Here is a 280797-nt window from a genome sequence, read left to right as displayed (position 1 = left end):
AAGAAGGTCCTGGGTTCGATTCCCGGCCTGGGGTCTTTCTGCATGCAGTTTGCATGTTCTCCCTGTGCATGGTGGGTTCTCTCCGGGTTCTCCGGCTTCCTCCCACAGTCCAAAAACATGACTGTGAGGTTTATTGGTCTCTAAATTCTCCCTAGGTGTGAGTGTGTGTGTGAATGGTTGTATGTCCTGTATGTCTCTGTGTTGCCCTGTGACAGACTGGCGACCTGTACAGGGTGAACCCGCCTCTCGCCCGGAACGCAGCTGGAGAGAAACCAGCAACCCTCCCGACCCCATTAGGGACGAAGGGTGTAAGAAAATGGATGGATGGATGGATGGGTTTAAAATGACAGTTTAGAAATAAACTAACCAAATTAATTTTGTTGATCCACCTCAAAAAAATCATGCAAAAAGTGTAAGCAAAAGAGATCTGGGAGACTTTGCACATGCAAATTTGCATGCAGCCTTTTGTGCCGTGGAGGATAAATGGGTGACTGCTTCACCTATTTAGTTCACAAGAAACAAAATGCAGAAGAGGTTCACCACTGAGAAGGCATTGGAACTGATTCTGAGCAGATTGTGATTCAGATGGAGAAGACATAGACTTTCAACCGGATTCGGACTCTGAGCTGTCTTCAGGTTAGATTTCTCAACCTACCTATTTTATTTTCCTGACTATTTTTTATTTAGAACCAATCAAAAGGTTAATTTGAAATTGTTTATCTTGCAGATGAGGAGACTCTCCCTCTACCAAAAAAGAGAGCTTGTTTGGGAGTGAGCTGTCAGAGACCATGAAAATGGCACAGTGTGGCGTGAAGAACAAGTGGGGACACATCTCCATTTCACTCCAATAGAACCGTACGCCACAGATGGAGAGCCAAGCGCTAAGGCCAGAGAAAGTATCTGAGTCGCCTTCAGAGCTTCCTCTGTTTTATCACTCTTGACATGCTTCAGAGCATTCAAGAATGGACTACTCAACATGCACGTCACACGGAGCAGCTGGATTGGTTCATGGATCTCCCGGAACTAATGGCATTTATTTCAGTCATTATCTTGTGGGGGGTGACCAAGGTTCCATCACTATGTGACAGCTGGTCAGCAAACCTGGCAAACCCAAGGATCATTGCAACTATGGCCCAAAAACGCTTCCAAGACATCATGCGACACCTACGCTTTCATGACATGTTTACACGCAGCGAGCGGAGACCGATAAGTTTGTTGCAATCTCCGATGTTTGGGGATCGTTTGTCACTAACTGCATCGCATCCTACAACCCTGGTCGACACATCACTATTGATGAACAGCTTTTTCCATCAAAGACTCGCTGATGTTTTCTGCAATACATTGCAACAAAACCGGACAAGTTTGGCATCAAGTTTTGGGTGGCTTATGCACTTGAAATAAAAGTACATCTGTAATGTCTTCCCATATCTTGGAAAGGACCCCAGTCGTCCCAGCAGGGAGAGACTGTCCGAGACTGTAGTGATGAGGCTGATGGAACCGTTCATGGACAAGGGCAGAACTGTAACCACGGACAATTTCTTTACATCACTGTCACTTGCACAACGACTGCTTAGCCGGAAAACCACTATCCTCGGCAAAGTCAACAAGAGATGTCGGGAAATTCCTCAATCCGCTAGACAGATGGATCGCACTGAATTCACCACTCAGGTGTTTTCAACCACTGGTGCCACGCTGGCAGTGTATGTGCCCAAACGGAAGAAGGCTGTTTACGTTCTCAGCAGCATGCACAGCGTGGTTGAGACTGAGGATACCACCAAAAGGAAGCCAAACACGGTCACACAATACAACAAAACAAAGTGCGGTGTGGATGTGATGGACCAAATGGTGCGGGAGTACAGCGTGCGTGCAGGAACACGGAGATGCCCAGTTGCAGTGTTCTATAACATGATTGACATGGCAGCACTGAATGCACATGTGCTTTATTAGGCATGCATTGGGGTGCAGAAGAGACGGGTGGACTTCCTGGTTGAGCTTGCAAAAGAGTTGGGTAACTCTCATGTGAGTGGGAAGAAGGCACACAAGGAGAAACTGCTTCGGCAACAACCTTCCACACCCAGCTCAGGCAAAAGGGCGAAGTGTCAGGTCAACCATCGATGCAGGAACAATTGTACAACTGTGAGATGCGTTGAATGCTACAAATACACATGTGGCAAATGCACTAGGGTCATACCCTGGCAGTGCCAGGTATGTTCCGACAGTGCAGACTGCGTGCTGAAATGCCAGTCACACAAGGACATGCCACTCACACACACAGCCCCCCACTGTGCCTAATGTAAATATGTGTGGAATTGTTTTATTTCTTGTATTTTTTGTATCGTTTTTAATGGCAAAAATAAAAAGCATTTAAACAAATAACAGTTGTTCTTTTGTATATTTCTCATGCTGGAATTTCAGTCCTCTTGACTTAGACACAAATACTTCTGGTCATTGCTCACAGCTGTACCTGGCTGTAAAATTTCTAATTCTCCATTTAAAATATTAAAATTAATTCATTGTGGTTTTTTGCTAAAATAAAACTAAGCTAAATATAATATATATAATCTTTATATTATAAAATACAATATACTGAATAGAACTAACTAGACAGTTAGTTGGGAGTTAAGCTTTCCCTCTTCCTTTGGTGCGCCAGTAATGGCCTTATTTACAGAACAAAAGCGCCTGTTCACACCTCCTTTTAGGATGCTAATTAGAATCCATCAGGTCATTTGACCCCTCTCTGGGTTCCAAAGGTAGAAATGTCAAATGACCCTTCTCTGGTAGTTCTAGTTGAACTTGTAGATGAGAATACCCACAAACCGTGACAATACATTCAGATTACATTTAGGTACACATAATTAAGGAAACTCGTATGTATAATACATTTTTTTTACTCATTTATATAGATCATTTTAATACTTTTTTCTCCCTCTCCATATCTGAGAGGGCGGCGTCCCAGCATCCCCTATAGATCAGCTGCCACTGGTTACAATGTTGATTGGGTGGGGATGTTGTAGAAGTAAATTTAAAATACAAGTATACACCAACTTCTAAGCCGCTGCAGAGTTGTGCTTAATCAGCATATTCTTGTGAGGCGAGGCTCAAGGCTGACTCAAGTCAAACACAGTGCTGACTAAGAGCTATCAGATGGAGAAACATGCAGAAAGATTCAGTTTTGAAGTTGAGACTGACATTTTCAGTTTTTATTGCAATGCATCTTAGAGGTAACTGACCAACAGTGTGAGTTTGGTTCTGGAAGTAGCCTGGAGAAAAAAAATAATCTAAAAAAAGCAGGCAATCAATTTGTTTATGGCAGGGGTGGGCACTCCTGGTCCTCGAGGGCTGCAACTTTTAGATGTATCTCTGCTTCAACACACCTGAGTCAAATAATGAGGTTATTAGCAGGACTCTGGAGAACCTGACTGCACTTAGGAGATGATTTAGCTATTGGATTCCGGTGTGTTGGACCAGGGAGACATCTAAGAGTTGCAGGACATCAGCCCTCGAGGACCAGGAGTGCCCACCCCTGGTTTATGGTATGACACACTACACAGAAAATGGTGACATTCACTGACAACCACATGAGCATGAGGAGAGTGAAGGCTCTCTGAAAGCAAAGGCAGTCACACTTCAATGAAGATCTCTAAGCTCTGACATTTAACAGAAGTGACTCACAGTGCTAAATTCATTGCATGCCAACATGCTGCTTCCAACCAGACATTATTTCAGAGGACAAAGGGAGTTTGAGGGTCTTGAATGTCTCTCTGAGCAGGGCAGCTTGGAGGTCAGGTGTCAATCACTGAGCTGTGAACCATCAAGTGTCTGTTTGATTGTTGTCCTTTCAGTTAAAGTGACTTGTGAACCTTCTCAGACAGGGTCTCGCACACACACAATTCACAAAATACATTTACACTTCTACTGGGTAAAAAACCTCGATGCTCCTAAATGTCAGCCTCTTGGGGTAAAAAACAACCTTTGTATACAGTGCTCTCCAAATGTATTGGCTCCCCTGGTAAAGATGAGGGAAATACCTCACAAAAATCTCACAAGAATTTAAAAAAGGCCAACCATTTTTGTGTTTGTTCACAGGGGTGACACATTCAAATATTAAAAAAATAACTGATTCATTTGAATCAGGTGTAATGGAGCAGGGATACATCTAAAACTTGCTGGACAGTAAATATATGTCCAGCATGGCCTCTGAGGAGCAGAGTTGAGGATCTCTGCTTTAAGGTGTCATAGAGGAACTTTGTGTGTTAAAGCACAATGAACTTTGGAGTTTATACGTTTCATAAATTTTGAAATGTTTTTGATTATCATACTATTTTCAACTTTTCATTAATTCAGAATTTGTATAAATTCTAAAACACACTAGAAACAGATCTGAAAACTGTGGTGTTTGTTTTCTATTCCCTAATATATACACAATAAATCCCTTTAAAGAAAAGAGCTTTCACTATATTTTTAGCAGTTGTGCTCTAATCTTATGTAAATAAGGTATTTTTAATGACTGCATCAGATAATTGACATTGTGAACTGCCTCAGTAATATTAAACCAAATCAGTGCATGGAGATTTTTCCTGGCATATTTCTGTCTGTTCTGACCACATGCTAAATATTTCTGACACCCTGAGAAGAAAGCAACATTTTGAACTGTTTCTCAGCTGTTCAATGTGCTGTGTGGCTTCTCCTTTAAGCGTTATGTTACCTTTTACCCTCAGTTTTTTACGTGTTCCAGTGAAATTTTAGCATGCATCATTTGACAGAGAAACAGATTTTATAAAGGGTAAAAAGTTGCATCTGATATGTCTAGTGACCTGAGAGACCAGGGTGGGTCAGATTTAAGCTAACGTGACAGCAAACATCTGCTACAGTCTCTGTCTTGAAGCAAAACTGGATTGCTGCCATGTCCAAATATTCTCCTCAGTATGTGACATTTTTTGCGGAAAGAAACTGGCTCACAGGTCATACATTTCAAGGTGAAACAGCCTCTGTCATTTCTGAAATGTTTTCAACCATATGAATCCTTTTGAGCATAGTTTCTTGGGTGCACAAGGCCAAGCCTAATCAGGCACACTAATTATTGACTCATTACATCATTTGGATTTAATGAACCAAGTCTGATGTGGTGGACATTGTCAACAGGCTTCAAATCACATGGTGCTGTGGTAGTCAAATCCCTTCTGCAGGTGCGTCATGTAAACAAATAGTTGATGTTTGGTTCCCAAATGGATGTGTTTAACTTTTAAAATGGTCTGATATAAAAAAGAAGCTTCAGTAAATGTTCAAACTGCACATTTATTCCTTTGCAAAAAAGTGTAACTCCTTAAAGAATTTTGAAATGTTTGACTCGTATACAACTGTAAATCACACATTTAAAATTCTGTATTTTGTTTCTCCAACTCTTTTCTCTGAAGTGCCTTAAAAGAGTTGTTTTTCTTCAGTTCTAATAATTTCAACCTTTACTGAAAAGTTAAACAAAGTTCAGTCTGCCTTCTCTGTTTTTCTCTGACTTGTTTCTTTCCCTACCAAGATAACTTACGTTCTCTATCAACTTCTGCAATTTTCTGCATTTAACTGTGGTTTTATCGAATGATCTGGAATCACTGAGAACTGCTGGGCTAAACAGCAACACACACTCAAAGTTGTTCAAATAGGTCAATTATTTACATAGAAGATGTATTTGTCACTGAGGAAATAAGTAGAGCTTTGAGCTCAATCTGTGAGGATTCACACTAATTCCTGTTTATGTATTTGCCTTGTCAAAAGAAATGCGATACACTGTTGGCCACAATCTAAGGGCTTTTCGCAGCTTACTGTACAACAGAAAGAAATTGGCTCCCCCACAGAAAGCATGGTTAAAAAAAAGGCAGAGTCGGCTGTACAGAAAGTTTTGGTTACAAAGCAACAAACCCATTAAAAAAGGAAAAATGAGTAATGCAAATGAGTTTCTATAAACATTTTGAAAGAGGTTTAAAGAAGACAGAAGAAGCAAAGATGTTGAAAAAATGATAACTGCTGTGGAATTGTGTGGATACAAAGGGATAGGATTCAGAAGGGGGATGAACAAATCCAACCAGTAGATTACTGGTTCCTGAACTCTTAGGGCTCTGGACATGATGCCCAGGTAGACTCAGAAATCCAACCCTGCTTTTAAATAGTCTCTTCACGGCTTGCCTACTGGTCTTAGTGTGTGTTCACACAGTGACTAATACTGTGAAACTGGCAGAAGTAATTGACTTTCTATTGAAAAGAGTGACTAAAATAATGGAAACAAATTTATTTCAAGTGGGTAACATAAGGGTGTCATGAACCTTTATAAATATGATGTATATCATGAACATTAATGACACCTAATGATCATGACTGTTGTCATTAAGTGCCACTGGGGTTTTGTAACATCTGTATCCTAAATATCATCAACTTTTACATTACAAAATTTTGTGTGACTATAGGATAATTTTAGGATTAATTTTGAAACACCAAAAATCACAATTACAATGTAAATGTGGCCCTCCTCATAAAAACAACAAAGCTTACAAAGTAAATCCTCACATTTACAAAACAATTTAGTAACAAAAGAAAATAAATTACTGCTTTGAAAGAAAAAAATATATGAAGAATGTAAAAAATGTAATGCTGCAAAAATGAAACTTGAATAAAAGCTAAATATATTTTCATTTTGAACATTGTTTATTTTTGCAAGTATTTCCATAATTTTGAATTTCAGCTTATGTTTCACGTTTTGTTTGTAGCTAGCTTGCAAGGAAGCCAGGTTTTGGATAATGGCAAGGGCTTTTTAGCCTAGCACGTTGTCTTCTAATTTTAGTATGTTCTTACATTTTTCTTTAAACTGGCAGGATTTATGAATCATTGAACCAGTATGGAGAGATTAACAAACCTCGAACCATTGCTGGGGATTCAGAGGCTAAGTGTGAGGTGGATATTTTCAAATTATCCACATTACTGACTGTGTTTAATGAAGCAAAGCCACCAGGCTATTTCAGACGGTCCAATTCAAATATGCTGCTGCACATGACACCCTTTTAATCATGAAGGTGCACTTAAGCCTCAAGTACTCTCCTTATTCTTTTTCTGCATGCCTGCACATGCCCAAATCTAGTACTGCTCATTGTCATGGCTCCTGTTATGACTGCCAGTGTTTCAAAAGCCTTACTTAGCATTCGGTGCTCCTTATTTTCCACGTCTATCTTCTTTCTTGGAGGCAAATCAGAAGTGTCTCTGTACATCCTGCTGAGCTAATCTTGATGTTTTCTTCTGCAGAGCAACAAGATCTGGGTCTGTCAGATGTCTCATGAGGCACAATTGCAAACATGTCTGAGTGGGGCTGTTGGGGTTCACATGCTCATTTTAGAACTCTGAATAAGTTTCAGTACAATAAAAAACTATTACCCATGCAAACTTCACATACAGTTCCACATTTACTTGAATGCTATATAAATAGTTAGTAGCAGTGAGTGCTGCAAAGCTTAATCAAGTTCCCAGCACTGGTTACCCCATTTCTAACTTTATAAACGGATGGCAAAATTACAATACTTCTTTCTGATGTTCAGAATCCAAAATCCCTAATTGCACAGACTGAAAATTGAAACAATGCCTGGACTGATTGTGATTAATCCAGTTTGTGGTTCCTAATCACATAATTCAGCTAAATTGACACAAAATTCTACAGCCCACCAAGTCTTTCTTTCTATCTCCCTGTGGTCTGGATGATCTTAGCGTGACATTTTCAAAGTTTTTCTAAAGAGGATTCCAGCCCACATGTCAGTCATAGAAATCCTCTCCGACAACTCCATTTGTTTTGCAAACTACTAGAAATAACATAATTGTCTCCAGTAATAAAGGATGGTTAGTCATTTGGCTGCCCTAAAAACAAGTGCTTTGTGGTAACCCTCCTTTCAACCCCCTCCCAATGAACTATAACTAACCCTACAAAGTTCTATGAGAATAAAACCTATTTTTGTGCTGTTTCCACATGAATTTATTTCATGCAAACCAGTGAAATCATCAAAAAGATCAGAGGCAACTTACCCTTACAGTCATGACACTTAGATTTGTCCGAAGGTTCAATTATCCAAACATCCTCAGTCTGCAGACTCCAAAACCTTAATTTTGTTTTTAAATGTGGAGCTAATCTGAGCTTGGTAGGTCAAACAATGATGGTCCTGAGACTTTGGCTTTAACCATTGCCAACACTCAAAGACAAATACTCAAAGCCCATATAAATCTCTTTAGCAAAATCAGTCTGCTAAATGGATTGATGGAGGAATATCAAGATTTCCACAGATAATAGCTCAACCAGCAACAATTGAGCTTTGTGACAAACTTATTTTGATGTACTCAAAACTAATTAAAACTCAAAATGTTAGATTAGTTCTTAGAAACAAAAAAGACTGTTGTCATCTCCTTTTGTTTGGAGATTGATTGGCCCTTTTCTGCAACTTGTCAACTTTTCTTTATGTAGTTTCTGCAAATTAAAATTAGGATTGTTTAAATTCCCTGAGGAGTCTATTATCATCCCCGTATAATTTACTATTAATACCGACTGTGAAAAACAATCGACGTTGGCCTCCATGTGGTAATCATAAGTAGGACAAGTGGCACAATGTTTTTCTTGCAGACCCCTACCTGAGCCTGATAATTGGTGTTGGGTGTTAAGATTAGACATCTAACGCTGATGTCAGCAGCAATTAAACAGGCATTTATTCATATCCAGATATACTCATCTATAAAATGTTCCTCATCTATAAAATGTCAGTATTATCTTGACATGTTCTGCAGGTTTTTAATGTGGTAAAGCTATTTTTCTTGGGCTGACATTAAGCTGTGATTTCCTATGGGGAAAAAGCAGACAAGATGTCAGGGTTCCTGTGTGTGTGAGAATGTGAGTGATGCATCCTCATCAGAGCACTGGGAATAAAAGAGCGGCAGAGTTTTCGCTCAGTGCTGGATTATTAACATTTACCGGTAGTCTCTCTGGCCTCCTCTTGTAGTTACCTGTAACAAGCTGTTTACTATTTTCTGTGCATTTGCCAGAAGTTTTATAGTCCTTGTGTTTGTGCCTCTAGGTTTTCTCATTGGATTTCCACAAAGAATCAGATCCGCTGTTTCTCCTACTGCCAGTTACCTGCTCTGCCGTTCATCATTCCTCCATCCTGCTTCATCAGACCCCTGGTTCCACCCTCCTCACACTAATCTGAGGCTTCACCATCAACCATTCTCCACACAGGACCCTGGCCATCTTTTCCTCCACACCTCACTCTAAATCATTTTAAAGTAAGCTCTCTTTTACTTCTTCCCTGATCAATTATTTCTGGCCATCATTAATTCCACTCATTCCAGACGCCACCGATCTCATGACCCTTTCCATCCTCCTGAAGGATCAAGATCTGTTAGTTGTTTATTTCTTTAAAAATAAAACCAATTCCTTATTTGGACTCTGTTGATTCTGCATGTGGGTCAGGAGGTTAAATCTGACCCACATCCTACATCCTACAGTTTAAGATGTTTTGAAATGGGTGTGCTGTGGTGCCCTAGGGGATAGCGTGACCCATGTTCGGAGGTCTTGAGTCCTCGACGCGGCTGTCGCAGGTTCGAATCCCGGACCCGGCAACATTTGCCGCATGTCTTTCCCCCTCTCTCTCCCCTTTCCCTGTCAGGTTACTGTCATATAAGGGACACTAGAGCCCACAAAAGACCCCGTGGAGGGGAAACAAAAACGCTTTTCTCCTTTTTTGAGCCACACTATTTTATTCACTTGTTCATTTTCTAGTTCTCTAATTGTAATGGTACATTACCTTTACTCGTGCTCTTCCCTGCCAAAAAAAGAGGAGCTGAGGAGGACTGTTTTTTCATGCCATTGCTAAGATTGGGAGGAAGTATGGTTTGGCACACAGCTTGTGTTATTTCAGTAGAATAAGCAGTGGCATTTTTTGTGGATTTGTGTACTTGGTAGTTATGTAAGAGATGATGTATGAAGAGTGAACTGCAGTGACGACATGTCAGGAAATAGGAATAAATAGGAGCATCTGTATGGCAGTATATTACACTAATAAAATATGTTTGAGCCCAGGCCTCAACAGACAGTTAACAGAGTTTTGGTGATGACTCAGAAATGTAAAGTCTGATTCAATTATATCTTGTCTTCCACTTATGAGAAATTTTTATGAAAAAAAAAAGTGTATATATAATTAAGACAGTCTGAGATTAAAGTAGCAATATTACTGGTGCTATTTTTTTCTGAAAAAATTCTTTCATAGAATCATAATGGAGCTGAAAGGTGTGTTTGCACAGAAACAAGCTTTGGCCTCAAGGACTGCAACAATTCCAAAACAATTATATCTAATTTATTGCAGCAATAGTTACTTTCCACCCTCAGGTTGTATCTATTGTGAGAGCAATAAATACAAGGTGGATGTTGTAATGATGGCACTTTATAAAATGTAATGTTTTCTCAATTGCTGACTGTGTGGTGTCTTTTGTGACTTTGTACATTTTTGTGTTTTTATAGTGTAAAGCATTTCCAATTGTATTGTTGCTGAAATGTGCAATGCAAATAAACTTTTGATTGATGTTACAGAATATTCTCAGCAAGTATTAAAAAATGAATAGAATATTATTTATCAATAGTTTTGTTGCTGTGACTTTCTAAAAGAAGTTTGATAATTTTCCTTGGGCAAGTAAAACATTTTCATTTATTAAAATATGTATTAGAATGACAAAATTTATTATAAACCATCAAAGCTTTAACTAGAGAGGGTGACTGTGGGTTGAATAGTGATCAGATATATATATATATTTTTTATTTCAGCTTTCTTCTCACATGTCAACGTGGCCCTGGACAAGGCACTTAACCTCAAGCTGCCTACCGAGGTATCTGCCTACCTGCGTATCGGAGTATAAATGTGTATGCATTTGAGTGCGAATAAGTGAATGTGACTCTAGTGTAAAGAGCTCTTAGTCGTCAAAATGACTGGAAAAGAGCTATATAGGTTCAGCCCATTTACCATTTAGCTTAAATATGTTTCTTAAATATCCATCTTATTTTATATGGGCAGCATAATGTCACAAGCTTTTCATTAAATGTACAGCACAGTGTTTTGTCAACTTGCAGCAATGATCAGTATTTGAAACCCTGTGTTCTCTCTTCAGGAAAGTGACATGACTGTTACCTTTCAAATCACTGTACAGGTCTGTGAATGAACGCTTAAATCTGCATTACTGTCAGTCTGTGGACGCACGGCAGAAAACAACAGACAGGCCTTAGTATTAACTCTGACAGATGATTATTTCATATCAACACTGCTTTTGGCTCCAGCGAGTCACCTCTAAAAGCTCCAGCTCAAAATGACACACATCACTTCAGTTGTTCGGAGACAAGCCAACCAGCCTGAAGGCACGATGTGACACAATGTGAAACTCTTCCACTGTGACTCTGGTGACACAAAGACTGAGAATCATATTAAATAAAATTTTATGTCATTATGGTGTCCAAAACACCCTTTTGAATGAATGCATAAAAATTCATTGTGGCCCTATTTCATTCTTCTATCAATTCAGATGGTAGTTGATGAAAATTATGTTCATTGTAATCTCTTTAATCTCTGCTATACTGTGCTTTAGATTTCTTAAACTAGTTTATATAGTTTACATATGGCTGTATATTTGGTAATGTCAAAGGAAGTACCAGATTTGAGTACTTCCCTTTCTTTCAATGCATTTGCTTCTATTCCTAAAAAAAAACAAAAAACGTACACCTACTCAACATTCAACTTGCTTTCGCTTCAATGCCAGAGGCAATGTCCCACTAGCTTTTGGTAGGGAATCCATTGAGATGTCCTGCATTGGCTCTGCATTAGTTAAAAGTTATTGTCATTCAGTGCGTTTGGTAAAAACTGCACAAATGGAGAGAAAGGTGCATCTATAAATGCCCCTTAAAACATAAAAAGAGGACTGGGCATCTCTAAAATAAGATGCCACAAAATACTTGGTGGAGACAATCCTTGGACTTTGCACAGACACTTTCTTTTTAAAGTACAGGGAAAAAAAGGCACAGAATTTCAGATGGACTGCCTGTAAGGTGAACCTCCTGAGACAGACTTCCAGCATAAAACTAAATAGCCAATTTTGTTTGAATGTGAAAGGTATACTGGAGAAACAATTTTCACACACATTACAGATCCGTGTGAAGAGTTTCCAGACATAAAATTTAAAACCCAGAAATATGTTGGTAGAGCAAACACAGGTTATAGAAAATAAAAACTTAACCCCACCCCCCAAAAAGACACCTTATTTAAGATTTCTTTCGAGCCCTGAGTACTTTACATTTAAGACCATAACAGTTTACCTTGAAAAGGACAATCCTAAACGGTCTGATTTATTTCTATTTCTTTTTATCTGTTGTCTGACTCTTTTTTTTCATGCAGACTTGCATCATGCATGAGAGATATTTATGACCACCCCAACTGACCCTTGACCCCAATTGTGTCAAGGATATTTTGAAGGTAATTAGGAGAGAAACAGTTTGTATGGGCGAAAAGTCAAATCCTTGGTGTTCTGTGTTGCACAGATTAAGAAAAACAACCTACCTCTAGCATGACAACTGCTGACCACATATATTTTCACAGCAGTTTTGTATTAAACAAAACAACATAGTCAAGGTCCCAGATACCGCCTTCACTATTCTCAACATAATGCACAAAAAAATCCGTAATTAATGTTATCAAAGATCCCCGGATAAAACACAGCTTTATGGTATAAAATGCCGTCAGCACAGACTCCAAGTCCCAGACCAAATCAACCAAACAATCTAATTAGCTAAAGAATCTAGAGATTAAAACATAATTAAGGGTAACTTTGGGCTTTTTTTTCAACAAATTTTGCATAATCGGAATTCAATGCTTGTTGATTCCTTTAATATCGGGTTAATTAAGCAATGCTATCTCTGCCTGTCAGACAAGTGTCCACTAAGCATCCAATTTACATTATCTATTGAGTCTCTTTCAGAAAGTCATATTCACATAAACACTGATGAACAGCAGAACATATATAAATTTCATTAAATTTGATCAGTTTGGTAGGAAACATCAATTGTAAACTCAAAATTCAATCCCTGTTTTAGAGTAAGGTCACACATTTTGAGTGTTCACATATAACTAGACATGTCACAGCTGTGTTAATTAAAAAAAACCTCATTTTCTCTGAGAAAAATACTAGTGAATGCAACATTAAATTTGGTCAATACTTTCAGAGATAACTTTTCATAGTTAGTCAACAGTTTAAAATTACAACTCATATCTTGTTAAAGCAACTAAGTGAGGAAGTTGGGAAGAGTAAAAAAGGCAGCAGAGGTGGGAGTTTGATGCAAAAAACATGGGGTAGAATACGTACACCAAAGATAGGCAAAACAAATGACAAAAAAGCAGAAACATGTATAATTTTAGTGACATGAGTTTCAGAAAGTGCTAATCTAATCAACATGCTAACTTAAAATCATGCATGAGCGTTTGAGAGGAGCTCAGAAAGTACAAACAGCCCACCTGCTTGAGCCAGACAGTGTCTGTGGGCTGGACGTGATGTCAGATTAATATTTTTAGTTATTAAAAAGTTTAGAGATGTGCCAAAGCAGCAGTTTTTATTAATATTGCATATTACCTTTGCTTCTATCTCCCTATTCTCCATCTGGAGACTGATGGACAGAGTGATGAAATAAGCATCCTATTCATAGCTTTAGTGAAAAGCTATTTCCCTGCATTGAAGGACTTTAAATTATGTTTAATCATAATCTAAGGCAAACTAGTTGCAACTGGACAGAATTTTTTTTTTAACCAAAAGCACATTATTTTGAAACTTTTTCTGCCTTGTCAGCCCCTTATTGTACATGTGAATATTGATTTTACAACCTCCAAAACTTTTTTGGTTAACTTCAGAAATAGAATAAGCTTTTCTTAAATTATACGTTGTGTTTTTCTTTTTCTCTTAAATTTACAATGAATCTGAAAATGGCAACCAAATATCAACATAGTATGTTAGTCAAGCCATTATCCTCACAGCATCTTCTATGTTGCTTAAACAAAAGGGTAAGGCAAAAAATGTAAAGGGGGAAATTTGCTTATCATGCTTAAAAGTCTTTGAAGATGAGTTCTTGGTATTCCGCTGCAGAAAATAACCAACAAAGGAGCTTCAATAATAACCTTAACTGTTAAAATACACTGTTTAAATTATCTAAACACATGAAAAATGCAATTACCTCAGGTGTGTCCCATGATGCAGTCCTACCATACTTGCCAGGCCTCAGACCCTGACAGCCCCAGCCCTATTTAACCCTTCATACCACTTCCAGAAAAGTAGTTTTGTTGGAATGGAGCATACAGGTGTGGTAATAAAGAGTCATGATGGAAAGGAATCACTAATTAACATATAAAAGCAATTGCCTCTACTCACCAATGTGTGCAGCATTAAGCCCCAAACTATCTTATGTCCATCATTCTAAAGGCAGGCATTATTCACAAATGAACAAATATGACCTTACCTGTCATAACAAATACATGAGACATAAGGGGATCTTATAGACCTATTTATCTTCCAGACAAGGGAGACATGCATTCATTTAAATATGTAAATAAAATTAAAATCAACACATGCATACATACTGGACACAAACACATAAATAAAATTTCCTTAAATTATTTTAATTATTTAAGGAAATTTTATTTAAAAATTTGCAATAAAAAATGATGCAATAAAATACAATAAATAAAACAAGTGATAAGATGTTATCTCACATCAGTTAAGACCAATTTATTAACACATTTATAATTCAACTTTGGTTTACAAAGTTGTGTCTGAATTAAAAACAAGACTTCTGGAACAATTTCTATTGTAGAGCAAAGTTGAAATATCTGGTCATAGCTAATGTGCAACACCATGTTTAGTGAAAACTAATCACAGAATATTAGTAAAACACATTATATGTAGCAGGTATCACGCATTATGTTGTGGGTCAATAATCTGAGTTATTTGAGCTCCGAAGTTTGTAAAAATTCCTCCACAAGGTGAAGTTTCTATTTTTTCCCCCTTCTTGGCTCATAGGGAAACTATGTTGTTGGAAAATAGACCACTGCTTCAGGTGCAGGCCGATAAAAACAAGCTCCACAAATCTTCTGGGCCTCATCATCCTCATCACCTGAACTTTGTTTGTCTTTGCCTGCTACTTCTCTGACTCCTACAACATAATGAAGAGTTTGAGGTTTCCTGCTGTTTTTTTTTCCTTGCACAAAACGAATGCTGTTACACCTCATTACCTCTCCTTCTCCCTGCTGAGGTTTGTCCTACTCTAAAAGAGAAGGAGAGGGGTAGAGGGCGTCTGTGCATGAGGAGTAATTAGAAATTTGAATAAATGATAGACACCTTGCTAGAATCCTGACGCGTGTTTGACAAAAATAGAAAAATCCATCACAGTCTGGGTCTTCTGGGGCAAAAGTTTTGACATTCAATAATCATTATCCAAGAAGAAGCAATCTGATGTAAGTCCTGACTGTGTTTCAGTGGGGAATTGTGCACCATGGTAAGATTAAGGCATGCCATTTGTGTCTAAGCATAGCTACAGTTTTCTCTAATGACAAGGAGAAAGATTGAGTTGGGAGAGTATATGCCAGTACAGGTAAACAAGCAAGGACAAATGAACAATTAGTCAAAAAGAAAGAAATGGTGCTGCTAGAACCTTCTTGCGGCATATGATTCTCTGGTGACTCATTGCATTTTAAATTGGCTCATCTTTTCTTTAGTTTTACTTAACATCTATATGATGTAAATTCAGTGCACCATAAGCACGTCTTTAGTTGAGTAAATCCTCACTAATCGACTTATCTTAAATTTTTATCTGATCCTCCACAAAAACTGACAAAAAGATATGTGAGTATTTATCATGTCCAGTGAGAAGATGGGGTAATCGCCTGCAAAGATGGTGCAATCAATCACTTCAATATGCAGCTCTTTTCATGTTATCTCCTTTTTGGCACATTTCTGTTTTATCTCCTCCTTCTCTTTGCTTTCAGGATAATATCGTTGTCTCCTGGTGATATAAGAAGACTGATCTAACCAAAAAGAGAACGTAACAGAAAATGATTATAAAACTAGAATCACATCTAACTGCAAAACAATAACATCACCATTACATTCTAAGCTGGACTGAGATCTAGAAACTGTAGAAGCAATTTGAATATAGAGTGCTAATTGTCCTGTTAAAACAAACAGTTTGAAATTATTTCCAACTGTTGTTTAAAAAAACATATGGAAGTAAATATAAGTAGATGTGGTGTAAATATTCAACATTGTGTAAACATCATTACGTAGAATAAAAAGATGACACGGAACAAAGGGGAAACAAACATTTAAGCTCCAAGTCTGAACAGCTACCTCTCAACTCCCTGTCTTGCATAGTTATAAATAAAATTCTTATTTTTTTCTTTATTGAAAAGGATAGTGTATATGGGGTCTTTGCTCAGTGAGGACTCTGTCACTATGACTACAGATGTTGGACTTTAAATTGGATCTGCATGGTGTGCTTAAATTGCACAGACCTTCAATGAGATGGGCAGACAGGGAGGGCTAGAAAGATAAGAAGGTTTATCATGTCCTCTGGACATGCGTCATTCTTTACCAGCTAACAAAGCTGCAGGTTAGTAATGAAGAATAAAGGGCATGAGACCCATTTCACAAAGAGGAAAAACCTGCAAACAATTCTGGTTCTCAAAGTATGAAGCCTGATGTTCACACCAAGATCACGTGTTTGTGAAGGAGAAACCTTCCCTTTTCTGGAGTCATTAACTCCTTACCATCGTCATATCAGTCACATCAAAAAGTATTTGTCCATGGTCCTTCTTAAAGTATCAGACATTTTAAAAAAACATTTTGGGCTAAATCGATTCCATAGATCATATTAATAATTGAAAAAGAAGACTGTAATCCAGACATAGTCCCATATCAGCTTTTATGTGGAAATGGGGTTTCAAAAAAATAATGCAATGTTTGCTTTATATTAGATTTACAGTATAACTGGTAACACTATGCCAATTGTATTATGTTCTGATCTTTACAACCCAAGAAATTAAAGAGAATGCACTCTTTCTACAGTGAATAATCATAGAAAATCTAGTAAATAAAGAATGCTTGTACTGAGGTTGCAGTGTTTGGTCATCAAGCTCATCATGTCTGTTGAGGGAGTGTGTTAAAAAGGTGACACAGCAGACACACAATGTACACTTCTATCACCACAGCCTACGCAATTGGAATAATTGACAATGAGCTTTATTTAACCGTTGTTTATGGCCACACTTGCTGCATGACCTTTTGTTCCTTAGCGTTCCAGTTTACATGTGTGCAGCCATCTATCAAACGCTAACAGCTAAAACTGAGCCCTATCTTGCTGCAGCAGGGGCCTGGCATGAGAGGACGAAGGCTGGCTTTGGGCTCAGCGTGCTCACATGTCTAAAGCTTTTTGTGGCTTGGATTCGCTTCATTCAGTTCACATAATAGTCATTATCGACAATATACAGATGAACTCCATCCACATTGAGGAGGGACCAGAAACGTAGCAGAAAACACAATGAATGAGCTTTTGAAGGGAAACAGGGCTGTTTTTAATCAATGGTACAGTGGATAAGAAATGCAAAATCACTTTTTGAAATATGTGACTCATACTACCCAAACTTCCCCTTTTGAGTTTCTACAGCCAATCAATCATCCTTTAGCCTGAAACAATTTGTCTGCATGTACAGCTCCCAGACACATCCATCCTGGTCTTGTTTCTTTAATTAAATTTGACTTTAATATCTACACTCAGATCAGACTGACTCCAGAGGCTGTACATCCCCAGCGGGCTCACCATGGGTGAAATTAGACCATCAGTCTAATTTAACAGCTTTTGCTTCCATCGAATTTACTCCGTAATCAGTCTGTGGACTCTGCCTTTCCTTTCAGAAAACAAATATCATGTGAGTTTTGGAGGAGCAGTTAATATCATTTGAATATTGAATATTAAATCCAGTTGTATAAAGACTGCATACATGGATTAAATGCAAACATTAAGTAATGAAGGATGTGATCGTAAAAAATAAGCTTGGGCTTCTAGAACAAGATCCTAAAAAGTTGAGCTTATACAAGTTTTATCCCACACTTCCTTTTTTTTGTGTTTTTCAGAATTATTTGTCCTTTAAAGTGATCTTAAACAGTGATTTTTTTTTTTTTTTTTTTTTTTTTTTTACCTTTTTGAAAATTGAAAAAATTTTAAAGGAATAAAGACTTACTCAATACTTTTGCTCAATATTCTGAAAATCCTAAAAATATTAATGAAATTTAGACATATATATTTCAATGCTTTTTGTGTTGATATTCAAGTCAGGTTAAAATACTAAGGGCTGGAGTTTTAACTCCAGTATGAGTCAACAGTTTCAAATTTAGCCAACATGTAGCATTTTATCTCTGGTCCTGGGCAGGTTATGGATTCCTGTCACTAGACTCCCAAGCTAAATTGAACTGAACTGAAATGAACCTCCTACTCATGGCAGCACCAAATATGCAACACAACCTATAAAATGCATATTTCTTTCTATGAACTTTTTGTTTTAGCACATTTGAGACACTGAACAGGATCTCCTGGGCTTATATTTCCAAACTGCCACAAAGCTGAAGTAAAGTCGTCAAAGTCAGAGTACTACAACTCAGATTTCATTTTTAAGCAACTATTTATTATTCTGTGTTGTACATTACTTTCTCTCAGTAGCCAGAAAAAGTAAAAAAGCAATCTCAAGACATATTGTTGTATCAGAGCAGACATTTTATTTTCAAATCTATTTTAAAATAACATGTAAGTACATTTGCTTCGTCCTTAGAACTCCCACATAAACTAAAAGTACGCTCATAAGCAAATAATTTTCTATATATGATTATCTTTCTGTATCTCAGCAGTCTTTCATTTTTAAAAGAATCTCAGAAATGTTTCCCTGTGTTTTGCTGACCAGTGCAGTGACTGGAGGTAGCAGTGGGTGTCTTAATGAGTTTTAAATGGACTGCAATCACAATTTCCCCAATTTTCTTTCCTCTTGCAAAGAGAAGTGTTCTAAAAAAAGATGTTGACTGCACATTAATGGGGTTGTCTGCTGACTTAGACATGACTGACAGCGTTAAAATTAAACTAAATCATGAAGAGGCCACAGAGACTGACATCAACAGCTCAAAAAAGGCCTGCCAACTCACTGTTTAATTTATATAAGAAATATAAATATATCTTTGCTTTTTCATCGTTCTTTATCGATTCAATTGTGTTGCATGATTGCCAGTTCACTCAGACATAAACAGAGTGAGCGAGCCATAGAATAACCAATCCCTGCAGTCCCATCAAATTAACACTAATCTTTAATTCTCTGGGGCCCAATCAATATTTATCCCTAACAGGTCAGAGTATTGATTTGGCCTGAAAAGATTTTCCATGGCTCTGTGAGCCTTCAGGGCTGAGAGAATCAAAAACTCTCATGGACACTCCATCGCATAAATTACACATTAATGGGGAGAAATTATATGTGTGATGCAGATGTAATTTAGTGACATTGGACATTGCACTAAAAGTGAAGCTTAATGAGAGGATTTTATTTGATCAGATAGACAGATAGACTATGCACTGATCATCAGTATTAATTGAGGGTTTTTAACCTTTGTGACATGTGCATGTGATATTTCTTTAATCAAAATTTTAAAACACTGTGACATTTAAAATTAAAGTAAATTGTATACTGTGTCGTTTGGATCATTCAACAGACTAAATCAACACTAAAATGCTTAATCCGACATCTAATGAAACATCCACTCTGTGCCATTTCTGGTGCATGACTGAGAAAGCTCCAAAACTGTCAGGCGTTATATAAATTGACTAAGTTCTGTCATACTGGCAAAACGGCTTGTACAAATTATTCAGTGCAAGACTGGAAATAATTGTTCACAAGATTGCCTATGAAAATAAATATTTCTTAACATGAGATTAAGCGTAAAATTATGCTACTGCAAAAACAAATAAAGTTGTTTCTTTATCAGAGTTTTCCTTGTTAAGCATGTTTTATCACTTTTTGATAATTGGGTTTCAATATTCAGGACTAGATCCAGGATATCGGTGTGATACATCTGCCATATTATTCTGGCAGTGATTAAAATGAACCTTGCTGATAGGCCGATTTGTTCCCATACATGTACCAGATGTTTAGAGACAGTATCTCACCAGTATGTCCTCTACCAGACTGAATATAAGCACAAGGGCATGTTGGACATGCAAGCTCACTGAGCCACAAAACCATCTGGTTTCCTATGATCCACATCAAAATGTACCAGTCTGTTTACACAGATGTACCAGGGTTCAAATCAGACTCAAAACCCAACAACAAGTCAGGGTCATTTCATGGGAAATACAGAGTGGACAAAAGTGGTCACAGGCCTGCATATGGCACTGTCAGGGCTAGACCAAAGGTTCCCAGACTCAGTGGGAAATGATTAGAGAATTGTAGAGCTTGACAGATATATGATAAGAGTTTCCAGACTCTCTGAAATGACAACAAATCTGCATGCATGCAAAGAAAATGCTGCGACTCGTCAATGATATAGCAGTTTTGAGGACAATACCATCTAAAATTAAGAAAAAATGAAACGACTCTCTGGAATGAATGATAATTTATTTTCAGAGATGTACCCAAAAATAGTTTGAATCTATGCTGGCTGTTACAAAGCTTTATGAATACAGACACTGCAACAAAAGTGTCTACAAGTGAAACAGCCATTGCTGCTGTAAAACCATTGCAATTAGTTTTCTGTCTGAAACTTGGACAAGCAGTGTCAGATACCATATGAATTTACAGACATCTCCAGGCTCCTGCCATGTTGCAACAAAGATAAGTCAGAATCAATAAAAGAAAAACAAGCCAAAGCAAACTATCTGCCATGCTACTGTTTGATTTATGTTCTAATCTTCACATGGTAATGAGCCATTTTCCACTGCTGAACAAACAGGATAACAAATATGAATGGATTTTGTTCAAGCAGTTGTAGGATTGTCCCATTTGTATGACAACCAGTTGAGAAGGTTCCAGCATCTGGTAGGGATTCCTGTTAGATGACTCCCAGGAGAAAGTGCTTTCAATATGTGCCACTGAGAGCCCTCAAGGTATAGCACATACCCACTGGAGAAATGATTACATCCCATAGCTGACTTGGAAATGTCCAAGCGCAAGAGTGGGGGTCCGTCCGTCCATCCATCCATCCATCCATCCATCCATCCATCCATCCATCCATCCATCCATCCATCCATCCATCCATTCCTTTCTTTTCTTTTCTTTTCTGTGATTCAAAACCTGTCCTCTATTTGTCTTGACAGTAAATTCAGAGTGCTCTTTGCATTTTATTCTGGGCTGGATCGTGGGAGTTAAACTCCCCAGATTCCCAAAGTTGTCTTTCAAACAGTTTTTACAGATGGATTTAAAAACATTAAAGCTATGAGGTTTCTCCTCAATACTGCTTAATAGAGCATTTTTAATAGTTAACATTTCTGAATCTGACCATCTTCAATAACACTTGTTTACAGCTTGGGCAATTTCTGAATCTGACTTGGAATTAGTCATAAATGGACTATACTGGAACAGATTAAATTTAAACAAATAAACTGGAGTGAGATGTAGTTAAATTAGTTTGGGATGTAAGAGACTAAATCAATTGATTTAAATCCTTATTATTGATATAAAAAAGAAACCTTTTCAATTAAGGTAACTGAGATAATATTTTGTTGTGAACGACTGTGGTAAAAAATAAAGCAAAATTGAATTAGAAAAGTTACTACTGCCATATTAGAAAATTGGTAGTAATGATTAAACAAAATAAACAGAAACACAGCCTCACTAATCATTTACATGCTTCACACAAAGCGTGTGAGAAGCGATTGGCTTAAGAACAATTCTAAAAGCACACATTTTGATTGATAAAGACCTGGACGACAGAGCCTGCAACAGGAGGCGAACTGAATCAGTTGCAATATACTAGAACATACCATGATTTAAAAAGTATTCAAACCCCCCCAGAGTTTTTTAATAATATATTTTATAACAAAAACTAGTCACTGCTATGTCTTGATAGGTTTACAAGACAACCTCGCTTTTTCTTTTATTTTTCTCAGTGAATTCTTTTGACTGCGCTGTGTGAAATGAGCAATACTTGGCATATTATTTTGCAACCTAACTCAGCTTTAAACTGTTCACCAATTAAAATTCATAACCTGACATCTGTTCTCTGTAATCTTTAGTGATGCAGTTTGTTTACTGATGGTCTCTAACAAAATTCTTAGGTCTCACAGAACAGCTGGATCAATAATGAGATTGAATTAAAGGGATGTTGGTCTATCACACAAAATACTATCAAAACGTTTTGGTGGTAATAAGACAAAATGCAGAAAAAGTGGAATACTTTTGAAGGCACTGTGTTTTTATTCAGTGTTTCTTGCTGTTCATATTAATGAGCAGGTGTATGTGTGAGGAACTAGTTCAACAAAACTTTACAAGCAGAGCTGCTGCAAAATCTGCTGAACATTTTGAGCTGCAAACTGTTTTAGATGTAAAATTCTCTGCCCAGTTTTACAGTGTGCCATAAAAATGTATCTTTTACAGAATAGTATATTCTGCAATCTGTGTCCAAACTGATGCAGACTCTTAATGCTCCTTTGCTACTTTTTGACTCATGTTGCATAGCACCAAGATACTGATGGGGAAGGAGTGTTTTTACACCAGAGTTAAGCTGTATCATTTAAAAAAAACCTGTTGGTGAACTTGTCATCATATGTCTGATTTCCTAAAGGGTTCTGTCCAATAAAATCAGGATTCTGTGCTGTTAAATGCTCAATTTTCCTTCAGCCTGGTGACTCAGAGCTGACGGTGGAACTCCAGTGACATTTATGGTTCAGTCAGAGGCAGAGCCAGATAGAGAAAATTTAAGGTCGGCCTGCTCTATCAATTGACCTTAGTCTCAACCAACTTTCTACTGTTTGCGTCATCAGGATTTATATGTTGTTTTGCCTTTTCCCTGTGGGTACACCTTATGAGGCACTCCTGGACTCTCCTTCTGTGTGTGCGCATGTTTGTTTATTTGTCGTGATCAAAGTATGACATGTTTGTTTTCTTACCTGAGATTGTAATTGTGATAATCAGTGAGTTATGGTATTTTTGATTGTATTTGGGAAGCACAATTTTGATTAAATAGAAAAATAATGTATTATTTAATTTGCTTTAGCTGGTGATTCTTTTCATTATGTGTTTGCTATCTGTCTGTCTAGAACCAAACCAGGAACCAAAACTATGATGCCAGCCACACAGTAAAACTAATAAAAATAAAACACCTCTCATTTAGAAAAGATAAAGTATGAACACTAGAGCAAACAAAATAATTTAACCAATGTCATTGAAAACTTGGCAAAAAATTATTAGAGAAATTAGAGGTGGTAATTTTTAAGCATGTCACTGTATCATGTGTAATATAAAAATTTTAAAATGTTATGTAAATACATAAAACTGACATTTTAACAATGTCTTAATCTGATGTTTCATGTCAAAAAAGTCTGCAGTCAAGTTAAATAGCTTTGTTGAATTTTTATACATTTTCTTACTTAACACCTTTCTACTTTTTTATGTGTTTTGTTTATTTTTGGTTGAATATTTGAACAATATGTTCTCACAACTGTTACTTTAACCTCCACAACTTTTGTGCACATTACAGAGGCAGTTTCTTGTTCATTCTAAAAAAAATTCCAAATGCTTTTGCACATCCATCAATTGTTTCCATACAATTGTCTACTGCTTTTGAGCATTGTTCTTTGCTCATGCCCATCAAAATCAACATCTACTTGCAAAAACTGAAAGGTCTTGCCTTACAAAATTTTAAGTCCTCATTTTGTTGATTGAGCCAAAAATGTTGAACAGCTTGACAAAATCTGTCAAGCTAATTCTGTATTTTTCTTTAGCATTCTTTCTTAAAATAAACCGATGGCTACATCTTTCCCAAACTGAACCGTTCCTCTCAGATAAATCTCACTTTTTTCACTGATAAGGTGTGAAACATTCAGCTCTAAGTGCTTATACTGTGCAACATTTCTTTTGGGATGTACCGGAATGATTTACAGTACTGTAATATTGTTTACGGCTGTTCACAGCTTTACCCTAAGGGGTTTTCTTACTTATTTGTTGTACTTTGCATTCGCACAATGCTGTGACCATCAGAGTAGCAAACAGCATCCATCCAGCCATCAATACAGTAATGCGTAATTTATGTATAGATATCAAATGGCTGTGCAAATACACTATCTTGAACATTTTTAGATAGCGTAACCAAAATCAGACTTTTTGCAATGGAAAACACGGAGTGAATTTTCGTAATAAAAAGATGTTCAAGCCATTTGACTGTCTTGTTCACGAACATGATGGTAGGACTTTTGTTTTGCAGAAACTGACACTATTATTGACATGTTTGCTTTTCTGGAATTGATTAATAATTATCCATTTTGAGCAAGTGACAGACTTTGTAAGTCATCAATCAGGTCTTATAGTTTGTAACTGGTTGAGAAATGCTCTCGTTGTTGTGCAGATATAAAGGCTGATGTGCGAAATGTACCAAAGCGCCTGGCAAACCTGAATTTATTCTTGAGCGGCTCCTGGTTTTTGTTTTTTACACTATGTCTCCATCTTGTGGGAAAATGGTGAAAAACATCTTTTCTCCGATTGGCCTAATTTGCGATGTGCTTCTTTCTGATTGGCTCTTAAATGCACACCGTGACATTTAAAGTTTCCGTACAGAAACAACTGAAACTTAACTATTTTCTGGCATTATTTAAGTAAAATCATATTACAAAAATTATTAGTTTTAGTCATTATAAAATGTATGTCTAAGTCTATTTTAACTTGCGGATTAGCAACTGAAAACATGATCGCTTGGAGCTGAGGTGTGGTTCATAAATGAGGAGGTGTTCTTGTTTCTTGTCGGAGGAGAAAAGCGAAAGGAGTTTGGGATATCGAAGTTGTTGTAAGAGCTTCCACCTGAGTGTGTTTTGACAAAATGAGAGGATTTAAAACATTTCTAAGCTCAATATTTATTTTCTTCCTGGTGGAGTGCTGCCTGGTTGGTTGTGATATAACGGACGGAAACGCGGAGCATCTGAAGAGGGAGCACTCTCTGACGAAGCCTTACCAAGGTAAGAGGAGCTAGCCAAGCGGATGGTCGGACTGTTTCCTTCTTCCACCGCGTCTCAAAAGGTTTCCAGTAGTCTCACCTGCTCAAAAAAAATTTTTCTGGCAGTTTTAACATTTTACATCGAATGTGTCAAATAATAAGGTAGTGGATAAAGACGTAGCAACGTCAACAACACGAGATAGCTGAACACAACACGAACTCGTATTTTCTGTGGCCCAAACAAATATTCTCTGCAGTTTGAACTTTGAAGTCAAGTTATCAGGCAAAGGCTTAAATAAGAGCACAAAAGACTCCATATAAGTGCAGTTTACATGTTATTTTTATTTTTTTGTCTTAGGTACTTGTCTTTTACACATGTGTAGACCCTAAGTGCTTAAAAAGAAGGCAAATACATGTGTGTATGTTTCAAACTCCCATTCAAAAGGCTTCTTTAGGTAAAATGTTTTTAGCAAACAAAATAAGTTCAATTTCCTTCTGCTTAAGCACTTAGGTTTCTCACAATCTGGATGCGTGATAATCTATCTGTAGATCTTTTTTTAATACTCCAATTTTTTGTATATTAGCTAGATCTGCCAAAAAGAAAACAGCTGGTGTAACTAAGTTTTATATTTTATTGCTCTAATTCAGTTTTTTTTAAAAAAATAAATGTTATACAGCATTTTTGTTGTGTTTTTCATATATTTGTATTTTATTACTTTAATTTTGTTGTTGCTTTACATGCTGAGCAGGTTTAGGAGAAATTTATTTTCACACTAAGTGAAGATCTATTTGCTTGCTCCTGAATATGGCAGATTTTTTGGTTTATTCCTGAAACCAGAGCCTAAAGAATGAGGTTGCTGAGCTTGAAGAGCAGCTTTATAACTACCTGGTGTTGTTTCCTGTAGGTACCTGGTGAAAGCCCGATACTACACGGATCTAGCCTGCATATCTGTCAGGCTATGTAAACAGTCATCGAAACGCAGTTCAAACACAGAGTGTTTGCTTTATGGACACAACTAATTGCTGTTATAGAATAACACACAAATCCTAATATATTATGGCCTGTGTTTGTATATTTAATTTCACAACTGTCTTTTAACAAATTGTATTTCTATTGAGGAAAATATATTATTGCTTAAGTGTTATTTTTCTATATAGCCTTACCAAGGCTTTATGCAAGTTGAATGAAAACAAAAGTAACAACAGTTAATTTTATTTGAGTGAGTTTTTGTGATTTCTTTTTTATGTGCATTGGTACCTTATATTTTCAGAACTTAAATTACTACTAATAAAATTAAAACAACTGGACTTGAGCCTTATTTGATGGCATGCAATTATTGTACCTTTGTGGATTTACAGCTGTATAATATTTAAGCAATGGTATGAGTACATTGAGAGTGATAGGAGATCATGAACATTGTTCTTTAGTTCATCTTTTTCTTTTCATAAACTCTTCTGGGCATTAATAATCATTAAGACAAATATTTTCATTTTAGAAACTCACCTGAACGAATACAACAATCATATATCATGAGATAAATTCAAGCCAATAATGTAGAAGTTGATCTTCTCCATTAACAAAAAATGGGTATTTTTAGGTTTTTACAATCCAGAAATCTTATCAAAACTTCAAATTACCCTGCTGTGGAAGCAACTTGTGTTCAGCTTATATGCCATGATAGTCTTGCAGGTTAAAAAAACACAATTGTTAATGTAAAAGCTCTGGTTTTTGGCTCAAAAACCTTCAGGGGTTTCTGATTTCTTTCTGGTTTTCACATGTTTCTTCTGAAGGTGTTGGCAATCAGTGGGATTTCTGGGGAAGCACACTGGTGACGAGCTCATATGTCCGGCTTACTCCAGATGAGCGCAGCAAACAGGGATCCATATGGAATACTGTGGTGAGGAAAATTTATAATATATGCTCTCTGAAATGAATCTTTAAAGGCCTGTCAATAATATTTTAAATGAATTTGTTGAAAGCAGTTTTATTGTCATTGAACAATCAGATCTGAGTCTTTTTTCTCACTTCAGTGTTTATGCAAATTCCTTGCAGCCTTGTTACCTGAAGGACTGGGAGATGCATGTGCAGTTTAAAGTTCACGGATCAGGGAAGAAGAATCTCCATGGCGACGGCATCGCTATCTGGTACACGAAGGACAGACTGCATCCAGGTACATTTTTAATCTCATTCCCCGTTCCCCGTTTTTGCCGAGGTCTTTTGTGGAAAAAAACTCATGGCTGAGCTTTTTTATTTGGTCTTTGTCTTTGTTGCAATGATGTTTGGATTTAGTAATACAAAACTATTGTGCTTTTGTTCTATAAAGTTTAAACATATTTTTGGATTTCAAAAATTTTAGAAATCAAACTTTTCTCTAATATAATTTTGAAGAGGACAGTCTGGTAGTAGTACTTTTACTTTAGAAGTAATACTTTTGTCATAAAAAAATTATGTATACGATGCATTAACTACATAGTTTCATCAATAACTTATGCCTTTCTCTTGTTTTGTTTTTTTTTGTTTTTTTTGTTTTGTCATTTGAAGCACTTTGAGCTGTCTGGTTGCTGAAATGTGCTGCATCAATAAACTTGCTTTAGCATAGAAAATTTAGAAAAACCACATTCCAGAAATAGCTTTTTAAAATTTTAAAAGCAGGATGGATTATCAGGCACAGCAAAACGGGGACAATTCATCCATCCATCAGTCCATACCTGTTTATCCCTGCAGGGGGTCTGGTGCCTGCCTTCAGTCATTGGATAGGAGACAAGGATAGCTTGAAGTGTTTTTGCTAAAATAAGTGGTTTACGTTGGTTAAAAGGTCATTGAGATTTTGACGGTAGAAAAGGAACATTAAAGAATTGAAATTGTGATAAAATATAGACTTGATTATAGACGTATATAATTAGCTTAGATGTAAAAATCTAAATCCAATCCTTTTCCATCCTATTGAATGATCCTCGCTGCCATTGTGACTCCATCATACAGTATCCTGATGTTTGTTTCCATTGTCTCAGTTTTTTCTCATATTCGCTGGTCACACAGTGTGTGTCGTTGTCTGCTCATGTCTTGCATCATCTCTGCCTCCATCCTAGGCACTGTGTTTGGAAACCAAGATCAGTTTCATGGCCTGGCTATTTTTTTGGATACCTTCCGCAATGACCTCCATGGAATGGATGTAAGTGTGCAGAGTGTGGCTCCTGTGGATTGATCCGCTTGTTTCTTTGCAGGGCCTGTGTTTTCCAACAATGCTCACTTCCACGGGCTGGCTGTTTTTATAGATACTTACTCTAATGATGATTCGACGGATGTGAGTGGTTCCTGTCGGCATGCTCTTAGTCTCGTTTCAGTGCTGAGTTTGCTTTATTTTCTGTAAAGCAGCATGGTGTCAGAATGTGGAGCATGTCAGCATCTAAAACTCACGAGAAGTTCATTATGTATGTTACTTAAAGAAAATTATCTATTATAGTTCTGTTAAACTGTAACAAAATCTAAAAAAAAAGGTCCTCTGTAACAAGATAATTTAGTAAAAAAAACTGCAGCTGTTTTTTGTTATGGCTGGTACAAAATTAGATCTGAAACCATTACCTTAGTTTTGCATGCTGAAATCAGTTTTCAGTGCTGCATTTAAGTAAAGGGAGTGCTTGAACTCTTAAGTTGTTCCATTTGCACAATTTATTTTGCATATATTTGCGTCTCATTTTCATTATTAATTTGACTGTAGCACTCTTTAATATTGTACTTTTTTTTTATCCAATGATTTGTCCAATCACCAGCGCTCATTCCCTTACATCTCGGCCATGGTAAACAACGGCACAGTGAGTTATGATCACGGTAAAGATGGCCGCTCATCAGAGCTGGGAGGCTGCTCAGCTGACATTAGAAACAGAGACTTTGACACGTACCTCGCTATCCGCTATTCCAGAGGAAGACTGACGGTAAGCAGTGTAAACTTATGGTTCCTTTTTTTCCTGTTGGTTTTCTGAATCAAATGACTGGATGCCTTCTCGGCACACAGCCAAGTTCTAATATATTAAATATTTGATACAAACATGCAAAACCAGAGGCACATCTAAAACCTAAAGATTCTCAGGTCCCATAGCTACAAAACACCATGTTCAAAACTAATAATAGAGAATTACAACATTATTTTCACCAGGTCATTTCTGTATAGTTTTCCTTTTTATTTCTTTAAGTCAAGAAATGGTTTCAATAAGGGAATAGATTCTGGGTTTTTCCAGAATAGTTCTCTTACACTGATTTCTACAAACACATGAAAGCAGCCTTGTACTTATGTAAGGCTCCCATGCTAATGCCAGTTTATGCCCAAGTTGATCCTCACTTTTCTTACATAAATAAATCTCCACAGCAGCTTTTCACTTTGAGCTATTTGGGTTTCAAAGTGTAAAATCTTTACTTATTGCATCATGAGTGGAATCCCTGAACCATGTCTTTTTTTATGTACGTACCTAAATGATTTAATGTTGTCTCTGTATGTCTGCAGGTGATGGTTGACGTGGACGACAAGAATGAGTGGAAAGAGTGTATTGACATCGGAGGTGTTCGTCTTCCTACTGGATATTTCTTCGGTGCATCAGCAGCAACTGGAGATCTCTCAGGTACGGTCAGAACTGGGACGTTCGATAACAAAGATGAAAATAAGTGTGATTTAATTGACCTTTTAAAGCAATTCTGTGGTACTTTCATGGTTTTAGTTTGGAGACATTTTATTGAAATTGCATATTTAAATCTTGAAGGTATAGTTAACAGTTCATGCTCATTTGTTCCAGATAATCATGATGTCATCTCTATGAAACTCTACCAGCTGATGGTGGACCACACCCCTGAAGAGGAGAACTTAGACTGGACTAAAATCGAGCCCAGCGTCAGCCTTTTCAAGTCCCCCAAAGGTAGATCAGGATTTCAGAGAAACAAGCAAAACAAACATAATTTTTAGCAAAATAGAAATCAGTACTTGCATCTGTTTTCAAATTATTCATTGAAGTGAATCCAAGGTACATGTTTCCATCAAGGTTTTTATCCATTCTTTTCTGTCTAACAATACAGTAAAGTAACACTTGAGTTATTACATTGTGAATTAAATGGGAGTAGTTTTTCTAGCATTGATATTGTATCAGAAATGTTTGTTTTGTGACACCTGCAGTATTGGTTTATTTATGGAGAACTGCTTTCATATTTCTTAATTTCACCTCAAATTTGTGGATAAGTTGGTGATAGTTGCATAAAAACCATCCAGAGGACAAATTAAAACTAAAACGGGATTAATCTGATAATGCAAAGATTAAAAGCAATCATTTGAGATTTCTGAAATGAAAGTCATAACGATAAGTAAAGGATGAGAATAAAAGCAAAACCAGTGATAACATGGAAGTAGTGGAAGTTTATACTAATGGTAAGACATCACAAAGTGCATTGAAATTGATTATTTCTCCTGTTTTTCCACAGACAACATTGATGATCCTACTGGAAACTTCCGGGGCACGCCCCTCACAGGTTGGAAGGTGTTCCTGCTCCTGCTGTGCGCTCTGCTGGGAATTGTGGTGTGTGCGGTGGTAGGAGCTGTGGTTTTCCAGAAGAGACAGGAGAGAAACAAGAGGTTCTACTGAGCAGAGAGCGGAAACTCGTCACAGAGGTGGAGCTTTGTTGTGGAATGGACTGTTCCCTGATGACAGAACGAGCGCATTCAATGTGAACTTTTTAACGAAGATTGTATAAATGTTTATAACTTTTAAAGCACTGCATTACGAGTGAATCATGGCATGAAGGTGGAGGACGAGCGGTGACATCTTCAGTGACCCTAATTGCTGATTTTTTTCTGTACTTGTTTGTTTATTGCAGGGTTAAAGTTGAAACAAACATGGAATTCAGTCTGTAAAAGATCAGGCTGTTTCTTTTTTAAGCCATCTGTTCTGCAAAAGTTAATAATGACATCATGATTTAGGTATTTATTTTTGTCTTCCAACTGTTTTTTTACTTCTTTTTACAAAGAAAAGCTCTACCAGGCAGAAACTATTCTTTCAAAATATAAAAAGAAATTAATCTAGTAAAATAAAAATATAAGAAGTGTTTGACCTGTGACCCTGATTAAGGTGAGAAGAACAAGTTTTATTTGTTTTAAGCGTTTTTGTGTTACTCTTTCTGAAAACCAGAAACTCTGAAGCTTTTTCTTAGAAGTTTTGAGTTTATGTTTTGTTTCATGTGGATCTGTGTTAGAACAAACTTTAGTAGCTGTCTGGGGTTTTGATGCTTGTTTTTTTTTTTTTTTTTTTTTTTTTTTTTGCACTGTTGCTTAAAGTGTCAAAGGATGGATACTGTTTAAAGTCTGCAGGTAGTTCTAATTTTTCTTTGTTTCAAATTGTCAGAAAGAAATAGGTAAAGCAGCATCTACCTATTTCTAATTATGTTTTACTCAGTGGCTGGAAAATAAATTAAGCTAGAAATATTAAAAAAACGTATTTGAAAAGAATTTCCGTTTAATCTATGAAGAAAAGATAAAGATGGTTAATTAAGCATCTTTTTTTGAAAGTGTTTGATCACAATGTTCAAACATGAAAAAGAGAAATTTATAATAATCACACAATCATCTCATGATCTGCAGTTTGCCTATACTAACAGATATAAAATTAAAAAGAGGGTGTGTGCTTAGAAGCTTCTTAGTTAATTTAATGTGTATGGCTGTGTGTTGGCTATGATTTTCTGATTTATTTTTATTTTATCTTGAAATAACATCAGTATGTGGATTGGATTCTAAATTTTGTAAAACCTTTGTAAGTGCAAAGGCGTTAATTTAGAGTTTTAGATTGTTTTGTAATAAAAATACTGTTGGATTTAAAACTGTTATGAAATAAATTTTTTGTGAGGCCTCATATCGAACCAAATTGTTAATTGTTTTTCCTATTTTCTACATTATGTAATTGTCCCCAGTCAGCGATGTTGAATTCATTAATACAGTGTTAGTCATGAAATCGCAGCTAACTATAACAGAGCTTAAATTGATGACTAATTGTTGCGCTCATGAATGTTGAAGCTCATGATGTCTGCATCTTTTATTTTGACTCTGAATACTTTTCTTGCCATGTCAGCTTAGTTTGTGATGAAACTTGAAACGGCTCCACTCATCAGAAATAATGAATAAAACTGGAAAAAAAACAATATTCTTTTGTGTTATGAGTATTTTGAATAACCAAATATTTTCTAATCATTTTAACATCCAAAGTAATTAATATTCAGAACGTTGTACTTAAAGGAAACCAGCCGGTCTTATGATTGAATTCTGTTTGTTTGCATAGAGCCATATTTTCTTTAAAGTCACGTCAGAGCCATATTCATATAAACAAGTTGAATTTAAATTCATTTTTTAAATCAATAAGTTTTAGTAGCATCACTTTCAGTACAATAAGAGTCAAATTCCACCACGTTAAAAAGCAATTTCAACTACAATTTTCATCCAATAATTGAAAGCCAATATTAGGTCATTCCCATTGCGCTGTTTTCCCTCCCTGCTGGAGCTCTTTGATGCGAGTCTTTTTGGAGCCTTTGCAAAACTGATTTGTGATAAAAATGTTTAATTTATTTATGCTTGCGAATCATGATCAATTACACTGAAATTTAAAATTATAATAACTTTAAATGTAAACTTCAAAATGCACATTTACTTTAAATTTCCTTCAATTTCTTAACATATTGAGTTATTTTTCTTTTAACCACTAGATGGAGATGTTGTTAAAATTTTATAATTTCTCAGTCTGAAAAAATCACACCACTCTTTCTGTCAGTAACTTTAATAATATTGTAGAGCAAAGGTAATTTATTTTTTAACAATTGCACTCTCTTTTCCTGCTCATAGTGCTTGACTTTTTATATCCTACATCATAAATTAATTGGACAACAACTCAAAGCATTTAGGAATCATTTATTTAACATGTTAGAGCAGTAAAGAAAGGCATTGCATTAATTTTAAATGTAGTTTTTCAACTCAATACTCTTTCTTCTCATGCATCCTCTCCTGACCTCTGGAGCTCACAGGTCGTTTGGAGATCTCTCCATCTGCATTCTCCCATACTGTGTTCACAACTCTAAAGGTGTACTGAGGCACTTTATTGAATTTTCGCAATGTAGCCCAGCACCACAGTGCAGCCTCCCAGCACTCATAGACTAATAATGCAGCTTCCAATTCATCAGCTGAATATATTCTGCTGTTCATAGGAGAAAGAAGGAGATGGAGGCAGCAGTTTAAGTAGTCCATGGCCACTTTCATACCTGGAAGCCATGATTGACTGGAAGCCTGACTGACAGAGCAAGCTATAGCCTCGGGTCGATGGCATTAAACCTTTCCACCTGAGCCACAGTGACATTTTAGTCCCAGCGCAGAGGAGACACATGCTACATCCATAGCTGGAGTTCAGGGTTATTCCTTCCAAGAGTACATTTTATAAATATCAATAATTTGTTTGGAATGAGTCACAGTGTGAAAAACAGATTAACTTTTTTTAATGACATGCAATAGAAACAGACACTTTAAATCTTTCACTTGAGGTTCTGTAGCTTGTGTCATTATTTCTAGTTAATGTTTAAGGTTAGTCTATCTGTATATAGCTGTTTTTAAGAACCTCGAGTTGATCTAGTCAATCCAATTTTAGGTGCAATTTTTTTTTTCTTACCACAGAGACTTTTTCTTTCTTCCAGTTATTTCCCAGTTGAATTAAGTTGTATAAAATCCTCCAGAGATGCAGACCGATGGAATAAACACATTACTTTAACTGGTGCTACTTGCTGTGAGCTCATTTCTATTTGTAGGACATTCATCTTTGTCCTTGGCTGATAGAGCAGAAATCCTTTCTTTGTTGATAATTCAGTGAGAATCCACTTAAAGAACAAAGCCCTGACTGAACCAAGCGATTGCTGATAATTTGAAAACTTCGATTTGATGAAACTTTAAAGGCAGAAGAGAGCAGAGCTCAGTGTCTTGTCAGAAAAGATTTTCTAAAGGACTATTGAACGTTTCTTTGAAAACCAGTTTATATTCAAAAAGCTATAGGACATCAAATTATTTCTAAACCTTTATGGGAATTTTATAAAACTATTGACTCCATAGTGTCCCATTTTGACCTGATAAATATATGAATGCTTGAGTAACTTGGTATTGCACTGGACGTAGTTGCAGCTTATTCTAGTAGCAATAAAATAAGACTTGATGGCAACTGCTGTAGACCCGAGTCCAGAGACAGACGTGTACCAACCACTGCTAAGGCTTGGCAAGTTTTTTTGTATCTAACATTTTAGCAACAAGGCAATTCAAAGTCCTTTACATGATAAAACATAGAAGAGTAAATTACAGTAAAATATTGAAAGAAGGTAAAGTTGGACTACATGACTACACCCATATTTGGGGCTTAATCAGCTGTTTCTAGCTATGATAATGGAAGCTGTGTGCTGCTGACTCTTGGTTGTTTCCATTTCCAATTCACACAGTGATTTGTTTCATGCATCTACTCAAAGCTAGAATGGGTTCATAGCCAAAGTCAATAATTTCCAATAACTGCATTTCAAAATTTGTTTGTTTGCCTCATTTATAGCAATAATATAACAGACCTTCAAACATTACAAGTAGATCCACAAATTGGCAGTAAAGTTGGTGCATATGAACAGATGAACATGGTGTCAATGTAACAGTAATGATGCTGATAGGTAAAGTTGAGATTGAGAATGCTCATATATGGGTAACAATGGAAACCAAAAACAGCAACACAAATACTTCTAAATGATCAGCTGACTGATCATTTATTCCCTACTCCACATTTTGGTCTGAAAACAAATATCCCTTCATCGTGGCACCTGAACATTTTGCACTTAAAATTCATCTTCTTAAAAGGGCATGTGTAAAGATTTGAGTGAGTTTGACAAGTGCCAAGTTGTTAACCATGTTAAGACTTTCTTAAAAACTATATCCTCCAATGAGAATGTAGTTGTAAACAACTTGGCACTTGTCAAACTCACTCAAATCTTTACGTGTGGCCACTATAATAACTATAAAGCATCCAAAACAAATAATTGTTTGTCAATGGTTTGATGGAGGAGAAGTAATCTCATGTGTTGACTTGGCCTGTAAACTCCCTAAAATTCAATCCAATCAATCATCAATGCGTTCTGCTGCACAAACACCAATCTGTGGCTGACCCCTCCCACAGCATTCAGGACTTAAAGAATCTACTGCTAAAAGCTTGCTTCCAGATGCCACAGCACAAATCCCAGGATCTAGTAAAGTCAGTGCCTCAATGGGTCAGACTGGTTTTGGGAGCATAGAGGGAACCAACATACCACTGAGTGGATGGTCATATTGGTATGCATGATCAGTGTAAGTTGACTTTACTACCTCAAAAAATGCAGGAAGCGACAAGTCACATGACTTTGATATGAGGTTCATCATTTCTTGTCATGCATATTATGTAGCAATTTGTGTAGATGGACACTAACTGCCTACAATAGAAAGAAGGAGGAAACAGAAATTGAATGATATAAAAATTATATAATAACTTGGCTTTAAGGTGCCTCTCGGCCTGTGGACATCCAAACTAGTTCTTGCTGTTGTCAGTTGAGAACAAACTTTATAATTTATCTAAAATGCAGATGTTATGTATTGTTGTAATGTACTGGCACTTCTCTCATGAACTACAGTACAGTGTTAAGCTCTGGTCCATAGATGCTGATGTCTTTTAATGATGAAATGTGTCCCAATTTCAACATTCCAGAATCACATTAGAGGGTTATTTAACAGGCCTCTGCAGAACATAATGACGTCCTGAAGAGGTACTCAGCCTTTTGATCAGGGTGAGTCAGAGCAGGTCCTCGTACTAGAGTCAAACAATGTGAAGTCAAACAGATGCAAGCAGAAATGGAGACACACATTTCATTTACTGCTGTTAACTGGAGCCACATCACACTCCAAGCCAACAAACTAATAATGATTTTAGGGTGCCAGGTTATGAATCTAACTCTTGCAACATTTGAGAAGGTTTCAGGTGGTGTGTGTAGACATGTTTTGGTGTACTAGAAGTGAATGTGCCTTGAGGACAGACTGTATCAGAAAGGGGGAATGTGTGGTCTTGGCCTCTTTGTCCCCTGAAGAAAACATATTTGTATGTTAAACTCAGGTGTATTCAACTAAGTTCAGGCATGTAGACAGAAAGGAAGTTTGTTTCATGTTTCCAAAAGTTTCCAAAAACAGTCTAACTATTTATAAGTGAAAATAAGTCACAGTGTTTGAAGCTTGAATGCTTCAAGACATGTCAGGCTAAGCAAGCCTGACATTTATTCCATTAGCAAAAAGACTGTAAAAGGATGGACAGCTCAAAACCTCTAGGAGGATGTGCTCATTGGTTTGTGGTTTATTTTCAGCTATGACTTACTGTGAGATTAGAATACTTAAAAACTAAATAAAATATGTCATCTTCTTTGGAAAGTGATGGCATATAATATAGGTGTGAAATAAGGAAAGGAAATGAATGTTTCGCTTTATTTATGGGGAAGCAAACTCTGTGAGGTGAGACACGGCTTGTTCTACAAACCCTCATCTGTTTCCCATCTGTGTGAATAAGAAATATACAATGCTGATCATTACACATATTCAGACGTATTTGGAATGAGACAGGTATTACATGCACAGCACCCGCTACCTCCACTCTTAAAACAGGCATTCCTTTTTGCTTTAATTCGGTTTCCAGTTTTAAATATATTCTCATAATCACAGATAAAGTCCTCTTGCATCTTTTTAAACCAGCTTCTTGTGGTCAAAAGGGTTAGACAAGTGTCTAATATGGATTAGGCTCCAATAAAATTAGACAAGATCAATGTTGGAGCAACATTCAAATAACCTGGGGCTCACTCAACCATCTCCACTTCCTTTGTTTTTCCATTAAAAAAGTAACACGTCTATCTATAAATCATTCATTTAAAATTGCCTTAATGCTTTGATTAAGGTCCATGGGCAGTACCCATGACTGCAGGTGATAAACAAGCTGAAAGGAAACAAGTTTGCCCCTGCACTGCATTAAGTTGCACTGACAGATGCTGCTGAGGAGTGAAGGTGGGGTCATGCTTTGCATTAAATCTGTCGCCATAATTCTACGGAACAACTTTTCCTCCATCACTCTTATTTATGAGAACCAGTGGAAGAGATGGAAGAGGAGGTGTGAGTGTGTGAGAGAGTTATTTAGTAAAACCAGTACATCTGATCATATCAAGTCCTGGGGGAGGGGTGCTTTGTAAGCCAGAAGCTGCACAGAAAACGGCAGATGAGCTTTGAGGAAAGACGAGGCACTTTGTAAGAGAAAACATTAGAAATAGTTAAACCTACAAATAAATTAATAAAATACTATATTTGGTCTTTTCCATCTTTAATTTCACACCCAACTCTCCATCCTCTCCCAACATGCTGTACCATCTTATCTTTCTCGTCACTCCTTGATTCTGGCCTCTTGTTTTTCACACGGTGTCTGCCTCATATTTAAACAAAAGCTGATTGACTGGGAGCTCTCAGTAGTCCAGCATGTGACTGATGGATGACACATGCTACTAACAGGTGAAGTTGGAAAAACAAGACCCAACAAATGCAATAAAAGGTTAAAGATGCCACTGACCAATCAACACCTGACTATCCTGTCAGGCTGAAGTCATCAGGTGGTGACAGATTGCCTCGCGGCTGACTTGCTGCCTTGCTCTATAACTGTTAAAAGTATTTTTGAAGGCCAAATGATGTATTTTAGAATCTCCTAACGGAAGATTTGACATACATGTGAACAGTGCAGGAGATCCTTGTTGGTATTTAAACTATCTACTTTACCCCATACAGTTATTTTTATTTTTTATTGATAGTATATCTTGGATATTCTACTCTAGTTCACAGTATTTTTGTGGTAGGTAAAGTGTAAATGGTAAGGTTTGGTCTGTTTTATAGTGCACAGATAAGAAAAATATTTTTTTCTATTACTTTTATCTCAATTTAGTTTTGACTTCAAGTCAGTTTGCATTTAAATTGCTTTTTTTGAACATGCATTTTTTTGAAAAACTATAACATTACATCAGAATTTTTAATCCACAGTGTAAAACAATTATTACGACATACTGGCTGGGTCACACTTGGAAGTGGTGGTTGATATCCTGCTGTTCTGCAGGAATGAAAATTTTAAATACATTGATGGAAGGTTCAGGAATAAAATATCAGGTTGCAGAGATAAAGATGCTCATGTAATGTGCTTAAACTGTGATTTCATTTTTACTTAAACCGGAACAGTTCAGGACAAGGTAACAATGTGGCATTGAAATTGTTTTGCTCTCTCTGTGTGACATTGACAATATGCACCCACTCATTCAGTCCTGGCAAAGACTGAAGCATTTCCATATGGAAAAGCATATGGTTTGACAAGTTTTAGCTTGCTGCCATGCTGATGGTACAAATGGATTTTTTTGCATGGAAATTAGTTTGTGACCTTTAGAAATAATCAGATGAGCAACATAACCTTCTATATTTGAAGCATTTCTGTTATTTATAGCTGTAAAAATGCAGGAAACACTTTCACTGGTTTTAAAATATTTAACAACTTCGCCCAGATTTGGAAGATAAGTAAAAAAAAAAAAATTACACACCAATGGTGTAATTCTCCATTTGTTTTATGATATTAAAATATTAAAAACATTCATATTGTAGAATATTTTTTGATAAATAGAAGAAGCTTTTATGATTTTTCTTTAGGAACTAAATAAATAAATTTGAAAAAGGTATTGCATCAAATATCACATAGTGCAAAACATTTTTCAAAGACAAACTAGAGGGAATTTGAAAAATATCACACAAAATCAGAGTTGATGAGCAGATGCTACAATCTGACAACAAACATTATTCAGGCATAAAATTAGGTCTTGTTTTGCAGATGTTACATGTTTAATCAGAGAATTTATTATTGCTGCTGGATGACTACCGTAAATATCAGCATGGAGGTGAGAAAACATCAAATGCTGGAAACAGGGTTTTTTTCACAAATTTAAACAGAAAAGGTTTTGCATTATGCAAATAGGATTGCAAAACATTGCAGACATGTTTTACGCAACTGTTTGAAATTGAGACTTTTTATTTTCTTTTTTAACAGGCTTCAATTTGTTGGTTGTTTTGTGAGTTTCAAACCGTAACTGCACTTAATGATTCAGAGCATAATCTGTGCAGAAACACAGACTGTTGTCTCCTAATCACTTACAGCTGCTCTTTCCAAGGCCTGAATTCTCACCAGGCCAGTTCGGATCACAACCATTCCCAAAAACGCCATTATTACCTGGACCACATGGACTCTGAAAGAACTGTGATGCAAAGTTGTTGAGAAACACAAATGTGAAAATTTACAGATTTAAGTCTCAAAGACGATTTAAGCTGGTATCCGAAGTGTGCTTTCAGTAATGGAAACCAAGAAAATCGTACCTAATATTCTCAAGTATGAGCACACTTTAAAACCACAAACTTCCATGTCTTTCATTAGGATTTTATAGGCAATATTAGGTATGATTTTCTTTGTTTCCATTACTGAAAGTACACTTTGATCTACTTCTTGGCTCAGTGTAATGAATGTTAAACATCGACTGATGATAGGATATTGAAGCTGGTCTTCCTGTGTACAGATCTAAAAGAACATAATAAATCCTGTTTCTGCATTGATATTTATACAATGACATTTTCTAAACATCATATTAAACCTAAGGTTACTTGCCAAAAGAAAGATAATGATAGACTGTTGATGACTTGGCTCAAAATATAGCATTTATTCTTTATATTGATATCTGTTATGTTTTTACTTGAACTTTTATAGCCTGCAGCTAGGAGAGAGTTCCAGCTAAAAATCCTCACACCACTCTGCTTGCTAGTGTTTCTGGTTGCCCAAAGCAATGTGATTATTGAATAAAGTTTACTTTGATCTTTCAAAAAACAGATTATGGGGGAAAGTTTTTCTTGCAGTATTGCCACTGGGGGCACTTTCAGCAGAAAAACAACCTCAAGGAAGGGTAGTTTAACTGTACAGCTTCCAGTGTGGATCTGTTTGTATTAGCATTGGACCTGGATAAGCTGTGTTATGTAGTGGAACTTGAATATTATTGAAGTAAGGGAGATTAAGAAAGTGAGTTTAAAGGCAACCCATACAATTTTCTGCAGGTGGGATCATTATATTGGCGTTGCAATAATCATGCTGATGTTAAAAATATTCCTGAAACAATTTTTTTTTTTCTTGAGAAAAACATCCCTAGGTCTTTCAAACCTACTTAATTTATTTTTTCATCCTGCTTGTATTCTTCATAGGAAGCAAAACATTTAAAATGCAAGCCAAGTAAAAACAGGTAAAGTGGGTATTAACAATTTCTTACATTCTCAGATGATAATCTTTAGTTTCCTATGATGATACTCACATGGTGCTCAGTCTATTAAAGATAAATTAAATAGGTACTTTTGTTGTCTTGGTTTACCCAAAACTGAGGAAACATGTATAACAGCTGTAAACAGTCAATATTAAAATGGGGATATGTACAGTATTTGTTCCCAGAGATGGCAGTCAGCACTTGCTGCTCATCAAAAAAGGAAAACACAAAACCAAAACCTAAAAATGCCACATAATTGTCAAAGTAAAAAAATGCATTTTTGAAATTTATACAGCATTAGTGACATGAGACTGTGTTCTAGCAAGATATGGCATTTCACACGGTGATTCACTCAAACCTTTTACCAATTTCTGATTCTGTTATTCAAGACAGGTTTTTGTAGTAAAGTTTTCAACCAAAGATAATTGAAAGTCTTCCCATAAAATGTTATTATGATGCATATGAGGAGCTGGAAGGGAAACTATTGATCCAGTCTCATGCATGTGCAGTTTCATGTACTTTGACTTCCCTCATAAATATGTATGCTAGGTTAATTGGACACTATATTGTATTTTGTGTGTCTGTTGTTATACATGTCTTCAATGTTTTTCCTGGCCAGAACTTGTAAATGCCAGTTTGTTGTTGTCCATTTCATGCTCAATTAATATACCAAGTATATTTGCAAATGTCTTAGAATGTTTAAAAAATAAATAAATAAAAACTCAAACACAAGCGCCTTATAAATAAATTAATAAATGTAATTACAACATCATTACACTTATCTGCGGTGCAGTTTTATCAAAAATGTCAGTCTGTTCAAGAAAGTCTTCCTCATTTTATTATTTCCCATCATTCCTTACAAACAGGTCAGCCTCTGAGGCAGAAACAATAAATTTTATAAGCAACAGAATGCAATGAGCGGGAATTTATTGATTTGTTACCTCCTCACAAAGACTTTCATAGCCTCTTTAAATTATTATTTTTTTATTTGTACAGATAGTGCTTGCTGATAAGATCTCCAGCTTCAGTATGTAAACAGTCAGTGCCAATTATCAACAAATCTATCAATACAATTGCATATAACAATATCAGCTATTTAAGACTTACTTTATTAAATGAATGTAACTTCAGCAATGTTCTTTTATCCACTTACCTATTTTTTTGTTGTTGTAATAACAAGGTAATTACACTCTTGATCTCCCGTAAAACCAGAAATGATGCTCATGTCAAGCATTGTCAAAAGATTGATAGTAATTTATCGTAACTCACACAGCATCAGTTATTTCAGGAGGGATTTGTGATTATTAAACTGATTATTAAACTTTCTCTCTAGCACACATAATGATGGAACCACAATAAACCATAATAATAATAATGAAATTGTCAGCATTTGTGCTGTGAATTATCAGGTGTGACAGAAAAACTACCTCAGGAACAATTGTTTGACAATGATTAGTTTTTAAATCTATAGTGCAGGAATTACATGACAAATTTCCGATGTCTGCTTCCCATGTAATTGTATTGTGACCTTTTGTCAGATCACCAATAACAATAGCTTTTAACCTTTTATTCTGTTATACTATGTGTTTTCTTCATTTTAACTAGCCTTCAAACAATATAAATAATAAACTGAGACAAACTGGAGATTTCATTAGTTCCCCTTTAAGGAACTTCATCTCTGCTGTAGAGAAGATCAGTTTCAATAAGGAGGAAGAAAATCTGAGTGAAGCAGAAAGATTAAAGAGCCTTCCAACAAAAACAGAAAAACAAGAGCTTAGTAGTGACACAGACCAGAAGAAACATGCAAATACAGACTCAGAAGATCAAGGTACGCATTTTGAATCATTTTCTTTCACAATGTCAAATAGACAGCTCTCATAACTGAACAGGTTTGGACAAACCTGCCAAACCTAATAAAGCAGTGTTACCAAAATACTTACTGTAGATATTGTCTCCAAGCTCAGGGGATCCGAACCAACTTGTCAACATCTAAGCTGTTCTCTGCAGGGCACCAACAAAGAACAATGAGGCTAATTTTCTCTAGGAAAAGCTGATTATTCTTGTTCAGAAGGGCTGTAATTAGGGACTGTTTCTTGCTATATAGAAAAAGCGCAGCTGCTTTAATGTGAAATTCCACCCTCAAATGGAATTGTAAATCATGCTGACAAGCTGTAATATCAAAGTAGAAACTGCTTTGCTCAGTGTCAGAGGTTAGCAAATAGTACAAAAAGATACATTTATCTCATGCTGGTCCTCAGATAAGGTTTCTCAATTGCTGGATCTTTGACACAAATAAAGCAGCAGGGAATGATAAAAATCAGAATGGGTTTTTTTTTTTTTTTAGTTTAAAAAAATCTATACATAATGTCACAGTATATTTCTTACCACACTACCACATACGCACACCCACGCATTTTTCCAACCAAAGTCGGAAAAATGCTATTTATTTTATTTTATTGTATTTAACTGAATAATTTAATTTTGTTTCATCTGTGATGACAAAACCACCAATCAAAAATAAACCAGAAATTAGTTGCATAAGCACTTAAGCAAGATTTTTGTTAATCCACTTCCAGTTTGTTTCTACTTTTTTTACTTTGCTAAAAATCATCTCTGGCTTATTTGCAATGCACCACACTACCACACACCCACACACACACATTTACAAGATTTACATGCAAAAGTTTTAATGACCCATGAAGACTTTTTTCTGGAAGCTAAAATAAATTAAGATGTTCATATCCAGTTGACCTGCCATTCCTGACCTTTTTTTCCTCTGTCAGATGTATTAGTATCATGTTTAGAAAGACATCAAGTCTTAGTTGTGTAGCGACTGAACTTGATGAAACACAAGGAGGTAACTAGGAAAGTTTAGGGGCTTCCTCCCCTGTGGCCTGTGCTTCACAGCATGACGGCAGGGGGCACTAAACAACGGAGAAAGTGGCTAAGTCATGTGTTACTTCATATTTGACAGAAGAAACAACAATATGATATATTGATACAATATGTGCCCCACATTGTTAAAACTTATCAAGGTCCAAGCCAGTTGACATCTTTGTGGTGATGTAAAAAACTGATTTCACCAGATGAAATATTTCACCTCTTTATTTTTCACTCTTATTGTAATACATTTCTTCATAGCATTTTGTTGACACACAAACAGGACTTTAAGTTTAACGTTTCTCCTCTATTTACTGCACATTTGATAGGGGAGAAAAAGCTCCACACACAGAATCAATAGTGTATAGTCAATATATGACACAGTCCCTTTTGGTTGTTGTTGTTCTTTCATTTTGAACATGTTCTGCCTCATTTACCCATTTCTGAGAACTTGTGTAAGAAAAAGGAGCTTTTGTTGAATCATCTTTGTTCTTAGCTTTCTAAGAAGTGGTTAATGATCTATTACCCACAATTAAAGGCTAAACGTACATTTAGCATTTAATGATATAAAAAAACAGCTTGATACCGTTCAGAGCTCAATAATAGGTGGTCAAAGCTGATGGAAATGGAAGCTGGATCCAGGACTGACACCTCTGTCCATGGGTTGTACTCTGCCCCCTGCAGCACCGTAACACCTGGCGCTGGTCGTTCTTACATCACAGTTGGAGACAACACGAACCCACACAGTTTGTATCTGAATTCTCCCTATACAATTATTTTCAAAGTCCTAGTATTGGGTGAACTCAGTATAATAATTTTGTTTCTGACTGATCAAGCATTTAAAACATAAATTCCCATATTCCTAACATTTTCATGGGACATGAATCTGATTCTTGTTTATGCCCTTAGATCCTGTGGATGGACTGTTGCACAAATCATACATCTTCTCTGCCTCACTCTCTAGTCTGCTTTTACTCAAGCCAACTCATGCAGGAGACTGTGACTAACTCCTTGACAAATCAGGGAATTAAAAGATGCGGGTTGACTTCAACCACCGCTACTGCACTTACCTTTTCAAAAAGGTAAAAGAGACAGCAAGAAAATGTGTTTATCCTAATTTGAAGTGTTCTGTGAAATGAGGTAGTAACCTGTGAAACCCCTTTTAGCTGCAAAAACTTGAAGCAGGAGCCTTTTTACCTTCAATCATTCATTACAATACCGTAAAGGAAGTTCTTTACAACATTCCCAAAGACAGAATAAGTAAGCTGCTATGCAGTGCATCATCTGATAAACATCAATTACTACCATAGCAACATACATAAATTATTGTGTTAAAGTGCATTTAAACAACAGATCTTTGGACCTCAGTCATTAGTATTGTTTTATGATGCGGAAGGATGCCTAGTCTCATACTGACACCACCTTTTTTGCCATTCATATTGAGATTTGCTGCTTTGTCATCATTGTGGTGATAATGAAAGAGTTTGTTAATGACTACATTGTGTCTACCACTTTAGCAAACAGCTGCTGTGAGGGTTTGTTCAGTTGTGTTGTGATTAGTTTTTTTGAAAGATGTCTCCAGTATTGGTTTCATTTGTCCCAATAACATTGTACCAGAGGATTTGCAGGCCATTAAGAAGCAACTTGGCAAACATAAGAGAAGTGGCCATAAAATGTTAATTAAAAAGGCTTGGCTTCAGGCGAGACATGTTTTTGGTTTTTTTAAATGTGCTTTCATAAATTTTTACCTTTGCCATGGAACCTCAGTAGAGTGTAAGATTGTTTTGTTTTTGTAATCTCCTTTGTTTTAGACAGTGTAAACTTTGGGTGCCAACTTCTCTTTCTAAGAGAAGCTTCTTTTCACTTTTGTTGCTTACACATTCGAATCATAACTTAATTAATGTTTACTAATTAAATGTAATTACCATGGAAGCAGTCTTGCTGTACTGTGGCAACACAGAGTTGTTTTTGCATTTATTAACTTAGGCCTTATTAGTGATTGGCCCATGACTCCCTGATGATTGGATGTAGAGATGCTGCTTATTTTCAAGATAAAAGAGTTTCAGAAAATGATTATGTTTCTCAATTATTAAGCACCTCTGATTGTGTGTATGAAAACTGTCATTCAGAACCATTAAGTCTTTCCACTGTTGGTTGACATGTGAAATCTGTAGGGTAAATGCATAATTTAGAAGTTTTGTGTTTATTTTTTATTTTTTTGTAGATGAACTTAAGAAAAAAGCATCACCTGCCACTTTATAATGGCTTTGTGTTTATGTGAAATAAAGGTGATTAATACCTGTTCATCTGCAGTGAACTTGACTCTGTTGAGCTTTATGGAACAGGGAGTTCAGGAGTCTGATAAAAGGCTAATTAACATGAAGAAATCGTTTTGTGCTTCCTCACACTCTGGCAAACAGTTGATCTAACAGGGATTTAAAAAATATGAGCCATTATCCTGACCGAAAAGACAGAGCTGCCATTTAACTGTCAAGAGAGGCTTGAGAATATGCAGCACAGTGAAATGCTCGTGTGCTTGAGGGTGCGTGAGATGTTGGCAGAGTTCTTGTCCTTCTTTTACAAGTGTGTTTTCAGGATGGCCGGACACGCTTCACCAACATTGCACAAGTGAAAAGTCCCTTGATCATTCTCCAACTACATTATGTCTGCTCAGTGTTCAGTTGCACGCTGCTCATGTGTTTGCATGTTTGTTTTTATACACTCTAGGGGCACAATTATATTTACACATTTGCATTGGGGGAGAAGTTTTTCTTTTTGGTGACATAGTGGGAAAGAAAAGCTATTGACAATGTTTCGTCCTCCGGAGAGTTCCTGTGAGTCAGCGAGGAACATTTGTTTATTTTAATAAACAAGAATAATGTTTCAAAGCTAATTTATAACTCATATTCAGCCTTTTTACACACAGTGTGGTTCATAATATGTTTATTTTGATTTAATTTTATTTATATGTTTTAGAGCTAATGAAAACACAAAATTCTGTTTCTCAAATCATTTAAGTATTATATCATTAGACCAAAATTTCCCATTGAATCAATTCAGATTCTGTGTTCCTTAACACTAACACTCCATTTACAAAGCAAATGTAGAAATTGCTTACAAAGTAGACTTTCAACCACTTTGCAACAATCTAGTAGCTAATCTGCTCCATTGTTTCAACAGCAAGGACAAGAGCCACTCAGTGTTTTCTGAACATGTGGTTTGGCAGTCAGTGAACGCCTCCTTTTCAACACCCCGTTGTAAACTTTCCCAGGGAGGCTGAGAAGATCCTTAACAGTAGGAGCAAACTGCTTGGCCAAGCCTCTCAAAACCTGGGACTGCCACACCAGTCCGAGGTTAAAACCTGCTGCTCAAGTGTTGTACCAGGAGTCAGTGAAGAAACAAGTCTGATTAATTGGCTCCACAGCGCCCAGAGGCTCCAGCATCTTTGAAATATTCTCACCCCTATTTTCATTTTCTGAGTCATCAAATTGTTTTAACTTCCTTGACGCCAACAGGTTCTTATCTAGCCTCTCTAAATTTCTGCCACATCAAATTCTTGCTGCAACCTTTTTTGGTATGCATGAAAAACATGACATTAACTCACTTTGGTGCTGCTAAAGTGAGTAAGATGCCTGCTTGCAACTTGGATAAATTTGGAGTTCAACAATGGGACACCTAAAGAAATTTGGATTGAAATGCAAGTTTTTGAGACTTCTCTTTGATCTATTTCTGAAAACCTAAATCTTCATATTGTCTTCCACATCATTCACAGAGAAAGAATTTTTCCTGGAATTAATGGGCTTAAGTTACACACATACCCAGAGGCAGCCTATGTCAAAGCTCATCTAAGATACAGAAAATACCACTGGACAGATCAAGGTGGTATATGCATGAGGAAAAGTTGCATCTACACAATAAAAAAGCAATTTCTGCAACTCATGTGAATATTTATCATAATATGGACACTAGGAAGAGGATACATTCTTACGTACACAGAGATTCATATCACTTATAACAGTGTTAGACATCTGATAAATCAGTATAGGCTATCTGTAAAACCTTCCTCTATCTACTCAAAAAAATGTTGTTTGATGCAGCCATGCGTCACAGATTCATTTATTGGGCTGTAAGTGTGTTGTCATTAATACAAATCACACAGCTGGCAGTTCAAAGAAGGTATTTAACAATTTAAGAGAATGAAAAGAGAAAATATGCCTTGACATCTAAGGAGTGGTGGTAGGTGTAACAGCCAAAGCCTTAAATTTAAAATGAAAATAAGGGAAATCTTCAAAGCATAATATTCCTCATGTCATAGAGAGCTACCGTAATTGATGTGAGAAAACCCCCCCCAAAAAAACAGAACCAAACAACAAGCAAATCTGACCCTCCAAGAACAGAAATGTATGCATCATGAACCAGAGCTGTCATGAGATTCCTGGTAAACAGACCTGTAAAAAAAAACAACAACAAAACAAACAAACAAACAAAAAAAAAAAGAAAATCACTTAGAACTTGTAAGAAAACATGAAGTAGACTAAAACATCCCAAAAATTAACAAACCATGGCCAGTGAAGAAAATTCAGCAATCAGCTAGAAATAAAATGATCGACATTTGTCAGTAGGAAAATTTTATCAAAACCTCTTCATAGGTTTTTTCAGCCACAATGAGAGCTATTATCTACAAGTAGAGAAAACATGGAATACTGGATGATCTTTCTCAGGCACAGCTGATGTACCAAAATTACTCCATCTATATTAGCAGATATTTAGATATATACTCACCAGTGTAAATATTCCCTCAAGGGCAGGTGTCTTAAATACTATGTCAAAGTGAAACAACAAATCCAGATATGGGTCTTTTATTACCCACCTCTGTACTGTGTTGGCCCTGGAATAAACCCTCCAGTGATCTATGTAGCTTTATCCTACTTTTGCAGGATTTGAAAGCCTTGATCAAAGCAAATCTTAATGAATGTAACGATCACTCTTACAGGCCCTTTTGTAACATTCATACTCTCTTTGACCTTTAAAAATGGTTTGCTTCACTTGAAGAAAATGTCAATGTCTTCCACAGCAAGCACTGTGAGATAAAGGACATTGAGCCCATGCCAGGCAGCAGGATTGGTCCAAGACAAGCTTTTAGAGCTGTCAGATTCATTTCAATTGTTGCTTTCTGACCCAATATAGGCACAACTCTCACATAACACAAATAGTTGCAGTTATTTTCCATCATACTGATGGTCTTGACTGCTTCAGTTTATAACTTTAGTACAAATAAATAAATAAAAGAGAGGGCATCCTATTCTACTCTGTGAGAAACTGCCATTGGTAGAGAAAGACTGGTCTATAATTTATACAGTAATACATGAATAATGATCCATGTCATGGCTCAGGTATTGGCTCTGTGGCTGAGTTGAAGCTGGACTGATGGTTTGTGGCTTCCTCTATTGTAAAACAGTGCCTGCGCTGTCATAGTAAAGGAAGAGATGACCAAAAATGTCACTTTTTTGTCCACTCCTCATCTATGGTTAGAACATAACAACCCTGAACAAATGCTTGTCAGTGTGCTGCAGAGGTTCTGTTGAAAATGCCTTCAATAGTGCAAATTATTTCCACTGAATTTTGCGAGCTACTGTTGCTGAGACTGAAGCACCAAGGTAGAGTTTGGGTAAATAGTTGGCACATTGTTTGAGAAGGCATTAACTACGAATGGCTGCCACAGAGGACTCAAGTACTCCTCAATCGTGAGTGAATGACTCAAAGCAAACCTCTATGTTTTTGATGAGAGAATGACATTATAACATGATATAAAGCTTAAGAAATAAATTTTGCACAATACACTCCACCCAAATGCTAATGACATGATATTGAATTTCTTAGATTAGAATGTTGCATCAAATCAATTCAAAAAGATATTGATAAAAGAATGTGGGCTTACTATGAAACTACTAAAATTTAAAGTCAGATTTTTTTACACTTTTTACCATTAGATCATGTCACTTCAGTAAATATGCTTTCTTTAAAAGAGCTTTTTTTTTTTTACTACTTTTTCTTAAAGAAAACACATTATGCTTTCTTGAACAAAACATTTTCATTACAGTTTTGGCACATTTATTTATTGCTAATAAGGGGGGGGGGGGGGGGGAACAGCTGGATGTTATTTTTAGCTCTTGGACTACGTCTAGAAGCAGTCAGACTATCTGCTAATGTCACATTTAAGCTTAAAATCAATTATGAGTTGACAAAACCAAACACTTGCAACCTACAGTTTTGGTTTAAGAATTAGGATGCATTCTGATGTGAAACAGATTTAGTGTTTGTTTATGAATATCCATAAAAGATTTTCTTAAAACAGTGTCTGAGAGTGGGGCCTTGGGTTGGTATGCCCATAAATCCAGTGGGCAGATGGTGCTGAAGCAGGAGGTACAGGACTGCCCAAAACTCCTATGTGTATGTGTGTGTGAGTATAAATGTCTGTGTCAGTGTACACCTTATGGTTGAAGTGCCCATGTGTGTGAACACAGTAGGTTCCAGGAAACAAGGAGCAAATTCTCAGCAGTTCTGCTTCACTGACACACATGACACACTGTCCATTCAACCATCTGTCTATCTCTCTTTCTATATAGCTACACGTCAGAGCAGCAGTTAAAAAAGCATTTTCAGGGCTTCAGAAAAGACTAATGTTGTCAGTCAACTACAATTTACGTTCCACTCTAAGACAGATGTCTGTTTTCTCCTGGAGAGGTCCTGCAGGTGTATCTAAACAATATTTATGGGTCCCATTCTGTCTGATTGCCAGGTGGAACACGAATGGCTTTACCTCTCAGCAACTGAACTCCAAGCAGAAATGTATTGTTATAGACAAAAACAGTGCATAAGAATGAGGTAAATATCTTTAACAGTCAAAATGGTGAATGAAGGTCACTAGACACAGAGGATCCCTTGTAGATGCCTGAAATAACATTACCAGCAGTTGACAGACTTTATTAATGTTTATATTTTGGGTTTGCATGAGGCTAGGCAGTTGCATTGTGCAACTGTCTGTGTGTAGGCTGGTGAAAACCTATTCTTTTTTCTTTTTTTTATTTGCTTCACACAGAAGGTCTGTACCCTTGCCCGATGGAGAGATACTTTCTTGCCAGATGTGTGGACAATGTTGACATTTTAAACTTTACCAAATCGCTAACATTTGGACGTGACATATGTAATGTGCCGTTTCAATGGTATGAAGCTTAACGAAAATTGCTTGTGCTGTAAACTACTCTCCCCCACTGCAAAAAGAGAAATGCTCAAGTGAATGAGGCAGCCATTAATGTTAATTCAATATTTGAATTATTACTGCCTAATTTAATATTTCAAACACCATAATATGCACTGATGTCTTGTCAGTCTTGGGACTACTGCAGAAGATAACATCCACATTCTTCCTTACCACCGCTCTTGTGAGTACAGCCAATCAGCAGAAGGGAAAATGAATAGTGTTGCTACATGGAGCAGAACAAAGCCCAGAACAAAAATATGCATTTATGGAGTTAACATTTCTACTAAATCTTAAAGTTTTTGTTTCCTAACTTTTACTTAGGTCTACTTATACAAATGCAAAAAAAAAGCAAAACAAAAAAAAACAATCAACATAACATTTTATAACTGCAATATTCAGTCTGCTAAAAAGGTTTAGCTGCAGTATACAAATAATTTTTTATTCCGTGTTTTATTCATGTTATAATTTTCATTTAAAATGTTTGATTAATACTGTAATATGAAATCTTAGGGTTATTTTTACAATTTTAGAGAATGAGAATCTCATACTGGCCAACTCCTAATGCATCATGCCACCCTTCATCATACCATTAACGTAAGCCTGGTGTCCACACAGTCCAACTTGTTAAATCAACTCTTCAGCCTCACCAATGATGCTTATACTTTCAAGAATCAGTAGTGCTTCAGGAGAGAGGGGATTTTACATTCTAATGTATCAGACAGGATGTTTTTATGCACTTTCTTTATCCACAATTGTGTGAAATGTAAAATCTCATACTCAGGTTGCTCAGGCACAGGCTGGCGATAGGCAGAAAAGAAAAAAAAGAGTTGTTTTCTTTTTTTTCTGGTGGAGGAGCACAAGGCCATAGCCAGGACAAGATAACACCTAAAATAGAGCCTTTGTTTGGTTCTGCACAGACAGCAGGAAGGACGATAGTGAAGAAATACAAGGTCTCTGAAGGCTATAAATGTCAAACTTGATTTGTAAAGGTTTGTCAGAAAATAAAAAGCAGTGTTGTCTTAAAAAAAACATTAAAAAAAAATCCTGACTGTGAGTTGGAAAAGGTAACTGCTGTTTTTTAACATAACATTGATGTTTTTATGTTTTTTAAATTTGTTGTACACTGAACCCTCGCTATAACGCGGTTCACCTTTCATGGCCTCGCTGTTTCGCAGAGTTTTTTGTGCAGTTTATTTATTTATTTTTTCCACAATGCATTGTGTTCTGCGTCCTGATTGGCTAACCAGTCTCCGCACTTCTTCTCTACCCGTGTGCCAATAACTTTACAGTATTTTAATATACGTAATACAACTTGGCAAATTTTGGCAAATATTTTTGCCCAGAAGAAACAAGAGCGACAACAACTACCGGTACCTATTACTATGTTCTTCTCTCAAAAAAACACACCTGCACCACAGGCTTCAGAAGAAAACGACACTAGAGAGCGGAGTCAGGCCGCATCGTCACAGTCAGAGGAACAGTGAAATACACAAGTCGCAATTTGTCACAATTTGTCCTAATGCACTTCGTATTGATGACTAAAATGATTATTTTACTGTAGTTATTTGTAAGAAAGTGTTCTATTTGTTAAAAAAATGCTTAGGCCTGGAAACAGGTTTTGTTCTTTGGTTTCAATGTAGAGTATTTAATTATGCTGTATAATAAAATAATAAAGGTAACTACTTCACGGATTTTGCCTAACATGGGTTTATTTTTTAACCTAACCCCCGGAAAAACGAGGGTTTACTGTAGTGTTATTTCATTTGCCCTAGACATAATTCAATGTAGTAGTTTTGTTTGATGTAGACATTACTTTCATTCATTTGGCTATGGATGTACTCCTTTCACCAAAGAGGAACTGAGGAGATTTACAAGGAGTTCCACATTCACAGCATTCCTATTTTTAATTGACTCATGAAAATCCAGCACTTTAGCAAATACATTTGATCTTTGATTGCTTCTTAGTTTGCAATAGTTTAATGTGAATTATTTGGAAATTGCATCTAATTGCCATTTTTTACAAACATTGTTTTTAATCCTGCTTCAATTTTATCCTGTGTTGCTGCCTAGCCCTCAGAGCCAGAGGCAGAAAGATTGTGATCTTTCAGGACAGCTCATACAAATGTCAAGCAAAAAACTAGATCAGGTTACCTTTAGTATGTATTCATGTCATACTGTCTTGTGCAAGAACCTGTATATCCAAACCCACAGTTGATGGTATGTGTACATATTTGTGGTTCTGGTTGACATTGTTATCATTCAGATGTGATCTTTGAGGTATCCCACAATGACATGATTAATAGCCTCAGAGAAACTAAATGCTTTCTCCTTAAACACACTTCAAAAACAACAACAGCAAAAAGAAGAAAAAAATCATACAAAATAAACAAGAATAAATATGTTTTATTACTGGAGAGAAAATTCAATATTAAAGGCATATTGCACCATTGTTCATCAATGTGAAACCAAATGATTATTTTTGTTACAAAAGCTTTAAACAGAGAAACAATAGCTTTTGGGACTTAGATACAGAATGCCAGAAAAGATGTAACTCATATGAAGAGAAAAAAACACAAAAGGAAAACTTAAATAGTTAAAATAACAGCAAATAATAGTAGCCAAAGGAGAAAGTAGTAAAGTTAGAAAAAGTGATCAGTTGTCCTCCAGCAGCCGAAACCTATGCAGCATAAACACAGCGATAGCTCAGGCCAAGATAAAGGCAGAGTTAGGGAGTACCATCAATCAATAGCTCTGCTCTAAGGTTATCATTTTTTCTTTTGCAGCACATGTGAAATTAAGTAAGGTTTATTGCAACTTTTCTAGTCTCGTACCACCCCTTTCCCCAGATTTTCTTTTTTTTCACTTGATGAGGCAGAAGTAGTCAAAAGTGTACAAAAATTTAGCTTTAGCAATATTATGGAGATGCTTTAAAGTCAAATGATGTTTCTGCAGGAATTAGGTAAGTTTTTGAAGTTAGCCCAAAATGGAAAATGTATTTATCAAGTTGAACTCTACAGTCTCGAACCAATGCTATTGTCCCCAAATTAGGGACCTCTTAACAGTGACCAGAACTTGGTCTTGTTTCCCAGAATACCATCTGCTCTTACTGGATGAACAGGGTCTTGCTGCTGCTTGTATGAATCTTATCAGGCTGTCTGGGTGGCGTCAGGTGAGGTGGGGGCAACTACAAATCAAAGGCACTCCTACAAGGTCTTATAATTTTACAACTTTTATAGAGTGAGAGTGTGGAAGTGGAAGTGTTAGACAAAAATACTACAGAGGACTCAAAGACAGAAGTTTTGGTTTAGAAAAAAACATCCCTATGTATTGCTTGCCTGCTTTGGCTCAGTTTTTTTAAAAATAAGCACACAGTATATTTTAGATTTACCACCATGAGGCACATCAGATTTATCATTGCTTTTATCACTGATTGTTTGCACGGTAAAAGAAGTTCTGAAAACACAAAAATGACACCACATTACCATGAATGTCACGCTGTTGTCTGGAGGTATTTTTTTTTTTTATGTTTATCTATCTAGATCTCATGGGAGTTTACGGTTGAACTACCACAGGATCAAAAACATTATGTGCCTGATTCCATCAACATCCACTGAAGCTTAAATGGGAAAAACCTGACAGCTTGTCAAAGTGGTTAAAAAAATTGAATTCATTGAGAAATGTCTCAAGTTAAGAAAAGGCACCAGTTAATGGCCATGGAATAAATCACTTGCCTCTTTTGTTCTGACAAAAACATTTAATTAAACCTCTATTTTGTTCCTCCTTAGCCCCTAACCTTGTCCAGACCCTAAATTCCTGAATTCCTTGCTGCTTGTGACAGGTAAGTGTGGAAAGAGGTGAACTTGTTGACAGACACTCTGACATGCTTTTAAAAAAAAAGGTCAGCTGGGGTCTATTCTAAACTCTGCACCCTCTGTCCATTAATTTGCCTGCAGTCTTGTGGGGATGACTTGTGGCGACAGTCATCCTTTCACTACACATCAATGGGAATGTGACAGAGTGGAACAAGAGGACACGGCTAAACTGAAGAACTCGAACGTTTACACAGAGATCAGCTTAAATGAAAACTTGCTTCCCCCGGTCAACTAGTCAAGACAAAACCTCAATATTAATTCAAGGTATTTTCCTAAATTATCTAATAAAAGCACTTGAGGTCTTTTTTATTGTTCTATGGTCCTCTTTTGAAACTTAAACCAAATATTAGCTAAGTCTAAATTGCAAATTGCAAAAAATATAACCAATTAAAATTTTTTTTGACACTAGCAAAAATGACCAATTACTACATTTGGTAATTTTATGGCCAATACAAAAAAATATTATAAACAGATTTCTAGATTTGTAACTTTTTGTCACCACTAGAAAAACATGTTTGCAAAAAAAATCATCAATCAATAGGTTGTTTATTGTATCACAGCAGAAAACTTATTCCCTCTAAAATTATGTTCATTTTCAAACTTCTTTGCCCATGAGATCATGCTACTTGACATTTGAATCTGTCTGTTTTCAGGAAGATTCTGTAATTTTCAACTTGTTTGATTTGCTAGAGCTCCTTACACTTATGTCTCTTGTTCAAAATTTGACCCAAACACAGAGAAAACATTCATGGCTCTGTGTTACCTTCATTCACACTGAAGACCTCTGACAGCTCTGACATATTAGCAAGTAGAAAACCTGCCTCTGCATCTCTGAACATGATTTTATCCACCCTGCAAGTAACTTTGACTTTTACACACTCTGATTGGTGGTCTCTGTAAATCAAGGTAGAGACGTTTTGCTTCTGCTCACGAGAGTTTGCAGCACTCCTTTGGTAATAGCACACACAATTTTTTTTTTATCCTCACAGCTCTGCACATGTAGTTTAGCATAATCTGACACCATAGCGCCCCAAGCATAATGAACTACTGACAGACGAAATAGAAAAATAAAACCATTGATTTTCTTATTACAGAGGTTGCTGGCAGTGAGTTGGATATGTTGATGAGCAATAAATGAACATTTTGTCTTTGAAGATCATGCACTGCAAACAGAAAACTGGCCAACTTAAGGATTTTAGATAGTGTGCCTAAAGTCAAATTGTAATGGACAGAAAGATAAATGCAGGTATTTGTGTGGTTTTCATATGGAACTGCATATAATGAATATTAGTTATCAAAAGGATCTAAATTAGATTCAAGATCCAGAATGGTACCACAGAGCAACAATAGATGGGTTTGTTCTGTTTGCTTTTAGTTTTATCTGGATGTTGTGGTGCTTTGGTAATTACTCATCTACACTTAAGTTGGTCTTCGCTAACATGAACTTTGACCTGCAAAGCACTTGCTTACCAGCTATGATTGCTGATGGTTCTTATTATCTGACACAGTAGAATACTCACATCCAACACAGCAAATAACATTTTAAAGCAGGAATTATGGAAGTATAATTCCTGCTTCACAAGTATTTGAAGTTGAAGTCAGAGAGAAAAATCCTATAGGAGGCTTTTTATTAATACAGGGGAAAATATCCTATTACACTAATTTCAACTTCTTATTATTGGTTTCCTGTGAAACATTTTTAAAAACTTTTTATTTATTTAAAAGAAGTTTCAGGTCTGGTGCTTTTCTATACTTATATGGAGATTTTGTTGCACTTTGAGCAACGTGAATTATTTTACGAATATGCTTTAAAAATGTACGTGAGTTGAATTATGAGACAATGAAAACAAATTAGTCAATAAAAAAGTTATTCCATTTAATTATTTCAGGAGCTCATTGCTTTATCATTTAGGATTTTAAATTATGGAGCAAAAGTTGTAATTATTCAAATTACTTTGGAACTCCAAACTATGAACATTGCATGCAGCTGTGTAGAGGTCTCTGCGAACACCTGAGTAAAAACAGTGGCTTTTGAATCTAGTCACATTGTTTATCTGAATTCTAAATTATGACCTGCTGCCACCAGAATCCATATTTATACAAGAAAATAACAAATATTTGATTGGCTTTCCCAATGTGTTTCTGAGTCTTTCCTGTCAGAAATTAATTTTAGTTGCAGAGTGATACACCTCTCTATTATTTTGTTGTTAGACCAAACATCTTATAAAATATGCATGCATTCATCTACTGTAAATATCTTTTTGGAAGATGTAATGTAATCACAAACATTTAACCAAAATATGATCAATATTTCCAAATTAAGTGTATACAAATATTCCTCTTCAGCTTTTTAAGACAGCAAACTGGAAAAAAGTCATTTTTACAAGATCTCTTTACAGTTGAACAAATGAAATAAAATAAAATGCAGTGTATAAAAACTAAATCTTGAAGATGAAATTTCAGACTTAGAGACCCCAAAACATAAATTGGGGACTGGTGCCATTTTGACAAAGTGTTGAAAGGACTTAACCTGAAATTCTGGGGCTATTTAATGTTTATTTTTAACAATTGTGTTAATAATAAACATTTTGTTTTTAATAATTTTGTTTGTCTATATATTTGTCCAATATTGTGGCTAAACAACATTGTAGTTCTTAACATGTAATGTAATATAACAAAACCTAAGCGCTGCATTTCAATTACAAACAAACTGTCACCAATTTAATAACTTTGGTAGCAGCATTGTGGTTGGGTGGCATTAAAACGTCGAGAGTTTTTATGTATTGTGTAGCTCAGGTCCCCAATGACAATATAGCTGTCATTGCGGAACAATAGCTGGTTTGTCGACATTTCAAAGTTGTCTGAATTCAATCGTATTGTTAACAAATTCGAATTACTGTTTACTTCTATATTAAGCAAAGGAAAATAATGCATTCCACAGCAAACATACAAAAAAAAAGAAAAGAAAAGCATGATTCCCTTCAAACATGTCAAAATATATTTTTATATGTATCATAGACTTTGATTCTGTTCAGTCAATGGTTTGTCATTGTGAAGTTGTAGCTATGAGCCATAAATCAGACATTTACTTGGTGTTAAGGGACATTGGAGACATTTTATCCAACTGTAAGTCAGTCAGAAGAACATAATAATCAGCTGAGCGACCCCCACTGTAGATGCAAATGTTGAGCAGTATGGAGTCAGCAGCATGGTATAGCAGCAGCAGGTTGTATAAGGTGGATTTGAGCCTTCATTTCCTCCAGGCTCTCCTGATCTCGGCTCAGGTTCACCTGCTGCCGGTGGCTTCATGCCCACCTTCTGTTGGTGTTTATTTCTAGATCATGCCTCCTCCCTTGTTTTCCCCTGATCATCTGTCTTCCTCTCTTCTCCTTTATCATCCCCTCTACCTCACTGTCCACCTCTTTGTAACCCACATTTTCAATCTTCATGACACAGCTTGATTTCATATCAACACCTGCTCTCCTCTGTCTCCCATTTTCCATTTTGTTTTTGTTTATCTCCACTCACCCAACAATTTTCAAACATCTCTCATTGCCATTGTTTCTTCATCAACTTGTAATTCACAAACTGTTTTTCATTCTCAGTCTCCCCTGAGATTTTAGCTCTTCTTTAGTTGCTCTCCAGATCTGTGCTTTTCAATTTGTTTCCATAAAGAAAAACATTGGCAACTAAGTTACTTTATTTTTTTATTTAGGTCTATATTTAGATCCTATTTTATAGACCTGTGTCTCATTATTTCTAACCATTTTTGTTTGATTACAGAGGTTTAAAAGTAACCCTAGAATTTAGCAATAAAGTTAAATGTTAATTGTCACTAAATAGTTCATAAGTATTTTCATTGGGGAGTGTTGAATCAATTGACCTTGTGAGGAATGTAAAGACATTTATTCAGCATTTTTACTTTTTTAGGGTTCTTTTTTCTCCTCTGCTACGTAAAATAGTTGAGCTTTTGTTTTAGTGACTCTTGCCCACTGATGAGGTTTGAGATGGGAGAGCCACTTTCATCCACATCCTGTGCTGGCAAAACATTCTAATTTCTGCATTAAAGGGGTAAACTTGCTCTGAAGCCTACTCTCTGTGAAATGTGAGAATAAAACATTATTCAAAGCCACTGGGGTGAGATGGGCCATGAATATGAAAATGAAAACTCAGTCATATTGACTTCCTCAAGGTTCCTCAAACCCTATTTTATGCTTACTTTATATATGTCCCCACTGAAAATAATTATGCGTCACATTAGTCAGTTGGTTTCTTGATATAAGCTGAGTATTGATTCCAGTTTTATTTCACACAGACAAAACAAAGAAATAATCATCATCCCTGTTAACAAGTGTTATTAATTGAGTTTTGACTACTCCATTTCACTCAAGGAGAAATTTACTCTAAATTGCTTGAACCAATGAATGAACACAAGTATACATTGATATAATTGTTTTTCTCTATCTTAACAAATAACATCGATGCAATTTAAGGTATGCTAAACAGATACAAAGAAGTCCAGAAAAATACACTGATTTACTTCAGTTTTAGCTCCACTGTACTTGCTAAAAGTTTAGGTTAAAATTCTGTTAATAATACCTAAAATACAATTTTAGGTGCTTCATAACATAAATGGTTGCTGATGATGGAACACTATCTCCTTTCTCACCTTCATTCTCTTACAGTTAAACTTGAAGGTAATTTTTTTTTTTTTTTGCATTTTTTTGGTCGTGAACTTCTTTGTTCCTGGAGATTGTATTATATTTTCTTTTCCAGGGTATCGAGCATTGTTAAAATCTTATTTGAACATCAATATTTGCTTCAAATCACAAAAAACTACACTGTCTATCTCTTTCTTAATCCAGGAAAGTTGAAGGACAAGACTTTTGAAACTGGGATGAACTTAGTCAGCTGATTATATTTTTAGTTGTTTTATGTGGAAAACTTCTACATGGAGAGCTTAATGTAATAAAACCCATCACTTGAATATAAAATGATTTTCAGATTTCTCTTTTCTGCCTTTGATTAATTAACACAAAATCTACTGTCTTTTTGCATCTTACAGAATAACACTGTGAAAAGAAGTCTTACTCTGTTTTTCACTATTATCTAGAATTGATTACTACATTTGATCTAATTTGTTTTATTTTTTTCTTTTCTGAAATGACCCGAAACAGTTTTTTAGATGTCAGAAAATTGGACAGTTCTTTAGTGCTGAAAACTGAAAATCATACCAACTTTTTTGAGGTCACGTCATCCTTTCAAACTGTTTTATATATAAACCACACATTAAATTTTTAGTCCATTGATGCAATGAGTATTATACACATAATTAGTCCATTAGTCGCAAGAATTGTTTTTTTCTGGGAATCACAAAAGATCTACTATATTTTTTCTTGTTCATAAGCCCTAATTTATTTTGGTGACCTAGAGAACATAATCAGTGGTCATTGTTAGGTCATTGTTAGTGGATATTAAGGTTTTTGGGTCTTCATCTGAACAAAATTACTTAATGCTTCTTGAGCCTGACATGATAATCACATAAGATACACCTCCCACAAAATCCATTGTTCTCCCCCCTCATTCCTAACCATTAATGGCCCTGAGGCAGGACTTAGAGAGCTGTGTGAAATGCTTACCTGCAGGGTTTACACAACAGCAACACAAAAGCCTGATGAGTTTGTTGCAAACACAGACAACCAGTGAATAACCCCCTTCTTTATTAGATTTTAATCATAGTTATACCCACAATCATCAGTTCAGAAAAGGTGACTGTGTGTGGCCTCCATTAAAAGTTTACTTTTGTGAACAAGAAGCACAATTTTCAGTACCGCTTCTTCTAATACAAAGAGTCTCTTTTGCCTGACAAAGTAGTGACTCAACAACAGAAGGTGGGTTTTTCAATATTTTTGCGCTTGTAGGCCTAAAGGAAAATACTTTAGTAAATTAATTTAGTTGTTTCCAGGCCAGTACTTAACCATTTTGCCTAATTTAGTTCTCAATTAAATTATTTACAATTAAGTCTGCTATGTAAAAGGTACAGAGTATTCAAATAGTTAATTGCTACAAAATAGACTATTGTTTTGACTATGTAGTGATGTCTTGGTATAATTTTATGTGTGTACAGGCTGCAATCCTATTTCTCAATAGGAACTGGTATGTACATTGTTATAATCGTTGTTTTTTTCTCTTTTCACCTCCCAATACCACATTTTTAAACTTAAGGTGGCAGTAATGTACCAAGTTGTTTGCAAACTAGTGATGAGAACGGCAGATAATTTGAGTGTACTGAATGTCTAGAATTAGTATATTTAAAGGATCCGTTCACCAGATCACACAGTTCATTCTTGCTGAATTAAATGACACCTCTTGCAATCCCAACCATCATACTGCACAACTTAGAAAGTGATCCGTTCACACTGCAATATGGCAGCACTCGTTACTTCAAGCTAAAGGCTAATGTGTGAGTAAGCCACATAAAAACAGATGCACACGCTTCCCTATCCCTGTTATCTTAACAAAGTTAGGCACAAACACATAATGAGAACAAGAGGAAAGAAGAATTTTTTTTATGTTATTTAATTTCAGTGGAATATAACATTTTAATACTTCCGTGGTCTTAGCACAAAGTGCTGCATATGTCGTGGTTGGACAGAGGGAATGAAAGGATGAAGGCATCCCGTCAGACCAACAGTTCCCAAAACCACACAAAAAATCTTGTAAAGGCACATGCAAGATCTGTGTGCTTTTATATTATGCAATAATGCAATACAGTGGGCCTATTTTAAAGAAACTATTACACAGACACATTCAAATTGGAATTACAAGGTGAGAAATGCTTAAAGACTCATAAACACACACACATGCATAGGCGCTAGTATGTACACATCCACAAAGGCAAGAAAAATTTGGCTTTGGCCCAAAGGCCTGAGCCCACAGGCAAGAAAAGTGGGAGGCCCACAATCTGGGCACATGGAGGGAGCGTGTGTGTGTGCGTGTGCATGTGTGTGTAAGGGTGTGAGAGGAGGGACAGTGAAAAGTGGGTGGAGTGGATGGAGATCCTGAGGGAGGTTTTGAGATGTCTCAGTAGCTCTCCAACTTTGAAGGAGCTAACACCAACTTAAACAACTTCACATGAGTGTATTTCTTTTTCTCAATGGACTGTACAGAAAGCTCTGTGGGAGTATGCTGGTTGTCACAATGCCTTCAAAGTTTTCTTTAAGTTCCTGAAGCGTTTGCAAGGGAGAAAGTATTCCTGGAAGAGTCACCTAACTGAACCTCAAGTAAGTTTACTGCTACACTCCAATTCACACTGTTTATTATGAAGAAAGCCACCGCTATTTAGTTGTAATGAAACTCTAAACACCATTCTCTAGGAGGTGCTCTACAACTGAAGCAAAACTTTTTAAATGTTACTCAACCGAGCATGTGGGTTTCTCTTGAAGATGCTTTTTTTTAAGATCACAGTGAATTATTTGGCATGTTTAGGTGACTCCACAAACATTATAGACTTTAAACCTGACATTTGAATGAGAACAGTAGAGAGGTCTGGCATGTTTTACGCAAGTCAGCGCACGCATTTCCATTCATCTAAAACGTCTTCCTCTTTAGGGTAGGTTTTCATTTTTCAACTTTCACCTGGTTCACTTTGTAAGAAACTGAATTGCTGAATCAGATTGGAGCATGTGCACAAATCTTTTGCAGCGACAAGCGAAGATTAACCTTTTTTCAATTCAGAAGTTGGTTGGATTTTGAGGTGAAAGTGTGTTCTCTGGCTTCTGTCACTTTCCTGCAAGGTCTGCTTGCATTGTATACACACATTAACAGAGGTGCGTGTGTGATGAGCGGACAATCAGATGACCTTCGAAATATGATCAACTCAGTACTTTAATAACGACAAATGATGTTCCTGATACAAATTGCTCTTTTTGTTAAAACATAATTTGTAGAAAATTCCAGATGTTGCTTTTGAAGAATAAGTCACAGTTTTAATTTAGTTTATATAAGTTGCCCATGATTATAGTTTCACTTATGGAATTTTACATAATTTATTTTATAATTGTTGAAATATTACAACTAACTTGCTCAGATCATTTTCTGCAAGCCACTCAGGTGATTTTAAGGGAAAACAAAAACTGGTTGATGGCTGATAATGTGATTGTCAGGAATTTTTGAGAAAAAGTCCAGATGTGGATGAAGAATGAGCAAAGCTGCCAGCAGTAAAATGAACGATGTACCATCAGATGAACCTGCTGGACCTTTGACCTGTGTTTCTGTCTAAATTGGAGATATTTAATCAGCCAAGTGAAAACCTCAGTAGTTTAAAACTAGACCTGTCTACCCTGTCCACACCAGCTCAACTCCTGTTGTCAAAATTATCTGAATGAATGACAGGGAAGCTAAATGGGAATCCTACAGAGGCATTTCTTGACCCTTTCTGTAATTATGGCCTTCGTTGTAAGACTGGGCATGGGTGCTTATTTTTGTGTGGGGTCCATTTAACTCAAAGGAACATCCTCGACCTTTCCACTCAACCCCTAGCCCTTCTCTTGACATGACCTATCCCTGTAGTCAGCAGTCCGTTTCACACAGAGATAAAATTGTGTTGTCGTAAAGGATACCCACTGTTTATGCTAGTCTAGTTTGGGCATGATAGAAACGTCATAAACCTGCAGCCCAGCCATTTTGGTGTTCACTCTTACAATCTGAAACTGATCCTTCTCTGACACCACTTTGGGATCAAGGTAATTGGTTCAGGACGAGATTCAAATCTTAAGTTGTTTTTGACATATTTACCCTGTTGCTTCCAGTGGACCAACAGCTCTTCACTGTGTGTAGGACGACACAGTGTTAAGAAAACATAATGTAATCATTAGATAGACTTCTACTGACTCATTTCATCACTATTTTTATTATTTTCCATCATCATAATATTCTCACTTGTCAAGTGCCTAAAAACATGGGGGCTCCGCAAGAGTCCTCTACTTTTATAAACTTAATAGCCATAACTTTATATAAACTATGTGGTTTATCAGGGACAATGTAACTGTTTGTTAACTTATTGCTAAAAGAGAGTCATTCCTTATCCTAATTCTGAGAAATCAGAATCATCAGAATCATTTGCCTTGGCTTTCATAAAACTGTGTATACCCAAGAGCTTAATATAGGCATGCTAGTCCTCAATACATTTGATCTTTGGAGTTTGTATTGATAGAATATGCTTAAGGCTTCATATAAAAGAGAGGCGAGTTAATGCTAAAACCTGTCATATTTGTTTCTGCACAGGTTGTTTGACTCAGATTTGATGTATGACCTGCAAAACTTTATTGAGCCATCCTGATACCATGATGAAGCACCTGACAGGCTTTTCCTACCTGAACTATTTTTCTGAAATTTTCAATTTCACAGTTCATAAGATATTGTGTCGACAGTAACATTCTGCAGCTCCTTTATGCAGAGTTTATCAGAGCAGAAGAAAATCAAAGGCACTAAAGTACAAAATAAGAATCATCCAAACCTAAAAAGAAAAAAAGCATTTATATGAAAACCAAATACATTAAATTGAGCTGTAACGATGCTCAGGAGTTGATTGGATGCCTTAAGCACCTGGTGTTTGTTAACTGCTTTTGAACCAGAAAAGCAGAGGCTTATTACAGTACAACCTCAAAGCTTAATATAAAGCCTTACTTACTGTGGGTGTGAGAGAGGTAAAGCGAATGGCACACCCCTCTCTAATTCCAGACATGGGTTAGCATCACAACCTCGCCCTAACTTAATCCAAGATGTCTGATCTCAGTGAACTTCAACAATGGCATTGACTGAGAAAGTAAAAAAAAAAAAAAAAAAGAAAAAACAAATGTGGTGCTTTTTGAGGTTATGCAATATGGTGAAGTTTTTATGGTTGTGGTGACAGAAAACATCTTTTACTTCTTTAAAACATTACCCAAATTTTTAATCGAAGGAAAACAGAGATGGAAAATTGACCATTAAGATTTTACTTTCAAAGTGGTTGCAATGTCATATTATTGATGAAGTCAACAGGAGAATAAATCTTACTGCCAACTGGAGTCACTCATTCAGAAGTCAGAGGTCAGAGGTCAGAGCCATGAACTAATAAGAATCATGCAGGAAAAAGTAATAAAGTGAGAACAGAGTGCTTGCAGGCATTTCTCTCAAAAAACAAGACAGAAAACCTTGTCCAGACCTAACCCCCAAATATCACACACAGTCTCATTTGTTGTTAGAAAGAAGGAAGACCTCTTTATGTACTTATATAATCCGGCATGCTGTATGTTTGTTTTTACAGAATCATCAGTACCTTCAGTTATCTTATGCTTGATGAGCAAATTATTGTACAACCAGGAGTATCCACACAGTTGTTAGGAAAACAAAAATTACAATAATTATAGCAGAGAACCACACAGTCAGCTGAACCAGTTCAGTCACACTATGATGGCTGTGAACAGTGTTTGATGTGCACTCATCAGCATTAACCCAAACAATTGAAAAAGCTAAAATGATATGCTGAAACGTTAACTTCCTGAAGTAAAACATGAATGCTGGACAAAATCTGGATAATCTCAATATTTCCTTGAATCAACCAGTTTAGGATCATAATTACTGTTGAATTACTTTTAGCTCATTTGCAAAAGATTTTAGAAGATTTTTTGATTATCAGACCTTGCCAGTCGGAGTAAATAAAAAAACTGTTTTCAGTTGATCATTTCACTTCTTGGCCTTCTGTCATAAAGTAATTTCCCCCTAAACCTCATAACTGGTTATGCAACTCTTGGTGCCAACAACTTTCAACTGTTGGCAATAACTAGCCATCAGTTTTTATATTCCTTGTGGAGGAACTCTGGCCCACTCTTCTTCGAGAGAATCTTTCTGATTTGGCAACATTGCAAGGTTTTTAATTATGATTGGCCTTTTAAGGTCATAGACAATGAAGCTCCACATCACTCTCATTTTACATAACCCTAATGTGTTCAAAACTGAGGTTGTGATCTGCTGACTAACCATTTCTAGTGTAGAATTCATGGTTCCATCAATGAAGGTGAATCTTCTTGGCCCTGAAGCAGAAAAGAGTCTTCAAACTATCACAGAACTACCATAATTGTGACTGTTGGCAAATGTGAGAAACAAAGGAATGTGCCAGCAGTGGTTTTGTCCCTGATATTATCAAATTTTATATTGTTTCTTGCTAATTGTTTAATACTGAACAGTGATTTCATGAGAGAAAATTGAAGCCTATTATGTTTTAGATGTTATTCTGCATTCCAGTTGATGCAAGACACTTGGGTGTAATAATCAAAATTTCCAAATCCATATAAGTTTTATTACTAAATGTGCCTTTTGTTAGATAAATAAAGCTAAAAGGTATTTATAAGCATGCATAAAGAATAAAACATGCATTTGTCACAAGTGGGCTAGATTATTGTGACGGCCTCTTCACCTGCGTTTTAAATTCAGCATTACAGTTGTTAAAACCTTAAACCTTTCAGGCACTGAAAATAATACATAATACATAAAATTTTGGACTTGCAACATGTAGAAACCAGAATCAATTTTAAAAATCTTTTACTTGTGCTCAAAGCATTAAATCGCTTGTTCCTCATTATACAGAAATATGTTTATTTGGTATCCATCTACAAAATTATTACTATCCATAATAAATGGTAATGTAATTACATGTTCTTTGTCCAAATCAGGGTAAGCTCTCATTTGCATTTGTCATTGGATGGAATGGAATACCTGTCTTGCAGGCCTTGCATACCAAGACATACATACATGCATGTCATGGCATGCATGTATGCAATTATATATTGTGACTGTCTGTTGGTAAATGTTATTACCTTGTTCTATTACCTTGTATGTTTTCACATAAAATGAGCTATATAAGCGGTCTGAAATAGCTTTGTTTTATTTTTCAGTGAAATATATGTCAATCACATTGTTTTTGACTTGTTCTTGAGCTTCTTTGGACGTTTTTTAAGTATAAAATTTTCACCAAAGAGATTCTGTTCATCTGAGTTCTTGATTGTCCAGGTTTACCAGTAGTAAGCCCTGGGCCTGGCTAATGAAGTTGAACATAGCTGTCAAAAGAAAAATGGGGCCATTCAGCTGATTCATGATTTACCAAGGGGAGCGATTATATTTCCAGAGGGTCAGGCTTCTTTCGATATATCTTTTATAAACTCATTATTTGGAAGGTTCTTCATAGATTTACTATGGTTATCTTTGTCCAACGTTTAAATTTTTTGGCAACCATTTAAGCAAAAGGAAAAATTTAATTTAGAACAAGAACAATACTTTTTTATGGCACAGTATGTTGCATAATATAGGTACCTGTAGTTAGATTTAAATCTGGCTCTCCCACACAGCTGGGAATTATCCAAGCTATTGCAAAGAAAGCAGTGAGTTTAACCAGCTCCTGATCATTTGCATCTAAACCCACATGTAGAAATTCAGAGAAATTATAACAGCGGAAGAAATATTTGTTATTTTTTTACAACGCTGGAACATTTTTAGATTTTTGATCATAAATCAGCAACATATTTAATGAACAACAGTTTTAACATTTTGTTAGAAATTCTTCCTTGTATCATTAATGTTTGCTGTAGCTTAACCATTCTTCCCTTTTGTCACATTTTTAGACACAAGGGAACTTGAGCATGGCCTGTAGTGTTGATGATCTGCATAATTTTTTTTTGAACAATTTCTAATTTGATTGGAACCACCTGCCATTAATCCTCACTGCAACACCTAATTGTCTAGAATGACAGTTTGGTGTAATCTTTCTCTGTGATTCCCAGCAGAGATAAAAAGCGCTGCCCATCTTTTGTATTCAAAAGGAAACGTTGCTTTATAAAAAAGTGAACAGTTAATAGACTGACACCAAGTGAATGCTCCTCATCCCTCATGGCCTAATATTCCATCATAAACTCATTACTGTCATGGATTGTACCAGTGTAAAGCCTAAAGGTGTTGTTTTTGTAATAGATACAAAGGAAACTGAACTTGACAATCATGCAAATACAGAAGAGGACGCATTCATGACTACACTAAAAACAATAAGGGATAACAAATAAAAACAAATCTGTCATTTTCTAAAGAGGAAAACAGAAAGTAGCTCCTAGCACTTAAAAAAATCTACTCTAAGCAGTTCATCTTTTTACAAATAAAAATATGAAAATGTAGCATATGCTCACATTGAGCTTCTACTAAGTTTGATAGTAGGGATGGAGCGTTCCAGATGATTTTGTAGACACTCATCTGACCAAAACACCTTCTTTTTCATGTTTGCTCTGTCCCTTCACTGCTGATCTTCAACCAGCAGTGAAACTGTAACTCATCCTTGTTTGATAACTGCCATGCAAATTTGGAAGACACCTAACATGCAAATCAGGAAAAAGAAACTGCTATGATAAAATCTTATTCAGTCGACCTTGTATCTTAGTGTGCGCATGTATCCTGTACTTTTCTACAAAAAGTTAGCACGAAATCAGTGGAGTTTCTAATACCACATTTCTATACAAACTATAGTGTTGTATAAAAAAAACTAACAACAGAGTTACTGTATATATTGTAGTTTTAGTTGAGAAATAGAGATAAGTTTTACTGAAATAATTTATACAGATGAATCTCAATTTGATTTTATAGAAATACACACCAGACTTGTTTTTTCTTCCCTTTTTTAATCTTTTAAAACACCCTGATCCAAAACAGCTTTTTGATGTGATTGCTGATCTATTGAGTTAGAGCCAAGTTGTCGTCTCTTCTTTCTTCTAAATGACAGGGGTGTAATCATTTTGCTCCATTTTATTATTTTACAAGAAAAACAAGAACAAGCTTTTACCATTGCACAGGCAGCAGCAAAAGGCATAATAGTGCATAGTTTTTCAGGGACTAAAGGGAGACCATGATGTTTTTTATTCATCAACTATTTCAACACATATTATAGTTTTCTTTAGAACACAGACAGAGATAATGATAGCTGTAAAGTATGAATTCCTTTACCCCTGTTTTATAGTTTTTTCATAAAGTTCTGGGTTTTCAGTGGCAGACTTGCAGGCATGCAGATGCTTGATTCATCTCAATAAAGTCATAGTCATCATACAGGAAATGGATACCTTTTCAATGAATGCACTATAGCTCTGTGCTGGAGAGAACAAGCTTGCATTGAGAACCTGTTTTCTGAATATATTCTACTCTAAAATCCCATACAAGTTTTTTTATTTAGTACTGAAATTAAATTTAGATTGCTGCATGAAGCGTTAAGTCTTAGACCATAGTACAAAAAATTGTTGAATAAAGAGATCAAGCTTCTCATCTGTCTACTATCCAAGAACAATTAATCTTTACCATAATAAAATGCTTAAATGGTTCAGAACAGTAATCATAGTCAGAATAAAAGTAAACCACACAAGAGACAAAAATTCAGTCCAGGTATATTTTGTTGACATTCAAATGTCAGATTAAAACCAATAAGCTATTTCTACAAAAAATTTGTTTTTAAACTGAGCAGGTGTCTTTTTTGTAACTCATCTATACATCTGGCAAATATCATAAGTCTTGATGTTCTCAAAAAGTAAACCAATAAATGTGCTTTAGCCAAGCACTAAACGTGTATAGCTATCAAATGTAAAATGCTTACACATTTAATGAAAATGAAATGGAAGTATTCACTTCAGACTGAACAACTATTCTTCTGTAATAGATTACTAGTAGAGTGGCATCAATTATTTATTCTACCATTCCTCCTCCATGAATCTCTACCTAGGAGCTCGGGGAAGAATTGTTGCACTTTCTCATCAATCATCAGTCAGATTTGGTGCTTAATATATCTCATCAGGTTGTCTTTTGCACTCCTGCATGTGTCACTTTGGAGGATTTCTTTCCAAGTCCAAACTGGAGAACAAGGGGCGACTCAAACTTGCTGGAGGGACTAGATGTTCTTGGAATGTGCTTTTGAGGATACTTCTCTCCTTAAAAGCACGTATTCATGTCAGTGAAATGATTAATATCATCAACATGAAAAGTCTGTGTTTATGTACTAAATAGTCAAATGCTTTTAGTTTTAGAGGGAATGACAATTCAGCATTCATAAGTAGTTCATCTTGACTGACATGACAGGAGCAAACTATAATCTGAATGGCTAACATCTGCCCTGGTGGCCATACAGTGATGGAATGTTCCAGTGGTTTCTAACAAGAACCTGATAAGATTAAGTCTGCACTTTAATGAACTCTAATGCAGGTGATGAGGCTTAGCCATTAAACATTTCATATGCATCAAGATAAATTTGAATTCTAATATTCACTCAAGGCAAACAAAAGCCAACTTTTGAAATAAAAAAGTGCATTGATTAATTTGACTAAGTAACAGGATTCTCCTCATTTATTCAGATCAAAAAATTGCCCAAAATAAGACATGGCTTAGTCAAAAACAAATCAATGAATGCTTAAAGCAATGTAATATAGCCGGGGATGATTGTATACCATGTGTCCTGAAGCCTCTGCCCTGCAAATTATTTAATTTTTTTCATTACTTTTGTTCATCTAACAAGAACAAATAAATTCAAAATTACCACTTAAAAAAGTGGATGCAATGTGTACAGATTTTTAGCAATAGTAAATTTGCAACCTCTGTCCCTGGCTAAACTTCCAGGATTAAGACTTAAAAGTATATAAAGTTTAAAATATTACAACCAGTAAAATAATGCATCAAAACTTAAAGAGACAACAAAAGTCAACAAAAAAATAGAAAATAAAACTGTGTACTAATGTAGGGCCACATGCTACAGTATACATCTTCTGCGTACTTGTATTATATAAATATCCATCCTTCCCCCCAAAAGACGCACATGAATTACAGATAAAATGCTAACCCCACGATTAATGTCTTAATGTCTTTTTCACACGACTACCTCAGAAATTAGAAGCAGAAAATTAATCTGCCTCTAGCATTTTATATCGTAATACATACTTCTGTAAGTGTTTGAGTGTTTTTATTTCACATCAGAGACGTTATTATTATCTGCAAAACTGTTGATGCTTCTTATGACATCCAGTACATTATGAAAGCTGCACTTGCAGTGAAATCATGTTTTCCCGAAAAATTGAGAATTACGTAATATACCTTATTTTCAAAAGCTGCAAAGAAATAGAGGTCGATTGCAAGATCTACCAGCGTACGTGTATCTAAAGTGAATATTTTTCTATACATGATATGAAAGATAAGATTAAAAATATTGAACCTACTGATGGTAATCCACTATGTCAAAAATATTTGGCAGAACAAGTGCTTTTAAACTTCAGAGAACTGGCCTGCATTGTGTTTAACAGTGTGTGAGTTTGTTGTAGGTTTCAACACAGCAGAACGTACAAGCTGATCATGCTCTCTCTGACAGACAGAGATCGTTGATGGGGTGAAGAAAAGCTGCAAAAACAGTTCCCCATCTATGCTGCAAGGCATGTGGGGTGATGTCGAAATGTGACCCAGCAAGCTGGAGCCAAACATGTGGCTGCAGGTCGCCTGCTGGAGCACACAGAAGGAGGGAGGTGTTAGTTTGTTTGTCAGCTAAACCAACAGTAACATCCTGAAGCCTCTGCCCTGCAGAGCTGTATCTTTTGATGAAAGGTTTTAGGAATAAACATGAAAAGATGTGAAAGTCGCTGACAAGTTCAAAACTAGGAGAACAGAAAATCAATAGTTTTGTTTTTGTCAAGCAATGTGGTTTGAAAGATTCTGAACAGCCTAGGCGGCTTCCACACACCTTATCCCTTTGCACTTTATGAGAGCAAACATCTATTAGTCAGGAATGACAAAGCAATCAGGGCTGATTTGTTGGATTCATTACATGTTTGATATTAGGTACATTATACTTGCACAGAAAGGTGTTTGTAGTCTGACAGTAATCCATCCTCATCTCCTTCTTAAATCACCCTTCTCTGGTTGTTCATTAAAGGATTTACCTTTAGCTGAACAAATATTTGTATTTCTGCTGTGTGATATTGTGTTGCTAAAGAGCATTCAATGGTCTGCATTGTCATCAGGCCAGTTTAAATCTAAAGTTGCCTGATATAGGAATATATCATCTATCATCACTGTTCTGTGAAGGTCTATCAATACACATTAAATAATGCAAATTTCAAGATGACTATTAAAACTACCTTTAGTATTTTATAATAGTTTCTGGTTTTACAAGATGTGTTTTAAATCAGGTTTAGTTTACTGTCAAACATGGTGCTTTTTATTACCAAATAGAGTAAATTTTTCCTTAATTAATATGCTTTGCATCACTATACACATCAAAATATATTACCTATATTCTCAATACTGTATATTTAATGACATAGAATATTTATGCCATCAATCCTTATCATTGAAATGGAGCACAATGTCATATGTAAAAGCAAACATAAATTACGAGTAAGACACTTAGTGGTGGTAACGGGAAGACAAAATATCTGGAAAAACTTTCTGTGCTCTAGATCTGAAATGCCCTATTTTCCCTAAGCTTACAAGATTCTCTATATAGAAGTTGAAATCCAGCACCCTGGCGGTTATAGTCTGAATAGCTGTCACCAAACAATTCAAGATAAAATCCCACATACCTGGAATCCATTGCTGAAACCACCAGCGCCAGTCAAACACCTGCATGCTCAGCTTATTGTGTACCAGAGCAGTGTTTTCAGATCCCACACGGATTGCGGGTTTAAAATATGACACAGACTTTTGTAAACATTCTTTGTTTGCTTCCGTCACATTTATTCATATAATTGGATGCTCCAGTGATATCAGAGTAGTGTCAGGTAGCTTTTTCTTTAACCATGAATACAATGCATGGAGTTGTGTATCATTCCTCTGATGTCAGCAAGTCTTTGATCTGTTCTGTATTTTAACTGATTGTGTGCAAATAATATAAGAAAACCTTGTAAATTTACAGAATTAATGTTTTGACAGCTTACCCTTTTCCTGCTCATGTGGTGTTCTGCAGTTATGATGTTTTGATGTTTTTTGTATTTTTTTGTGAAACTACTAAGTTAGTTTTTCAGTTCCTCTCTGGTCCTACATGTGTATACTTTCTTTTAATTTGTTGACAAAAAAAGTTCTCTTGTCGCAAAAATACCTAATCAAAAAAGTAGATTCTTTATCAACCTTAACAGTAGTTAATTGCAATGCAATTTTAAAACTCTAAAAGAATCTTTGTCTAACATTTCAGAGTCTTGCGTCGAATGTGATATGAATGCAACAGTTTGGTGGCTCATGTCAGCTGTTACTGGTACAGCCATTTAAATTAAGATCCATGCGTAACCCTCTGCTGTCATCTGCAAGGCACCAAGCCATCGAACAATAAATCCCTCTGCCAAAGAAGAAGCTTAGAGAGAATCACGTAATTTGTTTTTCTAGTTATTATTCCAAAGGAATAATTACGAGGAAGGGATCCAGAAGCCACCTGTGTGAAACAGGTTGAAGGCCCTGAAATACTGCTCTGTTTTACTTGTTTTACAGTTTTTCTGTATGGGCATGTTAGGACGAGTCAAACATGCCACAGGCGTCCTCTCTGCTGTTGGTTGGCTGTGTACCGTGTATACATAATAATGTGGGTATTAGTTATGACTACAAGTGTATTATGTGCAGATGAACAAGTCGATACAAACATGAGCAAATGACTCCATTGTTTTAGCTTTAAAGCCTCTTTTGTCCCTCATTTAAAGTTTAATACATCCTTTAATACTCCTGTTTTTCCTTCTCACAGGTCCGAGGTCAGACAACGAGGTACTGAAGATGGCAATATCAAGAACAAAACTCTTCACTTTAGTGACATTTCTCCTTGTAACAAAGTGTCATGGAGTAATGGGAAAAGGAAAAGACACCTCTCTGTTAAGCTTCACACACCATCTTTACAATGCCACTATGAATGAAAACTCTGCCCCACGGATGTATGTTGAGATCCCTGTGAAGATGGGTATTCCGCTGACAGACCTATTGTGGGACATCAAATACAACATCGTTGCAGGTGACGATGACGACTTTTTCCAAGCAGAGGCTCTATCAGTGGGGGATTTCTGCTTCCTTAGGATCAAAACTCGTAGCAGTAACTCAGCACTGTTGAACAGGGAGGTCAGAGACAGCTACACTCTCACAGTGGAAGCAATAGAAAGTACTTTTGAATTACAGGCTAAGACAAAGGTGTTTATTCACGTGCTCGACACTAACGACTTAAAGCCGCTTTTCTATCCCGCATCATACAATGTGAATATAAGGGAAGACACTCCACTCAAGTCGAGTGTGGTCAAAGTCAGTGCAACAGATGCTGACATTGGAACCAATGCTGAATTTTTTTACTCCTTCACAAGCAGAGCTCATCCATTTTCTGTCGATCCATTTACAGGCGTGGTCACCCTTGTCAAGAAGCTAAATCACACTCAGATGCAGAGATATGACCTCACAGTATTAGCAGAGGACAGAACAAAGAAGATATCAGGCATTCAAAAATTTGGAAACACTGCTCGTGTTACAGTCAACATACAAAAGATGACAAAAGAGTTTCCAGTCATCACACCTCCCCCAAAACCCAAAGTGTCTGCAGATGGAGATGTAGATTTCAGCATCCGTGTTGAAGCAGGAGTCAAGCCTGTGGAATCTCTTCATATCGTAAATGGGGATCCTCACCAATGTTTTGAGATAATCCCTTCAGGTGTGCAAAGCATGGACTTCCAAGTGATTTCAACAAAGAGGATTGTTTGGTCTCAAAGTCCATTTGGGTTGAATTTGTCACTTCAAGCTAAAGATAGGAGCTCTCCTAGTTTTCTGTCTCCAATTACAAAAGTTTACATTCCAGCAGGTCCTTATTGGCCTTTAACATTTCTAGAGGACAACTATATTGTCACTTTAAGCGAATTTTCCCCTCCTAAAACTCATGTGATTAAAGTTTATGTCACTTCATTTTATCAAAATGTTACATTCAGCATCAAAAACAATCCAGACAGCCTGAATTTTAAAATCCATCCCAAAACTGGGATTATCATAACTGCAGAGAAATTTGACTATGAGAGGAAAAATCGATATGAATTTGATGTGGTGGCCAATCATGGTGAAGCAGAGACTCATATTGTGGTCAAGATTGCTGATGAGAATGATAACAATCCGCAGTTCAGACAAACATCATATCAGGCTACAGTGGATGAAAACATGCCTGTTGGCAGCAGTGTTCTAAAAGTTGCTGCTTCAGATATTGATGAAGGTCAAAATGGCTTTGTTACCTACTCTATTGCAAGTTCTGGACCTTTACCTTTCACTATAGATTCATTTACAGGCATTATCTCAACCTCTGAACCCCTAGACTATGAACTTATGAAACGACGGTATCACCTAAGAGTCTGGGCTTCGGACAGTGGGAGCCCTTTCAGTCAGGTCAGCGAATGCCCGGTGACAATAACCCTGAACAACCTGAATGACAACATCCCCCTGTTTGAAAGAATCGGCTGCAACATCACAATACCGCTTGATTTAACAGTGGGACACATACTTGCTGAGATTTCAGCCATTGATTTAGATGAGTTGCAGCAGCTCCAGTACATAATAGAATCAGGGAACGAGGCCCAAATCTTTGGCATTGATTCAATTTCTGGTTCAATCTTTCTTAAAAAGCAAATTCCCCCACAGGAGGGCTCCTTTACCCTGAGAGTTGTCGCTACAGATGGAAAGCACCACTCTGAAGTCTCAGTTGTAAGAGTAACTGTCACAAACAAAGGTGAGAATGCAACAGTGAGCTGCTTGGAAACAGGCATTTTTAAACAGATGACTGATAAACTAATAGAGTCAATAAAGCCAGTTTTAATCAACCAAGAAGAAGAGTCTTTCTCAGATATCCATATCACTAACAGACATTCTCCCAAAATTGCTAAGAGCATTCCCAGTTCTATTGATGTTCCTGAGAACTATACACTAAATTCAACCATTCTCCAGTTCAAGGCCACAGACATGGACTCTGGCTATAACAGTATGCTTGTATATGCAATATCAACAGGGAATGAAGATGGGTGCTTTGCTATTGACACGTTTTCTGGAGAACTTCGTTTAGCTTGCCCCCTGGATAGAGAGACCAAAGAGTTCTACATTCTGAACATTACAGTTTATGACTTGGGAACGCCACAAACATCTGCCTGGAAATTCCTCGCTGTAAACGTAGTAGATGTCAATGACAACCCTCCTGTTTTTGATCAGCCCAGATATGTGATTCGAGTACCTGAAAATGCTGAGAAAGACTCTGTTATCTTCAGAGCCAGAGCAGTGGACATTGACTCAGATTTGAATGGAAACGTCCTTTACTCCTTCCTGACGCCGACTGACACGTTTGGAGTTGATGAACTGACTGGAGAGGTGATTGTGACGGGTCCACTGGATCGAGAGATCTCTCCCAGACATGACCTCTGGATCAGAGCCACAGATCAAGCCAGACTTGGTCCTCAGTTGTTCTCTACCACTAACCTGGTGGTGATTTTGGAGGATATAAATGACAACACACCTAAATTTGTTCCAAAGGTCTATCATATAAAGGTTGCAGAAGATGTTCCAGTGGGAACTCTGCTTGTCTGGGTGGAGACTGTAGACCTAGACCTAGGTAGTGGAGGTCTTGTAACATACAGACTAATGAGCACAGAGAGTGGGATCTTTCATCTTGACTCCTCTACTGGAACTTTGACCCTGGAACGTGAGCTGGACTTTGAGAGGCGTCCAGCTTACAATCTCACAGTCCAAGCCGTTGACCACGGCCTCCCTCGCTCCTTGTCATCATCCTGTTTTGTGGAAATTGAGGTTCTGGATGTCAATGAAAACCTCCACAAACCAGTGTTCACAGAGTTCGTGTATGAAGCAGCAGTGATGGAGGATGCAGCAGTGGGGACATCCGTGGTAATGGTCTCAGCTTCAGACAAAGATGTGGGTCGAGATGCTATAGTCAGATACCAAATCAGTGATGGCTCTGGGCTTGGAGTTTTCTCTATTGATGAAGAAACAGGTAAATAAATTGAGCTTTCTTCCACTGTTTTAATAAAATGTTGTCATTTTAAATACATTTTGAGCAGTGACGTGCGGTGAGGTTCATAGCTGGTGAGGCACTGACGTCATCAGAATCAGATTTGCAAATAGATGCATAGATTGACAGCAGTTTACAGGTTATGTTTCACTTCTGCATCCTTACACATACAAACTGTAGCTCACAAAACACACATTTCGACATGGATGACTACATTACAACAGTTGTAATGTAGTCATCCATGTCGAAAAGTCAAAAATCACTATCTCTATTATAATCTATCGCTGCACTTGACTTGCTTCCCGAATCGTTTAGCCTAGCTCGCTGTCACTTACTCGGCAGTTGAGGAGTGAACAAGACGAACGTCTGGGATCTTGAGCGCCCCCTGCCATGAGGCAAGAGAACTGCCTGCCTCACCTCGAACCTGTTCTCTGCCGTTTATAATCATTACATATAAAAATAGTTGGTGACAAAAGTGCTGCAATTTGATGCCACAACAACCTCTTCATTGTAGAGCAAGAAGGGACATCAGAAAATGCTAAATGTTGTGTTTATTATTTTCACTTTAAAAAAAGATGATGAAAACTAATCCTCTCAATCAAGTAAAATCCATGCAGTCAGGTCGCTCTCAGTTGTATGGTTTCCATAGCACTAAACAACTTGTGGCAGTTTTTATGGATTCTGTGGCATAAAACTAATACTTACAGATATTCATATTCAAACATTTTGTACTTTATGTGGCAGCTACGGAAGTAATGTTAAAGAGACTCATTTCAATTAAATTTAACAATTGTTTGAAAATTCTCAGGAAGAGAGCTTGCCACACGCAATGATTCACATTGCGTTAACATGACTTGTCCATTCATTATCATGTCATATGTCATTTTTACACATTCAAAAATCAACAGACACAAATCACTTAAAGGTGAAATTTAAGCCAGTCCACCTGCAAGCTGAGCTCCAGGTTGCTGCTTGTTCTGACAAGGTTCAAGTGATATGATTGAAATCTCTAAAGAGCATTTTAATAGAGCTTGCAGAGAGAATGTTTTAGTGACAGTTGATATAGCGGAGATATATAAACACATTTATCAGCATTTGCTACCAACTAAGTTGAAGGTCAAAGTCAGGTATAATCACATACACCGAATCTCATTTGCATATTATTGCCATTACAATCTAGCAAGCTTATAAACATAGTGGATCTTTACATCAATCCATTTCCTGATGTTGTTTCTGAGTTTTTGATAAACTTGTCGTACAGGGCAGTGCTTCCTCAGGTATTTTTCCATCAGTGTGTTCACATGTGGAAGATACCTGGAGAGCCCGCAGCATATCGGCCCTGCATTCCATTAGCCTGCTGCTGCACTTAGTGTTCAGATGAAATCAGGGTAAATGGAGTTCTCTGTCATGGTGGAACAGTGCTGAATTATTACCTGTTCTCTTTTTTTGTTGTTTTATTGTTTATTTTTGAGTTCTCACCCTGTGTGGAGTCAGTTTAAACCGACAGTTCTTCATATGGCCTTTGATGGACTGATGTTTAAATTAAGTATTATTATGTTAACAGTTTTGTCCAAATTAGTTAGCTCAGAATGGTAAAAGTTCTCTTCCCCTCCTACTCCCAGAAGAAAGACAAATAAAGAATATTTATCGTAAAACGGATTATAATGTTTTCAATCTTTTCGTGCTCTTCAGGTGTGATTCGTACAGCAGAAGAGCTGGACCGAGAGACGGTACAGCATTACTGGCTCTCTGTCTACGCCACAGATCTGGGAACTGAACCTCTGATCTCCTGGACTCATGTCTTTCTGGAGGTTCTGGACGTTAACGACAATGCTCCAGAGCTTTCCCGGCCGGTGTATTTTGCATCTGTCCAGGAAAATGTGGATAAAGTGACCTCAGTTATTCAGGTGTTGGCCACAGATCTGGACACATCCTCAGAGGGGAAGCTTTCCTATCAGATGCAGGAATCTCACAAGACATATTTTGACGTGGATCCAAAAACAGGTAAAAACAATTCAAAGAAAATATATGCTGCTTCTTGTAGAATCACTGTTTTCTTAGGGGTTGTTTTCTCTATGATCTTATTAGATAGCAGGTCTTTTCCACAGGTATGTTAAGGTCTAGACTTGACCAGGCCAATACCAGGCCAATTTTTTCTTTTTCAAGCAGAAAAACAAGCATTCTTTGCCTGCTGTGTATGGGTTCATTGCTCAAGTTTAAGCCAAGTTTTAATTGTCGGATAGATAGTTTTATGTTTAACTCATAGTTGGTAGCTTATGGTTAGCTCCTTGACGTCCAAGTCATTTACAGACAATAAAAGACCATACATATCATCAACCCTTGATCACATAGAATATCGGGTTGAAAAAAGTGTTTGTGTTGAAATACTCTTTTGAGTTGGTCTTTTCTGTCCAAAGAAGATTATTCCTAATGTGGTGTGATTCATTCCAATGCACCAACCTAAGTCATGTTGACATGCTGTTAGAGAAAATATGCTTTGCCTTTATCTATTTTAAAAAAGTTGTTCTTATACCCTCATTTCAAGTTTTCTTGCCAGAAAATTGGACCATTCTAAGAGGTCTTGTGCTTTTTTTGTTGTTTCTTTGAGCATTGTAGTCATTCGTCTGACTGTGGGTTGAATTTGCTAGGAAATCCAAACCTATGGAGACCAACAACTGGTATATTGAATAGTGAACTGCAGAATCAATTTACTTTGTTTGGAAAGTAAATTGTCTTCTCATATTGAAGACAATGCGGCCTTTCCAGTTAGGCATTGCGTTAACACACACCTGCTTGGTCCAAAGCAACAAATTGAGGTGGTCCCACTGATGATGATCTGTAAATCAATAGCATTTAATTTGCATCATCTGGCTGCTACTTCTATGACAACAGCTAGGGAGACGTTTCTCACATAAATTTCCAGTGTGGTGTTGCTTTTCTTAATAAATAATGTTGATAATGTTGTAATCTGTAGTTTGTTTTAGTCTAGCTGAAGTCTTTTTATTGTTCTGATGTATCCTGAAGTATGCCCTAGATTTAAAAGATTTTGTTCTTTCTTTCTGTTCTTGTATTATGCATTTATTTTCAGCTCTGAATATATTCTTGGACTCATGTTTTCCTGAAAAAGAAGAAAATGAGTTTCAAGGAAATCATTATTTCCATTAATAAAAATATTTGCATGCTGCCATTTTGTATTACATTGTAAATCAAAATGCTGTTGGTTTGGTTAAGTTGGCTCAAACTTTAATTTTTATTGTTGGGTCTCTTAGATATAGGTAATCATAAATAGATAGATGGGTAAATAGGTATGGTTTATTTTTACATTATAAAGAAAAGTTATTTATCTAAAAGGTTTTTTTAGGTTAACTCACTATATGCAGGTTTATTTCCACTGTAGTATGAAGGGTGTAAATGGATCATGTTTCAATTTCTATCAATATATTGCATATGCAGTTTAAGCAAAATTATAGGCCTCCTGTTTTATGAATAATTTATACCTTTACTAACATTTGCTTTATGCTCAAAAGACATCTCTCACAGTTTCAGCACATCCCCAAGGCAAGTTTCACATTTTGATTCAGGGGTTAGTCTTTACAAAGAGCTGTAAAGACTGGCAAGAGTTTTATTATTTACAAGAAGGTCTGTTGAAAAGTTTCTGTTTGTACAAGTCTGAGCAGTGCAGGTAGGCGTGTCACAGAGACCAAAGCTGAAATTAAAACTGGGAAGCAAATAAAATACCAGTTTCTTCTAAACTTACTGCTTCATGACTTTGATGGAGAAGTGAATCCTTTAAAAAAAGTAGCAGTAAACCCTTAGTATCTGTACAAACTCTTGACAGTTACAACCCAATTACCTGGTGAGGTCTTTGATGTTCAGGCGAAGGAGAGCACCATGAGCACTGACATTACAAGCTACTACAAGTCCTGTCCTCCTCCTATTATCTGCTGTGCTGTTTGTCCACACCCTAAGGCTAATATACTGAGGGATTACAGAAAGAGAAGGCCAGTTGTGTTGAGAAGGAGACAGGCCGAGCTGTAGGTGTCGAAACAGCCCCGCTGTGTCATACCAGGAAAGGCCTTTTTTTGTCTGAGCGCAGCTGTATTTGATATTCACTTACTTGTAGATGTGAGAACAGAATAGAGTGTTTTTGGTTGAAAGCGTTCATTGTGTTTCTGTGTAATTCTGTATCCTGAGGATTTTCTAACGTCAAGTCTGGTCTGAGATCATTTAATTGGATCTGACCCAAAATCTCTGTGGAAAAGCTACTAAACTAAAACTTTCACTCTAACTTCTGAGAAGAAGTCTTATAAAATGCTGTCTAAAGTGTAAACACCTTTGTTAAAATGCAATGTTTTTGTAGAGTAAAAACAAACCCAAGGCATTAATAATACGTTTAATTTTACCCTTGTCAATGCCTTTAAAAAATACATACTCTTTGAACATTTAGGAATTTTGTCATGTCACAATTAATTTATCTGCAAAATAAAAACTATTTTATTTTTTTCAAATCTAAAACTTATGATATGCACTTCTGTTTTGCTCGTCTTATACTGATCGCACTAGCAGTACCTGCCTTCAGATGTCACCTAATTAGCAGACAGAGTCAACTGTGTGAAATTTAAATTAAGTGGAAATACAGCTGTTCCGTAAAGGACAGAAAGAATCACCAATGTTGGAAAACATTGGTGATTAGAGAGCATAATGGACACCAAGGAACACAGCAGAGAGGTCAGTTCAGAAAGTTAAGAAGACAGTAAAGGACAGTAAAATGAGCTTTAAACGTGTCACAGGGAGGGCTCTGTGCAATCTGTTATCTTTAAATTGGAGAGATTATGACACAACTCCAATCCTACAAATACTGACCATCCCTATGGTAAAACATGGTGGTGGCAGCATCATTTTGTAAAACTACTCCAAAAGTTGTCAGAAGAGTGACTAAATCAAGTGGACCACCTGCTGAAACTTACTTTAAAAGCAACAGATATGATGAAAGCAAAATGTTCCCAGATTGACACTATTGTGTTTGGTTTGGCATAAAAAATCTACATTCATCTGCTCAGTTGCCATGAAATCTAGGTTTTCTGACATGGAAAATAACTAAAAATGAAAGTTATTAACACCTTATTATTACATCCACAAATGTGAATAAACTACATGAATTTAGGCAGGTACTGTCACTATGAGTGAAATAAATGTTCTGTTGAAACAGGATCTTTGGAACAAGATCCACCTTGTCTTATTTTCACAGATAAACCACCTATTACTAATGCGTGGGGTGAGTTGTGCAGAAACCTCTCATGTTCTGACAGGATAAAAATGACTCACATCTAATGCTTTTGATTAAGAAGCATATTTTATGCAGCAGCATTGTCTGTTGGTTTCAGCCAAGAATTACGTTTAGTGTCAGGCAGGAATGAGTTGTGCTTTGAAAGAAAAATGAAACAATTATCACACATTAAGTTTTAATAATCAAAGCTGCTGCTTCATAAGAAAACTGCTTTGGTATAGGTGTAGGTTTCATTATTTGATAAAGCAGTTGTGCACTGGCAAGGCCAGACAAGTATGGAATGTACCTATTTCATTAACATTTTGAAACGCTATATAACTTTTAAAAAAGTTTATGATTCATTCACTGATAAGGTGTGAATTTTGATGCATTTTTGTATCTGACATTTGATACATAAGCCCACATAAAGGTGAATCTCTCATCCTGTGCTTTCTTGTCAGTAACCTCATGAAAAGACCCATAGCACATTACCAACTGTAGCTTCATGGTCCAAAAACCGTTTAGGTCAATTTTCCGGCAACACATTGGTGTACTTTAAATATACACTGCAACTTAGTGGTATTTCAGTTCATATTCTTATTTCTGTTGCCACATAACTTTGTCAACAAATGTGTAATAAGCTACTGAATACTAAAAATAATAAATTTCCTTTTCTGGTGGAGTTTTCTAAGAAAAACAAATATTATTTTCTCAGGATGGCTACATAGTCTTTAGGGTGTACAATCAAAACCTCTACTATGCTACTCTGGCTTATTTTTCACCACAAAGCAAATATAGATTAACAAATAAAATAGGTACACATTGAGAATTTTGTTAAGTTTCGACAAACAAAAATATCTCTTTTAATTCATCACACTTTCATAAGGACATCATTGGGGAAAGCATACATTCCTTGCTCAAGTTGAGATTAGATTATTTTTAAATATCTTTTTTAAATAATTTTTGCTATTAAATAAAATTTTTAAGTTTTTAAAAACGTAAGCCACTTTTTAAATGTCTGCTCATTTTAACTACGCAAACGAAAATCAGCTTATATTTTAATTTAATAGTTTGTATTTTAAATGAAACAATTGAATAGCTCCTTTTTTGGTTTTCAGCACTGATTTCTGGTGAGATAATGTTATTGCTACAACATCCAAAAACTCCAAAGTCAAAATGTGAGAAACTCAAGTCTTCCCTCAAAATGAGTGTTAACAACAAGACAAGACATATTAACCAATACTGTGAAACACCATAAACATCTCAAAATAACCTGTGATCCATGTTTATACACATTTTTCAAAGGAAAGGCAGTCAAAATGCTCATTGTTTATTGATACTTGAAAAATCGAATACTTTCAGGTAGATATGCTTCCTGTCCTGGCCACTGTATCATGGTGACTCTTCACCAGCTGAATATGGATGCTTTCAGTTACAGGAAATGGCACAGAATTTCTTTTTATTATTATTATTATTATTCCCATAAACAACTCCACACCACTCTTTAAGCATGGCTTAGTGGGTGCAATATGTAGTGTTGTAGTAGTCGACACCGGTCTTGGTCTCGAGACCACTTTTGATTTTTTATTTATTTAAACACAACTGTGAAATTATGACTAAATTGAGAGGCATATTGTCCAGTAATAGTGTCTCGCTGCATTAATTATAAGAAATCTGATTCAGAAGCTCAAAGAAAGGTAGGCTCTATACAGACTATATCTGCGATTCTTCTGAAATAATGATATTGCTTAAATTTATTTTAGCCCTAAGTATTTAATGACTAGGTGTTTTTATGGGAATGTGAATCTTTCAGATCAATGTAAGAAGTATTTTTGATCGTATTTCAAATCTTATTGTGTCATGTAGCGCAGGGCGCTGGTCTGGGTCTTGACTTCGTCTAGACCTGTCTCATTCTTGATCTCAACTTGGTCTCGGACCCTAAAGTCTTGGTCTTGTCTCGGTCTTGATACATTCTGGTCTTGGTCTTGGGTTAGGTGGTCTTGACTACAATACTAGCAATGTGGAGTAAACATGCAATTGAAATCCAGAATTTCTTTGAAAACATAGTTTTTGACAGCTTTATAATAACAAAAGTTGGTATAGTTAATTGATAGTCACACTATGAACTAACTGACAGAATGATACAGAAAAAAATGGGTAGAAAATCACTCAGATATTTAATACATAAAAACAGTAAATAATAAAGAAAGAGCCTGTTAAAAAACATTTTAAATATTAAACTTGAAAGTAAATTGAAAATTAAATTTGAAAAGTTTTAATAATTTGCATATTGAAAGAATAAAGCAGCTTAGATGTGACTTAATTTTAATAACTGATATTTCCGGATTAGTTTTTCTGATTGGAATTAAATTATTACTTCTATTATTATTATTATTATTATTATTATTATTATTATTATTATTATTATTATTATTATTATTATTATTATTATTATTAATAAATTATTAATACATTTCACATACCATCTTGTCAAAGAATTATACCGTTGTCTGCTTAAGATGACAATAACAACATTTCTAATAAATCCAATATTAAAGTTTATGATAAAATGTACAAAACCTTGTGGGATGAACTTAGCAAGTTTTAATGGCCTCTTTACTGTCATGGGGATGAAATAAGTCCCAGGCGTTTCAGCAATAAAAAATATCTGCTCAATTAGATAGTGTAAAATCAAAGTCCTTTTGAAATCTGGGAAGACTGTTAAAGTTGTTCTGTGGTTCAGTTTAAGAATATTACAATAGTTCATCTTGTCTGGTGTAGACATGAGATGACACCTGTGACACGACCAAACCAGCCTGGGCTGATTAGTTCTCGCAGAACAAATGTGCTCCGCCAGTTGCCACGAGCCGTACTCTTGAACCTCTTGAAACTCTCACAGGATATCATGTTTAATGGGGAGCCCACTCCACCTTTAACATGCACCAGAAGACGTCCTCAAGACTCTCCAGAGACCAATAACATTTTGCCATATGTCTAATGTTATTGTGGAGGCCTCAATCCAGTGTGAGGAGTGTCTTTTTAAAAAATGTCTTAACGTTATTTTCTTAGATTTTTTTATGTGCAGCGATATCTGGTGAAAATTTTCAGGTAATATAAAATGGAGAAACAATGTAGTGTCTTTGTGTTCTGGATGACATCCAGAAATATCTGTAGAAATGTGGCTGAAGAGACAGTCAGCTCAGATGAAGGCCAAGATACAAACAAAGACTCTTATTACAAGTTAGACTCTTATTACAGTATGTCCTTGCTTTTGAAACTCCCACGAATACTTCACAGAACGGCAGTGTGCTTCTCAGATTATACTATGAGAACATTCAGAACTTTTATAAGTTGCTATTTGATCTACTAAAGTTTAACGTTTTTACTGTTCTGGGTCTTTCTGAATTAGATTGTCCGGATAGTTTTGTACTTTATGGGGAACAGCTCCTCAGTGCTTCTACTGAACTGAAGATTTTATTCACACCAACTGCTTATGCTTTTGCATTAAACAGTTAGTGTCAGATGCTTCTGATCACCTTGTTTGGCAATATTTCCTCATGGTCACTAATTGGGCATTTTATCACTGGCCATGTTTGAAAATTGAGAACAATTTTCCAGGTGATATATTGCATGTATAGCTCTGAGATTTAAACATGGCAAAAACTGCGTAAAGTTCACATTGTGTTTGTGAATTAATCTTCAAACAGTCTGTGTGTTGGAAATTACTGCAGTGAATGTACAAATTCTGCATTAAAAATAGGGTGTTTTGCTTCAGATCAGATAACAGTCAAGCTGTGAATGTTTTATTGCTCAGGGATAGCAGCTCAGCATTGTTCTTTTTAAATCGCTCTTTCCTGCAGGCAGCAATGATTCCTGCTTCATCTCTTTTCAGGCACTTGTTTACCCGCATGACTGGATTTGCATACATTTGTAATTGAGGGATTTCTGCATTCTCAGCTTAACATAGAGTTTCCCTTTTCAAACTAAGAGGAGTGGATTTAGACACCTGCTCTGCAGTCTTAAATCACCGAAACGATACAGGTATTAAAAGGAAGAGAAGCGGCAATTTTGGAGCTGCAGATGAGTTGTGAACTGACAAAGAAAGATGAGGAAACAAACAAACTGGGCGCTGACATGTCAGACAGCGCTGTTTATCTTCACGTGGTCCTGACAGGCCTTCAGTGCCACTGAGTGAAAACAGGCAATGTGGGAGAGATGAAGCTTTACCCCCAATTCCCATGTCTTTCCTACTGAGAGAAACACACTTTCTCATGTGGCCCACCTGTCTTGTTGTTGTCCTCTCAGCTGGGCTTGTCTCACTGTCGTAAAAGGGCCGAATGACTCTCTACAGGGCCTTTCACTCCACTTTTGACCCCTTAAACATCCCTTCACATAACAATGCCTGCACCTCATTTGGCGCTGTCTGACCAAACACTCTCTAAGGGCAGCTGTTGATCCTGACATTTTGTCTGTCTGCATTTGCAATTCAAACAGCCGAGTGCTGCAAAGACGTCAAGGTTGTTTTCCCTGTGTATTCAGTTTGAATACTTCTCTAACATTTGAACAATGCATGTCATTCCAATCGTCATATTTTTTAAGAATTCTTTACAACTGCTCTTAATAGGCAGCTGAGATTTGTTAGAGAGTATTAGTGAACAAACAGCAAAATAAAGACCCAGGAACACCCCTGCCAGGTCTTGGAGATGTTTTAGAGAGATGTTCACAGCAAGGTTACAAGTTTATATATCAATATTTCAAGGTTTGAATAAAGTGAAATTTAAAGTGAAATTTGGGTGTTAATTTAGAGTGAAATTAACACCCAAATAAAAATTTTCTTGGTTATGAACTGTCTAAATAGGATATTTAGAATTCTGTCTTTATGCTTTTGTATAAATATTGACATTTTTGTACAATTAGTTTAGTTCAGTGTTTAAAAATGTGGAAAAAGACAGGTTAAATTCCTGGTATGTAAATTATTGTGATGAAAAATAAAGATAAGAAAGAAAAAAAAAATAAACAGATAACATAAAACTAAAATCTGAGATTAAACAGCTTTAATTATCCATAACTTATTGTGCATGTCATACTTGTTTAGAGAGAGAACAGAAGTGGTAAACATTCCTACAGTGATCGCTATTGTTCTCCTAAAAATTGCTCTGAGAGTGGGAGCAAAGTTCAAACCCTGCCTCTGTCTCCTTCTGTTGGATTATCAGTCCGGGAGTAAGTAGCGGAAATTGTGAGACTGACTCCTCTAACCTCATCTTCCCTAGAAAATGTAATAGGGAAGACAATTTCTGAAGCAGTTCAGATAAATTTTGTTGATGGATTAAAGTTCCCTCTGTGTTTCCTGCCAAAGCCATCTGGGCAGCGTCCCTGCAATGGTTTCACATTTTTCGTCTGCTTGCCGTCTCTTATCAGTTGATTTACTAAACACCTCATTTGCAGAGAAATTGTGAAAATGAAACCACTTGTTTGGTTCATGTCCTTCTTTAAGAAAGAGACATTTTTACTAACATATTCAAGAAATAACATTTTCCAAAGATGCTTTTTTTGTCTGAATCAATCTTGAATCAAAAAATGTTTCATTATGAAGACAACATTTTACATAACTGTATTTGTTTTAAATATCTTTACATATTTTAAAGGCTTGAGAGTCATTAACTTCTTAAATTGTTAAATTTCATGTACAAGCAGTTGATGGATATTCAGTGAGTTTGAGCTAAACTCACTTAATCTAGATGCCGAGTTTACTTGAAATGTTCTATAGTGGTCTGTAGAGATCTGCGGAGTTTACAGACTACCATACACATAGAAACGTAAGCTAAGGTGCCAGCAGTTCATTAAGACTACAACATTTAAGATGCACAGTTTGGGGAAAAAATCTAACTGATGTCCCATGTAAAAATTTAGCTACATAACTCTTGCATATCACAAGTCAACCTCAACAATGCATATGAAATTGAGAGAGAAACAATTATTTTATTTAAAGGATGCATATTTTCATCTTAACGTTTCTTTTGTAATTGTTTAGATCTTCAAGCTGAAGCTAGTTTTATGATTTCCACATTCAAAATTGAGAAATATGGAAAAATAAATGATCAAACCCAAAACACAAGCGCATCAGTGCATTAGCTTGGAAACGTAACAAACTGGCACTCCATAAATTTTAAGCCGCTCCGTGAGCCTCGTCGGTCTGTATTTCTCCACAGTGGCAATTTTACAGAAACACAGGCCTGTCTACAATTAGTATTCTCACAACAAGATGTTTGAACAAAGTCACTTTCAGCTCATACACATATGGAGTGAAAATTGCTTAGAGAGAGTAGCTACTGATTTAATAACATCTTTGGACATCACACATTTGACACACAGTAAAAAAACAATTTTAATAAAATAATACTTTTTCTTTATGCCCATATGCTCACAATATCCGCTGCTGAATCCTTGCCCAAGTTATTTGTACTGGCTGGCCGTGGTTTGTCTTTTTGCATCATATTGGGGAACCAAGTTTCTGATTGTTTCACAATCCCAGGGCACAAGAAGTTTGTTACAGGAGAAACTGATTTTGGTTGGCGAAAAGAAATACCCTTTTTTTCTGTTGTTTGTGCTTAGTTCATCCACATTTCCTGCTTTGAAAGTGCTCTGTCAATTTATTTTTTGTCTCCAATAGGGGGGAAAAAATAAAGTTCCCCTATTGATGGGGAACCTTATTTGACATATTCAAATTAAAAAGGCTTTTCTTGTCAAGGAAACATTTCTTTTGCTGTTTATAATATTCATATAATAGCCACTTGGAACATCTATTAATTAGAGGGAGGCACCTATAAACTGATACAAAATGCTTTTGGACTCACTCTAAAATGGAAATGTCCTGACATGTATTAGTTCTCTGCATTTTAAACAAGGATTTTTTGGAAAATGTAAATACATAAATTTAAAAAAAATGTTTTTTTGTTTTGCAATATTAAATAGTGAGAAGTTTCCAGACATTGTAGGTACAGATGTTGTTTAATCATCTATGTGTGGAAGTGGATCTCTGGTTTTATTAGTGTTACTCAAATGTTTCCTTTTGTGTCCGAAAATGGTGCTTGCCTTTATTTTTCTCTTCTCTAAAATACAAACATGACCTTTAAACCTAAACAGATTTTTATTTCGCGCTTAAACAAACTTTAAGGCAAACAAACATGAATGTTTTGCATAAGAAAACACAGTAACCATAAAATAAACTGTGTTTACTCAGGTGTGATCGGCTCTGTTTTTCTGCCCCAGTCCAGACACAAATGTGCACATATAATTTTCACCTGTCTTTGTTTGTTTAGGTGTAATTTCCACTCTCACTCTTCTGGACTTACACTAACCACCCTAATTGTGTCTGTATTTGCAGGTGTTATCAGCACACACTCTGCTCTGGACCGCGAAGAAAAACCCGAACACAGCATCGAGGTCAGACTCCCATGAACATTTTCAGTATCTTCAAACCTACACTAAAATCCTGCTACTCTGTAATGCATTGAGGTACCACAGTATCAATAAATCCATGACACACTATTTTCTGCAGACTGTTAAAGGCAAGCTGATGCTTTTCCACAGAAAAGCAGCAGGCTTGTGTGCAGAAAACATGGCACCCAGTTGGAATGTTTTAATCACACCTGCAGGGAGGTGTGATAGCAGCAACAGATCATTGTTTGAATTCATCGAGGTGTCCTTTTAAACTCACTTAATATTCAGCAGCACACTCTGAAATCAATCAGAGTAGACCATTTCTACTCACAGGAACACCAGATGTTCAAGCTGACTTTTCTCGATTGGAAATATCTTTACTTTTAATATTGATCTTGAGCTTTTGAGTTGGAAAACGGCTAAGTGACTGATTAATCCTCCATATCAATGTTTTGGCTCTGAAATTAGACATTCTACTTTTTTTGTAACTTGATTACTTTTATGCAGCAGATTAATGAGTTAAGCAAAGAATATTCATTGAGGCTTAGTGCTACACAAATAAGATGATGATTAAATTAATCTATATTGGTACCAGTATTTACCAGGTAACAATTTAATATCCAAATGTTTGGTAAATATTCTCATCTTTTTGTTAAATCTAATTACAAATTAGCATAGTAATACTGCACATTGCAAATATGAAAAGAAATAAATCAGAGCATATAAAAAATTCTAAATAACCAAAGAACCAAAAACATGAAAAGTTCTATCTAATTTAACAATTTAGGTTTTAAATTTGAACAAATATCAAAACATTAAACCTAGCTTTTCTTCTCTTTCAGGTAATTGTATCAGACAACGGATCTCCACCTTTGCAGTCTACTGCCACGGTTGTCGTCCAGGTCTTGGACACCAATGACAACCGGCCGAAGTTCACAGACAAACTTTTCCAAGTCAAAGTGCTGGAACAGCGCAAACGTGATGGCAAACAGGAAATCTGCAGGATGGTCGCACGAGATGACGACGAGGGCTCTAATGCTGACATCACCTACAAGCTTCAGGATGGCGCCGATGAGCGATTTCACATCAACCCGCTGACTGGAGTGGTGACATCACAGGGGGATTTCTGGCCAGGGAACTACAGCATTCTCACAGTAGGTGTCCCATGTTGTTTGCATTGTTAGGAATTTCATAGTGTGTGAGTGTGACTTTCAGAGTACACTGCCTTAAAAAAAATACACTTTTTCAAATTTTATGTTTCAACCACAACATGGTTGTATTCTACTGGGACTTGATGTCGCAGGCCAACAGAAAGTAGTGCTTATTTGGGAAGTGGACACACAATGATACATGACTGTCAATCGCTTTGTAAATTAAAATGTGAAGGTCTCCAACCTGATATTAGAGAGCAATTTAACCCCATTCACTTTGAAACCACTAAATGTCTTTTATTGCAGAAGTCACATAATTTATAAATCTGATTTTATGCATTTTGGTTAAGCATTATTTCCTTCCACTTCAATATGAGATCCAGGGTCATTTTCAAACTGTTACCTGTTAACACTATCAACAAAGGTCTGTGTATTTCTTAACTTTTTATGCATTCAAACACTGTAGCAACAATTTATCCAACAAAGGTTAAAGTCTGTGAGCAAAAGATGCTATGAGATGCAAACTTTCACAATTAGAACAAGTTTTTTAGTTGATTATTCTGACACTGAATACAGAAGTTTTAGGAAATTGAGTAAGAAAAGGCATAATTACACAGGTATAAAAACCTTAAAAGCTTCTTGTCATCAAGTCAGCATCAGTGTTTACATAGATGCTGAGCGTAAAACAACAGAAAGTTGTTGTCTTTTCACTTTACATAACCAACAAAAAACTTCTGAATTTTACGTTTTTAGAGTTTTAAGTGTTTTATGTGAAACAGCAGCAAATCTACTGTTATCTTGCAATACGTCCACTAGATGTTCAGTACCAGTGAGAATTTTTTAAGGTTTACATAAGTATGGTAATGTAATAGAGACCCATGATTTACACTTTCCTTAGATACTTACAGTAACAAAAATACAGAGAATTGCTTTATTTCTAATTATCGATGCAAATTTTGTAGCGATAACTGGCTGCTGTAATTTAACATTACAACAACTACATTTTCAATAACAGCATAATTTGTTTATATGGGATTATCAGATATCAGCATGTGCTGACAACAGGTGTTTAATGGTGGTAAACGATTTAGGTTAGATTGTAAGTAGAAACATTGGCATTAAATTAATTATCTCCAGATGTCTCCACAAGGACAGGATTGTTTCTCAGAACTCCTCCGAGTTCTCAGTTTCAGTTAATAAAAAAACAATCCTATTCATCATCCAAATATTCATTTTTTAAAATCTTTTTCTTGTCCACACAGAATGAGACTAAGTCAATTTGTAGTGTGAAAAAACTTTTTCTGTACCTTTCTAGATCAAAGCCACCGATCAGGGTGTCCCCCCTCGCTCATCCACAACTCGACTCGATATTGAGTGGGTCCGCCGTCCATCACCATCCAGCAAACCAATCACGTTCGAAGAGCCTCACTTCAACTTCGCTGTCATAGAAACAGAACCTGTCACTCACATGGTGGGCATCATCGCAATAGACTCACATCTCGACTTCCTGCGGTACAACATTGTAGGTGAGTGGACAGACTTAGATTCTCAGCAGAGTACTGATCAAAGCAGCAGGACTGATGAGAAAAGCAGAATGAACTTCGAGTTCTGATGAAGAGTAAGCATCTCAGATATGAGGCTAATGATCACTAAAAGAAAACAAGGTTTTAAAATACTATTAGTATTTATTTCTACAGGCTGCTAAATTTGACAAGAAAGAATAGAAAACAAACTGCATGAAGCTCCAGAAACAAGCATGCACTGATCACCGAGTAATGGCTCCTCATAGATCACATCGAGTCTCTCCGACTCTGGCTCTGTGTGACATTAAACTCCTGCGACTGGAGGGAATTTATATTTGGCATTCAGCGTATTGCAACTTCCACCAGAGTGCTGACTGTTAGATCTGTGGTTTGGGCTGCAGAACACAAACAGCTCACAATCATCATCCATCTTTATGAACAGCCTTATAATGTGATGTAGGATATTTTCTAAAGGTCAGCAAAGGGCTGCAATGCTAAGTAATGTTGGTACCTAAGAGTGAAAGGAAGAAAATCAACTTTTACTTCACTGCTTCCAGGAGTTATTGTGGTACTTGTATTTATTTTTTGTATTTAATTTGAAGTTTAAAACTTGTGGGATTTCTAGAGCTGTGGACAGAAGAATACTATGGAACCATTGCAAAAAAAAAAAAAAATATATATATATATATATACTAGGTGCTTTGTGAATGGGATAGTAGGTTTTAGAAAGTATTAACAGCAGTGGTGATAATAATTAGTTTTTTTTTTCCCACAGAATAAATGTGCTCAAAGTAAGGTTGGATTTTTTTATTATTTGGTGCAAGATTATGCTAGTGCAATAACAAGATTTTTGCATGTCTTTAATAGGTATACAAACTAAAGCTTTTAAAAACTTTTTAATATTTCTGTGATATTAATATAGATTACTATAATGCATGTGTTTTGAGATTATACTAACTGGAATTATGCATTTTATATGTAAAGATAGCCAAGGTTTTTACACTGCAAGTATACAATTTGTAATTTATGTCTTCTCTCCTCTTCCTGCTGTTCTATGCCTCAAAGGAAGTTAATCTTCTGGCTTATTAGTTTCTATAACTTTTCTTCTTGTAAGGTTTAGGCTTGATTATTTTTAGTCCAGTGAAAAGACTCTGATGCTCATCATTAGCCAACAACTAGCCCAGCTCTTCATAATAGTGTCAGTGCATGAGTTTGTTTTTAAAAGCCATATTCCGGTTTACAGTACTGGCCTGCAGGTACATCTATTATCGTAATAACATTCTTTTGTTTCTATTTTATTTGTGGTTTTTGCTTGCTGGCTTAACATCCTGCTGCCTCTGTGTGCTGTCTGACAGAATCAGGTCAGAGTGACTTTAGCTATTTCTCTGCTGTTAAAAACATGGCCCTTTCACTGTAAAAAGCTTTTAAAAAGCAGATTTATAAAGCGTCAGGATTTTTTCTTTCCCGCAGTTAAAGCACTTCATCCAAACAGTGTGTCTAATTGCACTCTGTTGCTGGTATGTCCTGGCTCCAAGCTGAGAACATTCTTTGAAAAGACATTTAGGAACAAACGCTGGACCATAAATAGGTGAAAATGACAGAATATTGCCTTCAAAAGGCTTTGATAGGGTTGGCATTTTGTTTATTCTTTTCATAGGACGGTTCATGCATTGAGCACTTTAATTGAATTTTCTTGAAAATTGGCTTATGATGGTGGAACAGAGCGATGTATAGGTAAAGAGGAGAAACAATGGGTCCTTGTGTCCAGCTGTATCACCAGGTAGTTTATCTCTGTGAGAGAAAATCAGCAGTAATCCTTGTCTCATCAACTGCCAAGTCACTATAGGGGAAAGATTTGCGATCTGCCCTCCTTCTTCTCGCCTTCCTTTGCCTCTTACTCCACTCTGCCCTGAACATTACTGTCATACACATCTTCTCAGAAAATGAAAGGTGTGAAAACCTTCCCAGCTAAAGTGGAAATGAGCCCTCCGGATATCTCCGGAAGTGTTTGTGAGAGCTGCTCTCTTTGAGCCTCACAGGAAGACGTTTTCATTTATCCTGCCAAGCAGGGCAGCGTGTGACTAGAAAAGGCCGAAAGCTCCTCCTGTTCGGTTTTCTGTGCAAAGCTCGACTGATGCCAGAACTCAGCAGATCACAACAAAGACTCAGTGCATCCCACAGAGGACACTCTGCTGCCTCCGAGCTGCTGACATTTGCAGCTGACATTTATTATGTCACAAAGAGAAGGCATCCTAATCATCCTGAGTGATACTGATAATCAGTATTATGTTACCAATATTAACATAAGTAAAGCAATTTTAACACACATAAAAAAGATATAATTTGGCACATGCTGCTATTAGCATATATACTTAAGTACTTTGGCAGTTTTGTGGAGTTAACAATTGGTCTAAGTTTTCCTGCTGAATTAACCATAAAATTCCAACAAAAGTCTAAGCTTTCTGAATTCCCCTGAATAGATGGAGATTAACTCTATTTTTCTGCTCTTAATGTCTACATACATTGAAATAAAAATACTCCAAATGGAAGGTGGAATTTATTTGTGTGTGAATTTGTTGATTTTATAACATGAGGGTAGTAATGAAATGCTAAAAGATAAAAAAAAAACCTTTTTGTATTTCGCTGGTCAGGGTCTGCAACTGCTTTGACTGTTTGGTTTTAAAAGTCGGAGCTGAAGTGTTTGTTGTGTTGCAGGATATTTGTGCTGTATCTCCTTACTACCTCTGGAATTATCATTTTTGGCCTGTCACCCATCACTTTAATCAGGCTACCTTCTCCGTCCCCCTCTTCAATTTACTTTTGTGCCACTATCACAACATGGTGGGACAGGCTGACATGTTTCTGTTTTATTTCACTGCGTTCTGATTGGTCGGTATTCATGTATCTCTGACCTTCATCTCTGCGTTGGCATACGAGGGATGTTGTGTCACAGGATTCGTCTCCCAGGCTGATATGATCCCGGATATATTGCCCTATTTTGCCTTCCTCCTCTCCAACAGCAGAACATTGATTCCTATCGCTGTTTTTTGGCAGCATGATAACTCACAAGGACAAATGAAGGCTTCCTTAGCTGTCAAAATAACTCTGACAGCACTTGTGAATGTGTAAAAATAATAGGTCTGTGACACAGAGTGGGATTGCAAGCATGGATGGTGATATGACTGTTTGTGGACGGATATGGGCCTCTGTCAGGTTCACTGGACTGGGGTACCTGCTGGGTTTGCTGTGGTCAATATGAGGGTCACGACCTGCAAAAACAGAAGGATTAATGTAATGTTGACAGACGCTCTAAGGGTGGAGGTCACAACCAAAAAGTAAAAATCATTTTGTTTTAAAGTGTTTTTCAGCCACATTTCTGTTCAGTTATTGAAGAAACATCCAGAGAAATAAATTGGAGATGAAGTCTGGGATCAGGTGTTTAAAGCCGGACTCAAGCTAAAAATAATTTATCACGTTTTCACTCCTGACCCTGACATCTTCTGCAGATGTTGGTTTTATTGGGGTTGTTAGACGTTTGAAATGATAGAAAGAAAACAATTTTTTTTTTACCCCTCCAGGGGTTTTTTTGTGGGCTCTGGTGTCCCTTATATGAAAGTAGGCTGACAGGAAAGAGGGAAGGAGAGGGGGAAAGACATGCAGCAAATATTATCAGGTCCAGGAGTCAAACCCGTGACATCCGCGTCGAGGTACAAGGCCTCCAAACATGGGTTGTGCTCTCCTCTATGCCACCACGGCACGCCCAAGACATTTCTTTTAATTTGTTTCTAATTGTGCTGCACACGTTGTTTCACCTTTTGAAGGTTTTATAGAGAATGAAAAATGAACAAGGACAGGGGGGAAAAATTCACTCTTCTTGAAATGCTCTCGGAATAAAGACCAACAACCTTGAAGACTGTGTGAGATGGGTTTTGATCAGTTTAAAGAGCAATAAGTCAGAAACTCTGAACAAAAACCTGTTTTTAAATTCAATGTGAATCAGAGCTACTACTGTCACCTGCATATTCCTTTTTTTACTGAACCTAATTTATTAAAATTTGCCTAAGAACTGTGTCTGCTATAAATTTACTTAATCTATACATCTACCTATGTTCTGTCAGAAACAGAGAAGAGACGTTGATGACCTCACCTTTGAAGCAGCTTTAGTCCTTTATGACTTGAGAAGACTATTAATAAAAAATAAAAAAAAGATCGATTTGCTTCTGACACTCACCAGGACTCCAGGCTTATTCTCTCATCCAATGAGAAAAAAAAAAAGTTTTATCAGCAGGAGGGCCGATGTGATTCCCTGAGTTCGGATCTATTTTGTGCCGAATGGTTCAGGCAGGTCAGTAAACCTAGAGCAGACCCTGATGCATATGGATGATAGGTTTAGAAATTAAAGTTCCCGACATTCTGTCATGGAGGAATTACTGGAGGAAGATGCAGTTGAAAAGGTTGTTTGTCTTCTGGTTATTTTGGCTCATCCTCCTCAGCTTACCCTCCAGGAAACATCTAATGCAAACTCAGCTGTTCTGTGGAGTTGTTCTGACTCCTTTTAGAAGTGCTTAACTAAAAAGAGCATCTTGTAGCTAATTTATGATCTATAATGTTTTTTTTTAAAGTGTGTAAAAAGTAATAGATGCAATTTTAACATTGAGCCTACACAAGCACAAATCAAGAACTAAACTTTCATAAAAGGGTTTAATCGTCTTAATGTCAATGAACTTTAAGAGCATGTTGTACACTATGAGCATAAATTAAACAGTGGATGAAAACAAGCTCAGCACTTTATTCAGTGATGAGGTTATTCTGCTTCAAATGTTTTACTGCCAGGTTCCAGAGATCAGCAGAAACAACAGACAATGTTTAGGATATATTGGATCTGGATATTTTTATGGAATCTCATGTATGGGCAAACAGCTTTTCTGCTGTCCTCACTGTCCTTTGCATTATTGCATGTAAACCTTTGTAGTGACTTGGAATGACTTAGCTGGTAGGTTATAGGCTAACACAAATGCACTCCAGACTTCATTTTTGAAATTATGTATTTTTTTCCATTCCATTTCACACTTATATGTAACTTTGAGTTGCATTAAAACCCAAGAAAGTACAATAAAGTTTTCAAGGCTGTGACAATTCAAAATATGAATGATGTTTGGGTGTATAAATCATTTGAAGGGAAGAGTTTGATATAAAAAAAAATATTTAAAATCTGACAGGCTTTTAAAATTATTTTCAAGGATTTATCCTCACTCAGAAAGTAAGACAGGCTTCTCTAATCCACTTTTTCTGTTAAGAGACATTTTAATAACATCAAAAGAAAGAGCTTTTGTCTTCTGGTCAGAAAGCAAGAAACATTTAGAACACACATTTTGTTTTCTATTAATATGTAAATTAACTTTTTGTCCTGGTATAAGATAGGTATGGTCTTCATTATCTTCTATCTTTATTCCAATCTGCTGGGGTAAAGCCAAGAATTGTCTAGAAAATGACTGATGGGCTTGAAGCTGCTCAGCTTGCCTTGTTGCTCCGGGGGCTTTGACCCAGATAAACATTTAGAGGATGTATGGAAGGGTAGATGGATAAAACCCTGCTTTGCACATTTTCCCTCCCAGTGGATCATCCTTGAAGCCCACAGAATAACAGGAATGAAAGATGCTTTTTGCCTGGCTGGTTCTAGGAGCAAAGGATCCCCAACCGTGGCAGTGACATCATTTTTGGCTAGAGATGATCAGCAAAGTGAAAAATTGTCCCTACAGAACATTTTCTTCTCTGTCTGCTGAGACTACAGGTCATGATGTGCGAAAGTCTGTCCAGTCTTGAATGGCTTCCAAATTTAAACCACTACCACATACCAAAAAGTCAGTCTGGTTTCCGGTTCTAGACATTTCAGTACGATCATTGAGTTGTAACTGAGAAATACTCCTCGTTGTGGTCCAATTATTTTTGCATCTGCTTCAAACAATACTTTGACCAAGTGTGCATAATAAAAGTTGAGAAAATAAGAAGATAAAAGATAAAAACGAAATCTGAAATAATTGTTGTCGTTATACCCACTTGATATAAATTACAACCGTTGATAATAAACACCATCTGGCTGAGCAGCCGTTGGGTTTACTTCTCTCATGTATGTGCACACAACATGCTGAGAGAGAGAAAGACGTGAAGCAAGACAAATCAAGGGGGGTGCAGGATAAAAAGAGAGATAAGGAGCATTAAAAAGAAGAGTGGTAGAGAAGTGATGGAGAAAAATAAGAGAATGAGAGATGAAAGCAGATGGTGGGAGTGAGTCAGAAAAACTGGAGATTAAAATCACAGTGTGTTAGATTATTAAGAGATTTGTGACAAAGAAAACAAGCCCACTCGCAGATAAATCAGGACACATCCGGGATTAAAAGTAAACTGTGAAAACTGTGGTGCAAATGACATAAATAACACATTTATATACATGATGGGGATTAAAGTGGTGGAAACAAGAGAGGATCAAACTTTTCTTTACACCGCGTTGCATAATTTTTGTCAACGCCAAAGTTTTGAATTAGGTTTCCAAAGCATTGATTTACCTTGGTCAGTTCAACCAAAATTAACAGACAAGAATTTATTTCATTTCCACAGGGTGCTACAATTTGAGCAGCACTTTAATGCTTTAAAAGCACAAATTGACCTATAGAGACTTATTTTTGCCATTGATTTCAAAAGAAACTTTTAGCTATACACTACCACTAGACTGTGGGTGTTCAGTTAGATGGTAGCAAGTTGAAGAGTATTAATATTTTGAGAGGGCCTCTGGATACTCTGGCTTCCTCCCACAGTCCAAAATCATGACTGTTAGAATAATTGGTCTCTCTAAATTGTCTTTAGTTGTGAGTATGTGTATTATTGATGGTCCTGTGTCTCTGTGTTGCCCTCTTATATATATATATATATATATATATATATATATATATATATATATATATATATATATATATATATATATATATTCAAATTTTTTCATTAAACGTTTTTTAATACAATATTGGTACAACCTCAAACTCACATCACGACAGCCCCTGCAGCACATACCTGAATCAAATGAATGGTTGACGACTAGAACTTTGTAAAACTTGCTGAATAAACCTTGAAGGTTGCTTTTTTAATTTTTATCAAATTAATATTTATTAATCTCAAAATAATACATTATGCAGCAACATTGTTAAGCTGAGACTAAAAACAGCTGCATTCAAATCCCTTTTTACCAAAGTAGAACTACTTGTCATATGTCTGAACACGTATTTAAGTGTTTATTATATAATTAGGTTTTGATGGCTTGCAGAAACTGCAAAGACAAGACAAACTGTTTCCTTGTTCAAACAAATCACTCATTTAGCATGCTTTTACTCACACATGCTTCAGCAAAGATAAGGTAAAGCATATCAACCGTTTGAGACTGCTTAGGCATCTGATAAGATTTAATCTGTTCATAAACTAGACTATCTGGATTATTTCTCATGTCTGAGCCAGTTCAGCTATTCCTCTGCTTTAATGCAGAGCTGTTTCACTGTTAATTCTAGGAACTCTTGATAATATCTGTCCTCAGTTTCAGCCGAAAGTTGAGTAAATTCAGTTTTAAAATTCAGAGATGATGTTTAAATCATATTAACTTGTGTGATATTAAAACTTTACTCAGTTACATAACCTGAAATAACAGCACAGCATCTTTAACTATTTTACCTTTCTGAATATCAGTCACTGGAATTTATGAAACTCAACTTTTACAAGTGAACAGCAGACCAGTAATAAGTCATGTGAGGTATATGTTGTTTTTTTCTGTTGTTTTTTCACCTCAAGATGCAAGGAAAAAGGTAGAAAAGTGTTAATCAGCTCTGTTTCTTCAATCATATGTATTTGAGATAAACCATCTGCTAAGACTTTCTCATTAAGCAGGTTTCTTCTGGGGGGTAGAGGGAGCTGAACCTGGATAAGATTGTCAGTAATATATGGGCTATAGTTATTAACTACCACCGACTGACATGAGTCAGTGTTGCAAGATGAAATAAACCCAGTAGCATCATTCCTAAATATTTGTACTCACTCAGACTCAAGTTGGAGGAGTTATAGTGGTTTAAAAATTAAGGACAGAGATATTAATTACGGTTCTTGCAGAGGAGCCTGCAATTTGTCAAATCCAAAAGGACGATAAAATATACTTTATTCTGTCAGATATTATGTCTTGAAGTTGCCTTTAATCATGTCTGCTCTTGATTTGGCATCTACATCATGTTCCAAATTATTATACAAGTGATATTTTCTCAGATTTTCTTAAATGGTCAATGCAAATGATGGTCAGTATAATTTTCAAGTCATGAACTATTACATTATAAATCAAATTTTACTGAACAAAGCTCCCCATGAGAACAGGATTTTTTTCAAAAATTAAAAAACTCTAAATGCACTGTTCCAAATGATTATGCATAGCAGTTTTTCAAAATTTTTTATGGATTATAAAGAACTGCAAACGGTCATTCTTTGAATGTGCAGCATTAAGTGGTCACATGTACTAAAATTAAAAGCTAGTTCAATCAAAAACATCTTAACAGACCGAGTTACATGTTAACATAGGACCCCTTCTTTGACATCACCTGCACAATTCTTGCATCCATTGAACTTGTGAGTTTGTGGATAGTTTCTGCTTGAATTTCTTTGCAGGATGTCAGAATACCTTCCCAGAGCTGCTGTTTTTATATGAACTTCATTCCACCCTCTGATCTTCTGCTTGAGGAAACCCTCAAAAGGGGTGAGGTCACCAATCCACTGCTGCGTCCATCTGGACCATCCAGGGTTGCACAGCAGTCATCAGTAAACAAGTCTGTTTGAAAATTAATCTTCATGTACGGCTGGGCCCACTGCCACCGTTTCTGCTTGTGAGCGCTGGTTAGCGGTGGCCCAATAGTAGGTTCATGCACCGCAAGCCTCTGGAGGATCCTCCACCTTGAGGATCCAGAGGCACCAGCAGCTTCAAATAACTGTTTGTTGCTTTGTAAGGGAATTTTAACAGCTGCTCTCTTAATCCGATTAATTTATCTGACAGAAACCTTCCTCATTTTGTTCTGAATCAGCCACAAATCTCTTCACAGTACGATGATAATGCTTCGGTCTTTGTTAAATATCTAATGTTTTCATACGGCACTACACTATCTGATGATTTTCCTCAGCAGAGAAATCCTTTCTCTTTCCCATATTGCTTGAAACCTGTGGCCTGCTTAATAATGTGGAACATCCTTTTTGAGTAGATTTTCTTTAATTGAGCTTACCAGACAAACTAATCAACCCAGCTCAATGAAATTAATTATAGCCCAGACACACAATACCATCTATAGATTTAATAGCACAACTAAAAATTTTATCTTTATGACTCTTCAATCCAATTTGCATAATAATTTGGAACACGGTGTAAATGTGCAAAACATCTCATATCTCTTCCAGTGTCATTTATATGTCTGTTGTTGTGCTTGACAATGTCTAAATCATGGCTGAGACCAAATTAACACCTGCATCAGAACAGCAGTGTTTCACTACGAAACCATGGCCATTCTTATACCAACAGATAAACGGATGTATGGTCTGCCTTTAAGTTTTGTTGTTTTTTCTTTTTTTCCTAGGTGGTGATGAAGACAAAGACTTTGACATCCAAAGGAACATAGGAACAATCTCAATCGCCAGAAAACTCAATGCTGGTCGCCGCTCCAACTACAACCTGACAGTACAAGTCACAGATGGCCACCGTAGTGCCACCACACAGGTTAGAAAATATATATATATATAAAAAAATTAAAATTAAAGCAAACCACAAGAAGCAATGTTAACACATAAAACAGAAACACATTTCCAAAACATAAATTAAAAACTTTGAAGGTTCTTATTATTCTCAGCCGCAGCCATAAAAAATCTTTAACTTTTACTTTGATGTGCCCGGATCAAAGACATCTGAAGCATGGTATTATATGAAAACTGAAATTTTCTTTATTGTCTGCTCTGCCTGTTTTAAGCCATACCAAAAACTTTTCCTTTCTCCTCTTACATCTGTAAACAGAAAAGACAGTTGAACTGATATTTCTGTTTGATCAAGTGAGACATTTTGACACAATTTTTACATTACAAGGTTGTTTTTTCCTCTATTTTTAAAGTTATGGTGGTGCAAACAAACAAAGGTTGAATATGTCTAGATACCTTAATTTAATAAATCTTTAGCAACTGATCAGGTGCTGCAGGTGATGGGTCTTTCATGTTTTTTTTTCTTCTTTCATTTTTCAATCCTGTGTCCAATCTGCAGGCCAATATCCGTGTGTTGGACATGAATGAACACCGCCCCGTCTTCCTGAAACCGTTGTATGAGGTGAGAGTTGATACTTAATCATACAGAGAATGATCCTCCAAAGGTCATGCATGAGTGCTAATAATGGAGATGTTGAGATGCAAGCAGATGTAAAGCACCAGTAGAGACTTGTCAGAAGAAATTTAATAAAATACAAGTTTAGACAACCATTGATGTTGAAATGTCTTCTAAAGAATATAAGTAAAAGCAAACGTTAAAGCAAACCAAAATTGATGATGTGTTATTCTTTAAAAATTTACTATGTAAATAGTATTTTTTTTAAGCTGAAATTCCTGTCTACATTTCATCCAGAAAGGCAATGACCTGCCTTGGCGGATTTCCTTACAGAAATCTGAAATTCTCAGTTGTGTCCTTAAGTACAGGATCTTTGTGGATAGATCCGGAAAGAGATCACTGTTTAAAGAGGCTTTTCGCCAGATTAAAAAATACCATTTAATAATATAAAATAAAAAAGAGGCAGATTCAGTACAGCAGCTTTTCACCCAATATCTGTATAAAAACTGAAGAAGTTTTTGGTTGATATTTCATTATGTGAAAAAGAAGAAAGGTTCTCTTTTTGTGCTCTTTTATCAATTGCTTAATAAAATTTGGAAATCTGAGACTTTATAAAGCATTTGGTTCTTGAATTTAAGATGAACAAATATGAAAAACCTGGGTATGTCTTTGAGACAGCAAGTAAAGGTTTTAAAAAGCTATTTTCTGTTTTCTGACAACTTTACAACACTGTTATTTCTCTGTCTGCAGATGAGCTGACTATTTTAGCTTGATATTCCTCTTCAGCTCTACTCCATTTTTACCTTACTCCTTTATAAGAACCATCAAGAATCAAAACACTGTGCTCAGTGATCATCTTTTCTTGTCCTTAAGGTGAGGGTTCCTGAAGACACGTCCCTGTGGAAGGACATCCTGCAGATCAGCGCTAAGGACGATGACAACACCAACTACCTGCTGTTCTCCATCCACAGCAGCCTTCATCCGAACAGCACCACGATCTTTCATCTGGATCCAAAGAATGGCATTCTGGTGTTGACGGAGAAGCTGGACTTCGAGAAGATCTCTATTCATACACTCATTATTATGGTAACCATTTATTCTGTAATGACAAGAAGTTTTAAAAATAAGACGTTTCGAATTTTGCACTGATGATAGACTGGTGGGATTTAGTTGGCAAAATTTATGATTATGTTAATATTTTGGTTTTATAATTTAATTTTCTGTATTTGTTGCAAAACAACAGCCATTCATTGTTAAAATAACACTTATGTTTGATAAAATATATCAGGTATTAAAAAACAGAGATATTTAAAAGCTAAAGGTTTTGTTTTAAAAAATGTGTAGCTTAATAAAAATATTTAAAAAATAGCAAAACAAAGAATTGATTTCTGCTATAATGAATGACAACCTTCTAATTTTATTCATTTATTTTTTATAAAACCTTGCTACAGTGTTTGGTTTGGAAATATTGGGGTCTTTTACCGCTTCACACGCTGCAATATTAACTCTCTTCTTCAGGTGCGTGACCAGGAGATTCCAATGAAGAAGAATTTTGCAAAGGTGGTGATTCATGTGGAGGACTGTAATGACCACTCTCCAGCTTTCCTCAGCCCCCGTTATGAAGCTAGCATCTCTAATCTGGCCCCTGCGGGCTCTGAGGTTGTCCGAGTCAAGGCCCTAGACAAGGACATGGGGAGCAATGCAGACATCAGCTACTCGCTGCACTCTGGTGAGTTGCCCAGGCTTATTTTTATATTTTATCTGTGCTTGCTTCTTTTCACCTGAACGCTGCTTCACATTCATTTAGCTATACAAACTCACTCCTGGGAGCTGTCTCTGTTGCATCTGCAGTCTTTAAATCTTTCACACTGGGTTGTTTGGGATTATGGTGGTTCACGAGTAATCAAAGATCCTGGGAATGTCTGAGACAGAGAAAGATGCTTCAATGTCAGCTGCTGCAATCGAACACATTGTTGTTTTAGTGTTTCATACAGCAAACAACATCCATCTTTGTAATTGTCTTATCTCAGATTCACGCTTGTGAAGTTAAAAATTACCACCGGTGTGAGATAAATGTCACTGCTCTCAGAAAAGTTTTTAAGGTTTAAAAGACAACAGAAGAATCAATGAGACAATACTGTTATCACTAAACACCTTGAAAAATACAGTAAATAGTTTTTTTTCTGTACTTATTTTTATATAAAAATGACTTAATTATCAAAATCTAAAATTAGGAAGGTTTTTTTTTTTTTTTATGTATAACATAGTATATCTTTCCTCCCTGCAGGTAATATTGACAACATCTTCTCCATTGATCCTGAGCTGGGCTCCATCAGTGTTTCCAAACCCCTGGACCTTCAGCCTCAGGACCTATTCCACCTAACAGTAAAAGCCAATGATCAGGGTTTCCCTCAACGTTCTGACCTCTGCTCTGTCCACATCCACATCCACGTTTCTGATCAAACACCACCCATCTTCCCTACGGATGAATATTTAACAGAGGTCAGTGAACTAAGAGCTCCCAGCACTCCAGTGGTCACCATCTCAGCCTCCTCCCCATCTGCAGTGCATTATGGTATAGAGAGTGGAAACTTAAATGACACATTTTATATCAACCCCTACACTGGCTTGATTTCCACCAAAGGATATCTTGATTTTGAAACCTGGGAGTCCTACAAGCTCAAAGTTACAGCTTCCACAACAGCTGGAGCCATGTCCAAGACACTCGTCCATATCTATGTGATGGATGAGAATGATAATGCTCCGGTATTTCAGCAGAAGGAGTACTTGGGTCAAATCAGTGAATCAGCTCCTATAAACAGCATAGTGATGGGGAAAAGAAGTGCACCACTGGTCGTGCAGGCATTTGATGCCGATCGAGATTCAAATTCTCTGCTGACTTATCTGATCCTTGAACCTGAAGTGCTGAAAGTTTTCAAGATTGACCCAAGTATGGGTACCATCTCTTTGATTTCACCACTTGACTTTGAAGTCAAAGCTGAATATCACTTCACAGTACAGGTGAAAGACTCAGGGGAACCATCACTGTACGCAGCAGAGCCTGCCAAGGTCACTGTACGTGTCCTGGACCTTAATGACTGCGCGCCACAATTCACCGCCTCTGTGTATGAGTCATTTATCATTGTCCCAGTCGTCAGAGACACTGAAGTTGTACGTGTCACGGCCCATGATGGAGATTCAGCAGTCTCATACAGCATCTCTGAGGGAAATCTTCACAATGCCTTCTCAATTGATCCCAATACAGGAGTCATTACTGTGAGCAACGTTTCCGAGTTCAGGTCATTTTACCAGCTGACTGTCAGAGCTTCAGATGGCCTCTTTAAAGATTCAGCCACTGTCAACATAAATGTAACTGAGCTGATGCCAAGTGATCTACAATTTCAGCATAAAATTTACTCAGCAAGCATTGCAGAAAACCTAAATACAGTGAAAACCTTGGCAGCACTAAAAGTCTCAGGATGCTACCTGAATGAGCCTCTTTTATACTCTGTCATCAACCCCATGGGAAGGTTTACTATTTCCCAAATGTCAGGGGTTCTTGAAACCACCGGCATTCCTTTTGACAGAGAGGAACAAGACATTTATGACGTAGTGGTAAAAGTTGAAGACACCAGAACCCCACCCAGAACAGCAACAGCTCAAGTCAAAATTTTTATAGATGATGTTAATGACAATTCTCCACAGTTTCTAAATTTGCCTTTTTCAATGATGATTTCTGAAGACTCCGAGCCAGGAGATGTTTTGTACCAAGCAACTGCCATTGATAAAGATCTGGGAGAAAATGGATCGATCATGTATTTTCTAGAGGAGGATTTTGACCTCTTCAGGATAGATCCAGATGTGGGTGATGTATCCCTTCAAAGACCTCTTGATTTTGAAGCCCTGAATAAATACATATTGACTGTTGTGGCTTCAGATGATGGTCTGCCAAGTCATAGCACCACTGCTCAGCTCACTATTCAAGTAAGGAACAGAACCAATCCAGTTTTTCAGACTCTTCTTTATCCACTGAGAGTTCCTGAAAATGTTCCTCCATTCACCACCATTCTGCATGTTCAGGCCAGAAACCCTGACGGATATCGGCTCATCTACAATCTTGAGGAGGAAAATGCTTCAAAGCATTTTCACATTGATTTTAAGACTGGAGTTCTGACCATAACCAATCCTCTGGACTATGAGAGCCAGACAATGCATTTCTTGACAGTTCGAGCTACTGACTCTGTTACTGGAGCATTCTCAGAGGCGTCTATTGAAATTGTAGTGGAGGATGTGAATGATAATCCACCACTTTTCCCACAGCTGACTTATAGTGTGAACATTGCCGAAGGGCTTCCTGTCAGCACCTCTGTGATTCAACTCAATGCGACGGACAAAGACTCTGGCAGAAATAAAGATTTGACCTACTGGATCGTTAAAACTGAGGGAAATGAAACTGATTTCTTTGAGATCAATCCTAAAACTGGATTGATTACCACAAAACAGGTTCTGGATCATGAAGACATTGAACAGTTTAGTTTGAAAATCAAAGCCATTGACAATGGGACTGTGCCTCTCAGTAGCGAGGTGATGGTTTTTGTAAATGTCACTGATGTCAATGACAATCCTCCTGATTTTGTCAGTTCTCAGTATGAAGCTACTTTAGATGAAATGGCCAAATGTGGCCACATTGTCATTAAAATTCAAGCTTCAGATCCTGACTCTGAAGACCTCAATAATCTCAAGTACAAAATAATTTCAGGTAACAAAGATCGATACTTCAACATCAATGAATCCTCAGGGATCATCTCTTTTTCCAACGTTTGCAAGAGGAATCTAGATCCTTACTACAACTTGACCGTTGCCGTATCTGATGGAGTGTTTCAGAAAACTGCCCCAGTTAGTATTGACATGATTAACAGCAACAGGCACAGGCCTTACTTCAAAAAGAGCATCTATGAGGCAGAGCTGGCTGAAAATGCAGAAGCAGGAACTCGTGTTATCCGACTGGCAGCTATTGATCCCGATGATGGGCCATATGGAAGTGTGGACTACACCATTATCAACAAACTTGCTGATGAGAAATTTGCTATTCTCGAAGACGGTCAGATTGTGACAACTCAACCGCTTGACAGAGAAAACCCCACCCAGAAAGTGATAGCAATAAAAGTGATGGCAAAGGATGGTGGTGGAAAGGTGGCCTTTTGCACAGTCAAAATTATTCTCACAGATGAGAATGACAATGTGCCTCAATTCAAAGCATCAGAATACCAAGTTTCAATTCAATCGACTGTAAATAAAGGCTCTCCTGTCATTCAGATTATGGCTTATGATGCTGATGATGGTAAAAATGCAGATGTGACCTACACTGTGGATGAAGCTGAGGAAGTTGTAGAAGACATCATCGAAATCAACCCTTTCACAGGAGTGGTCAGTGTTAAGGAGAGTCTGGTTGGAATGGAGAACAAGATCTTTAACTTTAAAGTGAAAGCTCGTGACGGCAGCCTCCCTTTTTATAACTCCACTGTCCCTGTTCAGCTAAAGGTAGTTCCTCCAGAGGTTCCCCTGCCAAAATTCTCAGAACCACTCTACACCTTCTCTGCTGCAGAGGATTTTCCCATCGGGTCGGAGATTGGATCAGTGAGGGCCGACTCTGACATGCCTCTCATTTACAGTCTGGTCAATGGGAATACTGTGGAAAGCAATAAAGACAAAGTTTTCAGCTTGGACCAGGAAAGTGGCACTCTGCTACTACAGAAGACCATAGACCACGAAAAGACAAAGTGGTACCAGATAGATGTGATTGCTCAAGGAAACCATAACGGGACAGACGTTGCATCGCTGGTCTCTGTCAGCATCCAGGTTCAGGATGTGAACGATAACCAGCCCATGTTTGATGCAAGCCCATATAGAGCCTTCCTGGCAGAAAATATGCCTGCTGGAACCACTGTTATTCAGGTGAGACAAACCAGGCTTTCTTTTATAGGTTTACTTCTTCCAATGTTTTGAATGCATTTAATAGACCAGGATCCTCTGAAGTTCCTGGAAATGCCTAAGTTCTTGCTGAACTGAGAAGTGTAAAATGGTGTCTAGTACACTGAGACATTTGCACGTCTACTGCTTATACGTAAACTGAACATAGATATACCTTTTCTTTAGAAATGTTTAGATAGCCAGTCAATGTAGCTATCTTTGAAAGCTATTGTTGTTGTTGTTTTGTTTATTGTGCCAGCATCTGGCACCTAGAGGTCTTAGCATTTACTTTAACCTCCACATAAGTGTTTTACCATCCATGCAATTTCTGCACAAAATATGCTAATGGGTCTTTGACCTCTAGGTGACAGCCAATGATCCAGACACAGACACCAATGGCATAGTTACCTACAGCTTGGAGACGCTGCCTGATGACACCGAGATTGACATCAATGAGGTGTTTGCTATTGAAGGAGAAAGTGGCTGGATCACCACTCTACGGGAGACAGACTGTGAGACTCTCAGAATCTACAAGTTCAATGTGGTTGCCACAGATCATGGAGGAGATGTCAAGCTATCGTCCAGCGTCCTCGTGGAAGTGATGGTGACAGACGAGAACGACAACGCGCCGAAATTCACGGAAGATGTATACCATGGTTCAGTGGTGGAGAATGCCACCCCGTTTGAGCCAATTGTTTCAATGACGACCATAGACACTGACGTGTCCCTAGAGAACCGCTTGGTGACATGTTATATCACAGGTTTGTATATCTGACTCACAGTTTGCTTGGCCAATAGGTTTTTGCATGCCACTGCACTGTGGAATGTGGTTATCTGTTCAAGCAAGCATAAATGTTTTCATCAGTGAAATCACTTTTTTGCTCTGAAGATTTGCTGCACTGTGGGATTTATAAAGACATTAATAAGGCAAAATGAAAATCTGTGTTAATCACCCTCAACTGAGTCACATTATTCCACCTCCAATTAATCCCAAAGTGCAGCAGTGTGACAACACAGGAATACCAACTGGATGCCCTGCAGCTAACAACACGAACAGAGCCTTGAATTAATGCAAATCCAAGACAGTTAAACGTCTCTGAAGGAGCTCTAACACAGAGATGAGTGTTTGTGCTGGAATTATTTACATTCGAAAGGTTCGGCTCAGGCAAACTCTCAGTTGTCATAAAAAAATAAATAAAACCACCCACACACTGTGTTAATTTATTTAAGGTTTGTCTTATTCTAAATCAATAAGAATTCATTATTGTCACTGTTGATTTCTGGTTCGCAGGGCAAATCTTTTTTCTTTGTTTTGTCTTAAGAGAATAGTACTATCAGTACTAAAATGAGGTTTTTTTCTTTGTTAAACAAAAACAGTGAATTGTGTACTCATATTCTCATTCTTTTAACAGCTAACAAGTTAGAATTAGGTTTCTTTGCTTCCATCTTTCATGTTACACCTTAGGGTTATCACTGTGTGCTTTTCAAGTTGCCATTTGATATTCATAGCTTTTTATATTCATTTTAGTTTATTTTGTCCAGTATTTTGATGAATAATGAAGATATTTTACTAAATCAAATCTTTTTTTCTTTTATGATTTTATGTAACTTTACTTTTTATGTTGTAATCATCATGTCATAGGAACAATTAGGTTATTTACATTTAAAGAAAAATCTACCTGGCATCTGTTTATTTCCACAGTTCATGAATATTTTTTGTTTTCTTTACATTTGGAAGCAATTCCTCTCAAAATTATTAATTTCCCAGCCACAAACAACAACGGTAGATAAGAAAAATCTTAACAAAAAAAAAAAATGTTTGCAAAATGCCTCTTTACGTCTACTCATTCTTCATTTCAGTAAGTAATATGTAACATGGCTTGTTTTATGGTGGCAAATATTTTACCAACATTTTATTTTTGAAGGTGATGATTTGAAAAATCAAGGGGAAACTCTAAGAATATATCACTGCTTATAAATTTACACAAAAACATTTACAAAGATGTAAAACTGAAAATCTGCTAGTGACTGTATATACATATTTTTCTAAATTCAAGCTTTGATTTGACTTTTTATTGTTGTTAAGGCCTCAACAGCAAATAAACTTTCTACATTTTGCTGTAAAATCAGAACTTTTACATAAAAATGTAACAAAAAAAAGGAAATTAAATGCATGTTCCCATACAAACTGGGAGAATGTCCACTTAATTTGTGGTATTTCCATTCTAATGTCAACATTATAAATTAAAATCAGCATAAATTTTAGCTTGGGGGTAATTAATGTTGGTGTTTGTGGAACAGAATCCTCTTATCTCTGCCAAAGAAAACTTGTGGTACAGCTAAATAATTTAATTGCAATACCTGAATGGCAGCTTGAGACAGTTTCTTTCTTGAGGTTAAACCTTTTGTTTTTGTAAGAAACCTTAAATTCAGCCCTTGCCAGCACACATCGCCTGTCCAACAAGGTGTGTGTGTGTGTCATTATGAGGAAACAGACAAAATCAGTTACAGAATCTAAGATTTCAAGTGTAATGTAGAAAAAAAAAATCTTTCTCAAATATTAGCAGTACAGTAGCAGATATGAAACAATTGGAGAATCACAAAATATTTTCAGCTGCAATGACAATCGAATTCATTGAGTTCAATTCAAAAACATGACGCAGCTTCTTTTTTCTCTCTTTCAGATGGAGACCCATTGGGCCAGTTTGCCATCGTCCAGGAGGACGAAGGTCAGTGGGGTCTGATTGTGAAGGAGAACCTGGACCGAGAGACCAAAGGCCGATACACATTGCGGGTGACGGCCACTGATGGGAAGTTTGAGGCTCCGGTTACTGTTGATGTTCATGTTTTGGACACCAACGACAACAGTCCAATTTGTGAACAGGTGAGTCATTTCACAGCAGCACTGACAAAAAGCTGTCCCTTCTCAGATACTTTGTTGATCCTCTCAGTAAATTTGCTTCACTGCAAGGACCTACTGAATGGTTAGGCAGTCCCAGATTTATTAGGATCTCCTTTCACGGGGATTAAAAAGGAGGAGGGCTGTTTTTACAGCAGTACTTGCACTATTGCACTAAATGTTCATAAAAGATGTCTAGCACAATTTAAAAGTTGAACTTTAGTCTATGTTTAAAAAGTCTTGTTTTACATTGAATGTCATCTCATACAAGGAGAGGTACATTTCCCCTTCTTATACAGGAAAGTAAGAGAAAAAATATTTATATAACTGCTACAGCGTTCTTTAGAAAGTACTGGAGATCCATATATAGTCTTATTCCAAGCTATTCGTCAAATAGGCCTCCGTCACCACTTGTGTTAAGAGCACTAAAAGTCTGTTCAATACCTGCTTAACGGTTGTCACTTTTAATCTGACAAATGAGTCTAACTTATTGAAAATAAGATTTTTCAGCTGCCTGCTAAAAACATCTGAAATGATTGAAGCTTATAAACACTGTGGCAGCATGTCATCATCTCAGCGCCACCTGATTATTTTTCTCATCCTCTGTCTCTAGCTGGTATACACAGAGGGGGTGATGGAGAACTCGCCGCCTAGGTTGTTTGTTCTCAAAGTTTCAGCTTCAGACCCAGATGTGGGAGCAAATGGCGCGATTTCGTACACACTGCACGGTCCAGATGCAGATAAGTTCCATCTGGATCCGAGAACAGGTAAGATGGCGTCTATTTGGGGTGAAAATAGGGACTCACTGTGCCTGGATTGGTGATAACATCAACAATCTGAGCTAATAGCAGTCAAAGCAATTGTTATTGTCCAAGTGATCACTGACATCAATTACTTTCATTCTGCCATAACATTTATCCTCACCTAAAATTTATACTCCTGATTTTACAGATAAACCAGACAGTTTTCATTTTGTCATGTCCTTCTGAGAACAATCATCCCTTTCACTTTAAAATAATAAGAACATGTATTGGAGGTCACAAATGTACTTTTTAAGATGTGTTCCTAAACATTTTCCACCATACTATTACCTAAATTGTGAGAAACTCTTGGAATGATAAATGCCAATTCCACTGTAGATAAACATATTTCAGTTTCCATAAGAATAAAATGTTTTTTCATATACATATAAAATTGTGATGTTGTTTGGTGGTTAACTATTTTGAATCCACCTGCCCTCAGGTGAGCTGTTCACTCTGGCCGTTTTGGACCGTGAGACGCATTCGGAGTTCAACCTGGTGACGAAGGCGACTGATGGTGGTGGTCGATCCTGTCAGGCCGACATCCTGCTGATGATCCAGGACATGAATGACAACCCGCCCCTCTTCTCCTCCAGTCACTACGAGGTCACTGTGTTCGACAACACTACAGTTCGCACGCCGATCGCTGTCATATACGCCAAGGACCCGGACACAGGTGAGCAACTGCTGACGTTTAGAAATGGGAGGTTTTCAGATCTGTGAGAACAATGTATTGTGTGCCTCAGGTCCCAACATGCTGAGGTAAAACATTTGGCCTGGTATCGAAAGCCTGGCTTTGTAAGTCTAGAACATGTATGTGTATAAGCATGTTTTTGCTAATCCCAAACATAATGACATGCTAATCCATTTGCAACAGAGTTAATTCTTCCGAAACTCCCCCTTGATACATTATGTATGCTGTATGCATAGAGATTTAACTCTCTTAACATTTAACCTCATGAGCTGAAAGTCTGAAAATTGTAAGTTTGTTTCAAGCGTCCTTCTGCCACATGTCGACGTGCCCCAGGGAAGGCACTTAACCCCAAGTTGCCTGTTGATTTGTGTATTGGTGCATGAATGTGTGCATATTATTGAGTTTAAATGGATGACTGGGGCTTTAGTATAAAGAGCTTTGAGTTGTATAAATTCAGTTAATTTATCACTTAATCAAATTTTTTACACCCTTGTTTGTTTTTAACAGTGTTCTTCTTTCCTGCTGTCAGCTGGCACTTCATCGTGTTTTCAGTACCAACTGTCTGTCAAGTCTGTGTAAAATCATAACTTGCTGAGCGTAGCCACCTCTTTAATCCTGGTGTAACAACCAAACATATTGATGCATAACATTGTTTTATGGGTTGTTTACAGATAAACCCAATCAAACCCAGATAAACCCAGTGTTTTTTTGAGGGGCTTGGAGATGTATGTAGATAGTTTATTTTAAGTCAATCACTTAATCTTGTTTGGAGTGCTAAATTCAACATACAAGCAAGTTTAAAACATCACTTGAGATTTGCAACTGGAACAAGAACCTTGAGTTAAGCAAAAAGCAGTGTTTAGTTGCACTTGCAGCTGCTTTCAAGGTAATTGGCATCTGCTGCTACTGCACCGAATGTCACTGTTGATATATTATCAGTTAGCTGTAGAAAAACCTCTGACTGTTATTTCACCTTGAGCCACGTTCAAATGGAAAGCTCCACACACTACTTTATATTTTATAGTAAACAGTAAAAATAGTTATTGTAAAAAAACGTAGAAGAATTGACTATAAAGTGAAATACTCTATACTAAACTCTAAATACTAAATATGGTTATGTAAAGAACAACTGTCTTCTGAAGAATAAATATCTAGGGTTCGGTCTCTTCACATCATTGTAAACTGATTGTGTTTGTTACAAAGTGCAAAGTAGGGACATAATCATGCATCTATATGTGGCAGATTGTTACTGTCTTGTACAATCAGTTAAAACTGCAATCACCACTCTTATCCAGAAGACGATATTCACAGGATATTTTGCTTCTGTAAGCTGCCTTAACAGACAATGAGTAGATAAGGAGATTATCTAAGGGTCATGGAAATAGCTGCTGATGATCACACAAAGGACCTCAAATACCTACTAGCTTGTTTTAAATCAACAGTAAAAGAAAGTTTCTGGAAAAAGTCTTCTTCTTTAAAAACTTGTAGCAGAGCCCAGTCTGCACAGATGTGTTTGTCTGTTTGTGTTGAAAGGTTTACGGTCAAACTTTGACGCACTGGCGCAAATGTGAAGAAAGTGATCAAAAAGTCTGTCCATAACCAGCTGGTAGAGACTTTTTTTTGCAAGGCATACTTTGGCAGCTCAGCCACTCCTTCAGATGTGCAGCAGCTTGTCTTCACCTGCTCTCACAGCTTTCTCACTGATGAGACATAAAAACCGACCTGTTTGAAGCTTTACTTTGTCTACTGTTGCATCAGTTTGCTTCTTCAGTGATTTGATTTATTTTCTTAATGAACGAGCATCAGCAAACTTTTCAAATCCAGCTGCTGGCTTTGAAAGATCGAGACGGTTTTGAGAACAAATCTTAGTTCTTGAATGGAATACCCTGAAGTGTGTTTTCTGTCATGGCAACAGAAAGACAAACTGCTTAACCATCATCTTTCAAACTTTAGTCCAGTTAATCTTTGGCAGAATACCTAAACTTCCTTGTGTGACTTAAGTTTGTGTGCTTGAATGTTTATGTGAAATGCCTTGATGAAAATAAGGACTTGAAAATTAAGTTAATTCACAAGAATGATGCTGTTGTCAGAGTTTTTTCAGAGGCCTTATGAGTAGTCGCTGAACAAACAGGTTTTCTGTTGCTTTTTTCATGACCTGAAAAGGGGATTTGGTGCCCCCATCTGTTGAGTTATTATCAATTATCTGGTTTGCTGCAGATGAGTGAGTGACATGCTTTGTGTGAAATAGCAATGCATTTTATCTTGCCACATAATCTCAGATAATTTCTTGCATTCTGAATTGGTTGAGGGGTAGGAATTGCTGGAGCTTGTTCAGGAAATCATTTATCTAAAACTTGCAACTGACTGATGGTGATGTCTGTGAAAACATAAATGGAAAAGATGCTCCATCTATAAAGGCTGCAAAATTTTAATCTAATTCAAATCCCAGTTACAGGCATTTACTGCTTGTTTTACTCTCTCTCTCTCTCTCTGCCCCTTTTTCTTTCAAGCAACTCCTGAATAAAGATGAAAGTTGTCTTTAAAATGTAATTCAATAATAATAGTAAACAACTGAGGGTTAGCGATTGTTTAGAGTTATTTTACTCCTTAAAATACAACTTTCAACAATTTCTGTGCTTATTTTCAATAATACTTTCAATTGTAGTTAATTTCTTTAAGTTTGTCTCCTCCACCATGTTTTCCCACCATTTTTACATTCTCAGACAACAATTTACATCATTTAGCACTCTCATCAGATCAACCAAAATGTTATGGATCTTTTGTTTCATTTCCATTTAAAATACATTTTAAAACATAAGCTTTTTATTAAACTTTTAGAAGTTTTTAAAAAATATTTAAATAAAAACTTTTTTAATGAATATTTCTGGACACTGAGGTTAAATTTGGTTGATTTTCTCTTGTATGTTTATTCTTCATGTTTGAGCTTAAGTACTTCAAAATTTCTGTTTCTCAGGCATCAATTCTGAGGTGAAGTACTCCATGCTGGCTGGAGACCGTGGTTTCTTCTCTCTGGATGAGTTCTCTGGAGTCCTGCGGCTGGAGCGACCTCTTACCTCTGACACCCCACCAACATTTGAGTTGAAGGTCAAGGCCACCGACCGAGGCCTGCCTCGCCACCTGTACTCTGTTGCCACGGTTACAGTGGATGTGGTTTCCCTCGACGACTATCAACCAGTGTTCCTGAGCTCGGAGTACACCGCCCAGCTTTCAGAGTCGTTGGCGGTCGGATCTGAGGTGTTGAGCGTGTCAGCGCTCACCAGAGACGGGGGTGGTCCAGATCCCATCGTGTACCGCATCATCTCAGGAAACGAGGATGGCCGCTTCCACCTAGACTCACAAACAGGTCAGAACTGTTTTTTTGTCCATAGATTTAAAAACTGAATTAATTTTCTGAGGTGAATTTAAAAAATAATGTATCTTCACTGGGTTGTGAGGACTATTCTGTGTATGCATTCAAAAGTTTTATACACTTTCAAATTAAATATGATTCAAAAAACGGCTAAACTGTAGAAGATATGATAAGGAACAACAGAAATGCGTAGATTTGACATTTCACAAAATAAATCAATTCATTTTAAAATACATTTTAGCTTTTCGCATATAAATATCTCTAAAAAGAACAATAGAAAAAAAGCTTAAAATATGTGTAATTAAACGCAAAAGAATCACAAACTTTCCGGTCTGTAAAACTCAAAGAGTATTTTATGAGTGGAACAATAGCGTGTTTGGTACTGTGAGAACTTTCTTCCATGGTGTATAAATATCTGAAATATGCTCTGGCCATGATGAATGTAGTGCCAGCAGTTCATTGTGTGAATAATTCATCTGCATTGTATTAGTACAACAAAGACAAAACAGGGTGCTGAAACTTTTGATCCAGAGTTAAAAGATTTTGATTTGATTTCCTTCAAGGTGGCTGGAGGCCCAATCGTTTCTTTTTTTTTTCTTTTTATTTTCATTTTTTACTAAACTGTCAACGGAATATAGCAATTAGGACTTTTCTCAAATAAATTAATAAGTATTCCACCTGCATTAATATGCAAAAGCCAACATTCCCCTGTGATGTCAACAGAGTGAAATGCTTTGGGAGAAGTTATGAATAAGGTAAATAATGTAGAAGTATGATGTATAATTAAAAGTCAGAAACATAAAAAATTTTACTCAAACACGTCTGTTTTTTTTTTTTCCAAGGCTGTCTGAAAAACATCCTGCATACAGCCTTCTCATGTTTTAAATAGGAAGGACAAGCAAGTCTGACAGAAGAAAATTAATTTGTTGAGACTCCTGAGAATGTAGAACTACCTCTGTGATACCTAATTTGAAATATAGTTTAAGATTTCTGACTTTGTATATTGAATTTAAAGCATCGTGAGTAAATTATGTTCACAGTAAACATTGCAGCAAATGTTTACCCTTTGATGTGATGCTTTATGTAATTATTGGAGTTTGAAACACAGAAAGAATGAAGCTGTCATTTGTTGGCTTCACTAATTAATCTCTTTCAAAACAACAGATAGAAAAATAAAACTGATTTTTGCCGAGCCAAATTAAACCACTTAAGGTATATTCAGTATATGATATCTAGCATTTTAATTTAGAAGAGTTACAAAAGTTAATATTTTGAAAGAAGTACATTTCTGTCTTTGTTCAATAATTATGAGTAATATGAATAATTTAAATGCCTGCAAATCCCAAATTTTTGCTCTCTTTGTCCCATACTCACAATATTCCAAACATAGTGCAATTTCTACAGTCGTGACCATACAGTCGTGTTGCTATTAAAAAAAGGGACATAAATCAAAATTTGTATTTTGTTTAGCTCTTTTATAGTTGCACACAAAATCAAAACAATCAAAATGAGAAAAAACATAAAGACATAGTAAATAAAAATAAATTTTATTTGCAATGTTTCACATAATCCACAATCACAATCAGAAGAATTTCAGAACATGAGCTGGTCTACCAAGTTTCCAAATTAGTCTAAGAAAGCAGAGATCCCACCAAGTCACTAGAATATATCCAATTACAGAGCACACAGATGTTCAAACACCTTTTTTTTCTGCAGATATTGTGAAATTGTTTATAGGCCATATTGTCCACCTCTGTGGTTTTGTTGAAAAAATTAATTCTAATTAATTCAGCAATAATTCATTCTAATTAAAATGTTATATGTTACACAATAAACACTAAAATATTTTTCAATGGGACTCATTTGCCAGCATGCTGTAAACAAAACTGAGAATCCCACGGAGCATTTTTCCATCATCTCCTGCAACCTCTGCGCTCCTCCCAGACATTACTCAGTGTTACTTCCACGGAGTGACTCTGCTGTGAAAGGCTTGCAGGAACAGCAGCAGAAGCTCAGACAGCCTGCATTTCCCCTGAATCTCCCAGGGATTTTGAGATGTGAAAACAGTTAAAGACCCTAAAAACAACTGTAATATCTGCTGTTGAATTGATAAAACATCATTCAAAAGCATCATCCACTCACTGGTTGGTGAAGAATACATTAGATAATTTATATGGTTTTTGAATGAACTATGGATCCTTTGCATAATAAGCAAGCATCTCCAAGTTGGCTATAAAGGACCAACTTGGAGATGCTTGCCAGCTTAGCAGTGGTCAGTAAATCTCACACTGGCTGTGGATCAGGAGGTGTTATTTCAATATTAGACAGCAAGCAGTTTGTCTTGTCTGATATAGGAGCCAGATGGATTGGCTCTAACCCTCATGGCAGCTTAATATTTCACTGAATCATCAGGATAAACAAATCATCTGACAAATAGGTGAGTTTATCTTCAAAAGCAGAGTAAGAGAGAAATAACTCAACAAAGTTCTCTGTGTTTACAGTTTTCCAGAAGTAAATAGTTCATTGTTTCAATTCAGCATGAAGAGCAAATATTTCACGTCTGAAAGTTGGATTGGGCTTTGATCAATGAACAAATAGTGAAAAAATTAAAGTACTTTCAGTAAATCCATGAATAGGTTTTAAACAAATTGAAGGACTGTATGACTAAAAAGAGGACAATGTACCACATATTATTCACTGCACTGAGAAATCAAAAATCAAAATTAATACAAGAAAATATTATGTTCGCTGAATGGACCTAAATTTGAACTTTTAATGTCTCCACTGTGCAGTTTTTACACCATCTTGCAAAAAGCAAAGTTTTTATTTTTTTTAATATAACTGCTAGAATGTGTTATTCTATTGGATGATTTGGTAATAGACCAACACTGAGAACTGTGAAGAACAGGAAAATAAAAGGCATACATCAGCAGGTAAAAATCACGGTGTGTGGTACGTATTAGCATTCAAGCCCTTTCCTCTGGTACTACTGCACATAATTGAGTGCAGCCATTTGCCTTCAAAAGTGAACTAATTAGTAATTTAATCTCAGTATAGACGCAGCTGTTTTCTGAAGACTTTGGAGGTTTGTTAGAGAATATTATAGAACAAAAAGCATCATGTAGACCAAAGAACACACCACAAAGGTTGTGAATCAGTTTAAATCAGGCTTAGATTATAAAACAATGTGTTGAACAAAGCACTGTTCATTCCATCAATAAGTAATGAATGCATGGCGTAAATCTATTGAGGGGACAGATGCTGCATATCTGGCCGGTATGGAAGAGGGTCAGTGTTGAAACAAAGATAAGAGAATTTTAATTTGCACTTTGCTAGAACCCATCAAGTGGAGGTGGCCTACAAGAAAAGGGGACAAGAAAACAAAACTTTTGGGCCTACATGCAGCATCCTGTGTGTGGTGGAAAATTAACCCTGCAAATCACCACCTAACCCTATCCTCATGATAAAACACGACAGTGGCAGCATCATGCTGTGAGGATGCTTGTGAGACTAGGGTGGAGCAAAATACAGTGCAATACTGGAAGAAAACCTGTTAAGTGTTACAAACAGACTTGGGACTGAGGCAAACCTTCTGGCAAAGCAGTTTCACTCTCTGCATAAAAATCTGGAAATAAAATAATAGAAAAGATTTTCAGGTGTAATTGCAGTAAATAGTGGTTCGACTAAATGCAAATGTTTGCCACACTTTTGCGAACAGAATATGGAAGATATGACGAGCTGCAGCAGGTACGCTCCGGCTCTGTGTGGGATAATATGCCCACAATGAGACGTTCTGTTGATTCACACTTACTCAGTATAACAAAAACAGAAAAAGGTAAAAATCTCCACTGTTGTGTCCCATCTCCGAACACTGAAACCACTCCTTTTTTTATTCTCCTTTTGTCTCAGACAAATAATTTATATTGACCAAATATTCAGGTGGTCAGACGCAAAAAGACTTCAAACTGCGATCAGAATATGGAAGATTTTATAGGGAACACACTTGAGCAAAGCACTATATGCAGCTGTAGGTCAATTGTTATTTTAAATGAAAAAATATCACTAATCTTTTTCCTTGTGACACCTTCACACCATCACCACAGAAATAGGTAACAACTTGACAATCCTCAACTACTTAATCCTCAACTGTTTATGACAGCACAAGATTTTATTTGCAAATTTAAAAAATATAAGACAGATTTGTACTAATCTCTTTTGAGCTCTGTGTTCCAGTGAAAGCAAAGTAAGCTGACTTGGTTTTTATTGTTTGTAGCTAATAACAAATTAATACCCTGCAGCTTCTTACGGGTTTTAAAAGCCTTTGACGTAGCTTCTCAAAGCACTACTGTTAGTGTTCGCAATAAATGTGTGAGAAGTAGAAGCATAGAAGCTGTCAATGACAAACAATCCTCACTCAGTTACTCTGTGGGAAGTCAGTTCATGCTGTGTGGAATGAGCTTAGACTGCTCGGAGCAAAACTGTGAAACAAGTCCACACTGATAGAAACCTGGCAGCAGAAAGAAAAAGCTGCTGCTGTATGTTTATATCAAAGGCTTACTACAGTGCAGGGTTATAACAGGCAATCGAAAACATTAGCATAATTACTGTACGTGCACAAACACCTCTGGTGCAGTGAGAGGGATCCATGAAAACTCCAGAGACATGCTGTGAAACTGTGGTTTCCAGTCTGATCCCTAAAGCTCACTTTAGAAAGTGTTTAACATCGATGTGTTATCTGGTGGTTTGGACGAGATATGTAAAAACTTCATCCTTTCACTGAATCTTTTATGCTCCCTCTCCACAGGGTACCAGTAAGCTGTCATTTCAAACAATAAACAAAAGTACAAACCTCCTTCTTTCACTCTGTGGGAAGTTTTTAAAATAAAGACTTATTTTAAATTACGTCATAGTAGGGTAATTACTCCTGTTTGCTGGTTGATAGATCACAGCTCAGCATTTAATAACAAAAAAAAAGCTCAAGGAACTGGAGATTAGTGCCACCTAATGGCTGCTGGATCCTCAGCAGAAGGAAAATATAAAAAAAACTGCATATACAGTTTTACAATTACATGTTGGTATTTGTAAAACATGTTGGTTTTACAATTACTAGCATGGGAGCCTCCCAAGGATGTGCTTTAAGTCAACTTCTATTCTGAATACTCTTGATTCCAATTCAGCCGTAACACCACCGACATCAAAACTCTGTGCTGTAAAGAAAACACTTAATCTGAATATAAAACCAGACAGTGGACTTCAGACGAAAGAAGCAGGATAAACTACTTACCACCTGAGTTACATAGGATACTGATGGAGAGAGTAGCAAGTTCTCGCGGCCCTGGACTCCATATCTTTTAGGATCTTACCAGGAGTATACAAACCTCCTAAAGAAGGGTACACAGGAATAGTGTGTCTAAGTCTTAAAAGACTGAAAAGGTATAATATCTCCACAGTGGTACTGTAAACCTTCTTCATTTCTGCTACTCAGTAGTTTCTAACGATATCACCATCTGGTTCAGGAATTGTAAGTCACAAGACAGAAAAGCTCTAGGTAGGCTGACTTTTGAGACATCTTGATTCAACGATGTGGATCCAGGGCTCATGATGAACAACATTTACCATCCTAACTATAAAAGTTTTAAGTGGCCATTATCCAGCAGGCGCTTGAATTTCATGCCAGCTACAACTGAGAGTATGGGAAAAAGCTTCTTACCAGACGCAGTGTCATTGGTATGAGGACAGAGATAAAATACTATGCACTCAATTTCTTTACAACAAACCTGATGATTTTACCTAGGGCAGTTATTATTACATTTATTTTATGGGTTTGTTTTACAGTTTAGCACCAAGGAGCTGTTTTGTTTTTGTAATTTTACTGCTGTTGGTCTCTTGCTCAAGATGGTTCTTATTTTAGGCACAATCTTGTGAGTGATATGTGAAAAAGAAGGTCAGTCACAAGTTAATATATTCTCTACTATAAAGTAGAACAGTGTGAAGGAAGAGTATTGATTTATTGTTTAGCTGAGCACCTGGGTGTTTGTTCTCCATGCAGAATTTATTCTACAGAAGGTCTTTTGTGCCATGTGTAAATGATAAGGGACTGGGTTTGATTCTTCTATCTTGGTTTTGAGACTTTTACTGTCTCACCGAGTTAAGTGATTTCAAAGTAGTAGTCGTAAATTTGATGTCACTGCTGTTGATCTCTTACACAGCTGATTTACAGTTCTTCCAATCATTTTTAGTTTAAAAATAAGAAGTGGAGGAACCCTGAGATGGTACAAATTATAAACAAGCAGAGACCTCTCAGTGAGAATTCAGCAAAAAAGAGAAAGAATGTGTTTTATTGATGCAAAAGGGAAAACAGGATCTCAGCCTGCATTTTCACAGTTAGATTGTAAATCGAAACAATGAAGAATGAATAAATAACATGCCTTGGATCATTTTGACTAAAACTAGGTGTAGAAAACCTCTTTATCTCAGAAAAATCAATAAAAGGAGACCTACGTTCTTTGTTCGGGGCACAAATAATTTACTTTCTGAAACATGGAGGTGTTCGATTTTAGCAGAGTGGTAGATGGTTGTTTCGTGTTGTTGGAGCCTATTTTTGTTCTCTCTTAATAAGGTGTCTTTTGGCAGACTGGCTGGCAGCCCAAAACTGGGAGTATGTTTCACCCACACTCTGCTAGATATGACGAGCTGCAGCAGGTACGCTCCGGCTCTGTGTGGGATAATATGCCCACAATGAGACGTTCTGTTGATTCACACTTACTCAGTGTAACAAAAACAGAAAAAGGTAGAAATCTCCACTGTTGTGTCCCATCTCCAAACACTGAAACCACTGTGAGCTTGTTGGAGCTCACTAAAAGTTAACTAGAGTTGTGTGTTTTTGTTTACGTCTGTGCTTTGGACTGTAGTTAATGAGTGGATCAGGATGTTCTGGAGTTAGAGCTGCAGGCTGTAATTCTATTTTTTTCGGTATGGTTTGGATTAAGGGTCTTTATTGATACTGCTCCAAGAAAGGCAAACATGTTTTGGTTATTTTCTGATGACGAGAGGTGGATATATTTGCCAAGGATGTTTCATGTTTTCTATCATAGCCAATAACAACATGTTGGTTGAAAGGGATAAAGATGTTTTAATAGGAGATAATGTTATTCGTTGACTCAAAGAAATACTAAATTCGAAAACTAATAAGGAGTTTGTTTTGTGCCAAGACTTTATCCTTCAAATTACAGTCTCATTAAATCAGTTGCCAGTTCAGAAATGTAAAATATCATTTCAGGTTTGGTCTCTGAAAATACATTTTTATTACTAATTTAGCTGCCAATGTTTAAAATTTTTATTGTCTTTTGTTAAAATTATTGTATAAAGTATTTTAAATTATGTCTTTTAAAAGTATAATAACCATAGAAACATTTTAATTGAACTTTGCTGTGTCAATTAAGTAGATTTGATCAAGGATATTGCCATAAAACTATCTATCCTCTTTCTGTGAGCTATCAATAGTGACCAATGAACCATTAGTCACTATTAGAAACTAAAGAACTAAGACAGCAGTCAGCACATAGACGTAGACTTCTCATTGATAATGTAAGGATTGTTTGGTTTGGACTTGTTCTTTTAGCAACAAAAAACTTATTTTCTCTTTTTGTCTCAGACAAATAATTTATATTGAGCAAATATTCAGGAGGTCAGATGCAAAAAGACTTCAAACTGTCTGACTCTTAAACAAACCAAACACAGTAGTCACATCTTAACTCCTTTAGCTGTTTCCATAAACTGATGTTGGGCTTCACATGAAGATGACAGCTTGCACACAGACAGCAGGCATTTGTGGAGAGATTTATGTCTTCTTAAAGGTTAAACTAGCAGCTTTACTGAGGTCAGTTATACTGCATGATACCACAGGATATGTTTGACTTATGGAAAATATCACCGTCCAAACCACATTCCGCTCACGACAAGAACACCCATTTAAAGATCATAAAATGCCTGTCGCTCCATATAATATTGACTCTGCATTTCAGTCTCGTGTGTAGTCAGGCAGAGCATAGCTTATATGAGGTTGTGATGACAGTTCAGATGTGCAACACAAAAGAAATGCTGGGGAAACAGATAAAAGGACGGTCGCTGAGATATGTTAAGGCGTAAAATAAATTGATATCTTCATAACTTTGTGCAGCAGTTCTCATGTGAGTATTGTGCAATGCATAGCAAGTAAACCTCAAGTCCAATTAGTCTTTAAAAATATATATATATTATTTCTATCTTGATCCTGAATTTATTCCCATCAATTGTAGAAAAGGCATCACAGAGGTCTTAAGCTGTTTAAAGTTTTAATATATAAATAGGAGAACTCACTCAACACGCTAAAAAAAATATAAATGTCTTAAGTAGAAATTGTCTAAAGTAGAGGTAGACTAAAGATTGAAAGTTTTATACTCTTTACTTTGTCCTCCCAGTTGTTCACTTTTTGAGCCTGGACTTTAAAAGTTTCATTGAATCACATTAAGGGGAAAACAGAACATATGTGAGAAACCCTTAAGCACTTCTTTTTATTATGATAGTCAAGTGTGAACTGTTGTCATCAAGGATGCAAGACAGCTCTCTGTCAGTCAATCAAGCAGACATCAGATTTTTGCACTTCTGTTCAAAGTGACTGCTATCAGATTTAGCCTTTATTTCGTCATCTTACAGGCCTTCTCACCCTCATGGCCGCGCTGGACTTCGAGGTGGCCAGGGAGTACTACCTGTCCGTGGAGGGAAGTCGTGGAAAGTCTTCCCTCAGTGACATCACTATGGTTATCATCAATGTGACGGACATGAACGATAACCCACCAGTGTTCAGACAGGGCGATTACAGCGCTGAGGTGCTGGAGGATCTGACACCCGGAAGTCTGGTTATGAAAGTAAGGAATAAATCCAATATATTGCAATGTAATTAAACTAGAGAAACGTAATTTGTCTTTATGCATAAAGACAAATGCAAACATCTAAATACTAAATACTAGTATTCTATAAATACTGCAATTCTGCAGTCATTAAATTACAATGCAGCTCTAAGTGAATGTGTCATAGTTTAAAGTGCCTTTTAATATAACAAACTCCTTTGATAATAGGATAATAATAAGTTTATTTCCGAAACTCAGTTCACCCTTAGGAATGCTATATATAGATAGGTACACACTGACCGACGTTTCAGTAAAGTGTGATTATTTTAATCTAAGATTAAAATATTACATAAAACCAAAAGAAAACATAATACAAAAATGTGGGCTTTAAAGTATATATGATATGTGTGTTATCACTAATTTTAACAAACTTTCTTCATACTATCTCAAATTGAAGACATTTTAAAACCATTATTATTTAAATTTCTAATGTCTTTTTTATCATTTATAGTCAAAATCTTGTACTTACATGTTTTCTTAAGGCACACAGTAAACTTCATGAAGATTTTTATAAGCACTGAAATCATTGTTTTCAGTCAAAGTTTGTTAGATGTACATATTTATAATTTAGTAATGGATAATGTAATTAAAAAATATATATATTGTAATTTCTTAAACACACATGAAAACCTTCTTAAAATTAAAAAAAGAAGCAGAAGGTGAAAGACAAAATAAATTCATGTACAAAACCCTCATGAGAAATCTGAAAGAATTTTTGAGTCAAGACTGTAGAAAAGCAGGTTGCACAATGAAAAGTTAAAGAAGCAAAGACCTGATAATTTATGACATGTACAAACACAAAACAGATAATTGTGAACCAAATAAAACATTTTATCAGGTAATATTTAATTGCAGTACAAGCAGATGTGATCTCACAGAAATACACAACATGACAGGAGGTGATGAATGAGTCGAGCAGAGAGTACTGACAACAGTTCAAACTTATATATTGATCAGACATTCAGGTGAGAAAGGTGCACAAACCAGATTAAGTCACATGACGTCTCATCAGGGCAGCAGCAGATATATGGCAATAACACAGTGACTCAGTGGTTGCAACACTTTCATCTAACAGGTCCACATTTTTCTCTGATGGCCAGCTTTTTCAGTTTTTTAACTAAATACAGGAAATTGGATTATTATTATTTTTTTTTAAGTGAGCTAAATTCAGAGAGAAACTGAAGGATGAAACTGAGTCTTCATCTTCTGGGTCCGTTTTATGACCAAACATTTTCTCAAGATATTTTTGGGTATGAATAGGATCTAGAACAGAAATTACATTAAAGGAAAACTTGCATCTAATTTATTTAAAATAAACTCTAACAAAAGCAACTCCCATTAAAGTATGGGTTATTAAAGAACATATAAAGGACTGAAACAAGCCACGTTGGACAAAAAGTTGGTAGATAATGCTTTGTATTAATGTCTAAGCTTGATAAAAATCCTAATAAAACATATTCAACAAGAATTAAAGTCGATAGCAGTTTAATGGTTTGTAACAAAGCAATCAGAATGTATATAAAGCTGTAGACAGAATCCATCATGTGCATCCTATACTGATTGTTCCTGTAAATGTTTTTAGTTGTGAGAGAAAAAATCAGATTATCAAAATCTTAAATGTTTTGCTTTGGGTGTGACCTGCTGTAGAAAATATGACACAAGTGATGGATTAGTGTTCTTGCTTTTATTTTTCTAAGACATGGAGAAAAGCTTGTGCCTGCCATGATAAGAAAATATATTCATACAAATGCTAAGAGAGTTATATTCTTTCTTTGGTCTCAATTTGTTTAGATCACCTTTGGCTCAGAATTATTACACATTAATCATTTATTGGATGAAGTTTTCTTGAACTCATTTGTTTTTCTATATTTTTAAAATGATATAAAAAATATAAAAAAAAACTATATCTGCTTTGACTGTGGTGTTTATTATCTATTCTTTCATTCCTATCAGGTAACAGCTTCAGACCTGGATGGTCCAATCAATAATCTGCTTCGGTACTCAATCGTTAGTGGAGATCTGCAGCAGCAGTTCTCCATCCACCCTCGCAGCGGTGAAATTTCTGTCCGCACAGCACTGGACAGAGAAGAGGTCAGCGTGTGTGAAATACAACAAAAAAGAAAAACATCTAATGACAATAAAACAAAAAGTGTTTTGTTAAACCCTGATTTCTCCTTTGCAGATCCCTCATTACTCTCTGACGGTGCAGGCAGCAGATGAGGGCAGGCCCCCTCTGTCATCGGCAGTCCTCGTCACCATCACTATCTTGGACGTCAACGACAACCCACCTGTCTTCTCTCAGGTCAACCACAATCTAGTGCTGCAGGTACGACGAGTTTTGTTAAGCTTATTCACAGAAAGCATGCAGACATTTTTAGTGGAACATGGCGTATTTGATGTTCATCCAGCTAATTGCTGAATCCTGAAAGATATGTCTTTGCAGATATTTCATGATCCATGTCATAGTAATCCTCATGCTTTTAAAAACAGTTTCCAATTTTTTTGTGTTGTTTTTGGCGTGGGCCACCACATGTTGGCTGCCGTACATTTTGTCCAGATGATGCATCCACTTTGCTGCAGGCATAAAAGAACAAGTTCGGCCTACACTTTGCATTCAGTGCTCCCCTAGAAAAGGATTTTTTTTTGAGAAGTGCAAATCATCTTAACTCATTAAGTCACCAATGACCTTGATTTCTGTCATGCCTTTTTAGTGTTTTAGATGTGCCTTTTGCAGGCCTGTAAAGAAAAGAGAAAGAAGTCATTTTTTTAAACAGCTTGTTATTTATGTACTTTTTATTGATTTGACCCTTTCAGGAACCATATGCACGTTTGAACAGGTTTTGCCACTGTGTTTTGATTTGTTGTAGCCACTGTTTTGTGCCGAGCGATCTTTCATGTCTGATGCTTAAAAAAACAAAAAATGGCTGCACACCCTGCTGCACACACAAAGCACAGCTTCGACAAACTGTCATGAACCGATACATCAGGAGACAAAGAATTCCAGCAAGAACACACAGGAATAAGCCGCCGCCTCCTACAAAAAAAATATAAACACCAGTGTCCTGAAGAGCAACATTTACATGCATGGGTGATATTTGACGATTCTGTGTAAAAATAGGCACAATGGGAATATGAGGATGAGCAAAAAATGCAGTGCCTCTTGCAAGTGCTGTGTTCATGCTGTGTTCACTTTGTTTACATGTAGAAAAAGAGGCAGACGATATTCCCAAACATTCCCTGACATTCTTACAGAGACATACCATAGCCAGTGACAAAGAGAAATTAGAAATGACTTATTTTGTTTATCTCTTTTATTTACTTGATTCAAAACAAGAGTACACAGATTTGTATCTGAACTTTGAATTCAAACATCAGAGGGATCAGCTATCGTGTTTGTCACTGCGTTCAACCGTTTGCTTCAAATCTTTTATTACACAGCCAAGTCTACTGATGTGGAAAAAAACTTTTAACGGGCAATTTACCTACGCCTTAGCTCCGGGGAACGCATGTATTTCGCAGTGTTTTAGTTTTCCACGTGGCTGTGTATGTTTGTTTATAAATCTGCTCCTGGCTAACTGTGGTTGTTGCTCATGGACAGCATTTTATCTGCCAATTCTTCATCACTTTGACTGCTGCATGTTTGCCAGCTCTCTTCACACCATCCGGCCACGAGAAAGCTTGGTCGTGAGACCAAACTTTGCCAAACGTCGTCTGTGGATGAATCCAAAGTCTTTGAAATGCTCCCATGTGCTAACGCCAGCTCTGCCTGATGAAAGCGCTCTGATTGCAGTGAGCAGATGGATGTGGCTGCAGACGGTCTGAGGAGTTGTTAATTTTTACAGACAGGTGCTGCAGGTCGACAGTGGCCTGAATTTCCTTTTTGGCAGTTAATTACAGTCTTTGTTTGACTATTAGTCATCTTCAGACGTCTGATTTTACGAGAGGCACATCTGTTGTGGGGAAGTGAAGCTGCCACTATAGGCTTGAGTTGAGTTTGAAATCTTTACTAAAACCAGTAGTTTGACAAGTGATTCATTTTGGTTCCCAGAACCACCACAGAGGAAGCCACAGGAGATATAAATCAAGATAAATTCTACATCGCTGACAAAGATTGTCTCCACTGAGCAGTGAAAACAATCTGAAGACATTTAAATGTACCAGGATTAAATTGTTCTGCTCATTTCCAGATTCAGCTGAGTTGGGCAAATTCTGGAGTCAAAACTCAATGGAATTTTATGTCTTTTTGCATGAACCAATTTCTCTGTGTTAGCGTGCATTCCTCATTCTGAATAATTTCGTAGAGAGTAACTCTTGCAGACAAAAATTGTGTTCAATTACAGTCTATCTTTAACTTTAGTGAAGCCCCGGGGTTTTGGATGAATATTTATTTTTTTTACTTCAGGTCCTTAATGGAATGTCCTGAAGTGAAAGTATTTAAATGTAGGCCAAAATAAAAGCTGTTTGACTTTCTCTCATCTTGAGTGAAAAAAGAGTCGGGAAGAAGAACAATTTTAATTCTCATAAATACCTTAAAGTTTTTTGTTCTTTCATGTTTTACTTCATTATTATTGATTGTGAACTATTATTTTGTAGCAGCTTGTACCAGAATGGTAAGCACATGCCTTTTTTGTAAAACAATTTAGATATGATATGAAGACTTCAGTCTGATTCACCTCTAACTTTTTCAAACTATGACACATCTTCCTATTTGTCAGATCAATAAAGTGCATCTTCACATTTACCTTTAAAATTTTCTTTATTTCAAGATTCACTTTGTCAAATGATAGTGGAGTTGCAGAGCAGGGACCCTGGCACTCATCTCTAGGGGAACCTAGTATTAAACCACAGACTGGACCAGGTGACATTTTTAATCTGCTCCACCTGGTGATACACCTAAAGAGAAGTTTAGGATCAAATACATTAGAGAAACAATGATGTTTGGATGTCTCTGTCCTGGGAACCCAAGATTTGTGTGGATGTAAACATGATATAAAAGGCTTACCTGTGGTCTTTGAATGAAATTCACCTGCTGTGTTTCTTTAATCCTAAATAGGAACACAAAAGCTTTCTGCATTTTATGTGGATCTGTTTGGTCTATAAGCAAATAGTAGCAGGTGTGGTCTTAAAGGTCATAAAATGTGTTACTCCAAGTAACACATTTTATTTTCACGCTTTCATAAAACCATAAATATTCAGACAGAGGTTAGGCTCACTGAATCCCAACTGCTCAAAACTTTGATTTATCTTAAGTTAATTAGGCTTTTGTGTCAATATGGTAACTCTTGTGTTCAGCAAAGCCTGAGGCACAAGACCAGCTTTCAACATTTACAACACATTCGACCGTTTTCGTCACAGTCTGCTGCAGCTTCCTTTTAACAAACCTGATTCATAATGTGACTTGTGCTTTAATTTAAATTGCTAACACTGCACATGGGTTGGTGCATGTGTTAGCCCAATAATTTCACATTTTGTGTACCTTTCCTGCCATCCATCAGAGTGCTGTTCTGAGACTGATAGCTTTGTTTTGTAAGGGACCACTGGTTTCTAATAGTATTAGGACTCAATGAAAAGAAGCTCCAACTGAATATGTAATTCATCACAGCAAACATGTTTTGATCTCTTTCAGTAAAGCTTGGCATCTTTTGTTAAGTACAGAATGTTAAATTCAATTGAAAGGCAAATGTGTTACTAAAATGAAACCCATAAACGTTTTTGTTTTGGTCAAGTTTTTCATAAATTGCTATAAATGCACTGTTGATTTTCAATACACACTATTTAAAGATAAATGAAAATCTGGAATAAAAAGTAAATAAATTTCTTTTAGGAGGGAGAGTCCATCGGCAGTAGCATCCTTCAGCTTGTTGTGACGGATAAAGACACTCCAAAGAACGGCCCGCCTTTCTCTTTCCACATCCTCAGTGGCAACAGTGACCGCCGTTTCCATGTCGACCAGGGCGGTCTGTTGTCTCTCTCTGCACCTCTCAGGAAGAAGAACAAACCCTACCATCAGCTGAAGATTCAGGTAAGAAGGGCCTCTACACATTGTTTTTACTCCTCTACTTCTGTCTGTTGCCTCTCTTTCCTCTAAGCTGCTTTCTCCCTCTTTACCCAGTGGACTGGAAACAAATACACTGCAATTTCTGTCAAAGTCTTCATGTCACTTCTGACATTGAAATTTCTGTTTTCACATTGTCAGTAAAACTCCAAAAAAAAGAAGAAATTGTGATCCTTCTGTTTAAATCTGCTGAGTTTACCTTGTAGCCTCAGCTGCTGTCAGGAAATGTAAAGTTTGCTCCGGGAAACCTTAAAGCTATAACATAACTTATTTGAAAAATCTGTTTTTGACTTATTTGTTGAAACTGTCACTTTGCCATGACAGTATTTTTTGAGACAGATAATCTGAATAAAACTATACTGATCTGCAAAAATGCATCACTCCCGGTCAAAACCGACCAATCAGAGCCAGGAAGAAGATCTTAGCGCTGTTAATCAACCTACTGTGATTTTCCTAATGGTGGAGAAGCACCTCATTGTTGCAGAAAATCTCTTCTGCCTGTAATCGGTGGCCATGCTAACAGGCTTTGTTGTCGGGAACAAGCTGTAGCACAGCAGAGAACAAGGAGGAAAGTGTGAGCGGCGCATGGACAAGAATGATTGAGAATGCTAAGACCCTCCTCCTGTTTCTGATTGGTTGTCTGACCAAGCTGTGCATTTCTGAGGAGGTATCTAGTATCCTGTATTGGAAGTACTGGGTAAATAATTTTTTCACAAATTATCTGTCTTATACAGTCACAACAAAGTGACAGTTTTAACAAATATCTAAAAAACTGATTTTTCCGAAAAGTTACACATTGTTGCTGGAAAAACAGACATCTTCCATCTGTAATCAATTACCTAATTTGTGTTCACTAAATCAAATAAACTAACTTGATTAGAAAGATGAAAATGTGGCAAATTTTAAATGTTTGTTTCTGTTAATTCTGGCAATCTTTTCATCAACTTCTTTTGCTTCTTTTGCATAAATTACAGCACCAATACAGTGTGACATTAAGGTGATCATCCTTTGGTTCTGCTGAAGAAGTCCAGGTTGCTTGAATAGCAGTCTTCTGCTTCTCTGCGTTGGGGAGCTACCAATGCAGTGTTGTGTTTGATCAAGAAACAGATGAGAGCCTCGAGTGCCTTTTAGAAACACTCTGCAGTTTCTCTGTAGGGTTAAGATAAGACCATTTGGCTGGCATTTCAACTCCAGTATTATCAGGGTCTTCAAACAAGGTGTGGTAATGTTGTGAGTGTGGGCAGGAACCAAATCCTCCTGGAAAATGAAATCAGCATTTCTGCCAACGATGTCAGGAAAAGGAGGAATGAAGCGTTCTAGGAAGCTGGGCTGACTTTGGACTGAATATGAAAGCCAATACCAGGAATTGACTTGATTCCCCAAATCATCACTGACTGAAAATTCACACTGAACCCTTAAGCATCTTTGATTCTGTGCCTCTCAGCTCTTCATCCTGACTCTGGGGCCTTGATTTCCAGTTACTCATTTCATCTTAAAAAAGAACTTTGGACCACTAAGCAACAGTCCTGTCCATTTTACCCTAAGCCTAAAGTAAATGCCTTTAATTCAGGAGCGACATAATGTAATCATGTTCCCATGTGAGCAACAGATGTAGCCCATCTCCTGGATATATTTATGTGTGGTGACCTATGTAGCACAGACTCCAGCTGCAGCTCATGCCTTGTGAATTTCCTCGAAAATCTTGAAAGAGCTTTGCTTTACAATCCTCTTAAGGCTGTGGTTATCCCCTTTGCTGTTTCTTCATCTCTTTTCTGACACTTTCACTCCCCCCCCCTTCCACGTGCAGAAATTATATTTGCTTAGCTAAAACAGCTTGAGAACAGTCAGCTTCTTTAGACTTAATCTTTTGTGGCTTTCTAGTTTGTGAAAGGTATCAGAGTGTCTGCTGGACAGCTGTCAAGTCAGGAGATTTCCCTATGATTGAGTAGGCCTTGTTTAGTACTCATATTTGCTAAGAAATTTAATTTTGAACATGTGAAACATATGAGTTTTTAATTGCATTTAACTCTATTTGAATTACTAAAATGGAATTAGTTCCTGTAATATAATTTATTGATTATTTTTATTGAGACACTTTAGACTTTAGCCATTTTCATGCAAGAGTTTAGTTTTTAGTAATCTATTAGTTTGAGGAAAAAAACATTATTAAAGAAAATAAATTTAGCAGGAAAGTGATATCTGTTAAAAGTGCCATACTTAAAAAAAAAACTGCAATTGTGTGAAGGAAAGGGTGAAACCATTGCATTTTTTTTACTCAGGTAACAGACAGTGGTCACCCTCCGCTGTCTTCTATCTGTGTGATCAACATCAACGTTACTGAGCAGAGCAAGTATCCTCCCACCGTTGTCCCCCTCGAGGTCTTCATTACTACCACCGGAGGACTATTTGCAAATCGGGTGATCGGCAAACTCCACGCGTCGGATCAGGACCTGCAGGACATCTTGACCTACAGGATGGTTTCACAAAAGCCAGAGGGCCAAAGGTTCTCCGTGGACCTGACTGATGGTAAAATCTGGGCGGATGAAAACCTGGAGGTGGGCTTGTATGCATTGAACATCAGCGTGAGCGACGGGAAGTTCACTGTCTGGACAGAGGTCAAAGTTCACATGTGGGCAGCCAGTCAGAGAGTGCTGGACTCTGGCCTGACGCTGCAGCTAGTCGGGATGTCACCTGAGGAGTTCCTTGGAGATCACTGGAGAGGCCTCCAGCGCAAAATGGCACAGTCTCTTAGCCTTCCCAAGCAAGAGCTCTCTCTGGCCAGCCTGCAGCAGCTGCCTGACACCAAGGCCCTGGAGGTGCTGCTGGTCCGCAGGCCTGAGGGAGGACTCATTCAGTCGCTGTCAGGGAGCAAACTCGAAGGTGAGCTGTCAGCAGAATTACTTCTTTATGAGGCTATGTTCACACAGCAAGTCTTAATTCATACTACTAATTAAGCCTGGCTGCAAGGAGACTTGTGCATGGCTTACATCCTTAAAGTGACCAGCATGCACAGAATGGGCAGAATTTTGACATCACTGTTTACAGAAATAACAATGGAGGGAACCGTTTATGGATCAATTTTAAGGTTTATTCATCAATAGGAGTCGATAGTATTGTCACAAGATTGCAACAAGAAAAAGTCAGCTAATAAAATGAAAGCACAACTAATAGCAATGGCTTTGTGTAGTATCGGCTGCAATTTCTGTAGAGAAGTCTGTCTGGATGTGTAGTCAGAGTCAGGAGTGGTGGGATTGTGACAGACTTTTTTCATAATTTTTTAATCATAAACTTCAGCCATTGCTTTTATACTACGGCAACTTATCACGTCAGGTGCAGGATTATGATGCATCTCTCACACTGATGACATAAAAGCCAGATAAACTGCAACGCGACCATTCAGACTGCTGACATTTTGTAAACAATTGGATACACATCTGAATTAGTAGCACATATGGAAGTGTTTTTTGGGGCTAAAAAGATTGGAATTGGCCCATTCGACTGCTGCGAAAGGGCAAAATAAAGGCAGATTTGGGTCGCAGTTGCCTGCTGAGTGAACATAGCCTAAGACCTGTGATCATGGCAGTGCGTACAGTCTGAATGTGAACACTTTGATTTAGGTATTTTAGCAGAGATGGAAGACTCCCTGGGTCTCAGAATTCCCAAGGTGAGCCATGACGGATGTGTGGAAGCCAGCTGTCTGGCGAGAGGCTGCAGGAACGCCGTGCTGCTGTCAGGAGCGAAGCTGAGCCATTTCACCACAGCCAGAGCTGGTTACATCACACCGCAGCACACCTGGGAGAGCGTCTGCTCCTGTAACGGTACGTCACTCTGTCTCAGTGTCTGAGCTTCAGAGAGACAGCCATCAGAGACGGTGCTGATGTGAGATCGTGTGAACCTCAGAGAAAGTTGTGGTTCTGGAAGGGAAACGCTGAAGTTTGCTAACACAAAGCTTGGCGTCTGTCGCTCTGAATATCTGGGTGTGCAGCCCCAAAGTTCACATTGACTTTTATAGTTGCTCCAGTACAAAACAGTGGCAACACACATAACATAATGAGCTCTACATGACCTCGAGCAATCTCATGTAGCACAGAGTTTTTAGCTTTGGACTCATCCAAATCTGATGGAGAAATTGGAACAGAGAAAAAATATACTTTCATTATTTTGCTTTCATTAAGCTACATGTTTAAACGATTAAAAAAGCAAGTAATTATATGATCATTAACTGGAACTGCAGGAAAATAAAATAAAACTGAGAGTTCCTCAGTCTCTGGTATGAAAAAATCTGAGATTTTATTTGAAAGCTATGTCACTCAGTGCTATGTTAACATAAGCTTAAAAAGTGATAAAAAAACAACAACTTAACATTAATAGCCTGTTGATTTTAGGCTTAGTAAACCGAAAAACATATTTTGCAGGACTTATCTTGCTGAACATATTTTACAGACAGTTTGATCCATCTCCATCCCTCCAAAAGATGTTTAATTTAAGTGGTCCCTTGTTTGACCTGATTAGGTCTGTATTGGGATTATACTCACTGTACTGCTGTGTCAGATAGATTCCCCGCCAGCCTCTTTGCAGTGGTGGCTGTCACACTGAGCTGTAGCAAGTTTAAAGGTTTGACAGCTTCGTTTGCTGATAACAGGAGGACAAATGTATTTTATTTGGTGATAAAACAATGGGAAACAAATATTAGACTAAGTCAGAGGTAATGGAGAGAGAGAGAGAGATTGTTTCATTATCAGAAAACTGAGCCAAGATATTGTCCTCACATCCACACACAAACACACGCCCACCTCCACGCACACACACACAAAAGGCTGCTGTGTCAGTGCTGGTTTATTTTGATGAAATGCTGGCAGAAATCTCTCCTCTGCACCCTGCCAACACTTTCCTGCCAGAGTAAAGTGCTCTGTTGACACAGAATCTAACAGCCTGCGCTGTGCTTCTATTATACACACACTCACACACCAATAAAGTGTGAGTGTGGCTCACAAGAAGCCTTCTAGATGTGGAGCTTGGATGCTAACCACTTCTTTCAATTTGATGGCTGCTGCAAAACCTCAGCAATGGCTGCCCTACATGATCCTTTCCCTAAATACAGTATAGTTGAAACTTGATGTTGATCTGCACTGTATAAAAAGACAATATTTACTCACCGCCTGGCACTGAAATAGATTATATGTTTTCTGTTTGAAGTCAGTAGAAAAGCTATTGTTTCCATTATACATATTAGGCTATAAGGTATATTTAATATGACAATTGGCGGCTAAAAGAGCTTCTAGAAGGATCTGAAGTATTTAGATTTCAACAATCTGTTGTGGTTGGTTATAGTGCCTAACCCTGTCAAATACAGGCCTCTAGTGTTTGTAAGATTTAGAATTTAGCAAAAGTAATTAAAAAATACATCTGTCATTATTGTCATTTATTATATTGATATTTAGCAATGGAGATGCACCAATCTGATATTAATATCTGTATCAGTCTTAATATTGAAAAAATACCGAGCTATTTGGTCCGGTCCAATGCTTTGTGGTCTGAGCGACATTATGCTTTATTATTTATTTTACGTTATATTTGGAATTCATCATTGCACTTTCCGAAACACTTAAAAGGTTTGTTGCAGTTTAAGTTTTATATATTTGACTATAGAAGTCAAGCTGTTGTTTTTGTCAGTTTCAGTTTCTTTCTCATTTATTTTACATTGGTTGTTATACGCCTTGCACTGGCTGAACAAATTGAAGTTGTGTTGTTTTTTTTAGATGTTTAACCAAGCTTGTGAATCTATTGGTGTATTTAAGTGTGCTGTGCTGGTGTACTCTTCTCTAATAATTTTGTAATTCACTACATTTATGTCTGTGTTTAAACAAATAAGTCGATTCAGCACTGTTTTTCTGTATGGGATTGGTATCGACTGATACCGACTGTTGTGTTTTCAGATGAAATAAGTTTTCTAAAACAACATTTGCTGAAGCAGCAAACTAGAACATCATATTAGTTGATGAAAAAACATGGGGTTTTTGCAATATGAGACTTGTGCTTTTAGGGGCTTATGCAGAAAATGCATGATCTTCATTCTCTACCTTCCTAATTTTATCATTACATCTAATGGATCACATATTAGAAAACTGATTAGTCCCCGTTAGACAGAGAAAATTGAATCTGCTAAATTAGTTTACCTTTGATGAGGAAGCAGTAATATCTCTGTACCCATTATTATTCAGCAGTCTCTCAGCAAAGTGCTCTGTAGCTATCAATGAATCAGGGTTAAGAATTAACAAGTCTGATATTACAATGTCACCGTCCAAACAGATTCAAATGAGAAAAAATTGATTATGTTATAAACTCAATACTTTCCTGTCTACATATCTGGTGGGGATTCTTTTTATTGTTTTTGGCTGAAATGCCACTAGCTTTTCAAATAATGAATTATGAGAATGATTAATGCAGCAGTTCGGATGTGAACAAGCAACTGAAAGCAGCAGCAGCCTGTTTGCTCACCAGTAACTTCTGAGCGTGAGGGTCTGTTCACCAGTCAAAGCTTTCTGTTGCCTCGTTTAAATAGCAAGTTTGTGATATTCCCAGTTTAAGCTGCTTCTGGCTGCTCGTAAATCACACATTGAGTAATCCACACCCTCTAATGATATGTTTTCATTAATGAAGCAGGACCAGAAAAGGTGTGTTGGGGATCTCAGCTGACTCAATGCTCAGCACTACAAGTAAAACGTGTTGAAAATTTGGTCACATGATCACCTATATTTTGTGAGCTTAAAATCGGGACTGGTACTGTCCTCTCCTGATATTTATGCTAGCAGCAATAAAATATTTCTTATTTTGAATGGAGAAATTTTTTATTATGTTTCCTTGATCAATTATGATATTGTGGGACATGTGGTCATTAGAGGCTCAGATTTGAAGATGCTAATTTGACATTTGTTCAAATCTTTACAAGCCAAAACCACCAGTTATTCCACTGGTTTTAAAGTTAAAAAATTGAGGCACAAAAATTAGAAAAATGTGCACAAATGTAGATAAACTTTGTAAAAGTACAGCTCGTGAATCACAAATAATTTATCTTCAACGGTTATGTTTGTCCTCATCTGTACTGTGCTGTGTTTTTCCTCACTGGATTCACCTTTTTCTGTTTCAGAGTCAGCTCTGAAGTTTAGCAGTACATCCTACCTGAAGTATCTCCACAGGATGGATGAGGACAGCCAGGATTTCAGACTCTCACTGAGGTTTAAGACTTTCCAGGAGCAAGGCATCATCATGTCCTCTAGGGGTGCAAACGACTGGGGGACTTTACAGGTATTTACCCTCACGTGTTTTATAACTGAACGTCAAAAAATAGGACTTACTTTTCATAATTTTGGGAATTTTTTCGTGTTATTATGAAGTAATTGAATCTAGAATCTTATCATCATTTCATCAGTATTTAAAGATCAGGATAAAGTACTTGCTTGGGTCCCAACAACCTCTGTTAATTTTTCTAAGCACCAACATTCATGTTAAACTGTTAAAAAGGTCAATCATGGAATTATAAGTAACATGTCAATGTGTATTATTCCTACAGTTTAAAAATGTTGCAAAAGCAGAATAAGAAAAAATAAGAAGAAGTAATATAATTACAGTGAAAGGAGGTAGAGGCTCATTATTTGCATTCATTTGAAATGTATTTGTTGTGCTCTCCCCTGAGCAGGGGGTTTAATTTATTCTGCTCTTCCAGCTTTGCCACCGCAGAGAGATTAAATCTCTTCCTAATTTTCGGATGCTGTTAGTGTAATGTTGTTGTTTGACACTAATTTACGGGCAGAAAGATAAAATCGAGGAGCTGCTAATTTAATCAAAGGGAGTTTTCCATAGGGAGCACAAACAGTAAGGGGGATTACTTGATTTCAAAATATTTCGAGGCCAGAATCCCAAATACTTGACTGCAGATTCTCATATACTGGCCTAATTTCATGTTTTCTTATTATATGAGTCCACAGTTTTACGCTATCTTCTAACATATTTTATATGTAACCTGTTTATCCTTTTGTGAGTTTATTCAAGTCTTTCATCACACCCAGCCGTATCAACCTGATTCAAAGTAATTTTTTTGTTGAACCATTTACTGTTAAGAAAAAATGCTTTCTTTTAATATAAAAGAAACCAGGTTGAGACATTTCTGTGCCTCAAGACTATAAAACAAAGCTGTTCTTTTCTGCTCCTCTTCCAGTTAAACATGAAGATCATTACACTTACAGTTGTAATTACATATTCACATCCAATATCTGAAAAAACAATAAACCTTTTTTCTCTAACCCGCTTTCTCACGTTAATTCAGACTGAACTTTCTTTTGTTACACCAGTTGGGAATTCCAAAAGTATTTCTAGTTGCTAAAGAAAAAAACATCTTGGACATGCTTTTCAACTTTCTTCAGATTCAGAAGACCTGTTTATTTAGTAGAATTACTTTTTAAATTCTGTGATTTGGGTCAACTGTTTTGAGTTTTCTTCCAAAAGCTTCTCACAATAGTGAGTTTGAATTTTGGTTAATTCCTCCTGGCAGAACTGATGTAACGGAGTCAGGTTTGTTCTCAAACCTTTTCAGCTCTTCCCACAATTGAGGTCAAGGCTTTGAAAATCCCAACCAATGTGAATATGCAAACGTTTAGTCTGTTTTAATGTCAAACAGTACAAAACAAATGTTTATGCATCTTTCATGTATGAGATGTATATTTCATATCTAAAGATTAAGCTTTTCACTTTAAATTTCTATATTTGCTAAACAACTTGTTTAGAGTATCTTTTAAGTACCAAGCTACACTTTTGTCCAGCTTCATATTACTTTATGATCTCAGCGATTCTGATGTAGTATCTCATTGTTCCCATTTGGCCCCTTTTTCCTTTAAATTCCCACTGAGAGAACCAACTCTGTTTTGGGAGTCCCAATAAAAGCTTTACTGTCATCAAGATTTATTAATATGTTTCAGTCAAAGGAAGGGATGATTATTTTTGTGCTCTAGTACAAGGTCTTCTGTACAAAACTAAACGGGCACAGTGAAGGAGAATAATGAGTAGTTGTGGCCTTTGAGAGATATATTTCTTTAAATGGATAAAAGACTTTTTAAAAGTCCCTGAAGTTCTGTAGGATATTTTCTTTTGTAATTTTTTTATTGGCAAGATATCTCTCAGGTTCTTGAGGCTCTCTGGCTGGATATGTTTTATTCTGATTCCTGGAAGTCATTAGAAAGCAGAGTTTTTAACCAAGGTGAAGAACTCATGCTTGACTTCTCTAATTACTTTGGACTTGAGCTACATTGTGTGGATTTAAGTTAACTTTAAAGCTTAAATTTCACTGTTGCTGAATTATTTTTATTTAATCCCACAGTTTACTCTAAAGTAATTTGGCACCTCTGAAAGGAACACTGCTGCTACTTCAATCTAAAGCTTCAATCTAAAGCAGCAGCAGCAGTAAACTGTGAAGAACAAGTGAAGGTGACTTGTCACTTTAGACCTGACAGCAGAGCAGTTAGCACATTCGACAGTGAACAAGGCAGTGGATATGTGCTGATGTGGAATCAGTGGACCAACACTCACTCGCTGCAGTTGTACAAGCCGACTTGTTTTATTTCAGGCTTTTATGTTGACGAGTGAGCAGGAAGAGTTTCCAGCTCAAGCACTTGTGACATTTCAAGAAGTGACTTCAGTATCAAAACCACACTGACTAACCAAAAAATGTGCACAAGTTTATATTAAATTTACCAATTAAACATCTTAATGTGCTCCTTCTTAATGAGGGGACTGACAAGGATAACTGGAACCTTTGTGTTCTGTTAAATCTGATGTAAAACTAACTGAATTTCCATGAAAGAACATTTTGATTGTAATCAAACATGCTGGTGGTAGTGTGATGGTCTGGGACAACCTGGGCAACTTGCATTATTATTAACAATAATTCTGATCTCTACCAAAAAATCTGAAAAGAGAAGGTCCAGCCATCAGTTTGTGGTCTTGCTGCTGAGCAAGATATGAAATACTCTGGATAGTTCAGCGGAACAACATGAAGCTTTTGGACAATCCTGGATTTTAAGTCTGGGTTTTATTCTGACTGGGTTGCTGTTGTATGACTTTAAACAGGTCATGCATGCTCCATGACTCCGAAATAAATAAAAAAGACAGAATGTGCAAAATGTTCTCCACAGTGACGGAAAAGACTCATTGTGAGATATCACTAATTCTAAAAGACAGTTGTTGTTGATGACTAAGGTGTCATCAATTTAAATGACTAATTTTTATAGTTTTATAATCCTTCAAGCTATTTTTGTACAATAATAACAGTGTTTATTAATGAGAAACTTCATTTAGGGATGCAGGTTCATAAAAATGTTTACCGACACCAGCAGTTGGTGTTAGTCCTGCTGTTATGATGATAAGAGATATTTACAATATTAAATATATTTTGGACATTGTGAAAAAATAACCACTGCACTGACAATGCTTTTCTGCTTCTGGTAAACACGCCACAATCCTGCACTGCATCACCGTCACATGAACAAACAAATATGACCAACCCTCCCCCCTCCACCCACAGAAACAAGATGGAAATAAATATTGGTTGTTGATATCGGCCCAGTTTTAGTTATCAGATCAATACTGACCTTAATGCTGATATGTTAAGCACGCCTAATTTAAATATAACAAAAAAGCAAAAACTGGACAAATATAGAAGTGCCAAAATATTTTAGTACTCTGTGGTACCTCTGCTTGTGCACATAACCATCATTCTGAAAACATAAGCGTTTCTGTTGTGCCGGCCTAGTAAATTTTGCCCTGCAGCATTAAAGCGGATTGTAGGAGCCTTGCAGCATTTGTGACTGTGATTTATGAAGTCACAGAATAAAAAAATGGAGAGCTGGAGAACTTTAGTCCCAGTAGAGTTTGGCTTTATAGGCTACACATGTTAGATGGGCTCTTCTGATATAGTAAGATCCCTGATGCATCAAACTGACCTCTCTCTGTTTAATCATTCGTCATGAATAAGTTGTACTAAGCTTGTGCAACAGATTAAAAGGGAACTCACACATGTTTAAGCTGTTCCTCAGTCAGAGCATCTTCCTTTGGTCAGCTAAAGACAGAGCAATCCTCATTTTCCTCCTCATTAATCCATGTGAGGGATTCTGCAGGTTCAGCTCAGGAAATCTATTACTGTTTTAGATATGAAACAAACTTTATTTTAGTCACTGAAGGCAAAATAGCATCACTCTGCATAAAGGTATGAGAAAGATCTCCAAAAAACGCAGATATTGGAATAATTAATGTTTTGAGAGTCAGTTGCATCGATGTCAATAATACATCACAGTCTTCACTCGTGTATGATAGCATTTTTCAAATACCTACTTTTGTATATTTAATACAGAAGATGTGGAAAAGGATTCTGTTGTATAAAGAAAACATGAACAGATAAAAGGAGGTGGAAAAAGCTGCTGGCTTGTTATTTCTTGAGCGCGCTGAGCGTGCAGAAACACTAAGAGGCTACGGTTTATGGAGATAAAATGCTGAGCATATTTATTTGACTCTAGGTGCAGTGTGTCAAATAGAGGAGAATTGAGTAGTGCATCAGCAAAAGATTATTTTTGTAACACAAAAGACTACTCAAAAAAGACAGAAACAGGAGTCACTGCTTAGATGTTTTTAAGAGATTCCCCAAATTTCATTTGAAGACTTGAAAGTGTTATAAAGTTGGGTAAAGCGTGTGTAAGCGTTTTCTTTTTTTTAATTTTATTTCCAAATGTTATATATTTCTAAGTAAGTAGATCCTTTTGACATTGTTGTTAGTAGCATTGTTTCCTGGCAGTAAAAATGTCCTGGTTGTTTATCTTTTTGTCTTTTTGTCTTCTTGTATTGGACAGACAATGTGTTGAGGGTGTGTGATGGAGCTTTTGCCACCAAAGTTAGATTTAGGACATGATTATTTTTTTTACAAGTAGCCGGGTTGACCTGGATCTTTTTTTTTTCTCTTAATAAATAAAATCACTGTTCAAAACTGTAATTTTATATTTACTCAAGCTATTTTTCTCTAATCTTTACATTTGTTTCAATTATGTGAATCATGTAAGTGAGACGAAGAACCCAAGCAATAAACTCTGTATGGGAGCAAATTATTTTTTAAGGCATTGCATATGAGAACAGTCCTGGAGGTTGACACACTGAACATTTAGTACACGAAGCTGGAAATTTACAAATTACAGAGGGTTTTGTAATGAATTCAGACAATCTGTAATGCATTACGTTAAGTGTATTTGTATAACACATTTGAGCAACAAGTAGTTTCAAAGTGCTTTACACCATAAAAAACATACCGCAATACATTTGCCAATTATGAGGCAGCAATTAACTTCTTTGAGACATTCTCTGATTTAAGACATATTACATCCTTAAATGACAGAAAATTAACTGTTCTTCATAATCATAATGTGCCTAAAACTCTGATTTGCATTTTTTTTATTATTCTTTATTCAATTTTATGAACTTCTGAAGCCTGAATTTCAATTATCCTATTTGTTTTTTTGTTTGTTTGTTTGTTTTACTTCCCTAGCTGACCAAAGGGGAACTCCACTTCAGATACAGATGTGGAAACCAATCCCCCAGCACACTGCTGGTCAGATCCCATCTGGTGTCTGACGGCCGCTGGCACAGCGTCCTGCTGGAGGTCAACTCCAGCTCCCTGAAGCTGACTCTAGACCAGCAGCACCCAGCTTCCATCAGCCTGGCAGAGCCGTGCCGAATGATGCACTCCCATGGCACTTTACTGTTTGCTCCTCTACCTCAAGACTCTGCTCAAGATTTGAGCCTGGACCCACATCATTTCACTGGCTGTCTGGAGGGCCTGGAGCTCAACAAGGAGCCAATTGTAGTGGGTGATGAAGCAGAATTGACAGGGTCAGGAAGCAGGAGGGTGTATGGGGTGTATCAGTGCTGCAACAACGCAGGAGGCTGTGACAACGAACCATGTAAGAATGGAGGCGTCTGCCAGGAGAATGCTGCTGGAGGTGAGTAAATGAGCCTGGCTTTCCTTAAAATCACTTGGATGGTAAATATCTCACACACAAGCTAAAAAGTTGTTTTGTTGTTGCTCTTTTTTTGTTGTTGTTGTTTTTTTTTTGTTTTTTTTAACCAAATATAGCTTTTTACTGGTAGCAGCATAGATGAATGCATAACATGCACAACATTTTGATAATTGCAAAAAGTGTGACACTAAAATTTTTCCAACTAAAGACACTTAAACGAGTTTCTTAGATGTTTCAGTTTGTTGTCATGATTGTAGTGAGCCATGTTTCATTCCAAGTAGGTTCAAAAGCAAATTGCTGAATGATGTTTGATCAGCATGAAGTAGTTATGTAAATTAGGTCAAATATATATGATTGATATCGTGAGCTTTAAGCATCCTCCTTTAAATTCAGTACATTCAGTCCATTAGAGGGAAAGGATGAGCATATGAGTTTTTAATAAGATGTAGTTGACTTTAAAATAGTTGTAGTTTTATGTGTTTTAAAGATCACAGAGAGACAAAGTAGAGAAATATCTAACAAATGTACAGAACGAGCACATAATGATAGAGTTTCCCGTCTTTAGACCAGCTGGATTATTATACATCAAAGCAGCAGATGGTAAAAGGGATGTTTTACTCTATGACCCATATGGTTCAGGAACACTATGACTCTATCTACTCATTAAAAATATCTATTAGAAACTGTTATCAAGCATCAGAAACTGGAACATAGTTAGACCTGTAATAAAGGTAAAAGGTAATTTTATTTATATAGCACATTTTCAGCAACAAGGAAATACAAAATGCTTTTGAGGACTTAAAAGGAAATACAGACAAAATAACAAACCAAAAGAAAGAGCAAAAGAAGAGAAAGCTAATAATGTTGATCCAAAGTAAATAAACTAGATACTCCTCTTCAGGGTTGGTAGATAAGTATAAGTAAGTATCCTCTGGTCTAATTTGTTTTCTAGGTTGGAAGAATAGGAGCCTAAAATGTAGTTGGTAAGTTAGTTTAATAAGATTAAATTAAATAAAGATGTCACTACAAGGACAGGTACAAGTCCTGTGCTCCAATAAGGCTGCAAACAAAGAGTGTGAAATAGCCTTATCTTATTAAGTTATTGATCAAAGAGTTCCCTAATTTTGAATAATTTCCAGGCCATTTTACTGCATATTGTGTTTTTTAGACCTTCTGCACAATGTGAAGTCAATTACTGTGGAACACAATCCAACAGACATTAAATGGTTTTTCTTAAACAAGTTAGGGATGCTAAACAGTTATATGACAGGCTGATCCTGTGTGCTATTAAAATAATTTGCTTTTTGATTTAAATGTTTCAGATCAGAAGGCAGAAGTAGAAAAAAAACACTTTTTAGTCATTTCACAGCATCTTAATTGGATAGAAGGTGGATAGAAGGCCAGAGCTTAATGAGGCCTCTCTAATACTTGTATTTATTTATTTATTTATTTATTTATTTATTTATTTATTTATTTATTTATTTATTTATTTATTTATTTATTTATTTATTTATTTATTTATTTATTTCTGGATGGAGCTAGGTAAACAATTCTTGGATGTGGACTTGCCTGCATGTTTTGGATTATTGTCCTGCTGCATAACATGAGTGTGATTGACTTTAATTCCACAAACTAATAGTCATACATCACATATGTCAGAGTCAAGGCCCGCGGGCCACATCCGGCCCGCGAGAAGATTTTTTACGGCCCCTGGGATGATCTTGATTTATTATTAGAACCGGCCCGCAGACCGCAGCAAGCCGGCACCCCGTCTGAAAAAAAATATCTTCCTTATTTGAACTGTAAATAGTTCTTTAAATGTTCTGTGAGATGATGTACTTACCCATGTATCCATAACAACCGGAACTTTCAATATCCACCAAGTTATTGCCGAAATATACCGTCTATTAAACGAGTGCCCCCCGGATTAATTACACTCTCTGCAGCTGCAGCTGCGAAGTTACCGTATTAACCCGATACTTGCTGGAAAGTGCAACGTCTCCCCTTTCAGAAACCGTTGGAATTTTTCCACTTAGCGCTACGTGTGGCGGAATTACGGTACTGCAAATTTAGATGTGTCGCCGGCGACACGTCCGGTCTAGAAGGGTTATTATCACAGCAGTCGTCAGCATAGCTGTAAAATTAACTTTCAGATACCCATCAAAAATGGCAAAAAGTAAGGTGGACACTGAGAACCGGGGGTTTCAAACAAGGTTTAGAGTTTATATTTAGAGGTTTTACTCAGTTCAAGTTTAAAAGTTAAAGTTTAATATTTGTTTTCACTGCATATTACTTCTCCTTGATGAAAGCGTTGTTTTTGATTAATAGAGTTTTGCACTTTATTTTATTGTATTTCAATCCAATTATATTTTAAAAATATTTCAGTTGTGTCTGTTGAAAATTAAAGATTACTGACAGAGCCATAAGAAAATATTGCTTTATTTATCTGATCATATTGGAATATATTTGTTAGGTTTTCAGTAGGTTCAATTAGGTTCACTAGACTATATGCGTCATTTAAAAAAATTTCAATGAACATTCGATCAGTCCGGCCCTCGGCTTGTAGCTAAATTTTTTATTTGGCCCTCCGTCCATTTGACTTTGACACCCCTGTCATACATTCTCTATCATTTTCATTTAGATATTTTTTTATACATTAATGATTCTATAATTTATTTCAATGAAACTTCATTGCTGTGTTAGCTTAGCAGGACACACACCTTCCAAGTTGTTTCACGTTTGTCTTGTAAGTTCACAGGACATTTTTCTAAAATATCTTGAAAATTATTGGGATATTTTTAGGAGATTTAGTAGTCTTAATATCCCTTTTCCAAGGAATTGCAAAAACTAGTCTTAACTGAGATAAGAGAGGTCTTTTAGAGATTTTTATGTGATTTGTTTTCTTGATAAATTAAATCATTATTTGAAAAGTGCTTTATGAATTTACTCAGCTTAACTTTGGTTTGACTACTATTAACATTGAAAGTAGCAACAGAAGAAGTTTGTCTTGCAACTCTCTATGTTGTTCCAGGAACATCAACAAATGAGCAGGAAACAAAATAACTACAAAACACAGATTTATACAGAAAGCCTTTCATTATTCCTGCATAAATGTTTTATGCTTCAAACTTTTTTTTATCTTTTAATGTTTTTTATTTATGAAGCCTATTAGATGTGTCTTGGAAAAGTAATGTAAAAGGGTTGTGTCACATCCAAAAAAAAGAAATTGTACTACAAAGGAGAATGTAATGCATAGCCCTATAACCTACAAGTCAACAGTGAGCAATTGACTTGGCTGCATTCATGTAAATTGTTAAACCGCCACATCTTCCCTTAGGTCTGTGTTGTCAAAATAAGTAATAGAGTACAAAAAGTTCTGCAGACAAGCAATTGTGTGAACTTTTTAGTCCTTTTGGAAGACATTCGTCATGATAGACGGCTGTGTTTAGAGCAGTTAAGTTGTTTCTTTCCAAAAGATTTCAGGTTCATTTTAAGATGAATGTTTAATCTTGGGTTTTCCAGCATATCTGCAGATGTGATTCTGTAGTTTAGCAGCTGTGCAGTGTCAACAGGCTGGAGAGAGCATGGATCTTCACACAGTCAGAAATATTGTCCTATCAGTGTAAAAGACTACATCAATGTATTGCACGTTGTGTGCAATACAACATACCTTTTTGTGACATGTTATTACGAATTAGGTAGATCGTACTAATAAATTCAGTCTCTGAAAGGTTGCATTTCTGACAGCCTGTTTCTATCTGCTTGATTTATTCTTTACCCAAACAGCAGCTGAGAAGCACAAGTGAATTTAACATAAAAGGATCTTTTAAAATTATTCTGATGAGCTTCACTGTGAAATTGTAGCATCACATCTAATCTTTCTTATACAGCTTAGATATGAAACAGAACATAAGGTTGCTATTGATGCAGGTTTCTTTGCTTTAGAAAAATTACATGAACATAAACCCTGTACAGTTGTTACCAATAATCTTATGCCCACAATGATATTTCTTTGCTTAGGTTACTTTTAAAAGCTCATAACTACATTATGTTTTATTGTTTTCATTTACAATATGCAAATGGCCTCTGTGGACACTGGATGAAAGGTTACTGTTTCCTCAGGATTTTATACATCATCGTGTCAACTCATCTTTTAGTCATGTTTCAGTTACAAAAGCAGAGCTGCAGTAAGAAACAACCACTATCTAAAGCTGTGTATATTTCCCTAAAGATGCTTCAAGGTAAGGGCAATGCCATCAGACAGATGTTAAGCACAACACAGACTTCAAGGTTTGTTTTGTTTTACTGCAGCTTACTTTGCGTAAAACAGCTGGGAATAAAATAAAATACAGATCAGATTATTTTTTCTACTTCAGGCCTTTTTTAGTTCATGGTTAAGAAAACAACACAAGTTACCAAGTGGCTGCTGAATACTTCAAAATGATATAATGGCAGGTAATGGGGATCATACGGTTGCCTCACTGTAAGGTCTCCAGATAGTCTGGTGACCTGTCCATGTAGTGCCTCACTGCTCATGCAAAGATTAGATGAATAGATGATAATAATGTTAGGAAATCATTTCAGCATTGTTAAATATTACATTGATGACTACAGGTGCAATAAATATGCATTTTCATCCCTTCTCTCCCACCTGCTAACGTAATAGTGTCATGAATAGTCAACAATTATTGAATTCCATGCAGTCTTTTGCAATATTGATATTACAAAAATTAATGATCAGACAATGATATAACATTGATATACACTAATAAGACATAATAGTTTTAGCATGGAGGACTGTCACACCACCACAAAAAGGTTTTTCTATATCACATTTTAAATCAGTTTTTCATCAGTTTAAAATGCATCAAATCTCTCCACACAGAGAGATTTGACTCATTGGTTTGACTTTTGAGTGATAAAATCCAGCCAAGCTATTTAAGTTTCACTACCATTTTTACTTCAGTCAGTATTTTGGGTTCCTGAAGTTTCTATTGTGACACTGGTTTTTCATAAAATTTTATGTTGTATTTAGTTGTCCCTTCAGTTTATGATTCTGTGTTTAAGGTTTCTTTTGGTTTACCTAACTTATACAAGTTTCAAAGCATTGAAGATTTTCTTTACAGTTTTCCTCTATTTTTTTGTTGATTTTTTCTGTATATAAAAATACTTGGTAATATTTTTATTACTATTAGTATTTGTAATTGAGAACATTTAGAACTCTTCATGTTAACGGCCAATGACTTACTTTGACGACTGTGTTTTCCCTTGTAAATATCAAACACACTACTGCGTTATCAGGCTGGATCACGTTGACCTTTGCTGTGATTAATTCCTGCCTGTTGGGGACGCTCGATGCGGCTTTGATCAGTCGCTCTTGTCTCAGTTGTCTAAGTGCATTTTATTTATTCTGCAGAGCCCCACTGCACGTGTGCAGGAATTTTCCACGGCGACCGCTGCGAGCTGGCCATCAACCCGTGCATTTCGCAGCCATGTACCAACGGCAGGGTATGCATACCAAAGGCTCCAGGTTACATATGTAACTGCTCTCTGGACAACATCGAAGCAAGGTAGACACACTTGTCACATTTTTTTTTATTTCTCTATTTGAAAACATTGCTTTCTTGTACTGTTTTAGATTTTACATAAAGGCTGGAAGATTTTTTTGAGTAAAAGCCAATCAGTCATTCCCCACTAATTATCATTAAGACATGATTATGTTTGCAACCTCTTGGGAGGAGATTAACATTAAAGCACACCAAGAAGACCTTTCTACAATCTATCCATTGTAAAACATATTACGAGTAGTTGCAACTCAACAAATAAACAAGAGGAGCTGCAATAAGAGAGCATTCACACCAAAAATTGTAATTACATACTCAGACGTAATCGCATGGGTCCAGCAAGGCCACAAAAAATAATGAAATAGAAAAAAGCCCACAAACCAAATTATCAAGAACAGCTTCAAAGTTTGTCTTTCGAGAAACGACGCACACAGCCCTGAATTTATATGTGTATTCAATTGGACTTCCAAATTTTGATGAGCAAACACACTGCACACAAACAACATCCACTCAGCACTAGAAACTTGCATTCCTTTCACATCACCAGCGGACGTCAAACAGAATTACTGAGGCATTTGCATATTCTTTCTTTCATTAAGTCCATCTGTGGAATTGCTTTGCTCCTCACGGTTATTTAGAGCAATCCACGTTGCAGGTAGCGTTTCGACTGAACGAGTGAAAAATGACTGTGGGTTGTAATTGCAGGAATTGGGAGGGTTTTTTTGTGATTGTGAAGATGTTTTTATCACACTGGTACCTGTCATAATAAAAGTCACTCAGTTAAATGCACAACAACACATGAAGATAAATTACAGACAACAGATGTCCATTCATGTAAGGTCAGAAAGGACAAAAATCAACTGTGTCAAGAACCCTATTTACAAACCAAATTCTCTGCAGATAAACTGAATAAATGTTTTATTTTTATTTAATCAAATTAAAGAGTTGCTTAACAAGATTTTAGTGTATCACATCAAGTAAATTTTGCATTTGGGAAATGTGTGTGTTAAACCAAGCACCAGGCTGTTTTATGCAAAGTAAAATGATAGGTTTTGTAGTAAGACGGTCCACTCAGCAGTCAGAGCGCTGACAGTCCTGGGGGTGTATTTCTTGCCTGGACCAGGAAGATGAAGGGCTGCAGTAAAGCTTTTAGTGTCATTAGCCAAGTATAACCTTTACTCCCTGGCCAAGGTGTAAAGGCTTTGTGCCACTCTTTGCTTTAGCATTCTTGTTCAGAGTCTCACTGGCCCCTGGGTGTTGGATTTAATTAAAACATTTGAACAGTTTAAAGAGAAAAGACTTGGTTTTCGTCCAGAAAGCTTGCAAAATACAAGAGTGTTGTTATCAAGGGATTTGTGTTTAATTCTAAATTAATAATTCCTTATTTAAAAACAGCCTTTGGGCTATTTCTTATTAGCAAACTAACAAGTTAAAGGAATTTTTGGTCCATTAACGTGCCTCCTATGTTTTTAACTATACTTCATAATAATATAAAAAAATAGAAAAGGGTTAGATATATTATTATGTTCATATTCTAAAAGAAAAAACAAATTCTTAATGTTGACGTGATTCAAGTTTCTGCTATAAATACCATATAAAACAAGAAAGTAAACTTGAGTTTGTCCAAATGTCTCTAACTGAATGTTATGGAGAGTCAAACTGTGAGGGGTATTTAAGGATTTGTGTATTTAGGTGCTGCATAAATCAACATGTCTTTCAGTGTTGATGCAGTCTTCTAAACTGTGGTAAATTTAAATGCTTAAATTGAATACAACTGACCCTAAAAAAGTTCAGAAGCCTTTTTATTCCACTATGTAGGACAACAAGTACAGTAAACATGCTCCAGACTCGTACAAGCTTGTATCCCTCTCTCCGTTTTTTAGTGAATCTACGTTCTCTTCATTTTTTAGATGCCACAACGAGATTGAGGTCTGCCAGCCTAATTCCTGTCCTGGAGCTTATGACTGTAAAGTCACCGATGGTTTGATCTACTGTGCCCCGCTGCCAGTGGTCAGTTTTATGGAAACTTTACATAATAATTGTACCAAATACAGTAATTGGTACAATAATACCAATTATTGTAATTCCTCCTCCACTGTAAGTCTGACTCCTCCTCTCTCATCCTGTGCCAGGTGTCTCAAGAAATTGGCTACTTGGAAATCATACAGATCTGTGTCGTTGTGCTGGGAATCGTCTTCCTGGTTGGAGTCTTTGTTTGCGTCAGGAAATGTTATGTTCAGAAGAAGAAGAGAAAACCTGTTTGTGTCCAGGACTCCAATGGGTGAGGATTATATTTCTCTTTTCCTTAAAAAGGTGTTGTTTTATTTCCTATTGCACATGCTTAATTAATTTAATATAAATTTCATCAGAAAGCTGTTTCAGTAATTCAAAGTTAAACTGAAAGTTAAGCTGATTCATTGCACTCTGATATATCCCAGTTTTTTGTGGGGTTTTCTTTTTGTCACTTTTGATTATTAGGACTTATAGCAAAATCCAAAATTCAGTTTTTCTGAAAATAAACAAAAATTTTACTTATGGTTGTTTCCAGGAAGTTTATGTTATGGGATACATAATTATGGAGAAAACTGCAAACTTGACATTGTCCAATAGACATTATTGACAACTTCATTTGCAACATAATCTACAAAAGGTTATTGCTAAATAACCAGGTAGACTGGTAGACTTTTATATCCATGAACTTTTAGGAGAGGAATGATCCTATTTTTCCAAGCAAAGAGAAACTAAGTCACAAAAAGTTCATCTAGTGAATACTTGACCAGCATCAAACAAATGCATGTTTAATCATCAACACAGAAATACTTGCTAACAGTGTTAAACTTCACTAAAACCACCTTTGTTGATCCCAACAGGTACTTCCAGCCCAGTCTGGCTAAGAGCCTGAAGGCAGAATGCCAAGATGTCAACTCCACCGAGATGAGCTCCCTGGTCAACGCCACCAACAACCTGGACCACCACACACCATTCAGATCCCTGAGGCCCCGCAGCCAAATTGGTTCAGCAGGAAGTGGATCCCCAAAGGCGCAGAGGCCGGTTGTGTGCAGCGTGGCCCCCAACCTTCCTGTCAGGCCGCCATCAAGCTCTGACAATGACTCCATCAGGAAGGGCCACTGGGACATGGACTACGAAGGTGTGTAGTGGTTTGTTTTAAACATTTATACAGATCAGCAGGCTTGGATGGTAGGGCAACAAATCACATGTTAACTTTAGTTATCTGGATTTGAACAAATTCAGTCAGGGAATAAAAATGGTGGATCTAGTCGATGTGATCAGTATAGTATTAGAGCTAATTAACATATAAGATTGCCAATTTTTCTTTTGCTAAGTGCTTTATGGTAATCATATAAACAAAAATGGTTTAATTTATTTAATGAAGAAGAGATTAAATAATTCTCTAAAAACCAAGATATTTGTTACTTTTAGTTCTTACACAAAATAGAATTGAATTATCTTTGAATTCAAAATTCAAGCTGCAATCCTTCAAAAACAACATCAGACCTGTAAAGGTCTGATGTTGGTCCCATAGCTCAGTCTGGATCCTTGAGCTGGTCAGTCAGGATTGCTATTTTTCAAGAAAAAACTGCAGCAACAGTTATTGAAAACATAAGATTTCTACATATTAACAATATAACAAAAAAAACTTGCTTGGAAATCTAAACCCATTTCAATTTGAGGAAAATATCAACATATGTTATAAGAGGTTATTTAATGGAAATAACTAAAATAGGATTCAAGCACAGCTCTCTCTTGTTTAAAAGAAACAATTTCAAACTTCTGCTGTTGGCAGTATATTTTGAAGGAACGCTTTGAAACTTTTCTTTATCCCAAAATATGTTGTTCCTGTTGATGGACTTGGCCTGCAGTGACTTCTGTGTGGCTTATCCACATCAAAAAAGACACAAATTCATATAAAAAGCTGAAGGTGTCTATGCTGAGGTTTCCAGCTGAATTGTAATAATATTGAAAGAAGATGAGAAGGATTCTCCAGGTGCTTTTCTTAGAAGGATTTTTTGCCAAGCCTGCCTTTAGGTAAAATGTGGGGACTTCATGCTGAGTCTTCTTTAGATATATTCCCTCTCCTCGTTCTGCCTGTCAAACCCAATCATTGGAACTGTGGTCGAACAATTTAACATGCGCATTTTCACAGCCTCGATTTTGTCAGACCTATGTGGACCACACGCACTGATACAAGGCGTTTTATAATACTAATCTATTAATGATAGTAAGTGAAAATTCAGAGTGTATCAGCTTTTAATTTATGTAGTGCTTCAAACACGGTCAACAGTAATTTGCAATTTACCATAACGTATTTCTACGTCTTTTGTTAATTTTGTTTGTACAGAGAGCAAAGGCAACATTTATTTTGCTTCAAGTATCACATTCTTATTCCAGGCCAAAGACAAAGTATTGCAAAGAGTATTTGATTGTTTCAAAACAAATTGTGATGTTTTCCTTCTCCTGTCTCCAGTCTACCCAGCAGACCCGGACTATTACGGACGGCCAACAGTCCGGGAGTTCCCCCAGTTTGATATTGTGGAGGACACCTACTCCACCTCTACTGTGGACTCTCGGAGAAATTCCCGTTTTGGGGGCTTCCCATTCCCACTGGATCGCTGTGATCGTCGGGCACCGCTGCCTCCGTGTTACAGCAATCAGAACTTGGATGACTTTTTGGGTCCAGACGGTCTTCCTCTTCCCAGCTCTCAGTGCCCGAACGAGTACACTGCCATCAGCTACTATCCCACCCAGCACACGCGGAGCCTCGACAATGTCTCTTCAGGCTATAAAAGACTCAGCATGCGCTTAAGTGTGGCTATGCCATCCTATGCTGAACAGTCCAGCCCGCCACCGGGCCCAAACCCCGCCCAGCCTCAAACACGACCCACGGGGCAAAACCACCGCGGCTATGATGGGTTGAGTATGGTGGAGAGTGATTATGGAAGCTGTGAAGAAGTCATGTTTTAGGAGAAAATCTATCATTTCACGGAGAGATCCCCATCATTCCTGAAAATAATATTGCTTCATACATGAACTACTGTCACACTTCCACATTAAGGCAGCTTTGTGTACAAGTACACATCTTGGTTGGGGGTCTACTGCAGCTGAGCTCTGATTCCTCAATCCAATCTTCTTTTCTTTCCACCCTGATGGACATCAAAGAAAGATTGCAAATGTCAGTTCAGATGTCTCTGATTCATTTGACTTCAACAAGCAATGCTGTCTTACCATGTCAGAGTAGACTGAGGTAGTCCGAAGCTGCTCAGTTACCTCTTCGGAAGTAGTTCAGCAGAGGTTCATCTTTTAATTCAAGAAAAACTGATGAGCGCCATCCCTAGAAAATATGAACAGTGTTACTGACTTGATCCTGCGCTCTTTGGAAATAAAAAGGACATAAAGTACCACTTTTTTTTAACCTGCAGGAGAAACTCTGCCTCTCAGCAGAAGAGAATGTTTGAAAAACTGTGTAGCTAAATTTCAATCATTTCATCACATTTCTTATAAGACAGCCACTCTGTACAAAACTGATTAGTTACTGCCTGCTCCCTGTCTTGCACTGAACAAGTAAATCATGTGATACTTTAATCATAGGTGAATTTATGCTTCTGGTCATTTCTTGATTGCAAGGATGCAAATAAAACAACTTTAAATGTGTTAAACAAGACATTCAGAACTTGAAATGCAGGATAAGCATTTCACTATTTGTTTATTCGCATAATGTTCACTTCTTTTCTGATGGGGGCTGGATCCTCATTCACACGAGTGACTTGGTGATGTTATTTGTGATGTTGTGTTTCTAAATGTGTTACACTGTCCTCAGTATTGGGATGATTCAGTAGCTTTAGTGTCTATGAACATTTCCTCCTGGATTTTAATGAGTGCAGAATGGATTTCGGTTCAAGGTTTTGGATTAGCCGCTGCTCAGCAATGTTTCTACCCTTGATGTTACGGGAACGCTTGATGTGCACGTTTCGCAGCAGCAAAGAAACGCCTATTCAGCCATTTTTAATGTTGGAAAATACAACTCTCTGATTAATGAAATTTCTGTTTCGGTCAAAAACTACTTTTGCTGCATACAGCACATTTTTTAAGTATATATGTAAAGTTAATGTTACTAGCAGCAAACAGTATTTTTCAGTTTTTCTTTTTTTATTTGCAACATTTAATATCTCATCTAAATTGCAATAACATAAACAATTTCCAAGATACACACTACCGTTACAAAAGTTTTCATATTTTAAAAAAGTTATAGCCATTCTAAAAGATACAAATTTGAAGTCACTTCAGTGGCTCTCAACAAATTAAATGTTCTCCTTTGCTAAAAACGACTCTATTGTAAATGACTCACTGTTATTGTCTGCCCACTTCTGCTATTATTCGGAAGAACTTTCTTCATGAAGTGTAATAAAGACGAACAGCTAACTTCTATTGTTTATTCACAAAGAAAAGCTTCTTGCATAACATTCAAGTAGGCAGTAAGTTTTAAGAATATGCGCACATAAGAGAGGAAGATATTCAAGCTAATGAATATTTAATCTTAGCGCTGATTCTATCAAGAATGTGCACAATAACTTGTTTTATCCCATCCATTTTTCAGAGCTTTAACTGAAATCTCACTTTGTTTCCAAATTTATGATTCAACAAAGGAAATCTGATGGATTCTTGGGTAATTTCTTCTTTGTAAAATGTTAGGCTAATCAAAATGCATGTATTTAAATTAACTGACCCTTCTGGCTTATTTTTATTGTATTGAACAGCTAAATAAAATTCTACAGCCTTCTAACTTCTTGTTATAGACGTCGTTATAGACATTGCTATGAATTTTAAACACAAGGAAGAACTTGATCTTGTTACAAAGCCAAAACACTCATTTATGCACATTACGGGTACCAAATTTTGAATCATTATTCTCTTCTTCTGTAATAGTTTTCTACTACATGAATTTCCAGTCCTGTTAACATTTTAACATGGTCACACTGAATGATGTATATCCTATTTTTCACTGGTAGTTTAGTTTAGTCAAGACTGAGAGGAATCTTATAAGCAACTATTGACGTGTACATTTAAAACACATTTTGTGTTGTTGTGCAGAATGCAAATTGCTTGAATGTGTTACTTATGTTTTTTTATTCATTTTTAAAGTTTATTTTTGTATTAATGTGGGCATCCCCATGTTTCTGTTATTTCTCTGTGAGAGATTTTATTAAAATGTGCTTTACTTCTTTTTTGTTTCCAAAGGTGAATAAAAAGACAAATTCTGGAAACTACGATATCAACTTCAAGTTGTGATTAGTCCCACTAAACCTATAAATATAGAAGTTAAGAAGAATTTTTTGGAACCATGCTCCAACACTTAAAAATGAGCAAAACCAAACCAGTCTAAAATTTAAGTCTTTCAAGCAAAATATCAGTGCTCACCACAAACTTAGCCAACAACAATATGTTGGCTGTGGAACTAGATTAAAAGTCATCCATGAATTTATTAATGCTGACCAAAAGCAAATAGCTTGGAGTCTTAATTGGCTTCGTTAATCTCTCTGGTTTATGTTTTCATCAAAGGCCATTCCAGCAGACATAATTGTGATGTTAATCTTAAGACAACAAAGAACAATTTCTGCTCATTTATTTATTTTTTTTTGTTAGAAACAAATACAGCAATCCGAGTTCCTCCTCTCCACATTTTGACTGGTAAATTTAATCACTTTTGAATCTTGCAGGAGATGGATGTTAATGTCTAATTTCACCAAAAAATACTCACCTGAGAAATAATAATACATTCACATTAGTCTCATATTTCTGTGAAATTGAAGATCATTAAATTGTTATTTCATATTCTTTTAACTTATTCAATGTAAACATTGCATAAGTTAAACCCTTTTTGATTGGGACATAATGGAAGGGAAAGATCATCAGTAAACATATTAAAATCCAAACTTTATGCAAATATCTATTCTGAAGCAGCTTTTCATCACTTAATTTCAGCAAATAAAGAGTTCTGGAGGATTTCAGGGAACAATAACTGTACATACAGGCATAGTTTGTGTTTACTAACTAAATAATTAAGTGTTACTTAAAGATGTTCATAAATGCCACTTGAAGACTTTAAGAATTAGCTTGCTGCAAAAATCTTGAGAACAATATTTAACCAGCACAACACTGCAAACTAGGTCCATTTAAAAACAGCATCTCACCAAAGTCCTTCACAATTACACCAACAATTATAAAATATCAAATAGACTAAAACTGTAATGGAAAATAATTAAAACACAGAGGAGTTAAGATTTCAAAGATCTGTATAGTGTCTCATATTCAATCAGTTACAGGCCAGGAGAACAAGATGTGTTTTTAAAAGGCATTTAAATGACTATGTGCTCTGAGCGGTACTGACAAGAGAGGTAAGTTATTCCACAGTCAGGGCCGAGAGAGAAAATGCTCGATGACCTCTACGTTTTAACTCTGATCTCAGCACATGAAGGAGAAACTTTCTGTTTGACCAGAGTGAAATCACAGGTGATTGGATGTTGAGAAGATCTAGCACTTTATTTTATACATACATAGTCCTGGTTTTATAAAGCTGCAACCACATTGAAAGCCCTTAAAAACACCTTTGAGCCTGAACAGCTGTCTGCCGGTCAGGTGGTAAAGTCAGAGACGGATGGAAACAAAGCGGTGAAAAAACATGGCATTTTTCCTGCCGTTGTGTTTCTGCTATGACAGGCATCATGTGCTTTACAAACTACGACTGTAATTGAGGATTTCACACTATACACATACGCAGATATAATGCAGGCGTGCTATCAAATATAATTTGCTGGGCTGAAAGCTACATCCATTTTAGATAATCAAAAGCAGCATCCAGGGTAATAATTTCAACTCAACAGTTTCAACTTTTGTCAAAATAATAGAGCGGCGTGCTGTGGTGGCGTAGGGGATAGTGCAACCCACATTTAGACTCCTGGACGCGGCCGTCTAGGGTTCGATTCCCGGACCTGGTGACATTTGCCGCATGTCATTTGCCGCATGTCATTTGCCGCATGTCATTTGCCGCATGTCATTTGCCGCATGTCATTTGCCGCATGTCATTTGCCGCATGTCATTTGCCGCATGTCATTTGCCGCATGTCATTTGCCGCATGTCATTTGCCGCATGTCATTTGCCGCATGTCATTCTCCCTCTCCTTCTCCCTTCCTTGTCAGCCTACTTTCATATAAGGGACACTAGAGTCCACATAAGACCCCTGGGAGGGGAGAAAAAAATAAAATAATATCGACCAACACTGTTTTGGAGGATTTCTTGGATGACTTAGACTGGCTTTATAGGTTTATTGAAGAAAGGGATTGAGCAGATAGAGGATTGAATATGAGGATAGCAGGTGACTCGCTGATGAAGGCCTGGGAGGTGTAGACTCAGAACTTCATTTGTGGAGATATCTCATCCAGAGCTTGTGCAAAACTGTCCCATGAACACAGAAAGGCGTTTACTTAACCTTGTACTTTCTACACAACTAAAACAAAACCATTGATGGTCTGGCAACAGCAGTAGGGATTTCATGGCTTGGGTATATTACTTAGCAGTCAGCCAGCAGTCAGCTTTGCTGGAAGAAATGACAAAGTGGCAAAGACGTTTTTCTCCTAAAGAAAAGGCAAAATGTTTTCTGAGAGCATAAGGTCAGACTGATCTGAAAGTGATATTTTGTTAATTGGAACTTTAAGATTCCTACATTATTTTTTTCACTACACTTTTATCCTTGCACAAAAACAACCCTGATTCCTGTGACAATTGTTAGCAGAATTTAGTCCTTTATAATTGTGTCTAACATCATAGCATTTGTAGAGCTCCAGAATAAATGTAGTTTTTGCAAGTTTCCCTCATTTTCATCTTCCCTCTCATCATAGAACATAATTCATTTCAGTAGTTTAATAACTTCACCAGGAGTCATAAATTTGGTTGGTAAGTGCACACTTTTATTTGCACACAAACTCTCTATAAGAGCAAAATATGTTATGGAGCCATTTTTGAGCAATTTAGGCCTGATGCACCAAATAAGTCAGACTTATGCTTTAAGTTTCTGCAATGGCAACATAACCCCTTTATAGTGCACTTTATTTGTAATGGTGCAATAAATTTTCTTGCCAGCTATGCTATTAAACTGTTCTTCAGAGACTTTAGGGTGACTGGAAGTGAAAAGAGATTGTTTCAACGTCATTAGAAACCATAAGACCCAATGACATTACTGTCATTGGGTCTTATGGTTTTGCATCTAACTGTCATTCACTCAGGGAGAACTTTGCTGTTGGCAAACTGCAAATTGATTTTTCCTCGATTCGTGACAATATGGTAAAGAAAACATACCAACAATATTTTAAGTGTGAATTTTTTCATTCCAGTTAGTGGCCCAGTCAAGGCTCATTACTAATGTCCAACTAAAGCAGTTACCTGAACATTAACTGAAAAATGACTTAGATTTCCTGTATAGTCTGACATACAAGGAGTTCAGGTTCTGTACTGTTCAAAGACAGAAGACACAAAGTCACAATTATCTACATCGTTAAAATTTATATCAAACTAAGTCAATAAAGGTGTTTTATGAAGGAATATAATTTGATGTAGATGTTGTCTTTGCTTATTTGGTAACCTCTTGAATGACCTTACAATGTTCTTCAACATAATATTTAAATGTCGGATGACATCATCCAACATCCAAAGTAAGGTTAGTAGTTGTCTAAACTTACTTTGGGTACTTTTAGTAGATCACTTACTCCTGTGAAAGTTCACTGGTGTTTCATGTTCTGTTGGTAACTTTGTTTTTCTTTACATCAGGTGCCTAATGGTGCTGGATGTATGAATAAATATGGGCTCAACTAAACTGTATCTGTACTGTATTCTCTATGTCGCTACAATAATATCTATATTTATGTAGTAAGGTAGGATGAATGAGAACTTTATGTAACTTTGAGTAGTTGTCAGTAAAACTACATAAATCCTTAGTATTTGAAGGTCACTTTCAGTATTCTGTGAATACATAAAGAGCCACATTCTCTCTTTCCTCTCTGTCTCCATATATGATCAAAGCATGTGCTATGCTGTTAGTCTGAACCCCCTCTTTCTTCCCTCTCATTCATGTCTGAATGAAATCGAGTAGCTTACCTCAGGCAAAAAGTCTTTTTCACATCCTCAACCTTTTTGTTACTTTGTGAGAATCAGGTACCATGTTGATAAGAAACAGGTTTCTCCACACTGCTGGGGAGTGAAGAAGGGAAGAAAAAGTCCTTCATCTCTGTAAAGTGCCCTCAGTTCATTGAGGTTACTTGTCTGTTGCAGGTTTCTGTGACTCTCCTTGTGTCCAAGATTAAAGTACTGAAATTCCTCAATGATTATAGCTCTCATTTTTAGTGCAACTCAAACAGAATTGGATCCACTGCAGTTTGCTCACATTGCAGGAAGAAGTGGTGAGGAGGTCACTGGCAGTCTTTAATGTAGTCCTCCTGTAACGAATTTTATGTGATTGCTTTTTAGTAACAACTTCACAGCATGTAAAAGTATCATGCATGACATTTTAATATGCCCAACTTCACAATTTTAACCTCAAATTAAAATGTTGGCTTGCTAATTTTTAAGGTTTATTTCAGTTTGAGTCTCCAGAGTATCAAACTTTTTTGATTCTGTAAACATTTTTCTTTTCTCAGAAAATTAGAGCATTGCGTAAAACCAAGCAAAATCATTTGTGTTCAAAAATGAGCCCATGTACTGTCTGACATATACAATCTATACTTTCTCTGAGGTAATTTTGCATAAATTACTGACTGGCTAAAAGGTGATTAGCCTATGGCTGTGCTGAACTGTTAATAAAGCCAAAGTTACTTTAATGGCAGCATTCCTTTGTCTCCATAGTTGGTCTTGTCCATTTTAAAAATCAGGCATATGTTTTTTCTAGGGGATAGATTAGATTGATCTGCTGGTCAATGAGTCACATTAAAATAAAGTGTAAAGAGGTACTAAGTCATGCTGGAAAAGGAAATTGACATTTCCAGAAAGCTGTTTTGTATAGAAAAGTGTTAAGTGCTGTAAAATGCTTTGTTGAATGGCTTCTCTGGCTTTAGATTTTACAAAACATAATGAACAACAAGCATCTTTAGCAATGAACCTTTGAGACAGTAACACAACATTTCTGTAAAAAGAAAATCCATAAAAAATTTATTTTTTCTGAGAAAATGAGTTTGTGTTTTCATTAGCTGTAAGCCAGGATCTTTAAACTACAAAGAAAATCTACAAACATTATGAATGAATCCACACAATGTGAGTTTCTTTTTTGTTTTACTTAAACACTGAATTTACTTTCTCATGAAGTTCTTATTTATTAAAATGTAGTTGTGGATGCAAATAAGTTGGATTGTATATGTGAATGTAATGTAATAATTCATTAATGAGTGTAAGATGTGAAGAAGTAATATTTAGTAACTGAGCAGATTTCACTGCTTTAGGTTAGAAATAATCAAACAGTTAAACAGCAAGTCACCAAGGAGGAGTGGACCTTGTTCACAGACTAACAATAAATAATTTCATTTACAAATAGTTTGCATGTTTGTGTCCAGAAAACAGAGGCAACAAGCGGTTGTCAGTCATTTACATCATTTAAACAGGTCAGCAGACAAATAGCACCTCATTAATCCATTACATAGCTTTACATAGCATTTGCTGGATTTAAATAACGTTCACATTTTGGGGTCTTGTGGTTACATTTTCCCAAAATAGTGGCAGAGTGTGGGGATCAATGGGTTCACCTGTAAACATTGTGCCACCCTGCTTCATTTTGTAATGTCCCATGTCTGAGGTAATTACACGATACACGTCTGGTTCCATGCCAGCCCAGATTCTTGTCATTTTTCCTAACAACTCAGCTTTTTGCAAATCGAACAATTTACATCCCCATCACTGGTCTGAATGTTGGCCAAACTTCTTCCAAATTGAATCATTCCTTCCAGGTGCTTAACTTGATGCTTGGCAGCTTTTCTTCAGTGGGTATATTTGGCATCACTGCTTTGCAAGTTGAGCCATCAGCTTGTTACTGTTTGGGAATTTTAATAGAGAAAAAAAGATAACGGCATTGATCCTTATCCCTTCTGCAGTTTCTCATTTTTCTAATGATTCTAAATCTTCTTAATGACTGGTTATATTCATATTTAAACCTTTTATAACTATTAAAAAAATAGTTACACTGAGAAGCTAAGCGAGTTTCAATTTGCTGATACATTTTTATGGTAAAACGTGAAAAAAGATGACTTTTCCTAAATGCACACTGTCAGAGCAGCAGAGCTGCAATGCTGTTGGCCTTTCTGATTTCTCCCACCTGGTTGCCAAAATATATTAATCTGCATGACCAAGAGATCTGAGGACATTTGTTTTATTTAAATTGGTCCCAGCCCTTTGATTTACATGCTGTAAATTTTCATGTTTCTGTTGATAAATTGTTTGCTGAGGACTTACCTCTTAGACAGAATCGAAATATCTTTGCTCAGATTCAGATTAATTCCAGAGACAAACAGCATGCATGGCTTTTATTTCAAATACCTTAAAAAGGTTGAAGTTCAAATGCCAACAGATGATGAAGTGTGATAATTTAAAGGTTAGTGTGGTTGTACGTGAAAGAGGGGAGGATGATGATCTTCTACTCCTGCAGACAGACTATAGTTACTGACGTGTGTCATTTTCTTTTTATATTCTCACTTTTTGACTTCACTGTCAGAGGAACCTTAGGCATGAACTAGCCGTGACCCCTGTTAGCGTCCGCTCGCTTTCAGTCAGGTACAGTGTGCAGCAGATTAACATACACAGGGTATTACAGGTGCTTAAAATGGGCATCATATATATTCCTGAGTGTATGTGACGCATGGTCAGACGGCGTCCCAACTCGTCAATATATGACGAGTCGGGTGTGAGAATGTGTTGGATCAATATACACATAGTTATTTATTACAGTATGCTGTATGCATTTCTATTCAGTTGTGCTTTCTAGAAAGGTGGTAAGATCTGACTGAGGTGTGATGGGCACAAATGTATAATAACATTCCTGGTATTTGTAAGATATTTTGAAAACCATGATGTTTGTTCCCTTTCACAGACATTTGCTAATTTGTGATGGTTTATCACATACAATCCTAATAACATTGTGCTGCTTTGACAGCATTTTTTCTTAATAGTTTATGGTTGTGTTAATGGCATTGTAAATTATTTGTAATTGCAATAAGTTCAAAGGCTTTTATTTTGAAGTATTACTGTGTTGTCTGCCACGGACTTCCTGTTTGGTAATTTCTGGTTTTCTCCGTGAGCTGCAGCAAGCATGGCTGAATGTTTTTTGTCTTCAGCATTTAATCCTGTGCCATCCGCAACAAATTAGGTTGAAGCAGTGCTGTAAGTTCTATTTTCTGTTAACATACATGTTGTTTAAGATGTATTGTATATTATTTTATAAAGATGCTTATGTTTAGTTATGGTGGGGGGATATTCTTGTTTAAGTGGATTGCATGTAACTTCAGGGATTATGTATGTACTGTAGGTTTCTTTGGACACAACTAAATTTGTATTGTTTGTGTGTTTATTCTGTTTACAGTTTTCACCCAGCTTATGATACCTGGAAGACATCAGTAAATGTTCAAACTTACTTCACGTCTCCCTCTCATCAATTTGCTGTGGTTGACCTCGGTGTTTAGTCAAGAGTTGTTACACTTTGATGAGAACACTACAGTGAAAAAGCAAGATTCAAGGTTTGAAGTGGAAGATGGCATCCAGCAACACGTCATCTTTGTCCTCCAGTACGAAGACGTCTAAATCTTCAGCCAGTGCAGCTCGTGCTAGAGCCAAAGCGGAGGCTGCCAAGGTAAGAGCCTCATATGCAAGCCATGAAGCTAAACTCAAACTGGAGAAGGCTGTCAAAGAGGCAGAAAAAGCTAAAAGAGATGCTCAAAGTCAACTGGAAACTGTACAAATTGACACAGAGCTGGAAATGTTAAAGTTTCAAAAAGAGGCTGCTGCAGCAGCAGTTGAAGCTCAAGTCTTAGAACAGGCTGAGGCTGTCCAGGTTTTGGATGAAACGGGGATGTCTGATTCGGACAAAGTGAAAATTAAACGCACTAGCGATTATGTTCAGTCTCAAATTGAACTAAAGAATTCAGTTCAAGCTTCTCCGCAGCATGTTGACTCACATGCTGATGACCTTCCAAAAGTGTCACACAGTATAAAAACAGAGAAATCTGAACACGTTGAACCTCGTGAACCAGTGTTTCTTTCCAAACCTCATCTAAAAGCTTACAGCGAAAAAGACAGCCAGCCTTTTTATCCTAATTATGTCCCATTGGCTGCCAGGTCTGGAGAACCAGTAAACAGGTTATTGACATCAGAGCCGTTAGCAGAGTTTTTGGCCAGACGCGACCTGGTCAGTTCAGGTCTTTACCAATTTGATGATAAGCCTGAAAATTATCGAGCCTGGTACTCTTCGTTTAACAGTGCTGTTAGTGAGGTTCGTCTCACAGCAACTCAGGAATTGGACCTTATGACTAAATGGCTTGGAAAAGAGTCAAGTGAACAAGTTAAGCGGCTACGTGCAGTTCATATTGGAGATCCACAAGCAGCTTTGAACAAAGCATGGGAGAGACTTCGTGAATGTTATGCTGCTCCAGAGATCATTGAAAGATCTCTGTTTCAAAGACTGGAAAGCTTCCCTAAAATCTCAGCTAAGGATAACGTCAGGTTACGAGACCTTGGGGATCTACTGATGGAAATCCAAGGAGCCAAAGAGGATGGATATCTCACTGGACTTGCATATTTGGATACTTCACGTGGAATCAGCCCAATTATTGAAAAACTTCCATTTGCACTACAAGAGAAATGGATCTCTGCGGGCTCGTGGTATAAAGAACAAAACCAAGGCCGATTCCCTCCTTTTAGCTATTTTTCTGATTTTGTGTGCCATGAAGCAAAAAAGAGAAATGACCCAAGTTTCATGAATCAAGGAAACACAGTCACGTTTGTCAAATCAGAGAGAGGAATGAGTAAAAGTTTTAACTCACACAAACCAGTTTTGGTTTCAAAAACTGATGTCTTAACCAATGATGATCTTAGCAAGACTTGTCCATTACACAATAAACCACATCCTCTCAGGAAGTGCAGGGTTTTCAGGAATAAATCATTCAGTGACAGAATGGCCTTTCTGAAGGAGAAAGGAATTTGTTTTAAGTGTTGCTCCTCTGTCTCACATTTTGCACGAGATTGCAAAGTCGTCTTAAAATGTTATGAGTGCAACAGTGTAAATCATGATACAGTCATGCATCCTGAGCCATCCAACAAGTCAGCCAAAGTTCCTTCACCCCAGCAGGACAATGGCGGGGAGGGTGATGGTCAAGTTAGTGAAGATATTGTTTCGAACAGTTGTACAGAAGTTTGTGGTCCAAGTGCATTGGGGAGATCATGTTCAAAAATCTGCCTTGCAAAGGTTTATCCCAGTCATTCCAGGCACATGGCAATCAAAACTTATGTCATCTTGGATGACCAGAGTAATCGTTCCTTAGCTAGACCAGAGTTTTTTGAACAATTTAAAGTAAAGAGCAAACCCTTCAAATATCACCTTCGAACGTGCTCAGGCATGATTGAAACATCTGGAAAAAGGGCAGAAGGATTTCAGGTTGAATCAATGGATGGGAAGGTTCAGATCTCACTCCCGCCACTCATCGAATGTCCAGAGATTCCAAATAACCGATCTGAAATTCCAACACCAAGCGCAGTACAACAACAGCCTCATCTTTGTCACATGGCAGATCAAATTCCAGAACTGGATCCAGATGCAGAAATCCTACTTTTGCTTGGAAGGGATGTTTTAAGAGCACACAAGGTTAGGCAGCAGGTTAACGGACCACACAACGCCCCTTTCGCCCAACGTTTAGATTTAGGTTGGGTTGTGATAGGAGAAGTGTGCCTTGGGGATGTTCATAAGCCAGTGATAAGCACATACAAGACAAATGTGCTGGAAAGACATCGCCATTCCATTTTTCCACCCTGTACAAGCCTTATTCATGTTAAAGAAAGCGATGAAACTCTTAGCAGATTCACCGAGCCAGAAAAGATGCTTGGCAGCCAAGTATTTGTCCAAACAGAGAATGACAACAAGCCTGGTCCATCTCTAGAAGATACAGTGTTCCTGCATATAATGGATAAGAACGTTTACAAAGGCGAAAGCAACAACTGGGTTGCCCCACTCCCATTCAGGGAACCACGACAACGGCTACCTAATAATAAAGAGCAGGCAGTCAAACGGTTTGTATCTCTGCAGCGAACCCTTGAACGGAAACCTGAGATGCAAAACCAGTACGTGACCTTCATGGAGAAAATATTCACCAATGGACATGCAGAGTTAGCTCCACCATTGAAAGAAGGAGAAGAGTGTTGGTACCTCCCTACATTCGGCGTTTATCTGGCAACATCAGGGTGGTTTTTGACTCCAGTGCCCAGTACTTGGGAATCTCCCTCAATGATGTACTTCTCTCAGGGCCTGATCTTAACAATTCTCTTCTTGGAGTACTGTTACGTTTTAGGAAGGAAAAGATTGCAATAATAGCGGACATCCAACAAATGTTTTATTGTTTCCAAGTGCGTGAAGACCACCGCAATTTTCTGCGTTTCTTATGGCACAAAGACAATGACGTCAACAAGGAAGTAGTGGAATATAGAATGAAGGTCCACGTTTTTGGCAACAAGCCATCTCCTGCTGTGGCTATCTACGGGCTTCGGAGAGCCATCAGAGAGGGAGCACAGAGGTTTGGTGCTGATACCATCGAGTTTGTAGAAAGGCATTTTTATGTGGATGATGGTTTAATGTCAGTACCATCTGAGGCTGATGCAATAGACCTCCTGCAACGGACAAAAAAATCACTGGCTGAGTCAAACATCCGCCTACACAAGTTTGTGTCTAACAGTCAGTTAGTCACAGAAGCTTTTCCTCCAGAGGACTGTGCTCCAATGACCAAGGATCTCGATCTTGAACAAGAGGCTACACCCACTCAGCGCAGCTTGGGTCTTCTTTGGGAGATTACGACTGACATGTTCACTTTCTCAGCATCAACTACAAGCAAGCCGTTCACTCGTAGGGGAGTTCTCTCTACTGTTAACAGCATTTTTGACCCCTTGGGGTTACTGGCCCCTGTCACCATCTATGGAAGGGTTCTTCTCAGGGAACTAGCAACTGAAACGAATGAATGGGATAGTCCACTACCAGAAGAAAAGCGTAAAAAATGGGAATCCTGGAAGGATTCACTTCAAGACCTCAAGCAACTTCATGTTCCCCGGCTGTACACGCAGACCTCACTCAGTACAGCTGTAAATACTGAATTGCATGTGTTCTCGGATGCATCAAATAAGGCCATTGGGGCTGTAGCTTATCTGAGAGCAGTTCAAGAAGAAGGACAAACTGAGGTGGGTTTTGTTATGGCCAAGGCTAAGCTTGCCCCTCAGTCTGAACCTACAATCCCCAGGCTTGAACTTTGTGCTGCGGTTTTGGCAGTAGAAATGGCAGATCTCATTCAAGAAGAGTTGGATGTGAAAATAGATGACGTCAAGTTCTATACCGACAGTAAAGTGGTCCTTGGCTACATATGCAATGAGTCGAGGCGATTCTATGTCTATGTCCACAATAGAGTGATGCGTATTCACCAATCCTCAAGGCCAACTCAGTGGAACTATGTGTGCACAGACGAGAACCCAGCTGACCATGCGTCACGATCTGTGCCCCCATCCCAGCTAGCACAGACTTTGTGGTTCACTGGACCCACTTTTCTCTATCAATCACCTGAAGGCAAACATTGTACAAATCAGAGGTTTGAACTGATTGAACCAGAAAAAGACAGTGAAATCAGACCACAAGTTCAGACCTGTTCTACTGTTATAGAAAAAGCTACTCTTTCTACAGATCGCTTCAAACGGTTTTCATCTTTTAGCTCCCTGTTGAGAGGAGTTGCATATTTGATCCACGTGGCAAAATCCTTCAAGCGTTCCAACCACAAGACTCAGTGTGTAGGTTGGCATAAATGCAACTTATCCCGCTCTGTTGAAGAAATAGCTCAAGCTAAAAAAGCCATCCTAAAAGCAGTGCAAACAGCAGCTTTTGCAAAAGAAAGGTCAGCTCTACTGGCTAAGAAAACTGTGTCGGGAAATAGCACTCTGCAGAAGCTCAGACCAATCTTGGAAGACGAGCTGATTTGTGTTGGAGGCAGGCTGAAGTACTCTGAACTGACACCTGCAGAAAGGAATCCTGTAGTCCTACCTAAAGATGATCATGTCTCTCCTTCTAACAAGACATTACCATGAGCAGGTTCAACACCAAGGTCGTCATCTGACTGAAGGAGCCATAAGAGCAGGTGGCTTGTGGTTATTAGGAGGCAAGTCTCTGGTAAAATCACTTATCCATAAGTGTATAACTTGTCGAACTACGAGGGAAAATGGAAGAACAACAAATGGCAGATTTGCCACCGGAGCGACTTAAAGTATGTCCTCCTTTTACCTGTGTGGGCGTGGATGTTTTTGGGCCCTGGTCTGTGACAGCAAGGCGAACTAGAGGGGGGCACTCAGAGTCAAAACGATGGGCAATGCTTTTCAGCTGCATGACTTCAAGAGCAGTTCACATTGAACTAATAGAATCTCTGGACACATCTAGTTGCATTAATGCTTTGAGACGGTTTTTTGCATTGAGAGGACCAGCCAAACAGCTCAGATCTGATTGTGGCACAAACTTTATTGGGGCTTGCAAGGAGTTACAGATGGACACAAGAATGCAGAAGTACCTCACTGATCAGGAATGTGTCTGGGAATTCAACCCGCCTCATGCCTCTCACATGGGGGGTTCATGGGAGCGGATGATTGGCATGGCAAGGAGGATTTTGGATGCTATGCTACTCCGGCAAAACATCTCTTTGACTCATGAAGTCCTGTGTACTCTAATGTCGGAAGTTACTGCCATTATCAATGCTCGTCCCTTAATGCCTGTGTCTACAGATCCAGGAAATCCTTTCATCTTGTCACCTGCAATGCTTCTTACCCAAAAGGTTGGATTGACTTCACGTCTCCCTCTCATCAATTTGCTGTGGTTGACCTCGGTGTTTAGTCAAGAGTTGTTACACTTTGATGAGAACACTACAAACATAGATACAAGATTGAGCTATTTAAAGAGCATACATAACATGACAAAGTCCAAGGGGTGTGAATACTTTTTCAGGCTACCATATTCCACTGCCTTAAATAATAAAAAAATAAGAGTATTCTGAGTAAGTAATTCATGTATGTTTTTCTTTGTCTTAAAACCTAAAAATAGAAATAAAACCACAAATTTTCTATAGTAAATATTCAAGTTGTCTTTTCACAAAGGCCATGTAACATTTGGAGCTCTAAAAGAGTTTTATTTTGCTGGACTGAAGGCAAAAATTACTCTTTGGTTTGCAAAGTTTTCTGACGACTGATCCAAACACAGAGATATTTCCAATTTTCCGCACACACATTGAGAAAAACTAAAAAGCTGAGTTCTGTTATTCCACAAGGAATTAAAATCATTGTAAATTCAGTCAGATAAAACATTTTGAAGACTTAAATTTCTGACTTCAAGTATCATCTGACCTCAGTTGTGGAAACTACTGCCAATTAAAATAAAGTTATACATTTCAAGATATTACCTTCAACCCCACTTTGATTGAAGCAAAACACCAACTTTTGTCAAGAAATAACTAAAAAAGGAGTATATTTTATAAAACTCCTATCAATCATTGGGTTAGAGTTAAAAACAAATTACTTTCATAACATAATAACATTTTGATGCATACAAACCCTTCCAAAAGTCAATTGTAATGCTGCTAGCAGACAGTGTTATCGGCCTGATAACACTCCATCACTTGTTCCCTATTTGACGCAATCAGAAGAGAGTTTGTTTTGAAAAATTGGAAGGAATATTTGGAGAATATTTGGGGGAAAAGAAGGTTGATCAGTGAAGAAAACAACAGACACCGTAGAGACAACAAACAAACCTGGCTATAATTTTAACTGAGAATTGGCTGCATCTCCCTTCAATCCAGTTTTCATCATTTTTTAACAATATACATGAATGTTGGATTCAAATATGCTGTAATTTGTGAGTCATTTGAGTTTTAAATTAGATTCCAGACAGCTGCAGCAATTATGTACACTTGCCTCCCAGCTACTCAGTTCAAAGGTGTAAGTTAAAACAGAGACTTATGACTCTTGTTGTAAAGTCTCTAATTTCATGAAAACATAGGCACATATTGTCATGCAGCCCTGCCAAGCTTTATTACATCTGTGTCTGCTTGATGTCCCTGGAAAGCACGGCAGATCATTCGTATCCCGCACGGCTGATGTGGTCCTGCTGGTTTGTGTGTGTTTTAATGTTCATTATAATTACAGAGAAAGGTTATCATGAGTGTGTTGCAGTGCATGTCAAACTGTGGGTATGTGTGTGAAGGGTATTTGATGTGACATCAAACAGCTTCAATTATTTCAGCACCTCAGGTATCGTCCTCGTTATCCACTTACAACAAGCACTGTATGTGGGTGTGTGTGTGTATGTGTGTGTGTTCAGGGGGTTGAGTTAACAATGTCACTTCTATTACAGAGATAAGAGATAACCATCCCTGAGAGTTATTTTTTTAAAAGGAAAATGTGAGCTTATTCATGCAAAAAGTGACCAAAAGCTCTTAAGACTTTTTTTCTTTTGAAGAACTTTATTAAAGTCATTAGCAGCATAAAACTTTGTCTTAATTAGCTTTTAACCAGTCACAATATTTATTTGGAAACATATCTTTATTAAACTTTTTTTAAATATAAATTTATTCAGCTCACATATAAAGAACCCTTGTAGCAATTCATTATATTCAGTGTATATGATTTTATTTATTTATTTTATATAACTCATTAAAGATAATTTGAAGGAGTACTGCCCATGAATTGACAGGCTAGTTTCAGGAAGCACTATTTTTATGAGGTAACTTCTAATCTTGTACTTTCTGAAAGTAACAGTTCAGAGTTATGGGGATCCAAACAAACAAACTTTTTGACTGGAAAGCTTCATTCTGTGAAATGAAACCTGTAGGTTTTGTTAACCTGTAAGTTCAAGGACTGGATTTGACTACGGAGGTGGCAGATCTTGTCATGTTAGCTTTGCTGTTGTCCCATTGTTGTTTTTATTTATTTATGACAGAAGGATTTGACAGCAGTTTTTAACGTGTTTAAATCTTGAGTAATTGTTTTATAACCTAACTCTGCTTAAATTTTTATTTACTTGTTGACTTCTGATGATAGTCGTTTGCATTGCATTTCATTTTGGAGTATTAAATGACTTACATATGCACACCACACGTTTTTAGATTTCCATATCCATAAACTTTAAAATATCATAAATTTTTTTCTTCCCTGAAAAATTATGTGCTTCTTTACCTTAATATATCATATGCAATCCTAATAAAATACATAAAAGTTTGCTAAAGTAATTTGAAAAGTTCCAGGAATATAAATACTTTTGCACAGCACTTTATCACATTTCACAGAGGGCATTCCACGGAGAGTTATAGAATATTTTTACTGGTAGTCAGTGTTAACTTTAATTTTGTGCAGAAGTTAATTGAACTGGGAATCAGTTCAGTGGTATATCCACCTGTGCTGCTGGTCTGCATGTTTGCTGTAGTAGGATTTTTGTTTGTGAAAGAAGATGTTGCCAAGTGAAACAGTTTCTAGACAACAATGGAAGCCCACAGCACAGAGGAATTATATCAGGCCTTTCCACTAAACAAGAAAATAATGGCTTCCTCCACTGAGACCCCAGACCTGGAATGCTTCATCCTCCCCGGTGTGCAAGGTAAATATGGCAGCCCATTGTGGACCAGAGCTGGTTGAGATCTCCCATCTGTTAATGGAAATGACTTCAGCTTCCATTTATTTGTGTAGAAAATAAGACAGCATAAAATTGAGACACTAATCCTTAAATACAGGAACCACTTTTTATTAATATTCAAGAATCGACTGTTTATTTTTTTCTTATGTTTTTGGCTGCCATATAATTCTAAAATTGATTTAAACAATCGGACTGCAGCACAAACGCTCAGCTTTCAAAGGACATATAAGGAAAATACATTTTTTGATCACTTACATGTTGACAGAATTAGTTAAAAGTTAAGATTTTGATAGTATGTAATGCACTGTAGTCCAGTCCTGGTCTACTGCTGTATAGAAATGTGGACAATATTTACCAGACATGCATGTTTTTATTAATGAAGCTACAGAAACAAGAAGAAATGCAGGCTTGAGTGTAAACTGATTTGAGAGTGCTATATACATCCACAACCATAATTTATTGATATCATTTTTAATTGAAAGCAATTAGGATATTCTGAACTGACCGGGTAAATCACCTAACCCCAAACTGATCAAATAGGCTTGGCTGAGCATCACAAAGGACAAAACCGACTCTTTGATGTTAATGCAATACAGACTTCAAAGGATTTTTAATAAAGAATTAAAAATTTAAATTTGATCTAAAGTTGTGTTAATTACATCTATTGTATTTAAGCTCATAGAATACAGTGCTTGGCAAAAATATTTATTTCTTTGTGTTTTCAGTAAGTCATGAATTAACCTTGGAGAAGGTGAAAGTACAAGGGAGTTTTAAGCACAAATTGCTTGTAATGTTCGCTGCTCTCTGCAATCTCCAGGAGCATTAAAGCACATTTCAGCTTGATTATCAGCACCACACTCACTGCCTCACCTTAGATTTATTCTCATCCCTTCATTTCCAGCAACAGCAAGGAGTTGTTTTCAAAGAAAGCTCTCTGTACACTTCTTCCTCAGAACCAAACAGCAGGCAGGCGAATTTAGAGAGGAACAGGTGTGTTTTTCAGCTGACAAGCCAGGTGTTTTCTGTGGGCAACTGTAACAGAGAGAAAATAACGAAAGGGTTACACAACAAAATAAAGCTTAAAAGTGAATAAATATCATACATTTCTTAGATAGACGACTCAGGAGGAATGGTGATCTGTTATGACTGCCGGAAAAAGGGTTGCCCTCCAAAAATATGGGCTTGATTTTTTTCAGGCAAAGGAAAATGTGAAATGAATATTATGATAAGTGAGGTTTACAATCTAATTTCTGATTAAAGACAAACCACCATATGGTCCGTATAACTTGAAAAGGGGATGGGAATTAGATACTGCCACAGATGGAGGAGCTTTAGAATCTCTCAGTCTGAATGAAGATCAGGAGGCAGAATGGGAAATGATCTAGAGAGGGAAATCTACAACCCCTTACCTGTCATAGTAAACAGTGAACAAAGACTGAACGAATGTGAATGAAATGTTAATGAGCTCAAAGGCCAAATGGGCCCTTGAAGAGCTTAATGCTTCTTCATCACTTTAAAAGTCAGTGGGTATAGCTGGCGTTCATCATCTGGTAGGGAGGCCTAATGCCTGGATGGCTTCCAAAGGAAATGTTTTAGACGTGGTGGTGCCTCCACCAGGAAGAGAAATCAGTCCTGGGTTTGTTAGGGAGAGCACATTTCATTCGTGGATTAGATCTTCCTTGGCTTCTGCTCAGGTGAGCTAGAGGAGGTAGTTGTGAAGAGCGATTGCTGCCACCTTGGAGGATGAGGCTGAGGATGAGGCTGGGACCCACCATGCTCTGTAAAATATTATGAAGAATGGGGAAAAAATGTTGTTTCCCGGCCAAAACGTGATACTGGACAGGTATGTATAAACTTGCTGGACTGGTTTAATTTAGTAAGGCCACGTACAGACATCAGCAACACATTCTCTTTGTTTACTCACCGCTAAAACCATCTTTCACCACCGTGGGAAGAGAAGAGCTTTGGGTTATTTCACAATACATGGTAGGAAAAAAAATGTTTTGAACTGTGGACAAATCCACCATCTTTAATCAGTTTACTTTCACAACACTCATAATGTTTTCTATGTTGCAGATAAGCAGGCACGCATCCAGCCATTACAAACATTGCATAATCATCTGTGGAGAAAAATGCATTCAGCATGAGGCTAAAACGCATCTTTTTGTGTTAGAAAAGTGTCTTGAAGTGATAAAAGAAATCAATACTAAAATCAATACTGTGTTTTTTTTCTTCTTCACTTCCTGAAGAAGTCAGATAGATATCTGCTATTAATATTATTAGCAGGTGCAAAGAAAGCTGTAACTTGCAGGTGGCTTGACGTGGAACCACCATCATGTTTGGACTGGAGGGACATAATTGAGGAAATTCACCCAATGGAGAGACGGACTTTTTCATTAAGACTTGCCACTTTTAAACACAATAAATACTGGATGAAGTGGAACATTCATCGAGCTTGACACCAACTGTATAATTAATGTAATTACCTCTTTTTTCCCCGTTGATTATTACTCAACAGCTCTTGATGCTAGATGCTCTGTAATTTTTGTTAGAGGGGGTTTGACTGTTCAATGTATATATGTTTCTAAAACTGCTAAAATGACAAAAATAAAGATAGAAAAAAGGAAGGTGTCTGGAAATTACATTTCTGGCCAAAAAGTCAGGATATGGTCAATCATAATTTATTTGTGTTTTATAGTTTGAGAAATGTTTGGTTATTTTGGTTAAAAATCAAATGTTTAGGATATAGTATGGTTCACATTGTCCTTTTTTTGGTACAAAGCCTTTTTTAGACAGCAGAAAGGTAAATAGTCTGAACTCATATAACACTTTTCCATTAATTTTTGACCACTAAAAACACTTTCCTCTAGAGTCACATTCACACACCTACATGCATATTGATTGGCTGCTTGTTAAGTGCCTTGTCCTGGCACATTTGACAACAGGAAGCTGAAATTGAACCTACAACCTTCCAATCACAAGATGACTGTTGTGCCCACAGAGCTGCAGTAGCAGGTAAATGTGAAGTCTAATTATATGCTTTAAACTATTTATTACTCTGTCATTCATTCTCATTTATTCAGATTTTTCTTCATATTCTATTAGAGAAGAGTCCATGCAAACATGTCTCTGATGTGTACAGTGCAAGATAAAAATAAAAATAAAAATACACTTCTATAAGTACATGATACATAATTTATGACATGGCGATTCATAAATATGCAAATTTGAACTCTGCTTGTCTCAGAACAAATGTGTTCTCTCTGTTATTTGTTCTAAAACAATCATAGACAGACATACTTGTACTGCATGGATTCCTGAATATTGGAGTATTCCCTGCTGTGAACCAAAGAGCATTGATCTAATTCACACAGCTACACAGAGGCCATCTGGGAATACACCCGTATCTGCATACACATACCTGTTTCCCAGAGTGCTTTTGAAACACCAACTACAATCCTATGCTTTATTGGGGATTTTAGAAACAATTCAGCTATTCTTGTGCAGAGCAATCATGATTGTGGTCAGTAAAGACCCAAGAGGAAAGAGGAAAATATCAGGGCAGGGAAACAGAAGAGCTTTACTGCTCTGTACCTGTCACAGTGCAGTGCGGGGATCTGAGAATATTTTGGTCTAAAAATGTGACTTATTGTTCTGCCACCATGGGAGTAAAGACAATGGAAACAGCAGGGGATTTACTGCAGCAATCTGGCCTGACTTAAATGAAATATACTACTAATAAGACTATGCAATGAACCAATTTACAGAAGCTTAATACAATAAACTCCTAACTTTGCAGCCAGTCCTCTAAACTCTAACTTTCTTTCTCGGGTTTTGGGGGTGCAAAGTTAGCAAGAAGGTTTCCATTTCAGCTGCATTCTTCAAAAGCATTTGTGTGCATGGTGGTCCATGTCTGTGCACCCCTGCGCTCACCTGGCAACATCTTGGATAGTCAGAGGAGACTGGAGCCCATCCAGGGGCCCTGCAACTCCCTGATGGGCTCCAGTGACCCTGAACAAGATGAAGCAGGTTTGAAAAATGAATGACTCATTGGCCCTTGATTACACACTGACTCCTTGTCCCCAAACTGCCATCTGGATGTCGGTAGAACTGGATTAAAAAGTGGTGCCTCATTCATTCAAATGAGAAAATCACAAGAATTTCCCAAGCTTTACACCATGTGCTTCTGCATAACAGTGTTGCAATTAGTTCTCCATATGCTTCGGTGCCCTTGGAGGAAACCAATGCAAGTTGTTCCTGTAGCAAGCCTGTTCCTTGAATACCAGAACACCTGAATTCAAATCTTGTCTGGATAAATGAGCATGTCAGTGGCTAGACTTATTAAATTCATGTCAGCTTCTTTTTTCCCCAAATAAAATATGAGAAAAATTTTTGCATTTAAACGTATGTTTTTAAGCCAGAAGATAAAATGTTGCATTTCAACATCCTCTTAATGTTTAACCGGGATAAAGTTAGTGGGGCGAATGCAGAAGGGAATTGCAGACATCAGTTTCCCCAGTGACAGTCTGTGGCTCATTCTGGAATACAATGTGTGTTCTGGTTCTGCCTTGAGGTTCTTCTTATTCTCCAAGGTCAGGCCGCCCAAAACCAACTAAAAGTTTTTCAATACAGAGTTAATTCAATGTTCAACCAACATTTGTTGCTCTACTTAAATTCTCCCCAATAACAATAAATGCATAGTTTGTTTTTCTCTGCTTTTTTTCATTTGTGGGGTGATGATGCTTAGAATAGTTTTTTTTTGTTAATTGGCAATAAGTTATACAATGTTTGAGGAGATGTGCTCTGGCACTTTTTCTTCTGCTTGCTGGTGTTTATCGTTATTATGAGGACAACATTCTGTGCATTTGAGCAGCTTGGAAGCAGAGATAAGGTATTATTATTTCACAGAAACAGGAGGAAAACTGCAGGATCCACATTGTCTTGATTATCCTGGAATCCTGCATTTCTACAGCATATGCTCTGCCTCAATTTTTATAAGTGATCTATCCATATGGATTAAAAACAGTTCCAAATTATTCCAGATGTTGCACTTGGGAACCCAGTGGGGCTGACTTGGTTTGTCAGTGTTTGGCAATGTGAAAAGTGCCATAATAATTTAGTTTGTCCACCTCAGAGCTGTCAGTATCTCTTATAAAAAATATCTAAAATTGTCTTGCATGCCTTCATTTCTTTGAGGGCTTTGAGCCAGACATGTCTGCCCAAATCATTCTACTCATTTCATATGCCTTCCATCACTCGAGAACGAGACATCAAGATCTACCAAGCTTGAGGCAAAGATGGGACCCTGCTGTGGAGACAGCTGTTCACCTTTTCCATGTTGAGAAGTATGAACTCAGACTCAATAGAGCTAATTCTACGTGTAGACGTCTCCAGTCTGCTTTTATGACACACAAAGTGCATTTCTCATTCCTATTTTCTCAACCACCATTCCAACTAATTCCTGCTTACCTAGATGAAAACAAGGGTTTCTTGAATTGCATGAGAAAGTAAATGAAGCATAGTTTTAAACAGTGTTTTAAGATGGCATCCATAAGCGACTGTACCACAGGAACTATTACAACAACTTACATTGAGAGCTCCCTGACCAGGATGGCGGATCCTGCTTCAAATTCTGGCCAACTAAGTCATGCAAATGCATGAAAAACAATGAATCCACAACCTCTCAATGGATGTTTGGTGCATGCTCAAAACAACTGTGCCACTATTCTGCATTATCGCATATAATGAGGAGCTAACTGAGCCCTTAAAGACCCCAGGAGTCTGCAAAGTCCTTCTACATATTCAGGTCAGGAGTCAGGTGATGGGGTAGCATTCATGATAAAACGTGTCTGGTGTTAAGGGCATGTATTATGCCACCTCCGTTACCAACTCCATATGGGGAGTTGGTAACACTCCCCATATGGAAACAACAAACAGATTTTTGTCCCTAACAGGCACGAAAGTTCATCCAAAGGTGCTGCGTGTGAAGGGAATCTCACAGTCACCTCTGGCTGGCTCCCTTATCTTTAGATTTGAAGAAATTACATGATGTTAGGTGGTGCAAGTTGATGGAGAATTTTGCATGAAGCGCAAGTATGTTTTAAAAATTCAAAAGTTTGACATTGATAATATGAAAGTGAATTCTGAGCTTGAGAGAGGGCTCAAGGCTACCTGATGTGTCTTGAAGATTCTTTAAGTGAAACATGATTGTTCTCACCCTCATGTTATGCACACATTGCAATTAAATTAAGCACCTGATTTTATTGACAGTAAATTCCCAACACTAATTAAAACAAACCTCAAAAAAAAAAAAATGATTTGAATGGCCTGACCTTTTCCGATGTCTGTTTTTCTAGGCACGTCAAACAGTGCTGGTCATCATGCATCAGTTTCACATCCACAGATTCATCTGGTTTTTTGCCTCAGTGCCTCAGGGTCTAAATAAACCTCCAAGCACACGCTGACAGTGAACGTGCAGTGAAATATGCGATGGAGTTATTTATGCACGATGCATGAAGAGATGGAATATGTTAATGCCAAATAACTGGTTTGTGGCTGCTGTTCTTTCTTTCTTTTTTTGTATGCGTGTTTGCATCCTGATCTCATGTAGGAATGTGTTTCTTCTTTCAGGATTAAAGATCACAGTTTGGTACAGATTCTCCATAAAACACTGGTACATTTAAGTTTTTTGAACGTTTAAAATGTAATTGTGTGATGCTTACGCACACTGAAACTTGTTATTAAAAGATGAGAGTTGAGTGAATCAAACATCAACAAAGTGCATGTCAGATGAGAAAGAGGACCGTCTGCTTGGATAAAAATCTAGCGACTTGGTGAATGTTGTGTTTGATGTGGAAATGAATCATTCAGATTCTCTGGGCTCTGACTCGTCTTTCCACACCCAGTTTCTACCTTCCTCCTTCTTTTTGAATTGGACCCTTGCCAGTGATCCAGATCCATCTCCTTGTTTAGTCCTTCACGTTCATCCCAGATGCAGTGGTGTTATTTATAGGGCTCCCAAACTTCTGTTCTATTTGTGGTTCAGTTGAGAAAAAATATGATGTGACTTTTATGAGTTCAGTCTTTTATCCAAAACTACAGCTTGGAAGAAAATATTCAGAGCATTAACAAGAAAGCTTTTGACTTGAAGGATCAGATGATATGAGGCAAGATGATATTTTATGATTTGGGGCAAAAGACAAAATTAGAAAAGTCATATCTAAGACAAGATTATGGCAGTATTTTGTTCATTAAGGTAAAAAGAAAAAACATCCAGTTAATTTCTTTTCTATATGCAAGCACCTTTTAAAAATACTTTTTCAAGATTCTTTAAAAAACGTTTTTCCACCTTAAGGTTGGGAACTAGCAACTGCCTCGACTGAAGAGGTTTAAGTGTCTCTGGGTCTTTAGAGCATGAGAAGATAGGAGCACCGGAGCTGTCTGCTGTGCAGATCTGTGATGAAGAAGGCAGTGAACCAATTTATAAGCAATTATTTTATCAGGTCATCACCAAACTTCACTTAAGGTCGTAAGCTGTTGGTAATGTCAAGAAAAATTAGGTCACAAATACAAAAGACTGAATTTCCCCTACAGAGTGACCTGGCTCAGCTTAGGGATAGATTGGTGAATTCGGCTGTTATGGACGACTTCAGAGCAGAGTCACTGCTTTCCTGGATGAAAAGACGCCAGCAGAGGTGGTTTGGCCTCCTACAGAGAAGTGCTTTCAGTAGATTTTACAGGAAAGATTTCCTTGAAAAGAAAAACAAAGCTTCACTTGCTTGGAAATGCTTTGGTGTATCCCACAAATTACAAGGATGCTCTTTGGTTCTCAGTTAAATGTCTGTTTGTCTGTCCACTGAAGGAGTACAGGGATCCTTCAGCTGGTGGATAATAAAACATTTATGGTGTGATAGGAAAGCTGTGGTGTCAAATGAAAGGTGGGACTTTGGTTTGACTGGGGACAGGAGAGGCTGATGCTGCGCTTGCTCCAGCCCCGAATCAATTTAAAATGTGTTCAGTTCATTAACTCTCTCCAACCAAATCTGATTCCTCTTTAACTTATAACCTGTTATAAACTTCATACTTGATAAACAAACTATTCTGGTGGAGCTTGCTTTGATGCTTCATGTTTCTAAGAGAAACTGTACAAGATGTACGGGCAGATGGATGGATCTTTTACACAACTTCTGAATGAGCTTATGTCAAAATTGTTTTTTCTTTATCTTTTAATCTATATTTTTCCACACTCTGAGAGAAAATGTTAAACAGTACCAAAAGGAAAACATGCTAATATTGTTAATGGAAAAGCTCTACTTCTGCAACTTTCCATTGTTTTGATAATAGAAGCAGCGCAGCAAAATGATTTTGGTCTTTTTGTCACCTCTACAGCAATTCAACAAAACTAACTTCAGTGTTTTTACTGTCTTAAAAATAATCTGTGCCTTCAGCACTCACTCTGTCAAGGGTAAGGAGTGGTGTTTAAAAGATTTTCTAACAGGATTGCCTGATTCTTGTTACTGAAAACCTGCTGTGGAGTATGAAGTGCCACCACGTTCTCATATATTGATTATTTTGCAGTCCACTAAAAACAAAACAAAAATCTTGGCAAAGATAGTACAGACGCTATGCATCTTACATGGATTTGTCCAGATATTACATAGTCCTCATTAGAATTTTGAGTTATATTCCTGCATTTATAGGGAGTATAAAATGATATGACAGAAGGGAAGGAGAGACTTCAAAATGTAATTTCACCTTGTAGCAAACACAACACCCCACGGCACCAATGAATGTTTCCAACCAAGAGCCACAGTTTGTACCGCAAACAAAATTTGCAGCCAACTGTGGAAGCTCCTTTGTGTACAAGAAGATGAATAATTTATACTTTGTGTCCACAAGATAATTATATGTGGGAATAAGTTTCAGTTTTGTGTGATGGGACAAAAAAAACACGTATCATTTGGGAGTGTGAGGCTCCGTCTTAAACATTACAGCAATGCTTCTTCATCAGAATCAGGTGTATGAGGCCAAAAAATTATTTTCCATCTACAGTATCATCCAAATGCTCTGTCATTTCATCTGAAGTCCAAAAGAAACTCAGTACAATTGATGCCTTCACTAAATTGCCTGTGGCATTCTTCACTCTGACAAAATTAGAGTCTGAACGTTTCCAGAGTAGTTCTAGCATCCAAAAATAAAAAACTTCACTACGGAGATGTGATTTACAATCAGTTTATAAACTTATTAAGTTGTGTAAACTTACAAGCTGCAGTGCATCTTAAGAAAACCGTGTTGGGGCTCACGATGGTAAGGAATACACAGATTTGTGATATTGGATCAGTGATTACTTGCTAAAATATGCATACAGAATGATCCTGAAAATTAAAATTTTTTCAAAGGATGTCACACTAAGTGGTGCATGGCCCTCTGTGCAAAGACAACCTTCACACATACCCTTTGATGCAGCTTGATATGATTAAAAAGAGAATATTGGTGTGATCCTGCACCACAGCAAGACGGAAACCGTTGTTTGAAGCTCAGAAAACTTTATTTCTATTGGTAAGCTCTACTGTGTGCAACAAACAGTAGATGTACTGAAAATGTCCTTTGAGATCTAATAATAATTCATCACAGTTTCAAGAAATTATCAACAAACATCAACAGATTTATCGGTTGACCAACCACATTGTACTATCGGATTTGAAGAGAAGTTGTTGCTGCTGACAGATCAAGTTAAAATCCATCAAACTGTAAGTATCTTTATAGATTACTTCCTCAGTGTGGCTCACTTTGCAAATCAACGTGAAGTCACACGAGAGAGCGCCAGCAGCCTAGAGGTGCTAAATTAAGTCAGCATATTAGTGACCATGTAACTTTTCTGAGTCTACAGGCTGATGAGGCGTGTTTCCTGTGACAAGGATAGAAGGAATTTGAAAGTAAAGTAAGGCCACAATGGAGCTGCCAAGCAGATGGCTCCGAGCCTGATGGGAAAACAAGACAGAGACAAAAGAAGTGGTTACACAAACTACCAGCTCAGATGATGGAAAATGACACAAAAACTTAAAACATATAACTCCATGCACATCTATCAGACTTAAATAACTATTTTAATGATATACTTTAGAAGTCAGATCAAATGATGAATTAGACAACTAATTAAAGCACACAATAATCTAACAAAGTCTTTACTTTCAGTGTCTTATAATAGATAAAAAATAAAAGCATAATGATAAAATCTCTTGGGCTGTATGGTGAGGTGTCTCAAAATAATCCTGTCCGAGGAGACGGGTCAGACTAAGAGGGATTTAAAGCTCTTCCAGCAAGACTACAGGAAAAAGGACAACCAATTCAGAACAGGAAAATCATACCTATCAGGCGTAATGAGGACTTACTGATCAAGGCCTTGACTCCTATAAAAACCATGGGATCCCACCTCCAGAGGTCTTAGGTACAATGTCACCTGATTGGCAAGATGAAGACAAGAGTCTGAACAAAATGATATTTGGCAATATGTACCAGATGTCTCTTGATTGCAGGAGAAATAAAAGTGTGTTAACTCCATCTATTGAGTGTGTGGATCTCCATCTATTGAGATCCACACACTCAATAGATGGACCAGCTAGTACACTGCCATTAGAAAATAAAAACTTACATGTCAAGAACAGCTGCTAATATTTCCAGGAGTGGATGGACCAGCAAATTGAACCCAATGTCAAAACATGCAAAGCTTAGGAAATCTTTAAAAATCTCAAAAGCTCTCAGTTGCTGCAGGCCTCAGTGAACAAGTTAAATGTTAAAGTGGATGATAAGTTAATTAGAAAAGGACTGAAGAGTTTTCAGTGGTTGAAGGATGGAGCCTCCTGTCCATATAAAGTAGAACCTCATAATTTTCAGAACAACAATCTTTGGAGATATAAGATACAAGTAAGCCCTATAGTATCATGTTTGGAGAAAGCCAAACATATCTCCCACCAAGAGCTGTTTTGCAGCTGCAGACCTGGTCCCCTTCATTAACCATTAACTCCTCTGCATATCAAAGTATTCTTGAGTCAAATGTGAGTCCAAGCCTGAGAAAGTCACACAGAAAAGAAAAATGTGAGAATTGCTTCTATAAGATGTTGGGTTAAAGTTGCTCTTTGTCTTCACACATTCTCTGCACAAACTCTTTCAGGTCTATCAAAGTATTATCAGCTATTTCTGAAACCATGTAGCAATACTTACTTACTTACTTACTAATTATTTTCTTGACTAACTGAAGAATTTTCACTAAAAGTAGACAGACTGTAGAGCTCCATTAACCCCTCTTTTTAAACTTTGGTTATTAATTCATCTGTGGATTCTTTCAAATAACATATGTGCCTAAATTCCCTAAATGTTTCGAAGCCTTCTGCCAGAAACAAAAAAGACTGAAGTTAGTTTGTGACAGATGTGACAAGAAACCATCCATCATCCGTGCATGATATTTTGGCACACAAGGATAAACATTTGGACTTCTACAGATCCCAAACTCCCAATGTTTACAGCAGTAATAGAGTTTGTTGTCACTGGCTCTACTTCAGGGAGTCAAAGCGTATTATTGCATTTTCTATACACTTGTATTATTTAAATCCACAATCCCAGTTTGGGACCCAAACTATTAAGCTCATAAAAATTTCCCTTCACAAATGTTAATTTTTTTGTACAACACAGGACAGAGATTTTATTCTGTTATTCCCACATGTTTAGCACAATAACTGAATAGAAAAAGTGATGTGAAGATGGGATAATTGAACTAAACAGAGAGAGTTTGGGGGTTTTCTTCAAATGCAATTGAAGTGAAGAAATGCTTTAAACAAAACAACATCAAGTACCTGACTGTTAAGAGACAAATATCTCATCCCTGTGTGCGTGAATCAACTGGCTGTGAGTTAACAGCATTTGTAATGTATGATATTTTTAACCTGAAAAGGCACTCAAAGACTCTGCTGCTTAAGTCTGGATTTTGGTTTTCTCCTGACAAATATGTTAGAGAAATAAAAGTGTGTTTACAACTACAGTTGGGAGAAAAAAATCCTGTGAACTTAAGAATATGAAATTAAAAAACATGAAAAATGAAGTCCCACTCTGATGACCTAAAGATATATCAAAACAAACAAAGGATCAAAGGAAAAATCTTGTATCAAAAAACTACAAATTATTAAAAGATTAAGGAGAATTGCTGCCAGAGAAACCGTATTTACACTGCTTTTTATCCTTACCAAGAAATGAGGGCTTTTTCATTGAATTCATTGTTAATTCAGCGAAACTCTTACGAGAAGAGAAAAGCTGGCGTCATTGAAACAGAAGAGCTGAATGGTTGCTTTAAAAAGAAGTGGTGCTTAAACTTGTTCTTTCTTAATCAGCCATGGTTCACCCCAGGGAAACATGTGCTGTCATCACTGCTTTCTATTCCTGCTAGTAAGGTTGTGCCCAAATCAAGCAGACTGACATCCTGCAGGAAGTACTGGAGTAAAGCTATGTTCTCTGATGAGATGAAGAATCCATCAGACCATTAGGGATGTCTGGAAAAGGGAAGATGAGACCACAATGAGATGTGTTATAAAAACGGTGAAGCATTCTATCTAAAAAAGATTCAAAAAAGACAGCAAATAATATCCTCCTTCCATTAACATTCTTTTCTTTGATTCAGAAGCATGATGATAAACTAAATACCAAAAATATTCAGAAGACATCAAATGTTTCTATTTTTATCCTGGTTTTCATTAATTTGGTCAATTGATTAATAAACATTCTAGAAACGTACTAGATGTGTCCCAAACTTTACTAGAAAATATGACAACAAATACCACAAAACAAGAACATGTGACAAAGGAGGAATCTTTCTAAGCTAGATTTCTGTTAGTCTCAACACTTTTGACAATGTCAGCAGACTTAGTGAGCAGCTCTTGAAGTGCAGATTCAATTTTACTTTGTTTTGCTAAAATTTTGATAGATTTTATTTCAGACTCATACTCTGTATCACATAAAACAACAATCAATAATAATAATAATAATAATAATAATAATAATAATAATAATAATAATAATAATAATAATAATAATAATAATAATAAAGCCCACATGTTTAAAACAAATATTATTTAAACATAATCTCTTTAAATTGATAATATAATCATATTATTGATCTTTTTGTTATGTTTGATAGCTTTCCATGATTTTACCGTGTCCATATTTCTTATAAAACGTATTAAGTGTATAGTCTATATGCTCAAAGGTGGATTTACCTGGTGAACCTCGGAGAAGCACGTGCACTCTTACGAGAACGAGCACACGCGTGAGAAGAGGTGAGAGAGCGCGCGGATCTCGCTGGATGTTTAAAGGCGCGTAAACGTGCCGGGCACAGACTGAGGCGCTAAGAGAGGAAGCTGGAGGAGTCTAAATGATGTTGAAGCCTCCAGACTGATGGAGCGCACATGTGAGGCTGAGTGGAATGGAGATCATGAACAGGAGAGCAGATAGGTGACCGAAAGCAGGAGAATGAAACGGGTCAGCTGAGCCGCTGTTTTCCAGTTTAGATGGAAGGTGTTTACCAGACTGACTGGGGAGATGTTTGCCGTCACAGAATGTGTTTTCATGAGGCTTAGAGATCGAGACTGCCGTTGATCCTCCGTGGGTGTCCAGTGGGATAAAGAAAAGACAAAAGTAATGTCTTCTGAAATATTCTGTCCTACTTTTGGAGGCTCGGGCGCGTAAAAACTGAACCGCAGCCGAGCGCGCAGCCATGCGCACCCTTTCCGGCTGCGCCTAGTCTGACCTTCGTGCGTTATGCTGAATGGACCCACTTTCCGCCGCTACGACCCGATGCGACTGGTCGATCCAAGGCACCTCCCGCAACTGATGTCCCTGGAGGACCATGAGCCCACCATGGCGGGAGGGACACTGGAGCCGCGCAATTCCACGGCAGTGGCGGGCGAGGAGGGTGCCCCGGGTCAGCAGCAGCACTCCTTCCCGTGGGTGGCCACCGTGCTGGCCGGCGTCCTCATCACGACCATCGTGGTGGATGTTATCGGGAACCTGCTTGTGATCGTGTCGGTGTTCAGGAACAGAAAACTCAGGAAAGCAGGTAAGACACGGACACGGAGCTGCTTGACAGTGTGAACAGAATGAACTGAGAGGTGTGAAATTTTGTTTGATCACTTTTTCAGCCAATTTGATGCACTTGGGACTTGGGATTTCGTATAGCATTAAGAATCCCTGTAATTTTCTTTGAATTCCAATAATTAAATAAGAAACATTTTTTCCTTTAATGAAAATGAATGAATGAATATTAAAGAACGTAAAAAACTTTTGTTTTTCTTTACAAGTAAAAAATGTTACTTACATTTTTTACTTGTAAAGAAAAACAAAACTTTTTTTACAATAAAGTAAAAAATGTTAAAGTTAAAGTAGATGGACACCAAAATGGTATACCTAATTAATGACATTGTTTAGATAAAGTACCAGGAGTTTTGGATCAAAAGGAAGTTGCTGCTCATTCTCTAACCAGGCAACATGACTGATGAGTCTGGAGATGATATTTCCTCTCTTTGCCCCTTTTGTTGTCTGCCATGAAGAAAGACCTCCAGCTGATCTGATTCACCTCGTTGATTTCTGAAGGTCTAAACTTCTGAAGCAGACCTTACTTCTCCTGTATATATATATATATGTTTTTATACATATAAAATATAGTATAGTAGTAAATATAGTATGAGTTTGAGTTGAGTTTGTAAACCTGAAGGATTCTTCTATTAACTCTCATTAATCACCAAACCCGAGAATGATTTGAAGCAGAAAATATCATATTTGAAGCACTTACCAAGGATGCTCACCCTATTAGTGTTCATTTGACAATATCAGAATAATGATAGAGTTTGGCAGCACGCAAATAGTGAGGGAGGCTTGACTTCCATAAACAGGAACATAAATCCAATTCATGCCTTTCCGTAATAAATAAGAAATAAAGTCCAATAATAGACATGCTAATTCCAAAGGCAACAGAGGAGAAACAGAGGAGGAGAAGGGCTACATCTCCTCTCTGGAAGCTCAAATCAAGAGGCACTTAGTGAGACACTTAACTCAATCAGTGTTAATGGAGATCAACAGGAGGTTGAACATGCAGCGAGGGTCGTGTGCCAGCCGAGAGCCGCAATTAAATTCACACCTCTGCTGCACAAACAGAAAAGTGACCATAAAAGTCTGAACGAAACAATATTTTAAGGGAAGCTTAACTTTAAGAGAGATATTTTTAAAACTATAATTTGGTTGCTTATAAACATTAAATATTTATTACCTGAGTTTTTGTTTAAACACCCAGATCAGGCTTGGTACGGTTTTGTTGTTTTAAAACAGCTTTAACGTAGAACTGAGTCCAGTTCCAGTTAAAAATATTAGTATATGAGCAATTTTCTTTTTTATCATAGAGATCATACTCATGAATGAAGCAGAAAATTAAGGTATTTGAAAATATTTTATATGTATGCATCAAAATTATGTCCACAAACTTTATCAGATTTTTATATTTGAAGCATTTTTACTTTAAAAGTGGGGCTTTATTGTTTTCTGTGCATTTATTCAGCAGTTAAAAATATTAGTATATGAGCAGCCAGTAACGAAACAGACCTGATGAGGAAAAAGTTGTGATCTTGATCAGTGAGTATCTGTTCAAAAGGTTTTCTGTTGCTCAGCAGTTGTGCGATCATACTCTTTAGAGAGCAAAAGCAGAGAAAATGGCAGATGCAAAATATCCACCTCACAATTGGAAAGGTCAGCTCTCCTCCATGAACTGGTTTAAATGCTCCATGAAGAAAAATGTCTGACAGGAAATTTCACAGAAGCTGATGAGTTTGTCTAAAATTTCTCTCTACGCGTGGAAAATAATAGATACATTTTCCTCTGTCTTGATCCAAATTCATCGTATGAACGTGTATTTTTGATAATTACGCAAACAGCACTGAATTATTATTAAAATCGATAAAAGATCGATTTAATAGTTTGACTATTCAATGAATGTTTTCAGTCACATCAACAGGTGTTTCCGTTTGCACTTCCATGTGCTTCCGCAGTGTTTATCACCCAACAAATGCAAACTATTTTCAATAAATGTGTTTTATTTTAGTGCTAAAATAAATAAATCAACTAATATTTATTAGCTGATTAATAGAGATATATAGAGAAATAACCATCCATGACATGAAAGGGTAGGGGTGAAATCTTGTCGTTTGTCATGTCTGTATCTCAATTTTTCTAATATTGCTAAACTGTCTCTAAGACAGTAAATAAAGATAAAAGGCCAGATGTGTCACTTTTTTAATGGTTGTTCTGTTCTGGTTATATGGATTCTGTCTCTGTCCTCCTGGTTTCCCAGGCCAGGAATGTTGCAACCAAAACTAGAAAACCTCATGGACTGCTTCCTTCTTTTTTAGATTCATCCTGTGGCTTTGCTTTCTGTCCTCTCCTCTCATTTGTCCTCCACATTTTACCCTCATTTGTCTCCTCAGCTCATCCTTCAATTAAGCTCATTCTTTTCCATTCTGTCTTTTCTTGCTCTTCCAATTTAATTTATCCCTTTAAGACTCTCCTGTTCAGCCGTCCTCTCAGGTGTCCTATTTTCCTTCTTCAATGACTCGTCATTGCCTCGTTTCTTCTCTCCAAGATGCAGCTGTTGAATTACTCTCATCATCTCTTCCTCACCATTCATCTGACACATATTATCAGATCATTGCAAGACTATTGCTATTGTTCGTCATGTAACTGCCACCTGGTCTATGAAAAACTGTCAGAGTACCTTTAGTCATAATGTGCAATCTCTCCTACTGGCATCTTCTGCAGGAGAACTTTACCTGTAATGGTTAACATTCAACGGGTCAGAACATTCATCTCAACTCGCTGTTAAATCAGAGAAGGAGGACGAAGGAGCGCTTTGTGTTTGGCATGGATGGGTTTTGGCTCCCTGCCTGATCCCGCCAAATTAAACTCGTTTGCTGTGCCTGGAACCACGAGCTGCTGCGTTCCAGATAGAAATCAATCTGAATGAGTCCGACTGTTTCATTGATCCTCCGGCCAGTAGATCAGCGGCGCTCAACCTTTTCAGAGGCAGAGGACAGTCCCGCCTGGATAGAGTAATCCATAAAAGACTGGGCCGGTTGATGAACTCGAAATATCACCCCATACTATCTATGACCATGCATTTCTAATATACCTCTTCTGCTGCTGCTGCTGCTGACCTCACAGGAAGACATGCAAAGATTTTTTTATCAATTGAAATTTGTTACTAGACTGAACTTTGAGAGAAACAATAAAAACCTGTGACTCCTGTGGCTGTTTCCAATTTGATATAAGAAAAACAGAAAAACTCACTATTTGTAAACATGGGTAGACTGCATCTATTCACTTCTATTTCAAATGTTAAATATTTAGAGTAAACCGTTTTATTCTCCTGAAAACTGATTTTATGACACAAAAGACCGCATATTTATTGGATTCTTACAACCACCTCTTTGCTTGGACATCTCTTCGCCTTTTGGTTTTTTAACCACATTTTCATTTTTAGAAAAATTCAAAAGGAATCATCTTGGGAAAAAAGAAACTCATTTAGATGGATTTGTCTCTGTGGAAGATCATTACTTTAAAATCTTTTCTGGATTATCTTCCTATTGTATTCTGACATTAGTTGCAATCTTTGACTTGGCTTAATTAACTACTTTTTTTCTGGTGGAAAGCAATAATGTGCCAATAATACCATCTGCTTGGTACTATTGGCTTAAACATATTTATTGTTTTTAACTTCTAACTTATAAGGGGAAGGAAGTGGGAAAATATAGAATGTCAAAGTATGATGAAAAGTAAGGCTTTCTGATAAATAGTGTCAAAGTTTCACAATCTTGTCCAAAAGGTTTTAAAACATTCCAGTCTTGGTTTTTATTGTAAAGATTCTCATCATTAGATCACTAGTACTCTAGTACAGAGTTTGCTGGAAGAATTTACTCGATGTAAGTATATTTGCATAAGAACTGACATGAATAGTTTTGGGAAATGACTTAAAGGGTAGACAAATTCTGCTGGATTTTTATTTTTTGTGGAAAAGCACAGGTGGGCACTTCAATGAGTCCTTTGTCATGCCAACGGAGGGGCGTCCTGACTCAGTCTGTGTGTGGGCTTGCTTTTCATCCAAGAGAGTGGGCCTCCTCTCAATTCTAACCAAGAAAGCTGCTGTGAATGAAGAATGGGAGAAGGACATCCAGTAGTCTGCCGTAGGCACCGGTGGTCTGTGCAACCCATCTCCGTTTCAGCTTTCCTCACGCTGAGACTGAATGAAACCATCTGTGTATGGAGTGTAAATGTAAATGAATTTGCTCTGACCCAGATCATTACTGAAACCAATATGCTGAACATTTTCCAACTTCTTCCTAAACCAATTCCTGATGCACGTTTTCTTGCCATTATCAACAGTCACAGAACAATGCTTCAAGATTTGGGCTTTTTTAAGCTGCTTCATGAAAACAGGATCATTCTTCATCTTATTTCTGTCATTTCTATGGTTGTTCACAAATGGAAATTTATCAAATTTAAGACTAACAAGTATACCTCTTGTGGCTCCCAAAGTTATGTACAGTAAAACTCAGCAGATGTTTTTTTTTTCTAGTTGCAGAGCTGAATCAGAAGCTGTAAAACAGTGGGTCAGTGGGTTTGACATAGAAATAGCAACTGAAGGGATTGATTTGAAAAATAAGCTCACAATTGTTCCTTGACCTTCATTTTCTTCTTTACATCCTTGGAGCTCCCTCTGAACATCTCCACAATGCCCTGTAGCTCTCTGCCTGGGAAGATTATTATGTAAATCAGTCAGCTCCCTGCAGAAGGTGGCCCCGAATTGTTTGGAGGCATCTGCGATGACCAGATTTAAGCATACACGAGCAAACACACTGACCGGCGATGTGATTAGATTTAGAGGCTTTAAGAAAGTGAATCCATCCATCACAGCATCCTTTTAAATATTTGTTTATATTTTCATTGTTAAGTGAACAACAGCAGATGGATGAGAAGGTTTTAAGACAAAAGCAGAAAAAAGCAGGACTGGTACAACAAAAACACTCCCTAAAACTGCAGAAGTCTAAATAAATGAATAATAAAAATTAAAACCTGATGTGTGAAGAATAATATTTGCTTTGCCACAGCTGAATGAAGCCCAAGTCTCTAATTCTTGAAAATAAAGCTTTTGTAGGAATTATTATACTCCATCCATAATGATCCCTTCTTACGATTAATATTATGTCTACATATAAAATAATCACCTAAAATAATCACCTCTATTTGCAACAACAACTCTGAATTAAATGTATTTTTAAAATGATGAACCTTAGTGGACACAATGTTCTGACATTTAACATTTTTCTCAGGATTTCTTTCCTCTACAACGTAAATATCAGTCAACAGGAATAAAAAAAATTGAATTCATATCTAACTTGTTTGGACGTGTGCCTGAAATGATAATAAAAACACAATATTTTCCCTATGGAAAATGACATTGTGAGATCATTGCAAAAAATAAATTTTGCAAGCACAGTATATTTGTGCGGCTGTGACTTTTTTTACTCTTTTGACTTTTTGTCAAACTTTTCCTATATTATCTTTCTTTCTATTTCTGCTGCTCTATTGTCATGTCAGGAGCTCAGAATATCATAAAATTCTGCTTTAATTTCACCACAACTGTTGTGTTATGTTCCTTGGTCTTCATGATGCTGTTTAACTCACATGTGAGGCACCACAGACAACCTCTTCAGCGGCAGGTGTCCATATTATAGTTGCTTCTCTGCTCAAACACATTTTATTCAGAAGTTAATGACCCCCTCAGCATTTCATCAAACTCTGCAGGAGCCTGGTAATTCACCCTCACGAGATATATCGAACCGCGGAGGGATCTAAAACAGGTAGGATACTAACTCTTAATTAGGTGCACATTTTATTTTGGTCTCAGATTAATTTTTCCTGCGACAGACTGGCGACCTGTCCAGGGTGAACCCTGCCTCTCGCCCGGAACGTAGCTGGAGAGGCACCAGCAACTCTCCCCACACCCCTAGGGACAAGGGTGAACAGAAAATGGATGGATGGATTAATTTTCCTCCATAAGTTTGTGGCTGTAACATAAATGTGGAAAAGTTCAAGACATAAATATTAAGGGTCACTGTCAACAGAAACATGTTGTTGATCTTTACATAAAAAAAATCTGATTTTCTTTTTCAAATGTGCAATTAGTATGAAGCAGAACAATGAAAGCAAAAGTATTTTAAAGTTTTTAGGAAAATGAAACCCCCTTGACAATATTATTCACAGGTGAAAGCAACATTCCTGGAAACGTCCTCTGGGTTTTCAAATAATGCAGCCTTTGATATCCACTGGATATGTTATACCTGCTTCTTATTAGCCTTTAAATTAGCTGTTTTATCTCCCTTTAACAACTGCACAACTTTTGATAAATATTTCAGTTTAATGTAAAGACCATTTCTGGTGCAACTTTGACAATAAAGAAAAATTAAAGCTGCAAGCAGCTTCGAACAGCCCTGGCAACTCAACACCCTAAACAAACAAGTCAATCAATGATTGAGTCTCAATTTGCTTCAGGCAAGCTCCTGTGAGAAGGATCAAATCTTGTGAAGAAATCAAATTCTTGAAGGTGTGAAATCTTTTTTAGATTTGGCTAGCCACCACTGAAGCCTTGACTTTGTCTAGTTATCCAGGCTGATATTGGATTTTTCTTAAATTTCTCTAGCTCAGGGCATGATGTGTTGCAATTTGCGACCTATTAACTTTCTTCAGGCCAGAAGGCCTGGGTTAGGTGGATGAAATGGAAATAAACTTCTCAAAAATATGGAGTAATACATGAATTGACAAGGGGGCAATTTGTCACACACACAACATTGGGTTGGATAGCTTTTTCTGAGCGAAACCAAAACAGAAACAATCTGTAAAGGGCACATAGTTTTTCACAGCGGTATAACAGTATTTATGTCTAAAATCATCCAGGCACGTGTACTGTTTCATTCATGAGTGAATGAAGGATTTATTGTTACGTTCTTTTTCAAACCTGGAGACGTAGCTGCAGGCCTCTTTTTTAAACCACAGATTTTTTATCAGATCAGTTTTTAAGAGGGACAACCAATAATTATCTTGGCATTGCTGATAAACACAACAGGCAGTAATTCAGTTTAACCAGAACTATTTCTGGATAGGTTATTATATCATCTTCCTGCCTCAGAATCTCACTGATAAAAGTTTCAGTGCTTGTTTTGGTCTTTTTCTTCATCAGATTTAACCCTTTTGAGGTACAGTAAAATCTATGGACTTTGAGATCTTTTCGTCTGTTCTTTGCAAAGACTCGATATCTAGTGGTGAAGATGTAGGAAAGGTTTCTTTCGGATGACTTTTACATAAAGGTTATTGAAATGCAGGCATGACTGCACACTAGAAGAGAGTCGGCTCTCCAGAGTCTCTTGAATTCTCGTTTTGTGCATTCATGCAGGAGGTTTGATTCTTTCTCTTTGGACAGTTTTCTGAAGCTATCCTAGACCTTGAACCCAACTTCCAAACTGAGAACAAGAGATATAAAGCAATCTTTCCATCTATGTATTGATTCCTCCACCTCTGCGAACATAAATAGGAATTTTCCAGCATAACTTTTGGGTTTTCTCTAAAAATCAGGCATTCATTGTGTTTGAGTCTGTGTGGCAAAGTGTCATCATTTTAAGCTGTTTGCTGAATTTCCTTTTGGTGAAAGAAAGTATATTTTCAAGCATTTTGATACTTAAATGATACCTGTAGATACTTTGAGTGCTGGTATTTTTTTTCTCATTATAGTTTCAGCTTTCCTTAGCTGCGGTTATTTGGAGTGATGACAGTGAGACTCTGTGACCCATGGAGAGCAGCCGAGAGATGCTGTGATAACAACAGCAACAGCTGTCAGAGAGCCTAACAAGCCAGCAGAGGTGCTCTCTGGTGTGAAGGTTCGTCCTGTGCAGCTTTTCCAACACAGTCTCAGCCTTTCTGTCCTCCCGGACATCACGTCTAATGGTGCTGACCTGAGCTCAGCCCTCATCCTGCCGCCGTCGCTGTAGCTCCAGGAGTCAGACGCTCCTGTTTGCCGCCGAGCCTCCATGATTTATTTTGTCTAATTTCCTTTAAGCGCACAACGCTTCATCATTTGCTGTAACCCTGTTTATGCTCTCAGTGTAGGTGAGGATGCATCACCTGCTGGAGGCCTTTGAGACAGAGCTGTGCTGCTCATCTTTAACTCTCAGACCCACCAATGTATCTCTTCACTTTGTTTGTCATGGGGGTTAAAATTAGTCTGTACCCTGAAGCCAGCCAGTCCAGGTTTGTTTGATTTTAGGCTGCACAGACTGTGTGAGTCTGGAGTGTAAAAGTCTCAATCTTTTGAAAACAAGGTTCATGTCCCAATAACTTTGGGTCTCTAGTTAAAGAGCCTTTGTATTTTCAGAATGTTTGAATAGAGACTTGATTCTATAACTATAAATGAATAGAGCTGTTTGGATTTTTTTCTATTCTGAGGTGTTTTCACATCTGATAGTTTGGTAGACTCGGTTTGATTGGGGACCAAAGTTGCAACATTTGTCACATTTTTAGCTTCTGCAGTTTGCATTCACACTGGACTGTCAAATGAACCAAACTCTTCGAGTAACTCCTCATCTGTGATAGTGTTGCACCAAGAACCACTTAAGGAAATAACAGTGAAGAAGACATGAACTTCCATCTTGATGAAAAAAAAAAATTAAACACTAGAGAGGCATCAAATTTTAGTGGTTGTAGAATTTTTTTGTTGTTGGTAAAAGACCATAACTTATTTCTCTTTCTAGTGATTGTGTTGGCAGTATTTGACCCTGCTGTTGGAACGGTCTTTGGTTCACTTGGCATTCACATATGCATCCAATCAGCACCAGAGTTCACTTAAACCTTACCAAGACCTAGGTTTTTAGGTGGAGCAGAGTTTGCTTGTTTGATCAGCATCAGCATTTGATTACGCATTCACAACTTTCCAAATGAATTACTTTCTAGACAAACTACAGAATAAACAGTGCCGGTGTGAATGCACCCTTAAGGAACAGGGCTGCACATTAGTTGGAAGTTGGTCAATACTGATATTTTTGTGGAATATTAACATGACAATATAGGTTGTGATTAAGCCACATTTTCCTCAGTTTTCTAATTCTTTTCCATCACCATCATGTCTCCTCCTCTTTGAGTTTTAGCATCTTGATCACTATTAGTTGTGCAGGTATCAAACACCAAACCAGCAACTTGAGATTCATCGTTGGTATTGGGAATCCATCTAGCCCAATGTATTATGGCTACATAATTACTGTTTGCAGAGCATTGATGCATTTCTTTTAAAAACCTACTAAATATTAGAGTTCAGATTTTGTAAACTTGACAGAATCAATTTTGCAACTTGACATTAGTTTTTTGATGATCCTCGGGTTGACAGTGACAATCAACTGTATTTTAATTGTCTCTAGTGGAAACTGTATAATATGGTTCACCAGGTTTACCATCTTTCAGAATAATTAATTTTGGTTTTACACAGTTAGAGGGTACAGGTCTTGTCCAAGCCATTGTTTCATTTTGTCAGTATGGAGCTCATCTTTTTTCTCAGCCACTCCCTCATAGCTTTGATATGAGTTTACTATATCCTGTATGAATTGTGCATTTGCATTTCTGAGTTCTGACTTTTGCCTTCCTTGAAATTAAGATGTCAGTACAAAAAAATTAAGATAATCAAGTATAAATTACAAATCATATCTCAATGCATTAAAAATTTTATTTCATCTCCCACCCTTATTAGATTGTGTTTTTTGCACCTTTTATATTGAGATTATTTTGGGGTTCAGTATATTTTGCATTTTGCTTATTTGCAAGACTTTGTGGTTCCTTTCTCTTATCTTTTAGTATTCAACACCCATGAGAAGGAAATACATTTTTCTATTCTGTGATTCATTATAGATTAATCTCTCAGTGGGATTCAAACAAGAAATCCATGAGTGGAAAAGAAACAGAAATAAACTTCACCTTCCTCGTTGCATCACCATAAATCACATGCTGTCATCCCAATTTGGATGTTATGACAGATGTGGAACATTATTCTACAAGCTCATATCATCTTATTTGTTCCTAAACTGATTGACACATGAACAATTCCTCAAATGAGTTTGGCATTATTTTCATTCAAACACATAGAAAAATTAAATAAATAAATTTCACACCACTCATTGTTTTCCGCTTACTTGAGGTTGAGGTGTAGAGACAACGGGGTCGGAAGGTCAACCTACATTTTCTTCTCTCCATTAACAACCAGGATGTTCTGGATTTGTTTCTCAGGAAGATCATGTTGCTTCTATAAATGTATGTAAATAGGATACATGGCAATCAGATGACCAAAAACCACTGCTCAGAAAAAAAAATGTCACATTAAAACTGCAGTAGGTAACTTCAGTAAAAATATGTTTTTTGCATATTTGTTAAATCTGTCACTATGCTGTAACAGTAAGACATAAGACAGATAATCTAAATATTTATCAAGGTCCTCCGCCTCCTCCCTTACTGCCACTTGCAAAAATCCACCGCTCCTGATGAAAAAACACAATCAGAACCCAGAGCAAGGTCTCAGCATTGTCAATCACACTTGTGTACATGCTGCAGCTGTGCTATTGGCAGAGAAACAACTCACCGTTACAGGAAAACTGGCCATGCTAACTAGCTGGAGAATTAATGGCAGGCTCCAGTGTGGGAAACTAGCTGTAGTATAGTAGAGATCAAGATGGAGGGTGTGAGCACTGTTTACACACGGGTGATTGAAAGCTCTAACACCCTCCTCTTGGCTCTGATTAGTTGTTTCTGACTGTGGCGTGCATTGCTGCACATGGCAGTAGAATCACGGGCAAGCAGCAGAAAAGCTTGAATTTTTTCACAGATTATCTGTCTCATGTTGTTAAAACATAGTGACAATAACAAATATGTAAAAAAAAAAAATTGTTTTAGAAACAAACGTTGCTTTGCTCTAAAACGCTAGACCAAAGCAAACTATGCCCTAGTTTCCTCTCTAATCAAAGTGGTACAAAGGAAGATGTAACACAGTATATTGCCTAGTATGCTACTACAGCAGTGTGTTGGATTGTTGAATCTTGGTTTCTGAAGCTCAGCAGAGCCCATTTACAGAGGCTGTTAGTCCTTGACACAGCTGTCCGGGTTTGAAATCTATAATAAAAGCTTTATAGTAAAAAGAAAAGATTATGTATCAACAACATGGCACTATATCCATTACGGTCCAGTTTAATTGCACACTATACTCTATAATCAAGTTTAATTACCACAACACATTGGCAAATGTATTACAATGCCAATTGTAATATATTTTTCCAGTTTTTAGAGATGTAGCGTTTCAGGCATAATTACAGGGTTAAATTGACAAGCATCTACAAGCCTGACTTGACAGGAAGCATCAACAAAGAGATGTTAAATATCATCATGACAAACTAAACACATTTTTTGCTGTTTGTAACTCAATAGAAAATGGATTCTGCTTTTATAAACCACCCTTCATTCAAACAGAAATTCTAGCCTAAGCCACTTTATCATAACAACTGATGACCGCTTATCACCCGCTGTGACACCAAGTAGTAAGAGTAAAATGTTAGACAGCATGTAAACACAAAAAATTAAATTTTTAGGACTAGATAAGGATTTGATCAAAACGTTGAGATTCTCCTTTGCGAGCAAAACCATGAAAAAGTGATTGAAGACTTAAAAACGGGGATCGTTTAATTTATGGATGTGTGACGCAAAAAGACCAAAAACCAAAGAGAAATAGTTGGAAAAAATTATCAGTTAAAATATGCAAAAAGCTGGTCATCAACTATGTAAACGAGGCCTTTGATTGCTTATTCTTGTTTAATGTTTGATTTTGCAAACAAAATTATATCTGTTTGAAAATTTCTATATGGTGTTCACTTTGAGCTCTTAAGTGTGGAAAAACATGTTTCATTAGCATTTCTGGACTTTCATTTCTACGTTCCTAAGTCTCAGCTATGTTCTACTAAAATGATCTAATGACTCAAGCCAGGCGCGGATCAAAGGCTGTGAGGCTTCTCTAGCTACTTGCTTGCAGCAGCACAGCTGGTCTGCTGATGCAACGCGTCCGTTTGGTTAGCATCAGTTTCTGTGATCTGAAGTCCTCCTGTGACTGGCGGCAACATGAATTCAAAGCAGGAGTAAAAATGTCTCTCAACTCCAATTTTCACCAAAAAAAGATGTTTAAATTTGTATTCTGCGTTGTTGTTTTTTTTTTATAAAACGAGTCCCTATTTTTAGCCTTTGTTTTTTCTACATTTATTACCGTACATTTAGGGCCACTGATTTAGAAACAGAACTGAGCTTAGAGTGACTTGTAAGAACTTTAATGCTCTTTGAACCTTTTCACATTTTGTTATGTAACAACTACAGGTTTGAATATATGATTTTATCCTGACCCAGAGTAATACAAAATGGTGATGTGAAAGAAAAGTTATAGATCTTTTTATTAAAAAATAAATATCTATGATTTGTAAACATCAATTTGAAAGTCTTACCAAAAATTCTCCATTAGATTTATGTCTGGGCCCATCGAGCAGTTGAACATGCTTTGATATAAATCATTTTATTGTAGTTCTGGCTATAAGGTTTGGGATGTTGCCCTTCTTGCAGGTGCATGTCGGCCTCAGTCTCCATCCAGCCTTTCAGAGCCTCTAAAAGAGTTATCTTGCCCTGTATTTAGCTCAATCCATCTTCCCATCAGCTCTATCATGTGTCCTTTAGACCAAGAGCAGGATGTGCTGAGCATGTCACTGGAGTTTCCGGTAAACTCTGTGGGATTTGACCAAAAATGTCATTGTGTGCATCACACTCTGTTCATCCACTTCAGACTAGAGAGTAAAGCAGCAAAGTTTTGAATTTAGCAAGTAGATAATCTCTGTGTTTCTGTGCTGACGCATTTGACTCAAACCAACAACCCTTACAAAAGAATCCCATGAAAATCACATGTGACTTTCGCATGTGATCACATGTGGTTCACACAAATTTTTACATGTGAATGATGTGAATCACATGTGAAAGCACATGAATACATGTGATTTTGGAATGTTTCGTGGTAAAATCACGTGAAAACGTGATTTTTTGGTGGATTATGTGATCACGTGATTTTCATGGGATTTTTTTGTAAGGAAAGTGAACCTCTGTCTCAGGCTCAAGCCTTTCAGAGCATCTTAAAGGGTTGTGTTGCCCTGTGTTTATCTCCATCCATCTTCCCAACGATCAGGCCCGAAACTTAGGAGTAGTGATGGACTCTGACCTGAACATCCAGAGCCACATAAAGACGGTTACAAAGTCGGCCTTCTATCACCTGAAGAACATTTCCAGGATTAAAGGACTAATGTCTCAGCCAGATCTAGAGAAACTCATCCACACATTTATCTTCAGTCGTATTGATTATTGGAACAGCGTCTTCACAGGTCTGTCCAACTATTCCATCAAACAGCTGCAGCTGATCCAGAATGCTGCTGCTCATGTTCTCACTAAAACCAGGAAGATAGAGCACATAACACCAGTTTTAAAGTCCCTCCACTGGCTCCCTGTAGCTCAAAGAATAGACTTTAAAATACTGTTGATAGTTTATAGCACCACAATACATTAAAGATCTGTTGTTGTATCAACCTTCCAGACCTCTCAGGTCCGTTCTGGTCTGCTCTGCACCCCCAGAACCAGAACCAAACAAGGAGAAGCAGCATTCAGCATCTATGTACCACAAATCTGGAACAAACTTCCAGAAAACTTTAAAACAGCTGAAACACTGACTTTCTTTAAATATCAACTAAAACCTGCCTGTTTAGGATTGTATTTGAAATGTAATCAATTACAAATTTACTGATGGAACTTGACTTAATGTTTTGATTGTTGATTCTATGTTGCATTGTGTTTCTGTGTTTGATTTGATGTAAAGCACTTTGAAATGCTTTGATGCTGAAATGTGCTATACAAATAAAATTTGATAGATAGATTGATTGATTCCCATCAACTCTATTATGTATATTTCAGACCAAAAGCTTGCTGAGCATGCCACTGGAGTTTCTGGTAAACTCTGGGATTTTATCAAAAATCTAGTTGCTTGAACTACACTCTGTCCATCCCTTACAGAAAAATTAGGTCGTTTTGAATTCAACAAGTAGATAATTGTTTTATTTTCTGTGCCAATGCATTTGTCTCATACCTGCTAATGAAGCAGGGAGAAATAACAGGGAGAAAATAATGATGAGACACTATGTTGCAAAAAGCAGTGTGAAGGCTTGTGATGGAGCTCTGGTTCCACACAAAGCAGCTGCTGTGCATCTCCTCCGGTGGGGGGCGCTTCACAGTAATTTTGCCACCACTTTTAATTTATTTTTGCATAATTACTTATTATTATAAAACATAAAGAGTTGTGTATGTGTATTTTTAACTGCATCTGACAGAGAATTACTGGACCTGGTTTATGCACTGAAAGTGACTTTCAGTCATAAAACTAGTTTTCTTATAAATGTCAACCACAAGGAAATTGAAATATAAATTATAGTGTTTTAGTGCCAGGATGATAATAATGTTGAGCTGATCTATTCTCCACTGATTTAGTTGGCTTTATTTTTAAACTGATTGAGCATTTCATGTCCATTTTTTATTCAGCCTGTTTAAAATTTAGATGACCTGCTGAGTCCACATCTTAGTGCATCTTGGCTCTGTCGTGTCAAGGGAGGGGCTGTTTGCTCGTTCAGAGAAACTTAAAGTGAGTGAAACAGTGAGAGCCAAAGACAGAAGGATACCCACCCGTGTTAAGGGAGTCAATACTTTCCTTGGAAATCTTCCTCTAACACAGGCACATCCTAGCCTGCGCATATTGTTTTCCAAGTTAATATAAGCAAAGCTGAAATGAGAAACTGAAAATAAATAAAACAAACGTGGGCACTGTGTCTTGGTATTCTGTAGGCTCATGGTCTGCATTCATAAGCTTTGGCTTTTTGAACTGCTTCAGGATGAAGTTGTGACAGTAACAGCAGCAGCTCAGTGTTAAAGCTAGGCAGAGATCACAGTGTGAAAACCTCATTGGGGTTGCTTTAAATTCACGTTTCGCTCAAAACGATAGATCAAAACTAGGGTGACCAAACGTCCTCTTTTCCCCAGACACGTCCACTTTTTATGTCCTGTCCAGGGCATCCGGGGGGATTTTATTGATTTATGAAAATGTCCAGGTTTGCATCATTTTTCAGACCAATGGACATGCTGATTGGAACGCCGCACAAAATGCGACAGCCTTTCTTTCACATGATGTCCTCCCTAAGCTGCTGCAACGGGGTTAGTTCTTATCTGTTAGATGGAACAGACAACAGACGGCCAGTCCTGCAGCAGTTCTTTACAAAGTGGCAAAGTGTGCAGCAGAGGGGAGCGCAGCTGCATGCAGCACTGACGAACCGGAAAATAAATTTCATTCATACCATCACCAGTCACAACAATGGTGGCGAAGTTCATTAAGCAGATAACTGGTGCCATAGGATCCAACAGGACACAAACATTAAAAAAGCTTCTGCAAAGTTACAGTTCATCTATTAAATTGACTCAAAACGATGAGGACCAAAACTTAAGACTAGGGGAGGCTATAAACATTTTTTCAAGTGTGTGAGACTGCTACCTGTTTCTTTTATTCCACATTTTTGCATAATTTTTGACTTATCAACTTATAGAGCCATTATTTTTACAGATTAACTTTGTAAGCTATAGAAAAGTAATTATTAGAGATGCACAGGCAAGAAAAGTTTAGTCAATGTTGGTATTAGATATTTATACTGCTGTTATGCCAGTATTTACCATAGTTAGTATGACATGAGTAAATATGTTTATATGTTTTCCTCCACTTTCGTCACCATTTGAAAGTGATCACACCCCCTACATTGCTTCTCTGCTTCAGTTAAACATGCTGTGCTGCATCATTGTCATGCATTGTCATACCACAGGGCCAAAACCCTCCTGAAACACATATTGTCCATTGATAGTTGGTGGTATCACACTGTGTTCAACAAACAGCCTTCTCTGTTTTGTAGCAAAATGTGAAATGTTCAGTGAGTTCTCATTGGTATAACTGGTACAAACCAAGTATTGTTTTTCTTTCTACCTTCAAATTATGCACTGGTTTCTGTTGATCTTTCACATAATATAGCAATTTAATAAAACACATTCAGGTTTTCTTTTAAATAAGGAAGGAATGACAACACAGTGTCCCTTCAATATACCACATAAGCTACGGTTTCACAGAAAAGTAGAAAATAAATTTTAAAAAATGCAACCCTGGCAGATCTTTTTCTTAAGTTTGACTCGGATGATTTTTCAGACGCTACTGACTTTAGTTTTCTAACCCCAAACTGTGGGCTCCATGCAGTAATCCACATCCAAAGACACAAGCTGACAAACAAGCGGCTATTTTTACCTCCAAACTGCTACCTGAAGTGTGTCTGAAGGTGACAGCCATGTTTGCTGCTCCACTTAAACAGGAATCCAGCAGCACCAGAAGCAGCCGTCAGAGCTGCCGACACGATCAAAGACCCCGGCGGTGCCACATTCTCACTACCGGGAGAATGAACTGAAACACTCGCTGTGTAGAGAGACTCACATTTCAAAACAGCCTCTCTCCGGTAACTAGAAGCGCCCTGCATGCTGGCATCTCCCTGTTTCAGTGAGACAAACATATGGACTTGGAAACGCTAAAGGAAGAACGTTCATAGCGCTTCTCCCTCCACAGAGCAGATGATCAGATTAGATATTTGTCTAACTCTATGCATAAATTTGCATTTCAATGTGTAAAAAGCAATAACTTTAAATCTACTGTAATTTCTCAGTGCCTTCAAAAGGCAAAGATCACCCTGCTCAGATAGAGATCTTTCTCAATGAAGTCTCCATTTGTCTTAATGAACAGGATGATTAACAGCAGGCTCTGTTTCATTTATCACCAGATAGTTGAGGTGTTTCTAGCTGCAGATTATGTAACTGAGGAGATTAATCTCTACATTTAGGTTCAGGAAAGTGTAGTACAGTGCAGACGTTTTAACCAATTTCACTTTCACATTTGGCTTTTGAAAGAAAGACTCTGTAATCTTTTAAAGTGGCTTTGATCAATAGTTCTCAAGCCTGTATGTAGGTATGTGACTGCTTCAGAGAAAAGAAAACTTTTGTTTAAAAGGCCCTTTTATTCTGCATAGCTGCATATTTGATGAAGTATTTGATACTTGAAGATTTCTTCAGATAGATAGATAGATAGATAGATAGATAGATAGATAGATAGATAGATAGATAGATAGATAGATAGATAGATAGATAGATAGATAGATAGATAGATAGATAGATAGATAGATAGATAGATAGATAGATAGATAGATAGATAGATAGATAGATAGATAGATAGATAGATAGATAGATAGATAGATAGAGATGATACTGTTGTAGAAAATCCATTAATTATCTTATCAATGTTCCTAGTTAAAGAGGGTAACAGCAAAGAGATGGCATTTCCATTAAATGCATCTTGTCTCAAGTATTTACAGCAAGAACATCTCTAATGAATCCCAACTACTCAGGGAGTTGAACCGTTAACAATGTCACTGTTTTATTTCTGTCTTATTAACATTTACGTTCAGCAAACACCAGAGGATGGGATCTTTTCTGCCAAGGGCAACCGTGGTAATAAAGACAGAACCACCAACTAATACAAATTGACTGTTGGTTAACAAGTCCCCTGTCTCTGTTCTGTTTGCCACAGCTCTTTGCTCGAAACTTGTGATTTGCAGCAGACAAAGAGTATCATCCGGAATATTAACAGCGAGGACTCTTCATAATGAAGACGGAGTCATGGGGTGATAAACACTGAATTTAGGTTTAACAAGGTTTTATTAAGGCCGCCAAGGTTAATGGCCACACTCCCTCTGTGTGCTATGATGAAAGCTTTCACCACAACATATTTATTACAGAAGCAGCTGAGAAGTGAGACGCTCCTTATACACACTGACGCGTTTCAGCTCAGCAACAGCTTATCTTCACTATTTAGTCACAGCTTATAATTAGACTTAGTCTGGTCACGTTTAGAGGGCTACTTGGGGTCTAAAATCCGAAGTTTTATAGGAACAGTTAGGACCAGAAAATGCAACTTAGAGAAAGAAAAATTTTGAATTATGACATTTTATTAAGACGCACCTCAAAAACAGTAGAAACATGGAGTATGTAGAGTGCATGTAAGAATATCTTAGAAATCAGGTAGCTGCACTTTGACATTGGTGCCAACAAAAGGGTGTAGATTTCCACAAGGACTGAGAAGAAAAGGTTTCCTGGGTATTCCTTACAGACTCGCCACCGTCAACTGAAATTGGAGTGAGAAATATAGACGTTAACATGTACATCTAAGAAAAGTTGGAATATTGTATAAAAGTACAATATTTTTTGTTAGTCTTCTCAGAAACTGAAACTCATATTCACACAGGGACTAATATTTGTCAAGTTTTTGTTTGTTGTAATTTTGATAATAATGCTTTACAGATAATGAAAAACAAAAATGAAGTGTCTCAGAAAATTAGAATACTGTGATAAAAACTGTAATTACTGGAAACCTGTGGTGTTACCTCCTAGTCAGCTGATTAACTCAAAACTCCTGCAAAGCTTTCCTGAGCCCTTAAACAGCCTCAGTAGCTTACACTACCATGGGTAAAACTCCTTCCCAAGGGGAACCAGTTATGAAAGGTCATAGGTGAAAAAGCTGATTGCTCACAGAGTTCTTTATCCAAACACATTAAGAGAAAATTGAATGGAAGGTGCACCAGAAACAGCGAGAACAGCAGCCTTCAGAGGACTGTCAGTTAAAATCTATTCCATGAATCCCACAAATGTTGTATTCCCCATGTCAGCATACTCCTGAACCAGAGGCAATGTCAAAGGTTTTTTACCTAGGCTATGGAGAACAGGAACTGCACTGCTACACAATGATCCATTTATTCTGTTTTCAGAATAAATTCTGCATTTCATATGAAAATCATGGGCCTAATGTATGGAAGGAGAATAAAGAGGCACAGAATCCACATTGCTGGAAGTCCAGAGTTAAGTTTCCATGGTCAGTGATGAATTGAGGTGCCTTGACACCTGCTGATGTTGGTCCACTCTGTTTTCTGAAGTTCAGTCAATGCAGTCATCTACCAGCAAATTCTGCATCACTTCCTGCTCCCCTCTGTTGACTAGTAGTATGGCTATGCTGATTTTATTTTCCAGCAAGAAAATAAAACCCAGCTGTTGGTATATTTGAATGGCCATTGAACCAGGCCATTCATGGTGTTCTTTTTCTTGATTGGCCAGCAAACTCCCCTGACCTGAACCTCAAAGAACATCTATAGGTTATTGTCTAGAGCAGGGGTTTTCAAAGTATGAAAGGGTGAGCCCCCCTCCAAGGAGCACAATGCCTGCCGCGCCCCCCCCCCTTTGAAAAAGTAACTATAATCGGACTACTGATTACTCCTTGAAAAAGTAACTTAGTTAGATTACTGACTACTTGACTTGCAAGTAACTAAGTTACATTAAAAGTAACCTTTTAGTTACTTTCAGCAGCTGCTAACAACAACGCTCCGCCTCCTGTGAAAATCACACTGCTTTGCCAATACTTAATTATCAGCTATTTTATAATGGTAACATCAACAATGTGTCTCCACTTATAAGGTTGAACTGAAGAGGAGATTGTACAAAAAACAAAAACAAAACAAGTAATTTGTGTGATCCACTGTTGTCGGAAAACTCTAAGTAGGATTTAAAGCCCCCTGCCCCCAGCCTCCAGATTCTGTTATGGCCTGAAGCTCCACAGCTCAGATGGTTGCACAGATTTGTGACACTTACCGTAATATTAATTATTATAACGGTGCTAACTTGCCATTCTAATTATTGGCAACTACGGACACGCTCATTGTGGCTGTTTTCACGTTTATTTATTGGTCTCGATGTTTGCAGTTTTCTGGAGCGCAACGCGAAGCTCGATGTCATTCAGAGGTAATATATTAACTTGACATTAACAAAGACACAACGGGACGAATCCTCCGGGAAATGATGGACAAGGAGAGACTGAGTAAGACTCCCTTAATGACGGACAAATTCTGGGATTTATTATGAGTCTCTGCTTATTTCTAAGCCCAAATGAGTAACTTCACGTTCAAAAACGAGCCCAAAAAGGCGCAACCAGCAACTCATTAAATTTTCAAGCGACTTTAAAAAAATGAAGCCCAAAGCCGCTTGTAATAATCGGACTTGTCGACAGAAACTCAAAAATAGTTCCAGTTTTTCCACCGACAAAATGCGCATCTCCCTCCATTGTTTACATTTCTGTTGCATAGAGACGTCGGTCACTCGACAAGGCGTAGAGGAAATATAATTAAATAACAAAAGAAGACAGTAACGCACAGTAACGCAAAAATGATTTTGATAAGTAACTGTAGTCTGACTACTGGATTTGAAATAGCAACGCGTTAGATTACTTGTTACTGAAAAAAGAGGTCCGACGTCAATAACATTACTGACATCACTGGCCAAAACATGCTCTAAGGGGGGAAACATTTCCACTGATCCCCGCTCCACACGCGCACCCCACAGTACCAACTTTTTCCTAAATCCACAGAGTTGATCGTGTGCGTAAAAGACGTTTCTCTCACATCAGTAGACAGCAAGCAGATAGCTTTTCCGGTTTATTTTTTCCCTCGCACCGCGCCTCCCCTAAAGTGCTCTGGCGCCCCCCAGGGGAGGCACGCCTCACACTTTGAAAACCGCCGGTCTAGAGGAAGAAAAAGAGACCAGATGCAAAACGGCAGATGACCTGAAGGCATTTATGAAAGCAACCTGGGCTTCCATTACATCTACACAGTGCCACAGGGTGATCACCTCTACAAAATGACCATTTCATTTTCTGAGATGAGTGGCAAGAAATATTGCACTTTTAGAAAATATAAAAGAAATTTTTACATTTTCTTTCCACTTCTTTGTGGACTTTCAATAACTTCACGTTTTCTGCAGCGACTCTGAGGTATTTAATTGTGTGGTGTTTGCGTCCATGATAAGATTCTCCTTTTATTCTTGAAAGTTTGTTTTTCTCTGCTCTGTATTTGATTCAGTTGCCTCTGGAATGTACACAGGGAATTCAGCGTTTAGTAAAATGTCTCTATTATGTCTAGAAAAGAAAAAAACATTTTCCACCGAGTCTGAAACAAGGTAACAAAACAAGATTTTGGATGCCCTCTTTGTTGATCTAATAGAGTGCGATTTGAAACAGTCTGCAGTCGCCAGACAAAGCAAAAGGGAGCTGAATGAGCTGCATCTAAAGTCTCTAACCCGTCCACAGAGGTAACGAAGGATGCAGCACAATGGAAACCAAGATAATGGAAGGCAAACTTGCTGTAGAGCCATGATCTCCACACTTTCTGTGCAACATTTTCACAATGTGAAGTTTTGTTATTTAGTAAGATTGGGTTTCACATTTGTTCCTGTATGTTTTTAATTCAAACAAGGAAAATCTTGTATTTTTAAAACAAGATGCATACCAGTAAAAAAGAGGAATAAAAAACAAGAAGAAGGCAAGAAAATAACTTAGTGAAATAATATACAGGATCTCCAGCTTCTCTCCATAATGAATCTCTTCATCAGTGCACTTTAACAGTGCCATCAAGAGTTAGAAATAATAAATATAACTGTAACAACTATCTTCAGTGCAGCAGTGGGCTCTCTAACCACTTCAGGCAGTGCAAGCTGACTTCACCAGAAATGAATGCAAAGTGCTGTTGCTCCCTGGGGGAGATGTAAACACAACTCTACCAGCCACAGTCACAGGTGGTTTCAATTTTATTACAATTTTCAGCTGTTTGCTTAGGCAAATAAAACCTGTTTCAACAATAAAAAAGCTCACCTGATGTGTTATAAAGGTCTCGCTCTCACACATAGGAGAAAAAGTCTTTGAATGTCTGAGTTATGGGTTTAACATTTACCTGCTGCCCTTAGTGAAGAGCCCTGCATTTAAATTGTTCCTTCCTTTGTATTATTGCGGCTGAAAAGCTCAGTTTATTAAAATAGGGTACATGTGGACACCTCAAGCATACAGTGCTTATTCATATACTGTAATACAACCAGTTTATTCTGTAAATGTATTTTCATTCAAGTTATATTTTACACAGATCCATTCATCTATCCACTTAATCAATGTAAAGCATTGATCGGTTTAATTAAAACATTTCTGCAATGGGTTTGGTAAATCATTTCTTTGTCCCCCCAAACAAGAGAGTTTTTCTGGATCAAACACCCCAAATGTGACTATTAGATGATGAGAACTGTCCTATTATAATAAACTTATGAAATACAACGTTACCATGGACTTTATGTGACCAACTACATTCCGAGTTTTGATTTGTCGTTTAGTGCTCCTTTAAAGTCTGCATTTAAAGACTATAAAGTTTTATGTGGGAGAACGTTCTTCTTTGTCTTGTAAATAACTATTGTGTACAATTCCCAAGTGTACACTGTGACTGGACAATGGATGCTGTTACATAAATGATGCATGGAACCATGAAAATTGGCCCTTAAGTATCTTAAGTGTCCTTCTCTTATCAGGCAACAATTCCACGAGGGAAACCCAACATGCTTCTGCTTAGAAACTCTTCAGACCCTCAAGAGGAATTCAAAGACCTTTGCAGGACAGAAACAATAAATAACCTTTTCATTAAAGTGAGTCTTGGAAATTGTCTAAAAGTGGACATCCTAATCGCCCGAGTCCTTTCTGTGCAATGGATCTGCTCACTGTAACTTTTTTTCTAATTTTTTTAATCATGATTCACCAAAAAATTGGAAGGTGGAAGGAATGTGTCAAGCAGTTGACTAGTTTGTGGAGTATCCTCTTTACATGATGGACATGACATGATGTATTTGAGTTCTGTCCCATTTCACTGGTTCTGCAGGCCCTTCTCCTCTTTTACTGCTAAGCTAAAACCTTTAGCATGGGACCAATGGGATGATCTCACATTATTTTGACAACAGCTCATCTTACTTTCAGACTATTAACATCTTTACAAAATATGCAGATCAGTTTCCTCTAGGTTCCAATAAAATGTAATGAAATGTATTTCTTCATTGAACAAGTATCTTTAAACTTGTCTTTTCTTATTGTTATTTAATTTACCACAACATTCAGTTACCTGCATAAATGTGGGAACATGTAAATATTTGTTTCTGCAAAATCAATACAGATGAAAAGGCTGCCAGCTGTCTTAGAGAATGAGAATGAAATAAGTGACAGACGTCTTTTAATCCTTTCACCCCCAAAAATCTGCCTGCAAAGGCTTGAAAGGAAATATTTTTCTTTTGTGTTGCTGACATATCTGGAAATCAATCTGCTCCATAAACTTCAATGGGAGCCTCCTGTTTCTTGGCACAAATTTAGATAAAGAAACAAGCACAAAAGCAACTACTGAGTCTGCTCATTACCCTCATTTCTTGAGGTTTATCACTTTTGAAATGTCAACGCCCAAATAAAGTGAGTTAATTTATTTATTTAAACAAAACCTGAGTGTGCTTTTTAAATTACAAAATTAAACTCCATCTTCTACAAATAACTTATCTTGTTTATGTAATTAGGCAACTGGTTAAAATAAATGAAATACAGTAAATGGGAAAATTTAAGGTCATAGTTAATGACTAAATAACCAAAAAGGATGTACCTGACAACTGTTAGACAATTAATAAAAAATGAAGCAAACGAAAAACTTTGAAAGCCCCTTGAAAATAATTATTAAGAATACTTTAGAGAAGATTGTAGAAATATGGCTTTTTGAAGACGAAGATGAAACAGGAGATAATTTAAATGTTTACACAATATGCAGCTGTATAATGCATTTGTTCTATTAAATTTGTATCTTTTCCTCACTTTCTGTTTTTTGTAGGAAATGCCTTTGTGGTTAGCCTGGCCTTTGCTGACTTGGTGGTGGCCATCTATCCGTACCCACTGGTCCTGACAGCCATCTTCCATAATGGCTGGATTGCAGGTTACATCCACTGTCAGATCAGCGGCTTCCTCATGGGCCTCAGTGTCATCGGCTCCATCTTCAACATAACTGCCATCGCAATCAATCGATACTGTTACATCTGCCACAACCTTAAGTACGACAAAGTTTTCTCCAGCAGCAACACTATGTGCTATGTTATGCTTGTCTGGACGCTCACAATCCTAGCCATCGTGCCCAATTGGTTTGTGGAGTCGCTGCAGTACGACCCGCGGGTGTACTCCTGCACCTTCGCGCAGTCGGTTAGCTCGCTGTACACCATCACAGTGGTTGTGGTTCACTTCATTCTGCCCATGAGCATTGTCACCTATTGCTACCTGCGCATCTGGATTCTGGTAATCCAGGTCAGACGGAGGGTAAAGCCGGACTCACGGCCCAAAATCAAACCCCACGACCTTCGCAACTTTCTCACCATGTTCGTGGTGTTTGTGCTATTCGCCGTATGCTGGGCGCCGCTGAACCTGATTGGCCTGGTGGTGGCGCTGGATTCCAGGCTGAGCCGAGCCATCCCAGAGTGGCTGTTCACAGCCAGCTACTTCATGGCATACTTCAACAGCTGCCTCAATGCCGTCATCTACGGCGTCCTGAACCACAACTTCAGAAAGGAGTACAAGAGGATCGTCTTGATTATCTTCAAGTTTCACTGCTGAGATAAAATGCCCAGAGCTAGAAGTGTTTTTTAACACTCAAGAAACAATTATTAAAAAGCCATGAGCAAAAGAAATAAAATATTACAAGAAAATGGGACTAATACAAACAACACTGTGAAAGGAAGAAGCAGGAACATGTAGTATAAGAGAAAAATAGCTCTAGGTGAAGAGGAGGACAAAGAAGAAGTAAAATAAATGACGCCATACTGAGAGTTATCAGTGCTGCCTTCAGGGAAACAGAGATTTTAAAATGTAGCGAGTCAAACTGAGACCAGAAATTGAAAGCAACTCTTAGTAATTTGTTTACTCATGATTGTCTTTGGTAAAAGGGTCATTACTCGCTGAATTTTGAAAGTTATTGGCTGCACAAATTTTAACCAGCATCACAATTCATTTAAATGTTGGAACATCCAAATATTATGTCCATCCTCCTCTGTGTGATTAATTTTATCACAGAACATGCTGCTGAGTTTCTCAGAAACTGTGAGCTTGTGTGAATGATTTTTTGAACGGTAAAAGGTGGTAAAAAAATAAATAAATAAAATCTGCAAAATTGGTGCTTCTGGTGGGAAAAAAAGAAAAAGCATGAAATATTCAAGATTAAATTTTCTTGTTATCATTTGTGTTGATTTCCAAATAAAATTATTTTTGGGTGAAGAAAGAAAGCAAGAAAAAGACAAGACTTGAAAGGACTTTGATTTGAAATGTTTTACTAACTTTCTTTTGCAGAAAAACCTATTTAAAAAAAGGAATTTTTTTATACAGTTTTATATTTTATAAAGCAGAACAACAGAGCTGTGTCTCATTAATTTAACTCAAGATTTGAATTATTTCAGATATCGATTTCCACTACTTTACAGTGACGTAAACACACAGGTGCCTGTTTTAATATTGGCTTTTAAACACTGAAATATAGTCTTCATGTGATCATGCTAAAGAAAATCGACTTCAATGTAAAACACAAACTCTGCTAGTAGTTAAGGCCTTTTCTCAGTGGAAAATGTCCAAAAGAACCTCAAATTGAGGTGATTTAGGTGACATACAGTTGTTCTGTATGAAATACCCAAACCATTCTAACTGGCTTCTTTAAGTGCAGAGCAGCAATTCTTAAACAACATGTGAAATGATCAGATCTTAAACAACTACTTATTGGACAGAGAGGTTGTTTGTAAGGGACGTGACACCACTGCAAAACATAAAAAGCTAACGAACAAATAACTTTTACATTCAAGGGACTATGCATCAAAAAGCTAAGCAATTTAGAAGAGTAATCTTAAATAACTCAGCTCACTTCAGTAGCTGAACTATATGCAAATGTCCAATTTTCTAACCCAGGATTACTGGATAAAGTATGGACTGCATTGGTTGTAACACTTGTCCCTTTGCTAAGAGGTAGTTTAGGTGCTATTCCACATAAATTTGTACAATTTTGTCTGTAATTTTAGTATTTGTATTTGGGGATATAGCAAGAAAAAAAGCTGACCAATTTATTTGCCTTTTGATTGACTTTAAATATAGCAAATATAATCTTACTAGTTTTCTTAAATATAAGCCAAATATTAGAATAACCTTCCTGCAGTGTTGGCTTTATAATTTATCTGAATAAATTTGAGGTTCTGATTTATTTACCTTGCAAATATGCAATGCTAAGGAGCGGGTTACAGCTTTATCTGGATATTTTTGTCATCTGAGTATTACTTTACCCCCACTGTGTGATAGTTAGCAGTGACACAAAATGTTTAATAACATTTTAAACATATGTTCAATAAGTTAATGAACATGCAACTGCTGACTGTATCACTGTAAGATCTTTTAATAGTCTAATTGTTGCTGCTAACCTTTTGGATGGTTTAATGTCCCACCAGAGTTTGAAAGTAAAAGCCATCAAACTTGATGTCATGTAAACCTGGCCTGGAACTGCAGCTTTGCCGAAACTCTTATTTCATGAACATTTTTAATGAAGGAATGTCCCTCTTTCTGCTTTTTGCCTTGCATCTCAGTTATTGGAGGATTCTCAGATTGTTTTTCTGAGGTGCCTGGATCTCTCAGCTTACAACACATCACCCTCATAACACAGCTAGAACCAATGCGCTCAAAGCAACACATCAGTCAGGGTTCAGTAACCCTGTAAACAATCCTTTGTGTGTGTTACCCAATGCCTCCATCTAAGAGGTTGTTATGCCATACAGCACAGAAATATGAAATTATTGGTAAAGGTTCCTCTTACTCCTGTTGGTAAATGCCAGTTTGCAGTAAATTTTTTAGAAAACTGAATAAACTCTCAGAGCGGTTCATGACAAAGAGGACGTCAGAAGTCCCAACAGCTGGTTTAAGCAGATAAAACTGCAAATTTTAATATACATACTATAATAACAGATATTAACCATCTATGTTTCTGTAAAGTTTGTTACAAGAGCAAACTTTACAACAAAACACCTGTCATGCTGTTTTCTCAGCATAACAGGTACCCAGCTGTGTCAGTCCAGTTGATGAGCTGACACAGCTGTCTGTGAAATTTCCAAAGAGTTATGAGATAATGAAAAGCACAGCAATTTACCTACGTTTATGTGATTAAAACTATAACAGCCTGTTGCAAAATTAAAAAGCTTACATCTGTTTTGATGGTCTTAGAGCAGACTGGCAGGTTGCTGCTGATGAAGATGATTGATGCAGCAGGTACTTTCAACCACTATGATTTTAGAGGTTGAAAGACCACTAATGTCCAAACATGGACATTGTTTGACTTAAATGGCCTCTTCGCCTCCCGAAAACATAATGCCTGTGTGCTGGAACAAAACACTGCAGTTTAAACACTTTTAAACTGCAGTGTTTAAAATACTTACATTCTACTAAATCTAAAATTATTCCGTCATAGTAAGGCCCAGTATACTGTACTTATTGAGCTCTTGGTAATAATTAAATGTTAAGTGTTACACTGATAACAGATTTCTTGCACAGCATGCCATGCCCTTATGTGAAGATTTGCTTGAAAACTAATATGGTAATGCAAATAAGGAAAGTGCAACAAGAGATTTGCCTCTAAAATCAACTCCTGTTGTCATTAGTTTGACCTTGCAATATTGTTTTGACTTATATTCTACTGCTATTGTTTCATTGTGGCTCAGTGTCTTTACTTAAGTCTGACAGATGGATTAATGACAGACTCAGTATCTTATTTTTTACTAATTTCGTAGATAGAAAAAGATTGCCTCATTCACTTCAAGTATGCCGGACTTTGACTAGATTTTTGATTAGAACTTATACTGATAAACTGAAGGGATTGGATATTTGCCTCCTTCTACTTAGAACAAGACCAAGTACAGTGGAAAGAAGTGTCAAAGTCCACCACTTACATAATCTGAGATACAGTACAGACCAAAAGTTTCTCTTTCTGCCAATCTGAAGCAATAGAGAGAAATTTCAACAATTCCACACTTATTTAAATAAACAATTTATGTTTTGCATAAACACTTGTGTAATCAGGTTCGACATCAGATCCTCCCAGCAGCAAGAATACTTATTAAATATGGTTCTGAAACATTCATTAATTTGCTAACACCCTTGACCCTAGTGGGGTGGGGAGGGGTGCTGGAGCTCATCTCCAGCGAACGTTTCGGGCGAGAGGCGGGGTACACTCTGGACAGGTCGCCAGTCTGTCACAGGAGGTTCTGAAACATGCTAAATAAAAAACCAAAAACAGATAAAAATGAGGAATAAAGCCGTGATTGTTCTGGATGGTATTCTGACCACATCACTGTGTTTCTAACACCCATAGAAAGTTTAAGTTTTGCATGTATGACTATAAGGGGTGTTGCTGCTGATAATCTGACTGCTCAATTCCAATTTTAATGAGTTCCCTTTCTGTGCATTTGTGTGTGTGTGCGTGTGCGTGTGTGTGTGTGTGTGTGTGTGTGCATCCGGCTGCTCTGGGACCAGTTCCTCCCCAACTTAAAGGTCCACTAAGGACGTCTAAATTGGCTACAGGGTAATCAGTTGGAAGGGGACTTTGTTTTGTCTGTGCCAAAATGTTGCTGGCTCCCATCCTAGTTTAAGTTTTTATGTGAAGCCTCAAAGTGAATGCCCTGACTCTACAATTTAAAAGTTCAATCCAGATGAATAAACATAGCACACATCTTAAATACCAATTGCACAAGTGGTGACGATTTACTGTGTTTTCAATTAGATGAATGTATTATTATTTCAGTCAAAATACTAAATTAATATTTGATTTCACCAAGTTACTGGCATGGAAGGAAATTAGGTCAGTTGATTTGTAATTTATTTTGCCCAAAGCATCACTTTAAAATGCTTTAAGATCTATTTAAGGCACAAGCTTAGATGTTTTAAGCTTCTATCAGTAGATGTTAAACTCTCAACATCTTTAATTGTGCTTAGGACTTTGTTTCTGTGTATTTCACTTTATTTCTTGCTACCACTTTAATTGAGCAACAATCGACCAACACTGGCAGCGTTTCACTCTGCCTTTTATGAGGGTCTTGGTGTTTACTTCAAGTGTTAAACACAGTAAACTTGCACCTAAAATTTTTGCAGCTGTATAGTTTAAACTCTGTTCCCCAAGTAAGCGTGTCTGGGTTTACAGATTGGAGTTTAGCAGCGGGAAGGAACAAAATTGGAAATGATCAACTTACTGAATCACTTTTGAAAGTATGAAAATGCAAACAGCTACATCACCAAACAGTGAAGAACTAACATTTTCCTGTCTACAACTAGTGATGCATGAATGCTTCTTAGAGTTAGCCAATGGATTTTGTTTTCTTATCACTACAAAAGAAAAATATTTTCTCCACAGATTTTTAAACAGTCATGGGAAATATTTCATCAAATACATACAAGAGAAAGCATAAAAAAAACTGATTTTTTTTGCTAACGGTTTGTATTGGACTGTCTCCACCTCTGTCCTTGGAGGAATTTTTTCCAATTTTCATTTCCAACATGCTTTATTTAAGTTAATTGAGGTTTGTAGACATTCCTTTCTGTAGGTTGAGGTCTGGGTTTTGACCGGGCCATGACTAGATTTTTGTTTTTTTTAGCCGTTCTGTTGTAGATTTTCAGCCATTGTCTAGATTTTCTGAGACCATTGCCATGTTGATGACCCAGTTTTGGCCAAGCTTCAGCTGTCGAACAGATGGCCTCACATCTGAGACTGGACTATTTTGTTTTACAGAGAAGTTTCTGGTTGAAACAATGATCACATAGAGTCCAGGTTGTTCTTGGATTTCTCAAAACATATTGTGAAAAAGTTGTGGCTAAAATCTCTTCTTGCATTTTATCTGTCCAAAGGATATTCTCTCAGACCTTTGGTGGTTCATTAAGATGCAACTTTCCACATATAAGTTGTGCAGCTACATTGTTTGTCTAGAAAGAACAATATTTTAACTTGTCTAAACAAGCCATATTTGTTCAGTATTTTTTCCAGTTGATTTATAATGAATTATAACATTCAAAGTGCTAACTGAGAGCTGCAGTGGAGGTGCTTATAGGAGTGTTTTCATTATCTGTTTCTGGGTGTTTCTGTCTTTCTTAATTCATTTGAAACCAACAAATGTGTTTCCCAAGACTAAATGGAAACTATAGGTATCCTTTCATTGAAGCCACAAAGTAGTGGAACTAAACAAGTGATTTCCCTAAACACTACTAAAAAAAGACTATAAAACTATCTCAGTGAAATCACTGCGGTGAAAAAAATAGACTCTTTAACGCTCAAAAATGAACTCATTACGCATTTAAATCAAATTCACCCTTTCCAAAGGCTTCTAATCTTTGAAATCACCATAAGCGTTTCACAAAATGATGGGAATGGTCTTATTCCAAGGCAATCCATTAGATTATCCATAAATCATTGTTTTTTGGTTGATTTCTTCTATCTTTCCAAAGGAACTGGATAGCCTTGCTTGGGAGTTATTGCTAACAGCCTGCTATCTAAAATAATATGTCCAAGTTACCATGCTTCATTACTAGCATAATATATTTTATTCTGCCATGTTTTTGCTCACCATGATCATCGTTTCCAATGACTGTCAGTTCTAACAATTGTCTTTCCTCAACCTGTTATTGCCTTCACTTGCTCTGTGTTTGTCTAATTGTGTTTCATTTCGAGCTTGTATTGTACTGAGATCTGTGGGTAAAAGTTGTTAATTAAAATTAAAAAAAAAAACTAAATCTCATCCATCAAAAAATTCCCCCAAATATAGAAAATCCAACATTGCACCACATGTAGAAGAGGGTACTGTGTTTTTAAAACTGTATTTATTATTATTTTTCACATTATAACCACAATCTTACATGGATTTTATTAGACTTTTATATGATAAACCAACTAAAAGTTGTTTTTGTGTTGGTTTGTCACAATGTATTGTGTTCCTTCTACAATAATATGCTACTTTATGTTGGCGTATCTTATAAATTGCAATAAAATACAGTGAAGTTTGTGGTTCTAATGTCACTAAAAGTGAAGGGGTTTAAGTGGGAAGGATTTAGGTATATGTTTCTATTTTTCATAGAATCTGTTTAGACTAGTGCATTGTAGTCTAAAGCATAGGTGCCCAGTGTCAGTTATCAAAGGGCACCGTCCTACATGTTTCATATGTTTATTTGAGGACTTTTTGCTACGCAGCAGCCTGCTGATTGAATCCTCTCGAAGGAACCAGGAAAACATCTAAAACATGTAAGACACTGGCCATCGAAAAGAGAAAGATAGGAAACCACTGGTCTTATAATTCATTACCTACAGTCCATTATAGACCATTTTGTCCCATTTGGCATATGATAGGATGATTAACAGAAACTAACTACAAAACTTCAGTTTCAAATTTACCTCAAAAAATTGTATCCTGTCAAGAAATTTTAAAGCTTGTCCCAATTGTTCTGTTTGCTGCTTAAGATAAGTGGGTGTCATTTACTCAAACTGGACTGTATAACATAAACATAATGAAATAAACTCAACCATGACAATAATGTGAATCCTTTTAGCTTTAAAGTAAGTGCTCATCAAAGAGTAAAGTACTTTGATAATGACCTTCCCTTGAGTTGATGTATCCTGGAGCAGATATATGTACGGTAAATTAACATCCTCAGATTCCACAGAAAGTAAATGAGGCATCTGTATTGGCTTTTCAGAGGAGTCCAATGAGGGTAGTTGCAAATTTAATTGGCCCACTGAGGATGCAAAAGTACAGAATCAGCCTTTTACCTGTAGTTATTAACTAATAAGGTATTTTTCTTGTTAGTGCTGAAGAACAATGCAATGAGCCAAGCTTTGTTGACGTTGTGTGTATTTGGAACAGCAGCAACAAAAAAATGAAAATTTAATACTGTGTCTGTATGTGTGGTCCAATGCCAGCCAGCTGCAATAGGAGCTGTCAGTATTCAGTCTAAGAATGTAACTGTTTTCCTTTCATACGCTGTTTTTGCACATCGCCATGAAGAATGTTTCCTCTGAATGTCTGTAACGTTGATGAGACAAAAGAAACCCACTGAATCCTGGAAAACATGTCTTAATAAATGAACGTTCACTGTGAAACGCCTCCCTTGTTGCCTTTCTCCCCAGCTTTGCAGGACTGTACGCCTTAGCACTTCAAACTTTTAGTTTGACAAATATTCACTGGCAGAGGTGAAACTGTGCAAAAAAAAATAATTTTGACTGCAATGGTGCTTGTTTTCATAGCACAACACCATGAAGAGAAGGAGAAAAATTGAGTCAGGGCCATGCTGTTAGCCATTGGGTTTTTCCTGTGAGTCAGAATACTAACTGAAGAGGACAGAGAAATCACTAATGTCGTGTTACTCTGTGATTTTTGTCGACAGAAACCTGACAGCTGTCTGTTTTCGCCATGGTTACACACACATACCTGTACAAACTCCAACCCAACACCATCCTCTGTAGTCTGAAGGTGATGGTTGCGGTAACAGCAGGATCTGACAGCCAAGCTGTCGCCAGAAGCAACACTGCAAGTCAAGCACCGTCTCCACCAGGGGGTGAGGCGAGGAAATGAATTCAGACGGCACATGAGGAGAAAGATAAATAGAGGAATGGAGAGAAAACAGGGCAGTGATAGCACTGAGAATGACTTGACAACTAGACAATAAAACAGAGATGATCTTTTAAAAGCAAATTCAAATGATAATCTTTGTCGACCCATGCAGGTGAGTCTTATGTCAAGTCTTTGAGTTAATTCTTAATTATAAAAAAATCTACAGACTCATTTGAGAGACTAAACACTTAAATCTACACTTCACAGCCTGACTGAAACTAGAATCAAGAGTCTAATCCAGCTCAGTGTCATGCTGTGCAGAACATCATATGGCTGCTGAATGAACTCCAGCTAATTATGTAATGCAATGAACTGTAACTTCTAAAACGTTAACTTTTGTGAGAGGAATAGTTTAAGTTCTTTCATGCTTTGTTTTTCTGATGCATTATGCTCCCATACTAATAATAACTGTTCAAAGAGCAAAAACCTGATCAGGTGAGAACTGAGAAATGTTCTCAGCTGAAAGCTGAAGAACTTACTGGAGAAAACTTGTAATAATTGACAGAAAAGCTGGACAAAGATAATTCAATGCATGATATCAGCTTCTAAAGCAGGTGCTCTCTGGGTGAACTCATACTTGTCATATCAGAACTTGATCACAGTTTGTAGCTTATTTATCCAACTCACAACCAAAATGTTCATAGGTTCAGTGGTGCCGCCAAAAGAGCGTTATGGACTCATTAAGTAGAGCAGTTACTCTCAGTATTATCGATTCGATTGGAGACCAAAATTGCTGTGGTCTCTTTCAGCACCATCCAATAATTTTGGTCATAATTTTGCTCTTTCAATCATTTTATATTTTGAGATAAGGTAATCTTGGTTTGATTCATTACACTTGGATATAGTTAGTTGTACTAGCGTGGTTTCCTCCCTGCTTACCTTTAGCTTCATGTTTCCCCTTCTTTGGATTTTGTACTCAGATTCTATGTTGCTTCTTAGGAAGTTTGATTTATTTTTATAATGGGCCTTCCAACTATCCCACATCCTTGGCTTAGAAAAAAAGAAAAGAAAAAAAAAAACAAGCATCTGCAGATAAAGTTCTTACACTTATATCTGCAGAAGCCTAAAGCATCATGCTGCAAGACAGGACAATTCCCTGCAGGCCTCCCAGAAGCATTTGATGCAACACTGCGCAGATCAGTGCTGCAGCCAGAGGAGTGAGATGAAACACACAGCAGTCATTAAAATAAAGAGAAGGGGGAGGAAAGTGAAGAAAAGTTTGGCTACTGCTGTTAAGGGCGATAACGCTGAAGCAAGGATGAAATGTGACAAAATAAGAGATCAGGGAATACAGAAAGAATGGTAATAACAAGAAAGCAAAAGGAAGGATTTTAAATGTCGGAAAGGGAAAAACTTTGAAAAATCCAGCTAAATCCACAACTTGAATCAAACCATTCTTTTTTTTCTACATATTATCTGGGTGGCTGATAAAGTTTAGACTATCAACGTATATTTGTTTACAAACTGGCAATATTAATAGCTAGTTTTGTTCCTAAAATGATTTTAGGTCATTTGTGTCTCAGATAAATGGAAATTATTTACTTAGCACATGCTCACAGAGAAGAAAGAAAGACAAACCGAGGTAGCTGGGTGGATAGATAGCAACATGCAAACAGCATACAAGCATTGGACAAATAATAATTAAATCAAATGTAACCGAAACATCAAAGTAAGAAATAATACTCGGGAATGTGGAGCAGGTGCTACAGTAAAAAAAAATTATATGGCCCAAATAAAGCACAATTTACCAAAGCAACAGAGTTACAATTTTAAAACCTTATGTAAATGTACAAAACATATAAAAACAAAGTGCTTAAACTTTACATAATTTTAATAAAACAAAGAAGATAATATCTGCTCCTGAAGTTAAACTTCTAAATGTTAGAGTAACACCCAGTAAACACATAAAAAGGTTGTCAGTTGTTGTCAGTTGGGAAACTTCTTATTTGTTTAAAAATGCTAATTATGCAAGTCAATGTCACTAGTAGGTTTGTCTTTCACAACTGCATCTAAAACAGTGACTCAACATTAGTTAGTGCCTCCTAAATCACCAGTGAAGGTTTTTCTCATTTACATCATCATCACTAATTACAACTCTGTTCAATATTGTGAGCCTAAGAGGGGATCTTTATGCAACAATGCCTTCTAAGCCTCTTTAATCCTGCAGAATCTCCAATCAAACATTTTGGGTTTTTGAACCAGAAGAGAAATCTGGCACTTCTGGAAGTGAGGCAAGAACAGCAGATTCTCCTTTAATACCAGGTACCACACACAAATGAGTTTCTAATCACTGGTTGTTTGTACTTAGGGTCTGAAACTGAGGCAATTAGAACAGCAGCTAATGGGTGGGTTGTGAGATCCTTTCAGGGTTAATCTGAATTTTCTCTCTCATTAAAACCCACAGAGGGAGTCAGTTCGCTGCTTCTTCAACAATGGCACGGGTCTTCTAACCAGCTGATGTAGCAGCAAACAAATTGACAAATACCATTTTTCATTGCACATTGCAAAATTTCTGAAATTTCCTCAGTGTGGGTGATGCTTTTCAATTAAAGAGAAGTACTCTCCCCCCTTCTGCTCATGGTGAGTCACCCACCATCTCTGCAGGAAATTATCATCCTCTTAAACAGAAAACACACATTATGCTCTGCTCATCCCGGCTCTTGGAGTTTTGAAATGGAAAACAGCTTTCTAAAGATGAGGAAAAAAAGAGCTGAGGATCTTTTAAGCCGAACGTCCGCAGGGAAGCTCTCCTTATCTCCCTGTTCTCAATAAAGGCTGCATGCTCCAGACAACGCTGACAGAGCTGCCTGCTCGCCCAACTTCAAAATATTTCAGCTCCGTCCAAAACAACATTCTCAGAGGAGTCCAGAGTAACAGCAGGAAGCAGATTCATGCCTGGACTTTTAACTAAAATCCTGTGGAATACAGGACAACACTCACTGTTGAATAAATGTTTTGGGGCCTGTAATGTAAAATGTATTAAATGCAGGGTATGTGTGAGAAGATATGCGCGCCATTTATAAATTCACAGTATAGAAAATAATTTATAAGTTTAAAGTTTAAATTGCTGTGCTGTAGATGGAGCAAATAATGATCCCGTGTTCCTGCCCAAATAAGAAATTAGGGGTAATTAGATGCAATGTTCATTTTGTTGCTACAGGAAACAAACAAACAAAAAAAAAAATTCTGGGTCAGATTTATAAGACTATTCTGTAATTAAATCCAAGTTCTGCAAAAAAAAAAAAAAAAAAAAAAAATCACAATCCTGAAATCCAAATCTCATCTTTAGGAATGAAACGAAGCAAACGCTCAGATTTGTCATCTATATCTTGATATTTTAGAATTAGATTCTATAATCTTCTTTCTACATTACAATGAACAAATAATACAATAAAATAATTTGTTCTTGTGGATTCTGTTTTGGTTTTTCTATGTAGAATTTAACAGACTTCCAGTCAGCAAAAGAAGTGGGGCTTACTACACCTTTTTTTTTTCTTTTATCTTGGCTTTGTTATGAAAGACTAACTATGCTGTTAAAATTATTTTTCTAGCATACGACACTTTGCACTGTCTGTCCACATATTCTTTTATGAACTTGCTTTTGTCTATGGATGTTATTTTTACATCACTCATCAGAGCTTCAGAAGAAATTTTGGAGTAGGAGTTGCATGAGCAGGTTTCAATCTACATATTTAGTTTGAGTAAAATTACACAGCAGACTCAAACTATATGTGTACATAAAATTGCTTTCTGTAGGAGGAATTAACGTCAAAGGTGATTGTTATCGGATTGGCATCATCCTGTTGTGATTTTCCTATTCAATTGTTTCTAATTTGTGGTGGGCGAGTAATTCAGGTTCAATGCAGAGGTGCAATTATTGTACATACTGGGTTTGAAAAGCCTGCATTATGTGTATGAAAAGCTGTTTCACCTCATTGTCGTCATAAAAAAGAGGGTGTCTTTACAATAAATTGTTGTGTGTTGAATTTGCGCCATCGATTTGTCCCATTATTTGTTTGGCTGGGATGATAACGAGCACAAACCAGGTCATTTCAGGAAAAAAGTGCAGCAGGGAAGGGGACAGTAAAACTTTCAGATAAGTGATCTTAAGAAAATTATGAACCAGACCAAAAGCCACATGTACAAATTTATGCAGCAACTTAAAGATAAATGTAAGCATTCACATGGTCCATGTCAACCAGTTCATTTGCCAGGCGTTGTGCTGTCAGCAGAATACATCAGTCCACATTAGTGACTGCTTACCCCCAGGTTAATGATATACTGTCTTCAGCTATTCATAAGCACAATATTACCTGTTTTTATTTGGGATTTGATTGCTGCAATCCAACAAAGATTTTTCAAGATTACATTTAGTTGTGCTTTGAGTCATTCCCATATGATTTCCTGTCAGAAACAAACTACTTAAGCAAAAAATAAATCTTCTTAAATTAGACCTCCCAGCAATGTGAATAATCTTGACCTCAACTGTACATAGGGACCAGCATTTTGTGCTACAATGTTGAAATGGTTTTGCACACTCCTTGGAAAATAAATGGTGATTGACATTAACATTCTTCTTCTATAACGTCTGTCAGCCTTGCCTCGTTCATAGTCACTTACTGTAAATCTTTTTCTTCCTCTCTCTACAGATGGATTCTGTAGTTCAGTTTGACCCAAGTGTTCACACATAAAGAGACGCTTACATCACTTTATGTGTTGAGTTGTTGCTTTCAACAAGCACAAAACTAACAGATCCACCTAATATATTAGCCAGAAAGTGTAAACTGTCCAGGTTGCATTAAATTCAAAATTAACTTTCTTTTTTGGCTTCACCGTTGATATGAGGATATAAATCTCAAGTTAAATTAGAGAAAATAACATTAGTTATAAAGTCACAGTGAGGAGAAATAAAGCCAAACAAATAATTTAACTTAACACTGAGCAGAATGATTATCCCACAGATGTTCTTAATAATTAATAGAACAATTTTACAGTTCTCATCAATTATGCCATATAAAATAAACTGCTTTAAAATGGCATTGCCTTCTTAAAGCCTTTTTGATGCTCCAGCTAATAAAACAGCTGGCACTAACTGCTTTATCTTCAAAAATCTTTAAAAAAGATGTTTGTGTGTTGGGTCACTGCATAGTTCAGTTGGTAGAGAAACCATTTGCAGTGGCTGTGGCGTTTGGTTGTGTTTTGGGACATTTGCTGCATTTTTTATGTAAAATTACAGTTCAATAAAGGCCACTAGTCCAAAAAATTGTTTAGAAGTAAAAAAAAATTTAATTTATGTTAATCTCATTCTTTTCAACAGCTACCCTGCAACTGTTTACAATGCAACATCACAAACTTTGTGAATTATGTCTGAATCTTAAATACAACTTAAAGCGGATGTAATTTTCCTTTTTTTTTCATTTTAAATCTCAATTAAAGACTTTATTGACCAAATACGATCCAAACCTGACACTTTATTTAATAATCTATACATTTTGACTATCTCAGGAAGATAGACTGAAGACCTGCTGAAAATAAACGAGAAAAGAAAAATTGAACAATCTGACAAATTATGGAAGGAATTAGACTCTGCTGGCTTCTGCTAGTCTATTAACCTCTCAGATGTAACAGAACTGTGAGAGCAATAAGAGCATCTTCATGCATTTATTCAGCAGCATTAGATCTCGTTACAATATGACCGCTCTGATTAAGAGGTGTCATTTTCTTCCACCAAGACTCTGTCACACACACGTCTGTTTTACGACAACTCTGAAATAACTTCTCCAGTCAGTTTCTCCTTTGACCTGGAGATGAGAAAATGAGTATATAATGACTCCGATTCTCTACATCATGGGCGAAACTTGACATGTTTTAATGTTGACACTAATGTGTAAATTGAGCAGATGAATGTTAGATAATTTGACTCCACTGCCTGTATGTATTGTATATGGTGCGTTCTGTGGTAAAATTCAATCAATCAATCAAATTTCATTAGTATAGCACATTTCAGCAGCAAAGCATTTCATGGTGCTTTACATCATAACAAACACAAAAAATTGCACCATGGTGATCATGAGGAACTCACTGTTTTAAACATTTCCTTTGGTTTTAATGTTTATGTATCAAATGTTTAGATTGAAGCAGAAATGATTAGATGTTTTTAGATAAAAGCATAGAATGAAAGTATTTCTCAGAATGTTTGATGTTGAAAAACATAAGCAGAACTTATGGAGTTCAAATCATGGTTAATGGAGTCTTAGAGGGACTTCTAGCTATCAAAGCATCCAACTTGCCAGCCTATCCAAGAAAGTTTACTCTGCTACTGCGTTAGAGGAGATCATAGACTTTTTTTCCTTGTTGTTACTGGATGTAAGAGGTACTGGAGAATGTAGTTGCGTTTCATCTGGTCTCTTTGTTGCCAAAGTCTAAGCTGTTTCTAGGGTGCGTTGATCTCTGTCAGAGCTGCACCTACTCACTGATACTGTTTTTGAAGTTTGTGGAAAAGATCTCAATGCGGAGTTGTGAGAAGGTGCGTCTCTGTGGCATTATTTTGTTCTGTTCTGGAGAAGAAAGAGCTGAACTGAAAAGGAAGCTCTTTAGCTCAGATATGTTCACACATGCATGTAGTGTTTATGCACATCATGGAAGAAAAAACAAGATCCTGTATTTCCTCCATCTTTCAGGTTGGAGCTTATAGTAAAGTCATTTAAAGGGTTTGGACATTGGATGTCTCCCTATGGATGTATGAATGGAAAAAAGGAAAGATGTGAAGTAATTACAGGTAATAAAAGTTTGAATTTAGTGAGAAAAAGCTGTGCTAACAGAATTAACAGCTCATTATTCCATTGCAGCCACATTAAATATACTAAACAAATTAAACTAAAAGCATTTAACTGTCAGAGAGTGGTTTATCAGCTGATTTTAAGACCAACTAACATGCAATTTTAGAGAGAAAAAACAAAACCTTGAAAGTACAAAACAAATACATTTTGCTTGGTTTTTTCAATTTAGTTTTAAATTTATTTCTTAAATTTTAGACATGATACAACTAAAAGACCTTAGAAATGAATGCGTGAAGATAATAAATCCCCATCAATCCAGTTTAATTTTGTTCTTGTGTATGTTGATACCATGCAGCTAAAGGTATATTTACCTGCCTTATTAGATTATGCTGCAGGCAGAACATTAAAATGAGCATTAAATGTTCATATAAACATATAATTTAAGATGCAAATTCTCTAATTTCAACCACTTATGATCTACGTCAAAGTCTTTAAATTATGACTGAAAAATATAAGCAATGTGTTGCATTTCTCAAAAGCAAAACTCAGAGACCATGGAGGACATATTAGGTTGTTCAAGGTTGTTTACTCTGCGAAAGGGATGAAGAACTTACAGAGTGCTAAAAGAAAAAAAAAAAAAGTGTTTTCATCTTTTTAAAAACCATACAGCAGATGGATGTGAAAATCAGTCCTTTTCAAGATGTAGATTTTTATTTCACTGACATTTATATTTTCTGCTGAAGAGATTTAAAAAATGATTATTATTACAATACTCTAGATTACAGGTAGAAAAAAAGTCACTGCTGCTCCCCGTTTAGCACAAAAATCCTTCCAGGTGGAAGATTAATGGGTGCTTTATTTTAAACATTTTTTTTTTTTGCAAATGAGGAAACATTTACTTGTGCAATAGATAAGTGATATATCCACACACACACAAAGTTATAGTTCTTTACACACATAAGGCTTGTGGATATGATTTTTTTTAATTGATTTCTATTAAAAGCTGAAAAATGTCACTGGTTGATACCGCCAAATAAACACTGAAGACACACAACAGTACAGAAGCTGTTCAGTGAATTTACAGTACATGTTGCATTTTATCAGCTAGACAATGCAGATAAATTATCTTTTATTATTTGATATACAGTCTGAAGTTAAATCAACCTGTAAAAGTTAGGTACAAGTAATAAAAAATAAAATTAAATAAAAAAAGACTTAGTAAAAACATTAAAGCAAAATAATAAAAAAATAAAGAACAAAAAACTTTTCAAGACACCGAAGAGCTCCTACATAATTTAGTATCACGTCTCCCAAGTCTGAAACAGTTTGGATTCTTATCGAGATTTATTCTACAGTTTTAGATCATTGAGCTTTTTCATCCGTCTTCTGATCAAATCCTTCTTTGTCAAGATTTTAGAAAAAACACTTTTACAACCTGTAGATTGTAAATGTTTGTCATCTCTGGTCAGGAAAATTTTGAACATTTGGTTGATTTTAAACGAGATTTGGATTAAAATTATTTTACTGCCTTCTCATACATTTTCATCAAAGCAAGTTTTTGTCCCCTCATGAATCTCCTGTAATATTTAAAAGTTAGAGTTAGTGAGGCTGGTGTGACTGGGGCAAACGGTGCGCAGCACAGCCTGCATAGGTTCAAGATTGTATTAGATTTGCGGTGCAGAAAATCATCGCATTTTCACAGAAATGGACCGAAAAGGCTTACTTTCACCATAAAGGTGAAAAAAAAAAACTAGAACTTTCTGGAGAAACTTTGAAGGGGGATGGAGGCAGCATAGTTACTGCAACAAAATTGCACAAGACGGATCTATAAGTCCATCAATAAACAAAAAGCAGTTAATGTGTATTTTAATGGAGTCAGATGGTGAAAATAAGAAAATGAGGAGAAAAAGGAGGCGGGCAAGTTCATATCAGGGTAACAAGAATCAGAAGTCTGTCGCAGCAGGAGTCACGCTGCATGATTATCCCAGAAAGTATCACTGCTTGCTTTATGGTTTACATTAAATGATAACTAGAGATTTTCTTATTTTTAGATTTTGGCGGAAAATGCCCATCACACAGTGTGAACCCAGATAAATAACTTTGGGTGAAAAATAATAACTACAAACCGCTTTGAGATGCATAAACTACACATCTGAAAATCATAGTACAGCTATGAAAGTGGCTTGAACCAAAAACCTTCTGAATAGTCCAGTTTAAAACTAGAATAAGATGTGATGGTTTTGCTTAACATTTAATGGTAAAAATCCCCAAATAGAAAAAAACTAACTGTAGAAGGAACCAAAACACCTGTTCAATCTGTGACCTAAATAAAATTTATACTATAGCGATGCTAAGAAATTCTCTTTCCTTTCACCAATATTTCAACATAGTGATATTGCATTGGAGGAAATATTATGTCTTTTTATCCTAGCAAGCATCAAGTCACTTAATTTTATGTATATTTTGCATCGATATATACAGAGTGCAAAATATCCTCCAAATATCCCCCTAATCACAATTTGGCATAATATATTTATCTTTAAAACATCCGACCAGAGATATATTGATGGATTTGATAAGTGAAGATAAAAAGCACAATTATTGCACAAATAATGCGAGGTTTGGTTTATAACCCTTAATTTGTTCTCAAAACATTATTTTTAAACTATTCAATGTGTCACTGAAAACTGCCAAAGTAGTGCTGTTTTATTCAATAAGGCATAAATCAAAGTGCATTTGTCATTTATCAAGGTTTTCTTCCTGTCAAGATGTCAGATGGTGAGTAGAAACCACTCAAAGCTGCAAACTTGAAGATGTTTGGGTTGAGGTGAAAAACAAATAAGAATCAGCTCTGAATCTGGGAGTTAAAACCAAAAACAACTATTGAGGTAGTTTGATGTGTTGACTGGAGAATTTACATGAATATGATAAATTACCTCTAATACTCTTAATAATCTGATGAAGTCATCTTCTACTTTACAGTATCTATAGTGACTTTTGGGCTGAACTAATGGCTGTCATTAATCTAACGCGACACTAGTACATTTGTGACATAATTGCATTAAAATACTTATACAACAGCAGCAAATAAAAACCTAAAATAAATTTTGTTCCTTAGAACGGTTTAAGATGGCCTGAAAGGCCCAACAGTCTGTTCTACTGCACCATGTAGGTGTAGAGTGTCCCTTCGTGTTTGACATTATTTCGTGCTACGATTTCTACGATGGCGATATAAGTTCCTAAGATGAAGCCAATCAGCCCCACCACACTGATGATCAAGTTCCTGATGATCACCAGTGGTGACAGACCCTCAGTGTGAAAGGCAAAGATCTCCAGGATGGGTGGGAAGATGAGAGCCAGGAAACTGCTGCTGACCGAACCGACCAATGAGATGACGAGGTCCAACTCCGGTATCAGGATGGCGAGAACACCTGGAGAGCAGAGAGGGCAAAAATGTGTTCAGACTAGGATTTTAGACAAAACTGAGTATTTAGGACTACGATGTAAGACAATACTAGTACTTATTAAGATTTAAATTGATCAAATGCTGTTAAAAATAAAATAAAATGGTTGTGTGTTAAATTTGTAGCTTCCTAAGCTTAAATTCTGTATGTTCAGATGTAAATTTAACCCCTCGTGTATCTCTATAGTCAACAGTCAATCCAACTGACATTATCAGTCCTTAAACTAATATTGACCCAGATGAGTTTCATTCAAAACCTCCTGCAGTTTTTATTTCTGAAAGCTCACATCTGCGTTGACATCAGACTTAATTGGTGATTGAAAAGTAAAAAGAACTACCTTAAAAAGGAGGCTCATCTTTATGAAAGAGGGGATGGTTCAGTTAATAAACATAAATAAATTATGTTGCTTTTTACACAGCCTAAAAAAATCCATGTAAAACTGGTTCTTTGCTTAATTATCTATATGCTGACTCAGCACTGATTCATCCCCCTTGAGGTTTTAAGTGTCTGAATGAGTCATAGGTCAGAGTTAAAGCTCTGAAAATGAACTGAAAAAGCTGTCAAAGTTCAAAGAAAAGATTTGAAAAGAGTTTCAGAAAGCATGAAAACAACTCTTGATCAAGACAACTTTAAAAAAAGTAGAAAATCTTGCTGAAAGGCAAATGGAATGAAATGAGGCGTGAATCAGACTCTGATCTCATTTTGACGACAATAACATTAACATTTAATTGACACTCATTTACGACTGCCGAGTTCTATGCAAGTCCTTCAACACCAGTTTATATTTTTATTTACATTTTCCCTGCACATAGCAGTGCTGCTAATGGCTTGATGCATTAATGCAGAAGTTCAAGTTTCAGAAAAAAAGTCACAAATTAGCATGTATTGCTGGCAGTCTGCCACTCGGGCAGCATTGAATCCAAACATCTCCTGTTTGAATGCAATGCTTAACAGGAGATGCTTGGCATCGTAGATTGGGGGATTCATTTAGCAGATTTTTCTAGTTACTTTTTTATGGCAAACTGGAGAAAATCACAGGAGCCAAGGTTGGACTACCAGGAGCTCGGTGTTGAGTCTTGGTCATGTTAGAATGACCTGGAAAGTGTTGCTTTGGAGAAAATTGTCTGGGTTTTCATCCTGGACATGTTTTCCCCATTTTGCTGCCTTCAGTGAGTGAGTGGATAACTGGCTGAATAAAAGCTCAAATAGTTGTGTTTGCCTATTTACAACATTTATAACTTAACATTATATGAAACATCTAACCCAGAATGTCATGTTAGTTTAGGGTAGTTTCTAGAAGAGAAATTTGTCTTCTTTTCTATATCCGTCAGGTTTGACATCAGAACTTAAGTCCCACACTTACAACTGGCTCTCAGAATAAACAGCATCATTATTGGTGGAAAGCTTTTTGATGTCAGCTTCAAGCCTTTCAGTAATGCACATATGTACAAACTCAGCCTTTCCAAGTAGATCCTGCAATTTCTCTCCAGCTCTTTAGATATTTGGTGTTCAAAGAATGCAATATCTCTCCCTCATTTGACTGAGAACGATCATGTGTAATTGACAATTCAGATGAGTGATTGAATTCAATGTACAAGTGACTCATTTTTAGGTTTCTGCCACTAAGTAAGGGCTTGGGAGTCAGGAATACAACTCATAGGGGCAGAAGAGAAATGAGGTGGCATGCACTCTGATGAAAAGAGGTAGATGGATTAGGTCAAACCGATGACGATGAAAGGGAGAAAGAGGAGAAAATGACAAATTTAGAATGGAGGAGGGACTCCCACTGGGTGAGCATGAAACTGTGATTGTTGGGATTGTTTTTCACGTGTCGGACGGAGCGGAGACCATGCTGCTAAAACCACCCGGGATCAGAGTCACCTTGTGTGGTTGCTACAGAGACAACAGCACAAACACCTCCTCTGACGCGGAGATGCATTCGTCACAGCAGAAGTGTGTGTGTGTGTTTGTTCCTCTCTGAACATGAGTAAACGATTCACATGTGGAAAAGAGAAGTCTTACTGCTCTACAGAGTCCGTTAGCATCTCCTCTGTGGTGAGCAGAGAGGTCGGGCCAGAGCAGGTGATCTTGTTCTGTTCATACACCAGGCACATAAAAACCTCTTTGAACTATAATCAATCGCTCACCACTGCATGTTAAGGTCTATCAAGTTATACTGAAAAGCAAAAAGCAAGGTCGAGCTTTCATGTAACAGGCACGGCACAACTCCCCAGTGTCAAATGTTCATGTAGAGCAAATCTGCCACTGCTCAGGCTACGCAGTCCAACGGCGCTCTTTAGCCTAGATTTAAAGCTTTCCAGGGCATCAAAGAAGGCAGACCTAACTCTGGAGGAGGACAAAGGGGAGGACCAGCTGACTTAAAGAATACGCTGTGCCTTTCACAGCAAATAAACCACAGGGCTGCTTCTAGAAGGCTTGCTGCCATCGCCAGAGAGAGGCAGCAAACGGATCAGACAACTTTGAACTGCTGAAATACCGCAAGCACGTTAATATTTCCACACAAGCTCAGGAACTACAGAAACAAAAATGAAAACACTAAATGATCTGCTCACCGCAGATTAGTGATGACAAGAGGGAGCTCTGCACAGCATGAATGACAAAAACTTTTTAAAAAGGAGGGAAACATGAGAGGTAGGTGGCTTAAGGACAGTGAGTAAAATCTCAGCTGTTAAGCCACACATGGAACAAGGTCTCTCATGGCCAAGGATTCTGAATCCATGCGTCCATGTGAGGCTTGTGTCAGACGGCAGAAGTGGCCTTTCCCTAGGAAAAGGTTACACGTGAAATACATGATCCGAGTTCATGAAGACAATCACTGCACCTACGAATCCCTTTGCTACTATTTGAATCAATTCTTCTCAAACTTAAGACACAGATCCAGCATTTCTGCAGCTTGTGACAAAATCTTAGAGAAGTAGATTTTAAAAAGCATTCTGTGGTTCCTCTCCATTTTTCTGTGGAGAATTCCAGACAGGTTGTGTTTCCTACCTCCCTTTAGCTGATTTCTGTTTTGTTTCCAGGCAGCAACACAAGAAACCTCCTTGTGCATTTCCTTGAAACCATTAAAATCCACAACCTTTGCACTGAGAAAGTGTTTGAGTAATATTTTTCACATTTTGGATGCTGCACTATTAAAGAAGATTAAATTCTGAAGTCAAGGATTTTTTTTTCTCCTCTTCCCACCCGTCAGCATCAACAGAACGATTGGTCAGGCCAGTTCAATTAAGCAGCCAGAAGAAGGAAATAAAGGAGAGACTGAAAGGGAGAGGAGCTGGCAGCTTTTAAACTGTCAGCAGGCGGTTTCTGAACTGGGCCCACAGGTTTTTAAATCCACTGAGAGAGAGAGAAAGAGACAGCTCTACAGGCAAACAGAGTCAATTACTTCCCAAGCCACCATGCCACGGCCGGCAGTAGGGATGCTCCAAGGCTGGATTAGAGATTGGTAGGGAGGCTTTTAGCTTTCTTTTCTCCACAGACAACCAAAATATACTGGAGGCAGTCTAATTTCTTCACCTTGCCACCAGCAGCCACCACCCAGAAACAAGCGGAGCTGCCTCTAGCTCTTTCAGGCCTGAGCAGACTTTCATCCCGCTCACTCGACATTGGCTGTATAGTGGACGGAAAGTCATTAAAACATGGACCTTCGCCCAGTCTGTCTGAAAGGCTCGCATCTTTTAACGGAGCAGTTGGTACCTGCCTAAACTAATATTAATGAGCTCAGGGAGGGTGTGCTCCACAAAGACCCTTTGGCAGCATAAATGTCACTGAAAACTTCACTGAGCTTTTCAAAATATGACCAGTAGACAGCAATATAAGGTGTCAGAAACCGGTGACCAAACCGGTTCAGTCATAGTGGGTCTCAATGTGGGCTGGTATTTTTGAGATACAGTTTAGATTTCCTCCACACATAACTTCTTATACAAACATGTGGAAGGAGGTTTGTTGTGTCCCCTGAATGACTTATATAAAACAGTTTTTTCTTTCTTTCAATCACTCTTCCATAAGGGCCAGATTTGTAGATTACTATTTATCCATTTGAGCTGCGGGTATCTGAAGCTCCCCTAGAGTAACCGTAGGTCCCTCATGTGCTTTTCTGCTCTCCTTGCACAGCCTGTAGGGTCAACTATTAAGTCTTGGTAGGAATTTGTTCTGCTAGATACTTGGAATATTATTTCATGACCAAAACCCACTTTTACCTTCTCTACACTCTTGTCCCTGATCTGTCTGGTGTGTTTCTTGGTCTTAAAGGTGCTGTTGTTCACTAATGTTAATTCAAAAAGGATGACACTAAGTGACTTCTGAAGATAATCAGTCTTATTTAAGAGGGCCTTATTTCGGGAGGCTGAATTCTTATTCAACCCTTACTTTTGAGACATTTCCTTAAAGAAAAGTAAAAAGACGCTAAAATGAAAGTTCAATTACAGCCAAATGGGTCTATTCATACCGAGTGCTACAATTTCTTGAGAAGAGTCCGTAAGAGTATAATAATAATGACAAACAGGACTGTTAAGAATGACACTCTGAGTGAAAGAAGCTCTTTCTGAATAGAGATTCACTGAAACAATGCTGAACCTCCAAATCTCAGAGAAAACCTGATGGAGCAGAAAGTATGTGGTTTAATAAAGAGCATTTTTGTTATGTAAATCAGGACATTTACTCAGCCTTTATTGACAAACTTTGGTGCAATTTAGAGATAATGGTGCTTAATGATGGGGCAAAAGCTAATTTGGGACTTGAGAACCTTCTGAGTAATTGCATTAACATTTATATAGAAGACTTTGTTGTTGATTCTTAGCTGGATTTAACTCTGTTAGAAACTGAGTTGATCATGGCCATATAAAAATGAGAGTATAAACTGTTGCACAGTGCATACAGAAGTATGTCCAAACCAAGCAATGATAAACATTTTAGTGATTACAAAATGAAAACCCTTAAATGCAGATGAGTAACTTTTACTCTAAATATATTCCCTTTTTGTCATATCTGTGACGCAAATTTAAATAAATCAACTGAAACCATATTATTGGAAGCAAAACCTTAATGAAGACAAGATTTAGAGTTAATCACTGGAACCAGTTTGGTAGAAAAGGCTTCCTTTTTTTAATGGAAACATCAGAATGACTTTGCCAGAAGCAAACATGCATTGGGAACTTTTGCATCTAATATTAATCCTTCAATGCCATGCTGAAGTCCTTGCTGCTGGCTACCAAAAAATGTGTTACTGTTGCACTGTTACTGTTGTGATGTTCTGAACTCTGCCATAGTAATTAGAAGCACGAGTTCATTTTTTGTTCCCACATGCAATTGACAGTAATGAACTACAAGCTGGATCCAGAAATATTCCACTCAAAAAGCAGTTAAACACAGTTATAATTAACTTTTAAAATAAATACTGTATGAACTAGGAAGCATTAGTGAGAAAACTAAAATAAATATGTTGATACATTATTTCTCTGCAAGATTTAACGCATGCAGAGAACATGGTTCAGCTGAAAGAGCATGATCTTCAATGATCACTTACTTGGCATCAAATTCACCCCCTTTGAATGAAGAGTCTGTTTTCACCCCATCTCCATTCCTCAGTTTTACTAACAATATAACCTCTGGCTCACCTCCCTCATCCCACCTCCTTCATCACTGTGTTGAGTCAGCAGTCAATGTTTCTTTTACACTAAGATGAGCTGACAAAGGTAGCAAAACTTCTCCAGAGACGCTCTGGATTAAACACTTCACAGTTTTGCTTTAGGGGAAATTTCTTCAGTTTACCAAATTTTTTTTTTAGAAAAATCATTCGCATGATAAGTTTTACAGAAAATGTCTTCCTGAAACATTTGTCAACACCTGGCAGGAATAAAAAAAAAAAAACAAGGAATTAACCAAAAATATTTCCATCTGTTGTAATGATGTTAGAGCGCCAGTCATTAAAGACTGATTACAGGAGGCAAGCGTAAGGATTGCTAATCCCACAATGCACTGCAAGAGGAAAACTCTGATCATGGGGAGGTTATAATAAAAGACTGACGCACAATATCTCAGTTCTGATCAGGGTGACAAAAATACAGGTGGATATAATGTAGGATTAAAAAAAAAAAAAAAGAATCTAACAGGTAAGCTATAATTTAAATTCATGTTTTCATTTTCAGTTAAATGAAGCATAAAAACTGCCTCACACAAACACATAGTTCTGGTATATTGAGTATACACTTAGCCCTCCTCAACATCAACAGTCATAGCTTAGGCACAAAATAAAAATATATTTACTAAACAACAAACTGGTTTTCCACCTAAAGAGGCTTTTCAAGACAAAACCTTCTTGTGTAATTACAAACGTTTGCAGAAAGGAGAAGATGATTCTTTAGAAAACAACTTAGAAAATTACAATGAATATTTCTGGTTCTAGGATCTAAATGAAACAGCAGGGCAGTGGAAACAAAATGCTCTGTCCCAGTTATCAATTTGAAGCTGCCAATTTATTTTATCGTGGCTGGTGGTTGTTTGAAATTACAGGAAAACAAGGCAACAGAAGCAGTTCCCTCTGAGCAGTGAATCAGGAGGCGGGCGGCAGTTTGCTGGAGGGGCTATAATCTGTTCCTGCTGTGATGGGGATACATTTTATTTTTATTTAAAGTTTATTTAACCAGTAATTCCTCTTAGAGGTACAAAATAACTTTAGGGCAACTACATCAAAATAAAAACCATGGATTTCTGAATTCATTGGTAAGAGTAAAACTGATATACATGTAACTCTCTGCTGCAAGAGAACCAACAAACTGTATCAGATCAAAGCTGAACAGCATGTAAATCTGACTACTGGAAGTGGAAACTTCTTTCCATAAAGAAATCAATGTGCATTAATGGTTCAGGATTTCCTGTATGTGACAATCTCTGGGCGGTGGACATTTCTAGCGATTTACACTTTTAAAATAATGTTAGGACGAAGGAAGATTTTCTGAAATATTGTTCAGTTATTCTTTAATAGTTTACAGTCTGGAAAAAAATTAATGATATTAAAATATGCAATCATGTGGAGGAAAAGCAAGGACAAACGTCTACAGTAAGATTTTAAATCAAGAGCCCGTCAGCCTGAGCACCCATTTGAATTTAAATCTAAAACTGAGAAATGATGCATGTTTCCTCCACATGAAGAAGCCACTGCACTGCCCTCAGGTAAGAATTACAAACAAATGCAGGGCAAATTTTTACCTTCTGCTGCAAACATGACAACTGTGGAAAATGATTGCAGTAAATTGAATTTCAGGACAGAGCAGAATGCTAAATAAAGACGTCTGCTGCTTGATGGGAGGGTTGTTTTCACAAGTCGATACATCCAATCTACCCTGCAAACCATGTTTTTGAAAAGAATGACGTACAGCTTGAGAAAAAGAAAATGCCGGGCAACAGTGGAAGCAGTTGTGTTTCCCGAGTAAGATTGAAAAAGGTCACATCAAATGATGAGAAAAAAAAAAATTGGTCATGAGCACAGAGATGACAAATGAACGAGACATTTAAGAAATTAAAAAGTTTTCTTGTAAGTGAATTAATACGTTTGGATTTCAGTCAAATAATTAGTTTATACACAAGTCACATGCCATGTAAAGGTCTACTTCAACTGGTTGTCACCACAAGATATAAACAAACAAACAAAAAAAAATTCTACTTGCTTTTTGTTAAATCATTTTCAGTATTTTAACAAAAGGCAGTTTTGATGCACAAAAAGCACACACTCTGGTACCACAGCGCCATGACCTGCGTTTTTTGTGAGCTTCATTGTACAACATGAAAATGTCATCAAAAGACCTTTGTAGGCTGCCATGTCATCTACTGGAAACAGAACATTTCATTGCGTGACTCCTGCAACACAAGACGACAAATAAAAGAGCCAAACACAAAAGATGTGCCGAGTCCTTCAAATACCAGTAACAAGCTCAGGGAGTCTGCCTTGGAGGAGGCATTTTTGAGAATAAAAAGAAAAGTAACACAGAAAACTAATAGAAAAAGAAAAAAATACATTTCGTGTTGCTTGGAGACAAAGAATCTCCTCTTGAACCATCGAAAGAAGTTTTCTGTTCTCAAAATGATTTAATTACTGCATTCTGACTTCTTGTGATTATATTTCAGGAAATGTAAAAATCCTGCAGACAAAATCTTGACCTTCGAGGCACACGTGGCGAGTCCTCACCCAGGAGATGTTCTGATACAGGAAAAAACTCAAATCTATCACTTACACTCTGGAAAATATCCCGATGCATATCTCCTAAGTGCAATGCCTAATCATTGTAGGAAACTGTCACTTTTTGCTACAAGTTTTTGACTTTATAATCTGAGTAAATCTTTGTTTCCTCAAATTTCTATTTTTGTAATGCGAGTGAATATGTTAGTTTTAACATTGTACATTTATATCTTTAATTGTGGAAAAATTAATGTTGACTGAGAATTTCTAAGATATTGAGGGAAAATTTGTTTTTTAGGAGCAAGTACTGTATATTCAAAGTGGACATAATCACTACGTTCATTATGATTATATGATTACTGCAGCTTGAAACACTCAATGACATTTGGAAAGGGAAATTAAATCCCTGACAAATAGTATAAACTTTTAAGTATTCTGGAATATTGTGCTAGATTTATTGTAAAATAAGTAGATATTATAGAAGTAAATAACTTTTATGTAAATGTACTCTTTGTGTTGTATTTTCTACAAGAGAACTCTTTTCCAACTCACTAACTTTAAGCCCCACAGAAAAATATTTCTCTCTCTGATTACAGTATTTTGATTATGTAATTACTTTATACATCAAAACAGGTTTTTAAAAAAAAAAAAAACCATGAGCACCACTCTGTCAGCAGGAAAACCTTTTATGCTTGGAGTGTGCTCAGTTAACGGAAGACTAAGCAAACAAAGTGGACACTTCGTCAGAAAGCCTTTGCTGTTCTTTAACAAAGTCCAACAAAAAGCTGAACTGATTCTTCTTTGAACAACAAACATATTAGGCTGTAAGGACCGCAGAGAATACTACAAAGACAATAAAGACAAAAAGAGCTCAGCTCTGCAGGCAAAGACTCTCCCAGCAGACTCTCAACTTTATCTCCTCAACAAACGAGGCTGAGAACAAACGAGCAAAAAGGATCAGAGACGGACTGTTGTCCTTTTCCTGGCTCCACATCACACTGACCCATCTGTCTTTAAGAGTCCTTGGGTGCCACTATGGGTTTCTGAGGGGCTCAGAAAGGGTACGAGAAGCTTTAATTACCAGAGCCAGCACTTTTCCAAACAACCATTCTGTATGTCCTGCAATGTGAGAAAAAAAAAAAAAAAGAACTCTTGCAGGGTTATAAGAGGAATTGAGGCGTAGAAATATGCTGTGGATGCTCCTAAAGTTCTTGATGCAAGTCCTTGAAACACTTTTCCACTCTGACATTACAAACATAAACTTTATTCTATTGTGTACATCTGCTATTCACACGACCTTGTATATTTAAAACACAAAAAAGGTAAAGCAAAACAATGTGTTCCTGAGAAAGCCAAAATTTTTGCTTGAAGGGGGCTTATCACTGCAAAGGATTTTTGATGTACGTATTTTGAAGACTGAGATGCAAACCTCAAAATTGATAAATGATACAAATCTAGAAAATGATGTGCAAAACAAAACACCAACAGGATTGATATACAAAATAGATAAGTTAACTATCAGGCATTTAAGAAGTCTTTATACTGGTAATCTTAGGTATAATAAATATTTAAATAAAACGATTTGAACATTGCTAGGTGTTCAATCTACATAACTGAAAAGCAAATTACAACACATTAAGATTTCTGTATACTGAGCAGTTTTTATACTTTACAAAGTGTAAGAAAAATTTAAGCTGACTAGCTCTTTATTATAGACAGGGAAGAAACCTGAGGGCAAAATGTGAGCAGAAAAATCTGAGGATGGAGTGGAAAGGACAGGAGGAGCAGGACGAGAAGTAAAATTAGAGTTGGAGGGTGAGTCTGACCTTCCCTACCCTGCAGGAGATCCTTGGTAATGACAGAGATCCTGTAGCTAACCGTGTCACGTGACATGATAATTGAGCCAGAAGGTTGGGTTGTTTAGGGACAGAGGCCGTCATTCAGAGATGGGTAATTTGAAACATTTAGATGTGATCTGATAAATATTTCAGATATGACCTTTAGCGCTTATTGCTGCTGTCTTTTGAAAATTTTTCGGACAGATTTTTGTGTCAACAAGACAATAAGGTGCTTGGCAAAACCGTGCTGCGTTCAATTATTCTGCCAACAACTGAATGAGTTGGTGTCACCTCTGAAGTTTCCTTCTAGCACCTTCCTGGAACCAGTGTGAACAACTGCCACTATAATACAGAAATATGAATATGATATAAACAGATTACTAACAGTAGAATCATAAAATTATAATAGACGCATCATAAATCACTATGTTCATTTGACTTATCACTTTCCATTTATGCATTTATTGCAATTATTGTTGAAAATATATTTGTTTTCTTGTTTTTTTCTTTCCATAGAAGGTAATCCTGGCACAATGCTTCTGTGTTTAGTTGCATTTCTTTTCTAGAACGAACCAGTGATGAAGTTAAGTTTTGCCTTAGTGAGTATATTTTTTTTTTCTATAGAAAGTATTCTTTGCTCAATGCTTCTGTATTTAGCCATTCTTCTTTTGCAGATAGAGATATTGATGGGCTACTGCTGGAATTTGGATTGTGTTCTCTTTTTTAACTCAACGTTCTCTTTCCCTTAGTGTTTCTGTGTTTAACTTTTACCCTATTGTGGATAAAAACCTATGTAGGTTATGACTGCCATTAAATTTGTTCTCCCTTCTTGAAAGCTTTTTTTCTATTTTCTCCACTGAAAGTACTCTGGAAATAGTGCTCCTGTGTTTAGTCGTGTCATTTTTCTGGATAAACTATAAACTAGGGAGTTGTTTCCATTACCTTCGTGTTCTCTCTTTGAATTTGTATAGAAACTGTTTATGGTTTTTAAACTTTCTAGCATTATATGATCGACTGAACATGGTGGAATTGTAAATTGGATTTAAATGGGTAGTAGTAAAGAAATTATGTTTCTTTTCAGGGAATCACCATTAGAGAAGGTATCAAAAATAAATCTCTTCCACAGTACAAAACCATAAATTTTCAACTACTTTTCAGGCCCAATCACAGATTAGAAATCTTTTCAAAAAGATCTTTAGATTTCATAAAATTTAAAATTTTAGATTCAAGCAATCCAGCCTCTGTCAGAAGAGAGAAGGCAAGTCAAAAAAAGTTAGGACGGAGAAGGCAAAAGGACAAAACACAGAGGGGAATATGCTCCACAACCTGCAAAGGTGAATGCACCCATCACATTCTTGAAAGGGTAAAATAAATAAATAAATGACGGCACTTCAGTCCAACAAGTAGCTTCCTTTCCAGTTGGAACATCACCTTAGTGTCACACTGCTCCAGAAGAAGCACAAGAAGAAGAAAAGAGGAAGAGGAGGCTCACGCCACATCCTCATGTGTCCTCTCCTGTTCCCATCAACAGCTTAGCAACACACGCAAGCTGCTCACCTCAAGCCTGTGGCAAAGTGACTCAGATGAAGGGAAGAGAAAAAAAAAAAAAACGACCAAAACCGGCACAGAATGCTGAGCTGGTTTCTCAGCTCATGAAGACGAATGGTTGTTATGTGCTTAGATGTATTATGGGAAACAATTTGTTTTAGATTATGCTAGATCTCCTTGAAGAAGAGTTATGATGGGATACACTTTGTGTTGCTGCTGCATATGAACTTTAATCCCATAGAAATGGGTTGTTTGTCACAAAAAAAGGTAATGATGAAATTGGTGCAATCTGTTGCTTGAGGCCCCATGGATAACGAGGGGGTTTCTGGAGTAAATTGCTCTCAGCTATACTGTATATATGGACACTAGCAGAGTGAGACCTAAAACCCTAAAATGATTACAGAGTCTCTGCTACAGAATCTATGATGATGTTGCAACTTGAACTGAGACTCATTCCTTTGGGCAATATTTTGACTTAACCAGTCAAACTTTGGGTCAAGAGACATTTATAAAACTGCAGCTACCTTCTGCAGTTGTGTTTGATGTAATATTTGCAACAAATCTATGTTTCATTTCATCTTTGATTTAACTTTACAAATCTGGCTTTCGGTGGTTTAATGGAAAGTAGGTTTGGTCACATTAATAGTTAATGTGTCCAGATGTATTATGGTCACATTAATACATACTGGTACTAGTAATATTAGTATTTTCTTATAACCAAATTTAAATAAATTCAAGAACAGATGAGATACAAGGTCAAAGAGATTTTACCTTCACAGGTCATCAGTTCCAGAAAGTGATCTACACTCCAAATTTAGACAAAATGAAAACCTTTCTGCAAAGAAGAGGGGATCAAAAGTTTTCCACAGTGATGTGAAAGACTCATTGGCGGATTAATTCAAGAATGACACGGCACTCCCATCTCTACAGGAGGCAAAGCCTGATTAAAGGATTCACGCAAGAGAATAAAAAAAACGTACAGGTATAAGTTATCAACCCCAACTTCAAACATTAACATCAAAGCTTGCTCCTGTGGAGTTGTTATCGCAATCTTCCATCTGCCACTGAAAATGTCCAAAATACCCTAATGCAACCTAATGTTTCTGTTTTGAGAGCTTCACCTAGCCTCATGTGACAATTCAAGAATTGCGCCTTCAGGTAATTTTGCCAAACCTTGTGTAGAGACACACAGAATAAGGTAAAGCCATGTTTCAATCCCACCGCTGCCACTCAGAGGCTCTTTGATTCAAAACAGCATCAGCAGCAACAGCAAGCTCCTCCGTTTCTCAGCCTGGCAAATTAGAAAAGAGTCCTCACTTCAAAAGAAATCTCAGAGCACTGAAACGAACTGACCTTTTGAGGGAAAATGCAAGTCAAATCAGAACTCAGCAGAGAGACGGGGGAGTGTTTGCTCAGGGCAGTCCTCTCTTTTACCTCTTATCTGCCCGTTTGAGCTCAAACTGAAACAAATGGAAAGAAAGAAAGGGCTTTGTTGCCGTAGAGACAAGTGACAGCTAGGTTTGTTTTACAGCTCTGCCAGTTAAAACAGATCTTAAGTAAAATCACAGAGGCTCTGGGAGGACAGAAAGACACCTGGAACATCAGTCACACCTCTGACATTTACCGTCGACGGAAAGCCATTTTCAAATCGCACACCAGAACCACCAGGCTAAGTTCACGTTATGTAAAGTCCAAAAAGATTTGGATTTCTGCTTGGTTTCTGCTTTTCAGAGATTACAAGAAAACATTTCATCTTCAGTCAGATTAAAACTTATACTTGATTACTTTTAAATATCTGCTAATCTATTAAGTGCAGTTACTCTTAAGTTCTTTTGGTTTAATGTTTGTGTCAAACTGCTCTTAAGGAAATTCCTCCACAAAGTTGTAAAAAAATTACTATTACTATTGTGGACTACAAGCTTGACCACAACAGAAAACATGTTGTAAAACAAAGCATGATTTATACCAAAAGAGGCTAAACAGCTCAACAGAATCCCTAAGTGGTTTCAAACAATAAAACTCACATAAATAAACAAATGCAGTTATGAAAAATCTTGGGTCTCCTTCCTTGGCATTTTCAGACTGGTACTCAGCATGATGGTCATCCAAGATGTTACACTGAAACATTGTCTCAGCAGCGATAAGATTTAGTTGTTAGCATGTCATGACATCTTTGATGGCAACAGGTTAGAATATTGATCAATTTGTAGCTAAAGATTTTTCTATTTGTAAAAGAACAAATAATTTTATATAGAATTCCATAGCCCATTTATTGATCATCATTACTTTGAAATAGCCGATTCATCCAACCAATTTTATGTGAAATGACTGAGCCAAGCAGAAGCAATGACAGCTGAATGTTAAAGTGACCTCAGTGTTATCCTTACTGTCTGCCTTTGCAAGGAAACCCCTCCACTAAGCCCTAAATAGAAAAAAGGACATTTGAACCCAAGTTACTGCAAGCTTCCACTATTAGGGTTTTCTTTTTTTTGATGAAAGTCTTTTTACATAGACCTCATAAAACACTAACAAACATTAACCCACATACACACAAATACAAATCCCTCCAATCCCACCTCTCCTATACCGGATCTATTACCCCGACATGTATCGACCTTGCATTCATACAACAGCCCATGCAAGGTACAGGTTTGTGCATAAACTATTAGGGGTTTTCTAATTAACAGACCAGGCCTAAATTCTTTGCAGTGGCAGATTAATGAGAAAACACACCTACACCCCTGTTGACTTTACCGCTTGTGGAGAATGAGCTTTTAAACATCCGACAGTAGAGAAGCAAAGCGACAGCAGTGTTAAGGAATCAGCAGTCCTGACTCGATGGTAATCAATAGCAATCGTTGAACTATTAGAGGCCCATTACAGGGAAGTGTGTTCTGCTGCCTGAACGCACGACAGGAATGAGAACACGTAGTTCTCGGCATGCACTCGTGAGTGCAAGTGGAGAAGACATGTGGCTGTTGGGCTGCTGACTTTAATTTCCATTGACTTGCCACCTCTCCCACTGAACCGATTTCCGGAAGCAAACGCACACTTGCATTCAATGCTGCAAACAAACCAGCTCTGAAGGAAACGCAGGCTCCTTCAGATGCACAGCCAATCAAATATTAGTCCAGAAGAAGAGAAAGGAAGGCCAGCATTGAGAAAAACACAAATATGAAGACATTTATGCAGATAAACAGATAAATACCTTCCACACAGACATAATATATTAGAGTTTCTGCTCTGATGAGGATTGGCTGAATGCAGCTGGAAAATCACGTCAAACAACAATCCTTTTTTCAATCATTTTGTTTCCATGAGAACGTCTTCTTTTTACGTCACACTTGAAATAAGCACAGTATTAGCTACCGAGAGACTGACTGTAGTGTAGAATGAAATAATACTTTCATACTGTTTTCTGTTCTTACTGGTAGCATCAAAAGACACTTAAACAAATTGATGGAAGGGCACCACCACAAGTGGAGCCTATTTTAAGGACACTCTGAACCTCTTAAGCTAAGTTTAACTAAAAAATACTAAAGAATGAAAACTTGAAGGAAAATAAGAGCAAAAAGAAACCAATGCTTACAGTGACTATATAAAAGGACTTCATAAAACTTGGAAATCCTCATTCTCATTGCTCAAGAGATCAGAACAGAAAAGTTGTTTTAAGAAAATACAAGAAAGCTTTGATGTTCAGAAGTAAAATATTAAGGAATGCAAGATAATGTCTTTTAGTAATTTGCACAGTTTGTTAAGGTTACATTCACACTTCACTCTGATTTACTCCACTTAAACTACCGTTGGGGTGTGAGGCTGCAGAGTTATATCAAAGTGCTTTTCTTCAAAACTTTAAAACTAGATTTTCTGGTTTTGGAGGTGAAAGTCCAGAAAAATTGTACTGCAGCGTCAACAATTTTTTGGTTGGTCACTTAAGAGAAAAGGTTGCTCCAAAACACCTTTTGCATTAAAAAAAAATAACGGTGTCTTTGCAGATGTGGAAGATGTTCATGTCATTTAAACTAATGCCAGTCTGTCGCATTATGGATGATGGGCTGTGAGCAGTATGCTTCTAAAAAGATGAATGGTTCTGCTCAACTTTAGCTTGGAGCAAAGAGAGGCTATCATTTATGAAAATAAAGGCCTACTGGTCCAACCAGAGGATGGCTCTGACGTAAATGAGCTCAGGCTCAGATAAGAAAATGACAGTGCTGGATTTCAACTGAGAAACACTTTCACTTCTGTCGGGTTCTCAGGGATGGGCAAATAACATTTCAAGAGGATTGTGGAAAGTTATGCAACTTTTAAAGCCTGGATTACCCTTGACAGAGAATCAGCAGGGACAAAACATAAAACAATTTTACAAATTAGCCAATTTATATGTCCAGTCATGTTTGAAGATGTGCATTCTTTTATAAAAGAACACAATGAAAACTCTGCTCCTCCATTAACAAAATGTTTGAACTGAGAAACACAAACATCAAACAGAGTTTGCATTTGTCCTTTTAGCCTTTCTAGCCACCAAATGACATGCATGCTAACATAGATGAACAGTTTAATTTGGTACAAGACTTTAAGTCACACAACTTCATAATTATCAAAAAAATCATAATGCCATGTGTATTTTTAGGTGTTCTGTTCTTTTTATCTGTTTTCAAATCTACATAACCCAATTGGAAAATTGCAGACAATGCAATACAGGACACATTCATTGCTTTTTTTCATTGGGGTCAGAAGGGTTTATGTTTATGCATGAAACTGAATTGGACATTGCATCACACTGTGACTTTGTGTCGTCAAAGACAAAAAACTAATCAGAATATTCTTGTTTTAGTTTACAGAAATTGGAACCAAAAAGCAATAGCAAGGATTTTGTTTTAAAGTAGGACTGATGCACTTCTGATTAAAATAAGTGATACTTTTAAACTTTGTAGACTTTTGAGATCTACAAGCTGATGGAGGGCCCTGCTATAAAAAAAAAAAGATCAGAAAAACTGATGTTCAATGTAGTAAAAGTATCTGACAGGCAAGGAATAAATTCACATTGAATTAACTTCTTGTTCTGATACACAATAATCAAAAACCTTTGGCTCCATTATTGACAAAGGTTTACAAGATTAAGTTAAAACCTAGAACTTTTACATTTCAGTTGCCTTAGATTAGAGTTACAGCAAAGCAAAAGGAAGGGAATCCTGCATGTCACAGATTAATGATTGGGTTATCATCAGTGGTTCCTGAATCTGATTTTATAGAAGAACTTAAACCAGTCAGAAAGATGGTCCAAAAAAAAATGCATCAAAAATAATTTATTTACACAGACCAAAATTTAGTTCTCTTTTAATCCTCGTCTCTCAAATGCATCTCATTTATTTTTTCCTTTAAGTCCATTCTTTGATCAATTTACCCCATCTGTGGTGCCAAGATGAAAACACAAGCCGGGCTCTTCCAAGTGTTCTGGACTTGTGGGATCACCTGGAAGTAATTAGTCACAAAGGGGCTTGCTGAAGTCGCTCAATACTTCTGCCTCACTCATTTAGCTAAAACAGTCAATCAGCTAAAAACTCTCCTCAATGAGGGATGAAAGGCTACTTTTATTTTACAATCAAACCAACAACCTTCTGAGAACACATCAGTTTCTTTTCCTTAAGAGCGTTTCAGCCAAAGTGAAGAGAGGGTTGTTGAAAGGAGGTGCAGATCTTAAAAGCTTCAAGACTTCAACACTTTGAGGTGTTCATCACAGACAATCAGCTTTGTGTGCTGAGTAAAACAGAATACCGACTGTCTTTGCCCCAATTTGGTTTAAATAAACCCAATAAAAAAAAATCCAACAACAGGAATAAAGAGAAAACTGCCTCAGAAGTAGTAAGAGAAAGTAAGCGCGATTCAATGTTCTTTACTGAAATACAGAACGCTCGAGAGGAGTCACTGAACATGATCGAGCCTTTTGCAAGGCACCGTACTTCAAGGAAAAACTTCTCCATCAAAATATGAAACTATTCCACTCAGACTAGTGAGTGGAATCAGACTGTGACTCTGTACATTACTTATTGTGGCAGTAAGAGTAAAAACTGGTCATAAATGTCTTGTAAGCAGCTCAAAGTGACTGTTGGCTACTTTTATGAAAAGAAAAAAGTATTCTTAATCATTTAAATAATAAAATAGTCATTTTAAGATGCAAAAGATGGGAGTGCACCGACTGCAGTTTTCTGGCCGATCGCCAATTACAGATCTTTAAAAAGTCTGACCAGCCAAGTCCTATTTTGGCCTATACCAGTTTTGTTTTTGTCTGAAATATTGCTAAATATAGCAAGAAAGTCATTGAGTTGGTACCAGTGAGGAAGATATTGTTAACTGCAAACAAATAAACATGACCACTAGTCAAACATTTCTCAAGGGAAAGCAGAAGAGGACAGTGGTTGATTTTTAGACCTTTTCTGAGGTGGAGAAGAGTGGGGGATAAGATCATGTTCATATGCAAGTATTGGCCTATCACCAATCCCAGAAATGAGGGAATCATCGCTGATAAACAAATCTGTGAACCTCTACAGATGAAATGCTGGTAAAAACTAAAACTAAAATAACAGAGTTCCTACATGTGATGATGACCAGAAAGGTGCGAAGCAGAAGATCGACCGGCTTCACCCATCTCTCCGACACGTGGGCCAAAACCTGTGGGATGAGGATTTCTGCAGGAACGTAGAACTGCAGGGCGAAAGTGATGAATATGCCGAAACAATACAGGAGTTTTACTGCCTGGTACGTCCTGCAAGCACACAGAAAATCAGCATAAATATTACCACAAAAACCTCAATTTCCTTAAAAATAATGACAAACAAAATGAAAGTTCTTAACTATGATGTGTAGTTTTTATAAACATCACTTGGTCTTTGCTTTCCATTTGAGAGAGATGCTGCTAATTACAATCTTTGAGTTTTCAACCTCATTGAACAGCCAATCTATTCCACTAAAACACAACAGTCACAAAAGCCACTTCAAGGGGCGTCAATCTCCTGCAGCTGTGATGATAGCAACAAGTAATGAGTAAACAAATTCTGTCTGAGACTTCAGTTCCACTTCCGTTACTGCGGGCACGCTGCCATCAGAGGGAACCAGACTGATGGCCAGAAAAATGACACCTTTGTTTCTGAAATGCTGATTATCCAGCTAACTTTATTTATAATTACCGAGGGTTTCTCATTAGCTTTTACGTCGGTCTGTGCTGAACTTTGGGGAAAATAAAAGTTTCAAGTAAAACTTTGTTTTGTACCACAGAAAAAGGTTCAATGTTACCATTACTGCCAGGATAATTTACTCCCCTGGCAAGGTGGAAGGGCTTCACAGGCATCTCTGATCAGAGATCTGTCTAAAGTTAAAATTACACCAGGTTGTCCAAACTGTTGACATATTTCCATCAGCGCTATAGTGCCTAGATATCTAGTCACTAAAAGCAAGTTATCAGGGTTAAACAAGGTCAGCATTCCCAAAGTAAAGACCTACAAAGCAATTTGCGTTATGTGAATGCAAAATGTTTCCTCTCTTAGTCTAAACAAACATTTCATATCATATTAGACTTTGTTAAAAACTGTGGATCGGACCTTTTACTTCAGATAAAAGGAAAAGAGCAGCGCATTCTTTAAGTTCTCTAAACTTTATGTTATCTTACCAGCATTAATGCAAGTTTAAAGTGATGCTGCCGATGTGCTCTCCAAAGCACATGTACCCTATGGTGCCGAGGCTGATGTAGAGGAATGTGACGATGCCCATACCCACATACAAAACCTGGGTGAATTTCTGCGGCTGCTGCATTTTATTTTCCAGAGGGAGGACCTTCCAATGCACAAAGACACAAACAAGGCAGGAAAAGTAAAACGATTGCTCAGCAGGTGAAAACCCAGTGAACATGTTTTTGCAGTCTGCTTATAATCAGTTACTCAAAAAGTCTCTTGTTCTCAGATTGTGATCTTTTGATTTCAGCATCTGGACATTACAGGAAAGCCTAAATTTGCATTGACATTTCAGCAAAAGCCCATGGCTCCATTTCATGGCATTCAACATGTTCAAAAGCATTATATTCATCCCTTCATACTGTGCTGGTGGCAAGTGAAACAAATGAAGGTTTTGTTTTCTTATCCACACCTCCCACAGAGACCTATGTGATCAGCAGGCTTTACAAAGGGAAGATACAAACAACATTTGGGCCTGTGATCTTGTCCTCTAGATATTTTTGCCAGGATCACATCCAATTAAAATCCCAAACAGGGCTTTGGCAGAAGAATCTAACACATGTGGACACACCACATGCCTGTGTATTTGAACAAAACCAGGGTTACTTATAGTCACCATGAACAAAGAAAGTCCAATATGTTTCAACTGTCAGTATTTGGGCATCAGGAAAAATGATTTGGCATTAGGTTCTAGGATTATTTTGTGGTTGGCGCAAGCAGCAACATTTTTCTGTTGCCCTATCCGTGGACCATGTTGTGTGACGCCAGTAGTTCCAGCTTACCCGTGATATTATTCTAAGGACCTACCACTAAAGGAGGTCTGGGAATGGTGCAGTACAGGTCAGGTGTATGGGCCGTTTTTACACAGGAAATAGACAAACGAGCGTACCAAACGGCACCGACCCATACCATACTGCTCAGTGGAAACGAGGCATTAAAGTCTCACCACAGACCTTCAACCTGACTGGCATGTATACTTTAACTAACTCATTTGTTTGGGCTCTTGGTCCCATTGATGATGTTGGGCCGATCTTCATTTGGATAGATCATTTTGTTCTTTTACTCTAGAATACAAGGCAGTTCAAGGTTATTTTCATGGCTGCCAAATCTTCACTTTCAATCACAATATCTGATAAATAAGATTGATCAAATATGTATCGTATTATCAAGTCTTATTTGACAATAATATTTGTTCTTAGGGATTTTTGGAATTATGATCAGACCTCTTCACTTCAGCCCCATCTGGACAATGGAAATGGTTCCAGAAGTCCGGTTGTTCAGGCAACATCTACCTGAATGAACTTAGCGTAAACGCTCCTCACCTTTTTGTAAATTTATTTTAACTACAGTCAGGTGAAAAAGCTGTGCACAATGTGCAATTACTTATATACAGACTGTTGAAGATGGTCAGAAATGTGATGCAACAGTTGAAAGACAAAAGAAATGCTGCTGAACTCAAACGATGACGAAGGAATAACAATCTGGTTTCAAAATGCCACAAAGCACTAAGAAGTGTCTAAAAGTGAATTGTGAGGTTTTAGTTTTTCGGATACAAATAAGCATTTTAAATGATTTTATGGACTGATCAGGAACATCATTATTATTTGTAGTTCTATTGGCATCAAACTGCGATGAATGGTATATTCTGAAACTTTCGATCAGAACCAGCATGACCTTGTTTTGCAATCTGAGCTACAGTCTTGTCTGGACAGCTGTAAACCAGGAAATCCTAACAAAGGCTGCAGTTTTAGAAATGTTCTGACCCAGCTACCTCCACATTACAATCTGGACCCTGTCATTCTCACATTTGATTATATCTTCATGCTTTTAACACATAAACTTTAACACACAATCCCCTTTAACTGTGTATAGAAAAAAGCAGTGTTGTTCACATGTCACTGCTCACAATGTCACTCTGGTTGGTATATTTCTCATCATAAAACAGCACTTTGGAAAAAATCTGATATTTTTTTCCATTTTCTGTGTTCTAAACAGATGGTACTATAGATAAATAATAGATGCAATTGTATTAAATAGTTGAAGCAGATAAAAATTTGAAGAATTTCTCATCATTCTTTGACTGTCATCACGTCTTGGTCACTCACCACGCCGATCCCCTCAAAGGCAAAGATGGCCGTCCCAAAAACAGAGGGTAGTCCTTGGCTCTGCCGACCTTTGGTAGATCAATAGGAAACGTGATGTTCTGTTAGGGTAAAAAAAAAAAAAAAAAAAGAAGAAAAGAAAGATTAATGGTTTACTTCAGGCATGTCCGGACATTTGATATAATTTTTCAAAGGCTTTCTGAAGGTTAATTAGTGATTCATTACGGCCAACTACCATACAACTGTTTCATATCTACCCAAATCAAGTCTGCAGTCAAGGGGTCCTCTCTGCAGATTACCGACAGTCACGTTAAAGTAAGACCTTGTGCAAGGAGGACGCCCCACCTTTTGACAGCTGAACTCATTTGCTGGCTGAAGCCTGCAAATTACCTTTGCTTGTAGCAATTATTTAACACAATTACTCTGCTCTGTTCGCAGCAGCAAAAAAAAAAAAAAAAAAAAGAAAGAAAGAAAAATCTGGATAATATATGAGGAACTCTTATTACTTGTTAAAAAAAGTCAACAGGAGAATTACAGATGATCCTAGTTATTAAACATGTTCTCTGTCAGTGAAAGACAATCTTGCATTGAAAGTAGGGCAGAAAGAAGAATCGTGTTAATAATGATGAACAGATTATTGAAATAATCGTAAACGAACTTAGAAATCAATTAATTGTTAACTGCATCATATATAGACCCCCCCATAAAAAATATTTTGCTGTAATTAAACCAAAACTATAAATTAAACATTTTGCATTTAAGATAAAAAAAAATTATAATAATTTATCTGTAAATATGTTCTACCCAGAACTCCTCAAGTGGTAGTTTCAGCTTCACCTAGTTTAAATTCTGTAAAAATAAAAATCTATTACGCATTTTTTGATATCCAATTATTAATCAGTTAATCAAAGAAAATAAATAAATAACTAGATTAGTTATTTATTAGCCATGCAATGTATCAATTGAGTTTCACAAGTTGATGTAAGAAGTGTTTTTTGCATTTCTGGCAAAAAACTAATACATTTTTAAAAAGAATTGAAGTATTTGTTTGTATCTTAATGTATTTCTAAACTTGCATAAAAATATTTAAGTGAAAAAAATCTGCAGAATGTGTCAATTTCCATTAATTGATCCATTAATTGATTATTAATTGTTAAAATAATCTACAGATTAAATGATAATCAATTACAATTGATCAACAATTATTAGTTACATCCCTAATTTAAAAAATGTTCTCTTTATACAGCAACTCTGATCTAACTTGGGTTAAAACTCCTCAAATGAATGAACATTAATTTATCATTTCATATTGATATCATTAAATACAAAATAAGGAAGGTTCTTCTGTGTAACAAGGACATGTCAACAAATTTGAACTACAAAGCAGTCGAAATGAGCAACTGAGAAAGTAAATGTAAAACTTCTTGTAGTCAGTGTCCTTCAGTTTTGCTGAACTTTGTTGATGCAGATCCAGCTTATGGGTCACATATCTCAGTCCCAAATCTTTGTGAGGTTTCTGATGCAAGAAATTGCTTCGTTTCAAGGCAAGGCCATTCCTCGGCGAACACGGGTACTATATATATCTGCAAAGCACAGAAGCAGGATGATGAAATGGTCGAAGGCCAGGAAACATGTAATCTGGAGACTCTTGTCTTCACTGGTTGTTCTGTTATTCAAAAAAAGCTCAAAATCCAATTGGCTTTGCAACCACAAAGCTGGACAGCGGGGAGAGACGGAAAACTGGGAGTTTATTGTGTTCAGATGGAAAGTTTCATGAACAAAGGTTCAAGCTGAAGTATTGATTCTAATGTAATCACAAAAATATTGATCTTTTTTTCCTATAGGCTAAAAGATGAGTCATATTATCGCACACAGAATACTATTGCATCAGCACCAGCAGAATGAAAAAAATCCACGTTCCCCTACACCGACAAACTTAATGACATTCTCATTGATCTGGATATATCTTGCTGTTTAGGAATCAAGATATTAAATCACTGCAATATTTACTTTGTGGCCGTTTCCCAAAGAAAGTTAGGTTGTTAGGTTTCATTTGAATGAAACTGAAAGCTTTCAGAAAGAGGGAAGTTTTAATTTTGGTTAAATGGTTGATCCAGATTTGATCAGAGAATAGTTTTAAGTAAACAAACATAACATGAGCAGCTGAAAGACGTAAAATAATTATTTTGAGACCTTCAGAATAAGAATGAAAATAAAACTGAACAAAATGTCCTTCAAAGCAGCAATCGATACTTTCCTGCGACTTCACTGAAAAAAAAAAAAAACATTTGCAGACAGAGGATAAAAATTATTAAATTTCTGTGATTAGAGCACATCAGTTTGCCTCATAATGGACTAAAACATTCTTCTCATGATGTGGGAATATTTTCAGACTCTCTAAATTAGCTTAGATTTGAGGGGGTTTTTAAGTCTGGAAAAGTAAAATAATGATTTAATTGATGAGAAAAGCTGAACAGGCATATTTACTCCACAATTGTGTTGCAAATCAGCTTGTGAAATCGCATCTACACAAAACTGCTGGAATTGTTGCCTCATGTTTCTCAGTATGACATTTTCTGATTCTGAGCTTCAGTTTGAAAATAAAGTTTAAATCAGGACACAGTTGATCTAATCATGAAGAGTGAATAAACTATATTCCTGCATGGAATGCCTTTTTATCTAAATATAAATAAATAATAAATTAAAGTTTGTACAAAGGCATTTGCTGAATTTTCCAGATTTCTACAGACTTTACCCTTTTTCAATCATTTTACTTGCATGATCATAAAAGCAAATATATGCTGGAGGTTTAAAGGAAAGGAAAGCTTGTATCCAACAGAAAATAAAGTTTAAAACTCACCTGTTTGCATCAAAGTTTATGCCCATAACCTTTTCTAGATTTTGAGTGTGTGTGGTCAGGGAAAAAAAATGAAAATTTTCAGTTTTGATGCCTTTTATGAAAAAGAAAACATTAAAAAAAAAAAAAATCTAATTTTTAGCATCTGGTCTGCTAACAGCAAAGGGAAAATTGAAAGGAAACAAAACATTTTATTTAAAATAATCATTTGAATTTTCCTTCTATTTGAGCTGAAAGGTCTTTGGGGAAATCATTGTATTAGATATTAATGAGTTTAATCTAGAACTGTTAATTTAAGACTAGTTATTTAAATCTAAACAGACCCAATCAAGACCATTCTGAAGCAGATGGATGGAGGATGTCTGGGTCCTGTGAGTCCTGAAAGGATTTATCTTCCAGCAGAACCTCCACTGATCCTCATCACTCGAGGGAATGCATATACCAGAAACTCAAAATGAGGCCAAGATATGCAAATCCTGGCATCTCCTGACAATCTGCGTTTACAGCGGCGACGGAACTGCACCGCCTGCACAGATGAGTCAGTGTGAGCCTTCTCTGCCACACGGCGTTTCAAACTAAGATTGATTTGTTTGTCTTCCACGTGTGTAAATATAACCCAGAGAGTCAGGTTGCAATAAAGATTACACGAATCAGAACGGGAGATAAAAGATAAATGAGGTGGTTACCATGAAGGAGTAGACGTAGATCAGAATCAGACTCAGGGTCATGACCAGGTTTGCAAGGAGAGATAAGGGAGCCAAGAACTTCAGGTTGGGGGTAAAAACCAGGACGATGAAGAAGGGCAGGAAGAAGAGCATGTAGATCCGGGAGTCGAAACTGGGAACCAGGACATCCGTCTGGTTGGTGTGGTTCACCTGGCAGCTGGAGGTGGTGGCATTGGCAGCTTCCACAACCTGGAAAACAAAACAAAAAGTGATTCAAAAACGAGTCAAAGAAATGCCTTCTATACAAAAAACAAGTCAAAAAACACAACCATGTTAAACCAGGATCAAATAATTGTACTTTTCTCCCAAAGAAATACAGAAAAAAAAAAAACAAAGCCCAAAGAAAAACTACAAAGCCTGAAGAACTATTGATGAATAACGCTTTGGCAGTCCAATCCAAATCCAATCTAAAAATATAAGCTGCATTGTATGTTTTCAAGAATGGTACATCTTTTAGACAATTAGCGAAAGGATGCTACCCTCTAGTGGTGAGAAGATGCACAACAAGAATTAAACACTATGTTTCTTCATCAGAAATGTCAGTTTCTGAAGCGTTTTTCACTAGTTCCCAAAGATTTTAAGGCAAACAAAATGATAAAGCATTGATTTCTAAAGGCTGTTAAAAACAATTCCAGACAGAATCGATTTGTAGTGAAAAGTTCAGAAGTCAAAGGTGAACTCATTTCTGTGACGTCACAGCGACCATATTTCATCACACGCTTTTGAGAAAAGGAGATAAAAAGTTAAGACCTTTGAACAAGATTACTTGATTATATTCATATTTTTCTCAACTGAGTGATAATCCCTTAACAACCAGGATGAAATCTAAATACGTGAGCAGGAAAATGGGCACACATCAAGATGTTTTATAATATTTCCTCCCGATGAGGACAATGTAATGCTTTTTGTTAAAGCTAAAGGGATAAATATTACACAAATGCGTGAGTATTTGTAATTATTATTATTTTATAATGCAAAATCTGAACATTCTTTGTAACCTGAAGAGAAATTCGACCAGCATTTCCTGGGTTTTTCCACTTTGTCCTGCTGTTAAGGCAAAACCAATAGCTGGTACTGACCTTCCAACTTGTATAACCTTTGAATGATAGAATCTGCAAACAGATCCTTTCAAAACTGTGTAAACTTCCATTCTAAGTAAAGGTGTCTTTGTTTGACCTGAGAGAACCCAAAGTTAAGAATCTGAGTAAAGAGATCCAGTTCTGTGTGTCTACATTTCTGCTCTTTCTAATCCAGCAGTCCAAGTGGTTTAATATCAGCAAACAAGGTGACCTGAAATGTCATGCCGACACGGCAAATATTATCCTCAAATATTCTCTAGTGGGATCAGCATGAGAGACAGTTCTGAATGTACAAGCAGGTGTTGTAAGGTGTGTATCTTTGTGAGCGTTCAAGACCTGCTTGATGTTGTCACTAAGGAAAACGAAGTAGACGCAGCAGAAGCCAATCTGAGTGATGATGAGGAACAAGTTCACCGTCCGACTGAGAAACAAGAGACAGAGGAAGAGCACACAGTCAGATGTCAGTTGTTAACAGCCGTTATTTACCAAAGTTTTCACAACTTCAGATGATCTCCGTTTTGCTTGGACTAACTAAATTCCGTTTGTTACATTTGTTTTTCTCTTAAAAAACACAAGGACAATATTTTTTTGTAAAAAACAAAAAAATGCCCCAAGACAAGATTTTGGGGCATTTCCTGCCCCAAAATCTTATCTTGGGGCAGGAAATGAACCCAAGATAAGAATTTGCTGAAACCTATGGAAGACAATAAAAATAATAAACAGTCTAATAAGGTATTCTAATTTTTCTAGTAGCATGAACTTCCACTTATTTTCTGTTTTCAGTAAAAGCAATTATATTTATATCATGTTCAACATTTTATTACAAATTTTTACTTAAATACCATGAAACCATAGTAATTCTCCTGAGGTTTATGCCTAAAAAAGATCATTTTTAATATGCAAATAAACCCTAGATTTTAGAAGGGAATAGAAAAGTGTGTACTTTCATTTCAACATATATCTGCTTATTTCATTTTTTTTTTTATTGCAAATTTTCACTGACTTAGAGTTTCCTGATGAGAAAGTACATTTATTTTTTGTCTAATAGGAACACCTTGCCTGGGATATTTCTGGGTTTGAGTAAAGATATCAACATTGTAGCTGATTGTTTTTCCTCTCACCTTCCCCATCGTGAACGGCTCCTCAGCCATGACACGTTTTCCATCCCATACTGCATCACCTCTCCGTAGGTCATAGATGGCTGGTTCATCCTAGGAAAAACAGCAAATGGAGCAAGAAAGTGAAAACTAAATGTAGAAAATGCTGCTCGGTAGCTGAAAAGTATGGAACAATTGGCAGGAAATGAACCCAATAATGCACCACAGCTTTAAATGAAGGCTTGGAAGGAAACAAACCAAGAAATGGAAACCACTGGACCAATACTTTGTCCACCTACATAAAGGTAAATATTTAATCATACAACACAGTGTTTTGCAACAATATGACCCTTCTGTGTCTGAGAGGAAGTGATGACTCTGCATTAAAGAAAACAGTTTCTATGAACGTAGTTGTTGTGCAATTTTAGACTGATACGGAAGCATTTCCTGTCTTGTTTTTGGACTTCCTAGAAGACCGCCTTCATTCATGCTTCTGATCCAGTTAATCTTCTTTAACCCAAGTGGCGGAGATACAGGAGATCTTTGTATGAACTTAGCAAAGGTTGACAGATGAAGCATGGGCTGCAGCTTGCAAACTAGTGAAGACACAACAACTGCTCACTAACATATAGGACCCACAGGGAGTTAATGGTTCAGCGGCAGGGAATGTTAAAAACACCAGCAGCACAACTCCCAGCTTCTGATTAGTCGAGCTGATTACATACAGTGTATACATGGTGTGTGGGATTTGTCTGGCAGCGCTGACGAAAGTGTGAGAGCACACACGACAAGCTGCCAAAGGGCTCCTGATTACTGAGCAGAAAATAGAGACCTAGTGGAAAGTAATCTGTCTACAGGACCTGGCAAAACACACAATGAGCCACACAGAGAGGAAATTAGGAAATTTAGGTTTCAGTTACAGTGACCAGAAAGTTAAATTAACACAATCTAAACAGACAAAAAAGCTGCACTCTGAGTTGAGCATGGAACCCAAACATCATTTTAAGGTGTGCACATATGTAATTAAGTGGAATCACTTATGGGGTAAAATTAATTGCATTAAATTGTATCTGATCTCCACCCTCCTGTGCAAAACCAGACAAGCAAATGTTTACCATTACCCCATTTTAAACGGCAGTATTTGACTTTTAACCTGCGGCTGAAATATATTTTTTACTTACTTTGCACTGAGGTGGTGGGAACATTTCACCAGGAGCTTCATGCAATGGACTGCGATGATTCCCATAACCAGGAGACTGACTGGTCCAAGCTGGAAACAAGAAAACAGAGCTAGATAAAAAATAGTAACAACCAGGGTTTCTGCAGGTTTCACCAATTCAAATTTAAGACCACTATTAAAAGAATTCAAGATCTACATCTCCACAGAAACGTTTAAACATTGCTGATAGATTTACACTTATCCATGATAGATGCAAAAAAGTTAACTACGGTACCTAGCTAGCTTTTTCTAGCTATCTAGAAAGGGTATGTTAGCAGTGAGTTAGCCGTAGCCTCAACTGTCTGGAGTCACAGAAACTTTTGACTGACAGAAAAGTCCAGTGAGAAAAAAAATACACAGAATGCACAAGATTAAATAGTTCTGTCAAAACAAAATTTAGAACCAATGATAGATCCTTGCTGCAAGTTAATTGATACTTAACTGTATCACAAACTGTAAACACAAACTTAAATGTATAGATCTAAAATCTAAACAAAACTTAACATTAAGCAAAGCCTATGTGGAAACCATTCAGTATTTCAAAAGCTCATGTTCTCAGGATGCAGACAGGAATTTAACAGACTTGAAATGTGGAGCGCTTGAAATATGATCAGTCCTTTTCAGCCTCGTCTCATCTTCAACAAAGCCAGAGCATGAGAAGTTTAGGCGTGGTTTATTTGAACAAATAAGCCACTTTCACACACTACTGTGTTTAAGAGCATATAAATGAGATGTTTGAAGGGTAGAGTCAATTTGCTCTGGGAACTTAACTCCACTTCCTAATAAAGAAACTTAGTTCAACGTTTTATGTGACTGAACAAGTTTGACTTGTTAAAAACAATTGTAGGAAAAGAGAAAAAGAGCTGCAATATTTTTCCTAGGAGCCAGAGTTTTGTAGCAGGCATACAATTCTTCATTAGCACAGGACAGATTAGGAGTATCTGTGCATTAGTTTTTTTTCTGAGGCATTGTGACAGTGATGTTTCAGGATCCTATAAAAATAGCTCATAGAGCACATGAAAAATGTGTTATTTACATTCTGACAACCAAAACAGAAAAAGTTAATGGATAAAATAATACAGTTACCATTTACCCATACTATAACAGTTTATGTGACCAAACACATCATATACAGTTTAATGACTACTGACAAATGAAGACAATAAGACTCTTCTTTCTTGACTCTCTTGTTTCTGTTAAAAAGCAGGACATACATCAAGAACATTTTGTCCTCAGAAATAACATGCTTGAAGCACAACAAAAGTCTGTATAATACCAGTCTCTAACAATTTGTACAAAAATACATAAATGAATGCAAGGACTGGTACTTAACTCCCAACAATGAAGAGATGATGTTCGAATTTAATTTCTGCAAATTAAAACTAGATTCTGTGTTGAACTTAGAGATTATATTTTAAAGAGAAAATGAATCCCCTCTTTCACAACAGTATGAAGTTTCTGTAAGATTATTAGAAATTTAATAGCTTAAAAAACAGAGATGTTGGTATTTTTATAGTTTATTGAGCAAACCATGAATCAATTGAAAAATAAACTTGCCACCAGTTTGACCTTATAAGAACAAAACTAAAAACTGTTGTCTTGATTATCTTGATGTATGGTGTGACTTTCATATTCTTCAGAACAACATGCAAATAGATTTCTCTTTACTTGTTGCACAAGCAAGATTTCCTATTATATAGACCACAATTTGCAACTTGTAGATGTTTTGTTTTGATACCAGGTGCCTCTGAAAGTCTGAAAAGTGTCGCTGCTGCATCTCTGTCTTTCATCCAGCTGAAAGGAACGTAAGCAGAATCTAATTTTTAAAGGCCCAGCCTCTGGTTTTACCTCGAACGATTGGACAATAGCATCTTTGTGCTTACCACCAGTCCGGCGTTTTTCACAGCCAGAGGCAGCCCCAGCAGACCAGTACCGATGTTCCCCTTCAGAAGATGGATCAGAGTCTGACAGAAACTGAAAAATGGCAAAAAAAAAACAAACAAAAAAAAAAACTGTTTCGAAGCTGTTCTGAGTGGCAGTTCTGTTTGAATGTATTTCACTCACGAGGTTCCTGTTCTTCCCCCGATCCGCTCATAGTTCCGCTGGGGTCTGGATGGCCCAGGAGACGGACACAGAGAGTCCGTTTCTGATGGGTTTTGATCAGAAAAGAGAGAACCTGTCACATGAAGGGAACAAGTGATGAGAAGGACATTTACAGCTCTGGAAAATAAATATTGAAATGTTTGTCAACTTTATACTCGTATAGTTATGTGTAAAGTCAACAGCACGTAACACTATGATATTTTTCTTATTCTATTCTTAAATTACTCCCTTTTGAATGTAAATCACACAATTTGTGTTAAGTGTGTAAAGCTAGAAAATAAGGTCTGTGTAAACATTTCCATCTGCTCATAATGGGAATGAAAGTTATTAGTTTCAGACTTTTCATTTATTGTTTTTATGACTAATTGATAACATACATCAATCAATTTTAGTGAATTCTAAATACAGAAATTACAAGCACAAAATTAAATCTATTAGTTGCTGAAATGTTGCAAAGCAAGTTGATCTATTATTCCAACAGACATTCATGACAATGATGGGCAGTATGTAAACTTTTTCACTAACTTTACTTAATGTTAAACAGAATTATATTCCATGTTTCTTCACATCCAGCTGCACCAAGGTCTTGCTTGCAGCATGAGCAGGTTCACCACAAACAACTCTTTCATATTAGAGAAGTCATGTGTCAAATCTATTTACAGGAAATAATCCATTCTATTTAGGGTTCACAAGACATCCCACATGAACGTTTCAATTCAAAACTAAAGATACTTTGAGACACTGGACATGCAGAGGGAAGGAAATACAGATGCATTCATTCTGCTGAAAGTTTATCACCTCATTTGTTTGATATCAAGTGTGCACTGAGGTCAGTGCTCATAAAAAATAGATAAACTGAAACCTCATGACTTTGTCAGAAACCAGTTTAATGCAGAGATTCCAGTCCTTTTGGAGGGCAGCTGACTCTAATGAACAAGAAACAGAAGACTTTTTTTGGTCGTGCTGAAAACGAACAACGACAAGAAGCTCTGCAGCTGCAGACGGATGCATGCATGCTTACATATTTTCAATAAAAACACCAAACGGGTCACCATAGCAGCAGCTAGACTCCAGAAAATCAGCACAGTTCATTAGCTACATTGGAACAAAGTATGCGTCATCACAGTGTGAAGACGGACTTTAAAATGAAAGGGAAGCCCATCTTTAAAACATCCAAAGATTCAGAAACCTTTTTATTAAGACAGCAACGTTGATACTCATGACTCTGGCACAACAAGAATAGTCAGTGGTTTGAAATTAGTAAATTAAGTTTACTGCCTAACAAAAGGTGGTGTATAAAATTTGCGTCAAGATCAAAAGTTGCATTTTTTCTGGAAAAGTTTGGAGCTAAATTAATATAGAATGAAAAAAAGGCACCCTACTAAAAACATTTAAGGCCCAACTTCGCTATCAAACTGTTGTCTCATGTAACTCACGCCAGAACAGCAAAGTAAGATATATTTCACTGAGAGATTTAATCTACAACACTGACCAGATGCTGAGTCTTTAATCATTAATAAACATGCAAACCTGAAATTCTTATTGGTAAAGACAAGCTAAAATTCTGAAAGTTTGTATTCATCACATTGGAGCATTAAAAAGCGTATTTAATATAAAAAATGTTAAGTGATGGGGAAGGCTAATAACTAAACTGTTCAACAGACATTCACCAACACCCTCCACACGATGCTAAACCACAAAATGCCATTGCTAAAGAAGGTGTCTGTTCTCAAAGTGCTGTGTCACAGAATATTCAAGAAACTTTAAGTGGAAGAAAAAAGTATGGTAAAATGGGTGAGCGACATGGACTTAGAATTTGATCCCGATATTTTATGGTAGCATAGTATGCTAAAAACTTTAGTTTCTTAAATAAATTATCTTATAGAATATATTATAATTCACTGAGATACACAAGTAATAATGAAACAAATGTTTGTGACCTCCTGCCAAAGAAGACACAAGCCATCAGACCAATCTCATAAATGAAATGAAAGCTGCGTTGATGATTTGATGAGATTGCATGTAATCTGTCTGCGACCAAGTTCATTCTGTCTCACACTGCAACAACAAAAAGAATATTTTACCTTCCAAGTTTTATGATATTGATTACATATTTCCTACCCTCTGTTCTGCCATCCACGTCGCTGGATGCCATCATGGTGGGTCGGGTGGCGCTCGCGGGTGCACAGGTGTCTTTTCTCCCAGCCTCACAGATCCCGATGCAGCAAAGATAAACGGCTCAGCATCGACAGCTTCTAACTGTGAAAAAAAATGCTGTGCTGTTAGATGCAGCAACTCCAGGAAACCACGAATGAGTTCCAGCACAAAGGCAGATTGTAAAAAATGTTGCATTAATAACTGCAGCTTAGATGGGATGCAATAACAGTGGAAAAAATATAAAAGTCCTACTTTCTGACAAGTTTCTGACAATTTGCTGACTTCTTCCTGTCTAGGTCTGTCACCATAAACATTAAATTAAAACAATTAATCGCACGAAAAATTAAAACTATCGACCTCATCTTAATTATCGGCTTTATCGTCTCTTCCGGCCTTTTTCTCCTTCTGTTGATGACACTGCATGACAAAAAAGGCTCAACGCCATCGCTCTCCACTGACGTCTTCCTTCCTCTTTTCCTTAGTATAATGCCCAGCGCACACTACACCATCTTAGAGTTGCCATTTTCAAAACCTGAGCGATCACACATTAGCCGACAGAAAAACTAGGTATAAAGGTTCGATCGGGTTCGATCCTGCCAGGTAGTGTCCAACAATGGGCACAAAATAATGGCAACAAGTTCAGTTAACTAATTTTAAAACCAGGCATTAATCAATGCTTTTCTACAATCTACCTGCAATGCATGTGGCTAGCGTCAGTCCTGACTGAATGAAAATCATCATAACGTCACGTTAACGAAGAACAGCCGAAAAGTTACCGTGTTTATCAACTGTGGTAACAATTTCGCTCCAACTCCTCCCCTCGTCATTTCTGTATTCTTTGCACAAAGCATTTTATAAACATTAATGTTGTTTACACATATCATCTCCGAAGTCCGGACTTCGGGTTGCGCCGTGTCAGCTGTTTGGGATTCCCCTCTGCAATTTCCCCTCAGAAAGCACGGAGGAGAATCCGATCTTTCTGATTGGCTACCTGTCACATTCAACAGGCTGCGTTAACAGTCCCAGTGGGGAAAACCCCTGATTTAGATCGGAGCGGCCACGACGATCTACGTAACACACCACACACTATGATCGGTTACGAAATCGCAAGAGAATCTTAGAACGACCAACATTCTCAGATTGTCGTAAGAGGAAAAAAAAAAAATAAATAAATAAAAAATAAATCGAGTAGAGTTGCAGGACACCGGCCCTCGAGGACCAGGAGTGCCCACCTCTGGTATACAGACTTCAAAATCTGCACTCTTTTGGTTGAATGCAGTATTTATTTCCACTTTGGCTTCATGTTGTTTAGTTTTTATTCAAGTGCGTTTTATGTAAATGGAGATTGAGAATCCATTTCATTTTTGTATTTGGTTGTTTTGTTTATCAGTTCCAGTGTTAAGTGTTCTTTTGAAAATAATGTGCATCTCTCTTTGGCTGGAAATCGCATGCATTACTACGTCATTTCCATTAAATCAGCGTACAAAGGTCTTCAAACAATATTATCGTTTATCGCAATAATTTTTGAGACAATTAATCGCTCAGAAAAATTTGTTATCGTGACAGGCCTATTCCTGTCAGAATTGAACATGTAAACAGAACGTGAGCATGGTCCTCACATGCTTCTTTATGCCAGAACTGTTGTTGTCAGAATGCTGAGCTAAGCACCTGACCTAACCATGATGGTCTATATTTAAATGTTTCTGTGGAGAAAAAAACTTGATGACTGAACAGAATGTGTCTGGAACAGAACAGACTCAATATATGTAAACAAAACATGATTAAAAGGAGAAAAACACTTGCACAGTAAATTATAACCTTTCACTATTTTTCCTGATGCCGACAAAAACAGTGAAATGCTAAGGAAGTATTGATCTCTGTAAATGTAATGCAAATTGACAAAGAAGTGCTTTAAAAATTCCACTGTTGTACTAAATTTTAATTATTTTTTTTATATGCAGGTAAAATCAAAATAACCTGCACTTTTTCAGTTATCAAAGCACAATGAAAATATAAATATTCTGTGTGTTTTAGTAGATTTTATGCTAAACTTTATTTTTTCTTTTTGAATGGAAACAAAGCTTGCACCTGTTCAAGCAGGTCTAATATTTCTCACATTTTGGCCCAAATAGCAATAAAAAATACCCTCCAACCAGGCACCAATTGCATTGAACTTTATCTGATTCACTGAAATAGAGCGCTAATCTCTAAGTGCCTCTCCCATCTTTAAGGCTCCTGCAGTCACTATCAGGGAGCATCCAGGCCAAATAAACCCAGATGTTATGCAAGACGAGCACAATGGAAGGAAATTCAAACAGATCCCGTTTGGCATCTGCTGTGTAATTAAACAGGACTTTGTTTGAAGATTTTGCTGTGCACCTGTCTGTTAATAGCTGCAAAAGAGACAAAAGTCAAAAGGTTTAGGAAACAACCTGTTTGCATGTTTAGTGAGCAGAGCCGTTAAGAAATCAGGAACAAACAGGAATTTTTAAACCACAACTTCCTGTGTAACAAAACAGTATTTTCTAAGCTAAAGTCTAACGCAGCAATTATTAAGTGCAACTATACTGCAACTTTTACATGCATCCCTTCTCCAACACGCACATTAAATTAATGACTGGTTAAAAGAGGTGAAGAACATACTGGTGAAGGAATTCAGCCATTATTCAGTTGTGCTGGAAATGAGATGCAGCTAAAGTTGTAGCTGTCGAGGACCCTGGTGTGGTGAGTCTGTGTGTGCATTACAGAATGTATAAAAACAATCCTGTGTGAAAGAAAAATAAAATTAAAAATTTCAGGGAGATGGAAATGCAGAGGTTAAAACCTTTTTTTTTATTATTATTTTTAAATGATTTTACTAATTTTAGAAGATTCCAAAACCCAGGTTACAGGGAAAACACCATCAGATCATTAGTGAATGATAAAACAAATCTATTTCTTGTCTTCTATCTATGTAGGCATTTCTCTTTAAAAACAATATACCAAAATTTTAAAGAAGTAGCAGTTTCAAACCCCTACAATATTGATTGTTCCTGATTGCAATAAGAATTTTATTTCTTGCTTACAAGAGCTAAATTTGTAAAATCTTGTAGGCTTTTCTGATTGCAAAAAGCAGTGGATTAAGTGGAAACTAAAAGAAGTGGTGGCAGAATCATGCTGTGTGGAGGCCATCCATTACTCCTGTAAGGCAATGTTTGAAAAACTATATTTGGGAAGTTAAACCCAGTCTGCTACCTAGCAGACTACTTATCCTACATTTATGGTAAGAATGAAAATAAAAATGACTAAATGATATACAAAACATTATAAAACAATTATAAAATTGATGAAATGACATCTATTTTAGAAATAGGAATTGCTGTTTTTATTTTATAATATAAACAGCAATTCAAAATGTCCAATCATGTTGGACTTTTTGATTCTCATGTTGTTTAATGTTTTTCATGAGATAGTCTTATTTTTATTGAAGACCATCCTGCTTTCAGAAAGTCACGTCGTATCATGACTAAGCACGTACCTTGCGCAGATAGATGTGTGCATTAATCCAGGCAACAAGGGTGAAAACACTGATCTTTGCAGTCACATGTCCCAACATAAAAAGAGAAACTATACCTCACTCTTAAAACAGATAACTCCCCGTCAAATTAAGGTGTGGCCAAAGCACAACAACTTTGTTCAATTGTAAGACTTAATTTTCAGTCGGAAGCATTTTCCAGTGAGAGTCGTTCTCCTTTCATGAGAGTAAGCAGACATACAAGCTGAAGACCGTACGCAGATTAACACCGTAATCCTATCAATATTACCGGTAATCTTTGGCCAGGAAGACGTGCAGGTTGTCAAAGCGGACATCAAGCTGATAACCAGGAAAATTATCAGGTGAATCAAATTATGAGACAACGAACTGCCCCGGGCTAAAGGTACCGGGATAATACGAAGCTAGGACGTCTCCAGGGTGGGATGTGCACTTAAACATAAGATACACTGAATTATCAGCTTCAGATAGTCATTTAATAAAACATCAAGAAGGTAGAGTAAAGGCGGACTAAACTGGTGTGCCGCAACCAAATCGTGTTAGCCAACATTAGCTGAAGGTTTCGATGCCATCTTTGTGTTCGTAAACAGCAGCTCCGGTCATCATAATACACCAGCATACCTTAATGATATATCTCGGCCTCCGTCCCTCTGCTGTCCTGCTTCAACCTTTATCTGGATGACCTGACCGCAGGAGGTCCTACGCTCTATTGAAAGAGAGCGCTGGCCGAGGTGCTGCACACAGATTGAGAATTTAATTCGATTTTTTCAGCAAACAGCGGTGAAGTCACATGACCCGAGCCCCGGGCCGACGCAACCAATTACGTTCGACGTTCCTTTGCTATAGAGTCGGAAACCTCTCCAGTAAAATAAAGACTGTTTTTTATCAGTCATGTATGTGAGGGAAACGAAAAATATACCTATAATATTAGCAGATTTGGGCACAACTAGCTAAATAAATAAATGTTCCAGAGTTTGCACTGCATTCCTTTTTTGTTTGGTTGGTTTTTGCAAAGTATATGATTTCGATTAAAGAAAAAGACTGCTTTTTAATATGCAAAGCAACAAGAAGTTCCTCTCTCGACCGCTGAAGAGAGGGAGAACCGGGTACAGCGGAATAATAATAATAATAATAATAATAATAATAATAATAATAATAATAATAATAATAATAATAATAATAATAATAATAATAATAATAATAATAATAATAATAATAATAATAATAATAATAATAAATAGTTTTTAATTTATTGCAATGTCATTTAAAAAAGCTTTTATTTTGAAAAACAAAATCGGTTCGGATCAGCGACACAGAGAGACACGATTAGGATGATATGGTCAGAGAGAATTTAAAAACAATTTTTGGGCGAACCATTAACCCAAAGTGCCTAAAAGAGATACTAGTTTAATACCATGATACAAGCTTTTACGATTTTGGTCAGAAATGTTGAACAAATATTTATTTATATTACGTAGCTAGATGGTTTTTGTCAAGTTTTTCAAAATAAAATGAAAAGGTGGCAAAGCGGAACTGTGTAGCTTTATGTCACATTGTTTTATTTAATTTAGGATGTTTTGCTTGAACTTTATATGCCAACACGTAATATGCCAACATACATTTAATTTTTTTAGAAGCAAACCAAAATCTTTCACAATACATTGTCTTTTATTACTTTACACCTTTTCAATACCGGATATCCTGTTATGCTGCCGTGCTTAGCTTGAAAGTGGTGAATTAGGCAGGTAGTATCCTGTTTTTTAGGTTTATGTAGTCTTTGGCGACATTTCCAAGTTGATAAAAATTGAAAACCCGGAGTTGGTCAGCTCGCTAAGCGCGACACGTCACTGACAATATGGTTGTGAGTTACTTTTAAGTAATTTCAGCTTGTTCCTGGACGTGTTCTAGCTTTAGTACGTGGCAAATGTTTTTAGTTTAGCCTTCAACAAACTAAGACTCCATACGTCCGTCAGCTGAACCGTTTATTAGTCACGAGTTATGTAACAGCCATTAAAAATAATAAGCCAGTTCGTTTAGCATGAAGTATGTTTAAGAATTGCCATCATCACAACAGATCATATTCAGGGCTCCTGTAATGTCTATGAATTTTTACATTTTGCTGTAGATATTTTTATGTCTGGACCAGTATACTTGAAAACATTTGTATTTTTAGGCTTTGTTCTATTTTGCAATGCTTGCTTCAGGAATGTCCGTTTTTTCCCCCTCCAATCAGATCAGTTTTACTCTTCTTTCTTATAAAATGCACATACTAGCCACAATAGTAACTTTTTTTTTACTTCATCTTCCACGTCAGACTTTCAATTAATCATTAACCCGTTTTTTAAAGAACCACAAATGTACTTATCAACAAATGAAAACAATATCAAAGAGTCAATATAACCCAGAAATTCAGTTGCACTTCAAAAGAAATTTTCTTAACCTCTTGTTGGAAATTAGTACATTTCAATCATCTTAGGATATTTTTCCTCAGACTTTATTGCAGTAGTTTTCTATTCATCATGAAATTCTAAATTTACAGCTAAATAAATTCTCTGTCTGTCACAGAAGCACGAGTTTGAGGTGGCGATGACCTGTGAAGGGTGCTCTGGAGCCGTTACTAGAATCCTCAACAAGCTTGGAGGTAATATCGACACATCTCTGTCATCTTCTGTTCCACTTTTATTTCTGGTCTCACTGGAAGCACTGGCATATCTTCACCTCTCTTTCCTTCTCATTGTTTTTTGGCACTCATCCACTGCACAAAATGCATACATTTACAAATAATATCGATGTTAAAAATTTTGCGCAGGAAGTTTGTGTTTTACAGGAGATGAAAAGGAAAATAAAAAATTGCTATTATAAAAAGACACAGAACTGGTTACAATAGAAGAAGAAACAAAAAAGACAGAGAAATAGCAAAGCATTACGTCTAAACAGGTAATAGAGAGGAAAGTGTTAGGGATATGATTGACTTTGTGTGAAAATATAATTGCGATGGTTATGCTGTGATGACAGTGATCCAAAACACTCTTCAGAATGGATGAAAGCCATTGTAGTTTTCGAGTGGCCTAGTCAAAGTCTGAACTTAAATCTTATTTAAACATTGTAGCATTAATCACAAGCCATTCATGCTTGAAAACTCTCCAATTAAGAATAAGTCTATAGACCAGATAGTGCCAAAGATCCTTCATAGCAATATTAAAGATTCATTGAAAGTTGTTGCTCTCTTATCCTATGTAACATCTTTTTTTGTTATTTACTTTGTACAAATAAATTTTCATTTTGTCATTAAACTGAATTGTTTTTTGGTAAGGATTTTTTGTCATAATATCCATATTTTGCTGATCATGACAGATTTGTAAAAGCAATAAAATGGTAAAATGTCCATTGTTGTGAATAATTCTTAGAATAGTAAAACTCTTTATTGTCCCACATTGGGGAAATTTAGGCGTAACAATGGTAAGGTATGTTTTAAAAGCACTGTATGTCAAGATATTGAATTAGATTTAGTTTATGACAACTTACAGTTCTGTGCAAACAAGTCCTAATTTGAGTTTTGTGAGAAGGTAATTCATGTCAATGCAAACGGTGCATGCTGCACATCCTTGACGCTGCATGCCGGAGACAGATCAAGAAATGCTTACAGGCAGCTTGTATTGCTTCCACTCGTGACTTCTTTGGTCCTAGTGTTGACTCAGCCGCTCGGTCACCTGATCCTGAACAGCTTGTTTGTTTCCCTTTTATTTGACTTGGCCATTAAATTGTTTAAAAGCCAAATTTCAGTTCCCTTTTTCAATTTTGTTACAGTCCCACTTTCTAAGCTGTGACTTTTCAACAAGATAAAGAAAATCTATTCTGCTAATCCTCCTTCACAGTCAGATCAAAGAGAGCTGAAAAATATTTCATTCATATTAGAAAGAGAAGCAGATATAAAGAGGAATTTCTGTTTGTTTCCAGTCAATGTTTCTATTCCTGTTTTTGGCTCTCAGATGTGAAGTTTGAGATCGACCTGCCCAAGAAGCTGGTTTGGATCGAGTCAGACAAGGATGTGGATGTTCTCATGGAGACACTGAAGAAATGTGGAAAGGAAGTCAAGTACAATGGCACTAAATGAAGGAGTCTGCTTCATATGTTTAACAGGTGACACTGTGCTGACAATAGAGTTAAAGTCCATGTTCATGTTAATGATTGCTGTTAAGACCTTTAGCTTTTTCTTGATGCGTTTGTGAATTAAAACATAGTCTGCAAAAGTCTTTATACATTTAATGTTTCTGAAACTGTTTAAACTGTATTCATTACTTAAAAGTGAAATGTTGAATTATGTTTTGTTTTAGGAAACCCTGCTGCTGTAAATTGAAGAATTAAGCTAGACTTGAAATCAATTACCAGGAGACCCCAAAGGTGCCACGCCTCATCAACCCATGTGCTTGGAAAAGACCTGGGAGGCAAACTCTCTCAGGTTGAGCACCTTCATTAAAAGCTGACAGTTGACAAATAGCTCTTGGTGGAGGATGTTATCATGCATTTAGGTTTGGAAAAAAGAAAATAAAAACTTCAAGTTGGCTTGATAGATCATTGGACGTTTTTGTGGTGCTATAAAATTTAGTATTTGAAATCCTGCTCTTTCTCCAATTTGCTATAATTTCCACATTGTGATTTAATGTAAGAGCCAGAGTGGGACGCCCCCTGTAGTTTGGAAGACTTTCAGTTGAAGCTTAAAGAATGTCTGTTACTGTTTGTGGTGAACATTCTCTTAAACCTCCTAAACGATCCTTATAGTCTTCCTTCAGAGCAGTTCAAGAACATTCCCTGTATCCGTTTTAAATAAAATGAACTGTTGGTCCTTTTGCTTTTACATAGACTCAGTATTATTGACGGCAAATGCTATCCGACACTGCTTCGAAAGTTATAATTCGGGGTGGGAAGATAAGCATGTTTTTGCCGTTTAAGGATTACCACTTTTTTACACTACAAATCATCAGACATCCTATAAATCGTAATCATGTAGATTCGATGACTGGCATCTGTGTATCTGTGTTTATGTTACCACCATCCTTTTCCTGAAGTGGGAGAAAAGTAAATTTGATTCTCAGAATGCCTTATTCACGCACAATGGAAATAAAATCAATTCTGTGTCAAACCTGTCCCCATATTTTATTAGATCTATAAATCTATATCTATTAGATCTACCACTACTCTTGGAGTCAAAGCGGTTTTCTCAGGTTTTTTCAGGACAGACATGTTGCCATTTACATGCAGTTAGACTTGTTTTAATTTTATATTTTTTTTATTGTTTGCACTGAACCATACTTAGGTGGCAGGTTTCTTATTAAAATGCTGTGAAATGAGCAATAAGACCATAAAGCTACAAACTAGATATTTTTTTTCTATTTTATGGTAATGAATGAAGATTTCCTTTTTATCTAATGTTAAAAATATTTTTAGTCCTACTGTAGTACATGGTAAAGACTTGAGATATGATGAGGTTCATGTTGGTCACTATTGGTTGCAATATGAGAACAAAAAAGAGGAAACAGATAAATGCAGGTGTTAGAGATAAAGGTTCAGTGTGACTAAACTATCAGAAGGCAGTGAATTAGTTATTCATCTCAATTTGCATTTATTGGCTGCTGGTGTTGGTCACATTTTTACATGAGCTGAGCTCAATAAACCTCTCCTAACCCAACCTTTAGGAGACGTTCACTAAGCTAAGGTGTCAGTTTGAATCTACATTTCAACCACCAGGAGGCACTGCGGGACAAATACGCTTCAAGTGTGAGAAATGTTTTAAAGAAAGAACGCCTCCCACTTAAGATGTTTGAGTTTTTCTGAAGTGGACAGAGATTGGTTGCAGAGGGAAAGCATATATTTTTTTTAAACCAGTGTTCTATATAAATCAATCCAGCGGTTTACCAAATTCATAAAACGCAAAATCCTGTAAAGCATGTTATCAACTTGATTCTTCCAAGATAAGCTGCATTATGTAACACCTCTAAGCTAATGTTTGTATATATCACATTAAAATGGACGTTTATATGTGGAAGATACAGTATCCTAAATAATAATTTAAAAAAGCCATAGAATGGTTTAGATCCCACTACAAATATTGATTATTATGTCTCACACAGAAGAATTTGAACAGCACCTTTTTCAGTGAGAGCCACTCAACATGAAATGATAATACAGAAGATCTAACCATGACGTCCATAGACAGGATTAATGGGGCAATCAAGTCCAGATCCAGGCCTTATCATAAAAGACAATATTGACACTGATATAGGATTCAGCAGAAGAATAAAAGTCCAAATAAAGTGCAGTACTGCATGGTTCTGCTATTTAAATAGATGATCACGCTGTCTACACACAGAGCCAAGGAAAAGAACGGGGTAGAGGGTGTAACCTTAAAAAGCAATTAAATATATGTTTTTTGTGTGTGTTTTTAATGTGTACATCTGGCAGAGGTGGATTTCCTTCTCTTGTCACTATTTTAACTGTTATCTTTTATTGAAAGCATTAATGCTGCTTATCAGGACCTCTTTCATCGGTTTTTATGAAGTTCATTTAAGTTTATGGTTGTAATGTTGAAAAGTGTGAAAATTCAAGGACGTATCTTGGGGGATTTTTGTTTGGTTGGTTGGTTTTTTGAAAGGCACTGAATATTTAGTGTGCTAGACATTTTAAGCTGCTTCATACCAAGCACATCTTGTAAGTATTTCACACACAATTAATGCTGAAATTAATAAATAAAGTCCATGCTGCACTTCTGTTCTTATAGCACCTCGAGGTCCCAGGCCTGCCATAGTTGAATTTGCCATTTGATTCTGAGACGTCTCATCACTGGAGAAAAACATAAAGATAACCCTTTAAATGCTTTTTGAACCATTATTTTCAGGTGATTTTAAGTGACTGAATTAATCCTACTTGCAGTTTTACTTCCAGGTTTTTTGTTTTTTTTTTTTGCTGAAGAAGAGCCTGATGACATACAACAACCATTGTGAAATTGTATGAAAAATGAAGGGTAATTTAAACAGGCCATCTACTGTTTACAGTAAATACAAAATGTTTTACTGAGGCCTGACGTCTACAAACAGATACTACAGTATAATTGATGCTTCCTTAGCCTTTGTGGAAATATGGTGAACATGTTGAATCCTTTGTAGAGGCTGCAGTGGATGAAGAGTCCCTGGCTGGCCTCAGTCTGAACCAACCACTGAGGAGAACAGAGCTTCATTGTGTACAGCACAAACCCCACAGATAACAAGTTTGTCAGCACGTCACTGGGTTCCTCATCTTACTCTATTACGTACACAAGTGTGGTGTCATTATAATGCCTATGAAAGCTTCTGATTTCACAGGGAGAAGCTGTACTTTCAGCTCAAATGCATGAATTTCCTGCACATCACTGAAAGGTGAATTCCTCTCAATCTTGAGCAAGAGGTTCAAAAACAGAACAGAGAAAAGCTTCAGTTCACTTCACACACAAGTTTTTTATTTTTGAACCGAAAACAAAGAGTTTAAAAACTGATGTTTTGAGCACAAAAAATGTCGTGGACTCTGTTGAAGTTTGAAACATCAGCAGAGGAGAAATCGCTAAAGAGTTGCTAATGTTTGTCAGTGACATATTTAATGCTTCAGTTTGTCACTTTGAAGTGCTGAGAAGGCTTTTAAAGTTAATTGAGTATTGGGAAACGTGGCCAACACGGACTGAACGACTTGGTTCACTTCATCTGCTCCTATTGCTAAAACCATAGGCAAACTACAATTTTAAGACAATGCAAAAAATTACGTCATTGTTTACAATCTCTACTTTTTTCAGTGATTTTACCAAAGAGCTATGGATTCAACACATTCAAATGACACACAACCATTTTATAAACTGTGTGATGCTGTGAGAGTCTGCTAGAGCCAGCTGCATGTTTACAAAAAACAAAAAAACATCATCCTCCTACTACTTCCTCTTGTCTTCAGCTTTTTTGCCAGTAGTAACATCTGGCTGTTGGTCACATGACTTGAGTCATGCAAAAATAAATGTTTCCATTTCAGTTTTAAGAAATACATATATTTTGACATGCAAAAGCTTTTAATCGGAAAATGTGAGTTTGTCGTGTTTCCACTAAGCAAATTCATTTTCATAATTTCACTGTGTAAGTTTATGGTTATTGAAATGCAGCTACTGGAACCCCTCGGGTCTACACCATGGCAGCTTTGCTCATAGGTTGTGTTGTTGTCCCTTCACAACAAGTCCTAATATGATTAAGGGGTAATCACACTTTTGCAAGGCACTGTACCTTTTCTAATGCTGGTATTTTTGTATTTAGCACACAATCCTCAGTTGACCGGTGGTATAAGATTATATCATGACATGTGACTGCATATGTATCTCAGAGGTTGAGAAATGGTGGCTCAGGGTGCAGTTATAGCTGTCACACCCTGCCCTGTGTGCCAAAACCAACTCACCCATCACCAGAAGGTTACAGCCAGTCAGCGAAACGCGCAGCCTGATGGACAAGAGCAAACACTCAGTCGACTCTGCGGCTTTACGTCTTGGTGGGAGTCTCACCTGTAGATTGCCTCACTGTTTGGTGGAATTAATCATCCTGTGCTTGATGAAAGAAATTCTTTGTGGTTAAGATTTACTTCTTATTCATGGAGCTACCACCTTCTCTTTAGTTCAAAAGGTGAAATTTTTGAAAATATTTTGTCAAAACGTTATGGTTTGAAGTTATTTTGTGTTTGGTAGACTTGTCATTTTTCTTTCCACCATAAACTGTTAAAAATTGAGTATTGTCACACTTTAATGTGCATTGTGTCATTGCAGTCACATGTTTCAAACTTCAGTCCGTGATGCCAGTCAACTGCAAAACTTTAGATGTCTGACACACCTGAATCAGATAATTAGGTTATTAAAAGTGTTTCTGTAGAATGTGACTGAATGCTGAAGGATATATGAACATCTGGTTTTAATTGTATCTAAAGTTTTGCTGATGAGAATTTACACAATGTTGAGGGAATCCTAAAACATCACAATGCCACCAAAAGAATGTATTTTTTCTTATCTTCCTTTTTTACTGTTTCATGCAGCTGTCTTGTTTTGACTTGCTTCAGATGCAGAGATTCCGTTTATTTGCATTCCAAAGATGAAAACCTTTTCCTAATCTGGAATCATCCATGAGAGCAGAGAAGAGGACACCGATTATAACAGCTACATTACTAGAATTTTGTCTATCAAAATAATTTCCTAGACCATTATCAGCAAAATGTATAATAAACACATAAACAAAATCAATATGTAAGAGGAAAGAAAAAAGACAATTTGTGAAGATAACATTTAAAGTTCTTCTATTTTAAGAGTTTAAGGGGTCTTCTTGTTTTTGCAGCTGTTCTTTGTTTCATTTATTCTGTTTTGCTTCTGATTTTGTTTTGGCGTTTTTTTTTGGACACCAAGTCCTTCTCTCCTCATCTGTCTCTCTTTTTTTTGTGCAATCTATACAATCATTGGCCTCTAGTTGTAATTTTTTTTATTACCTAACAGATTTTTTTCTCTGCTTAAAATGCTTGTTTCTGACCTAATTTCTGTCCTTCAGCCTGCTATTGGGTTTTCATAAAATGTTTAGGCCAGTGGTGCCCAAAGTCTGTCCTTGAGGGCCGGCATCCTACTAGTTTTAGTTTTCTCCCTGGTTTAGAGTACCCGGGTCAAATGATGTTTCATTGGAGGGCCTAAGAAGAACATTGACATGCTGGAAAGTTTGTTACTACAGCCATGGAGAGAACTAAAACATTCAGGACGCCGGCCCTCGAGGACCGACTTTGGGAACCAATGGTTAAGGCGATGGACCACCCACAATGTTTCAAACACAAACATGATTTTCTTTTCTTGAAAGGATGCTTATCTTTGTGCAAATCACTGTAAACAAGGTGAACGTGGAAAGTTCAGGTACAGTTTGATGATAAAAAATGTTCAGTTTGATGAATTCACCTCTAAAGAGACAGAATCCTTGTTTTATTCTGTTCTTTGTAAGAACTGTTTGACTGCAGCTTAGTGCCTGGCTTAGATGTTGTGTGTTGGACATGGACCTACAGTGAAATGGAATTTTTCTTGCAATTTTTGTACATTTTCATCAATTATCAACATGTGAGAATCTAAAGAAATATGTTTGAAGAATCTTAATTGCAAGGAACTGTTGGGATCGCAGGTTGCTGAGTGGTTTGGGTAGCTTGAGTTCATTCTTTGATCATTGTGAGTTTGTTTTGCCATATTCTTTCATTAAATCTTTATATTTATTCTTCTGTGTTCTTCATTTGGGTCCTACAACAATGTTGATCATAAACAATAAACAAATCCTTAAAATTTGTTCATCTCACTTGGGTTACAGTAAAGAAGAAATATCTTTTTTTTTTAAAAATAGAAACAACATCACTGAGGAAACGCAGTGGTTTCACATAACCTGTGACAGAGTTATGTGTCGAAGTGAGTGAGACTAACATCTCACTCACTTCGGGTCTGTTTACTCATCCAACAGGAGGAAACTAATAATTAAAATGGAAAAATACACAATCAATGTATTCTAGCAAGACTTAAAAGGATAGAAAGTGCCAGTGGATTGCAGTTGCAGATTCCTGGGCTACAGGTGGAAAATGGATTTCCTGAGTGAAACACTGAGGTTCATCTGACCTAAAAGAAGAAAGAATATGAAATGCAAATGCATGTTGGTTGCTTGCTTTCATGATGTTTTCAGGCAGTTCTTTGATGTTGTCATACTGCTCATATTCAGATACTAAAGTGCCTTTAATCAACTGCACCTTTCTGTTTCTTTCCCTCCTGCTGCTTTAGTCTCATCTTTGTGTAACAAATAATGCTGATATGTAAGATGCTGTATGTTTTCATGTCTGAGGTGAAATTTCAGTAGTTCACAACCTGGTGGTAACCAAATCATTGCATGAATCCAAAAATAAAACAGACTAAAAACATTTATAATCAAACAAGAAGGAGAAAATTTACTTTTACTTTAAAAATGTAGGAGGATTCTGGCCATATGCTTATAATTTTGTTCTCCTCAGCATAAATGTTAAAATTTTAGAACAAAATAAGAATCTAAACACAACAAAGGACTTCAAAGCTATTTTTAAACTCTCTTCAGACCCACTGGCTCCTGGAATGACTTGCTACTAAACAGCCCTTTTCTGCTTAATAGATGTTTTGCCTTTAGTCACTCTGAGCCTGCTTCTTCTATTTCTCTTCCTGCTACTCTTGCTAAACAAACACACAGAAATAAAGCCATATGTTAATGTTCTGAGTATTTTTGCTCATAGGAACCTTCCTTGAGGTGTAAATGACATGTTTGCTTCTCTGTGCCTCCGATCAGTTGCATGAAAACAAACTAAAAATGAATTTAACATGGAAACCTCAAAAATGAAGCAGTTTTAGAAAACATTTTTTATTATTTCAAGCTTGCTTTCCAAGTAGATATATTTACCATCGAGTAAGAAGTTTGTAAAAATTTCTATACGTATAAAGTTCTATATTTTACACCTAAATTAAGTAGAGACACTGTGAAGATGAAATGTAGCAACATGTTTTGCTTTCAAAGGAGGTCTGGGATTTAGACGATCCTGAAAACAGTCTGTCAGAGCCGCCACACTTCCACCTGATGGAAGGTTTCAGGCTGTAATTACACAAACACAGAGGACTCCACAAGAGCTCGCCGCTGAGGAGTCCACCACAGGTTTCCAGGATTTGTAAGGGACGGCTACAGTCAGGTTTCCAGAATCATCCTCAGAGGATCAGTTAGATCACAGGGTGTGGTTAGAAGAACTGGTCAGCATGCTTCACATCATCTAAACCACAAAATGTTTATGTTCTGGATTGTAGCAGCAAAATAATGCATATATGCAAGAACATCTGACACTGAATACATTTTCTCAATGTTTCGGACCACCGGATTGTTAGATTTCAAACAGGTAACAAATAAGCTTCTATCTTAAGAATGCAAACAGAAATTTGCACAGTGTCTAAATATGAAGCTGCTGTGCAAACTACAGAAAAATACCAGATTTTAGTCTTCTAGTCTTCATAGATTACAAGAGCCTCAAAGTTTACACACAATGCTATAAGAAACAGTGTAGAGGCAAAAAGAAAGTTTGATGGTTTAAAGAATGAATTTCAGAATAAAAAGCAAGGGCAGCTGCAAACAGTAGTTGATGTGTCAACCAAAGAGCAAAACCATGCTGTGAAACCCATCTCTTTTTTTTTTTTTTATTGAAAATAGGCTCCGTCTTAGCATCACACACTGTTTGGACACATAAATCAATTTAATTAATTTTTTTTTTTTTTTTTTAGTTTATAGAAAAGTCAAGCTTAATTAAATAAACTACATGATTTTGAGAAAATGTGGCATTGTGCCACCATCCTCCAGACTTTCTCCTTCTCAGAAACTGAAATCAATCAGCCAGTCAGCATCTGGATCTGGATGGCAAAGACAAAAAAATAAAGAAAAAAACATCAGACATTTTCAGCAGATGTTCTCAGTATGATCTTCCAGCTTCATCTGGTCTTCATTTTTCTCTAATTCATTTTCACTTTAAACTCACTGACGTGGCAAAGGAGTTGCTTGGACCGCCTAATTGTGCTCAATATAGTTGTCTTTGCTGTCTTTTGTCTTGTGGCCACATTGGAGCTCTAATCTTATTGAGTTTAGGATCTTTACAGGCTTCAAACTGCTGAGCTGCACTTAGACAATCAAACAGCAGCAGGCAAAAATAAAGTGTGATTGCAGCATTTTTTTTATCTTGTTAAGCAGTCAGGCGTAGCTGCCACGTTTACAAGAAAAAGTGAGGAGAAGGCAAAGAGAACAGGGTGTGAGAGGAGAGAAGGGAGAATAAAAGGCAATCAGAACAGATGGGAGGAGAGAAGAGAGAGTCATGTTCTAACAACACCTCCTCTCCATCAGCAGCTGGATTTTTAGGCAGAATGGAAAAATGCCACGTTGCATTGCAGCTTTCACCCCCTCCCTCACTTCATCTCTTCGTCCTACTTCCTGATGCCGCAGCTGTTCTTCACATCTGCACTGGTCTGGTCTGGTCTGGTCTGTGGGAACAGACAGGAGCAGCAGAGGAAATAAAAACAACAAATAAACCCCCTAAGCTCAGAGAGAGTCAGGGGAAATGTGTGGCTGTCCTTTTCAGACAGGTGTTTGAACATTCATTTAATAAAATAACTTACACTAACTTAACTTAGATGTGGAGAACTAATTGTTCCATAGGCAGTAAGTTTAATAATAACTCCCCAAAGGGCTAAAAAACTTCACTGAGTCATATAATTCCCGTAAATGTAAGCCTTCAGGGGCTTTGAAACAGAAACATTAAGATTTGTAATGTTAAATTAAAAAGTTGTTTTAATAATTATGATGCCCAGATGGAATAAAACAGAAGCACTGGGTTTTTGACTGGGAATTTTTACCCAGAACCGAATGTGTCCTCGTTACTGGCTCATAGTCCCAAATGCAAACCTAAACTTTACTGTGCATGAAAATGTTTACAAAGATTTCAGACACTTTTTTAGGCTGGGAAGGCTTCTTGGAAACATGGATTTTGGATCAGTAATCCAGGTCTTTCTGTGAAGAAGTAGGACAACGAGGAAAAGGATCCAGACTTTGTCAGCAACAAGTCTACAAGGTTTATTTGTCCTTCCGGCAAAAAAGAACAGAAGAGATATTAGAGTGGGACAGCACTTTCAAGAGCATAACTTTTCATGCATTGTTCTGAAATGCAATGGAACATCACAATCTGCGTGCATTCCTAAAGCTTTTCTGGATGGCTAATGTGTTTGTAAAGAGCTGATTAGAGGTAAACAAAGCTGAAGTTTTGTTCAACACATCTGAATTAAATGAAGGGTTCATTACTGAGCTTCTGTAGAAAGTGATCACATGCTAAGGTGGTCATTTAGCTGAGCTGGTCCAAACCATAAGTACATTGATGGGACTTTTGCACCAATGCAGGTTGGTTCCCGGATGTGTTTTAGAACCAGTGTTATGTGTTACCACAGAAAAATAGGTTCCACTGCACCAACTGTGGGTTTTTATGCACGATTTGTGACATTCTCTGTGGTCTGGTCAACAGCTGTCAAGAAAACCTGGTCAACTGAACAAAGAAACACCAAAGAAGCATAACAGTAAAAAATGCGCAGTGGTGTGTTGAGGAACAGCTGATTTTATTTTTGGGCTGACAGGAGAGCTGGAAAGCAGAGACATGATGACATTTGTCTCACTGTTATGTGCAGTAAGAGTGAACACTGTTGACGATCAATTGAAAGATGTGGAGATTATTAAATTAAAGGAAGAAGCAACATTCACTGTTCACAAGATATTCTTGTAAATCACTTTAAGAAATGGATTTTTAAATGATTGATTTTATGGAACCAAATTTTTAGGCCCGAGCAGCAAAGCGCTGCGAAGGCCTATTGTATCTGTACTGTTTCTTATTATTAGGCCCGAGCAGCAAAGCGCTGCGAAGGCCTATTGTATCTGTATTGTTTATTATTCTTTTTCTTCCACCCTCTTTGGAGGCCTTTTTGGAGGCTTTATCATATTCAAAAACTCACCAAACTTGGCGGACGCGTAAAGCCTATTTAAAAATTTCGTATTTTAAGGTCGTTGCAAAAATCGCCAAAAAAATGGCTCAACAGCGCCACCTAGAAATTTTCAAAAGACCCTTTTCTATTCACTTACTTTGT

The 280797-nt window shown here is 36.9% G+C and overlaps 5 protein-coding genes and 1 long non-coding RNA gene across 7 annotated transcripts; 5 read left to right on the top strand and 1 right to left on the bottom strand.

The window, feature by feature from the left end:
- Window positions 1–3492: 3492 nt before the first annotated feature.
- On the top strand, window positions 3493–9622 carry LOC122837018. The gene is made up of 3 exons (XR_006371680.1): window positions 3493–3533; window positions 9087–9294; window positions 9361–9622. It is a non-coding gene; the product is annotated as an uncharacterized LOC122837018 (long non-coding RNA).
- A 15435-nt stretch (window positions 9623–25057) lies between these two features.
- On the top strand, window positions 25058–32427 carry lman2 (lectin, mannose-binding 2). Of its 2 annotated transcripts, none has more exons than XM_044126809.1 (8): window positions 25058–25279; window positions 27049–27155; window positions 27311–27428; window positions 28483–28562; window positions 29029–29190; window positions 29757–29871; window positions 30043–30162; window positions 30719–32427. In XM_044126809.1, the coding sequence occupies exons 1-8, from the start codon at window positions 25144–25146 to the stop codon at window positions 30877–30879; spliced, it is 999 nt and encodes a 332-aa protein (XP_043982744.1). In that variant the 5' UTR covers window positions 25058–25143; the 3' UTR covers window positions 30880–32427. The 2 variants fall into 2 exon arrangements, with proteins under 2 accessions (XP_043982744.1, XP_043982743.1); XM_044126808.1 differs by lacking the exon at window positions 28483–28562 and adding an exon at window positions 28348–28430 and having other exon boundaries at window positions 25059–25279.
- Window positions 32428–61780: 29353 nt separating this feature from the next.
- fat2 (FAT atypical cadherin 2) lies at window positions 61781–157098 on the top strand. Its single transcript, XM_044126708.1, has 29 exons — window positions 61781–61959; window positions 73440–76703; window positions 78414–78725; window positions 89372–89430; window positions 90270–90581; window positions 91894–92104; window positions 101743–101882; window positions 102414–102476; window positions 103344–103556; window positions 103989–104199; window positions 104758–108425; window positions 108805–109201; window positions 111125–111324; window positions 111953–112106; window positions 112582–112815; window positions 115808–116197; window positions 124898–125109; window positions 127105–127242; window positions 127334–127477; window positions 130976–131173; window positions 133486–134086; window positions 134824–135024; window positions 138354–138511; window positions 143784–144237; window positions 149672–149825; window positions 151730–151829; window positions 151952–152100; window positions 152690–152967; window positions 154306–157098. Exons 2-29 carry the CDS (start codon window positions 73469–73471, stop codon window positions 154800–154802), a joined length of 13083 nt encoding a protein of 4360 aa, XP_043982643.1. The 5' UTR covers window positions 61781–61959; window positions 73440–73468; the 3' UTR covers window positions 154803–157098.
- A 29001-nt stretch (window positions 157099–186099) lies between these two features.
- mtnr1al (melatonin receptor type 1A like) lies at window positions 186100–218089 on the top strand. Its single transcript, XM_044127354.1, has 2 exons — window positions 186100–186865; window positions 210834–218089. Exons 1-2 carry the CDS (start codon window positions 186568–186570, stop codon window positions 211601–211603), a joined length of 1068 nt encoding a protein of 355 aa, XP_043983289.1. The 5' UTR covers window positions 186100–186567; the 3' UTR covers window positions 211604–218089.
- A 9394-nt stretch (window positions 218090–227483) lies between these two features.
- Window positions 227484–266837, bottom strand: LOC122836574 (proton-coupled amino acid transporter 1-like). Its single transcript, XM_044126193.1, is given in 13 exon segments — window positions 227484–229864; window positions 248068–248237; window positions 249138–249301; window positions 251304–251344; window positions 251347–251401; window positions 254844–255071; window positions 256298–256382; window positions 257083–257172; window positions 258240–258328; window positions 260161–260251; window positions 260342–260453; window positions 262502–262639; window positions 266691–266837. Coding segments are annotated over 12 exon segments (1437 nt in total). The 5' UTR covers window positions 262539–262639; window positions 266691–266837; the 3' UTR covers window positions 227484–229589.
- A 935-nt stretch (window positions 266838–267772) lies between these two features.
- LOC122836573 (copper transport protein ATOX1-like) lies at window positions 267773–271209 on the top strand. Its single transcript, XM_044126192.1, has 4 exons — window positions 267773–267930; window positions 268635–268710; window positions 270059–270209; window positions 270404–271209. The coding sequence occupies exons 1-3, from the start codon at window positions 267925–267927 to the stop codon at window positions 270181–270183; spliced, it is 207 nt and encodes a 68-aa protein (XP_043982127.1). The 5' UTR covers window positions 267773–267924; the 3' UTR covers window positions 270184–270209; window positions 270404–271209.
- Window positions 271210–280797: the final 9588 nt, after the last annotated feature.

This window comes from Gambusia affinis, linkage group LG09 (assembly GCF_019740435.1).
Source record: "Gambusia affinis linkage group LG09, SWU_Gaff_1.0, whole genome shotgun sequence".
Lineage (NCBI taxonomy): Eukaryota > Metazoa > Chordata > Actinopteri > Cyprinodontiformes > Poeciliidae > Gambusia > Gambusia affinis.
This window is presented reverse-complemented; position numbering and strand designations above follow the sequence as displayed.

Coding starts and splice junctions, on each gene's coding strand:
- mtnr1al (XM_044127354.1), top strand. CDS start 186,568: ATGCTGAATGGACCCACTTTCCGCCGCTACGACCCGATGCGACTGGTC. Junction 186,866..210,833: donor CAGAAAACTCAGGAAAGCAG/GTAAGACACGGA, acceptor TGTTTTTTGTAG/GAAATGCCTTTGTGGTTAGC.
- lman2 (XM_044126808.1), top strand. CDS start 25,144: ATGAGAGGATTTAAAACATTTCTAAGCTCAATATTTATTTTCTTCCTG. Junction 25,280..27,048: donor TCTGACGAAGCCTTACCAAG/GTAAGAGGAGCT, acceptor TTTCTTCTGAAG/GTGTTGGCAATCAGTGGGAT. Junction 27,156..27,310: donor GATCCATATGGAATACTGTG/GTGAGGAAAATT, acceptor AATTCCTTGCAG/CCTTGTTACCTGAAGGACTG.
- fat2 (XM_044126708.1), top strand. CDS start 73,469: ATGGCAATATCAAGAACAAAACTCTTCACTTTAGTGACATTTCTCCTT. Junction 102,477..103,343: donor TCCTGAAACCGTTGTATGAG/GTGAGAGTTGAT, acceptor CTTGTCCTTAAG/GTGAGGGTTCCTGAAGACAC. Junction 149,826..151,729: donor CTGGACAACATCGAAGCAAG/GTAGACACACTT, acceptor TTCATTTTTTAG/ATGCCACAACGAGATTGAGG.
- LOC122836573 (XM_044126192.1), top strand. Junction 268,711..270,058: donor AATCCTCAACAAGCTTGGAG/GTAATATCGACA, acceptor TTTGGCTCTCAG/ATGTGAAGTTTGAGATCGAC.